The sequence below is a fragment of the Melozone crissalis genome, unplaced genomic scaffold (assembly GCF_028551555.1).
Source record: "Melozone crissalis strain CALT ecotype California unplaced genomic scaffold, PUWL_Pcris_2 ptg000027l_1, whole genome shotgun sequence".
In the NCBI taxonomy this organism is placed as follows: domain Eukaryota; kingdom Metazoa; phylum Chordata; class Aves; order Passeriformes; family Passerellidae; genus Melozone; species Melozone crissalis.
Genome location: NW_026535805.1, coordinates 48870779 through 49140510, shown reverse-complemented (window position 1 = coordinate 49140510; position 269732 = coordinate 48870779). Strand labels below are relative to the sequence as shown.

At 38.3% G+C, this 269732-nt stretch overlaps 1 protein-coding gene across 2 annotated transcripts; it reads right to left on the bottom strand.

Moving 5' to 3' along the window:
• Positions 1-40630: 40630 nt before the first annotated feature.
• On the bottom strand, positions 40631-233669 carry HS3ST5 (heparan sulfate-glucosamine 3-sulfotransferase 5). 2 transcript variants are annotated; one of them, XM_054280254.1, is made up of 4 exons: positions 233639-233669; positions 134882-135089; positions 47528-47666; positions 40631-42934 (listed from the first exon to the last, which is right to left on the bottom strand). In XM_054280254.1, exons 3-4 carry the CDS (start codon positions 47632-47634, stop codon positions 42004-42006), a joined length of 1038 nt encoding a protein of 345 aa, XP_054136229.1. In that variant the 5' UTR covers positions 47635-47666; positions 134882-135089; positions 233639-233669; the 3' UTR covers positions 40631-42003. The 2 variants fall into 2 exon arrangements, with proteins under 2 accessions (XP_054136229.1, XP_054136230.1); XM_054280255.1 differs by lacking the exon at positions 233639-233669 and adding an exon at positions 233344-233457.
• Between the last annotated feature and the right edge of the window lie 36063 nt (positions 233670-269732).

Here is a 269732-nt window from a genome sequence, read left to right as displayed (position 1 = left end):
TTTGACAGTGGTGAGTTATCTTCAGTATAAACTGACTCTAATCTTTGGAGACTAATTGATATAAAATAGTATCCACACAGTTATTTGTATTAATTAGAAAACAATTAAAAGTAAACAGGGGAAAATTTCTCTTAGAATTGTTACCTATCAATTTGAATTTCCTATTTGACTGAGTCTTGGCAATAAAAAAAATTGCCAATGCATAAAATCTGAAAAAATTAATGGAGATATGGAATCTACAGATAGTTCATTGCTCAGAGGACAAGACCACTCACCACTACTTTAGCCATAACAATAAAAGTTTTGATAACAGAAAGAGTGATCTGAAGATGGATGCATCTGAGATGTGCAGTTATCAGCATGGAGATGAGGTCCTTGGCAATTCTATTTGACTTTATTTCCTCTATTCAGAAGTTGCCAGCAGGTTGTGGATCAGCAATCTCATTATTGCAAAGTCATGAATGTTCCTTCTCTCCTCATCTGTTGTTAGGGTGGATATATCACAGGTGCAATGTACCACAACATTTCTTTGCAGCACAACAAAACTGCGTGTCAAAAAACAGAAACAAAGATGAGTAAAGGTTTCTTGTTAGTTGTCTTAAATCTAGTAAAAAAAGGTCATAATTTAGAACATTTTATGCATAGATGATTTTTTTTCCAGAAATGCCACTCAAAAAAAAAATTAGACATTATCTCTCCCAAATACCAAAATATCCATTCTACAGCACTAACTCAATATTGCATTCTAGAAACCACATCAATTTACCATTTTAGGGCCTGTGCTTTATTAGTAGTTTGTAAGAATTTGTCATATTTTATCCAGGTGGAAACACTGCATTATATATACTGTGCATATTTTGTTCTTTTACATGCAACACTGCCTTCGGTAAAGGAAGCAAGTCCTTCTCTACACCTTTCTGCCATCATTTTTCCTGGAGCCATCAACGTTGATGTGCTGACTGAACACTCACATCTCTGTTAATATTCCTGTTTCCTTGCCTCACCCCAGTAAGTAAGTAGATTTCTTCAGGAATATAGTATTCATGCAGATGGTGTCTGGTAGAGCAAAGCATTTGAAGGGCAAGATGAAACATGTTTCTTGTCACTGCAGTGATTAAGGAGCATGTCGCCTTCTGATGCAAGGCGAGGCGACCTGGTTCTGAGGAAACGGCACGGCAACCCAAACTCTCCAGGGTCACTCGGGCCAAGAACACACGCAGGCACCAGTATGGTGGACGGTTCAAGACCTTTATTGTCCCGTCTCGTCGGGTTTTATACTGGGGGAGTTTTCTCTCTACGTCAGGGGGTCTTACTTTACTGTAATTGGTTAGTAAGGAGTCGAAAGTTACTAATGTTAGGGGGGACTACATTCTTGGGTGATCCCTTATCACTAGAAGTTAGGGGGAGAGGGATCCTGCTGCTTTCCGTGACATCGCGAGATTTTCCGAGCGCCTGACCCTATCTACTACATCTCCCCCCCCTTTTTCTACAAATGAGCAAAGTAGTCATATACATAGGTACTGAGATGAGGCATGGGGTTGTTGACAAAGAAAGGGGTTTGGTAAACTTTAGTGGGAAATCTTGTGACTGGCAGTGTTCCCTGGTCGAATTCACAGCAGTGAATTGCTGACCTGTGAACAGGATGTTGGCCCGTTCTAGGCGCGTCTGAATGAATGAGACCAGCTTGTTCAGCAGGCATGGTCCGAAGGTGACAGCTAAAAGTAGCATTGCCAAAGGACCGGTTAGGGTAGAAATCAGAGTGGTTAGCCATGGTGATCGATTGAACCAGGACTCGAACCAGCCCTGTTGGGCCTCCCTGTCTTTCTGTCTCTGAGCCAGTCTGTTTCGGAGTTCTGCCATGGAGTCTCTCACGACTCCCATGTGGTCTGCATAGAAGCAGCACTCCTCTTTCAAGGCGGCACACAGACCCCCTTGCTGCATGAATAGGAGGTCTAGACCTCGCCTGTTCTGCAAGACCACTTCTGAGAGTGAGGAGACTGACTTCTCTAGAAAGGAGATGGATTTCTCGATCCTCTGCAGGTCCTCGTCGATTGTTGCCTGCAGCTGTGACAGTCCTTGGCGCTGGGTCGCTAGGGCTGAGACTCCTGTGGCCGTTCCGGCTGCTCCTTGGCCCAGCAGCATTGCGATAGTTATACCTGTTACTATTTCTTTTTTGTGGAGCCGGCTGGGTTCCTTGAAAAGGTGATATACTTCTTTGTCTGCGTGGTACAGGACCCTAGGAACAATCAGAACTTGGACACAAAAGTCGTTAGAGTCATCGAATTTGGCAAGGAACACACAAGGACTCACTCCTGATCGCTGGCAAACCCGCATCCCATATGCGGATGGCACTGCCCATTTATTGTTTTTCCCATTGGGTCTGACTACTTTGGTGCAGACGTTGCCTTTCTGCCTAGCTAGGGTTGCATTGCCAAAGCATCTGCCCTGGCCTGTGACTTGACTCAGGGTGATTCCTTTGTGGGGGGTGTCCCATCTACATTGGTTGGGTGCATCTGCTGTGGAGTAACTGAAGGGAGTGTTTAGAGCAACTCTTTCGTAAAAGGGAGGTTCGACATTGTAACAAAGCCAGCAGGATTCAGTTAGGTTAGGGTTAGATTCGTTCAGGGATAGGAAGGTAGCTTCTAACATACGAAGGATTGGGTCTGAGTCTGACTCGGCTGAACGGCCTATCTGAAAGGCTTCTACATGGCCGGTCGGGATATCAGCGACCCTTGTGGGCAAGGCTTTGGGGCGGGTCGCGTTTCTCCCTTTCGGCACGCTTTTAATCACTTTGTTGGGTCCGACCGCTCGGGATGCCGACGGTTGGAGCCTAATAATTCGCACGTTCACTCTCTCTTTTGACCCTTGAAGGACTACTGTCCACGTTCTGCCTGTTGCCCAGCTAGGGTGATGTGGCACGAAGGATGGGGTGTTTGGTGCGGTGATTTCCTTGAGCCCTTTGTCACTACTAAGGTATTGCATGACCCACCTGAATGGCCGATGGGGGTAGTGGTCTGGGCTGACTTGCCCTCTGGCAACAAGCCCCAACAGCAAAATCACACAGAGACACCATTGATGCTTGGGTCTCACCCGCGCGGGTCCTTCGGGCGCTGCCCGGCGGCCTGGTAGTCTGCCGCCTTCCTCTGGAATGGGGATGTACGCGTCATGAGGACGTCCCACGAGCAGGTCCTGCAAACAGAAACTCGCAACTCTCATCAGTCTCATTCTGCTCGTTATGGAGGTCCGGTTTAATTGACCCAAGTGGACACCACTTAGTTTGCCGTCCTCTTTGACAGCTGCGTACCCTCTCCCCGTGAGCATCAACCTCCAGCCCCGTTCCCATTCGCCTAGCTCGTTTCTAATTACCACCTGTGGGCCCCCTGCTCCTGTTTCTGCTCCCAGGCCTTCTGATCCCCCCTTTTTCATTTGCTCCAGTCGCTCCAGCTGCCTCTGGCCCTGCTGGTACAGCTCCTCAGCCCTCAATGCCCGCTCCTCTACATTCTGCTCCATCTGTTTCGCAATGCCCTGCTGGGCTCTCATCAGCCCCTGTTTCCTCTGGCGCTCCAGCTCCTCCTGGGCCTCCATGCCCTTTTCCCGCTCCATTTCCATCATCTCGTTCAGGCGCTTCTCTTCCTCTGCCAGTTCCTCGAGGATCATCTGCTTCTCCAGGACTTGCTTGTCCCAGATCATGTTGCACTTGGCACTGAGGAACAGCGCGTTCAGTTCCCGCACATCTTCCTCTTCCTCCAGCTTCATCCTTGTTGCTCGCTGTGGCAGCTTCTGCTTCCCCTGCTGCAGCTCTTCATCCACGTCTCTCCCACGGTCCCTCTCGTCCTCCAGCTCTGCCTTTCTCTGCTCCTCGATCTGGGCCTTTTTCAGGGCTTCCTGCAACGTCCAGACGCCTTTCGCTGCGGCGTCCGCTTTGTCGTTGCCGATCTGGAGGTGGCTGTTGATGTGAATGACTGACACGGTGCCCTGTTGCGAGGAGGGTGCTTCTTCCAGCATCAGGGCTGCTGCTGATGTTGGCACTCCTGGTCCCTTTTTTGTGTGAGGTGTTAAAGCCACCAGCTGGGTGCTTTTCCACGCCCGGGACTGCCCTCCCACCCCGTTCACTGGAGGGACTTCTTTGAATTGCCAACGTCCGGGCCAATGTGCTTGGGGAATGATCGTGCAGTCTGATCCCGTGTCTGCCCAGAACTGAAACCCTATGACGTGGGGATCTTGACTGCCATAAAGGCGGCATGTCCCCCACACCATCAGGGGTTCCTTCCCTATTTTCATGGCCAGGGCCACCCAGGGACCCCCCTCTGGGGGCAATGAAGAGGAATCTAACGCTGCCTGAAGTCTGTCCACAAACTGAGTGAAGCTCTCACTTTCACTCTGTCTTATGGTAGACCACGGGGCAGGTTTAGCCACTACTTTGGAAGCAGAACGAATGGCCTCTCGGGCAGCCCGGGTGGTTGTCATAACTTCATGGGCCCTTAATCCCTCAGCCTGGGCCTGGGGGGTGATCATCGTGGGGTCTCTACCCACCAATCTCTGTATACTGGAGCCGTGCAGTGGATGGTCAGGCCCCGTTATCTGGGCTAGCTCCTTTGTGCATTGGTCCTCCCACTCTTGTTTAAAAACAATCATCCCCGCGCCATTGAAAATCATCCTACACGTCTGTTTGATGTCAAAGGGAAGCATGTCATCCCCTCCAAAAACCCCATCTATGAGCGTGTTAACCATGGCAGAATTAATTCCCTTGTCTGCAATCGCTTTAATAATTGCCTGTACCTCTTTTGGATTCACTGGAGAATAGGTCCTTCTTTGGTTTTCGCCTGCCCCCCCCACACGGACAGGAAACACTAGCTTGGCTGAAGGGGTGTACTCGGCGCAGGCTATCTTTATTTTTCGCCAATCTGTAAGAGGGGTCCGGTCTTTCTCTGATAATCCCTTCACCCATGCGGGAGCACTGTGACTAGAGATCTTGTATGCTGCTGCTCTCCCTCTGTTAAGGCTAGTATCCGAACTGGAGCTCCCCGACTCCCTCTCGGACTCGTCCCGGCTCGAGTCTGAGTCGGAGTCGGAAGTGGAATGGCCGAGCACTTCCGGGCTGCTCTGCCTTTTTCTCGGGCTCCGACCCCGCCCCCTCCTGCGGGGGGCGGACCGTTCCCTCCCCCTGGGGTCTCCCCGCCTCCTGCTGGGGGAGGTCCTTGCCTTATACGGGCTTAATTTGAATAGAGCGCTCTGATTGGTCTCACCCCTCACCGCGGGGACCGCCCCCCCACCCCGCTCTCCCGCGCATGCGATGTTAAGCGGGCTGATCCCACTTCCGCCCTTTGTCCCCTCTTCTCTTCCGCCCTGACCACGCGGCCGGCCGCCATCTTCGAGCCCATACGGCGGCGGAGAGATGTTATCGATCCGGGCGGTTTCTGACCGTCCCGCCGCTTCCCGCGCCTCCTCCGTCAGCCCCCCCCAAAAACACTGCGCCCGTTGCTCTGCCTCCTGTGCTGGGTCGACGATCGGCGGGGGGGGAATGGGTAGAGGAGCCGCGGTTTTGTCGGGAGGCTCCGGCGGGGGGCTGGGATCTGGCGGGCTTCGCGGGGGGGTTGGGGGGTCTCCCGGGGGTTTTGGGCTCGGGCTCGAGGGGAGGTGGGACGCGCCTAGCCCCCACACATCCCCATCTGCAATCTGATCACTTTCCGGGGTGGTCTGTGTCGGTGCCCCCACCCCTAGCTGCGGAGTGGCTATTAAGTAGCTTCTGGCAGCTTTCCAGGTTTCTTTCTCTTGTCGAGCTTTTTGCAGAGCCCGGATGACTCTGCCCCACGATTTTAGAGCTTTCCCCGAGCCTGAACACATGGTATCCTCGGCCAGGGTTTTCGTACAATTATCCCACACCTCTGGGTGTAAAATACCCACGGGGCTCTCTATAGCCCCCAGCTTAATCAATCTCGACAATGCGAGAGTCACATCTTTAAGCTTACAATCTATTCCCCATTGTGTGCACACTTCACTTACGACCTTTGAGACTGCTTCCATGATTCGAGGGCGTCCCCTCCGCTGCACAAGGCCAGCTGTGCAGCCGCCGTCCTCTGTCCAGGCGATCCCCGTTCCCCGGGCACTGGTTCGATCCCGGGTTTCCGGCACCACTTGTCGCCTTCTGATGCAAGGCGAGGCGACCTGGTTCTGAGGAAACGGCACGGCAACCCAAACTCTCCAGGGTCACTCGGGCCAAGAACACACGCAGGCACCAGTATGGTGGATGGTTCAAGACCTTTATTGTCCCGTCTCGTCGGGTTTTATACTGGGGGAGTTTTCTCTCTACGTCAGGGGGTCTTACTTTACTGTAATTGGTTAGTAAGGAGTCGAAAGTTACTAATGTTAGGGGGGACTACATTCTTGGGTGATCCCTTATCACTAGAAGTTAGGGGGAGAGGGATCCTGCTGCTTTCCGTGACATCGCGAGATTTTCCGAGCGCCTGACCCTATCTACTACAGGAGCAAGCTACAAAAAATAAAGGAGAAAGTCGCTGTTGCATATTTATTCCCCATGAAATTGCCCATGGCATTTTATATGCTTTTTAATCGGGTTTAGCCCATGATATATTCAATATCAGGGTTAAATAACAGACATCTTGGAAGACTGTCTGACAGCTGGCATGGCCACAATCAATCTTACTTGACCTTACAACCCTTTTCTATTTTCAGGGTTGACTATTCGCCCTAAAAGCAGACCACCTGTATCAAGAAAAGGGTCTACTTAATGCACCACTCTCACCTCTTCAGTCCCTTCCTGGGTTTCTGTGCAGGTCCATGTGTCCCTGGACACATCCATCAGAAGGCCACTGTGGGCAAAGATCAAAAGGCAGGTGTGTGGGAAGTGCCTCAGTGCTTCACCAGCGAGAAGACTCTTGGGACCCGTGTTCTCTCCAAAGAGAAGAGCCATGCAGTGAGTCAGATCTGCTGAGTACTCTTAGGCTATTACAGTAATGTCCATTAGCCTACAGCTAAGAAAAAGAGAAAGAGTAAATGTAATGGCATAAGACTAATAGAAGTGTTGCCCTCTAAAATGATCAGGAGCGACAAGGAATCAGTGTGCTTTAGTGGGATCATAGCTGAGTAGTTGTGACTTGCTGTGCTTTACATGTAGCCAGACTCTAAATCTCACCTGATTCTTTCACATCTCCAACCCCAAGAGTGGTCTCCCACTCTTTCCAGTATCACAAATTCCAAAGTCTTCTGGTTGGCAGCCATGTCTGTGTTTTAGGTTTTCCATTATTCTTCCTGCCTGAGGAGAGAAGGCAAGTCAAAAAAATGCATTGAGCTGATGAGAGAGGCAGAGGGAGAAAGCTGGTTCAGGGCCTAAGTATGACTGCTTTAATTCTAAGGTTTAGGAGGCTTCTATCAAGTATCTTTTTTCTTCTTTTCTTCAAATGGTGATTAACTTAAGCCTAACTGTCTACACAAACAACTGGTTTAGCACCTCAGTTAATTATACAAGCTACATTCCAAATGATTTCTAAACAACTTAGTTTCACTGCAGTTTACTTAAATAGTCAAACCTATTTTGAGAGCATTGAGTAGTTATTTCTGCTACTGAATTTATGTCAAAAGTTTTAACAGTTCCAAATATATATTGAGTTTCCCAAGAGACCTAGACTTCAATAGCAAAATATAGTAGAAACCAAAGACTTTAGTTCCAACATGAAGAGCAAATAACAGGACTAAATCTCATATCTTTTTTCTACTCAAGCATTTAATGCTCTGTCACAGAGAAAATGAAAACTTGATGTTACTCTGTCATACATTACCTGATAGCCTAGCTCTCCACTACTTTGTTCTTCATAGAGTCCTGAAGTAAAACAGAATTTAAGATTGTTAATGAAGTGTTTCTTTATTGAGATTTTTAGGTGGCAATGATTAAACATACTAAGATGTTTATGCAGCATTCACAATGTTGTGAACTGCATTTTTGAACTGTAAGATGGACATATGAAGCTGCATCTGCCTACCTTCTGTTCCAGATGTGGGAAAGAAGTAGCTACAGATTCCTTTAACAAAAAGCTAAGAAGAAAAATAATTTCTAGATTTGGTGGTTGAAAAGAAGGGACAATAAATTTGCCAGTTAGGAGAATCCACCCAATGAAGTTGCTGCATTTTGGACAACTGACAGATTTTCTGCACTGAGGTTCTCAGTAAGTAGAAAATACCCCAAAATGAAAAAAAACAAAAACAAAACCAAAAACAAAACCACAAAACAAAAAACCCTTAAAAACCAACAACAAACCAAACCAACCAACCAACCAACCAACCAACCTCCAGCTTTGGTATTTTTTCTTCCAGCCATAACAATAGTTGCAAAATATTTGCTTCCACAAATCTGCTTGAAGGAATTTGTCCTTATGTGAGAATCACAGAATCACAGAATCACAGAAATTCTAGGCTGGAAGAGACCTGTAAGATCATTGAGTCCAACCCATGTTCTAACACCTCAACTAGATCATGGCACCAAGTGCCACATCCAGTCATTTTTTAAACTCTTCGAGGGATGGTGACTCCACCACCTCCCTGGGTAGATGATTCCAGTATTTGACCACTCTTTCTGTAAAATACTTCCTCCTTATTTCTAGCCTGTATCTCCCTTGGCGCAGCTTGAGACTGCGTCCTCTTGTTCTGTCTGTTGTTGTCCGGAGTTAGAGACCGACCCCCAGCTCACCACAGCCACCCTTCAGGAAGTTGAGGGGAGTGACAAGGTCACCCCTGAGTCTCCTTTTCTCCAGGCTGAACAACCCCAGCTCCCTCAATCGTTCTTCATATGGCTTGTGCTCCAAGACCCTCACCAGCCTCGTTGCTCTCCTTTGGACACGCTCAAGCATCTCAACGTCCCTCCTAAAGTGAGGGGCCCAGAACTGGACGCAATACTCCAGGTGAGGCCTCACCAGTGCTGAGTACAGGGGAAGAATGACCTCCCTGCTCCTGCTGGCCATACCGTTCCTGATACTGGCCAGGATGCCATTGGCCTTCTTGGCCACCTGGGCACACTGCTGGCTCATGTTCAGCCGACTGTCAACCAGCACCCCCGGGTCCCTTTCCACCTGAGCACTGTCCAGCCACACTGTTCCTAGCTTATATCATTGCAGGGGGTTATTATGGCCAAAGTGCAGGACTCGGCACTTGGATTTATTGAAATCCATCCCATTAGATTCTGCCCATCCATCCAACCATTCCAAGTCCCTTTGCAAAGCCCTACGTCCCTTCAACAGATCAACACACGTTCCCAGCTTAGTGTCGAGAAGTAACTATGTTAGTAATTAAGAGCATTTGCTATTTATAAAATAAAAAACTCATTTCATAAAAAAGAAATATTTATCCAGACCCAGGGCTGTCACGTGATCACATGAATGATAACATATGCATGATCTCATGAATATGTGCCCCATCCAAATAAATATTGAGGTTCCTGAACCCAGTCCTCCTTCTGACCTTCATGTGTCCTTGGCTCAGCCTCAGCTTGCAAAGGCAGAATATCATTGCTAAGTATTTTAAAGCTTTTTCCAGCCTGGGGCTGGGAGAAATTTGATGGTATATTGTAGTCATTCCTCTTCTGTCTCTGATAAGCAGTGATAGAAGGATGTTGACATTTAAAACATTATCAATGGGTAGCTAAGTTGGTGCTCACTGAGAAGGATAAGGAAAATTGTTCCTCAGAACATTTTTAGTTAAGGTTCCAAAAGTGCAAGCAGATGCCACTACATCTGTTACATCCTGTTCCCATGTTTGAGAGCATGTCTCCCACCACGTTAGCTGGAAATTTCATTCTGAGGCAAATAGAAACAAACATCAATATTTCCCCTCACCTCCCAAGTCTTTATGATCTGGAGAACAAAGAAATGACATTTAAAAGATACCAATATATTTTACAGCTTACTTACCAAATCTAAACTTTGCATGTGCTTACTATTAATATTCATGCATATGATGCAGAAGAAACTTATTTTTATAAATTTTGGGTGAATAGCTAAAAATGTGTGTGCTAAAAACAATGTGAGACTAGAATCTAATGAAATATGTCCCTGCAATGTGAGAAACATACCCAATGTTAGAAACATATAGGACAAAATGGATTACGTGGTCTATATGGCCATTTTCACAAAGAGAATTGCAAAGGAAACAAGCTGTAAGTGACTAAGTAGGGACCAGCATATTTTCATGATCCTGCTTACAATTATAGAGTACTTATAGGTCATTCATAACAAAAAAATGTAATGTGTTTTTTGTTAGACCTTTTGTAAAAGTAATTCAATCATTTGCATATATGTATTTTTTAGCTAGTTGACTTAGTTTTGCTGGCTTTGAAATATTTCTGTATGTCTATAAATAGCATTGTTCTCAACATCACATGCTAAGAACATCTAGAATTAGGGTCTAAGGGCTGTGAATCAAAATTTAATCATGATTTAAAATAATATTCAAGTCCTGTTGCTGATTTTGGTTTGCCAAGGCTATAATTTTCAATGGCTGCACAAGTTACCTTTCTTTTTTACTTTTGTAGCATTTATACTGCAGCAAATCCCAATGGTATTAACTGTTGAAGACAATGGAATAAAATAAGCACAGTGTTTACAGAGAGTTATTTAAGGGTTAAATATCAGGGAATCTGTTATAAAAGTCCCCAAGAAGCTCTGTTAGAAGTCAGCCAAATGTTAAAGGAGAACTGGAGGAATGGTACACTCAGTTCATAGTTACCCACTGAAAAATTTACCTGTTAAACTACCATACAGATGGAGAAAGACAACTCCAGACATGCCTTAAAGGAAAGGTTCAGGAGAAATTACAGTCAGCACCAGCTTTCAGAATCAGGCTGTGGGTTCCAACCAGACAGAGCACCCATCTTGGAGATCCTCCTGAGCTTTTAAATTAGCTGGCTGTAGGTGGCTTTCCATCAAACTGGGTTCCTGCAGACAGCCCCCATTTATCCTGCAACCTGATACATACCAAAAAGTCACTGAAGAGGGTAGTTGTCTCAAATCCTGATACATAAAAGTTTTCCTTAGCAGGACGGTTATAGAAGTTCCAAAAATGCAAACAGATCCATGACTCAGAACTGAGTATGATTATGGATTTTTTCCAACAGTCAAATTGGATGTGGCCATCCGGTTTGGAAGGCTAAGGTAATTTTATGTTATGAACATGTGCTGTACTCTTCCAGTTGACTTCAATGCCACAGAGCTGTCCTGAGCTTGATTAAATTACTAATTTAAGACATAGAAAAAGAATATATTGTATTTAGGGCTTACTGTGTTAATACACAATGTTTAGTTTTAGTTTTTATTTTTGACAGAATCAAGCCTTAATAAAGATCTCTAGTGCATAAAGTCTCTCTTTGCAGGTTTCGCTTCAGAAAAGTCATACTAAGAGTTTATTATGTTGCTTTCCCCATCCATTATAAGGGACATTTTTAATTGACTTGGCGACACAATTAAGAAAAAGAATTCCTGCCAGTGGGGCACACAGCAATGTATTTTGTTTGGCTGGGGTATTTTTTAAAGCAATTCAAAGCAGAAAGTACTAAAGTTCTCCTTTCTTTTTCATTAGGAGGAAGGAACAATTTTTTAAAAAATTGTCCTAATTGTCATTAGTGACAATTCTGACCTTGAAGTCAACGTCTTCCATAAGATTCTTTTGTGATTTCTTTTCCCTAGACCATGTGACCACTTCTTTAGACTGTTCTTCTTTTTAATTGACTTGCTAAGCTTTTCTCCAAAAGATTTTTTTCCATTCTCCATTTCTTTTGAAATTTAGAGAAGGCAATTTCAACTTACTTCAATCTGTTATAGATTTTGGAAATATTCCAGAGGCAAATATAGGACTAAAGCAAACTGGCAAAATCAGTTATTTTAAAGTTTTAGCTTTTAGTTTAGACAATTTTGACAATAATGCTGAAAGGATGCTGCAAAATGTCACAGTCTGGTCAGGAAACTGCAGTATAATGTGTGGTGAATAAATAACAAACCAAGTTAGACACTGATAAAAGAGTTCTGGGCAAATTAACACCCTCAAAATGTTTTCAAATTGTTATACCCCAATTTCTGGTCCCACTTACATCAAAGTAAGTCTGCAGCAATTTCACTGACAACATCAAGACTGGATTCTTTATTCCCATAAACAATTTTTTTATGGAAGGTGAGCCTCATTGGAGTTATTTCAGCAAGAAATAGAGATAGCTCAAGCTTTAAGTGAAGGAAAGAAGCACAGGGATCATTATGTCTGCATTTCACCTGAACAGTGGGTGCATGGCACAGTCTGTTGGCCCATTTTCCTTTGCAGCAACCAGCAGCATTCCCTGGTCTGGATGTCTGGGTTTCTTCCCTCTGGGAATCATATGAAAAGGAATGTGGCTGAGGAAGTGGGCTGAGACATTTTGACATCCTCTGATACTGATATATGTACTAGTACATACATTTACTGGTGCTTTAGAATATGTAATTCATCAGCTGAGACTAAACACTTTTCATACATCATGCATGAAAATAAAAGGACTGGTGGATGAGAAGCTCAACACAACCCTGCAATGTGCCCTTGCAGCCCAGAAAGTCATCTGTGTCTTGGGCTTCATCAAAAGAAATGGTTCCAGCAGGGCAAGGGAAGTGATTCTCCCCTTTTACTCTGCTGTCCTGGAGTGATGCATCCAGCCCTGGAGTCTCCAGCATAAGGATATGGAACTGTTGGAGCAGGTCCAAAAGGCCACAAAGATGATCAGAGGGCCGGAGCGCCCCTTCTATGAAGGCAGGCTGAGAGAGCTGGGGTTGTTCAGCCTGGACAAAACTCCATGGAGACCTTATAACATCATTCCAGTACCTAAAGGAAGCCTACAAGAGAGCTGGAGAGGGACTTTTTACCAGGGCATGTAGTGATAAGAGAAGAGTGAAAGACTTCAAGCTGAAAGGCATTATGTTTAGTTAGACATTGCAAAGAAATTCTTTACTATGAAGGTGGTGAGGCACTGTGACAGGTTGTCCAGAGAAGTGGTGGATGCCCTATCCCTGGAAGTGCTTAGAACCAGGTTGGATGATGGCACTTTGAGCAGCCTGATATAGTGGAAGATGTTACTGCCCATGCAGGGAGCTTGAAAGTAGATGATCTTTAATATCCCTTTCAACCTAAAATTTTCTGTGATTCTATGACTGTGATTCATGTACAGTCCTTAATTCTGAGGATGTAGCATTGATCACTACATTTTCTGCAACTTGCATCATTGCAGTTCTCTGACAGTGCAATACTTTCCAGCTTCATGAGCTGATGTTTTGCAGCTATAAAGCAGGTGCAATATTCTCCATCACCCAGCTGTTGACTGACACAACAAGTGTGTACAGACAGTCCCATGTCTGTCTTTCCAGAAGGGAGACCAGCTACCCTTCAAAGATAATATTCAAAGAGTGTCCTATGGAGTAGTATTCGAGATAATTACATAAAATTATATTTTAACAGACTTTCTGTGAAGGAAGTTAGGGTAGCATTCCAGTTTACCTGCATGTTTCCCAAAAGATGTTTTACTCCTTACCTGTGACCTTTCTTTGAATTTCTTCAAGCACCACCTTCCCATGAAACAAAACCCTAGGCCTCTTAAGAATTCTCTGTTCCTTAAGGCATGAATGTGCTCAAATATGTACCTGGACATTTGTAAAGCCATGAAAATAGAAATAAACTGGTTTGCATTAATCCCAGATGGAATGTTACTTGTCATGAGAACAGAGATTTGTCAAATGTAAACCTTGAACCCACAAGATAAATTACTGAATATCCTTAACCAGTCAATTCTGTACCAGAACTATGTCATTACTTTGTAATAAACCTAATGTGATCGTTCTTTAATCCCTTTCTTAAGGTGCACATAAAATACTTAGTCTGAGCTGGTGGGTTGCTTACTTATGTTTTGCAATAATAATAATAAATGCAGCTTCTTTTTTTTTTGTGTTTGTCTCCTAAAAAGTTCCCTATCACTACACACTTTATTTTTGGAAGATGAAGAATTTGATTTACACTAGCTGAGGAAGCCACCCTAAGCCTAACACTTTTCAACATATAGGATAAACCTGCATTTAAATTACTAAGAAACAAAAAACTCCAATAGCATAAAGTGCAGATGGTATAAAGTGGTAGAGGAGAAAATTTCTATCTTTGAGGAAGGCAGTAAATGTTGTTTTCTTGCCTTGTCTCCTCATTGTTCACAATCTCCGAGTTTGTTGTTTGTTGTCTTTCACAGGGCATGAGCTTGGCCGAGCCCAAATGCCACACATCACTATTTTTTTGCCAGCAGGAGAACTCTTGCATCTCTGGGTGGATCTCTAGAAAAATTGCCTTTTATTATATTTTGATTCAGCTGGCTCTGTGATGGAGTTCTGCTGCAATTGTTTGAGCAGTTTTCAATGAAGATGGCATAAGGAATAAATGTTCACTGATTCTCTTGGGAACGAAAAGAATGCAACTGCCTGTTAAATGTCTCAGAGTTTAATTCAAAAGAGTCAAATGATCTACCCAAGAGTATTCATTTTATTCTCAGAATTTAAAATAAGTTGTCTATTAGGTTGCTCAGGTTATGTATTTACTTTTGCTTATTGTTGACTATTGACTCTCCACCATCCTAAATGAACTCCTGAAGTTGGTGCAATATAATAGCTCATTTTCTATTCCTGGTGTGTGGTTTGAACAGCCTATGCATAGATTAGCCTTCTAACATCATTGGGATTCAGCTTGAAATGACTGAACTCAGCTACATAGGGCTAAGATATCCTGTTGGATTATTTTGGGTGACTTCAGCTTTCACATGGCCACTTGATTAGCTCAAGCAGCACCAATACTTTCCTATTTGATTTGTGCCTTGGCATTTTAATAGAACAATGAGGCAAATCCTTGACTCATCCTTAACTGGCACAGCCCCTTTGATTTTAGTAAAACAATTATACAGTGAAAAGTTTTCCAGCACTTGAAACTTTCCCTACCATGAAACTGCCTGTGTAGCTCCAAATTGCATTTTCTCAGTGTAATAGTGTTCCAGTCTAGTGGATTTGAAAAAAGTAAGGAGTATTCTAGTGCTAAGCATGGAACTAATTTTTCAAGATGTTGTTTTTGTTTTGTTTTGTTTTGTTTTGTTTTGTTTTGTTTTTTTTAATGAATGTCTATTTGGTTGTTAAGTGTTGCAACTACCTCTTCAACTTCTTGCTGGAATGGGCACAATTAATAGGCTTGCCAGACATTTAGACCTAGAAAAAATACCATTCTGTACTCAAAGTAAAACACTGTTACCAGTGGCAACCTCATTGCTTGTTTTAGCAGACAGAACAAGTGCTGAAGGAGCACTGGGACAAATCCACTTTCCTCAACATGGGAGAGGACTCTTCTTTGTCAGGACAATGTAGGAAGGATGCTTAAGCTATACTTGCTTTGTGTAAAATTTCAGAGCCACAGTTTCTAACATGGGTTATTCTATAGTAAATTTCTTTTAGAGCAAGCCAGAAATAACCAGAACAAAGCAGAATAATAGCTGCTGTCATCTGCTTTCATGTCTCCAATGGGAACTAAATTCACTAAAATGAACTGTAAGAAATAGCGGGGGTGGCTCTGTTCCTTTTCACCTGAGCCTGAATATCTGGCTTCATGCTTCAGCTGGGTTCAGGCAAATTAGCTCATTGAGGGCAACATCCATCTTGTCTTCTGACTACTGAGGAAAAAAATTAAATCTTTTTGTTTAGTGAAAACTGCAGAGGCCGTTCCCTGCTAAAACAATTCTGTGGGGACTAAAGGACTGAGAAATAGCTAAGAATTAATAAGAGGTAGGCATTGTCCAGTAGAGATCTTTTTGTCCCCAAGATGACTCTGACATCAACTCAGAAGAAGGAAATGCAGGATATCGTGAGTACAGCCCTTTGGGTTCACCCAGAAGTTAGCACAGGGGACAAACCACACTGGATGGAGATGCCTGTGTTCATCCCAAGCACATTAGTGCAAGCAATGCAAACGTGGAAAACAGCCAGACTGTGAGCTGAGAGCCAGACTGAGACATCCGAAGGGATGGGACAGCAACATTAGGCTGGGGGTCCACAGCACCAGCAGCACCCTCTGAACTGGCCAGTAGCCAAACACTTGAGCAGGAGGCTTTAGGTGTCAGGTACTGAGCATCGCCTGAAGCCAAGGAGAAGCCAGGCACTGCAGCTACAGCAGGGATCATAGGGACAGGAGCTGGAACAGAGAGCACTGAGCCCTGGGAAGTCAGAGAGTCACCACAGACATCACGCATCTGCCCAGCCTGTCATGGACTGGGACTTTGCTGCCAGCACAGACTGCCACGGGAAATTGTGCTTGTGCTCAAGAGACCAATGGCTCCTGGAGACCTGAAACTGCTGGAGCTGCTTCTCCCTCAACACTCACTGCAGGCACAGCAATCCTGAGTAACCTCTGGTGTCCACAGGACTTCAGCACCTGCTTGTGCTGCATGCATCCAGGCAGAATTGCTTGATGATTACTGCCATTATGCTCCTTCCATCTTGGTTTGACATGTGAGCCAAAATCTAGGCACACTTCCTGCAGCACATCATTCCATATATATATATTTTCCTTTGTTCTTTGCCACTGGAAAGAATGGCAAGTTTCTCTTCAACAGAATTTTGTATTATTGTTGCACTCTCCTTACAATTGTCTGTATTTATTGTTTGTGTTTAATCTTTCCTCTGCTGTGTCTTAGAAACACATGCTTGAGAGGTCATCATTTACTCAAGACAATGACAAAATATTTTATTATGTTTTATTTTAGAATTATAGTGAGGAAATGATGCCTCAGTCCACAGGGTTTAGAAGCTCATAAACCATGGATTATTTAGAGCGGTAGTTGACATGGCAAATTATTTACCTCTGGAGGCTCCAGAATGGATAAGAGATTGTTTTTATCAGTTTAGAGTAGGATGGTATCAATCAATGGGAAAAACTCACTTCATTGATGAGCAATTACTTAGCAGGTCTTTTACTAAAACACAAAATGTTACAGGGTGAGTGAGAAAAAAAAATAGCAAATTTCTTTTCAGTGAGAAGCTTATTTGTATTGTAAACATTTCAAGCAAAATAAAGCATAGATAGGATGCTGATGTAGACTCACCTGTCATGGGAATAGCTACCCTTGTCAGAGACAGCTGACCATCAAATACTGAACCACAAAATAACCAGATTCAAAGTCTTTTTTAATGTTCTGTACTTTCTCCAACCACAGGCTGTTCAGGATTTGTACAAAAGCAGGACATTCACACAAAGAGTTTGCTAGTATTGTATATTCCTCTGCTTGCAGACATTGCTCAATCTGCAAACTTGATTTTGAATAAATTATTCTGAAGTAATCAGTTGCATGCAATCAAGAATAAAGCACTGGTTGAATATTTAATTTTCCTGTCATAGTTTGTCTTGGATTATAGATAATCCAAAGATTGAGATACAGTCACATTTCCACCTCAACAGAAGTAAAGAGCACTTCACTGCATAACACAAGGGAGAAAAATCCTCTTGCTTTTGTGGAAATTTCACTCATAGTGTGAAAAAAGACTCACGACACTTCTCACTCTATGCCTCTACTACAGGGGAGAATTTTTAAATCCAGGAGGAGATTATTTTAAAACAAATAAAAGAAGGAGTTTTTATGCAGTGGTTAGAAAAAATAAAAAAAGAGAAAGATTGATAAAATGAAATGAGGAAACTGAAACAAGAGAAATTCAAATTTGGAAATTTTTTTCACAAAGAGAATGGTTAAATACAGGAGCATATTGCCCAGAGATGTTATAGAATCTCCATTTTTGGAGGTTTCCAAAGGTGAGGTGGACAGTGGTCTGAGAAACCTGCTCTAACATTAAAGTTAACCATAAAATGCCTTGGAAGTTGGACTAGGTGACCTCTAGAAATCCAACCAGCCTGCAATAATTGATGACACTACTGGATGTTGTTGCTCAAAGGGGTCGAGGAATAGAGCATATCAGGAAATTCAAACAGGAATTAGACAAATCCATTGACAATATGCCCATAAACAAATAACAAAGAAAGAGGATATGCCCTCCAACATCCCCAATGATTATGGATGATAGGGATGAGCAAAAAATGAAGTGAATAACAATATCCTCATGATGTCTCTCTAAGCATCGTCTCCTGTTGACATAGCCAAGAGGAAAATACTTGGCAAATGAACAGTTGGTCTGATCCACAGGACATATCACTTTATGATTAATTCTTCTTACTTATTGGTCAGATACAGCACTACTGCTTCTATGTCTCTGTTACATTTCCTGAATCCAGGATTTGAATTACAAATTGTGTTCAGTGCAGAAGATGTGAGCACGGAGACACAGACGTTGGCATTCTGGAATTTATTGGGGGACAACTGAGCTCTGTATTTTGGGATTAAGCTAGTTTCTAATTTGCTAAGAGAGTAGTTTTTGGTCACACTTCAGAAAACATCTGGGCTATACCTCAGAAATCAAGGTCAAACCCAGTGTAGGCTTTAAACTTTAAAAAAGTTTTTTGTTCTTTGATAGGTTGAAAAAAAATCAAATTAACATCTTAGGTAGCAGACAAATACCTAAAAGCGTATCTCAGCATATATCTACTAAGAGAAGCTTGTAGTCAAATGCTTGTATTTAAACTGGTAGAGGTAGCAATAGTCAAGCTGGCTGAATTATTCAGCAGACCTGAAATGCTCTCCTTGAGAAGCATTCTTATTTGAGCTGAGATCTAAAGCCTTCATTCTGTAAAGGAGTTTGGTCATACCCAGGTTCCTCCCACCCTGCTGGAGACGTTGTGGTTATCCAAGCTATGAATGCCTCTGGAACTTCTGCTAGGCTAGCATGCAATCTCAGTCTCTCTGGAGCAGTCCCATCTGTCTACAGCATAATGACTCACACATTGCTCCTTAGTAAAGGGGAGAGAAAGTCAACACTCTAGGAATCTGCAATCCCCTTCGGTCATCCACTATGCCAGAGCCTTGACAACAGCTTTCATTATTGTGCTCTAGTTTTAATGGATTATCCTTTTTATTGCTGGCTGCAGTAGCAGTTCACAGAAATAAACCCAAATTATTCATTATATTAAAAATTTCCCTAATCTTCATTAATATTGATCTCTTTAGTGTTATTTATTGAATGATAAAATTACCATTAGCAGATGGCAACTGAAGTATATAAAATGCAAATGCTTACAATATCAAGGAAGCATATCTTACCGACAAAATGTAATTTAAGTGCACACCATGATTGATTTTTTTTTGTGCAGAGAATGGAAAATAATGGGGATGCCACTCTTAGAATAATTAATCTATTTATTCAACAAAATTAGCTGATGTCACTAGTTAGGTTAATAATATGGAAAGATTGTGGGCATATAGGCTGCTGTTAAAATGAATTTTATTGCTCTATTAATAGAACTTTTTCCTTGTGATTCTAAATTTTAATGGTACAACACCCAAAGCACAAGGTATATTAGAGAATAAGGTTGTAATTGCTTCCCAGTCTTACTCAGAAGCCTCAATACTGTTTTACAGATGAGACTCAGAGACTCAGATGAGACACAGATGAGACTGAGATACAGATTCTAAATACCTGAATAATATAGAAAATGTTTTTCTCTGGTCCCAGGGTCCTCCACATTCCCCATGCAGTTTGTTTGAACTTGTACACCCAATTCCCATTGATTTCAGTGGACTTAGACAAGTATCAAATATTCAGAGCTGTAGCCTTTGCAGACTATAATATAAAGTTATTGGGAATCATACAGAGTATCCCCATTGTCTCATTTCCTGATTCAGCAGGATCAGTTCTTCCTTTATGCATCTAATTCAGCAGAAGCCATCTGAAAAGTCCTGAAAACATCAGGGTAACTGCACAGTGGGGATCCCCCCAAGCACACATTCTTTCTTAATGTACCTGTGAGTGGAAAGGCTCCCTCATTACAGAGACAAATGAAAAGTGCCTTCTTTGGTGGCAGTAGCAGTAGCAAAACCAATTGCATTTGTTGCATTCTTCATTTCCTTTCTAATCAGCTCATGGATACTACAGCCTTTGCAAACCACAAAGCCAGCTGACATAGGGCACAGAATTATTCCTACTTGCATGAATAGAAATTTCTGATGCAGCCTGGATGTTCCAAGCTTGAATTTGCTTAGTTGCACATTGTTTGTGACAAATGAGAGAGCAACAATAGTGAGGAGATGGAGAGTATAAATGTTATGATAGATTTACTGGACTCTTTGCTCCATCTGCATATTGGGTGTCCATTGAAATGAAGGTGTAGGTGAGGAAGGAAAGGGTTTAGTCACATAACGGGAGAGTAAGAAGAATCAAAACAAATGTTTTCTAGAAAAAAAATATAGTTTTGTTGTGTATGGGGAATTTGTACAGTTTTAATGTCAGAGAGTTTTAAGATCAGACATGGATCCCTCTACTTGGTGGATTTAATTTACATTTAAAAATTAAAAATCCTACTGTGATTGAACTGCTTTCAAAGTATAAACTATGGCTTCATGTGGCTGTGAGTAGACATGCCTGGCTGCTGACCATTTCCTTCCAGCTCTCCAGCTCTCAGCCAGTGTGGATTGAAACATTTGAGTTCCAGGTCATAGCCCAGAGGCCACAGAATATAGAAAAGACAGGCAACATTGATTTTTTTCTCAGTAAATGTATATGAGCAGAAAAGGACTATCAACTGTGGAGCAGTATAATTTCTGCTTTCCCCTCAAAGTCATAAATTTGTGACTTGAGCTGCTGGAGAACCAGGGAAGGGTTTTTTGTGCTAGATTATTATAGAAAAGACAGTTGAAAACTAGACTGAGGTTTGGTTCTTATGGAGAGTCATATTAACACTAAGCTAATTCTTGAGTAAGGAATTATAAGTATTTACTTACAGTTCTACAAATTTTGTTTTATAGCATAGAACAGTAGCTTTGTTTGCACTAGTTAAACAATAATTAACTAAATTTGACATAAGTAAGTCAATTAAATCCCTTCTGTCCATTTAGCTGCAACTTCTTTCACTTTAAACCAGTTGCTATTCATGCTATTTTTTTTAATTGAGCAAAAACCACTCTTCTCTCTCAGCAGATTTCACAGCTGTTCCATACCTACGGGTAGGTAGGAACAGTAGGTTGCAGGAAACTCTCTGGTTTCACTGGTTTCACTGGCTGTGTCTGCCCTCCAGTTTCTGTTGAATAAATATGCATACTTTACAAAGATTTGCTATTAGATCCCTGGCAACCAGGCTCCTGAATGACTGAGCATTCCATCCAGCTGCTTAAGAGGAATAAAGGGTGGTACCCAACTCCAAAGTTTAAGGATTGAGCAACCACAGAGGAGCAAGGCACAGTCTACTGCAAAAGTGTGAGGGCCTACAAAATGCAAAATCTAAGTACTGTGCCAAGAAAAATAGCATGAAACTGTAGCTTTTAAGGGCTTCGGTGGCATGACATTACTGGGCCCAATAGTGTAATTTTGCTCTCTACCTACTGCACAACCTTAAACAGAAAACCAAGTGGTAGACACTGTGTCAGGTAAAGCTTTGTGAGATCATTCACTTCCTGAAAGAAGTGAAGTTAAAACCAGATTCTAACAGCTAATCATCATTCTGAACTGTACCATGGAGTCCTCAGAGTGGGACCAGGCCCCCAAAGAACATCAAAAATGGTATTTCTGAAGTTGCTGTCAAAGATCTAGGGTATTATAACAATGCCCAGGTCAAACATTATCTTTATTAATTATGATTATAGTGAGCAAACATTCATCCAGTATCTCCCTCCCTGTTTGCCTCTTCTCTGCAAAGTGATTGCAGAGACCCAGCCTATGTACTGTTCAAGGAAAAATTAAAAACCTATAAATTAAAAAAAAGAAAAATGAAAGGAAATACAATACTTTCAATATATAAAAAAAACAAGTACCCATCGTGGGGAAGGTTGGACTCATTTAATATCTTACTAACAAATAGAAGAAGAAATCAAAGAGTAAATACTGTGAAAATATGGAGAGTGGAGCCTGTAGGAGTGGCACAGCCACTATTGTCTTTACTCAATATGAGGAAAATTGTCACAAAGTGTTAGTATTTAGTCATCAGGAATGTTCTTTTATTTAGGACAAACTTCTTAGCCAGATCAGAAAATTTAATAATAATAATAATAATAATAATAATAGTATAATACCACCATCTCAGTGTGATTGAATGTAGACAGGTAGAAAAAGTTATAATGCCACCAAAAGTATTGCAGAGGGCATCTTGGTCAAATCCTAAGTCATAGACATCTTTTCCTGTTTAGGATAATTTTATAGCTGTGTGACTTGTCCTATGACAAGTCAAGTTGAAGGAACACTGGGGATACTAGAGGCTCAGAGAAGGGAACAAAGTCAAGCTCCATTCCTGATGATGATGTTCTCACTCATGCTTACCTACTCAGTGACAACTCTTTGGTACTAGGTATTCACTTCTTTCCCTCACCCCTCATTGTCTGGGTATTTTCACACTATTAATGATGCTCCAAAATTAATTCAGGCAGCTGACTGACATTTGTCATATACTATTCATTTTTCTCCACCCCAAAACAGTCATGTGCTGTGTTTTGTGTGGTATATACTGCTATGTTGATTGGATTCGGGTTTCTTTATTTATACTGAAAAATGTCTATATCAGAGAAGTAAGGCTGAAGAAATGCAAAATTTAAGGCTAAGGGTCGTCATGTCTTGGAAGTTTTGGAACTGTTCCTTCCACAGTTTTTGGACATCATGGCCTACACCTGCATGACAGAGTATGGGAGATTTGTCCTCCAGTGTCCCCTTGTTTAGACACTGGGGGTTATTTTCTAGCCCCTCACCTCTTCTGAACAGGGTGCTTGGCTGACAGTGGGCAGTGGGGCTGCTGCAGAGGTGCTCTCTAAGAGCTCCCTGAAATGACACATCTGGCAGATCTCATTTAAGCCGTGATGAAGGATGAGGGACAGGGCTGAGCCAAAACACAGGCTTTTTGTACTATTGCAGAGTGTGGGAATCAGATATTTTATGGTACAAGAATTGGAGATTGAATGAAATCATACTTAAACCCCCAAAGTCACTCAAATCAATTTTCTAGTCCTCTCTGGCCTATGTTTCTTTATTTAAGGACAGTCTCACTTCTACATGAAATTGGTTTGCAAGCTATATATCAGCAGTAAGCGAGGGAATATTCTGAATAAAATCTCTTAAGATTTTGAAGGCTAGGATATAATGATTCTTCTAGTCAAAATGAGAAATCTGTATCTTGTATTGCAAAACTGACTTTCCATTGTATTCCTTGAGGGGGAGCTCCAGTTAATGAAAACGATGCAAGGTGAAATACACTGAAAAGAAAACCCCAACTCTACAAAGTAAAATAATATTTTCTAAAGATGCTAATAGGCCAATGGAAGGAATGAATCTCTCACTCATTTTTAACAGGTTTAATTTTCTAGCTGATACACTGCTTTTCCAGCTGTTCCCCTTCAATGAGTACACAGTAAAGATTTGTAACCAAGATTTCTGTGCCATCTTCAGGGGAACACAATATTCTCCTGTATCTGCAGCTCATGCTCCTTGTGTGCACAGAATTTCTCAGCCTCTCCCAGCCCAGAGTGCATGTACTACTTTTCAGTGGGTTCTCAGCCACTATCTGAGGAATAATAGTTTTCACTAAGTTAAATGTTAAAAAAATAATTATTGCACATAAAGAGAAATGAATAAATTTTTTTATATTTTAGGATGAGTTCTTCATCCCAGCCTTTGAGAAAAAGGTAAAAAAGTGCTACAAATTCTGTATGGAGTACTAACCCCAGTCATTTTGAATGTAGAATGAACTGCATTTTAAACTATAGGTTCAGAGGTTCTCATAGTAAGGTAGAATCTTCAAGCTGTAATTTTTTCTACCTGGAACATGTTTCTCTTTAATTGAAACAGATTGTCTCCTTCTCCCTCTGTGCCACTTCCCCCCTCTTAGGTTTGTTTTGTTTTTCTACTTAGAGATTCGTTTTAACATGGAATTATAATTGCACTCTATGAGTGAACAGCTACATGATTAAAACCTTACTGCCTTTGAAATGCAAATAGATTGCCCTTGCAAGTGTGCCTGGGCATCAATTTTGCCTATTATGCTTAGGAACAGGCTAAGTTGTTAAACACTGAGACATCAAGGATCCCTGTTCTTGTTATCCTGTATTTCAAAACACCAAAAAATCCTAGTATTTGGATAAGAAAGCCATGAACGAACATGTCATTGATTTGCCTCTATTTCCTCTGCAATACAAAAAACCAAGCAAATACTTAAATAATTTTATGGCCTTTGTTAGTCGTGTAGTTTCTGTAATGCTGTTTTAGTCAGGCCTTAGACATCAATGACCTTCAGTACAGCTGGAAAGAAAGGGATCTTTACTTCTGTAAGATGTAACTACTTCTACATGAATAAAAGCAAGAAGATTGACTTTATTATAATCTCAATATGCTGTATTTTATCTGTTTTCATTTACTTTCCATGTACAATCATAAGGGAGTTGTGCAGTGATAAGGCAGCCATAAGTCTAAAGAAGAACTTTACACCCCTCTTCCATAGTGCAGCATGTAGCAATCACAGTTCCCTGTGATTGAGGGAAGCTTTCTCTCAAAGGGCAAAGAGAGGTTGTAGGGCTGGAATGGGCCAGGCTTTCAGGATGACTTGGCATTGTAAACCTTGCCTCTTAGGCAAGCGTGCACAAAATGAGGAGCAAAAGAAAAGGAAGATGCACATTGGCCCGTTCACTGATCAAAAGTTACTCACCACAGGTAGCTGGGCTGGTAGTTTCTAGCTCCCACTGGATTAATGGAGCTCATGGCTGACCAAGCTACTCCCTACTACAACAGGAATTTCATCTCTGGGCACTGCTGCAGTTGAGTCCAAGGCACCACTTCCTGCCAACCACTGCCGGCTGGAACAGAAGCTACTGCCTGAGGAAAACCTTATCATCTGCTGCTGCAGAGGTGGCAATGGTCAATGTTGGGCTCCTGAAGTGCTTTGAAGACAGACATTTCCTTTCAGAAAGTGACTCCTGGTGACAGTCAATGCTCTCAGCTGTACCTCTGCAGCTAAGGCATATACTCTGAGTATGGGGGATATTGGCAGGGTTAACAAGAAGAGAGGAAGCATGACATTAATTGAAATTAAGACCTTGGAGACAGATTTCCATAGATTTTATAGGTCCATCCTGTTCTGTAACTGTCTCAGCTTGATGTTTTGTGTTGAGTATAAACAGAAGAATGTTTCTACGCCTTCTTTGTGACTCAGTAAAGCATTGATGTTCATGATCTGGTACAAATCTGGTACATATTCTGGTATGTACCAGAATATGCCTTGTGCTGAATGGAGGTAGCCTTATTGCTGCTTATCCCAGTTTTTCAGCACAGGATGGCTCTCCCAAGGGATTCTTGGGTTTTCATCTCCAAAGCATCTCCTCTCATTAGCTCTGCCATCTGTTTTATATTAAGCTAGTCTTAATTATGATGGTGCCTCTGGTGCTACCTGTGATCATGGCCAAAAGACACTCTCATTCTTGGAATGTGGGAGAAGACTGAGACCTCCCTGCTTCATCTCTTAGTGAACATAAAGTGGCAAAGTTACAGCTAGCAATAGTGAAGGAGGAATATGTTTGGCTTAGACCTGAAAAAAAAAAAGACTGAGTGTTTTTATTTGTTTATGTGACATACATTTTATCTTAAGCATATTGTAGCTTTTCTATATTATCTATACCCTGGTATTATACATATTATACACATTATACATATACCAATATATACTAATAAAGAAGGTATATGAAGACTGTTGCCACAAGTCACTTCCTTGCCATGAGGAGTTCTAGCAGCATGGTGAGGCAGTGCTTTAGACTAAGACCTACCCCTGATTAGATTATTGATAGACTAATATAGTTACATAGATAGAGTAGCCATGGCACTAAACACATTTCTTTCCTTGTAACAAATTCTTGGTACACTTATTATTATACCAATACCCTTATTTAAATAAAGTATTATAGAATCCCAGCCTTGCTCTTTAGACTTCTAGAATTGAAATAAAATTCAGTATAAATATATAATAATTTATTATTTCCTTGATCTGCATTTAAAAGGTACTTAGTCTGTATTGTCTGCTTTTCACCTTTTTCTGATATGACTTTTTTCTGCCCTCTATGTCCCACAAGGGTGGGGTATTGTTTGTTGTTTGCCACTGTGTTGTCTGCTAAAGCTGCTGCTCTTCTACATTCATCAGTACTTCCTGGCATCAGTTGTTTCCCTGACAAACAACTCAGAAATGATGAATTATGCCGCCAGCTTCCTCTCTAACTAATGTCTTAAGTAGATGAGTGATGCATCTCTTCATTATCAGTAACCTAAATTTTTTGTGTTCCTCATCCATGAACCAATGAGACTGTTCATTTGGCTACTGGGCTGTAAAAAACACAAAGTTAGTCTCCTCCAGCCTCAAAATTCTGCATGTATTTTGTGCAGATTATTGGAAAGTTAACATGAGTTTCCTTGGAAGTATTCATCTTTGATGAAAGATCTTGACAACCATGCCCTTGGGAGCAGTTATACTGGGCCTGCTTAGGACATTTCTTTCTACAACTTTTTCAGAAAGAAAAAGTCTCCTGACAGTGTTCCCTAAGTAAAAACATGAAATTATTCTGTAGTGACAGCTTCACATACATTTCTTGCAACATAAAGCTGGATCTAGATGGTCCTGGTGGTCTGCAGTGAAGGGTGGAGGATAGAATAGCATGTTAATGCTAAGTGCTCACAATGGTAAGGCTGGCTGCAGCATTCAGAAGTCTGTGAGCTTCTGTCCTACAGTACGTATGTAGCATGGACAAGATTTTGACTTCATTTCCTTGGTTCTGTATAATTACACCCTTATAACACCACCAGTGAGACCTTTGAGCACCTTCAGTCCCAAAGTGCTAAATGTACCTAGAATCTGGCCCTGCTTCCTTGTATTTCACTGACTTTGATGTAAAACATCCCTGCAAAAAATACCCACTCTGCAGTTAGTAAAAATAATGAATTCCCTTATTTATGTATAATGCAGTAATAGTAAAAATTGATAAACAATAAACCTAGAAACTGGGAATCTAGAATAATTTGCAAACAAACATAAACTAAACAGGAACAAAAGGAAGCAAACACAGCTGAATTTTTCCTTATCTCTGTAGATGTATGGTTCATTAGGCATACTGTCCAAATAAATTTTAAATGTGTAAATATGACAAATGTAAATATATATTTTTATTTTAAATATAAATCTATATTGTTCCTGTGAATTAGTAGCTTCTTCATGAAAGTATGCACTGTTCACATTGCAAAAGACTTCTAAAAAATATTTGGCTGTTTTTCTTTGTCTTATGAGTACTGCCAATCTTCAGATTTAGCTATTAGCATGATGCTCAAAGATAAGAGAATCACATAATCACTTAGGTTGCAAAATACCTCAGTGATAATGGAGTCAAATTTATGACTGAACACCACCATGTCAACTAGACCATGGCACCAAGTGCCATATCCAGTCTTTCCTTAAACACCTCCAGTGACTCCACCACCTCCCTGCAGCCCATTCCAATGTCTAGTCACCTTTTCTATGAAGAAAATCTTCCTAATGTTCAGCCTAAACCTTCCCTGCTGCAGCTTGAGGCAATGTCCTCCTGTCCTGTCCCTTTCTACCTGGAAGAAGACACCTACCTCCATCTGGCTACAACGTCCTTTCAGTTTTAGGAAGTAATAAGGTCACCCCTGAGGCTCCTTTTCTCCACGCTAAACACCCCCAGCTCCCTCAGCTGCTCCTCGCAGCACTTGTGCTCCAGACCCTTCACCAGCTTCATTGCCCTTCTCTGGATGACTCCAACCCCTCAATGTCCTTTGTGTAGTGAGGGGCCCAGAACTGAACACAAGATTCAAGGTGTGGCCTCACCAGTGCTGAGTAGTGGGGGAAAAGCTCTTCCCTAGTCCTGCTGATGACGTTATTCTTGACACAGGTCTGGATGCTATTGGCTTTCTTGGCCATCTGGGCACACTGCTGGCTCACGTCCAGCCAGCTGTTGACCAACATTCTCAGGTCCTTTTCCACAGGGCAGCTTTCCAGCCACTCTTGCCTCAGCCTGTAGAACTGCCTGGGGTTGAGTAGGAACCAGAACTTTGTCTTGTTGTACCTCCTGCTGTTGGTCTCGTCCCATCAATCCAGCCTGTCCATTCCTCTCTGCCAGCCTTCCTACCATCCAGCATCCCAACCCAAGTTGGTGTCCCCTGTCAATTTGCTAGTGGTAGACTCAACCCCCTCATGCAGATCATCAATAAAGATATTGAAGAGTACTGGGCTGATCTCTGGGAGACACCATTGGGATGGATGTGACTGGATTCCAGGTGGATGCAGCACCATTCATCATCCATATCAGAGAAGGATCATTATCTCTCCTAGCCCCTTTTTAAAGTATAAATTCTCCTGTGTATTTCTTTTGTGGTGACATTTTCTGACCTAATGTGACACGTTGGCATTCCAGCCATATGTCTGTTTGACCTTATGAACTGTTCAGTTTATATTTCACCAGCTGGCTCCAATTAATTTGCACAAACAAGCTTTCTGTTACTGCTTTATCAACCACTTTCTTGAAGAAAAAGAAAGTTATCTACAGATTCACACAGGAATGAATGCACGCACTCTTGTGGACACATACACACCCATACACACACACACACCACACACACACACACACACACCACACACACACACCCACACACATACACACACACACAATTTAATTGAGAAGGCAAGGCATACTTCACTTTGAATTAATTCAACACACTCTCACTGCTTCTATGAGTAGCTCAAGATTTGGGTAGAGTCAATGGTTTGAATTTCAGGGCCTGCACATCTAAATTGTTTTGCAGGTAATTTCCTAATACAGTAAGGGTGCAGAACAGGTGCCTTCTCTCATTTGGCATCTGCTCCCTTATCAGACTGAAGTTCAGCTGCTGAAGCTGGAAGACATTTTGGATTTTGGTAAAAGTCCAGCAACTCTAAATGTCAAGGGAAAAAAATATAAAACGTATTTAGGAAATTGTTTTTCTGTAACACTAACACAGATTTTTGTAGCCACCAACTTCTCTGATTACGTGTCTAATTTCTTACCTTCTTACTGCTGTACATTGTCGGGCTCAGATGTTAATGAATTTACCTGGTATAACCTCTACACAGCATAGAAACTTGATTACCACTTTGTTGAGAAGAAACTGAGACATAAGTGACCTGCCAAAGGTCATACAGGGAGAGTGAGGCAGAGCCAGAAATTCAACCCATAGTGCCTGACTTTTCAGAGAGGGCTTTAATAGAAAGATGAGTTTTTCCTTTTATCAGATCATGTATCTCTTTTAAAAGTCAGTAATTTCTAGCTGGAATATCTAAGGTTTGAAACATAAATCTGTACTTGTGAGTTCTTTCATAAATATTTGCTTTTCAGCTACTTCTTCATCTGCTGACTTGATACTTCTTTTGAGACTTTTGTTGATGTTTTCTCTGCATTGTAAAATACATTCCTGAAAGTGGCAATACCACTTGTAAAAATAATCTTCCTATGTTTTACTTTGCAATTTATAAACTGGCATGAATATCAGTTTCTTGAAACAGTTAGTTTTTAACCTTAAATAGGCAAACACATATGGATAGTCATAGTATTATTGTTGTAAAAATCTTATAGTATATAAATACCAGAAAAATTTCTTCCACTTTTCTTCCAACTCATTACTCTTTACAACCACTGTGAAACTCTGTAATTCAGTCACTGAAATTTTATTATGCTATCTATATCCTTTTGATCTACTGAAGATTAATGGAAGTCAACTGTCTTATCACCTTTCTAAGTGAGACATGATTATGCTTCATTCAGGAAGGGTGACTACTTTTAAATCAAGACATTTGCCTTTTTTTAAAGCATTCCCATCTGATCTCTAAAAAATGATATCTAATGCTTTACTTAAAAATAAGTTAGGCTAATTGTTCTAGAATCTCTGTAATACTCATAGGATTTTACCTTAATTAAGACATTAAACTAGTCCATTCTCAGTCATCAGAAGTCTCTGTTGAATGTTGATTCAGTGGTCTCTTTTAAAAAAACTTCCACTGAAATTTTCATTGGACAGTTACTACAGCTGCCTTTAGAAACCTTTTCTGTGACAGAAAATGCCCTTATTCCTGGCTCATTTTACTGTAATAGAATGTTTGAGGTTTTAAAGAGCTATTGTCTATGAACAGAGACACAGATATGGAGATCCTGTCACATGAAGCAGCTGAAAAGCAAAGGATTTGAAAGGGATATGAAGACTAGATCAGCCCCTCTCCTCTTGTCCTGCTTTGTCCTGCAGTTATTGTAACTTATTGTAGAGAAATTCACTCTACTCTTGGCCATTTGGTGCTATTCACAGCAGCAGACAGAGCTGTCAAGCAAACCACTTTGTTGTGCTCTGTGTGATATTTTCTGAGGCTTCTTCATGAAATAGATGATCTTGCTCTTCTGGAGCATGTGCACTTTTATTTTTTTCCCCTAGAAATTTCAATCCAGTACAAACAATTTTTGACTCATCCATGATACAAGAATCTTGGCGGTTGGGATGGGGGTTCCTGATATTCAGCATCTCAAGTGAAGCTGTTGAGCCTAAGCCAGCTGAGCTGCCAGAAGTTTGGAAATCCTAGCCTTGCCAGCCTAACTGCTGTGCATAATGGAATAGCTCATATGCTGAAGACATTTGCAAAAGAACAGAAATATAGTAACCCCCAGACAGCTATGAAAACTGCCCTGCATCCTTATAACTCATCCTGCAGATGATACAGAAGGGACTTGCTCAGTGTCAAATAACAAAGTTGGAAGGAGGGATGGTGAAACTGAAGGAGACATAATCTAAATGGTCTTGACACTGATGGAGAAATTCTGCATAGAAGCTGATACTGATCTTTTTTTTTGTGTCAAGTTCAATAAACCAGTGATGTATTTTTGGCCAAAATGACAATAAAATACAATCATTGGGTAGCAGCAGCTGACTTTCTGATTATGCATTCTGTCACCAATTTTTCTGCTATCTGGAAATAGCTGGGGAAAGACCTTTATGATCATCAGTGTTGATAAAATATTAAATATCTTTGAGCCATTGAATTTTCTGTGTTTAAAAATGAAATGAATTATTAAATAATTATGTATTTAAGATATCATATTAAAAAGATGCACCACAGGAGTTATGTTCAATTTGATGAGCTTTACAGCAGAAATGCCCTTGGACAAAATGATGAGCTGCAGTGCTACTCATAATATATACATATAGATTGTCATTTTAGTTATGACTCTGGTCTTTGAGTAGAAAACTGACACCTCTGCTTCTGAGTGGTGAGCAGAGATGTCTCCCACCAGCTTTGTTGGATAATCCAGCACTTACATTCTCATTTTTGTCACTATTATTGTTTTTGTTGCTTTTATTATTAGAATTATAGTTGTATTAGTTCTTCAGAATGAGGACTACATGCCTTTGTAAGAACTTAAAGTGACCCAGCTATGAACCCACCTTAGAAGCACTTTCAAAGTAGAGAAGCATGAGCCAAAGGCCATTCCAGAGAGACCCGTGTTCAGCTTGGCCACAATTACCTTTTCTGTGAAACCCTGATCATGAAGTCTGCAGGTGGAGACCAAGAGTCCAGATCCCAAAAGCTGAGGAAATTCAAACCTAAGTATCCAGCTGCTGTGGAAGGTGCTTTTTGGTCTCTCTGTAAGAGGTAAGCTGAGGGCAGGATTGCTTGGAAATTGCTGGGAACAGGGCAGAAAGCCCAGCTCTCACATGTTGAGCAGATTTTTTGAAATTATCCTCTATGACTTATAGAGGGAAAATTGAAAAAGAAATCTCCAATATTAAACTGAAGAAGTCCACTTCAGGTATGTAATTCTTATTTACTTATCATATTATTTTCTCTGTCATTTCATTTCTCTCATATACCGGTAAAGTCTTTTTGATTCCTCCTAAATACTTTGTCTGTCATTTATTAGTTTTGCTTATTTCCAGTTCATACATTATACTCTCAAATATGGAAATTTATTTATTTTCCCTTCCTATAGTAAATATATATTTTTCATATTTGCAGCCATAGACTTTTATTCTCATTTCTTGCCAAGTTGCATCTGTGCTTGCTTCTATGTATTCTTTCTTCTCAAAAATCTAGTGCCTTTTTTCTATTACTTTTATTTTTCTCCAAGTTTCCTCTTTTTTTTTTATTTTAAAGTGGCCTTTATTTTAAGAGACAGAACCTGTTTTTCCTTCAAGATGCAATCTACAGGATTGTAGCAAAGATTCATTTGGACAATTCAAGTTGGTTAGCTCCACACATAAAATTTCTCACCCACAGCTTTTGCAGCCTCCCTTGCCTCCTGCCGTCTGACAAGTTTCCTGTGTTGGAGAAATAATATAATCCTTGCCTGAAAGGCATGCATTAACTGTACCTGAGTAAAATTCATGTAGGTCAGGAATCACAGCTTGACCATTCCTGCTTTGTAATAGCTCAAAATGTGTGGGGACATCTTCCTTCACTGGAAACCTTTAGCTGACAATTGAAACAAGTTTCTTGTTACATGGTTTATTTTTCCTGTGCTTTGATAAGGAGGATAATAAACTGTCAGTCATGCTCATAGTACCTTTGGCTTGACATACAGAGCTGCCTTTTCTGCCCCCCTGGAAATTTGGTAACTCATCCAGTGAGAAACCGAGAAAAAGGGCAAGATTTCTCTAATGTGGGAGGTCTTAGCAAGTCCATAACTACTTCTTTACCCAGCACACAAAAGTCACAGAGTCCCTTCTGTACTGCAAAGTGACAACAAAATATGTGAACAAACTCTTATCAAAGCAAGAGATTTTTAAAACAGCCTTAAGGTGAGACAGCAAAAGACCCACGCCAGTATCTGTCTCCCAGGTGTACATGAAAGACAGAATAAGGCTTGCTCTGCATGTACATATACAGAAAAGTTATGTAGCAAGGGAGAGACTTGCCTTATATCCCTAAAAAGAAGACAAGAGCAGTTCCCCCAGGAATCACAGCTCTTTACTGAACAATGGGACAAAGTGCATCAGCAAACAAGCCTGCTTTGCCCTTGCTTGCCCACCATTGCAGATTTTGGTTCCTGCAGGAAGATCAAGCCCCTCTGCTAGCTGGGGAGTGCAGCCACACTGCACCCACAGAGCTGCCCTGAGGCTGCTTGGAGGCTTAGCTCAGGAGCTTCCCGGCTTTCTTCTGCTTGGTACAAGTCAGCACCCTCTACAATCACCCACACAGAGACACTGGATTTGTCATTATTCTGGATTTCTGCTTCCTTTCTGTGAGATTATGGGGAGCCTAGTGGTGTGGGACCTAGAGTGGAAAAGTGATGGGATAGATTGGGCAGAGGAGGAGGAGAATGGCTGCACATGTGTTCCCACAGGCACTATGTAAGTCCCCCAGGAAAGGTTTCTGTCAATACTCAGGCCATGGCAGTTCAACACCAAAGGACTTTTCCCAATCTGGGTGCAAGCAGAAAATTTGCTGGGATAGACTGGATATGCTAGGACCCAAATCAGTACAGAAAAAGTATATTTACTACACAGCCCTGGCCTGCCTTTCAGGATATGTTATTTTGAATAATGGCTCCAGCCACTGTCATGGTCTCCTCTTTCTCACACCTGAAACTTTCCTCAGAAGACGATCACAAAATTTGCTTTAACAGAGCTATTTCACAATGACTTGGCTATACAAGTGGCAGATGTGGTCTCTTATATTAGAGGCAGCGGAGTTTTATCTTTGTGAGGTCTGATTCCGTCCTGAGTTTGACTTTCATTTATGTGGGAGAAAATTAGCTCCTTTTAGGTTCTCAGAATGCACTTACAAAAAGCTGCAGCAGAAAAACTGGAATTAATTGAATACCAAGTGCTACTAAACCTTCAGCTTGATTACACACAGAGCTGTACAAGTTAAAAGCACATCAGAGCTGTTGGATTGTAACTATTAACGTGACATAAAGGAAATGAAATGAGATCACCAGTGTTACTCAAATGAAATCTAAAGCTGTTCTCATGATGCATTATCAGGTTGGACGATTGCTTGGTGGCTAATAGAGCAATTTCAGCACCCAAGCTCTTGGACCAAACCAGTTATAATGCTCAGGTTTCCCTATGCCATGTGAACACCTACAAAATGATTGCACCCTGTAATTCTCTATTCAGAGATGAAATGTTGCAGAGGACCTGGTGTCATCTCTGGGCAGGAAACAGTGGCCGTGTTGGTTTGTTTCCCTGTGCAGGCTTAGAGGGTTTCAAGTTGGCTGCTAACTTGCAGACCTAGAGCATGGTTTCACATGAGAGATTTGCAAGTTCAAGGGTGTCACTCCAAGACATTTGGGGTAAGTGGGGATCATTTGGGCAATGCCTAAACTTTTAACCACCTCAAAGATTTTGTAACACAGGAGTAGCTGCTAGGTTACTTCCACATGAGTAAGTGTAGTGCCTTCTAAGGACTCAGCAACCAATCAATCATGCCAGATATATGAGTATAGCCTCTTACCTCTCCAAGAGTTCATGGCATCCATCCATTAGATTTCTGGAGGAGGCTGTACAAGATCAGCTGGTGCTAAGCAAGCCTAGCAAAGGGTCATAGCACTCAGCCTTGATTTGCCACTGTTTTGTCTGTGTTTAAGTGCCTACCTTACATTTGAGTTTCCTCAACTTAAGGAAATTTGAATACTTGTCTCCTGTGCTCAAAGAATATCCTAATTATGGTGCAAGCAGCAACAGCCTCTGGGTGTAACTCAGTGCACTTTTGGGGTTGAAGAAGAAAGCTGTTAAGAAGAGTTTTGTAGACTTACACTTAGGAACATCCAGGAAAAGAAGGTACCTACCATTTTAATCTACTCCTGTAATTATTTTTACTATTTTATGCAAAATAAAAATGCATTGCAACTACTTTTATTTATCAAGTTACTTAATATTTTGTGCAATTGTTATTCAGATCCACTAAAATGGATTAAAAATAGAATTCTGAATTGGTTAGGTAGCTTCAAGTCTTGAGAAGATGTCTGCATCTGTATTCTGTATTTCTTTTAATATCTAGGTGTCAAAAGTCAAAATGAACATGGCAGCTGTGAAATACTCAACATCAATTGACAGCATTTTAAAATAAAGCCTGTATGGCTTCACAAAGGAAATTGTGCTGAATCTTGAATATAAATGAACCTGTACAACTATCTCTGCTTGTTCCTCTTTTGTTATCAGTGGACAGAATGGCAGCCCTCTGTGACAGGGAAGACCACTTGCATAAAGGTGGAAACTTTAGAGTCCAGGAAAGAAATATAGTCAGACTTTTTATCTCATCAACACTAAGTGGAAGTTTCTTCTCCAGTTAATTCTCGGGGCACTTCAGAGCAAATTGATTAAAATGAGCCCGAAGGTGTAATAGTAGCTACCCATTGTATGGGATATGCATTGCTAATTACTCCTGATGGAAATGATAATTACTTGTGGCTACCTCTTGGTAGAGTAGACTTACCATTCACTTTAAAAAAAAAAAAAAGAAAAAAGACATTGTTATTTCCTTCATCTCCTTGGAGCAGGCTGGCTGTTTCAATGCATACCAAATGTGGAATTTTAAAGACAAATGATGATTTCACTTCACTAACCTTATAGGTTTGGGCTGCATGTTTGCAAGACACTCTGCTGCTACACAGCCATCCAGAATAAAAAGGCTTTTTCTCTGTTCCTATAAAGCTGCCTTACTAGTGGAGCTTTACTGAGGAGCTTACAGCAACTGGAACAATTTCTGAAGATGAAGTTAGTAACAGTGCTGCTTTTAGTTCCACCTCTTATGAAATGCCTATAACTTCGTTTCCATATAGTAGGGAATTGTAAATGAATTCTTATGTCTCCATGGGTTTGAAATGAAAACGAAGCCTTCACAGTTCAGTGAAGTGGAAAGTCTTTCATCAGAAGAAAATCAGCCAAGGAATTGGATGGCAAAGACTTCATACATTACAAAACAGTTGTTTGCAATTAAGGCTAGGGGTAAGATGTGCATGATTCTGTCATGTTTCCTTTTGTCTATTTAATCAGCCTGAGGCATAACATCAGATGGCTTGAAGTAGCATTGTTTCCTTGTCATATGCTATGTTTTTCTGTATGTTATGTGTACTGTATATATACTGTATCAAAGGACTACAATCTGTTCAAAATATAGATGTTTCATATCCTGATCAATAATCAGGACACTTTCACAATAGCATTAACATTCTAAAGTAGTGAGCACTGCTGCTGAGGGGAAATTATTTTGGAGGTTGTTAAGGACTCGTGTAGGAATCACAAGGAAGTCAGCAGAGCTAATTTCCTTGTACCACAGCCCTTTTCTGTGGTCACAGTGGCAAAGACAATGGCAGCCTGTGCTGATATTTCTCTTTCTGTCTCACAAGCCATATATTTCAGGGAGAGCTGCGGGTCACTGTGCACCATGAGAAAAAACTTTGAAACGAATAAGAAGTTAATGGAGTCAAAGTTGGAATGAAAGTAAGCTCGACATAAACTAAAAAGAGTCCAGTAATTTGGTCACCATCAGCTCCTTAAGTCAGGCCACGCTGCTGCCAGTTTTACGAAAAATCTCAGAACAGCAGGTAATCTTATTTACCATATGCTAAGCACGGTGCAGCAGATGGACCATGGCATTCTAGTCTTTTCTGTGCTTTCCTTGCACTTGTCAATTCAAGCCCTGGGAAAAAGGGCTGGTATCCAGATTGATAACACATGGATGTTCTCTAAGGGCTTGACTCTTTCATCAGTGCATTATTGCAGAAAGGACTGAAAATCCTTTCTCTGTAAATATAAATGAAGTTAGGGAGAGTTGGTGGCTCTGAAGATGGTTTATTATGTCTGTCTCAAAGTTGTCAGAAGGTAAGTCAGTCTTTAAAGAACAGATTAGCCAGAGCTGATCAGCTGGTAGGAGACTGCTATGGAATATCATATGTAAAGTATCTCCTCAAAGAAACTAATAAACAAAGGAAATATCAACTTATAGGCACTGATGATGGTTAGTCTGGGCACATGCCTGTTTCACTAGCACGCATGAGCCTTCAGTAACAAAATTAAGGCTTTATAATGCAATCTGAGACTCACTGGATCTATATTATTGAGTTTTAAATTGTTTTTTTTTCTTTGTGAAGTAAATTTTATGTGGCAGACTCTAAATTAAATAGAAAACTAATAACAATGTAGCTAAGTAGACAGTTGGTGTCCTCAGAATTGAGGAGTACAATAACAAAAAATGTCTGAGATTACTATTAAAATCACTTGTAAGAATTTACCTGAAGTCCTTTTCTCTGTAATTAAGCTCTTTCAAAAGTGAAATTTATCATAATTTATTCTGTTCTACAGTCTTTTACAAATCTGAGGACCTGCTCAGGGGCCTTCAATAAGTATAAAGTCTTGTGGCAAGTATTTTTTCAAGAAACTAATTAGATTGTCCATAACATTTTTGAGGTGATTTACGAAGGAAGATAAAACTTCTGTTCCATATCTTTATGCTTACTATCAGACTTTACAGGTACTATCGAAATTTCTCTGATTCACTTTGCAATCTATTCTAGCAAAATGACAACATAAGAGAGCTTAGAGGACGGCTTGGGAACACCTCTTCAGTGGGTTCAAGGTATTTTTAGCTAAGCACAAAGAAGAGGAAGGCACTCAGTGCTGTTTCCTCTGAAGCCTATCGTCTCCCACTGGAGACATCCAATGACTGCCAACCATTCAAGCATGGAAATGTCTTTGTGTTTTCTTTGTTTCAATGTCCTGCACAAAGCATTTATTACTGGCCACTACCCTGATTTGAAAAGATGTTTGGTCTAATCCAGAAGAGATTTAGCGACACTACTCTTCTTTTTAAACAGGTTAATCTTCTGCCTGCCTAGTGAACTGAAGCAGCTCCACATGGAAGGGGCAGGAAATCATGAGAGTCAGTGCAAAGGAGTGGGAAGGAGCACATTGTATGAGGACAGGACTGGGACCTTGGCAGGTATGAGCTGGGTTGACTGAAACTGCCATGGGATTGTAGACTCCTTCTACACACCTGGTTTCTAAATTTAGGAAAGAAAAATAGGAAAGAAACAGCATTTTATCCCATTTTAAATGAAAGTAAAGACACCACTCCCTGTAATATTCAACTTCTGTCCTCCCCTTCATGAAGAACTGTCCTTTGTGAACCCCCTGGTCTCTGTGGTCATCTCAGTTTGTACTGAAATTAGCAGCAGTGATCTGTAGCACTGCCATTAATGAAAGATCTCTCCTATTTCAGTAAGTTGAACAGGCTTCCAGCATGAGTTAGATCAGCTATCCAGGGAGTAAATATGTGCCCTGTAGTGCTTCCATACCCTGGATTTGAGCAGTTTGTGACACTGGGGTTCACTTTCTTTGTGGTCTGTACAACACTGAACCAATGGGCAGTACTTAATAAGAACTAAATGGTATAGAGAGATTTTACACAGGATCACAGCATAGTTGAGGTTGGAAGGGAAATGGAACCCCCACTGCTCAAGCACAAACACCCAAAACCAGTTGCCCAGGACAGTGTGCAAATGGCTTTTGAATATCTCCAGTGGTGGAAAAGCTGCAACTTCTCTGAGCAACCCATGCCAGTGCTTTACCTGCACAGTATAAAAGTGTTTCCTGATGTTCAGATGACGGCTCTGTGATTTTAGCTTATGGCCATTGCCTTTTAAAAATCTTGGACTATTATAATGAAACACGTTGCTAAAAAATTATGTGTCTTTTTGATTCTTAGAGATTGTGGCAAAAAAAGGGAAAAAAAATCCATTTACATAGGGTATATGCATTTCCCTCATATCTATTCCACTTTCCTAAAGAAAATGCTGTTTAGTTGGCTAATGGTAAATTAATCTCTTATCTCCAATTATCAGTCCTTTATTTATCTATGTACTAATTTCCAAAAATACAATTTCAAATTCATCTCTGATAATCTGTTATACTGCAAATTATTGTTCTATGTATTTTAAATAGCAGCTGGGACAATCTGATAAAAATATACAGAAATATTAGCTGTTTTAATCCTAACATTTACCGGAGCTGCAAGCCTGTAATTCTAGAGTACAGAAAATAGGAAAGATGCAATGTCTTTAGAGAACGTAAATGCCACAAGTTAACAGCTGCAACTTCATGTAGCTGTGCATCACTCTGAAATCATAATCTCAAGCTAAGAATGCACTTCCCAGACTGAACACTCATGATCAATTTGAATAGAAATGATTCACTCAGAATTTGGGAAGCAAAGCAAAAAGGTTGAAGTGAACTATTCAGAAATTGCTCCTGAAGAGAAAAGTACAATAAGGTCAGGACTTCACAAACTGGTTATGAACACTGAGGCAAAATCCCCATTAACCCAGGAGAATGCTTTGGGTAATGTGTTGTATCTATATATTATGAATCAATTTTGAAATTTTGTCTTCACTGGGTTGTGTCAAATAGACTTGACAACATTGCATTGAAGGCTTAGTGAAAGTGAATCAGACTCTTTCTCTTCTAGTCTTCTTAATATACAATATAATGCCTTTGAACCCTCTTTCCTCCCCCGCTGTTCCTGACTATTCTTCTGTGCATTTTTGAACAGGATTTGTCAACCAGATTTGTCTAAGATATAGCCTAAATTTATCCACGTCTCTCCAAAATTGCAAATGGTAAGCTGGAGTTAAGCCAGTTGACTTTAACAGGAAAGTGCGTAGTCGTGCCTGGTAGATCACAGTCTCTGTGACTCTTCTGATCAATGCAGAGAGATATTAATTTCAAATGCATATTTTGCGCTTGGAGGGAACTTTGACCTAACTAATTTGTCCCTTTCATTGAAAATACATCGCAGCCTTCAGTCAGTTTGTAGCCAGGACCATATGAAGTATCACCCAAGGTATCACCCAAAGCCGCCTGGAATCTGTCTGCCCACCTGAAGACCAAGAAAATGTTAAATTGGATAAAAAATCCCTGTTCAACACTATTAGATAAGTTAAATATCTGTCTTTTTTGTCTGGAAGTAGGCAAGATAAATGGCCCTTATACAGGGAAACAGTGAGTTGTATTGTAGCTACTGCAGAGAATTTCACATATGCTCTGCCGTGTTGTGCTGGCACGGCTGCAATGCAGCATGAAGAAAGGGCACATTGCTCACAGTGTTAGCACATATGATTAAAGATACAGCAAGACAAGAAGCAGCCTCTCAGAAGAGTTTTAAAAACCACTTCTTTAGAAAAACCAACGCTTCCAAATCGCTGTACAAAATAAACAGCCCATAGGGAACACTTGATCTTATAATCTGAACTACCAGCCACTTTGTTGCCATAGCCCAGAACATTCAGATGTTCTGGACACCTTCCAAAATTTTTGTCTCCATCAATCTCTAGATGGTGGTTTTAAAGTGGATGATTTTTTTTTTCTTCACTTCTTTTTGTTTTCCTTCTTGTTTTAAAATACTTTTAAATTTGCTTTAATATTTTTTTTCTTATGAATCTCTAAGAGCCATAAAACATATAATGCATGAAAATATTAATTTCCTGAACTAATTTCTTGTCAGTTATTGAATGGCAACATGAGCTATATGTTTATCCCATTAATAACAATACTCTGATTGTTTTCTTCAGAGCAGACGCATGCATTACCAGATGAAAGCGAAGGTGTCACAACTGTTTTCTGTGACTCCTGAAGCATCACCACCTTTTGGTAATGAAATCACCAAAACCTTTCTTCTGATTTTGTTCATCTGTCTGTTTTTTTGATTTTAATGGGGACTCTGCTTTTTTGATATACCTGGTTACAGTAGGCTTTTGCAGTCATGCTTTAACCTCATGAGCCACTGCATTAATTTTTGCAAAGTACCACAACAAAGAGCAACAATGTTCTTTGAGGTGAGCATTACACCAGATTCCTAGAAGGGTGAGCTTTTTAATAAACTCTGCCTCGCCACATGTATCACTTTTCTCAACAGGCTATAAACCAAGCTTACCTGAGCAAATCTCTCTCACACATACTTATGACCTGTCTAAGCTAAGGGACCACACTGACATATATCAAGCAAAGGTGAAAAGCCATTGCACATATAGGTAATTTTAATCCATTCCATTTTTAAATACCACAATAAATTTAATTTTCACAATAAATTAAATAGCCATATTCAGTTTACAAAATAGAATTACTTAGTGTGAAACCAGTATTTACAAACATTGTACACTATGTACACCATGTTTAGCTTTGCTGACACACAAGTATAGAAGAAAAAATTATTTGACCTTTTCTTGACACATGATTGACATGCTACAAGTGACACTATGGTCCATACAATAAAACAATAGTGCAAACTCACCACAGGAACTCTAAAACAATGTAGTTTGTATGAGATAAGATATTCATTTAAAATAATAAGAAAATAGTACTATTCACTCTCATTGTAAAAATTCAGCACTCTGTTAAAGTGTCAGTATTCCTTTAGCAATACACATACCAAATATAGCCTCAAGATTATGCTTTCTCACAGCTTTAGAGACTTTTAACAAGAATTTTTATGGCATAAAATAATGTTCTGCTTAGATCAATAAGTATGTCACATAAACACTTCACTAAGCGAGAGGAACACTGACCCTTTTAACAGTGTCTGACTTTGTTTCCCTAAATACTTCCTTTCCCTTTATTATTATATCTTAAAAGATGCAACTATATTGACAGTAAATTTATGTTAGTTACTACTCTGTAGAAAAAATCGATCCCACCGTATATTTGGTCACACACTGCATTATGTACACGTATGCATGAAAAAAGTTACTTTTCTAGTCGTATCTATGAAAAGTGCATATTTCAGCGGAGGCATCCTATTGCATGCCTCAGGTGCAACAGAAAATGTTGTATGAAGTTTAGTTTAGGGCCAGTTAAATGTCCTGCCCGTGATCTGGTAAAATTTTTGATTAAAAGGATGGAAGAACTTGCGCAATTTGGTAATGACAGAGGCGTCCACCTCTGGATGGATGCGTCCCTTGCTACCCGCCAGGCACTTGTTAAAGACAATGTTAAATCGCAAGCAGTAAAATCCTCTGGTGGCATTGAAGTACAAATTGTACTGACTTATCCTCGGAGGAAGATTTAGGAACTTCTCAACCAACTGGAGTTCTGGCAGTGGTTCTGTGATGAGCCGGTCTCCGTCCACAATATGAAACTGCTCGATTGGGAAGTATTTTAACCACCTCTCCAGATGTTTTGTGTAGATGCTGGTTCTCACTGCCTTGTACTTAGTGTTCACTTCGCAGGTATTAGGATCAATCGCCAGCTTCTCAAATTTGTAGTAAGTTTTGTTCTTTCTTTCCTTGCCTTCCAGCACCTGAGTGTAATCAGAAATAGCTCTTGTGGTAGGTTCCCTGACAATGATCAATAATTTGATAGATGAGTTCATTTTGTAAATCCTTTCAGGTACTTCCTCGGTGATAAAATATGCGGGGCTTTTCTCAATTGTTATTTGATGAGGGTAAGAAAAAGGCATTTTTTTCCGGTACCACTCAATTCCCTTGGCATAGTTTTCATCATTGTCAAAGAAGTGAATCTCTTGAGAAGCTTTGACCACTGCGGGGTGAAGGTTCAGCATCTCCAGTAGTGCTCGGGTGCCTCCTTTCCGCACCCCAATGATAATGGCCTTGGGAAGCTGCTGAACCAGATTGTGCAGTCGGATTTGTTCCTTGGTGGCATTGCCCTTCCGAAATTCATGGAGCAGACCTCGCTTGAACTGCAGGGCTCGCAAGGGGATTTCGTCCTGGCCACGGGGTCCAAAACGACCATCAATGGGGCAGAGGGGCTGCAGTCTGCAAGCAAAATAAGAGGTACTTGTAAAAAGATGATATCTCTCAAGACAAGTTTTATGTACAAAGGAATCATGCTCTTGGGATCATATTCAAATGTAATGTGATGTGCCCGTCTTTCAACTCTTGTTTTATTCTGCCAACGGTTAAATAATTTGCAAATTTTTTTTACTATTCAATCTGGGGTTTTTTTGCTCTGATTTAGCTGGGAAATTCCTAACTTGACCCATCTGCCCTTTGCCAGCATAGGAACTATGATTACTGTTCTTGGGTCTTCTTGGACCTTGCCTAAACTTCACATTCTTCATTATTTTGTGATGGGTTGGGCGGTTTTTAAGGCACTCTAAGATGAATTATATTTGGACATTTTGATCTGAAAATCCAGTTGATTTAAGTAATGTCTTTCCCACACTTTTCTCATTCTAGCCTGAAGTCTTTCCATTGTGTTGATCCAGCAATGGCTTTTTTAATGGAGAGGAGGAAAAGGGATGAAAACCAGATTTCTAAGCATCACCTTTCAGTATTTTTCTTCCTCTTTAAAATATGCCCAGTGTTTGTCTGCCAGTCAGAACCAGAAAGTTCAAGGTTCTGATCCAGACAAGATTAGCAAGGTACAAAAAGAATGGCAAGAAGAGTTTTTAAAAATGCATTTATTACATTGTTACATCAATGATTTTCTTATAATCACTCTTGTATTCTTCTACTGAAGGGACTCCTCCCACTTATTTTGTGTTTTATTATTTCTTCTTTTGCAAGTGCATTTTTGTGTTATTCTTTTATATTCAGCTGCAATTATTTCCCCTCTTTTCCACTTTCTAATTCTTTGTTCCTGTATCTGATAACACTGGATCCCACAAGTGTTTCAGTAAGAAAAATGTTAAAACTTCATGCAACCTTGAAAACACTCTCATGCCCACTCTCTAATCAGCACTTTGGACATTATACAGGCCAATGTTTCACTGAAGATTAGTTTGGTGTGTACAGAGAGCTTCCAAAGCACTACAAAAAATATTTTTACTAATTTTTTTGGAGCCATGCTCTCCAAATTTAAGGATATGTAAGAACAAAGGTTGCCTAGGCAATTTTAGTGTGAGCTTGCTGTGCACATATATTATGATACAGTTCTTAAATTACACAGCCACATGCTATTATTTTTCACAGGACCCCTGCCTTAGCCAGTATACCAGATGGGCAATGCTCATTAATAGCTGTTTAGGTATTCAGTATTTATTCTAGTTTCTCAGCATGTGGTCCCTCACTCATTTACTATATATTATTCAAACCCTGCTTTCAGGACATAATTATTTATTTCTTTGCGGGTTTTCCATCCATCACTGCTTGTTGGGGTCTCTAATTTGACACTGATTCTAGGACAATGGATGGTTGGGACAAAGTAAGTCTGATCTCCCTGGCTGACCTGTTAGCTGCTTCCTTGATTATCCAGATGCTGAGAGATATAGCCTGTCCAGACAGAGCCAGGGAAACAATCCATATGACATTGCTGGGTTCACATGAGCTCTAGCTAAGTCCTGCAGACTAACTAGAAAGTGTGATGAAAAGTGAGTTTCTGTTATTTCTTTTCTCAAGTGTCTAGCTTCTTCTATCCCTTTGCTCTCTGCCATCTACTGAAAAAGCCAGACTTGGTGGCAAAGACCAAGTTTTTTGTTGAATTGTTGAAATGCTGATGCAAACCAGCCCATATTGAGAAAAAAAAAAAAAGGAAGAAATATCTTAGCAATGCTACAGTTTGGTCAGACTGTGGTGTGGCTGGTGAGAGCCTTAATGCATCAGCAAAGTGGCAGTTAAAAACATAAGAAACAGAAGCTGCAATTGTTGTCTCTGTTCTCTTCCCTCTCCTTCTGCGTATTTGTTATTTGTTTTCAAGCAAAGAGGATTCCACAACAGCAGTTCCAGACCCATCTCAACTAATTTTATCTCTTGCTCAAAAAGACAGCTAGCACTGCCTTCAGTGTAACACAACAGCTTGTCAAACAGGGTGGTTTCCTTTGAAAATAAATAAATACTCAAGATATCCTCTAGCCTAAGGGAAAAGATTCAATGTTGTTAGAAGTCCTTCCTCAGCCTTTGTATTTCAGGCTCTTTCACTCTTTCCCCGATTCTAGTCTCTCTAAACAATAAAAAAGTAACACTTAAAAGTTCTTGGTGGTGGAAAGTAAAGGGCAGATCCTCATAGTTTAATCCAAGACGTAACTACTAACTCTTATATTGCAACATGCTGATATTCTTAATTGTCTGAGTAACTTTCCCATTAAATAACAGTTCTCTGCTAAGAAAGAGTATATGGCACTTATTATATCACTGAGTTGCTCTCCCAAAACAGGTAATTTCTCAAGCTGTTACAGTAAAACTCCACAATTATTCTTCTTGAGAGAACCCACCATAAACCAATTCATCTTCAGGAACTGTATTTCTGAAAAGTTTTCAAACAACTGAAGTAGGTCTGGGCAATCTTAATGAGCTGTCTCACCTGATTCAGAATACTCGCTAATTTTCTTCCAATGGAGGTGTCACAGCACCAAAAGATTATAAACCTGGTTCCAGCAGGAGTATTTTGTAGCATGGAAATCAGATGTGGAGGCCCCTGGTACTGCCAGTCAGGGAGTCAGGTAACTCAAAGACTAATCCAGACATGCTCAAAATTGCCACACAATCTATTTGAGCTTCTACATGTGAAGCAGATCTGTGCTCTCAGAAGCTGAAGGAAGGTGGCCTCCCCTGGAGGGAAGTGCTCATCTTATCAGATTTTATGACTCAATGAATCATATAAACAAGTGGTAATTTCCCTTTGGGCCTGAGGAAACTCAAGACACTGCCATTGGAGAGCCTAATCTGAGGCTATTAAACATGAGCCACCCCCAGCTCACTTGTTCAAATTAGATCAGCATAAATTAAGCATAAATGAATCTGGATTTCTTCCTGAACAATTAGTTATTCCAAAGTCTGTTGAAGCCACTTAGTATCTTTTTACTGAAAGATTCAACAACAATCAGGCAGAAGAATATTTCCTGTTAATTCATCTGTGCCTTGTCCTTTCTAGTGCTTCTTTCTCTCTCTATTTCATAACAAGCCCATACACAGGACTGCTTTTTAGCAGTGTGGTATGCTTCACACTGGGTAAAGCAAGAGAACAAAACTGAATTTTACTGCCATTGGCAACACTATGTATGAAACCAGCGGAATTCATTGCCGCAGGAGGTCAGTGAGTCAAATACTGTGGTGAGATAATTTTATAGCCATCAGTAAATTCTGTAGATGTGCAAGCACAGATAATAGGAGAAGGTTAATTAGACTTCATGCCTCTGAGCATAAAATATACTTTTGCAGGGACCAGTAAGGATTTCTGCCTTCATTTACAGAACCACATTAGTCTCAGTGAAATTTCTACTTCTGAACTATCAGAGATGGTTTGACCATCAGGGGAAAGAAGTTCCAGGGCTTAATTTGCAATGCACTTGATCCTAGCTGAGTACATGGTCTCCTTCTTCTGGCGTGGATTCAGGAGTGGAAGAAGGCACCCAGTGACTGCCAATGGAGCCCACTGTTACCTAGCCGTGGACCATAGGTAGCAGTTTTCACTTTCCAAGCACCACATATTCACACAGCATTGTGTGACTGTTTTGAAACCACCTAATATGTTGTATCATTTAAAAGAAGGACAAGAATACAGCATTAACACTTGCAAACTGTCTACCTGATTCTGGAAATCGTGTAGGTTTTTTACATTCATGTTTCTAAATCAGCTTTTTTTCTTTTCTTTGTTGTTTTTGTTGTTGTTGTTGTTGTTTTTAATATGTTGTGACTTAGTGTTGCACCTACCACAGCAATCCCAGGCCATTTCAAAGCTGACAGGAACAGCAGTGTCAGTGCAGGTAGCACTACTGTTGCACTGTCAAAAACCAGTCAAAAGTCAGCCTGGTCAGAAGTGCCAAACACTCTTTGATTTTCTCTGCTGTGCTTTCTACTACTCTCCAGGAAATCATTTGCAGAGAAAACCCACTTATTTAGCACATTCAGCTACAGAAAATACCAGCTAATTAACATAGTTAAAATTCTCAAACCCTGAAGCAATCTTTCAAATGAAATAGTATTCAAAATTTGACGAGCTGCTCTGTAGGCTCATACTTAATTTTAACTACCACTGCAGCACATTAATTGCTTGCTCACAAATTTAGAAAAGGAGATGTATAAATACATCATAACTGTTTTGCTGAAACTAGAGGTCAACACACAGATGTACACAGGCAAAATGAGCTACTGTAATGACATTTTTACTGGATGCTAGTTTATTTCTTCTCTGAAAACAAGTGTCAGTGTGTTCAGAATACAAATGGACAAACAGAAAAACTTTGACAGGGATGACTGTGGCTATTTTCCTACTCTCTTCTCCAAAGGGTAGGAATAAATAGTGAAAACCACATTAAAATAGCCAGTCTTTCTGTCTTCCTGTACAAGTAGACTCTAAAAAAAAAAAAAGCAAACCAAAAAACAGAGCATGAAAGCAATCAAACCCTTGAAGCAGAAACTCAGACAATCCTAGCCCATTCTACACAAGAGAGCAGCTACTTAATGACTTACCTATCCAAACTCCCAACTCTGGCAACTAGATATAGGAGACTTCCAATAGCAAGGCTGCCTAGCACAAAGAGCTTCTGTCTCAGCAACGCCTGCTGTTTGAATAGCATGGCCCTCCATCAATCTTCAGGACTTCTTCAGTCTGCAGAGACAAGAACACATAAAATACTCATCAGAAAGCATAGTATGTGCAGGGTAGTGTTTAATCAGGTGTTGCAGCTGATTTGGCCACACTTGAAAATCTTTGCAAAACTGCAAAATAAGTAGTTAAACAACTTATTTTTAGTTTTGTTTTTTTTTAGTTTTGTTTTTTGTTTTTTGGGGTTTTTTTTTGCTACTGTTTTTCAGTCCCACATGGTGATCTGGAGTATCTGGAGTAGGATGGTAATTCTGGAAGTGATAGTTCAGCTGCATACACCACTACTAGGGCTGTTGGACAGCCACAATGAAGGTCTTTACTGTAGAAGCTCATACTATAATAAGACATCTTGTTAGGTAAATATGTTTAGATTTTAAACCTTTTGGAATCAGACAGAATTAGATTTCAACAGATATTTAAATGCTTTGATGTGAAGTAAAGTTGCAGCAACCAGGAGTTAGGCTTGCAGGTCCTGCGTACAGTTTATGGAGTTTTCATTGTCTCTATGATATTAGAGTGTATGCTGGAGAGAAATCCAAAAAAGATGTCCTGATTCATGCCAGCAAGTCAACTGTGACAGAACTGGGAAGCAGGTAGCGGGAGTGGGCACAATAATGTTTTTTCAGCATTAGTGTATTCTATCAGCTGTGTCTGTGCTGGGCATCAGTTCGGTCTGTTCTGTGGAGAGCCATTTAAGCTCCTCACCTGCATGACACCAGCCCTGACTGTCACCTCAAGACCTGCTGGGACACAAATTGTCACCATGGAATCATGCATGCCTACATCTCCAGTTTTTAGCAATAGCAAAGCATATATTTTAATTTCTTCTTCTGATGTACTCAAATACTATAGTTATTGAGGCAGTCAGGAGTAAAAATACATGACCTTATGCCAAGAGGATTTAACTAGGAAGTTCCCAGCCAAGGTAGAAAGAAGTGCTGAGTAAAACTGTCTTTAGTTTGACTCTTCCTCAAACATTACATTTATTTTCTGGGCTGGATTACATGTGTGATCTGTGAAGATCTCTTTAGGAGACTCAGACCTGGATTCCTAATACATTCTTACATGAACTGAGGAGAAAGATCAGCTCCTCCTTTCAGAGAACAGTCAAAGATGACATGGTTCTTCATTCTGTAACAGTTCTGAGCTTTCTTGTAGGTATGCAGGAGAATTAAGTTTCAATCCTCTCACTGATTCAGGAGGGGTAAAGCCATACCATCTACCTATCTACCTAAAAGAATGCTCTCATCACCAAATGGTAAAAAAAAAAAAAAAAAAAAAAAAAAAAAAAAAAAAAAAAAAAAATTTAAAAAAATATAAGTTGTTATCACCTGAAATAGTGATCCAAAGTCTCATTCCCTTTACCAGGGGATATTTACTGTATTATGTAGTAGTTTGAACAAAAACTTTTTTTTCCCAAATTTTGTCTGGACCTATTATGAACAATTTTTGATGTCAAGTTTCTTAGGTTTTACTACAGCAAAGTTTCTTTTGCAGCACATTTTCTTCTTTTCCAGCCTTGAGATTTACATAAAGCAAGACTGGGATACATTATTATAGGCATGAAACTATATATAGAGGCAGAATTTTCAGTGAGAATGCAAGGTTTGACTGGCCATTGCTAAACACAGCCTGAAAACATTTCTTTCCGTTTCTGCTCATTATGTTAAATTTTTGGCCCAGAAATCTCTCTTTAGAATCCAGGATACAGTCAGGGAGATAATACAAGCTGGAAACCCTTCCCAGCAGGCAGCATTCAATAGCCTGCCTGCCCCAGGGCTGGCTGTGTTTAAAGGTGCAGATGCAGGTCATTCCAAACTGGTTTTCTTCAAGTGTGGTTGAAGAGACATCCTGAAGCACATTTATTTTACTGTTATAGAGAAAGCTTTCTAATTACAACCCACCATCTCTTGGTGAAAGAGCCATGCAATGCTGAAATTCTGAGTCTGATTGGTCTCCAAAGCACTTCTGGTGCAATAATTACAACTCCTTTTACAGCCAGGTCACAGATCAGAATAGCCTGTCATGCAGGATAACTAATAATACAGAATATATTGGAATATATTGTTTTTTATGTAGATAAAAGCAACTCTATAATAAGAATTCTTAGATAAGATCTTTATTGCAAAAAGAATAATACAAAACACAGAGTAAAAGGAGTTTGCAATGTAAATAGAGAGACAGAAGAAGTATTACCATCCTTTAAGAAATAAATGAGGAGTAGAGGTACAGAGAGATTAAGTGATTTGCTCAAGGTCACAGAGAAAACCTGTAACACCAGTGAGATTCAGTCTGAAATAATTCTTTTCTAGTGCTTTAACTATATAGTAAACTTTTACCTTTTTGTAATATACTTTTTTTTTCATAAAAATTATGCATAAATGAGGAATCCTATACATTGAGCAAGGTAGAAAATATGTAGCCAAAGTTGAACTATTAAGAAAAATGCACAAATGCTGCACCTCTGTGTTGATATGTTACTGCTAATTATTCTTTTAACTATCTAACTTGAAAAGATGAAAGAGAAGGACATGAAGAAGGGGATGAATTTTCATAGGTACCAAGTTTTAGGTATTTCAATGCTGCTCCCTCCAAATGAAGGTTTCACTTCAGTGCTACAGCAATGAACTTTGTCTCTCAGAAAACATATACTTATTCAGCCCTCTACACATTAAACTAAAGTGGTTTCCATGTGTTCTCCTTTGTACAGGCTCTTGGACCCCACCTCAGTCCTGCCTGCAAACCTTAGTGGGGCTGTGGAGGTCATCAGGCCACAACAAAATCAAATTAATGGCAAGCTGTTTCCTGAAATATGTTCTACAAGGCCTCATGACTTCAATATTCATGTTTGAAATTAGAGTCAATACAAAAAAAGAACCAACCAACCAAACCACAAAACAAGCACAAACAAAGCAAATCAAGCAAAACCACCAACCAAAAAAGCCCAAACCAGTTCCAGTTTTATATTTGCACGTGCCTAAGTACAGAAAACTTTTTCCCAGAATGGCAAGTATTGAGCACACACTAGAAACGTAAAGATGGCATTATTTATTTGTTTGTTTCATTTTTGTTTTCATTTTTAGCATGTAATCTAAAGGCCATGGAAGGAGTTTTATTCCAGAGAGATTATTTCAATAAAACTTTCCCTAGATGTTAAATTTTTCTTGAAAAAACATAGAGAAATTATATCTTGACTCCAGAAAAGGCTACGCCTTGCAATGGATGTACTGAGACAGCTCTGTGTGCCAGAGGAGAGGATTGAAAAAACATTTCTATTTAAGACCCAGAGTTAATACAACCAGAATGTGATTAAGGTGAAGCTCCCTAATGCAAAAATGTTGCTGGAGACTAACACAGCAACACTTAAATGAAATGGAAAGAAGAAATGAAAAGAAAGAAATTAAAATTCTGGGAAGTATTATCAGGTGTACAAAGTTTTCTGTTAGGAATGCATACTTTTAAACTTTACAAGAAGCTGGAAGGCAAGATAAAATATAATCCAAAGTGACAAGACTTTTAGCAGTTATTTGAGGCAAATAAGGGTGTTTTTAAAAAAATTTTGCTCTCTTTTAGGGACAAGAGCTGAACTGTCACAAAAGCTGCTGACCAGTGGGAGGAGGGTTGGGAGAAAGCTGCAGGCAGAACTTTCCCAGTAGCTGGATGCTGAATGTGGAGCCTCCCACCCAAAGAGATGACAAGACCCTGTTGCACAGCTCCAGTGGGCTTACATTAGAAATATCTGTCTTGGACAATTTAGTTAAATATGCATACAAGAGAGTTCATCCCTGGCTATCTGAGAGAGTCACAATGCACAAAGAGCAACACAAATTACTGAATATATGATTTATTAAAATGTGTGGAACATCATGTAAATTTAAAAATGTAGTTTGGAAATCCTGTGTAAATTAAAAGTAAAATGTGGTTTGTGATTTCAGATGTACATCTGATCTGAATTGTTAGACTGTCATGATACAGTTCAATAAAGAAACATTAGAAAGTAGCCTTACCAGTGTGTTGATATGAATGTCTCATTTAACCCTGTTCCCTACATTCCCATTTTGCTTGGGAGAGGACCAAGGTTATTGAGTGAATTGCCAAGAGAAGACAGTACAGCTATGTAGAACTCTGATGATAATAGTAACTGAACAATAGATGGACTGTTCATGACAAGATTAAGGGATCATGTACAAAGGTAGATAGTGGGTATGCAGGACAAATAGTGTAAATTTTTTGTGAGCTGTTGTAAAAGTTAATTTTTGGCTCAAGTTAGGGGAAAGTCAAATGAGTAGGAGAAAACTGAAGAAGAAGCATACTGATGGCATTACTGATAAAAATCTGAATTGTGCAGAAGCACAGAAAAGATAATATGCTGCCATCACCACTTCCAAATAAACAGACAATGAAACAAGAAATTGCCAGGAACTTGTTTGCAAATGATCAAAGGGAAATTTTTGGACACATGGAGCAGACATGAGAAGATGTTATAGATAAATGAATAGCATGTGGTTGATTATGGATGGAAGTATAAGAAACAACAACAACAACATCCTTTCTTTTTGCAAACAGGCTGTAGAGATGCAGTCCTGATAGAGTTAAGTGATTAATCAAAATGAAGTACAAGCCAAAGGCAAATATGCACAAAGGAGGCTGGAAAAATAATAAATAAGGTGTAGTTTTTATTAGTATTTATTGTTTGGTGTAGGTTTTTTTTATTAGTATTTATTGTTTGGTGTGGTTTTTTTATTATTATTATTTTTCACACCAGCAGGGGTCAGCTGTTGACCAACAAATATTTGTTGTCGTACACTGCAAAAAGATCTTTTGAATTTATAGGAGATTTAAATACAGCGACAGGAAACAAGTCAGGGAACTTATCACTGGGAACATTTGCATTATGTCTCTTGAATGTTAACTACAGTTTCTTCCATTTCTCACTGTCACTGAAATTCATACAAATCAAGCACCTGGAGTTTTTCTGGGGTGTGAAATCATACGGTGATTGGGAAAGGAGGGAATTTGTGCCTCAAACTGTGTGTACTGTCACCAGCTCATGATCTTAGTCATGGTCTGCCTGGAGGAGCCAGTCATGTTACTGCTCCTGCTTCTCCTCCAGGTCCTCCCCACTCCCTGTTCTCTGTCTCACTGCTGAGCAAGGACTGGGCAAGCAGCAAGGAAAAGACACAGTGCTGCTGTGCTTTTTCCGCATAGCCTATGCTTTGGCGGCTTCCTTAATTGCAACAGAACTATTGCACCACATGGACAGTATTAAAGAACTAGAATGATCATGATAAAACAGAACATGATTTTTCATTAGAGAGAGGATTTTTCATTCCTAATAGCATGGAATAGTCTAGGAAGAGACAAAATGCTTCAATTTTTTGACACAGTAAAATGAAACGGATAATGGGAACTGAAAGAATTGAAAATACCATATATTTTAGGGAATGATAAAGTGCTGACCCTGCAGAAAAGGAACTTGGATTTTTTTTAAAATATTTTCCTTAATGGTTCATATTTTAATATAAAAAAGAAATTTAATTCTCATGAGTAATTAAAGTTTTCAATTTTTTCTCTATAGCATAAGACTGAAATGGGATGAAGTAAGATTAATGCACACTTGCTTGACTCAAGTTTCAAATAAAGAAAAGAAGGAAGTATAACATGGAAGAAATTCACAGATTCATATAAGTGTCCCTGTGTACTAGACCTGTCCTTTTCTTCTCATGACTCATATTGACTGAAAGAGTGGAGAAGAAAATGTCAGCAAAGCTGACAGAAAACAATAAATAATGCAGATAAACTCCAACATAAAGATTTCCTATCCTGTTATGCCACAGCTGTGACAATAACCCAATTTTTTGGTCAGCTATTGTAGATTTTGAGATTTAGGACTGCCTTTAAGCTCCCTTTGAAGCCAGTTCTTTGTGTAAAGAAGTGGTGAAAGCCTTTCTCCAGAAAAGCTCCTAGACTCTGAGACCACCCAAAAAATCAGCATCTGTATATGGATACAGATGCTGATTTTTTGGGTGGTCTCAGAGTCTAGGAGCTTTTCTGGAGAAAGAAAACATATGTTCATTTATGTTCATTTCTCAGAAGTCAGCACACTATCAGTGCTGAAAGAGTATTTGTAACTCATAATCCCCCATCGGGGCTGGCTTGGATAGCCAGATTTTTGTGTTCTCTCGAGTCTATGGAGTGGTAATGACTATTTATTTAGTCCACTGCCCACAGGACATTTCACTTCAGACACATTGGAGACTCATCTACCCATAACTGTGCTATCTCTAGGAAGCTGCTGTGTCAAGTGACAACAGTACAGAAGGCCATAACCGGCTCTTTATCACATTCCTTTCTCAGCCTGACCCTTCCCTTTTTTTTTTTCCTTTTGCATCTCACTGAAAGACATTGAGCAATATGGTGTTGGGAAGAGAGAAAAGACTCCAAAAGCTTGCTATTGACTTTGTGGTGCCCTGTGCCAAACAGATCTGCTGCCAGATTGTCATAGCGGCTAGGAATCTCAGGCGCTTCGATGCCCTTGAGGTCTCAGGCACATCTGCTCAGGAAAGCTGCCTTATTGCATCCGAGCCGCCGAGGCGGGCGGCCGCGTTCTGCTCAACGATGGCTGGCTTGCCATGATCCACACTTAGTTACAGTGCTCCAGGAACATTTCCAAGCACATAGATCTTAATAGGACTTCATTGGTCCAAAATACAGATGCCTGTCTCCTTGCCAGCATCCTGAGCATATTACCTAATACTGCTCTTCATAGAGTGTGAGATTAATCTGATAGGGTTGGCCCTTTTCTTCGGATTAATGGTACTTCCCCATCTATTTCCCTCCTCTTCTTCTGAAATGATCACCTTCCTGAAATGATCACCTTCCTTGTCTGCTCCGTTTCTCAGGAATGGTGGAGCTGATGATACTAAGGTAGAAAACCTGTGGAAATGCAGTTATGGTTATATAGAGATTACAATAGATAATAATTTCGCAGTCTTTAAAAGACAATACCAGCCTTGTTTCTTCAAGATGGCACTAAAACAACTGCAACCAAAAGGAACAATAATACAGGAAAAAAGAAGTTGAGGAAAAAATTCAGTGACATGGAAGAGGGAAGCAATGACTGCAAAAGTTGTAAGAGAAATCATAAAGAGAGGCCAGTACTAGTGTAATGCTAGGAATAAGCAGTTTGCTTTTCAGCTCTGGGAAAATCTTAAAGAAGAAGATTATGAGTCCTCTGAGAAAAAGGTAAGCACGTAGATATCCAGAGCTTTCTTATTTTGTCCCTCCTTTAGGGTCCAGTCCTCATCATGAACAGTTTCACTGCATTGAACAGGATAAGGCAGAGAGTTATTGCTTAATATGATTTAGTGTGAAATAAAATTACCTTTTGTCACATACCAGTAATTTTGACATGTTCTTTTTCACTAAGAATCATGTCCACAGATTCGCTCCTTTTTTTTCCTTGGAAAAATTACCCTTTCCTAAATAATATCACATCTGAAATAAGACATATGAAAGGTTGTTTGAATGTTTCCTAATTAACTGAAACTGACAGATAATTTAAATTCAATTTCTCTTAGATATAGGGCAAAATATATGTGGCCTTCTGCAGCTTTTTGCAGCTCTGTTTTCTGGTGACTTGCTTTCAGAAAAGCAGCAAAACTGAATTAAATTCAGAACATTAATAGGAGTCAAAAGCATTGATGGGAAACTAACAGAAAAACTTAACTGAGCTGCAAATATATTTTGACAGTACACCGCATTTACAGTAAATCCATCTCAGTAGATTTTTGCTCCTGGCTTTTACTCCCAGTGAGAAAAAATATCATTGCATAAGAGTACCCCCTAAGCCTCTGTGCAGCTCATATCTTTATACTGTACACTTACTCATCTCTTTTCTCCTCTCCAAACTCATATTCTGAACTATCCCATTGCTGATGAATAGACATCACACTGTCTAATATGGAGCACCTACGCTTGTTCTGATCAGTAGCATCTCTGTCATTTGCTCAGGCTCTTAATTGAAACATGACCAGCTCAGACTGCTCTCTGTAATCTCGTATGCAGGCTAAATTTCATAACTTCTTTGTCATAATTGTCCCAAAGATTCAGTCCATTACCCACCTATATAAGTCTAAGTTTTTCCTGTGTGCTCCCTTCACCATTTTATCCCAACTACTGCAGTGGTCTTTTCTCTGCCCTTGAGGAATGTAACTGTGCTTCATTCATATCCATTCTGGACAGACCTGCTAAAGGCATTCTTCCATTCCAGCTCTCTCAATACACCACTTCTGTTCAGGCACACTTTTACCACCTTCCCATTTTATCTGTCCTACCTTTCTGTCTATTTCTGTGTATGGGTATCCCATGGGGCTTCTGCTGGAAGAACAGGGACAAACAGAATTTAAAAACTTGACCCCAGAGATCATTATTTTTCAGAATGCAAAGTCTCAGTGCTTCCCCGGTAAGCCCTGACCACAACACTTCCCTCTGAAGTGCTGACAATTTTAATGTGGAAATCCAAGTGAAAACATTAATGACAGTTTAGACAAGAACTTGTTAGTGTGCCTCAGTGAGAGAGGCAGACCTATTAACAGCTTTCTCTGAAAATGAAAGAGCTGGGATTTTCTGCTGTGCACGTGTTCTAAGGGACAACCTGTGACAGATCACAGATCATTTGGGTGGAAAAGAAAGGGGAAACAAGAAGAAACAGCTTTTACAGTGCTATGGTGTTACAGAGCTGCCCAGTGCTGGAGAGTTCCCCATAAATGAGCTCTCTAGTCACTAGGCAGTCCTCTTGTTCTGGTATGGCCTGTTTATTCATTTTCCTCCCCTTGGGCAGCCTGAGCTGTAGTTTTGGTCTCCATTCACTCTCTTACATGTACTCAGACTGGCAAATATGCCAGCCTGCTTCATGGTTTTAAATTCTAAAAAAAGAACATAAAAAGTCAACCAAAACGTCTTTGCACATACTTTACTGACAGGTTTCGGGCTCAAGCAAATGCCAGCAGAAAGGTGTGTGTTTCTGATCTTTGCTGGCCCTCACACCAGGAAAATTATTGAAGGGCTGCTCCTCTGCTGGCATGAGATGCCTCCTCTCTCTGTCTCTTTCCGAGCAATTTCTTAGAGATTACTTTTCAGCATACTATTCATGATCCTCATATTGATTTCATGTTAATGCAGCTTGATTGTCTTGATGAACTTAATTCAACTTGGGCTTCACGGAACAGAGAGGATGCAGTCCTTTCTTTGTGGGTGCTTGTGGCTTAACATCACTTTCCTAGAAATGCATTTTTTAAAATTGATTTTGATTTTTTCCCTAAGCCATCATAACCACATGGACTGTTCATATTTTTGGATATAGACATATTTTGTCTGCATGGTAAAATATGCTAGAAATGCTGCCACTAGAAGAGGCTGTCACTTGATTGCCAAATAGTTACTGGTGAATCAGTGAAAGAGACAGAAGGCATGGATCTATCTCGATGGAAAACTCATGTAGTTTATCCAGGAACTTGAAATAACTGGCCTATGCAGTTCACATTTGTAATGGTAATTTGTCAAGGTATCTCTGGTTTGGCTTTGCTCCTGATGCTCCTTTACAGAACCTACAACCTGATACCTTTTGGGATCAAGGGAAGGCTAGAGCCTCAACCCTGAATATTAAGTCCAAATATGGAAAACTGTAAAATTACAGTACAAATTGTAACAACTGTAAAATTACAGTACAGTATTTCACAATTACAAAATGTCTTGGTTGGGTGAGAATTAACTCAAAATATCTCAGCACATTGTCTACTTGGCTGTGAAACATACAAAACACTACCTCATGCTCTAAAGGACCTTATATTTAAAGAAACTGGATCTTATATGTAAAGAAAGGACCTTATATATAAAGGAACTGCCATATAAGTATACAATAAAGTTAAACTAGTTCTGTTTGTCCATGAAAGCATAGTTCCTAAAGGGTCCTGCTTACAAATTTTACAGCTATCAGGGTGAGTGATATCTTATGAATGTCTCAACAGATGGAAGAGTTGATCTAATAATGAAGAAAACAATACTCACAAATAATTTATTTGTCATTTGGTGGAGAAAAAGAAGAGTGAATAATTTATATGGTCAATATTATTCAATCATCAATAGAACTAGTAGAATAATTTATAAATTTACTTATGAATAATTAATTCATCAATTGATGGCAGGAGGAAATTAATGAAGTAAACAACATTCACATAACAACAGGCTCTCAGAGGCAGACAGGACAGGCAGGGAGGTGTCACTGTCATATCTTCTGAAGAATCTCTTTGCCCAGGATTTCTCTCCTGGGAAGCTCAGAAGCCTCAGAGAAAAAGGAAAGCAATATTATCTCATTTGCTTCTCCTGTGTTTTGCTGCTTTGGAATGTGGTTGGAGATTGTTTATCCAACATGTGAATTGTTTTTACTCACTGACCAATCACAGTCAGGCTGTGTCTGAACAGGGACTCTGGAAGGAGTCACGAGTTTTCATTAGTATCTTGCTAAGCCTGCTGTAGGTATCCTTTCTCTATTCTTTAGTATAGTTTTAGGGTAGCATTATTTTATATAATATAATATCATAGAAGAATAAATTAGCCTTCTAAGAACATGGAGTCAGATTCATCTTTCCTGCCACAGGGTACCCCAGAAAATACCACAGGGAGGAACTGGGAGAACCCTTTTGTTGGGCTCAGAGCACAGTGGATAATCAGAGGGCAGCTTCCCCTCAGTCACTTCTGCAGCTTGCTGTTAGCAGTGACCTTCTTTCTCATTTACCCACCCGCAGAACAACAGATCTGCAGAGGTGCCCTGAGAGCGCCGCGTGGTTTCTTTGCCTGTTTGGTGATGGTGGGAAGCCGTGTGGAAATTCCTGCTCTGGTGTTCCACCGCGTCTGCTGTGACGGCTCAGGGCAGACACTGCTTGCTCTGACATATGGCAGCAGAGGCTGGGGGCCTCTCAGCCTCCCAGCAGCTTGAAACTTGTCATGCAGCTGAGAAATGTGCTGGGCTCTGCTTGTTTACTCGGAGTAGGAGGCAGAGGGTTTCCCTCAGGAAGCCACAGGACACTATCTTCTGTTTTTGGTTAAAAAATTAAAACTCCAAGGGATCTTATAGAAAGAAATATTGGTTGTGCAACTGAATTGTGCTGTTCATAAAATCTGTTACAAATTGCTGACATGCAGAGTTGAAAACAACCCTTTTGCCTGCCATATCTCTTCAGAATGTGACTTCACATTGCTGCGACCATCAAAATCTTTTCAAGGCAAATCTTATCTGAATGTAACTTTTCGATTTCTTTAACTTAGAAACATCTTTCCAATGTGGTTGTGGGTGGGGGAGGTTTCATTCTATGTAATTCATCCAGAAATATCTCACTGCCTTCTGATAGCATTCACTAGTTTGCTCTGAGTTTGCTCTGCTGCCATTGAATGAATCCCTAAGAAATCCGGTCTGAACATTAACCAACAGCCACAACAGAATAATTTTAAAACAAATCACCTGGAAATGGATTTTTGTGTTCTAATTTCACATTGCAATAGCTGTCATAAAAATATAAATATAAAGTAGACATAAGGATGTGAGTAGAAGGCTTTTTTTCTGTTCTCAATGTACTAAGTTTAATGGCAAATATATGTGCAGTTTGGGATGAGAACAGATGCCCTTTATGAATAGACTAAGTGGAGGAATCAGCTGGTTTATGTTCTCCTCTCAACTCTCACCAGGATTTTTCCACTCTGTTCCTTTGTTAGCTATAAACTGTAACTACTGAAAATCAAAAAATGAGGGAAAGTTTATGAATTATACACAGTCACAGTGTATTAGTCCTCCATGCTCATCCTCCTGGGAGACACTGGAGGAAAAGCTTTGAGCAATTTCCAAATTTTCAAATGTGCTCTCTATGTCTTTATCTCATTCAGTTTTTGATATGGTGCATAAATTATTTATTTGGACTACCATTATTTTGTTAGCTTGTGTTGTCCTCTGGCACCATATCTGTAGAATGATATTCATTTTGCATTTGCAATGACTAAACTTAAAAGAAATCAGTTCATTCTTCCTCTATTCAGCTCTGATTCTTCAAAATGATGTGAGAAGGACTGAGATGTGGACAGAATTCTTTTTGACCTTGAATCCTCATTACTGTTTTCATCCTGCCATTTCAAAAAAGGATGTAAAAAAAGCTAATTTAAGAAATATTTCTATTTTCTTCTCTATCTCTGTCTCTCTTTCTCTCTGTCATGGAAGAAGGAATAGGAAAAAAATTCTTTAACATCATTAGAGGTCAGTGAATTATGTACTTTGCTAGCTAAATTCAGAGAAGGGTCTCTTTTTAAATATCATAAGTCTGTTACCTTTGAGTTAATTTTTGAGACTGTTTCATAACTTCCCAGTTGCAATAACGTCTGAATGGAACACCTTCTCAATTATTTCCCCTACCATGTGTAAAACAGAGACTAGTCCTTCTTCACACCCAAATGTACAATATGTTCTTAAACAAATGTTTGTTATTATTGAATTCCTCCTTTGTTATTCCCATAACACACTTACATTCTTTCCTGCCATCTCTCACCCTGCTCTGCTGATATAATTACCAGGTAGCAGGCTACCAGGAAGATTCCCATTTAACAATTTATATTGGTAGCTTTACAGGTAAAAGAATATGATAATACACAGGAGCCAGATCATAGCTTAGCCTGGTGGAAACCTTTGTCCTCGCTCTTCGATATAAGAGCAGACTCAATTACATCAGTCCAAAATAATTTTACTTTACACTGGAGTTCATCCCTTTCCTGCTCCTTCTCAGGGCTCCTTGACTGAAGCCCTCTTGCAAAAAAGGGGGATGTTCTAGTGGGAGTGGGCTGGTGGTCATTTCTGTCTAGCTGTGCAAAGAGGACCTGGTGATATCTGGTCAATAGTTCCAGTCTGTGAGGAGGTAACCACACTGAACAGCTGGCTGGGAGACACTTGATGGAGCTGCCTGTGCTGCAGGGCAGTGGCACAGCCCCACCTGGGCTCCTGTCAGGATGGAGGATGGATGGCAGTGCCACAACTTCCCCTGTGCTGACAGCCACTCAGGCAAACAATCTGCCTCCTGGCATCTCTGCAACAGGCCCCATTTTCTGCAAACACAAGATCACAGCCTAGAAAAAGGAAACGATGTTACAGCATTACCTAACTCTGTTTTGCTAATGTCAGCTGCGGATTAATTCACTGATGTCTTTCAAATTTCTGTCCTCTCTGCAGGTTCACTTTAATCCTTAAGTCTTTGAAGATGCTTCTCTCATGACTCTATGAACATTCCTGCTTCTAACTAACCACTTTACTTGTTTCTAACTATATTTGTGGGGGTTGTGTGCATTAATATACTAATGCCCTGTATTACTTTCTTGGGTTAATCCTCATTCTTGAGAATGGCAGGCACTTTTCTGTGTTTGGTTAAATTTAATGTATTTAATGGTTCTGCAGTACAGATCACAGCTAAGAATCCAAGCAGGTGTGATGATGTCAGTGTCCATGTTGTTATTATCAACAGAACCAGACTTTTGGAGAGTGTGCAATGAGAAAAAGCACCTCTTACCTCCAAGTTAATGGTCCTAATGCTGTCTATTTAATAGTTGCCTGACAGACTGTATTTGCCGATGTCTTTGAGTTGTATTAGGTGAAGGAAGGAAGTCACTAAATTCTACTTTATAAAGCACATGTATGTAGTAAGTAAATAAAAGTACTGTGGAGTTGAAGTTTAATATATGCACTTTTGTCCTTCCTCTTTGTGTTTGTAGAAGTTTTTTTTTTCCCTAGAAGATAGTTTTTTTGTCTCTAACAGTTGCTGTTTCAGTACCCTCACCAGCTAAACTTGCAGAAAACAAGCCAAAATAGTAGCAGCAGCAGATTTATCAAACTATCCCATATCAGAGGAACCATTCCCATGGTGCTGCTGTGACTTCTGGAGCAAGGCATTCAGGCAAGTACAAGTGTCCTGCTGATTCCCAGCTATGGGGTGACTGCTCCCTGCTGCTCTCTGCTTCTCCCCAGTTTCCTGCTGATAGAAAGCCTGTCCTATGGAGAAGATGGGAGACTCCTGCCCAATCCACCCATGCTCCTGGGCCACCAGGGATGAGCCATACAACTGGTAAGACACAGGGAGAGGGCATTTCCCTGCACCTGCCCACCTTGAGATCCCTAGGGGTTCCCTGTGCTATTTATATCCACAGTTCATGGATTTCTACATGGACTCTTAGGCTAGTATTACATAAAACTGGCACTAAGTCTCATTCTGCCTGACTTATCCCAAAAGGTGCCATCTCACATCAGTTTACACAGTGCCCAACTTCAGGCTTTATTCACACTGCTGTGTGAAGCGCAGAGCTGACTAAAAAGATACCAGCACTCCATGTACATTCACACTCCTTATCCTAAACATTCACAGTTCTAGCAAGGTCTATTAGAGAAACCAGATGTATGAATGTTTTTGCACCCTTTGATGTGCCAGGCAAAAAAAAAAAGGAAAAAAAAAAGGAAAAAAAAAGGAAAAAACAATCTCTCTTATCTCTAGGAATGTTAACAGTTTTTGTCCATCTATGAAAATATCAAAACTTGCTTTGAAATTAAGTCTGTAAGCTGAATATTATTGAAATACTAAAAAGTGACTAGCATTTAGTCTGCAGTGTAAATGTAAAAGAAAGAAAAATTGAGCCATTGCTCCATTGTCTCCAGCCAGTGAGAGATGGCTCTGCATCCTGCTGAGCATCCTGCTCCTTCCAAGGTCACTGAAGGGGCCAGCCCTGGCACACAGAGCCTCTGCAAATGTTTTATCTGTTATTGCAGCCTCTGTAAAGATATAAATGTTACACAACAAGAACAGCTGCTGGGCTTATCCCTTGAACAAACAGAAGATAATGCAATTGAGTTTGCTTTTGGCCAAGAAAGGTCTGGCTTAATGCTTTAGACAGAAATGTGGATCAGATATTTCACACCAGTTTAACACCTGGAATTCTACAGTGGGCTCTAGTCACTATGCTGCTGCATTCCTACACATTTACCCTGCAGTGCCCCAGTGTCCAAGCCTTGAGAGCTGCAATGCTGTGAGAATGCTGCAACCTCTCCTGCTTGTAAATGTCTCTCAGGTTGCAGCTTTGAAAAGACAAACTCATTCCACTGGCAATTTCTTCCTTTGTTCAGGATAACCATTTTCTTCTATCAAAGCCTTCCCTTGCCAGCTAACAGGAGTAATGGAGCTGAGACCTCTGCTGTGACTCAGAGTGCTTTGAGCTGAACCAACCATCTGCCTTATAGGAAGGCAGATCTGTTTCAAATTCCCATAGAAGAACAATACTATTATTACTGCTAATTAATAGTAGGCAAGGACACAAACCCATTCCAGATCAAATTAAGTTCCAATCAAAAAAGTCAGCTGTGATTTCTAATTGATTGCATTTTAAAATCAATCAGTTGGGTTCTGTGTGTTTTCTTCACAAGATTCAACAGCTTACTGAGGCTTGTCTTTTTAGGGGGGCTGAGATTCAAGTGGAACTGAGAAGGTTTCTTTTTCTTAAAGTGGAATTGACTTTTTAAATGGAAGATCTATTTTAATTAAAATTTTGCAGTGAGATTTGTCAAGCTCAAGTTTCTCTGGAAGTTTATTATGAAGCTATGTGGAAAGAAAGATGCTCTATGTATTTATTCTCTCCCAAAAGGCCAGCTGAAGTTAAAATGAACCTCTGTGCCTGCTAGCACATACAGACCCCATGGGCCTCCTAAATTCCTGCTCAGCCAAGGCTGCTTCACATCGAGAAAAGAAAATTTCATCACCTCTCTTCATGATGGCAGATTAAGTTTTCCCTGGTTCCCTCTCTTTGAGAATCAGGCTCCAACATAACATTTATGGGTGCTAAAGAGCTGAGAGAGTTGGTCAAATTTTAAACCAATAACATCAGCACTCCAGCCAAATGAGGCATGATACAGTTGAGTTGGCTCACCCCCATCCCTGTGTGTTATATTAATAGTTTAATTTAGTGCTTCTGGCTTTCCTCTCACCCAGCTTTCAGGGAATAGTTGTTGAATAGCAGTTACCTGCAATTGTCCATGAACATTCAGAATTAGGAGGAGGGGCATTCTATGGAGCGCCTTGATCCAGACTGTGACATTGACAGTCTTGGCAATAACTAATATTACTGGAGTTAAATCTTTGATGCTACAGGGGAAAGCTATTAGAAAAATCTAAGTCCCCAAATTCCTGGACTCTGGGTAGATTATGACTGCATTTCAGAAAGGTTAGTAAAGAAAGAATATAATGTGGAATAAGCACTTTGTATTATGAAGGATGAAGGAACAAATCCCAAATGATAATGACTATGGATCACAGGAAGTCTGATGACATATAACATACGTATGACATACAACAGCAATGCAGGTAAACATGTCACTGAGTGAGCCTTTGGAAAAACAGGTCAATATTGAGCCAATCATTCATCAATATGGAATAACCATAAAAGTGATGGGGTTCAGTATCAGAACACAAAGATTTTGGTTAAAGACACATTATATTAGTAAAGAAGCCCCAAACAAACAAGTCTACATTTCACTGAGACTGAAAAATCAAATTTATGTCTTGGGCAGAACCAATATCAAACCCTTTGGGACTTAGCTAATGTAAAGAGTATCTTACACTGGTATGTACAATAATGGAGAGGTCACATTACCTGGGACCCTGGAGAGATGTCTCTGTCCACAATGTACATTTTATTTTCTTATCATTATTCTTCATGTTGTCAAAACACAGTTGGAGTTGCTGGAGAATCAATGTATATCTCCTTTTTGCTATTTCCATCTAAATAGGAGGAAGGACAGAAACTGGCTTTGGTGTGTTATGTTTCAGTGTTACTAACCAGGTGAACACTGTGAGTTGAAGGCCATGCTCCTGAGGGACACTACAGTGCAGACAATCTCTAACTTCAGTGCAGCTCCAAGACTCACCCTCCAGAATGTGATTTTCCTCTCTGAGGAGCATACTTGTCAGTCAATAAGTGCTCTTCTCAACCCTTGCTTTTAGGAGAAGTGGAAAACTCATTATATTCTTCTTGCACTCTCTCTGTTTTCTTTAACTAAATAATATTTGCCACTGTAAAAGACCTATTGATTAATTTAATAGATCTTTTGCTCTTTCTACAGATTAACATCTTTTTATCTTACTTTTTTCGTGCAGTCTTCACTTCAGTCTATTTAAGCATTCAGAAAGCTTTATAGCATTTTTAAACTCTTCATTCTTTTGTCCCTTAGGTATCACCCTGGACAGGGGTGAAATCACACAAGCACTCAGCAACCACCAGCCACAAACAGGGCCCTTCCCCCCTAGGGTGGTGTCTGGTGCAAAGATGACAAGTGCCAAAAGCACTTGTCACTCAGAAAGCTGACATCAGGACTGCTGGGCTAAAAGTTGAGTCCAAACCCCAACGGGGATGAATAAGAATACATAAATTTTTCTTCTTTTTATAGCAGAAAAAATTCTGACTCCTCTTCTCAGCTCTCATCTCTTCTTTGTCTAGAGCTTTTGGAAGTCAGTCTGGGTATGAAGCTGCAATAAAACCTGAGGACTTCAGCAGAGGCAAGGGGGAGACAACTAATATACCAGTGTGATAATGTGGTGACTACAGAGTCAGGGTAGGAAAAGCAGGGTAGGAAATGCCATACTTAATGATGCAAGTGTCTCCTCAGTCAGTGCCCTAAATGTGAAAAGCCTCACCAAATAATTTCATAGAGACAGAAATCTTACTTCAGAGCTACATTGTAGAAAGTTATTTTCTTCCAGATATTAGTCTTAAACCATGACCTCGCAGTGTGCACTGTTCCCATTGAACTGAATATTTAAGCTTTCTCACAAATTTCCCATCTGCATAGAGCAATTTGTTTGTTGATGTTTAGACATGATTGACATAATTCGACAATCTGGCTTATTAGCCTGCTTTGTAACTATGTAAAATGCTGACAATGATTATCCCAGTTGACTGAGGACATGCTTCCTGTGACAGAGTAAACAAATGCAGCAAAGGAGGTTTTATTCCAAATGATTGCTCCAACCCCCTAATGAGACTGCTAACTTATTTCATCAGGGTTGCACTACGCCAAGTGTCTTAATGAATCCTCAAGTCACAAAGCTCCGTTTCCTGAGCCCGAGGTACAGCAGCTAGAATTGTATGCCTTGTGGACTTTTCTCCTGTCTTTAGCTGCTTGCTGCATTGTAATGAACCTATTTATTATACAGACTGCAAAAAAAGACACTTCTTTTATAAAAAAAAAGTATTTCGAAGACTTAGTTTCAAAACCTACCAAACTCCTTAGAGGAGTGCTTCCTCCCATAAATCAGTGCCTCTTAATGGAAAGAACATGATGAAAGAATGAGTAATGGTTGGTAAAAAAATGAGGATAAATCAACCTGATCATTAACCTGCTTGCACAGTAAATTCTCTGTGCTCTGAAGGCCAGGATTTAAGACAGTTCCTCTAAATCAAAGGATTCTTATGAATCCTGTTCTGTAGCTCCCTTCTATAAGTTATGTTTGAGTAGTCAATGACCATGTGTAGGGGATGTTTCTCAGGTGTTCATAAATATCAGCACTGATTTATTTGAATAAAATAACACATGGGGTTCCCAGGGGAAAAAATCATTACTTTAGTTTTGGTGCATCTAATTACAGTAAGTCTATCATCCTCACCATCTCTTCTGACTATCCAGGGAATTGGCAGTTTAACAATGAAGAAGAGAGTGCTCCAGTGTCCAATTAAGGTTTTCTTTGAGGATTAATAAATCATGTCTCATCAGCCCCACTGACCCAGAGGTGTTAATCTTCACCTTATCACTCTAATCTTAAAGCAAAATTCTGCAGATCAAGAGCGGCAGAATGGTTGAGTTAATTGTTCCATTAGGCTGATGAAGTCTTTATATCAGTATCCAATAATACACTATTCCCTAAGCATGTTTTGGTGCTCTGTTAGAGAGCAGAAAACAAACAGCAAAAACAACTGCCACAGCTCTTTGGCATGGGTCACCAGTAGCCTGAGCTGAACTCAGCTCTTCTGCTATAACTGAGCTGCAATCACATATTAGAGCAAGGCACTGAGAAGATGAGAAACAGCCAAGAGAGGTTTTAGCACATCTAAATGCAGTTGCAAAAAGGAAACAAATCATGTAGTCAATAATGGAAAGAAGACTTAACAGTTATCTGCCCTGTAAACAATATCCTTGATTAGAAGACATAAAAAACCTGTTTTATTTAGGGGCAAGGATCCAAGTAGTTCACTGCAAAGAGTTTTTCTCACTGACAAGTCTACAGTAATCATGGAGAGTGTGGCAAATTGAGTTAAAATATGCTCCTAAGCACTACAATAAATTAGAAATCACATTTTAACTTGTTTCCAACCACATTTATTTGTTGTGTTTTTTTCCTAAGTAATCAGGCAGGTTAAATTCTTTTGTCACGAACACTCACAAAAAATACTGAGCATGCATTAAAAATCCATTTAATAATCATTACTTTTCAAACAGTTTCTTCTCCTGATCTGAGTTGGGCAGGAAAGGAAATGTCAATTGATACCTTTCAGGGTCACATAATTCTGTGCCACCGAACATAAAAGGGAGAGGGACGGGATTAAAGCCAGAATAATTTCATGGGGAGGTTAGAGGGAAAAGGAAGAAGGGCTGGATTTCTAAAGGCTTTTGAATGTGTGATCCATATTCCTATTCACACAATATATGCTTGCATATGTCTGTCTCCTTTTCTTCTAAACAAGACACAAGACTTTCCCTTCTGCCTCTTCCCTCTGTCACACTCCTGAAGCAATGGGACTCAGACTCTTCCATTTTACAGATACATGACTAAGGAGTTTGTGTTGAATTCAAGAGGTCAGAAGCATCTCCTTGAAAGTGCTAAAGAAGGTTAAAGTGTTGGGTTAGAGAGAGGAAAATGAGTAATTTTTTTCCCCTTTCTTTTTATGTGAGTCACATACTATGCTATTTTCTCAAACGCATGCAAAACCTCTTCTTTTACACTCCAAATTTACCCCTGAATGTATCACCTGAAGAAATAAAGAGAACATTAAAAAATAGGTTTATTTATATTGTTTGTCAGAGAGATTTCTCAGAGAAAATGAACAGCTACTATTTCAACCATACTATTATTTCATCATTTTTTGCATATTGGAGACATTTCAAAAAGATTAATCCAAAAATAAAAGCAGATAAGCTATTATCATGTCTATCCTCTGTGTCTTATGCTGAGAAATGGAACATATCATTATACTGACTTCAAAGCATTTAATCTGTAAAAAAGACAAGTGGCTTACACATAAAAGTGTGCATCTTATAAAGCCCCTAGATGGGATAATTTAAATGATTAGTTTAACCAATACAGATTTGAGATAAATTGATTTGCCTCTTTTCCCGTACTTATCATCCTCTATCCTGTTAAACAATTTAGCATTTAACAAAATACTACCAGACATAGAGCATTCCCAAGGTCACTCTACTAACCCTCCTTCAAGATCCACATTGAAATCCTCCTCTAGTATAAGACTATGAACAAAACAAAATTAATCCTCCCTTGCCCTCCAGCCTAAGAGGATTCAAACTCACATATCTCACCTCCCAAGAGAATTGCAACCTCTTCATCTGTGTGCTGGTGTCTTTATGTATGCACATGCATATGCCAGTACCCAGAGACAGAGAGATGGACAGAGCACTTTGTGCAGCTCCTGAGAAAGCTCTTTTGTTTTACGTTAAATAATTAAGGATTCCTTGGACCAGAGAGCAGGACACAGCACAACCATAGGGCAGCAATTAGGGCACTCAGCTGGGAAAGAGGACTGTTTTCTGCTCTCTGTTTCAAAAACTACTTGCCATTTAAACCAGTGCCTGCTCTGAGTTCTTCCCTCTGCCCTGCCTGGTGAGGCGTGCGAGCCCTCACCTTCCAGGTGAGGTGAACCAGCAGGACTCCCAGGAAAAGAGATCTTCCTTTGTTTGCTGAGGCTTGTGTCTGCATTGGGGAAGCTTCTGATATTGGCTGTATGTTAGGTCATCATGTGGTCAGGTCACTGTCTTGACAAATAACCCAAAAAGCCAAACAGCATCTCAGAAAGCTCAGACAGAACTCAGCTACAACTGTTGCTTTTATGCTGTTCTGGTGTTAGACTGACTTCTCCTTCCATGGGTTGGAGGAGATGCCAGAAGTGTGACAGTGAAAAGACAAATCTTTGGGTAGGCTTAAAGAAAAGTGATGGCGCCTCAGGTGAGTCCTAGCACAAACCAAATATCCCCAGTTCCTAAAGCTTAATTCTCAAACAAGACAAGTCTCTACCCATTTTTCTAGTCATCTGGTTCAGAGTAAGTGCCTTCAGAACATGTCTAAGGCTGTGGTTAATTACTGCCAACAAACAGGTCACTCAGCTAGGCTATCAAGATTCAAGTCCTTCTCCAGAACAAATAATTAATCACAAGCCTCTATTCACACCAGGTGAATAAATGAATGGATGAATGAAAGAAATATCAAGGAAAAATCTGAAATAATGTTGTGTCTGATAAATAAAATAGAGAAAGAAGTCTTGGCACCAATTTGTAAAGCAGGGTTTACAGTCAAGGATGTCAAGAGAAAGAAGATGTTTGTCTGGCCAGAAGCAGATGCTTCTTTCCCATTCGTTTCATTCCTTTTTAGTTCTGGTGGTTCCTGCACAAGGTGGAGCACCACACCAGGGAGTTGGGAGTCCAGGAGATGATAGCTAAATCCTCTGCATGTCAGTACCTATCTTTCAAATGCCAGAGCACCTAAGAGGGTCTAACTTACAGGCCCTCTCCTGTTTAATTCTTAAAATGTACAGAAGAAGTAGGTGTTTCCAAAGCTGGCTGAAGACACTCGTATTCAGTTGTTGTTCCCAGAATAGAAAAGTGTGAGACAGCACTGGAAATTGTGGTGCCAACAAAATAAAATCATTTTCACAGAGAACATTATTGTGAGACAAGTAAAATGTTTGGAAAGTAGTTAATGCCAGATCGCTCCCATTCATACATTTTTAAAACAGATTGATAAAATACATCCATTTTGTGAGTCTTTTGCCTTTCATATTTCTTGTTAGTTTCTTCTGTTATGAAATTCCACTGAGTGACTATCTCTGAACATTATGTACAGAACAGAGCCGAGCAGTGGAATAGTTTTATATCTTCTTCTGTCTCCCTCTGCCTGAATTTTAATAACAATAAATCTGAATGGTTATAACACAAAATTGAAATCAAGCTGCCTGACAAAGCAGGCAGAATGGATGAACAACATCAGTATTGCCTTACTTTCCAGATTTGTGACAAATTACATTTACAAATTACAAAGTCTATACAGAGGATGTTGTTACCCTTGTGCTTCTTCAAAACACACAAAAAAATTCTTACATTATAGTTATCATTCTGCTTGGCAACAAAATGTAAAAAAAAAAGAAAAAGAAAAAAGCAAATAAAAGGATCAAAAACCTATCTGAGTAGATGAAAAATAAAGTGTGAGCCATGTGTACGTCTCTCACTGAACAACTTTCAGTTCATCAGCCCAGGGATCCATTTATAACATTTATAAAGTTGCAGTCTTTAATAGAAGCCCAAATTCAATTTGCTGGAGCTTAAAAATGAACTTCTATTTTAATCAGCTGAACCTTAGCAACATGAAATTGATAGGAGCATTTCCACACACTTAATATGTTTGGAGTTGCACTTCTGATTTGCCTCCAGTTAGTTTGGGCACCTTTTTCTGCCAGTAGCTGGAAGACTGCCATTTTGCCTGTGTGATACTTAGGTTTCTTCTCCAAGTTAGAATTTAATTTCTCTGTTTATTTATTTTAAGTTTGAAATAGCTCTTTTGTCACCTCAGAAAGACTATAGTTGAGGTGATGATTTCTCGTGGGTAGATAAAGAGACAGGAGAAATGTTTCTCTTTTAGGGAAAGAGGCAAGCAGAGATGGGTGAATGAAGAGAAGAGAGCCACCACCATAAATGAAGCACGTTTTTTCTGCCCAGGAAGAAAAGCTAGAAGCTGTGGAAGTATCCAAAACCCTAAAAGGTGCCAATAAATTAAAAAAAACATCTCACAAGCCTTACTCCATACTAAATATGACTCTCCCTTGTGGATAGCTGCTCATTCTTAGAAGATCAGAGCTGCAATGGGCTGTCTGCCACATCCTCTTGTCACCTCTAATTGAGGTGTAAGAAATTAGTTGCCAGATTCTGTGGCACAGATTGAAAAAAGATTATCTTGGCTACAGAGAAGGAGCTTTTGTCAAAGACCTGGAAGAATATTACTGGCTAAGAGTTAACAAGGTAGAATTTTTACATAAAAGAGCCTGGTTGCAGTTTATAATCTAATAGAAAAAGCTATAGCATTGATTTTGAGTGCAGCAGTTATTACAGTTTGCATCTGATTCTTCAGGGAAGAAAACATAGGCAACAGCTGGCTGTATTTCCTTAAATTGCTTTGTATATCCCTCACTAAGCATGGTGTGAAGTCAACAAATAATGTATTTGGATTACCCTTCAGGGATCACCCATTTCTCTTCTGCTAGTCTTCATGTGAAAGAGAGACTCTTGAAAGTCTTCCACCTGCAGACACCCTCTTTCTGAAGGAAACTCTTGCCAGGTTTCCTCCAGCTGAGTGCACACCCCTCTAGGGACAGCAGGATTCCCTTTCTACCCTTTCCTTGTCCTTGGTGCTTGCTGAACATAATTTATATTGCTACACAAATCTATTGCAAGGAAAGATTTAAAAATGAAAAAATTGGTCTACTTAGACTGCAAGCTCAGCCCAGGAAATTTATCTTCTCTAAGATTTGATTTCTTCTCTGTCATTTCTTTTTCTTCACCTAACAATTTTCTCAAAAAAATGAGTTTTGTGAACATAGCTGCTCCCAGCATGCTGTCCATATTACCTCAGTAAAAGAAGTAAATTTGATTTCTGGACATATGTAGTCTTGTGGAAAAGAATCTTACTTCACTTACTGACAAACCTAGTGGTATAGCTAACAGCATTTCCCAAGTGAGGTGGCCTTGCTTTAAAAAAAGAGAAGAAGAAAAAGAAAAAGAATCAATATTGACTCTTGACACATTTTCATTTACATCACTGCATGGCTTTCAGACTGGGCACAAATCAATAAGCAGCTTTTAACACTGCTCAACCAGTTTGTTCTATGTAAAAGAAGAGAGATTTGCCTCAAGTGGCTTGTTTTTCCCCTTTGGGCTCCAGACAGACTCTCCACCATTAACAGTGTGTGATTCTCTGAAATGAAGTTGAGTTTATTTGACTGCTCTTTCTGTGACTGATCAGAGGAGCTTGAACTGTAATATTAATCACACAACATTTTCTTCATCACTACTTACAGTCAATTGACTTCGTACTTAGTGAAAGCGTCTCAGGCAGCCAACTCAATGTACCAGAGGGCAAGAAGTCAATAGGAGGAAGAAAGATTTAGTTTCAAAACACACAGAACACAGCCTGTGGAGCCACTGACACACACATATTGGGCACTTCATCACAGCACAGGTGTGATGCTGTGGCATGGTTTTATTTGTGTGATGAAGGCACTCTCATCACCTTTTGTTCAGTAGGCCCCCTCAGCAAACTGCAGCTTTTCCTTCAGTCTCAGGGTTACATGGAAGGTCTAAGGACCAAATAGTTTCTCCAAATTGCACGGGGTTCAGCAATTATTTATTTTCAATTTACCTCTCTATATATTTCACCAGAGAACTGACCCATGAAGTGGGCACCTTCTGCCTGTGATATACTGGTGACTCTTACTCGGATGCCAGGCATATGTCATGCTAATGGTACTATCCATATGCTTAACAAATACCAATTTGCCTAAGGCACTATTAATGCCATTTTAATAGCCACTTGCTTACAGTGGGCCTTCTAAAACCACATCATCACATATTGATTTTTGAATATAGACAAGAGGGAGTGCAGATGCCAGGAGGTACAACATTATCGGTTTTGTTTCCTGGACTCTCAGCACACCACCTCAGAGAATTTTTAGCTCATGGAGCCTCCACAGAAGTTTTCACACCAAAGAAGTGCACACAACATTGAGAACAAGAGCCTGGAGGATTCATTTATTGGATGTGATTCCTTAGAAATGTTCTTTGCTAGAAGCAGACTCTGTGTGAAGTCCAACATGCCATAAAACGGGCAATTATGTCTTTTCTATGGCACATTTTAGACACGCATGATCAGAGTCCTCCCACTTGTGTAAAGCATCTCGTTGACTGCCTTCATTGCTTTCATGGGCATTCTCTCTAAATAAAATGGATTCCTCAGTGGTGTGGAACTGATGTAACACCAAGCAAAATGTAGTCTCATCTTCTCTGGGCTTTTCTGGATTAGATTTCTAATTTTCTACACAAATAGATGCAAGTAATATTAAAATAATGAATAGTAAATGAGTACATGTTCATATTAAACAAGTTTGCTATCACTTTATTCAGCAAAAACATTGGCTTCTTTTCTATGACTGAAATAAAGTTTATTCAAGACTGTTTTAAGTGGATAAAATTAATATCATTTTGATGAAACACACTGAGAATATTTTAGACAGATTTTTCTGGTTATTAGTTTTTCAAAAATTCCATAGTTTGGCCCACACATGAAATAGCTGTTGTCTTAGACGGGCAAATCAATTTTGATTTAAACATTCAAGTTTTCTTGACACTTGTTTCCTACTAGTTTAGAGTTACAGGAAAATATGTGTTTCCCAGAGGAAAAGAGTACAGTCATAGTCAGAATAAAGAAGGACTTTCAAGGACACTCACAGAGATCAGTCAAAGAAGACAAGACTTTAAATCTGTATTCTTATTCTGTTGGGAGGGCATTCAAATCAGATCAGTAAGTGAAAAAATAAAATTAACTCTCTATTCAAATCCATCCAAACATTAATATATATTGGTAGTACACAATTCTGTATGCTACCAATTTTGCACAACTCTTTAGCCCTCAGTTCCTGATGCAAATACAGCAACCACTTGTTCTCAAGTTTATCCCCTGACATTTGTGAAATAGTAGGCAAAACTAAATTAATTGCTCAATTAGGAAGCATAAAATTGTATTTCTTGTGGAACGGATCCATTTCATTACGGTTCGTACTCCATGTACTGTACCAGATACATAAGGCTTGTATCACTACTCACCAAAAAGCCCATTAAATGCCAAGTCCCCAGGCATGCTCCAGCAGATCTCTACTGCTCCACCAGTGGGAACTGAGGGAAATTACCCTGTATGGTGTCATGGGCTGTCACCCAGAAGCTGCGAATGTAGGCGGCGCACAGGCACAGCAGCCAGCTCCATGGAGCAGCAGGAGGGTGAAGGATGAGGGCAGGGCTGCTGGGAAGTCAGCTCTGTCCCTATCAGATGACAAACAGTGGGCACACCAGAAAAGCTGCAGTCAGGCTGACCAGCTGCCCCTACATCCCATCTAAAATTCACCAGCTACTTAGGTGCAAAATGTGAGCAGTATCTTCATCCCCAAACTTCTAGCAGATATAAAATTTCACACCCACCGTAAGAATACTTGCAGCTCCTGGTTTCTTTTGTAGATCTCTGATACTATGTACTTTCAAACTATTCTGAATACCTACTACACCAAGTAAAAACAGGCACTATATAGCAGTTGATATAATTACAAGAAAATCTGAGGTCTAAGAGGAAAAGTCACTTGAATAACCTTAAATCTGATTTTCCTGTCAATAAATAGGCTCATCCTAATTACTGAGATTACTACTGAAGATCTTTCACCAAGATAGTGGACCTCACCTTTATCATTTCCCAATTGTATAGGGGGCACAGGCAGAAGGGAAATGGAGTTGAAGCATCTTGTCTGAGTTCATCCATCAGTCCAAGGACCAAGAGATCACAGAGCCAACCATGCCTCATTTTCCACTAGGTCTGTGAGAAAATCTGTAATTCTGGAGCTGAGAAGTCACTGCGGAGAGCTGAGGGAAGTGATGGATACATGGAGCTGGGTGTAGAGGGCAGGGAGAAACCAGACTTGCCTTTGTGAACCTTGCATCTCTGTTGGATTAAGAATAGCATGACAGACTGTGTTTCAGCTCTGACTGTTCCAGTTTAGCAGCACAGTCTCTCAGAGATAATTCTAGGCAGGGTTTCAGTGGCCTTGGGGTGAAAATAAATTGTCCTAAACCTCCTGTAACAGAGCCTAGCACTCCCTCCCAGAGACCACACCACTGAAGTGCAGCATACGTTTAAGTGGACAGTCAGAGTTCAAACATATGCAATCATGCTGCTATTTCACAAAGGACTCCATTTGGAATGAAAAGGAACATGAGTATAAGGCCATGGGAATTTTTCACCATCTGTGATAATAACTCAGAAAAAGCTTGGCATGCAATCTGCAAAAGATAATTCTCTTTTGGGGATGCAGTTCTAGGATTTACTTCCAGGATTCCAGTATTAATTTTTTTTTAACACCTTATGATCATTCATGGAGGCAAATGATTTCTGTGCATGGCACAACTCTGAATGAGTTGCTAATTGGTGTACAACATTTGGCACAATGTATTCGGTCCAATATTTGAAAAAGACCAGACTCAATACAATGCTTAGGCTGGTTTCCAATATGATACTCCACTATAAATTGTCCTGTTTTTTCATATAATGTTTTCTGAAATCAGAGAGTAAAGGCTGATGTGACACCAAATAAAAATCAAGTGGTTTTCTGAGTATTTTTTTACACCTGTTTACAGGCATAAAAGTTTTGTAACTGTTAAGCAACAAATCTCTGCATGTGTTCATGAATTAGGATTCTCAAAATTACATTGTTAAAAATCCCAGAAACTTCCATTAGGAACAGGGATATTACCAGTCTAAGCCAAATTGACAGCTCACCTAGGGAGGGGTTGTCTATCTATGATCAGGGAAGAGCTGTCCTCTGGGCAGGTTGGAAAGTTCAGCCCAAGTTTGGACCAAAGTGCCCAATAAATACTATGTCCCTTCACAGGGTGTGCCTGACCTGGTGCTAACTCTGCTGCCTCTGGGCACACAGTGTCAGACCCCTTTTCTCAGGACTGCTCTTTCCCCCTGTACTGAGAGAATCTGAGCAAGTTATACCTGGCAGTTTCCATGGGAGACCAAAGTCTGCTGGCCCTTTCCTTCTCCCTACTTCTCCCTCTCCCTGAACTGAATAGCACAAAATGATTAAGAAAGAACGTGGTAAAATGTGATCAAAATGTTCATTTGTTGATGAACTTGCTTAATGGGAAATTAGTTCCTGACCCTCTCAGTCAGTGATTGGGTTGTGCTCAGGATATGGTTCTTTTCTGCTTTGATTATTTAAAAGTCTGGTGTCAAATTTAATCCTATTCAGTTTGTGTCCTCAATCATTTCTTTTGACAGCAAGATCCATTGCTAATCATTTATTCCTGAGTCGGCTGGGGCTTGCAACACACTGGTTATTAATCAGATCGGCTTTTGTATTCATTAATGGTGAAATGCAACTGAAAAAGCATTCCCCTGCCTCAACCAGACTAATTCCAGCAAAAATGTGGATGTGGATTGAAATGAAACCCCCACAGAGCTGAGAAATTCTGGCCTCAGCAGGAACATCGGAGAACCCAGGACAAAATCCTGCTCATGACTCATTCTCTACTTTGGCTTTTTGAGAAGTTCAGAATTGCAGCAATTCTGATCCTGACCACAGAATGCAAGGACAATCAAGATACAGCCAGAAGAAAAGTGTTTGGGGAGGATCTCCTTTTCCATTCTTTATCATCATTAAACAAATTTCATCTTTCAAATTTTTATGTTGTATTGGTGTTAGAAACTAGAATGTTTTGTGTGAAGACATTGGACATTCAACAGTTTTGTTGGCCTGGGTGTCCAGTTCTCATCACTGGTGTCTGCCACTTGTTCCTCCCCAGCCAGGCTGGCACAGCACCAGTGTGCAAGTGCCTGCCTATTTATATTTATAATCCTGGCCCAGGCACACAATGGCAAGCAGGGCTACGTGCGTGTCACAGACAGGGGCATAAATAGGTAAGGACATGGAAAGGTATCAATGAATGTTGCACATCCTGTGTCTGCTGATATCTAAACCCTTTGATTTAAGTAAAACTTACAAAGCAAAATAAGGATAGCAAACATCCCAGCATACATACCCAGCAATGTAAACATCTAAAAGGGAAAGATATTGGGGCAATATTTAAGCCTATTTTTATGCAGAAAGAGAGTTTTTAAAAGACATAATTAACTGAATTCTGTATTGGTTTGCAGCAATTAAAAGTCTAATGCTGATGAACAAGTCTCTGTAGTATAGTGACAAAATTGCAATGGCATCTCTTCAGAGTCCAGGAACTAATATCAATAGCTTTATTTCCTTTATGCTTCTCAGGAGTACGAGATTAGGAGAACAATTTTCCTGCCACAAAGAGTACTAAGAATTACTGAGCACAATATTGCATCTTTACGCTGCTAAAAACCATTTAAAATAGCTCTCTGGAGATACAATTTAAGGCAGATGGATTTTCCACTAAAAGGTGCACATGCTTGCTTGTTTTACATGAGCATTTCTCCCAGTATATGCCCATAGCAGTCACACGCACAATCACGTGGAATCACTGGAAACACAATTTCTTCATGTTAAAGGCTGATATTCCACCATGTGGTAACACTACAAGGCAGAATGCACATGGTGCCAGGAGGTGTTAAAGCCATGAAGTGTCATTGCTATCACAGTATCCAACATTACATTGGGACTGGTAAATTAAGAAGTCCTTAGCCTGCTCTATAGCCTGTTCTCTTATCTTAAAAGAAGTTTGCAACCTGAAGGCCAAATACCTTTTAAAACAGGGTGACACAGCTATTTCACTTACAACCTCCTGAAGAGTGCTGGAACACTGGCTTAGGGAATTCTAGGTGACATGAACCCAAGTGCATGTCAGGGAGAATGCTCTGTTACTGAACTACCATAGGACAGTGTTGTAGCATCTGTCCTGGCACTGTCTTACCAGAGTGGGTGCAGCCCTTGGTTCTTGTGATCCTGAGAGATGATATAAAATCAGAAGATGTAGTAACCTTGGATCTGTATTGAGATCAAATTATCTAGGGTATAGGACAGGTGGAAGTAAGAAAAAGAAATCAATTCTTCATCAAAATCTCCACTCATTTCTTGCCTGGAGAAGTTACATAATGACTACCAGGTACTACAACACTTTTATCACTTTTTGAAATTGATTTAGTGAAAGACTCATATTGTGTTGCCTGACAGTAACTTATGCAGATGGTTGCTTGGTTTATGAGCATCAGGTATTTATATTCATTATATAAACATATATATACATAAAAAGATCCTTTTGTAAAAAACAAGGTTATGATTTTGCAGTACTACTGCAAAACAAATAAAATTTCTCCTGTGTTTAGCAGGCCTAGAAACAAACTTGTTGAGGACCATCAAATATATTCATATAGGAAATAGATTTGCGAAAAACAAGGATAATTTTAATTCAATGTAGTCACACTCCAGGAGGGAAAGATTAAAGTGGTGTGTTATCTTGTGGTTTTTCCATGCAGGCTTTCTCCTAACAATCACTTTTTGATGAAGCGTCCAATTTAGTTTCAAAAATCTCTAATCAGATTTGCCTAGCTGTTCCAGAGGAAGGTGCATTTGTGTAAGAATTACCTGTTGTTTTTCAGTTCTTGCTGCTGTCTCAATCCAGAGGTGGATAATTTTAAAAAGTAAGATGTGTGTAAAACAATTATTTTACTAGGTATACCCTAGGTCTTGTACAATTTCTGTTGTATCTGACATTGTCACTGTTTGTGCAGATACTGATCATTTCAGGCAAAGATTTTTTTTGTCATCAATATTATGATTAGCTATTTACAGAGTTGTGTGAACATAGCCTTGTTGCAGAAAATATAGAATCAAGGAATCACAGAGTTATTGAACAATTTCTGTTGGAAGAGATTTAAGATCATGGAGTCCAGCTGTCAGTGCAGCACTGCCAAGTCCACCACTAAGCCATGTCCCCAAGTGCCATCTGTACACATCTTTCAGATACTGACTCTGCTAGTTCTCTGTGAAGCCTGTTCTGTGGTTTGACAGCGCTTTCCACTAAGGATTTCCGCAAATATCCAATTTAAACTTCCCCTGGCAGAACTTAAGGTCATTTTTCCTTGTCCTAACAAGAGATGATCTTTGTCTGTAGAATGATATAAGTGAGGGATCATTACCTCCACACTAACAGTAAACCTTGCAAACTGATCTTATCATGCTGAAGTTAACAGACTGCCAGAGATGTGTAGGAGGCATTGAGGGCTGTGGGGCTGTCAGGACAAGCTGCTGCAGAGCTGCTGAGTGAAGGCTGCACATTGATGAGTGCCCAGAAGTGCTCCAGCTGCAGGGCCAGGGCACTGCCAGCACTGAGACAGCAGGAATCTCCCTTTTTCTCAAGCAGAGTGTGGGTACTGGAGGCAGCAAAAGCAGCTCCACCAGCAGCACTCTGTGCTCTCTACTTTCTTTGTTTTTCCCTTGGTACACAAGGATTCTTTTACCTGTCACAACTACAACTCCTCCAAGCAGGCTAGCCATGCTATTTTTCTACAACAGTGTCTGAAACTTCAATTTTTCCACTAAGGTCCTGAAACTAGGGTCAGAACTTGGAAATTTGCTCTGAAGAAATCAAGTGTCCAGTTTCTACTGTCCTGCCTTTAAGGTGCTGTCACTTTCCCTGAGAGCAAATGATCCCCCATCCTGTTGTTGCTAGAACTCAGTGAGTCCCATGCTTCCCTTGCAGCCCACCTTAAAGGAAACTGAAACACACAGGCAGAATGTAGCCCAAAGCTTTGAATTTTTGGAGGACAGCCATTTTCTAGAAAAAATATTTTGATAAATTAGTGTGTAGTGGGAGGGTGATATTAGGATTTTGTAATGCATCAAATTCCCAGGTTTTTCTGTGTGAAAAATAGGGAGGTCACAGAGGACATTATATACATACATATATACACACATATATGAAGAAAGGTCTTAAATATATCTTAAAAATATTTGCCTGAAAAATTATATCTGTTTCTATTAAATTCTGGAGACATCTTATTCCTATTTACTATTAAGATTTGTTTCAAAAGTATCATTCAATGTGGATATATAACATTTAAAGCATGTTGCAGTACTTAGGAACACAAGAAAAATGCCTATATTTGGGTTTATGTGAAAATTTCTCCTGAATTCCAGCTCAAATATTTCAACATGTCCTATTTTCCTCTTACTCTCTCATACCATTTAAAATGGTAAGCCATTTATATATATATATATATATATATATATATATATATATATATTTAGAAAATAAAGTCACAGAGTTAGCTTCTGCCAACACAATTAAAAGGTACTTTTTATTCTTTTATTCTACCCTCTCCCAAGAATTGTTTTGCCCTCTACTTCCTGATACAACATGTGCTTACACTAATTGAATATCAAAATCAGAGTAAAAAATTTACATGCTGTAGGCTCTACCTTCCAAAAATGCCAAATGTCACCATGTGAAATGACAATTAATGTGCAGATGAGAGAGAAAAGAGGTGTTTTAATTACAGGACAAAGAAACCTTGTTGTGATCTGGTAGAACTGTGAATATTTGTGTGGAACAGAGTATTTGGATAAAACATTGATAGGAAATAAGGTCCTTCTCTCAAAAAATTAGCATAAAAAATATTTTTCAAGTTTCAGCTCCATCTGAATTATACCTGCTGGCCATACAAGCATAATATTGCTGTTTGTCTCAGTAAGAGCTGATTTTTCTCTCTCTATCCCACCTTCATCTTTTTACAGTGCATATTCAGTGACTAATTTCTTTTATAAATCCTAATTTTCTAGATCCATGTGATTAAAGAGGAGAAACAATGAAAAAAACCCCCACCCCACTCAATGTATCAGTAGCCAATTGACCAGCTTTGATGGCCATGAATAACAGCTTGCAGACAGTATTGATGTGTTGTCCAAAAGATAAGCTCAAATCTGATAGAAAGCCAATTTTTTTTCCAATATTTTTTTAGCAAATCATGATTTTTGTGACCTGACTAGATATTCTGGCTGATCATGCTGAGTCCAAGCAAATCCAGTGTCAGAAGGCTGCTATTGAGCTCAGGAAGACTGTCAAAGGTTTGTGGTGGTGCTTTAAATCTTCTTCCTAAGTGCTGGTGCCCAAGGTTACCTCTCCAGTGCACATCTGAGAGACTGCAGCATGGGAGACAGAGCAGATCATTGGAAGGCATCCCACAAAATTCAAACCTGCAGAGCACTGGGGTCATTACAGTGCTGAGCAACAGCACTTTGGCCTTCATATAACATCAGCCAGCTTGATGCCCTGGGCTTGTTGTCACAGCTTTTGAGGATGAATCAGGGAAATATAAGTTCCCTCTTAGTTTTCTGCTGCCAGATCTGCAGTCTTGAGTAAATAAATTGGTAACAGCACCTGACATCATCAGCTTGTTAATGGAAGTTCTGTCCTCTGGCACTTCTGGTATATCTTTCACCGTTATATACTCTGGCTGAAAAAATAAGTACAGAGCAGGATAAAATGAGATAAAAAGGGGAATAACAGAATAAGGTGGTCATTAGTAGAGAAAGATGGTCACTGAATTTAGGATACTTCATTAGGACTCAGAATGTCCAAATGAGTTTCCCTTTCATTTAATAACTATTTGCTGACAGTAAAGTGTTTAAGAATATCTGTGCCCCAGCTCCCTGTCTTAAAATATGTTCTTTCTTCATTTTATCTAATTTCATTCAAACTGTTCAAGCTAGGGTCTTTCTCTAGCTATGAACAGTGATTAACATGAAATGATGTGTTGTACTGAGTGCATTGGCTACATATGCACTAGTAAATTAAATAGTGACATCTACATCTTTAATAACACTATCTTCATAGAATCACAGAATCACTAGGTTGGAAGAGACCTTCAAGATCATTGAGTCCAATTCATGCCCCAACACCTCAACTAAATCATGGCACTGAGTGCCAAGTCCAGTCTCTTTTAAAACACATCCAGGGATGGTGACTCCACCACCTCCTGGGCAGACAATTCCAGTACTTTATCACTCTTTCTATAAAAAACTTTTTCCTCATATCCAACCTGTATTTCCATTGATGCAGCTTGAGACTGTGTCCTCTGGTTCTGTCAGTTGCTGCCTGGAGAAAGGGACCAATCCCACCTGACTGCAACCACCTTTCAGGGAGTTGTAGACAATGATAAGGTCACCCCTGAGTCTCCTTTTCTCCAGGCTAAACATCTCCAGCTCCCTCAGTCATTCCTCATAGGGCTTGTGTTCTTCTAGTAGTGGTCACATGTGCAGACTTTATTTAAGACTTTAAAAAATGCTTAACATAAAACTGCATTGTCCCAATCTACAGAAATCATATATAAAATGAAGTATTGTCATAGGACTGTATAGTATACTTATATTTTTGCTCACAATTGCTACACTTTTGTACATTTTTGTTATAATTTTTGGTATATAACTACATATTATATACATATATAAAAATAATTGTATATTAAATTAAGACTGTGAAAAAATACGCCTTATATACAACCTCTTTTTTCCTGTCTCAAGATGCAAAACTAGCTGTTTAGCCCTTATGCCTTTAAGATTTATAAGACAGTGTCAGTTAATCTCACTCCAGACTCTTAACCAGAATAGTTAGCTGCAAGTTATAACTTCTACATATGGTACTTTCATATGTATGGTTTGATAGGAATTGTGTGTTGCTGTTTAATATTTATTAATCTAGTGAAAATTTTTCTATCAATAAGATAGTTCTGGACATAAAAGGAATATGTTTCTTCTTTGTGTTATATAAGTCTTTGACTTACACACAATTACAAGAAGACTCCCTCTGATGTAAATAAACCCAGAGCGGTTTCAAGGAAGATATTGTATGAACTCCACACCAAACTTTGTGCAGTCATTTGGGGAAAGAATTGAAATTATTTCTGCGCCCTAAAAGCAGCTTCTAGTACTTCTATCTACTTCTGGAAAAAAGCGTGTAGTGGTATGGATTTGATTAGCTCATCTCTTTTCTTTTGAATCAGGGACAGGGGAAATAATGAATGACTAATCACTTCAGGTTACTGTTTTTTACACTGAGGCTATTACAAAACCAATTTAAAGAGTCATACAGAAAGCTATAGAGATGTGATTAGGTTATAATGCTAATGCAGGGAATTGTGCATAGATAATTATTCTGCTGTACAGATAATTCCAACAAAGGCTAATCATAAGATGTATCAAACACCTAACAATCACAATTTTGTCTGAATTACTTTTAAATGTTCATTTTAAAAGCTGCAGATATATTGGGACTTTTTAAACAAATGTGCTGGATTCTTTCCCTCCTTGCCTTGCACAACATTGCGATGCAGTTTTCACAGAAACTCAGTTCCCACTACATTTCTACATTCATCACAGCTGGGGTGTAATTCAAAGCAGCTTTGGACTTTAAATTCCACCAGTTGGTAAGAGTTTTCTAGGGGCTAACCCAGAACTGCAGGCAGCAGAGCACAGGACAGAGCTCAGCTGCTGAAGGGGGATCACACCTCTGCATGCAGGGCTGCTCAGTGAGAGGCCAGCAGTAATAACACACTTGCAAGAGCCCAGGAGCAAAAGGGAAAATGACAGACTGTAAATCGAGATAGTGCTGTGCCACCCTTTTTGTCTGATTTCTAGGAATGAAGAAAGGGCTGGAACAAAGTTGTTTATACTGTTATTATCAAATATGGCTACTGTGCTTACGTCATATTTTGAAATGCAGAAGACAAGTGCTTGTCATGTGCGTGTGACTCCTCCTGACCTCCTGTGCTGTATCTCCTTCTCTCCTCCCTTGTCACCTCTCTCTTCTGAGTCCTCTCCTCTGCAGCTGTGCTCAGAATAGGTCCTGCATCTCCCTGCCAGCAACTCATATCTTATCTCAAAACATATGACTCAGTACGATGTCTCCTTCTCTTTTTCATTATTTATACTGTGTGCCCTACACAAAATCGTGCTACTCAGTTCTGAGAACCTCAGTGCGATTCAATTCACATCAAATCAGCCAGTTTGTCAGCTTCTCCATCACCTAAAAGCTCTATATTCACTGACTGACCTCCCTGAGCATATCTGCTACCTTCCTGCCTTCTGTCACATAAAAACCCCCAACACTGCTGTCGTGGTACTTTCAAGGAATTGACTGATTTGATATATAAATTGTTTGCTCCCTTTCTTCAGTGTCTGATGATTATTTAGCTGTTTCTTCTTAACATGATTGTTCCTCAGGGCAGAAACACTGCTCAGAAAGAATTTAGCATGCATGGTAAAGTGTTTAAGTCATGACTACTACATTGTGTGGCTGCACAAAGCCAACATTTATAATTCCGGTTTTATTCCAAAATGTGTTTTTAGATCAGTCCTTGAAAGGTTTCAAATAACAGCCTTTTCCCAACAAACAATGCTCTGTGAAAATCTTTCAAATAAAACCTTTTAAGAACTGCATGTTAGGATCCATTAATCAGCGGACATGTCCTATAGAAAGACAATTTGAAAAGCTCCGCACAGCCAACAAGGCTGTGAGCTCAACAAGGCTGCCACATCCTGCTTCTTGAAGTGTCCAACTGGAAATCCTTTTCTGGCTGAGCACAAGCTGTAGTCTAAGTGGCTTCTGAGGGTGACATGAGTTGTAGCATGAAGTACAGTAAGAACTTAATAAACACATAGAAAATCGCAGTCTTCTATCTTTCTGAGGTCATCTAAAAAGATAAATTCTAAATACAATTAAGCCTTGATTTGACCTGTTTCACGGACTTTATCTTTCAGTAATTTTTCCAATCTTAATTAGTATTTAGCATTTATGCAAGTCTGTGTGATTTAAGAGGCTGTGTGATATATGAGTGCAACAGAGTCCTCAGCTGAAGGACAAGTATTTTAGTGAATGCGAGACCTGACCCAAAGGCTATTTGCAGCAGTTTGTCATTTAGTACAGGGAAGGTTAGGTAGGTTACAGTGATATATGATCTCTCATGCTCTGGACCTAGCAGCACAGTTGAGCTGCTCCTGTGACTTTTATTAACTCTGCGCAGCTCTTTTCATATACAGAGCAAACTGAAGATGTGACAACCCTTCTTCCCATGACTGAAATAAAAGGAAAAACTTCTGATAAGTTTGGTCAGTCCATCAAAACTTCGTGCTCAGTCCACGTAAGCCTGAATGCAAATTTCTGCTGAGTTTATTTTGCACTCATTCATACACCAAGGGGGAGAGAGGGGAAATCTTGGCGAGTGCTCCACATGGAGCACTGCCAACATCCTGCATTAAACACTCACCCTGGTGCAGGAGCAGCCCAGGGAATGCCAGGGAAAAACAGCACCTGCAAGTGCTCTGCAAATGGCATGGGGCTATGGAAGGGGTGGGGAAAGGATGTAAATGGGCAAAATATGATGAAAAACTGCTAGCAGCCACGGGCAGGCAAGACATATGGGCAAGTTTTCTGCTTAAGGGGACAAGTTAGTGAAACAATTCTTCTCTTCCTTTCATGTATACATAAGAAGTAGAGCTGTTAAAATTTCAAGGAGTGAGAAATGGACATTTTTTCTAAACAAACAGTATTTTGAAAAATGCTGCTTTTTTTTCATCGTTGCCATTTTCTCCCTCAATATTTTCCATCAGAAGACTGACCAAAAAAACATAGAAAGAAAAGCTGGAAGACAATTATTGTTCTCTAGCCAGCTGGACAGGTACCAGCAAAACTAAATAAACAATCATATCAAGAGGCAGTTCATAATGTAGTTTGTAATCACATTTTCATCAATAATGCTCCTGGTTTATATTGAAAATCTTTTCAGTTGAAAAATTTCCAGCAAACTCCAAATATAATGTTGAGTGCCTGATTTTCCCTGTATTCTGGTGAAATTGTTCTGTGGAACTCTAGTTGCCTTGGGTAAAACTAAGCTGGATGTCTGTTGTGTGCTACTACATCAGCTTGGGGGTTAATATATGAAATTCCTCATTAGTGGCAGGCCTTTTAAAAATTCTTCTGATGTATGGCAACAAGAGAAACGAATGTTCAGGTATGAATATGAGCAAAAAAGGAAGCAAAGGCATAGTAATCTTTCTTTAATGGCAATTTTATAATTTCTCCTCACTTCCAACCCCCCAGGTAACAGCTGAAGAGGGAGACTAGTTTTCAGGAACAAACAAACTCAGTCCAAAAGACAGAAAAATTCTATGAGTTATTAAATTAAGAAAATCATCAACTGGCTTACAGAAAGTCAAGATTTGTGCAAACAAAATTTGTGTCCTTGCTTTCCATTCAGTCCATAGCGGGAAGAGGCTTCCCCTATCTGACCCGTGCCTAGCTAACATCCCCTTCCACAGCAGGGTAGGGAGGAATTAAGGAGGAAAGCCATAAGCCTTCTCCCACCCACACCATAGCACCCTCACCAAGGCAAAACTGAAAGTAGCATGCTGGCAACAAACAGTGAGAGATCCCTGTCTCTCCTACATTTACACACAAGCAGCTGATAGCATCTGATATTAGCCCCGATCTCCCGGATCTGTCTGCTGAAGCTCTGGGTGGCATCCACAGGACAGCATTGATTGTTTATTTCAAGCAAGTCATGTCAGTGAGAGCATGAGCAGGCACAGTGTGGAGGGGCACATGCCAGCTTTCAGCCTCTTCCAGCTGCATGGCATCAATTTGCTTATGGAGCAGTGTTTAGAATCCCTTTAGTCCTGGGTAACCGTTTTCTATAATGATTTTACTTAAGTGACTGAAATAAGCTGCTTTTGCTTCTTATTCCTGTAAGGCTGATTGTCACAAGTCATGTGTGACCTTGCAGCATGCAATCCCTCCTTTGCTCTAAGATGCTGACTCAGTGCCAAGTAAAGGATGAGTCAAATTCATTATTGCAGTTGCCTAAACTTCTGTAGCTTTGGAAAGCAGCTATTCCACAGTGCCTTCCACCCCCTCACAGCAGACATCTGCATTTCTTCTATATATAGACCAGAAAGAAAGCTTGAGAAGGAAGGAAGAGCAGTGGCATAGTGAGCAACTGGAGGAACTCATGCTGGGAAGCTCCCCTTTACATCATTGGCTACTCTCAGTCTCTGCAGGGAGTCCTTGGCTGCACTTCTCTGATGTCAGAGGGGACTGCAGCAGCACTGGTTGCACCTCTGTTTTTCTAAGACATTGATGTTTGTGGCCAGCAGTGTGGCCTGAGGGGTAGGTGCCTTTTCACTTGCCCTGCATCAAGGTAAAATTTTAATGCATTTTTTATTTTTTTAATAATGAAAGAGAATTAACCCTGAGGTTGAACTGCATTAGGCAGCATGATTTCTAGATTCCTTCCCTGGCTCTGGTAATTCTGTAATTGTTATTTGGGGTACATGATGCCCTGCTTATAAAGGGAGGACATATTCTTTTCGTCCACACAAGGCAAGCCTAGCTCCTATAAAGACTCTAGCATGGGACTTTCCATGAAACAAATTCCCTGTATACTGGACTGGAATCTCAGACAAGAAACAATACTGGGCAGAGCAACCTGTAGCTCCTGTAGCTGTGGTTTCTGCATCATTTCGTGCAATGTGACACTCATCATGGTCAGGGACTGCCTTGGTGCAGCAGTGAAGTGTGAGAATCCTCCCACAGAGTGCTGTGGTGCTGCAACACCAAGGGGAGCCTCCTCCACTGCCACAGCATTCTTCTGAGGAGTCCAATATTCCTCATTAACAGAAAAGCAATTGCAGTCGTGGAAATCTGGACTATAACTGTAGTGCTTCTTATTAGATTCCTTGCAAAAAGAGGTGTAGGGGGATAGAACATAAGTAAATAAAGGTAGTATAGAAAGTAATCTTACCCCCTAAAGAGTTGCAGCTGAGCCAATTACTAAAGATTAGGAGCAGGCCTGACTTTAACAGGCCGCAGCTGTAGCCAATCAGCAGAGTGTTATAAAAGAGTGGATTGGTGGGAACTGGAGTCAGTTGGCTGCTGTGAGGATAAGGAGGAGTCAGTGCCTGGAGGAGCTGCCTACAAGAAACATCAAGGAGGTACAAAACTCTAGCAGCAAGGAACCCTTGCAATGTAATGACAATAGAACTCTTGCACTATTAATGACAACAACAAGGTTGTGTGGAGATATGAAGGATTGTTTTACCAGTCTACCTAATGAAGATTTAAAAAATAGCACTTGATAGACATGGCACTCATTTAAGAATGTTACCAGTAACCCAAACCAGTGAAAACCACTTTTGAAGTCTCTGAAAATTAGTGTCTCTGCTCTGCACCAGTACTTCACGCTGCTTTTTAAAATTCTCTGAATTTCTTTTACCAGTTTGTGACATTTTTACTATCTTCATGATATATTTGTTATTTATAACCTAAGTCTTGAAGACAGTTTTGCTGAGAAAATTCCAGCACACTGAACTGCTTCATGAAATTAGAATGGCCGTCAGGAGCTAACAAATCTACAGAGCTTTAAATTATATATGAACCTCTGTTTCAAACTGCCTTTTACAGTGGAGTGATAAGACAGATAATTTTGGGGATTTAAGCCTCTAAATATTTTTCAAAATTTCAGCTTATGGAAAACAGACAAATCTAAAATACATTATATGAGGGGTTTTTGTTTGCCAAAAGAAAGTGATTTGTTGTTTGTCAGAATAAAAATTACCTTATCTTCAGATAGTTACCAGGAGAAAAAAAAAAAAAGTCTGAATTAATTAGAGAAATTAATCCAGCGAATTTTATTGGCACAAAATGTCACATCTGTGAAACTGCTCTCTCTCATGACACCCAAGAGTGAGGCCTGGTGTCTCTGTCCCATGCCACATCACACAAAGCTGCAGAGCACCACCCCAGAGGTCACCCAGGAGGTGTGCTACAGGTGGCTGTGCTGTGGAAGGGGATGAGGTGATGGTGCTCTAGCACAGACCAGGAATATGTTCTGAGGAAATACACTGCCCAGCTCAGGACAAGGCACCTGGCCTATTCCCCACCTGCCTGCTGATGTTGGTTTTCATAGTAAATGGTCCAAGGTGGGAATAAGAGGCTGGATTGGTTTTGTCCCTTTTGTTTTGGGAACTGGGGTGCTGTGCAGCAGGATGCAAAGGACTGAAGGCAGCCCTCAGCAGCTGGGACAACTGCTGGTGAGCGTAAAGCTACCTCAAGCTGCACAGCCAGCCTGTTGCCAAATGTGCTGACAAGGGAATTTTCAGCTTTCCCAACAGCTGCTTTCCAGGGTGCCAACCCTGAGACAAACCTTTTATCTGCAGGGAGCCAGACCTCTAGGTCCGTAGGGTTTTCTGCCTTTGGTCCTATCTCTGCCTGGCCATCTTGTTTGTTAATGTTCACTTGTAGAAGGGGCTGAGAGTCATCAACTCCCTTTGAACTCAATATGAATGAAAATAATTTAGCATCACAAGCCTGAGATGATTTTGTGTGAAATCCTGGCATATTTCAGGCAATTAAATGAATGGGTTGTTATTGGGTCTTTTGTCCAATTGAGGCATAATTTTACCACCTGAACAGGAACCTTCTCTGTTCTTGCCTCTTTAGGCACATCCCCTGTTCCACTAGAACGGAAGGACTTAGAGGTGGGGTAGAAATTGCTGATCCAACAAAAAATTTCCTGATGTTTCCTAACAGCAGAGGATGCTTTTTGTGTCTTCAAACTCTCCTAGATTTTGAATGAGAAGGCTTGAGATTTCTGTCTGATATCTTAGCCTTATTTTTGGACATGGAAATTTCATAATCAAAATAATTCATCAGTTTCAGAAAATGAGAACCAGCATTGAACTGAGCCTCAAAATAGAATAAAATTGGAAAAAGCATGGGGATGTTATGATACAAAGAAATGGGCAGAAGTATAGGAGCCAGCCAGGAGAGTAAGTAGAAAAGTGAATATAAAAGAAATATGCATGCCCAGATACAGAGCAGAGGATCTGAATTGAGTGCTAGCATGCTCATAAACTGAAAATAAATTGTGTTGCCAGTTTTCTAGTATATGTCTAGGAGTTATTTCATGCAGTCTTTTTTTTTAGACTCTTGCAAGGTGACTTGCAGACACAAAGGGGTAGGCAATAAAGGAGCATTGTGTCATCATCATCTCTTCTTGATTGCATTTGAGGGAATATGAAATAGTTGTTTCTTTTGCTAGTAAAACACATCTCTGCTCTAAATATATTCAATATTTAAGTCTAAGTGGCAATGGCTACCTGCTTTTTGAAAATAAAAATCATTATAGGTGTGCAAACTATTAATTTTGTTTTACATGACTTCAGACATCTTGGGGACAACTCTAATATGCAGACCACCTATAAGATTTGAAAAAGAGGGAACAATCACATGGAAGATCAAAAAAATCTATAGAAAAAGTACTGAAGATTGATTTCTTTTTTCTGACTGAAAAAAATGCTAGTTTTTTAATTGTTTGCCATTTTCTCAAATATTAAGCTCAAAATTTTAATCTGAAGCTTGTACCAGTTTTTACTCTACAATATATTCTTGACAGCTGTCAATAGTGGTTTTTAGATTAGTATTTTCTCTTAAAATGTTTTTCTTCCCATTTACTACTATATTTTATGTGTCCTCTACATATTAATATGTCTTTGTACTTGTATGGGTAGAGAAAGTTGAGTCCCTTCCCTCATTACAGAGGAAATTCCTCTTGTTTATGTTCATCATATTTTACTTACATTGGCGTATTTTCATGGTTTCACCTTAGCAAAAAGTCCTTTCTCTTAGCATGAATCACAGTCTTTTTTTTTAATGCCTCATGGCATTGAACAAAGTCATTTCACTCAATGAAGGATTTTTGAGAAAGAAAATTATCTAAATATTTGCTTTCAAAGAAAAGCTTTTTATAAGAATGAAGGTTATCTGAAAGGATATTTGGAAAGATTGCTGTGAAAGCACCTGTAAAAACACCTGTAAAAGCAGAGTAATTAAGTGATGACTGTTAACTATGCTGTTAATGTGCTCCCTCATTGTGGGCAGCACATCAATAAATCTAAAATAAGAAACTCTTTTCCTTTGCCTTTCATTGTTTCTATGTTAGCTAGACATCCTACAAATATAAATTTGCTTTTCCTGACACCACTCTCAGGATTTCTATTGATGTGAAGGTACATTGAAGAGATTAGAAGAAACACAGGGTCATAGGAATTGCCAAGGCAGATAAAATCAGAGTTCTGTGTAATTCATTGCCAGCAAAAGGTATTAGATAATCCACAATCTTTTGGTAACTTTTCTTCCATGGAAAGTTGATGTCTAAACTGTAAAACAAATTGGATGAGAACTATGACCTCTTTCTTTGAAACGAAAGTCAACACGTGAACAACCAATGTTTTTTGGGAAGATACCTTAATGTACACATTTTTAAATATAAAAGCTTCTTGAAATAAACCGTTACTTTTGAATGCAAACACAAACTCACACATATCATGGTTCATGCTATCAAGAGAATGACAGCTCTTTTCATTGGCATCTAGGGCTAGTTGTGTTTCATATTTTACATGAAAAATTGTATGAAAAAATACAGTTTTCAGTTCTTAGCAATCCAGTATTTCTAACAGGAAAAAGGATGTGGAAGCCTTTAAAAAAGGCTGTTCCTAAATGTAATGTCCATTACAGTTTCAACAGCTTGAAACGTTTTTTACTTTCCTTATTTTTGCAGATGTTGGTTCTTGCACCTACAAGGTGAAGTGTGCAGTACAGTCTTGTGATTTGTTGGAGAGAAAGATAAACTGACTGAGAGGATATGATACAACACACCTGTTCTTTAGATGTAAAAATTTTACAGAAATTTAATCAATGCAGTCTGCATCTTGCTGTCCATGTTCACCTCCAGATACAGACAGATTTGTTTGAAGAAAAATTAAAGATTTTGTTTTCCTCATTCATGGTTTTGTTTTTTTACAATACATCACTCTAAGTATCTTTGTAAAGAAGGTAACAAAATTCAATAAAACTTTGATATTTAACCCTAAACATGACTTCTAATGGTTTCCATTTTGATTCAGGCACACAACCTTTCCACATAGTAGAAGAAAATATTCTAATAACAAAAATAGTCACTTTCTATACCCAAATTATTTTCCCTTTGTATTTATTACAGACTCCTTCTGTCAAGTTATTTGACCTTCTGTTAAGTTTGGTTAATTGTTTCAAAACTATATTGGAAGGCATAGGAGCCTGAGAGACAAATATGGACAGCATATTTAAGTAAATCACCTTGTCTTCAGAAAGAAAGGGATTAAAAAGCAGATTCCATTTATCTTAAGGAGTAACTCACATAGCCTGTTGTGTTTGGTGTCTGTTCTTATTCAGGAGACATATTCACATACAGAACAGCTTTTTACTGAAGAAGTGTACCTCCCAAATTTCACACGTCAAATAAACTGAAAAATGCCTCACAAGTTTCTGACTTTGGTGGACCCCTGAGAAAGAGGTGTTTCTCATCTGCTGGCAAGGCATATTTGTCACATTTCAGGCAAGAGTATCTGACCATGTTTTAGTTATCTATTTGCTTGCCAGAAAGAACAGATGATGTTAATCAAAGCAATGATGGAAGAGAGCATCCAAAAAGTCCACATGGCTTTTGATTAAAGTGTGTTAGAAGATAGTGTTTTAACTTCAAGGGTTTGGTTGTTGTTACAGATCCCCACAGGGATGCCCCTAATGCAGCTGTGCTTTTTCACCAAGTATTGTATATGGTACACTAACTCTCTTTTGCTGTTGTTTTTTTCATATATCTTTTCCTATTTTTGTTCAAATGGTTACTAGAAACAGTTTTGCACAACCCCCAAAATGTGCCACCCAGTCCAGAATGTGTCAAATGCCATGCTCAGATAAGCTTTTCTGGCAGTACTATAGGGTCTCAGAGGCACAAAAATTTTCATGGTGAGTGCAGCAGAGTCCAGCTTCACTGGAGAGTGGGGCTATGGCCACTTGGATTGGCATGAGGCTACTTGGAGTGACTGAAGGGCATCGTCCCTGAATGCCCACAATTGCCATTAAAAGAAATTAACACTGGTTTAATCCCAAATTAATAATGTGAAGAATATCATCTGCCTGGGGTGGGTGAATAGGTGAGGATGTGTCAGCGAAAGGAAATTTGGAAGTCACAGAGAAACCCATCGCAGACAGGTGGGAAGATAGAGCACTGTAAAACTGCAGCTGAATTACTACATCAAAATTCCAGTTCTTTCTGAAGAGGTTTAATAAACAATCCATCTCTCTGAGAGGACTTTATTCTGATTTGTCATTACACACAGACAAAACTGACTTAGAAACTGTTGAATTGTGAATCTGAAGAGTGAAACTGTTGGTTTCAAAAATTTCTGGAACTGTTGGAAACAAAAATTTCACATCAGTCCAAAAAAACCCCTGATTAAGAAGAGTTGCAGAAGGAATTTTTGATCAAGCTAGTCTAGTGGAAGCTGTACGTGCCCATGACAGGGGTATTGGAACCACGTGATCTTTAAAATCCCTTCCAAACCTTTCTGTGATTCTGTGTATTTCATGGTACCAAATGACAGGAAAATGAGATGGCAGACAAAATCCAGTGGTTAAAAAGGCAAACTGCTACATTTGTATTATACTTGTTGTTTACACTAAAGCATTACACAGTCATGAAAATCAGCTCTTGCTCACCAAGACAAATGGACGCAAATAGCTGTATGCCAAATGCTGGCATTATCTTAGTGCTCAGGGCAGTTGAAATAGCAAAGAAATTGTAGGAAAAAAGGGATAATAACAGAGGAAACTGTGTGCCACTGTGTGTACCTACATTTTAATTCTGCAAATAGTTCTTGCTGTGTCACTTCAAATGAGACCAAGAAGAATTACAAGTTTTTCAAAGAAGCTGGGCAATGCCCTTCCTGTGAGAAATAATTACATAAACTGGAGCTCTTCAGGTTGGAAAAGGAATATTGGTAGAAGGAAAATATTATTTAAATCTATAAAATTGTGAATTGCATGTGGATGCTGAACATGACACTGATTATTCATTATTTTTCAGGACGTAAGAACTGAAACCAAATGAGGAAGAACCAAATGAGATTATTATTATTAGGCAGTTTAAAATAAACAAAAGGAAGTACTTTTTCAAATAAGGCATAATTCAGTCGTGGAACCCTTTGCGAATGTCAAAAGTATAAGTGAATTCAAAAGCAGATTGAAGACTTTCAATGAAAAATCCATCAAAAGCTATTAAACACAGTGAAGTGATTATAGCATACAGATCACAAAGTCTCTGAAATGCAAATTGCTGGGAGTAGCAAGAGTACAAGTTAAAGTATCCTTCTGTATTTGCCCTGTTTCCATGACTTCTTCCATAAGCACACTTTATTTATTCTTGTCAGAAATGGGATGCTGGAATGAATGCACTTTTGAGCTGATCCTGCACAGCTGTTCTGTGTGTAGTATATAACTCAGATTTCACTTAAGCCAACAGGGTAATTTCATTGATTTTAATGGGAGCTGAATTAGGCCATCTGAGAGAATAAACCTTCCAGTCCCATGTTTTGCTAAGGATGTGAAAACTAAACTTGTTAGATTGGTAAATGCAAATTCAAAGGAACTGACAGTTGCCCAAACCACGGAGCATGTGGAGTTCAGCTGCAAAGAGAGACCACTGTAGGGATTTATTTCAAAACAGTATGCAAAATCTCTAAGTTTATGATTGATCTATCCTTGAATTTAAGTGACTGGTCAGCTGACTACTTTTGCTCTCTCTTGAGTGGTAGCCGGTCTGTTTGCATGACTGTTCATCTGAGCTTGTAAAATGCACAGTCAATTCAAGGTCACCCTATAGTTTTATGGAATTAAGATGATAATAGATATGGCCAGACTACAAACATGTCACCTCCCAAATTATTTGCTCTCCTGAGACACTCATTAGCAAGTGGACAATTAGATCAATATTATTTGATTTTCTTTACTTTTAGAGAAAGAACTCTTTTAGAACACAAGTCATGTATCTGCAGGCAGAATGTGTCCTTAACAAAGAAAGAAAATAAAACCAGACCAGAATATTTTAAGAGTGCAACCCACAAAATTGTAGCTTCAGTCATACTACCATGAATAAGTTTGTTACTCAAGACAAATTCAATACCAGTGGTGTACTAGCATATATAAATGTATAATTGTCTGATAAAAAATTATTATTTGAAAGAACAATATTTCAAATTTCCAGGAAATGTTGCTTTGCATATGCAAGCACGTTCTCAAGACAACTCTCATTCAAGGGCTGTAACATTGCACTTCTTCCTGAGATCCACTTCATGCTGTGTGGGGAGGAGGAAAAAATTCCTTCCATTGTAGTGCCCTAAAATGTGAAGAGCAATGCAGGTACCTAGCCTAGGCATTTAGCACCAATTGGGATGCTATATGGTAATTCAGGATGCATGCATGGTGCTAGCAGCTTTGACACAGGATTGATGGAGGACTCCCACCTTACAGAGCTGCAATACTCTGGGGCAACACAAAATGCACTAAGGACATAGATTTAGGTATTTGATTACTCCCCGAGGTTTCAAGTAAAAGCTGCAAGGGCTCTTTCAATTGAGAGTAACAGGTATGTTCCAAAGGCAGTTCATTTCAGCCTGTGGCATCATTTTCACACAGATCACACCTGCCACTTGTGGAAGGTTGCTTTTCTCTGTACAAAGAAGATTTTAATGTGTAACTACTAATTCGGGCTTGACTCCCAGTTCTTCTTCAGCCAGTTCCAAGAGAGATCAATCCTGGAGGGGGGGCATTACACTATTACAAAGCAAATACTAATGCTGTAATGAGGTTTTGTTCCCTGACTCACAACGAGGTCTAAGGGCTTATTGTGAAATATTTCTCTTTTTTTGATGTGGGAACGGAGTAAGGGGACTGAAGTGACTTAACCCAGCCCACTTGACAGGTTATCAGCAGAGCTAGCAATGCAGTCTTTGCTTGAGAACAGCTAAATAGGGTGAATAAAAGCTACTTTATCCTAATAGTGACTTGTTAGTAACCTGGCTCAAAACAGAGATGAAGACAATTAGATTTGTTTCATGTTTCATTAGTCAAATATTACCTATAACGGATATAGGTGAATGAAATAAGATTCACAAAGATGTTTCTTATAGACAAATTCAGGAAATTGAATGGGAAATAAGAGCAGTGGGTTTTACCTTTATTGTCTGGACTTACTGGGGAGGTGTCAATACAAGCCACCTCAACCACATATCACAATGAAGAAAGAAAATTCATTATTGTCAGAAGGGATTTTATTAACTTTATTGCAGTCTTTTACCACTCAGTAGAATATCTTTATGAGGAGATATGGAGGATTTCTGCACTCTGGGAATACTTTGATGGCCCAAGTAAAAAGGAAAATGTTTTGGTTTGTTTTTGTTTTTGCTTTTAAATTACATCTACTATAATGAGTGAGATAAGTAGGAGTGAGAAGAGTATTTCTACATTTCTCTGAGTAAAAAAAAAAATATATATTATTCAGTTTTACATTGATTAATGGTGTCTTTGAACTTTTGTATTTTAGGACATAGTAAGAAAGATGTTTTAAAAAAATCTCTATTTTTTAGAAGAAAAAAATAGAAGGATATGCTGGAAAATGTAATTTTTAAACAGTGGGTGCACATACAAACCCATACTGTGTCTGTAATAGAAAAAAATTATTTACTATGCATAGAAGTTTCAATATGAATATGCATGGAGGTGATATGTACATGACAAAAGTGTTAATACTTCCATCTGAAGTTCCAAGAGGTGTCAATATGATATCTAAATGCAGTATGTGCCATATTTTTACCAATTTGGCATTCACTAAATGTATTCTTTGAATAGGTTCATACATTGCTTAAAAAAGGACATTATATACTCATTTCTCATATGTCTATGTATGTTTTTATTTACCTGTACTCAGAAGTGCAAGCTTATATATCATTGAAGAAAATTATGTAGTAAAATTAAAACTCATGGAAAGGAAAACACGTGTCTTTTATTTCCCTATTCCCTTCTCTCTTCAGGAAAAAAAATGCTTTTTATAAACTTAATATTTTTGAATAGTCAGGCAATACAAAATGGTTTATATAAAAAAAATTGGAAAACTTCTGGAGAAGTCAAACCATGTCCTATATTCTATAAACTCATTTAAAACTAAAACCAAATCAATTTCTCCAGTTCTAAAAGCTGACATAGTCCTTTTGAGTTTAAAACCTGAAGGCCAGAATCACCCAGAGTTCCCAACAGGCTGGGAAAATCTGAACAGCAAAAGTGTTGGCTGTCCTTTACTTCTTGAGTTTTCCAGCTGTTGAGCTCTTCTGGATCCATCTGTCCTTCTTGGCAAATGTTTGGCATTTAGATGCCTCCCTGGGTGAGAGATCAGACATGATTTCTTATGCATCTGGAGATGGTGATGCAATATTTCTATATTTTTAAAGTAATTTTATGTTCATACATTCACATTTGTACAAACACACAGTTCTTAAACTCAGTTTTTCTGCAAGCCCAGAAGCCCCTAGGGCTGCACACCAGTAATGGGCTTTGCCAGCTCTGAAGACAGAGTGGAGCTCCTGTGCTGTTCTGATGCATCAATATGTAAGTACTCCATTGGCAGCTGGATTAGTGCACAGCATGCATTTTCTTCTTTCTGAGTATTTTTTTTTTTAATTCAAGGGTAAATGTCAAAACAATGCTGTAAAACCAATTAAGGAGAAAGAAAACAAGATTAGAGGTGCTACTTGAATTATTTATTGTTGTTCACTGTTGCCAAGTCTTTAAATAAGTACTTAATAGACCTTACTGTAACTCTCTGAGCAATACAGTAATTTATTTAATGCACAGTTCAGCAGTTTCTTAACATTCAACTGAAATAGTCCATACAGTATGTTGTGAGTCTATGTGGAGCCTCCTAAACTTGGACTGTTCTCCATTTATGAGAGTTCTTCATGCAGAGCTACATTTATTAATCTCATTCAATAATCTGATATATTAAACAGATATTGATCTCTGTGGAGGGAAATATCAAGATTTATTGACCAGAAAGACTAATTCTGACCAATTTAAAGCCAACTTCAATATTTATTGTGCTGGGAGATAAATCCTGCTATTCAGGAAAACAAGAAGCTGCTATGTATATACTGTTATTTATTGTGTATATACTGTGTTCTAACCAGAAATATGTGGATATCACTCCTCCATGGATTTGAATTTCAAGTATATGACCTTTTCATTGATATTAATATGATAAAGTAGGAAAAAATATTGATAGGACTGGAGAAAAGGAGAAAACACCTTTCCTAACTCTTACCCACTAACAACATTTCTAGGGAATAGAGTCAGAAAGAATTTACTTTTAAGAATGAGCAGGCTAGTCAATATAGCTACAGATTTACTGATTTGTGGTCTGCTAAATCTTGAAGTGCAGGCACAGCTCAGCACTGTTCAGCAGCCTCCTGAGGGTATCCACAAAGGCTGCATGTGAATCTTGTGGGGGTGAAGAGGTCAGCACACCCGTGACTCCCTTTGTCAAAGCTGGGGCACATGGGATCCACAATTTCACACAAACAGTGCCACCAACTTGTGCCAGCTACAACAGGAGCCAAGCCTGTTCTCCTGCACTAAAACTTGTTTCTTATACATGAAATCACTCCATTTGTAAACTATTGCTTATATTGGACCTGTGGCTAAGATGTGATGCAAGGATCCAAATATTACACATTATGGACTTTAATTATTTTTCCACATCACACATTATGAAGATAAATTCATCAGGGCTTTACCCTCCACACTGCCGTGGAAATCAGGCTGTGGAAACAAGAATGCAATATCTGTGAGGTGCTCAGGTTTTATGGTAGGTTTCCTTACTCACAGCCAACAGAAATTTCTGATTGTAAAGGGGAAGAAGTTCTGGGCTTGAGGGAAGATTATTTCTGATGCCATTATCTGACTATTTGAGCTGTAGGTGTCTTACTCTCTAAACATTTGGGCTGAGATCCAAATCTTTATCTTTACATGTGCCTGCTTGAAAAATAGTGTCAGACACTCATTAGCAGTAACCTACTACTTTTGAAATTGACACCATTTACCTACAGGAAATTGTCTTTTTGAAATAGTACTTTGTACTGAACCATTCTGAGATAATTGTTCCAATTAAAAAATACATGGGGCATTGCTGTGCACCTCAGGATGGAAACTTTATTGTGCTGTGAAAGAAGTCAATAGGAGTTCAAAGTATTCAGCCACCTGCAGAACTGATGATAGAGAGCCAAAAAATTTGTAATTCATGCTGGAAAAAGAAACTGTTCTACAAGCAGCTACAGTGCTGAAAAGGATGAGGGTTTTAGCTTTGTTTCTTCTCCTCCCCCACCCCATCTCCTCCTCTCTCAGCTTCCAAAACAAAAAGAAAAAAAAAAGAAAGAAAAAAGAAACTATGAATTTCTTATGTCTCTGAGTATTGCTGAGCTCTACATAAATAGGAATATGCTCGCTGTAGGGAAACAGTGAGATTCAACTATTCCCATTAAAATGCTAATTAGAGTCCTTTTATAGATCCGTTGGAGAGGATTTGGGGAACAAAAATAGCACCCAGAGATTATCACCGAAAGAAAAAAAATCAAAGAAAAAAACATGACATTAAAAAAACTTACTTCTAAATTTAGAAGCCCTCTAAAGTAAGCCTACCCATTTATTCTCCCTGGAGCTGCTCCATATATTAAACTGATACTGAGAAATCATGAATTCTTATACTTAAAAGCACAGCTCACAATTTGGATTATTTTACTTCCATAGATTTTGTGTCCTGTCCAAGCTGTCACTGACAACTGGAGAGAAAGTCCTCCTGTCCTTACTACATAGAAATAAATATTGTGGGGAAACAGCACTAAGCAATACAATCATAAAATTACTTGTTATTAAAAACAGAGCAGAATTTTTTTAGAAGGAATATATTACTCAGTTGTAAAATAATATGTTTGCCATTCACTCTAATGTTTCAACATTATGATTCAATCCTCTAAAAAGCTGACATTCAAAATAACGGTGTAATAAACCAATTTATCATAATGTGCAAAAGAAACTACTGGAATAAATTGGAATAACCTTTCAAAAACTAGCAGCTTTTAAAAGTATTAATTTCTACTCCAGATAATTGGAAAAGACACCTGGGTGGCCAAGCAATATTTTTTATGCGATTGCCCTGTCAGGGACTCAGATTGTCTTCAGAGTCAGGAGCGATAGTTTAGCACTAAGTGACAGTGAATCTTGCAAATGGGTCTTCCTGGATGCTGTTTGCCATAAATTACCAAACTGACCTCCCCTTCAAGGTCAACCATAAAAGAAGGCAGATATCAAATGGCCTTCACAGAAACCCAAAGTATCTTCATGCTTCACATAAGCAGATGTTGGTTGTGTTGGATCCTATAAAAGTGACTTAATAGACACACAACATAAATTATTATCAAACTTTAAGGATATTATTGGGAACCAAATAGCAGAAGAACATAATTGGAAGTTGTAGTTAATAGGAGTACGGGCTAACACAAGTTTCTCCCCATTACAGTGCAGTGTATGCAATGAAACTAAATAAATAACATGAGAATAGAAGATATCAATATGTTTCAAGGCACACATGCAAAACAGCTTCTTAAAGAAAAGTAAGACATCCTAAGTCTGTCAACTTCTTTTACCTTTTGCCTTTCACAAAATCTCTTGTCATTTTTTCTCAAAACCATCTGTGTTTACATAAGCACTGTTAGTTCCAGTGTGCCTTCTTTGAAGTCATAGTTTTTGATTAAGTAAAGTTTAGTCAGTTAGGTTTATAAAAGCAGCCACTAGCAGCATAAAACTGTGCTACGAAAGTGATATTAATGTTTTTTTTTCTCTGAGAGAGAAGGAATAGTTATAAACCATCTGATGTCTTGAAATGACAGGAAGTTCTTTATTGTCTTTATTGTCATCCCTTTGGATGACAATACAAAAACTGTGTTCCAACAGTAACAAACATTAATATACATTTAAAAAAAATGTAGGCAAGGTTTATGACCTGGCTTCTTTTGTGCTATCTATATTTAAGCAGAGCTCCCTATCACTTACCACTGGAAAGTCTGGACTGATGGTGTGTTACAGAGCGCTGTCTTCAATGCTGCTTACTTGAACTTCTATTGCCGTAAAGACAGAGAAGTCATACTCAATACTCTGTGTTTTTAGAATGGCAGGGAAAGCAGGAGGGTTTGAGGAGGCTCATGGAGTGGCACAGTGCAGATAGCACCTGCTGCAGGGACACCAGCTGGCCCATGGATGCCATGGTGCCAGAGGGAGCACCAAGGATTGGAGAATTGTAAAATTGTTTAGGTTGGAAAACACCTCTAGGATTGCTGAGTCCAATCATTAACCCAGGTCTTCCAGATTTACCACTAAGCCATACCTCCAAGTGCCACATCCACACATTTGAACATTTCCAGGGATGGTTATTACATCACTTGCCTAGAAAGCCTGTTCCAATGACTAACCAACTTTTTGGTGAACTAATGGTTCCTAAAATCCAACCTAAATCTTCCCTGGTGCAACTTGAAGGAAAAAAGGGCTCCCCTGAGCCTCCTTTTCTCCAGGCTGGACAATCCTTTTTCCCTCCGCTGCTCCTCACAGGACTTGTGCTCATGACCCTTCACCAGCTTCATTGCTCTTCTCCAAACATGCTCCAGCACATGAAGCTTTAACCCTTGATGTGATTTGCTTCATGTCATGCACAGGGATGTCACAATCTCGTAATACCCTTCCCACTGTCCCCTTTCTACTTCACTGAAATGTATCCTTATACTAATATGCTTTCAAACAAATCTGTATTGGTGTGCCGCAGCCTATCAGAAATTTTTCAGGAGCTGCTGCAGAGCACAAAGCGAAGCTTCAGCTAATGCAAACTGCTGACATGTTTTTCAGAAGCCTCTCAAAATGAGAAATTTCTCTTTGCATAAGTTGTACTCTTTAACCTTAAAGCAGCAACAGACCTTATGTTAAAAATAATTTGAAATAAATGTTTGAGGATTTATGTAGTGAACTCCAGCTTAACTATGCCACCTCAGCCAAATATTCCCAACAGCATTCTTGTCATAACTGTGTCATATTGTGCAGCATGAACACAGCGCTTCTTTAAATTAAACTTTTGATAGTTTTACAATAGTTCTGTAAGAGCCCATGAAAGGATAGAAACTTTACTGGACAAAGCAAAGGCTTTTGAACTCCTGTGGTTACCCATATGAATTAGATGACTTAGAAGGTTTCATACCGTGTGCATACCTTTCTTTGCTCTGCAGTGCTGCTTTCCTCCTTCCCTCCCTGTACAGTGAGCCAGTCCTCCTTGTGCTGTGATAATACTTTTGTGTCTGCTCTGACCTCTGGAACTGAATAGCTGTTTCATATAATTGCAAAGCTACCCCACTCTTTCCCACTAGCTTCACCTCAATCCTGAGAAATGAAACAAAGATTCTCCTCACAGCTGCTCTTCAGTGAGCTCAGATGTCTGAGCCACAGCCAAAACTAGGTCAAACAGCCTGTTTCCACATCACATACTGACCTCTTAACAATTTTGCTCTGTGATATTCCTAGTGGGTCTTAGCACAGACATTTACAAGCAATGAGAGGAATAAAATCCTCTCCAACACTTTCTCTAATTTTAAAATAAATTGGTGACATAGTTTGAAGTTCAGTCTAAAGATGTGCTAATTATACAGGGGAAAATCTAATTAACTGAACCAGGAAACCCATAGCAACTATTGTCACATTCTTGTATGACAGAAGCATCAATCTGGCAGTCACTGGAGCATACGCTCAATAACTGCCTGAACTCAGATCCTTTTTCATCAAGACCTGCAAAGTTAAAATGAGATACCAGCTATAACAACAGTTCAGCTTCACAGGCCATATTGCATGAAGCAGCATTTCCTTCTCTCCTCTTTTTTTTTTAATCTAAAAAATAAATAAATATATAAGAAACCTCCCAAACAAATACACTTAGCATACTTGTAGGTTGAAAGTGTTGAAATGTTATGAAAATTACATTCCCCGAGAGTGAAAGGGGATGAATTTGTAATAGAATGGAATATATATTTTTTCTTTCTACAGCACTTAATATATTACACTGAAAAAGCATGGAATTCTTGGTAGAAGATAATAGGGCATTAAAAGACAGAGTGAGAAAATGCCAGGAAAACAAAATCCAATGTATGTAGGAGAGATGAAATTGCACCACTGATAAAAATGATCATTTCTGCTATAATTTATCTCTCTCAGCACTCATTACTCTGACTACAGGAAGAAGTTAAAATATTATGGACATTTTGAAGGCTCTTCCTTCTCCAAAAGCACCACTAAAAATAGGAGGAAAAATGCTAATCTCAGAGGGAGTGAAAGACACACAACTTGTAAGCTGTAATAATGCAGGACCTGTTTAAATAAGTTTGGTACATATGTCTTCCAAAGCTTTTAGATTTAAAAGGTTCAAACAGTGCCTGGCATAGTTAGCATTGCTGATTAAAGACTAGAGGAGGCTAGTTTTTTTGAGTTTTTTTTAAACCAGCTGATATAGCTAGAAGGAACTTTCAGGCTTAAAAGAAATTCAATACACTTAATGGTGAGAAGAATGATACAGGTCAACACAGTGTTTGGAAGAACCCAAAATTTCCTGCAAGGCTGGTGTATGTGTTTCTGATACCCATGAATTAGTGAGCTAATGTGCAAGATGCATGTAAAGAAGAGACTATCAATGAAGCAGTAAATTCTCATCATTGTTTGGCACAAGAACTAACAAAAATATGAGTCTGGAACACTGTATCATCCCCAGTGAAAAGGCAAGATCTGAAATAAAGGTCAGTCTGTGGCAAGGAGCATACAAGGTGTTAGGTAGGATATGGCATGCAAATGAAGATTGGGCAGAATTTTGAAATAAAATCAATGAAAATGAGACTAGCTGTGATGGTGTTCACAGGGGTTTTCAGGTGAGGGAAGAGATGAGAATGTTGACTCCATGTTCAGAAGGCTTGATTTATTATTTTATTATATATATTACATTAAAATTATAATAAACAGAATAGAAGAAAAAGTTCAGAAGGCTAGCTAAGCTAAGAATAGAAAAAAACAAGAATAATAACAAAGGCAGCTGCCTCAGACTCTCTGTCTGAGTCAGCTCTGCTGTGACTGGCCATTAATTACAAACAAGCACAGGAGACCAATCACAGATGGACCTGTTGCATTCCACAGCAGCCGATAATCATTGTTTACATTTTGTTCCTGAAGCCTCTCAGCTTCTCGGGAAGAAAAAGTCCCAAGAAAAGGATTTTCACAAAAAGATGTCTGCGACAACTAGCTTGACAAGATTTTTCAGGACTGATACAATGGTAAGGGGAAAAACTTGCTGCAAAGGAGGGTGAATTGTGTTAAGCTTTGACTGATCAGCCACATCCTTCCACAGAATATGGCACTCTGGTTGGCGTTACTCTTCGAAAGACTCACCCACACTTTCTATGAAGAAGCTGAAGTGATATACCCAAGTTACTCATCTATGAGGGTTCACTTAAGGAAAATAAGGATTATAAATCCATTTCTGAGCATGTCTAGATCGTAAACTCATTAAACAGGTAATGTCAGAGATGGATTTATGTGTTCTATTTCTACTAAGACATAGTAAGCAAAACAGCATAATAAAAGAACACAAGTATACATTCCATAGATTAGGGCAGTTTTTTGGATAATTTATTACAGAAGATACTATCACAGACTTGGTAGAAGACACTATCACTGTCACAGACTATCATTATAGATTGTGCAGCTCTTGCTGCACTTTAAATACCTTATGTATTACTCACTCAAAAAAATTTTTAAAGGAGGAGATACTAACTTACATGTGGTAGCAGAAAGTAAGGTTGCTGGTGTAGGGGGATAGAACATAAGTAAATGAAGGTAGTATAGAAAGCAATCTTACCCCCTAAAGAGTTGCAGCTGAGCCAATTATTAAGGATTAGGGGCAGGCCTGACTTTAACAGGCCACAGCTGTAGCCAATCAGCAGAGTGTTATAAAAGAGTGGATTGGTAGGTTAAGGAGAACTGGAGTCAGTTGGCTGCTGTGAGGACAAGGAGGAGGCTGTGCCTAGGGGAGCTGCCTACAGGAAACCTCAAGGAGGTATGAAACTCTAGCAATGTGGAACCCTTGAACTATAATGACAATGTGCTGGTATGCCATGAGAAATACTTTGCTTGACACAGCAATGGGGTATGAGTTATTTGTAAGGAACAAATATATATGAATTAATTGTATAGGGAAAAGATATGATAGCATAATTGCTAGAATTATAAATCACTATTTCCATCTTTTCCTTCAATATTTTGGCTTGGTCTGTGTGAAAAAAAAAAATCAAAATGAGTATTTAGGTTTGTCTTTGTTGATCACAGCATCCTCTTCTTTGTCAAGCCTACACTTTTATGTAACAAAAGACAGCATCAGTTTCTTTGAGTTTTATATTATAGATGAACAGCCCCTGTTGGATTGTCAGCTATTCTCTAGAACCTGGGTTCTGAGAAGTATGAAGCCCTCTTACAGTGGTTTTTAAGACAAATGATGATTTTGCTGCTGAATCCCTGGTGCACAGAGTAGCTACCACTCAGTACCCAAGACATTGCATTCAGGAAGCACTTCTCACTATGAACTCCAGGATCCCAGTTTCTCTTATTTACAACCCAATGAGTAGATAAATGGATATGAATGAAATGTTTACTTTAAAACAGTGACTTCTGTAGCAATTTAGAGAGAAAAGAAACCCATTAAATCCTTCCTTAATTAGATTAAAAAATCTGATTTTTGTTGTATGGGCTTGATCTCAACATACCAATGTAGGGTTGAATAAAATAATTTATTAATTATACCGTACTCCATGATTTCAGGGCAGGCTCTTGCCAGTCATCAGCAAACCTACAAGTTATCATTTGAATCATCAGCTAGAGAAAAGTTTATGTCCAAGCAAGTCCATTCCCCCACTTGCAGTGATTACAATATTATTTTCTTCAAGGTAACAAGGACATTATTCAATATAGGGAGGATGAAGACTTAACACTTAATATCTTGTATAACAGCTGTTAGGTTTCTCCAGTAATGCTTAATGTTGTATCACATCTCTCAGGATCGTTTTCTTTCACAGGGGAATCTCCCAGGAGATAATTTTTGTGGTGCTTTATGCAACACATTAAATGCAGCAGGCTTCTTTCAAAAGAATTAGAGTCATTAGAAGACTAGAAGCAAAGACCAGATGCACTAATGCTTTTTTTCTTCTAACCCATACAAGGGAGAGAAGGGAAAGAGACAACTTGTCTGGTTGACTAGCAAGTGGCACTAGAAGGTATTGCTGTGGGTCTTAGAAGCTTGCAGCAATATCTATTATCAGAGATTTTAAGGACTTCAGTATTTAAGTAGCTAAGTTGTCCTTTTAAAGGTGTCCTCACATGTATGCTCTGCTTTACTGTGTTTTGTGAGGCACCTTTTTTTCTTGTTGCCCTGGTATGTTTTGGGAACAAAGTTTAGAATGTGTCCTGTAGAGAAGAGTCTCCAGTTTGTGGCATTTCTCAGTGCCTTGGCATTTTCATATTGGTTAGAACTGTTCTTCCCTGTACTGATGAAATGGAGGGTAATGCATCACAGGGAGACAAGAGCTGTGGGGTTTTGAAAGAAATATGCATGTCTGTGTACAGGAAAATAAGTAATGGCAGAAATACAAAGCCAATTCCATATCTTCCCCATATTGCCACTGAACAGGCAACAAGGACCATCCACCTTCTTTCATCCTCTTGTCAGACAGATCCAGCATGTTCCCACACATGAGGTGGAAGAGACAGGACAGGCCCCTTTCCTCAAGAAGGGCCCACGTTTCCATGCATCTTTAAATACCCATAAGTATGTCAGAGACGGTGATGTATGGTTTCTTTTCAGTCACCATTTTCCAGGATGTGAAGACAGGCTGGGTGCTGTCCTTCAGTGGTTTTCATAAAAAAAGTAACATTTTAAACCTCAAGGAGCTAAATGACAGGTATGAAGGAAGAAGTTTTACCCAAGGTGTGGACAAATCAACTCTGGAGTTACTCCCAGGGCACACTGAAGCTCAACAAAAGTCAGAATTGATATAAAGAGTCACTGGGAGTAATAGTTAGGGTACTCTGTGAACCACTATGAGAAATCCCCACACATCTTCCAAAGCATCAGGGAGTTCTGGAGGTGCAATTCCACGGCACCAACCACTCCCACAATGGAAAAATCTTCAGACCTTCACAGTGAAAAATTTGTCACATCCCAATAAGGCAATATCCCTGTTTCTGTTCTGATTTTTGTGGAGAAAGACTGAGATTCAATTTGGGTTTGTAGAAAAGATTTCTGTTGAGCTGTCCTTCCATTGAGGACTGACATTACTATTACAAGTATTTTACTAAAAGTGTGTGATCAATTTAAAGCAGCTGCAGCCCAGAGGGTTTGTTTTAGACATTACCCTCAGAGTGCTGACAAGAAAATGTTCAGAACTTTCTTGGCCCCAAGGGAGCAGCCTGGGGTCAATCAACATGTTTTTGCTTTGTTGTAATGAACATCTGGAATTTAAACCCTTGTTTTCTGTAGCTGATTTGCTACAGATTTTTCTCTGGTATCCATAATAGGCTGAGCACTCTTAGAGCAACACCTGACTTGCCTTATGGGGCATTCCTGCTGAGAAAGCAGGAGGCAAAAGCCTCCAAGCAGTAGTGTGATGCTTGGGCAGACATTTGGCACGCCTTTAACCTGTGCTTCTTTGGCCCAGGTTTCACTGAGAGTAAACACAGTATAGTGTGTTTTAAATGTAGGTGAGTGTGAGTGTATTGGACCACTGCCTGACTATTCCCTAACACCACTCTGTGATAAACTGGGATGTGATCTACACCCAAAGATAATTTTGTTTGGCAAAGGCCTGGCATAAAATAGCAAGGACATATTTAATGAAGAGGTAAAATTAGACAGTGCAAACAATGAGCAGAACACCAGGTTTCTTTCACTTTTCTGCAAGGACTGAGAGAAGGAATAACAAGCATAAGTGTTTTCATGGAGTGAATTTGAATGGAACAATGCAGATATTGGACAGCTGATGATAGGTAAGTTACAGTATCCTCAAAAAGGAAACAATTGGGTAGGGAACAATAGTTCCAACCATAAAAAAAGAAAGAAAATTGTAGTGGGTTTTTAAATAACACTTAAACCAATTTTCTTACATAGTCTAAAGTTTACACAGGTAAGATGTTCCATAATTTTTTGTAACAAATGCCTGTAAATGTTTTGTATTAAAACCCAATTCAGCTACAAGGAAAAGTGACCGGGAATTTTTTTTTTCAGTTTTGGAAGGAGGACCTATCTGTCTTGTACAGTTTCTAATGCCATCAATACTTCTCATATTAAATATACATATAAAGTAATTGACACTGTCATTGATTTGTAGCCATTAGATCAATATTAGCTTGAAAGGTCCCATAATTCTTGCAGTTTTAACATTTAAATGACGTTGCTGAATATAAAGTGTATCAAAGGTAGATGATTTGAGTATTAATTCCTCATTATTGTGGAAAGGATGATTAACTTCATTGAACCTTCACCTGAATTTCTTTGGCAGGGCATTAAAAATTGATCGCTATTTTTGTATTTTTCTTTAGAAGTCCAGGTACAGATAATGAGTGTTCAAACCTTGATTATTTTTTACTTATTAGTAGAGACAAAGATGCCTATTTTGTGATAATGTGAAATAATAAGGAATTTTATGTGCTCTAATTTGAACTGCTGCTATTATTGCTGCTAATGAAGTCTCTTCAGTTCACAGAAGATGGTATGCTATTTCAACAAGACCAGCAAAATATGTAAATCGGCATGTGTGAAACAAAAAGGGAAAAATAAATCCTGGTGCTGTCATATTTCCTTCTGAAGTTCTGCAACAAATTAGAAATAATTCCAAAGAAAGGGTTATCTTTTACTATATGACACTTTTATGAAATTGTTTTAGCTTTTCTCTTTAGTGCAGGAAAGAAATCATTACAAATAGGATACAAGTGACCTACAGATAATAAATCTCCTCCTAGATATTTCTTTGTGTTTGGCTCATTGGGCATTATATATAATAAATACATTAATTTTAAATATGTTTACTTATATTTAATTTTGAAATAATTACTACAGCAATATGTAAGCCTTGATCTTATTGCCACAACCATTTCACATTCATAATTTATGAAACAGCTTATAAAGCATATTAAAGCTTTGATGATCAAAAGGCCTAGATGTAATCTGGCCTCTTTGTTGTTTTTGGCTGGTGATTGTCCACAGTAATCTGTTTATATCTGATACTATCACGATCCTCTAAGATACTAACGTACAGCAATATTAGACAACTACAATGACTGTGGGATGGAAATTTCCATTTGCTCCAGAAAACATCCATCAAGTCTGCAATGACAAAAACCATAATCACTGTAATTAGGTTGTTCAATATACAACAAATTTTGATTCATCCTACTTAGCTGTATTTTCTCCAGTTCTCCCTACGCTAACTCAAATATACATCTCTTTTTTGTTTCCTCCGGATGTTTTTGTCGTTTCAGTGATTCTGTGAGATGATTTGGAAGTAACTGTGGTCATACTGAACCAGCTAGATATTTTAATATCAAAATCCCTCTAATTCTTAATATCATTACAACTACTTCACTTTTGTGACCTGAATATCCATATAGATGCATGGGTTTGGGCAGTTCAAAAATGGTTATTCTGCTTGCCTCACATGCCATTCAGAGTTTTCTCTATAAGAACCTTCCTTGGTGTTAATTATCTTTAGGTGAGGAATTTTGGACTGTTAATTGGTTGTCTTTATGAACAGCATGAGGATATCTGGACCGATCCGTTGGTAATGTCTACACTTGGGAAATCTATTTATGCGACAATGAAAGATAGAAATGGAGAATTTTTTGCTGAATTTATTTGAAAATTAGTTCTCAAATGCCACAGTCAGAAGGTTGTGGTAATGGCAGTGGCACAAGGAGTCAGAACAGAAATTTTACTCTCAGGGAAGCAAAAAGTGCCCAGAGGAGGGCAGGAGGCATGTCCTGGGCAGCAGGATCGCCTGGCTCTGCCATCATCTCCTGCACTTGGGCTGGCTGGCCTATTTTCAGTTGTGTAGAATTAAAAAAAAACCCCAACAAAATAAACAAAACAATCCACCATAAACCCAGGAGGAAAACATCCTCCCTTGGGTTAAACGACCCAAGAACCTTAGCGTACATTTTAACTCTCTCTTTCTTCTTTAGCACATTGAAATGCAGTTAACAGTAGCAAGTGTTCATATTAGATAAGGGGAATTGTTGCTACTCATATAATTATGCTGTTTCTGTAGCTGAATCTGGCAGTGAGAGAGAGCAAGACATCACATCACATTGTCAGGACAGTTGGTGCCTTTGACTAGAATCCATTTTCTGGTGATCAGAGATGCAGTTTTTATAACTACTTCTGTGCAAACTCAAACATCAATGAAACAAACATCTTTCAGAAGAGAAATTCCTTTTAAACCTTTTTTGCAATGCTGATGTTTTTAATGTGTTTTTTAAAAACTGCAACAAAGACAAGTGTGCAGATCAAAAAGTGCATACAAATAGAATCCTTAATCTGTATCTGTAATAGGAACTGAGCTTTCTGAGAATTGCAGAGATATATATTTTTAATGACTCAGACAAATCCTTTCCTAAGTATATTCATTAGTTTGGGGTCTTTTACTTTTTCCTTACCTAGCATAACCTCTTCAGAAATCTTGATATTTAGAATCATGTTCAAAGGCTGTTCACAGTAAATCATCTGGGGCACTCAAGGAAGTTTTGTTGTTTCAGAACTCTCCTCCCCCCTCCACGCAAACCCCATTGCTGAGGACTCATGCATGCCATCTGCTGGCATTTTGCAAACCTCTTATAAGCACATTTCTGTTTTGTGGCCTCTCCCTTGTTCCTCCAAGTGATACAAAGCACTCCAAGTACTGCTGAGGTCAGGCACAAGTTACTGGAGTCCCTAAAAGGCAGCATCTCCCCAGTGGGATGTCCAGATGCTGTACTAATCACATTTACTGGGCACTTTGTCTCAATTTTTTTTCTCTTTGAAGCATATTTTTCAATAATGTTGGAATAACTACTTCTCATTTAACTAGGAAAAGCATTTTAATACTAGTTAGCATTTATGACAAATTTTATTTCCATGTGATTCAGTGGGGTTTTGATATGAAAATGTTTAGGATTCGTGCCAGTGTCCTACACTCATGGCAGGGCCCCTGGAACTAGTTGGTATTTAAGGGCTCCTCCAATCCAACCAAAACCATTCTATGGTTTTATGATTTATAAAATCTCTTGACAGTAAAGAAACATTGAAAAAGGCATGCCTTTTACAAAATGTAAAACTGCACTTTCAAGACTACATTTTAGGTCTTTTCAATCACTTTATTAATATGGCAGTCATTTGCAATTTTAACCATATGCCCTTGCAGTTACATTTTTTTGTGAATATGTAAAAAATACATGTCTGTGCATGAATATGGAAATGCATGTAATTAAATAAAGATAGATGTGGATGTTTGCATGTCCATGTGTTTCTGTAAAGCAAGCAGACCAGCTATGACTGAAAAAATTTGAGCACCACTGGAATTTCCTTCTCTTTAAAGGGATGAGCATACATGCATGCATGCACATACACTCATATAATATCCCTTCTTGTGTGTCTTTGTAGAAGAGCAGGTAAACTGAACTGCTTTTTTTGTTTCACATTAACAAACCAGTATTCTTCAGGAAAAGATTGCAGCCCACCAGAGTTCTTGTTCTGTAACGACAGTAATCACTGGTAGGGAGATTGTTAAGTGGCTGAAGTGGCAATTTAAAAGAAGCACTGCATAGCAAGCTTTCATTTGGCTGAGGAAAATGTAATGTGATAAGACCTACAAAATAAACAGGGTCTTCCATACTGTTTGCACAAAATGACTGCCAAGTCCCAGGAGTGGAGATGAGGACTTGTGCTCTCAGCTCCCGCACACAAAAGTGCCAATCTTATGTGAACCATTTATCACATATTAACTTCTGGCTCATCAGTAATGCTATCAAAACAGGGATGAAAAAAGGCCATGGCTAACTTGAGGTGAGTTAAAGCAGTAAAACCTCTGAATATTCTTACTAACTTTATTGATCCAGCCCTCCTTTGTGTCTCTTTGAGGGAGAAAATACGCTTATTTGCTTTTGTGCAAGGTGTTGATGAAGTAGCTAGTTCTAAGGAAGGAGAAAATAAAAAGGCCAACAAACATGTAAGACCAATTTTGTGTAAAGAAAACATTTCAACTCTCAGACCAATTCAAGGATGCCTGAATCACATTTCCTGAAATGCAAGACATAGCTTCCCTGAATCAGCCAGTCAATCTACTCTAAGGATGCCAGTCTATGGAAATTCAAAGCTTCAATGACAAGCATTCCAATCTAGAAAATGTAGTAGAGGTTAAAAAGAGTTAAAAAAAAAATCTCTTAAAACACTGGCATATGAGAAATAAATGATAAATCCTATAACACACATATTGAAAAAATACAGGGAAAGCATAAGTCTTCTAATCTCTGCCCCTCACTCTTCCTCCCACACTATTGCAACAATGAAAGCCTTACTTTTGGATTTTTCTGTTTTATTTAGGTAATCTCTGAAATGGAAAAACAACACAACTAGAATTTACACTGGTTTTTGAAAATGAACGTATTACATGTTTTTAGGAATTGGTCGGATAATCTTATGAAACATTAAAGTTAAGCCTCTTATTAAGATCATATTTGGAAAAATGTCACAGTGACATATTTTTGGGAATCTTAATTATGAGAAAAGACACTGATAGAAGACATTATTCTTCACAGAGAAATAGAAGAAGTAAAATAAAATAATTTTTCTGTTACTTATATAAATCATTTGGTGCAATTATAACGCTGTTCAAGGATTAATATTGGAATGTTGGAATAATAACATTTAAAATAATTGCTTTTGTTCCTTTAATCTCCTAGTTTCATTGTTCTTTCATCTTCTGCTTAAATCCAAATGGCTGCATTTGAAAACTTTTAAAAACATTTCACCAGAAAAGCTCATAGAGATATATTATCTCACTTTCATTTCTATCCTGAGGCTATCATGTTTGACAGTGACAGAAAATAGTTTCAAGGACAATATAATGACACAGATGGAATAAATTAAAGGAAACTATAAACTACTTAGTTGCAGAAGTAATTTGCTCTTGTTCTAAAACTGAAATCTGGAATAAATATTTTAGACTGGAAAAAAAAAAGCCTTTAAACAGGAGCAACCTTTAAAAAAGCTGCTACTGTTTAATTTGTGATAGCAGTGTTTTGAAGAATTCCTAACATTTTCCAATTGCCACTTTCTCTGCCAACTATAAAATTTGGGTGAAAAGTTGGTTACATATATATTCTGAAAGCATTTAATCATCAGCAGTCTTGCTAATCAGGCATAAATCTGAGGGATTAGTTAAAATATGGTGGTTGTTTTCTCAGTGCTGAAATGCAGCCGATGATCCTCCAGTCCCTACTTTTGCAGGGGCCAAAGCTACTTTGGAGCTAAGAGCAGCAGACTTTGGCCTTGATACCTGCAGGTCTTTTTCACACCCTTCTCCTCCCCGCTTCATACCACACACTTGGTGCCACTTTTGCTTGAGCAAAACAGAAGGAAATACCAAGCATATGGGGTAGGTGAAGAATCTCAGCCACAGCCTTGGATTAAGGCTCTGGTTTATGGGATGGAGAGGTACCTCCATGACCCAGAGACTGAGAACCCAAAGCTAAGAAGATGATCCAGAGTTAATGAGGCCCATACCAATAACTACTGTGTATCCATTAGGCCTGATCTTACTAATAAGTTTGAAAGATACTGATTTATTTCAGATCTAAAGGTTGACTTTTCTAACTTTAATGTTTATAAGAGTCTGCTGACTGTATTGTGGCTAGAGCAAAGTAATAGTAGTGTTTGGTGGTTCTCTCTGATTAGAGGAAATTTTTAAATTCCCTTAGGCCAAAATCCTTTGGTGCCTCTGCAGAAACATAAAAAATGGATAATGAATTTTAAAAACTGAAATAAACGACAAGTGATTAAAGGCTTTCAGCACCTCAGAAGTGGCAATATGAATGTGGAAATCTGTTTAAAAAAAAAAAATTGATGTGGAAGTCCCCATGACTACTTTCTGAAATCCATTCAAAATCCTTTATTGTTTCTAGCTTTCATAACTACGTTGATTTAATCCAAGGTGTCCATTTTGCTTTAGTTATTTTGAAGGTCTCTACCATAATTAATAGTTTGTAGAGTAACAGCAAATATGGCAGTTTATTACTTTAAAAAGAAACTTAAATGTTTATGACCTAATATACTAAATTTGATTAATGATATCAGGTAGCTAAGTTTACACACTTAAAGAAATGTGATATTAAATGCTGATTTAATACTTTGTGTTTTCTTTCTATGCATATCAAATGGACCACTCAGTGTGAGTTACTGACTGCTTTCTAAAGTGTAAAGCTATATGTCTTTCAATTTTGATTAATACACATAAAGGTAGCAGTATGCAATTCTGTTCATAGTGGCTATGCTTGCAATGCCTAGATTAAATCATTTTGAAGATGTTATGAATTAAAAAAAAAAAGAAATGACAACAAACCCAAGACATAAAAAACCCAGAACAGTGTTACAGCATTTTAGAAATAGTTATTAATTTCTTTATATGTGTAGATTTATTGTGATTTCAATAAAAACACCAAGTAGAAAAGATAAAGACTTGCCTTCATGAAGAGAGGTTTATTTTGGGGAATTGTGGCATAATTTTTAACTACTGTATGACTACAGTGTCTCTGTAATAATTACATAAATGAATCCTGCTTTATATCACACTGTATTCCCACAATGCCTTGCCTTTTCCTCAAGTGCCATACCCTTTCTAGTTTTCTTAATACTTTCCCAGTCGCAGCTTCCTAAAAAGCTTTTAAATAACTTATGAAAACCTTTTTTGCGTTTGTTCTTTTTTTGAATTAATCACCTATAGAACTGCATATTCTCTAGATACTATGAGATGAAGATTGCCCCCATTTTGCATAAATTGCTTTTTTGTTACTATTACAAGACTTATAGGCTCAGCTCCTATGTTAACATGGCTCACAATAAAACTGAGTTTTCTCAGGTCACACTAGAGACTAACACTTGCCCTAGGATATTTCTGTGCTTATTGCCTTTTTTCCCTGAGAAATCATCCTCACTGAGCAATAATAACATTGTTAAATTTGCATCCAGTTCACCTGGGTTTGCAGTCGTGGGTTTTTCTGATGTACTGCCTTCTCTTGGCTTCACACGGGCCATAATTTTCACTTTCTAATTTGTTTTGGCTGATTGACAGCGCAGATGTGGAGGAAAGAGAGGAAGCCTTTCCCCATTCACCCATCCATGAATTCACCATTGCCTTCAAACTTATTTCATTCTGTGTCCTTCTGTAATTTTGGTTGTGATTGTCCTTCCTGAACAGTGACAAAGGTTGAAAACAAGTCACTGGCAGGGGTAAGCCTCTGGTGGGTACCTGCTTCTTTGGCTGCTTGTTGGAAGGTAGCAGCAGGATCTGGGAACCTGATATTTCCTTTCCTAAGCCCAAGTTATCTCTGTGGTTTGCCCACCAACATCAGAAGCAAAGATTCAGAATGTCATCTAAAATAAAGCATAAATACTCATTCCTCCACATACGGCCACATACAAAAACATATTTCCTAATTTGTTCCTGTTTCTATTCCCACAAAAGGGGCTGCAATTCTTATAGAAATCAGGCCTTTTGATTTTACTGGCTTGTTACTGTGTTTTCTAATCAGTATCCTGGTGTTTCTAAGCAGTATCCTTCAATTCTGGAACAATTCCATTACAGTGACAATTAAGTTGTGCTTAACATGGAGTGTGTGCTCTTCTCTAACTTCCCCCTAATTTGCAAAATGGATTATAGATAAAAAATATAAATTCCTAATTTTAATACACATAACACTGAAATTCCCATCTCTCACCCTCCTTGATACATGAGGTAAGCTTTAATCTCTTTCTGAACCAATATGTACCACAAGTAGAAAACACAGTCAAGTGAGAAAAAAAATCTCATTGCTCAAATAAGCAAGATATGTATATTCATATATTCACAAAGAATTTCAGCAATGTTTTCAAAATGAGTGAGTTTTGGACATTTTCCAGCTTTCTTCTGGCACTATCAGTAGGGGATATTTCAAACTGCTGTTTCTTCATCACAAATGCAGTGTCACTATTAAGCAGAACGCAAGAAGATAACTGAGCTGGTGGGTCTTGACTGGTTCATTGTTTGATGATGGCATCATAGGAATGCAAACAATTCTTACATCTAGTGATGATGTAAGGCAAATTTCCAAAAAAACAAATCAACCGTGTATTTTATTACGCTAACAACTTTCTCTTGGTACTTAAATAGTACCAAGAAAACTTTTCTTGTGGACTGAAATCAACACATTAGATACAGCTTGTTAGCAACCATATCAGCTTCCTAATCAACACTACCTTGAGCTGACAGAGTAAAGCTAACCAATGCAGACAACAGAAAGGGCACACACAGAAAGGCTCTGGGTAATATTGGGAAAGGAGGCATTACACGCTGAAATGAAGAAAAAGAAAAGGAAAGAAAAGGCAGATAACTCTTTTCATACATCCTTTTGCTCACACATTGGAAGTGTGAAAAGGATATCCAAGAATCATTTGCCACATGCTCTGAAGAGCAACTTTAAAAAAAAAAATTGTCATATTTTTTGTCACATTCAAGAGTTTTACAAGTATGAGAGAAAAAGCTGAAATCGGACAGCGGTACACAACAGATGGGCTGAATTTCACTTTCTACCTCTAATAGGAATGACAGTTTTCTTAAAGAAGATTTTTCTCTAGTGACATTCTTTTCAAAGCTCAAAAAATGTATCTTAACAATGCTTGTGTGAGATGAGAGTATTGCTAGTGTTCCCCAACAAGACAGGGAACTGACCACAGGTGTTCAAGATTAATTGTAAAATATAACAGTGAACTTGAAAGTCTGAGAAGCCTTTAACCTGACTCCTTTCCAATGTCATGCCTGGGGGAGCCTACCCAGGGCCTTCAACTGCAGCTGAGACTTGTTCACTACTTCTGCCAGTAGACCCCAAAAATTTCCTTTTGCTTAGCCAAATGAAATGAATTGGGAGTAAAAAGGAATCTTAGGGGACAACTGTGAAAAAATTTTAGTCACCTGCCCACCATTACCAGGAAGCCTGTGGCAGAGGCCAACGTAGAGTGTTCTCTCTAGGTATGTCTTTGGGATAGAGTTGATGCAATCTAAGCAGTTGCCCTCCCTTGCCGTTACAACATCCACAGCCACCTGATGCCCTCACCAAGAGATTGAGTCAGCTTCAGCAAAAAGCCAGTGGGCTTGTTTTAAGCTGTTAACCATGAATACAGCTAAGTTGTGAAGGCAGAAACCTTTAGCTAAAGCACAGCAATGAACAGCTGGTGGGCAGTAACCGCTAAAATTACGATATCCACTTTTGAAGTCTCAGGTGTTTTAATTTTTTCTTTCTGCATTTTTCTGCCTTAACTGACATAATTTCCATTTCTACTACACTAGACAGGCATCTTACAGAGATTAGCATATTTCTTCTGTGTATTGCTGGCTGTTCTCAGTGCATAGTCCCTCCTTGTGCAGAGAGCACAGCAGAGGTCTGAAAAAACCTATATGTAATCATTAACTAAAAACTTTGACATAACACATGCAAATAAAAGAAATGAATTCTTAAATAGGCTACACTAGTCCCTGGGTGCTTACCTTGGCTGCATTTCAGGGCAAAAACCTGACACTTCCCTATGCACTCTTGCTTTTCATGGCAGAGAGTTCAGCTTGCACGTAAAAAAGCATGCTGTAGTATTCTCCCCTGTGTGGGAGTGCTGAGAGGTGCATGGGAGCACACAGCAGCATCTCTGGGCCACTGCAAACAAGGACAAGGTTTCCATGTGGCATGTCTTTTCTCCTTGCTCTATGCGTGCAGCTGAAACCAGACTGTGCACCAGACCTTTGTGAAGGTCTCACCAGGGAAGAAGAAGCAAATATTTCAGTAGGTGGAATGAATGATTCAAGTACAGAGAAATACTGAAATAAAAAAATGCCAGTTTTAGTTCTTGCTGATTGCCCTTCTTTTACTGACCCATACACCTGCCTCCAGCAAGCTCTTGCCTCACTCTGACAATTCTTATGGGCTTTACTACTTTTTCAATTTTTAAAATGTACCCCGTTCATTTTCCACAGCCCATCATGCCCCAGATTTTAGTCCTTGTAAAAGCTTGTTTGTGTGCTCTCCAAATATTCATCTTTGTTCAAAATGATTCCTCACCATGTGCAGTAAACAATAGGAAGAATGATCTGCAAGCAGATGCCCACTGTATTTTTTTCATATAATTTAATCACAGTCAATTTCTGCCTTGAAAAATCCACATTAATAACACATCTGTAGAGTCACAGAAGTACATTTGAAAGTGCCATTTCACTTTTATTTGCACACCATAGTAGAAAACCAAAAGGCCAGAGGTAATAGAATGAGAAATACTGAAATGTTGTTTGCAATGAAATGTTGTTGTTGTCTGTCCTTGTCTTTCCAAAAGGCTAAAATTATTATTATTCTCTCAAACAGTAACCCTATGGATTTACTTGTATCTTGAATTGTGTGCTTCCTATTTATGGCTTTTCCCAAGTTCTGTCATTTGCCTCGCTTGCTGTGTTTGACTGTGGAAGCTGGAAAAAGCTTCCTCTGTGGAGCAATTGCAAGAATTGCTAAATATTACAAACACCATCCCACAACACATCTGGCAGTGCATTTATTAGCATAAGCCTGTTACCCTTTTGTATGAGGTAAGGTCCTGAGGAGATCATCTTAAAAATGCTGAAAAAATATCTACTGATGATGTCTGGAAACAAAATATTCTCTCATGAAACTGGGAGAACTGGGAAAGGCTGAGTGGAAGAATAGTACTTCATGCACTGAGTGATTCCAGCAGCTGAGGTGTTGAGAAACCCACCGAGTATCATGGGACTGTAGATACGGTTGTAAGGAAGGCAGAAGTGAGCAATGCGTGAGTGGGAATGACTTGTGTTTGCAAGCCTTGCTGCCTGTTAGTGGTGTACTTACTCATACAGAGCTGGTCTAAGGTATTTGCTACCTTCATTCATTTCACCCTGCAGGCTGTAAACACATTTGTTATGAAAGGCATAAACAAAACGAAAAAAGAATTCACACAAACCCTGTGTGAAGCCTCTGAAATCTAACTACTGGACTATTCATCACCTTCCTATTCTCATCACAAAGACACTGCACAATTTGTTATTAGTAGAGAACATGAGGATGAGAGGAAACAAACAAAAACAAAAAAAGGAGAAAAGGCAACACAGAAAGGAGTTGGGAAAATGAACAAAGGCAGAAGAGAGATGCTGATGGTGTTGGAGGGAAAAAAGAGGAGACATGGTTGTGATAGAGAAATGAGATTCAATTCAATAATAGACTCCTTTATGATGGAATGCATTTATGTTTTCTCTTGCCTCAGTACTTTTCCTGTTGTGATAAGGTGAGGCTTTTGAGTAAGTTTGAATGTAGAAGTGTCATAGCAGCGATTATCAGAACAGTCTCATGTGTACTTTTAGCCAAATAGTCTTCAGAAGTTCTTAAGTCCATTTTGTCAATTCAATGGGAATTTTAATTGACTATTAAAATACAACATTACACAATAAAGACATTACTGAACTGCTGCAGAAATACCAGAAAATGTGCTGTCAACAGAAAAGTGATTCTCTTCTGTAGGCTTATCAGAACTGCTGCAAAAGCAGAAATGGCCTGGAGCAGCAGTAATTGAGGATATAGAAGAGCTTTCCAAACATGCTTTACCCCCAAACATAAGCAAAGCAAAGCAAAAGTCCAATTATTAAAACATAAATTTTGCATGATTCTGCCTTCTCATTACTTCATATGCAGTAGGTTATATTCCACTGTGTGATAGGGAATGATGGGAGGTGCGTGTGTACAACAAAGGATAAAAATCACATGACTAAGTGAAATAGCCTTGAAGACAATGCACAGAACCCAGCTCTTTGGGCACATTTGTTCTCTTTTTGTTTTCCAGAGCAAACCTGCCAGTAACTGCATCGATTTAAGACACAAGTATCTTTGTGTCCTTGGCTTCATGAGTTCATAGGGGAGGGCGGAACCCAAATTTCACCAGAGTCCTGTCCCAGCTGATGGTTCCATCCATAGCAAGTTCCTCTGAGCAACACTACAGGTGGAAACATGCCTCACCACTGCCCATGAGCTCTCCCACATGCAGGGCTCAGGTGATGTGACAGTGCACCAGGCATCAATGCCAGTGACAGTGTGCACCAAAGTCAGCTCATGGGCGAGGCCAGTGAAGCTTGTCACAGCTCTGCTGTCCTCACAGAGGGGTGAATGCCACAGTGTGAACCAGTGTAAGTTATAAACTGACAGCTTGTGCTCTGAAGAAATTATGTGTTCACAGGAATGGTAATATCACCACATCACAGCAATCATCTGAAATTGCATTTCTGGAAATCAAATAAATGAAACTGAGCTTGGACTGAATCTGTGTAAAGAAGTGGGTGACCTTCCATCTAATCCTGAGTTTCTCATTAAACAGTAACCAGTTGAGAAGAAAGTGTGGTGGATTGACAACGAGCAGCATGAAGACCCTACACAGACCAAAAGCAGTATGAATATTACACCACTGCTGGTCTCAAAGGGCTTTATTAAAAACAAAAGCATATAAAGTAGTTCCTGAACAGGATGATTTTTAATTGTGTCCTCCTGGGAAATCTGTACAGTACAGACTTGCTTGCTTCCCGTGTAATCTAGAGGGACCTGACAAGCTCTCAACAGCTTCCCTTTGGTCTCAAATGAGTTACTGCTGGGTTTCTGGACTCTAGTTAATCTTAGTGGTGAATAATGTTTACCTGGTTCCAAAAAAGATGAAATTTTATTGACATCTTTTTTGTACTAAAAGTAACCAAATACATAAATGTCCAGTGTGACATCTTCCAGTTCCACTTTCTTATTAGCACAAATCTCAGAGCATACACAAACAGCAGTGTAAAGCAGCAAATAGCAGCCATTAAGATGATACCTGCAACATGCCCAAGTGCCATGGTATCAGTGACCAGCCTGCATTGCCTTACACTCCTTAGAAAGGCAGATTACCTGTTTTCTTTGGCCTTTAGGCAGTGCAAGGCTTCTTGAGCTGGATCTAGAGCAGACAGCTGCTGGACATAGCACTACAGTGCCACACTTAACACCCCTCCATCATCTACACACTGTGTTCTGTATGTAGCATAGGCAATGCATTAGGAAGGCTGGGAGGAGGAAAATCTGTAATAACTATGGTGGCTGGATAATGTGGGGGAAAAAAGCCACACCCTGAAAGAGAAGCCTTCTGCACTTAACCATGCTAAATATTAGGGACCACCAATGGAAAGGATGTGACTTTAATTTTGATCCTGCCTCTGTGTCATTTTAGAACTTTTTCCTGGGCTAGCAGTGGTGCTTCCTTCCCATTGGGATTTACAGGCTAACATCTCTAGCAGGATCAATTATTTATCACAAAAGATAACCAGAGGAGAAAGAGCAGAGCCCTATTCTACTACCCCTGGCTTATTTCACAGCTTTATAGCTAGTGCCAGACAAAAACCATGCACCAGACAGGCAGGACTCTTTCTCTGATGATGAGGCACCCACTTGGAAAAAGACAAACCAGGTTCCAGTGTCTACTTGGCAGAAAAGGGAACAAAGCACTCCAGCAGGGATGCCTGGCACTCTTCAGTTTGTGATACTGAAACCTCCATGCCAAGAGGTCTCTGAATGACAGCCTGTAACTGGACAGCTTCTACCAAAACTGGGTCAGCTCTGTTCACAGGCACCAGCTGAGGATCTGCCCTCCCAATTATTTATGTTTGCTGTGATATGGTAACGATATGGAACATTCCCCAACCATCCCATTGCCTTACATTGATCTCTCAGATGTTGTGAAAGATGATGAAAGTAGCAAGATGAAAGAAAAAGGAAAAGCACAAAACAAGCTTACATTAAATATTCATAACTGGTAGTAATTACAAACAGAAAATAGGAAATAAAGCAGTAGTGATTATGCAGTGTCCAAATCATCTATCTACAACTCCCTCCAGGAATTTTTCTCCTTAGATTTCTGCTGCTGGATTTGGAAATTGACCCCATATTTTTGGCCTGTGTCTTTGGTCAAACTTTACTACCTTGTTTATCTGATGCATAAACATAGGCCAGGGTTAGTTGAGAGTAAAATTAAGGCTCTACACCTTATTTCTGCTCTCCAATAAAACCTGTTAAGAACTTCTGTCTTCAGTAAAAACAAAACAGCATTTCTACTGTGCAAAACTTTGGATTTCAACAACTAAACTGTTGTGTTACCACTTCAGATGTAAAATATTGTGGTTTTGTAAAAGGAACTAACCTCTAATTAATAAAATTTCTTACTTTTTAAATTTTTCTAATATGGCTTCTGCTTATTTTTAAAACTTAGGCAATTCTGATTGGTCATTATTAAGTCTGTTAAGCAAAATCGTTTTTAAAAACTACAGGTACAAAAGGTTCCTTTACAAATGTAAGATGAGAGAAAACTTGGAGTTTTATCTGAAGGCTTCTCTGTCATGTAAAAATTGATGAACATGCTGACTTTATTGGAATGACCATTTCTTCCAACTACATAAAATCCTAAGTTTATTCCATTCTGTTTATATTTCTATAGTCTAAAAGCTGGTGTTGCTTAATCAATGTTAAATACTAACACATATAGAAGAACCATGAAATATGTCTTAGGATGTTGCTGTTGGTTAAGATGTGTTGGATTTGAATCTCACGTGTTAAACAACAAGGTGTTCTGTCAGATGAAGGTGGAAAAGTTTGTTGAACTGCAGATTAGTTTCCTGAGCCACACCAACCATCTCAAACCACAGAAGTCACAGGTAATTCAACCTGTTCCTACTTTGCTCAATTTCAATGTTCTCATGAAGTAGCCTTTCCCTGTGATATGGAACATCAGTTTATCGAAATAAGAAAGAATTCTACTTCTGTGGTGAAATTGTCAGTTTTTGCCATCTGAGCACTCTGCAGCTTTGGAGACCACAGTAGCCTTGTTAGGTTTCTAAGGCACCCTAATTACACACATCTGAGATTGCAGAATGCTTCAATTTAAGCCAGCATACAATCAAGTGCTGTGCTTTCACAAATATTCAGAAACATCATCTGCCAGGATCAAGAGAAATTGAAAGGATATCTACTGGGTTTTATCTGCAGCTTTGATGCATAATTTTTCATTTTCTTTAGATGGGTTAATACAAAGAGAGAACATGCCTAGAGTCCCACAGAGGTGTTTTGACATTAGGCTTAATAAAGCATGAAGAAGTCATTAATAAATAATGTTCTGCTGGTTAACAAGTAAAACTGAATGCATTCACAAGACCCAGAAGTAGATCACATCATGCATGCAGCCAAACAACTTGCTAAAATGACTGCAATGGTTCCTTTTTATCCATTGTGTTTGGCATAGCCCAGCACAACACTGCACAAATAAACAAGCACTGCACCATATACACATGCACCTTCAATTACAGTGTTACCTGTCAATTTTTATTTGCACTCAGTGGGATTGAGGGGTTTGTAAACAAGCATTCATGAAAGTGACAAAGAGCTATTTATATATTGTTAAGCTTTGCAGAGATCGAGCATTGCTGTCTGGAGTTTCAAAGGAAAAGATCTCTTGTATTCATTGAGTTATGCATCATCCCATTCCTGTGTCAAAGCTACAAGCTTAATACATTTTACTGCAGACACGTTTGAGCTACAGCTTTCAAGGCTGTGTCAATATTTCCATATGTCCTTATTTTCCAAGGTTAAACATTCTGGCAAGTTTTGACAAAGGGTCTGAGGAGAGTATCTATGTGCTTGGGGTCAAATACACAGCTCCTGTCTCCTTTGGCTACAACCAGGTTTCATGTGGAATCTGGATTGGGAATGTGGCAGCATTAGGGTGTGGATTCACTCTCCATCATGATGACTTTCTCAGCAAAATGCCTAAGTTGGGAGCTGAAGTCACCTTAAACTCTCCTTGGATAAGTGCCAAGAGACAAATGTTTCCAGAATGTGATTCAGATCTGGGCTTCTGATTACAAAATCAGCTTAAAATGAGCAAGTTCTCAATTTAGAGACTTCTGCTACATGCTTATGCTTGTAGGCAGGAAAACTCCTCGGTCCCTCCAATGAGGCCAAGGAACAGATTGTACAATTCAAGTTTGAGCCTGTGAGATCTATGCAGTTTGTGAGGGGGAAAAAAAAAAAAAGATGGGAAAATGTTTCCTTATTTTATTTTTAGTTTGAGATACAGTCATATTCTAAATATAGAGTCATGATATTCAGAAACAGGGACAAAGATTCCAAATGCATGTCTTCAAGTCTCCAGCACAGTTTCTATAAGCACAAAAACGCTCCAGTCCTCTATGTTAGTTCACTGTCATTTGCAGGTAGTGCAACTATCTTGGAAAGACCGTTGATTAAAAAAAAAAAAAAAAGAATATTTGATGTCATCTATTTACTGAAAACCCAACTTCCAACATATTTAGTGTGCTTATGAAAATTAGATTATTTTTCACACCTGATTGAGCTGCCAGGTTCCAAGAGTTACTGAGAATAAGAGGATTGGAGGAAGCTATAATAACTTCTGAAAATGACTTAAAATCTCTGATATATGTGAGGAAAGCAATAGCTATTTAGGTTGGGCAATTTTTCCAGTTGTTTGGAGGGTTTTTTCAAGAGAAGATGTGAAGAAAATAAACTTCAGATGCATGCCATTTTTAGAACATGAAATTGAAAAGTACCAAATCTTTTAATCTGAATCACAAATGGGGTGATTTTCCTGTGACATTTTGAATTTTGCCAAAGTAGAAAAGCCTTTTTTCTAAACATACACAGATTTAAGATGTTCAGGGAGCTGAAATATTAAATAAGCATTTTTGATATGGAACAGTAAGTAGGAGTGGATAAATTGCACGGCCCATTTATTTTCCATGTTTTTCTTCCATTTACTACTGAACATCATTTCTATCCATGATAACATAAGAATGCAAATGCATGAGCATAGGTCAGTGAAAACTGAAGTATTTTGATGAATACACTTTCTATTTATTATCCTATGGTGTCACAGACATCTTTTATGAAAAATCCTTTCCTTAGGATTTTTTTCTCCTGAGAAGCTGAGAGGCCTCAGGAACAAAATGTAAACATTGATTATCTGCTGTGGATTGCAACAGGTGGGTCTGTGCTTGGTCTCATGCAGTTGTTTTTAATTAATGGCCAATCACAGTGAGCTGGCTCTGACTCTCTGTACGAGCCACAAGCCTTTGTTATCATTCTGTCTTTTTCTATTCTTAGCTTGCCTCCTGATTAAATCCTTTCTTCTATTCTTTTAGTATAGTTTTAATATAATATATATCAAAAAATAATAAATCAAGCCTTCTTAAACATGGAGTCCGATCCTCATCTCTTCCCTCATCCTCAGACCCCTGTGAACATGGTCACACTATGGCTTCACAATCCCTGCTGACTTGGTGTTGGGAAGCAGACTTGGGTGTGGATTGTCTCTAGAAATGAGACATAAATTTTACAATTCAGTCTCCATTCAACTTTTTTCCTAATTAAAGCCTAAATACTCAAACCAAGAAAAACTTGCCCACTCTCTCAAGTGAGAATCACAAGATTACTAGGAAACTGTCACTATCCAAACAATGCAGAACACGTGTTTGGAGATACTTGTCTTGTGAAATCTGAACTGCCTGTGGAAGGCAAGAATTAGCTGGATATACAACACAGCCCGTACAGCAATGCTTCTGGGTTGGGTGATGACAGAATTTGAAGTGACAGGCTTTCTTGCAAGCTAAGATGCTTGTGAATCTTCAACTGGTGGGTTTTTCGCTATTCAGATTCTGCTTGTATTATACCTCAGGTATTTGCATCCTTCTAGGACCATGACAATAATCCTGAAGCATATATGAGAGCACTGACTTTTATTCTTAAGGAGATAATTTAGGAATAACTCAGTGTTACAAAACATTGGACAAAAAAATTATATCAGAAAGTTCTATCCATTGTATGAATTTGCATAGTTTTAGAATGCCACATCCACAAGATGTTAAAATAGCAAACATCCAAACTTTGTTTATGGTAAGCCTTTTGATTTAATGAAGGTGTGGCTGACAGTCTCAAAGTTCCAACAGATATATACATAGAAATATGTATATATTATCATGTGATGGAATCACACAATTTAAACAGCTGTAAAAGCAAGTGCTTTATGGAAAGAAAATGCCATTACTACTTCATTTCAATGCACATTAACCTTCAAGGGGGAAAAATCAGAGACTAGTATTTGTGCTACAAAACATAAAAGTTTTGTAGCGCAGTACTACAGTACTGTGCTACAGTAAAAAGAACAGTAAATCAAAAACAATAAGGAAAGGGAAGCTATTTAGGTTTTTTTTTCCCTTTTGCATTAGTAAGTTAAAAGAAACTTCTGATAAAATTTTCATAAATTGTCGTACATCTGAAATATTAAGAGGTATTTGAAACAAAAGCTGTTAAAGTAGGAATCACTTTGTTGAGCCCATTAAAACAGTAGTTTTCTTGATCTTCATCAAGATACCAGCAAACTAATAAAGGAGAGAAAATGCCACTCTCTACCAGAACAATGAGAAAGGACACAGAAGGCATTTGGCAAGCTTTAGTATACACATCTTGTTATTGGGCTGGTAACTCTCTTTTATGGAAGGAAGAATGATTTAAGCTTTCAAGTAACAGTTCAAAATATAGAAAAAAGCACCAACCAAATCAACAAGCATAAAGTCCCCGGGGAACCCAGTATTTTTATGGCAGTATTTCCTGCGAGTCTCCTAGCAGATCAAAGCATGTCAGCTTTCATTAGATCCCCTCGAGAGCAAAATGTTCACACTGCAGCTCGTGATTTGCAAAGGCTCCAGGAGGCAGAGGCTGATCAGGAAAGTGTTTTGGAGTGTTCACTGCCCTGTCTCTGCTGGGACTTCTTGCAGTGACAGGGCATTTGAAGAGGGACAACACCACTAGAGCGTGACATGGATTGGCTGGTTGTTCATTCCTTAAGGAGCTGGGTTATACAAGTGGTCATGGAAAAGAAATTCCCAGATTTCTAGTGGAGTCCCGGGTGCCCTTTTAGCTGACTGCTGTCAGGATTTATGGTTATACCTTATGATTTGAACACTGAAACAGGAGAAATTCTGCATTTACATGACTTCTCTAACAAGCTCTGTCTTTTAAGTACCCCTCTAGGAATACACGTACAATTTAGCAAAACAAATGCTTTATTCATGATGGCAATAAGTACAGCATGGCTGTGCACATACCAATTGAAGAGTAGCTTTGCATTTTTTATTTTATTCCTCCCAATAACTACATGTTCCTACAAGTGTTTCACAGGCATGCACTGAGTTTTCTACACAGCTTTTAATGGAGAACATTTTAAAGAGTTTTCAAAAAGTGAATGAAGCTGTGATAAGCAGCACAGCTGGCAAGCCAACAAGAGACTACAAGGAAGGCATTACCAGGAGGAAAATGTTCTAGGAATGTATTTTCCTTGTGAGGCCCAAAGATTAACCAATCAAGATCAATGCTCCAGTTCATATACGCAAAACATACATGGAAAATTAACAGGATGACTTGAACACTCTCTGAATACATCTTTGCTTTTGAGACAGAAATTTCTGAGAAGTATCCCACAAAAACCAAAACTATGCAGTCATCAGTAAGAAAGGTAAAAAGCTGAAGATCTGTATTATTATTTTATTCTTTCTTACTCCTGAATGTGAACTGAAAGAAATACAAGGGAAGTATTTAGAGGAACACATCTTACTTGGTCACATTGTGACCTCAGAAAATCTAGGGGACTAAACTGTAGGTGACTGCTTACACCAACAAACTCCTCAAGAAAGACACCAGGATGCCTTTTTCTGCTCCCTGTTGTGGAAACTGAGTAAAAAAAAAGATAATGCTTTCAGGTAGAAGGTTCAAGGTTTTTACAGTGACTACCAAGAGTTTTACAGTTACTTCTGCTTCATAAAGACATTCTTAATTTTTCATCAAGGCTTGAGACCTGGTTCAATGACCTGGGCCGTCCTGAAATTGGATTCCATCTTCCCCAGAAGTATTGTGTGTGGCTTCTCCGGTTGTGTGTTTTCATGGAATGTTACTTGTTTATAGTTTTCATGTATGCTTTCATCTCTACTTGCCAGTTATTTGTTACTGTAAGAGCTGTTGTATCCTGAAATATCCCTGATGAAGGATGTTTGTATGACCTCCCAGAGTTTAAATCATCTGTCTTTAACCTTTTTGCCACCAACAGTAGAAGTCTTTATTTAAGCAGACATACAGGACCTCTGGAAGTAAATTCTTTGCTGAAAGGCTTCTGTAGTATGTACAGATCCTAAAAGTTCACTGCATAACCAGAAGAGAGTCATTAAACCTCCCTCAGGAACCCTCTTTGCTCAGAAGGTTTCAGATTGTTTCTTGTAGAAGCTGTCCATTTGCAGAAAATGAAAAAGCAATTGTGGATATCAAGAGAACTAAAATGCCTGTACCTTTGAGAACAAGATTAGTGCTTACTATCCTGATGTAAATAGGAGCCTTGGAGACACTGCACTGCAGGAGCAACGTTCTCTTACTGTGAAGAGCCAAACAGCCCTGGATACAGTGAGTCATAGAAATGAAGCAGAGAGATCTTTGTGGCTAGGCCTTCTTCTTGGGGGTGTGTGAGGATTCTCTAGATTTTGTTGGTTTTGCTGCCTCATATTGTAAACCAAAGTGAAAACTTACACAGACTGAAAAAAACCAAAATGTTTTGCAGATGCTTTTAACTGGACTGTGAAGAGTTCTTGGTTCATTCTCTGGGGCCACAGCTGAGCAATGAGCTTATCCTGCCTTTTTCCAAGGATGTGAGCAGCCTCATTGCAAACTAATGCTTAAGGCATGAACATAGGAATCTTGCTCAACTGGCTGTCTGGATCATTTCTGTCTTTCAACCAGTATTGTCTGGATCTCACCCAAATTTATTCTCAGCCAGATGCTCTTCTCCAGGAGCCATTTTCCTCCAGGCAGTGCAACATCTTTATGATGGCTCTGGTTACATCTGCAGAAAGTGAGATATACACTTGGGTGTCATCTGCAAAGCCTGCAGCAGCTTAGCACCTCTCTGGAGTTTTCTGGAAGTATTGGAAAGGGATGTAGGAGAAGGATTTATAGTCTTATGGTCAGACTGCAGGTGCAGGATATTGGGAAAAAAAGGAAATTATGTTACCAGTTTTTCTGGGGTCCTATTGAAACCAGACATTTTGTCTGCAAAGTATACAAGATTGGTGTATATTCACTCAGCATTTAAAGGAGGAGGAGAGATAAGTAATTCTTTGCCTGAAATTAAAAAGTCCTTGCAAATTAATACAGCCACACCAAGCTGGGTATTGCTGTAAGGCTAGCAAATGGAAACATGGTGCACAATATAAAACTCCCTGCATAAAATAGATAGAATGAAGAATATTGTTTCTTATTGCAATACATTTTGGACACTGTGTATTTTACATTTAATTTTACAGTGCAAAGGATATTACTGAAAGAACAGCTTTAGTTGATAATTTTCTTGTTTGGTAGAGCTGATATATTAAAAGGTTAACGTGCTAAATTTGCATTTTTCTAGATTGATTATTTTTTACTCCAATCTGTCTTTCCTCATTCTTACCCTCTTTAAAAAGAAATGATATAAAATAGGACTTCTTTTTGCCAATTTTAGCCAGAAAACCTTACTTTCCCTGCTGATTGTCATGCTCTACAAGCTTTGCCATCATAAACCACTTTGCATGTATTAAGGAGTATTACATTAGATGAGGCAATTTAAGTGTATCCCATTTCACTTGGTGAAACTAAGCAGCTTTGCATTATAACTAAGTTGAGCTAATGAGAATATGTTTAAAGCGTGTGTTACCTGAAACTGAAGTTAGCTAGTCTTTCAATACTGCAACCTGTGGGTTTGCAAAGTGATGGCAGGAATCCTGCTGTGAGGGAGATAGGAAAATTATTATAATCTGCATTCCTAAATTGAATGAGTATTTTGCTCAGCAGAGGCCTCTTGACTGCAAATAGTCTGAAATTACATCCTGCTGTTTAAAATGCCTTTTTTCCAAGTAAGTAAAAATGCCCACATTTTCTTAAGTCAAATATTTTTTAAATCTTACATGAATTAAATTATTGAGAGAGGGAAAGCCATAGATCCTTTGCTGCCTCTTGTAAAAACTGTTTGATATTCACATTTTTAATAGAAGAGACAAAGTGTCTAGAATTCATGGGTTTATGCTTTAATTATTTAGTTATTATATTGTTAAAGCTTATCATCATATCTCTCATATTTTTTTACTGAAAAAAATCTATGTTTACAAGTTTTTTAATTTGCATGGGAGGAAATTGTATGACAGATATCAGAATCAGCTATGTGATCAGATATCAGTAGGTGTGATTTCTAACATGCTACTAAGGTAAAATCATATTGAAAGTTTCCAGAAAAGATTATATACAAAAAAAGAGCAAAAGACCATGAGTTTACAAGAAGACACAGGGGATAAGCTTCTGCCACAGGAGTAGCATGGTAAACATAACTTCATTTATGTGCGTTCTTTATCTCATTAAAGCCAGAAATGACATGAAAGAAAAAAAAAAAAGAAAAAGAAAAAGGCCCTGGGGATAAGGATTAGAGGCCACTGTAGTTGTTTGAGCAATTGTTTTCTACTGTGTGAAAGCAATACATACTGCAAATACTTTTCATTACATCCTCTTTAAGAGTTCAAAATGGAAGAGGAGGTGTCTCAGCTCATTCTCCTCAAATTCTCTGTGCTTTAGGTGGTGACCAGTGAAAACATTCACAATAAAAGATGTCTGTGCTCCCACTGGAGGCAGTGGGGGCCTGGGCTTTGCAACACTTGGCAGGGTGTGTGTTTCTAAGTTGAACAAACCAGGACAAATTCTCTTGCCCAGAGTTTGGGTGACCCTGTCTCTCTACTCCAAAAAAAAGGTGTCTGTATTCTCAGCTGCTTCTTGGAAACTGTCCCTTCTCTGCCTGCTCCCTGAAATCTACCGTGCATTTCGTGGGACTGTGGGGCAAAACCAAGGAAACAAGTGAATGGATTGGATGGATGAGCAGGAGCCAGGGATCAAACTCATGCCCAAGCCTTGTTTTGCTGTTACATTGTTTGTATGTAGCTTTCTGATAAGAACTGTCTGAGAGGAAGATGAGGTCACTCTCGTGTGAAAGGTGGTTCTCAGGAGGACCAAGGAGAAAGGCAAAGGTGATGACAAGGGTACAGACATATCTTAAACACAACCTGTTTTTCTGGATCTTAAGGGACCTTATGCTGAGTTTCAGTCTTGTTGCTTTAGATTAGGATTCACAGCTCTGACCTACTTCTGAAATGGTGGGTAGATCACTTCTGGGGGTTTTTGTCACAAAATATATTCGACAGAAGACATTTTTGTTTCCACACATTAATTCAACCTCCTAGGACATGGAAGGGCAGAATTCAGTTTCCTGTGTCAGGGGACTCTCCTCCCAACCTCTGGGAGGAAGTTGCAGCCTCCAGGATATAGTCTGTATGCTGTAGGCTTAGCACAGAATCTCCAGGATCAGTTTTAAATCTCAGGTTATGCCAAATGTTCCCAGTTCACAAGCCTTTCCTACCCCCCCCCCCCCAAATGCACATGATAGGTACTCAATTCAGTATAACCATCATTTATTCACTTACATCAGGGTAATTTTTACTTTTGCTACCTAAGCTTTTGCAGGCCTTGTGTATAAATCTAGTTGCACATCTTTGATAAAATTCAGCCAGTAACAAAAATTAACCATGGAAAATTTGGACAAGGGGAACTCCACCAGTTTTACAGTCAGTCAGATAATTTAGCTTATTCATTTTGATTTGCACTGTTTAAACAAACATGTCTATTACCTGTCAAAGACAATTTGTTCTCCAATCTATCAAATAAAGTTTGCAACATTTTTTGTGGCATTAGCCATGAAATCCACAAAAATGAAAAATAAAGCAAAATTTTTTACACCATTTTATAACCACATTTATATCCAAAATACCAAATATTGGTATTAGTGAATGTATGCTTTAGTAGCAATCCTGTAAGCAAAGTGAAAGATAGGGAGGATACTTAAGCTCACGAAGTACAAGTCCAAGTGCAAGTTCTGGGTATGAGTACTGGGAGACAAACTGGGAGACAAACTCACTGAGAGCTGCCCTGTGGACAAGGGCTTGGGGGTTCTCATGGAGGAAAAACTGTACATGAGCCAGCAGTGTGCTCTGACTGCCCAGAGGGCCAAACACATCCTGTGACTGCCCCAAAAGAGGAAGGTCAGCAGCAGGTTGAGGGGGGTGGTTTTCTTCTTCAGCTCTGCCCTTGTGGGGCCCCACCTGAGTGCTGCATCCAGGTCCAGAGTCCTCAGCATAAGAAACATATGGACCTCTTGGAGCAGGTCCAGATGAGAGCCACAAAGATAATTACAGGGATGGAGCACCTCCCCTTGAAGACTGGCTAAGAGAACTTGTGTTGTTCAGCCTGGAGAAGAGAAGGCTTCTGGGAGACCGTACGGCAGCTTTCCTGTACCTTAAGATGGTTTATAAAAAGGAGGATGAGGGACTTTTTATATTGGCAGATAGTGACAGGACAAGGGGAAATGGTTTAACCTGAAAGAGGGTAGGTTTAGATGAGATGTTGGGAAGAAATTCTTTATTCACAGTGGTGAAGTAGTGGCACAGGTTGCCCAGAGAAGTTGTGGATGCCCTGGATATATTCAAGGCCAAGCTGAATGAGGCTTTGGCAGTCTGGTCTAGTGGAAGGTGTCCTGGCCCATGGCAGGGGAGTTGTAATTTAGGATCTATAAGATCCCTTCCATCCTAAACCAGTCTATGATCCTATCTTCCAGCATTATCTGTCCTAAAACAGCAAGGTTCCATCAACAACTATGCTGAGCTAGCCAAACCCATAATCCTATCCTTTATGTTTATTTATCAGTCACACACAGAGCTATTACACAAACCTCCCACGCACAAACATACAGTGAAGGAAGATGAAGTTTACAATGCATTTGGCATTTTAACTCTGAAACTGAGGTATTCATTCACCTCATAGTATACACATGGATATAAAAGATGTAATATTATTTTAAAAGTCCACATATTAAAGTTACAACATATGCTCTTATATAAATTTTACTTTTTTGGAAAATATTAAGGTATCACATTGAGGGCACCTCATAGAACTAACACTGCTCTCCTCCATACAACAAACTTTGTACAATCTAACATGCTTTTAAATAGAGTTTGTATTTTTATATTCATCTTCTTGTTTCTGCTGCAGTCTGTTGTTACAAAGATTCTCTGTAACTTCAATAGAACTTAGATAAAATAAAACTGTATTCATTTTTGTTTGTTTTTTTTTTCTCCTCCTATCTGGAGTAGATATTTGGTGCCAATGGGCAAAATTCTTTTTGATGAGGGATGATATTTTTATCTTTTGTTTATTTTATACAGGGAGTTGGTGTTTAGAATACAAACTCAAATGCTAGCCAGAGTAGCAGACATAAGAAGGTTGATTAGAAAGCTATTATTCAGATGATAGCACTAGAATCCCTCCACAAAAAAAGAAAAAGCAGAACTCAATTTATATAGTTGAATTACATCAAGTTTGAGTTCTGTCTGATTTAGCCAATAAGTTTCTTGAAATTATTTTAATAGATTTAAATAGATTTAATTGGAGATGCTTAATAAGAAAAAGTAGTATCTGTAAGACTAAGGGTTTTTTTTTCAATGTCCATATGAAATAAGATGTTGACAGAATGAAACTGAAAAGAACTTTTCCCCCAAACCGAGATAGAGCATTAATCCTGAAGAATATTCTGCAAAAAATGAAAAACAGATGGCAATCATAGAATAAAATCAAGGTTAGGATTGTTCACTTTTCTTCTCTACTGCTCATAGCATGATCCACATCATTATAAACATAGTGGTTTTTATAGTGTTATGATTAGTGCTGAAAATCCTGATGTATCTTTATGATCCTGCTACTTTCCTTGTCAGTTATGTGTCTGAGACATGACTTGATGAGCACATATGCCCACACACATTCTACCACCTTTCTGAGCATGTATCTGTTTACAAAATTATTTCTTCTATGTTTTCAATCATATCACAGAAGAATTATGTCAGTGAATCGTTCTGGTCAAGGTTGATTTCCTGAGGTGGCAAAGTATTGTCAGAATAATATCAGCAGATGATATAATATTTTAGGAGAAACCAAAGGGTCGATGAAGCATATTATCAAAATCTCAGTTTCTGGAATACGAATAGCTGCCATTAAGAAGAAATTATTTTTTTCAACATGCTGTGAATGTCTTTGGCATTCCCTTGTAGCCTACATGCCATCTAGAGCAATCAAGCACACAGTTTAACAAATACTCTGACCCCCATTGACTGTAAAGAAGAACCATCTCATGAACAAAATAGAACATGGTCCCCTTTTTACAGGTTGTAAATCAAGTAAGAGTGGTTGAAATGCACTAAACACAAGTCTAGAAAAAATGCCACAAAAATGGTTAATGGCAGTCAAGCTCAGAGCATAGGCACAGCTTTGTCTTTGTGGCCAGCTAGTCATTTAGAAGCCTTTAGGTTGCCTGAGCTCACTAAGCACATTTATTATGAGGCAGTTAAAAGCATGATCACATCTATATAAATATTGTGTTAATCACCATTTTACTCATCTCTGTCCCTGTTCAAGCAACAAATTGAAACATAGTCCCTGGTGCTAAAGATGAAATTAAACAGTCCTGAAACCTGAGGCTTTTAAGGAAGACACTGACCTTTGTGTCCTTAGGCGCATCCAGAAAGTCCAATACGTCTGTGTCTGATGAAGAACATTCCAGAAGGACTTAACTCATCTGTTCCAGTGTTCAGTCCCAAGAAGTCTTTAGTGGTTACTGAAAAGACCATTCAGGGAATAAAGCACCTCCAGGTAAGCAGATGGAAAGATCAGACATCTCTGCTGAAATGGTGTACAACTCGCTGAGCCTGTACAAAAAGAGAAGACACTTGCTGCATGTTAGAAAATAAAAAAAAATAAAAAAACCCACCCAATAAACCAAAGAAATGAAAACACCCAAACCCTCAGTTTCCCTTTTTAAGAATGAAAAGAAATTTTTGCAGTAGGGCCCCAGAGGTAGTGCATGTCAGGTCATGTTTCTGGAAGTACTGTGTCAGTGTCTTGTAAACATTGGCAGCCTGGAATCTGGAGCACAGGTTAGAAAGGAAGGGGAAGGGGGAAGGAAAATTACAACAAATGCATTTCATAATACTAAGTCCCAAACAAAAGTCATACCTAATGACTGAAAATGGCTAATTACCCTTACTTTAAATGAGTTACAAGAAAAGGAATGTTAGATATTTACTGGAGAGAGGTAATATATTGCTCATGCTACTGCTACTCTGCTACATTTCACCCTTGACATTGACCAGAGATGTATTTTGCAGCCATTTTTTAAATCACTGGAAAAAACTGCTTTTACACTGGGAACAATGCAAAACACATCTGGACAAAATGGTAACAGCATTTAGTGAGAATTGTTTAGATGATCCTGTCTTTTTTTTCGATTTTCTGTGGTTTTTTAAGGTTTTTTTAATAATCTGACTATGCCTCCATATTGAAGACGTGGGTCACAGAGACAAATGTAAATATGGTATTTAATTGCAAACCCCGTACTACAATTTCTAGCTTCGGGCATGAACATATCTACTTTCATTCAAAGTAAATCAAGTCCCAAGGAATTTGGAATACAGTTAAGCCCTCAAAATCATCAATGTCAATGTGACCTGCCAAAAGACATTAACTCTGCAATTATTCTGTTAGCTGGAAAAAAAACTTGTGAGTAGAAGATCAACATTAAATCAAAAGGCTTCTACAAAAATATTGCAAAGAACAACCAGTCTGAACACCTTTGCAGTATGGTTGGAGTCTAAAAATTGCAGATGCCTTTGCACACTTGAAACTAAATTTTGTACCTATGAAACAACGTATAAATGCTCAAGAGTCTTGTAAAAGACTAGGAGAATAGCAGCCATCCTTTCTTTGCAATGAAGTGTTTATTTCAACATATAGTTTCCATCCACATTACATAAACCACTTACTTGGCTCAAGAGCAGTTTACTTCTGACTGTTGTTGCCTGTAGGACTACATTGTACATGATTTGCAATGCTGAGTATTTTGTTTTTCCATCACAAACATTTATTCATTAATAATTTATCAGATAAATGGCTTCTGATTGAGCAATTTAAAAAATGTAGGCAAATCAATGGCAAAAGACACCAAGCAGCATATTATAATGATACAATAATTCGAGCTCATACATTAGACCGAATTGATAGTGTCCCAAAAGCCCTCTTTGGATAGCTCAGTTTCAGAGAGTAAATGTTCAGCTGAAATACCTAATAAAACATCTCAACTACTGCTCTGAGAAATCGTGCCAGTATCATATACAGTATCTTTGAGAGCTAATAAGTTGGCTTTGGAAAGCACACAAACAAACAAACCCTAGAAAACGCCTCTGTGAACCTATAAGCTCTCCCTGGGGGGATATTAATAGTCGCATCAAGAAGACAATGAACTTGTCTCAGTTGTGTGAATGAGGATTTGAAAATCATAATGGTCTGGTTCTTTGATGTCAGTGATATTTAGAGATATAGATTGTAGCATTAGATCCAAACAGTGTTTGTTATCACTCCTATGTGCAGCAGAGACAGTGAGGGAAACAAATGTGATAAATCCCTTAAGAGGGAGCTCTCAAGGGCTCCTAATGTATCATGAATAAGACCTGCTTTGAGTTACAGGATTTTCAGCTGAGTTGTTCAAAAGGAAAATAAAATGCATTCTAAAGGCTGTGCCATGGCAATCATCACCACCTTTGAGGTTTCAGAGAAAAGAAGAGAGATTTGAAAACACTTTTGGAGAAAAGCTGCATATAAATATTTTCCCTCTTTTCAAGGTGTATTTCATGAATTAAATAACTTAAATTTTTCCAGGGCAGTAGTCAAGCTCCCTGAGAATAATGTTGTTAAAAGTCCTGTCATTTTACAGGCATTCTGTGTCTGCAGAAAGGAATGGTTTCCCATCAGGCTTGTGGAGATTAGTCAATAATGTGTTGACAGTATGTAGATTTATTTATAAAATAGATACTGTTTATATTCTACAAGGAATAGATTGTTTTCAAACTTAGATGGAATTTATCTTCCATTATTTGATGAAGACTCATTAATTATATTCAATAAATTTCAGGAATGACAGATCTACCAATAAAAGTCACAATTCAATGTGGAATATGCGTGAACATCAATATAAATAATTTTATATAAATGATGACAAACATAATCAGTTTATTTATTGTAAACAGTGTAAATGAATACATATGAAGTGAAAAATCAAATTAAATGGGATAATATTTTTTTTCTGATTTGATTTCTAATTTAACTGTTTCTGTTTGTGCTAATGTGAACATCAGAGCATCTTGTTTAATGACTATCCATTTTCAAAGTGTGTTTATCCACTCTATCTAAGACTAGAGTCTTTGTCCACGCCAAAATAAAACTTGCTGAAGATTATGTTTGTTTATTTTAAATAATGGACTTGAGTTGATTTGCAGGTTTCCTTTTCTGAATCTGTTAGCTGCAGGGGAGTTTTGAAAAAGGAAGCACCATGCAGGAAATGTTATAAAAACAGATGACAAGACAAGAATCTCCTGATCCTGTAAAGGAAGAATTTAAAAATAAATTTTCAAAATTTTTTTTTTTTGTTTGAGTTTTTAATTTTTTTTTTCTAGTCTAGAAAATAGCAAACAGCTAAACACTTGGACATTGTAAGTGACCTTCTCTCTATATGCATGAAAATTACTCTTCAAATCATACACAAAATCTGGTCACCTGCCTACACCATATCCATTTCAATGAAAAATTAAAAAAGTTAGATTTAACCATGAGAGCTGAATCACACTTACGACTTCTACAAAATTAGACAGAAGGCATTAACTCTCAAAGTGTCAAGGCTACTCTGGAAGGTTCAAATCACCATCAGATTCCCTACAAAAAATGAATTTACCATAATGTCATGAAAATAGATACAGAGAGCCATAATTGTGTGACTGGGGACAAAGAAAAAGAAAATAAAATCAATGATCAGTCACTTATACATATTATCATTTTCAGGCTTCCCCTGACTTCCCTCTGCTCCATAAAAATAACTTTCAGAAAACCCCCAAATTTCTGAGCCTATGGCATCTGTTCAACCTTGATAATCAGACTGCCCCAACTTCTAAGAAGCCAGAACTTCTAGTGTTTGTGTCTCTGGGATAAATCTTTCTGACAGACAGCCTTGGGGCAGTAGTGTTGGGAAGCCCTCCAGCACAGTCCTTCAGAGATGGCCGCATACAGTCCAGGAGCTCCTGATGGAATATGGGAGGAATTTTTACAGATTGCTTTTTCCACCTGCTCCATAAATATGAAGCATACTTACCCTCAGGGAAACAACCCTCCATGCTTGCAAGTTTTGACATGCCACGTATTACCTTTTCAGCTGTTATTCAAAATGTTTTAAACGTGTGTGAAGCCATGGCAAGCCACAATGGCCACCCCACCACTGTGGTAAACAATGGCCACCCCAAAGTTGGTAAACACTGTGCTAGTGTGTCCACATTTCAAAATAAGCACAAATTTCCTCTTTTTCCTCTATTTAACTGTCAGGCAAAAGGTGAGATCAGCATTCCACACTGAGTAATGTGTTACTATGGTGTAAACCTAGTGCAGTGAGTCTACACTGAGAAATTTATAACAAGTCAAAAAATTATCAGACTAAAATTGCATTAAAAAAAGGTGTGAAATGTGCAGTAAATCTCTGGAGGTAGTAGTCTTAAATAAGAAGGCTGTGTTGCAGTTAATATTTAATAAGAAAAACAAGAATAAAATAATAATGAACAAATATTCTCAAAGTAACCTAGAACAGGGGTATGTACAGCACATAAAATCTCATTTATGCCTGAGTACTGTCCAAAGTACCACAAAAGTGCATGCATTTTCCTATAACCCACTATATTTTATATGTACAATAAATATGTACAATATACACTTTACATGGGTTCTTGTGCACGAGCTCTGCTACAATTATTCAGTACAAATTGCCACCTGTGACAGGAGTGGCTGCTTTACTGATGTAAATCCAGCACATTAGCACAACTGTACAGACAGCTACAGCAGCGGAAACTGGAGCATGATCTACAGAAATAGGTCAGCTTTATGAGGAAATCACTTGTTCTTGGAGGAAATAAATAATGAATTTCCACTTGGGGAGAGACCCCCTTGCAGAGGCGAAGCCAATGTGAATTTTCTTGGCAGGAAACCTGTTTTATCTGAGAGTCAGAAAAAGGAACAGCCAATGGGCCAGCATCCCTGCCGGGGTGCAGAGATGCCTTTCATCACACTTACAGGAGGCACAGTGCAAAAGGGTACAAGGAGAGGATGGGGCTGTGGCAGCACTCATATCACAGCCCTGGCAGCAGGGATACACTCTGCTCACTGGGAAGGGAAGGCTACAACACATAGTGACCCTCAACAGCTTTGTGTGACAGTGAGAAAATGACAAGGGCCAGTGGGACTCACACATGCTCATCAGCACGTTACAGACTGACAACCCTGTCCAAAGATTTCATGAATGCAGTTAAGGTACCCATATCTAAAAAGAAGACATTTGTTATGAATTTATTTATCATAATATATGTATTTTTATGTTCCAATATATTTAAATACACGTATTCATAACAAAAATATTTTTGAACAAAAGAAAGTGGGTAAAATCAGCATATATTATGATAACTGCTATGTATTTTTTACCTTCCATATCTGTGTATATATTAATATCAGCTGCTTCATCTCTTCAGAGCTGCTTACTACATTTTACCATGACATGCCTGATACAATCTGTAAATGAAAAGCTGAAAAACCATAATAAAGAATTCTTCTCTTCTATGTAATGGAAGATGGAATGTAATGTCTTTCCTATTCCAGTTCAAAGGCAAGCTTTTCTTTATTTTGGTGTTAGGCAGTGGGAGGACAGCTATATTTTTGGTCTTGTTTCCTGCCCTCTCAAATGCAGCTTCCAAATATTCCAGTTATCCATATTTTTAAACAAAGGCAAGAAAATCCACAGGAATACCCATTACTGCAGCCTATGAGATGCAAGGGAGGGAGATGAGGGAACTGGGTTTGTTCAGCCTAAGAAAGGAAGAGAGCTGGTGTGCAGCCACCTGAGAGGAGGCTGTGGAGTAGATGGAAACACTTCCAAAAGGACTCTCCTCAGGGGTCCACAGTGGGAGGATGAGAAGCACTGGGATGACATTGAGGTGCATGCTGTGTGACTGGCCTCTTTGCAGTGAGAGGTTGGACCTGAGGCAGCCTGAGGCCTCTTGCCCCCAGGTGACTCTGCGGAGCAGGAATCCTGGCTCCCCTGACAGATCAAACACTGCTTCCCACAAAAATGCTAGCCATTGCTCAGAGGAAAGAGCTTATCTTTCTGAGTGAAATCTACACAGCAGTATTCTGGATCCCAAATCAGATTTTATACACGAGACCCAGAAGCCTCATCAGCTTTCCAGGGGAAGTGCAGTCCCATGCAAACGTAACTTCACAGACCTGAGCTGATTTACAGAGTTGCACAGATTGTAGAGAGCAGTAAATATAATCTGAATGCAAATATCACTATGACTTATCTTTTCAGTGTGTTTGCCCATTAAAGTAAATTCTTCTTGGGAATGAAGTACAGGCCAATTGTAAAATCAGTTAAATGTCTCCCCTTGATCACTTTCACTCCTGAAACTGATAAGCATATAAATGAGATGAATTAATACTTTTCAGTTCTAATTTCTTTGACTGGACAGCTTATTTATTTAATCTATGTTTATAGGAGCTTCATATCTTCTCAATGTGAAGGGGTTTAGCATGTTTCCAGGCAGGCAATGTATCAATGTAATGCTGCACTGAACGTCCTGGTATCTGATTAAATGCCCTCCTCAAAGGCAGCATCCTTTGATCTCAGTACCTTAAATCTGGACCCCTTCTCTCTCCTGGCTGCAGCAGCAGCAGCCTCATGTGACACCTGCAGCTGGTGTGGGAATGGGAGTTTTCCACAGGCATGCAGAGGGACAGCTGCCAGGTGCAGGAGGCAGCACTCTGGGTCTGGATTCATTGTGTATCAGTCTGTACAAACTAAAAAAGCAGCCTATCGCTACCCAGTCAGTTGTTTAAGCAGAGTAAAGGCTGGTTTTTTTCAGAAACTGGTTCTGTACTTTGAGTGAAGACACTGTCAGCCATGAAGAATCCAAAAACTTGCCTGTGCTAACAAAATTATCTTGCTGGTTTCCTGGTTTCCACCATAAACACACACAAAGCAAGAGTTGGTCTGCACCATGTAACAGCCACATTTGAGATAGAGCAGAAGTCTTTATTTCCAATTTGCTTTTATGTCAGTCCCCATCCTGCCCAAATCCTGTCAACCATTATCATATTAACAGTAGATTTGAAATACGTTTTTCCTTTACAGAGCAGAGATATTCAGTCTAGTCTCAGATGACATGGTTAAAGTTTCACAGTGTTCTCCTGTCACGTCAGATTAATTAACTCAGCCCCGATTAATTTAAACTCAAAGTTTCTTTTATTCTACCTTCTAAAATACCAAATTCCACAGACTTCTTGCAGAGATACACAGGCACAACAATTCCCATTGCAATCTTTCATTATTCTTTACAGAGATACTGTGCCATATTCCATATTCCCACTAGAATTGCACTGATGTGGCTGTACTGACATTGGTAAAATTATTCTTGATTTACTTTGGCACAAAAGAGATCAGCATCATGTCTACTGGGATAAGATAGTTCCTCCCCATGGTCATATTTACTTTACTTAAGACTACCAAAAAAAAAGTATTTCTCAGACAGTTTCAATATACCATCTTTTCTCATAGGGGAAAAAAAAGGAAAAATATAATTACAGGCTCCTCTAAGGTGAACTGCTGCTTTTTGTGGTTACCTGGAAGAATGAGCATGGTATCAATCCAGCAAAATATCTCTGATGTTTTGCATGTAGTCACAATATTCTTTATCTAATACTGCTTAAGAAACAATCAGGCCTGAAAAAATCTTTCCTCACAAAAATGGAGGCAACTTTCATTACAAATTGAGAAAGCAACTGAAATGAAAATAGTGTAAGCTCATGTTGTTTATTTCTACACTCAAACAACAACTCATGTTGTTTATTTCTACACTCAAGTGTTGTCCAGCTTTAGCAAAACACCAGCAGATCCTCTAGAACAGATCACCAAGAATTGCTGTCTTTGGCTTGTGGAGTTTCATCAGCTAAGCAAATAGGATGGCTGGGGAAAACAACTAAAAAAAGAGGGATTTGATAAATGAAGATTGTCAAGGATAGGCAAGCAAGTGACAGAAGATGCTTCATTGAGAAAGGAAGATGAATGCTTCAAAACCTTTCTTTTCACATTGGTGAATATCTTCCACTATTTCTATTTAACATATCAAGATTAGAGCTATCTGAAAAATGAATTGGCTTTTTAGAAGCCAATTAGCATTAGTGAATAACCACTTTACTTCTCATGCATATCAGTTTTGGAAATTAAGTGTACATCCTTAGGGTGCTCAGACACCAGAGTCGTAATAAGAGCTTGAAATGAGTAGAAACTGCTCAATATATAGACATTGAAATAATGCTACTTGTGATAATGTTTCAAAAGGCTGTGGAGAAGAGTGATAGAGCTTCTGTGGATGCACAGAAAGTGTTTTTAGCCACAAACCTTGGCCAATACATCTTCTCTTGCAGCACTAGTTTGCAGCCCTAGCATGTCCTAATTAATCTATGAACCTATGAGTTACATGATGCAGCCAAGAAGACTTAAAGGCAACCTCCTACGCCTTTCTCAGTTGGGACTTCCACTAACATTAATGTGTATAATTTGCATGGAGAGCTTGAAAATAGCATTCAAAAAGTTAAGCAGAGGCTCTGTTAGCTCTTCATCCTGACATAACAAGCTGGACATGAAGAATATTGATTTAGCTACACACGTGTACTACTCAATCCATGAGTTTCAAAGACATGCAGATTAAAAATTTTCCTAGGAGTTCCCGCAGTGCTGTAGCACAAAAATCTTTTGCAGCTGAAAAACCTCTTTTGAATTAAAATATAAACAGAGTGTTTCCCCCTCCTCTGATAACAGAGCCATTATTTTCTATTTTTTTATGGTGATCTTCCCTGTGCAATTAGGGCATGCATTCTAGGTTTTACTTTTCCTACAACTTGAGGCTTATTTTAATTCATTTCACAATGAAAATTGAGGTTCTTATGGGCTCCCTTGACTCCGGACCTTACAAAACTGCAACAAAATATCACTGTACCTGAAGAACTCTGAAATCCTAAAAAGTGCTGAAAAATACTGAAAGACTGAAAAAACCCCACAAAACAAAATACTCACCAGCAAAACATCATCTTTTCAAATCAGGTGTTTATGGAAAAGGAGCTCTCTTGCTTTCTTACAATCCCTCCTTAATTTTGCATAACAGCTATGGTTAAGTGGCAGATAGGGTGGATCTGACACAGTGTGACCCAAAAAGATCATCACTGGCCATTCTCTGAAACCTAAGGTGCACTCTGCATACAGCAGCAGAGACTGAAATGGATATCAGAGGCAGCTGGATGCCAGAAAATGGAAATGTTGTGTGGGTCTACCAAAATGCTGATGTCGGCTCAGCCCCTTACATCTCCTTGCACTCAGGCTGAAGTGACTTCTGATGTTCATAAATCCTCATAAATTCTACCTCTGGTTTTCTTAAGGGAACGACAGCAAGGCATTGAAAAAGGCACCAGGCAGAGTTGAATTAAACATACAGACATATTTTCAGCCATGCTCTCTACCCCCTGCCCTAAACAGGTACAATTTCAGTACAGATAGGGACTGATGCATGGCTGAGGAAGGGTTTAATCTACCAGATTTCTTCCATTTAGGACTACTTTCAGAACTACAAAGAAAGAATCATTCTTAAATCAATATCTGAGAAGATCTATGTCAAGTAAGTGCTTACTCCTTTCTTCATAATCTTCTCTGGAGACCTGTGAGACAGATGGTTCAAAGGACCTAACCCTCATTTCTCCAGAACAGAAGGCTTTGCCCTTGGGCTTATTGCTGTCACAGCATGCATATAACCTCCACTTCTCTTTTTCTGAAGCTGAGCTTGCCCACCAGTTGTAGGCCCTGTGGTGACTCATATGGACAATGATTATTTGTCATCAAATAAGATTAAAATTATACATAGCAAAAAACCCATAAGAAATAAAATAAAATAAAATAAAATAAAATAAAATAGAAAAATTATGCAAAATTTTATCTTATTATTTTGGGGAACAAATTTTAAACTTTTCCAACTAGCTTTGCTGAAAGTCTCAAGAGTAATCTTATTTGCAAATATGTGTATGCAAATGAATTGTAGATCTCAAATGTGAACTTGTATAGACAAACTTTCAGGTTCAAGAACTCAGGTGTAGCAGCTGTGGTCATTTAATTTCTACAGACACATTTCTGATGAAACCGATTAATTTTAAAATGTGCAATATGGACAGAGATGCAGCAATTTACACTGCATTTCAAACAATTCCTTCTCAGCATTTCTAATTAGGAAATCCCAGGAAAACAAGAAATATGATACCTCATAGAACTGTCAAAAGGCTGAAAACCAGCAAATTTCAAACACTCCAAAGAGAAATTCTTAAGAACTCCCAGTGCAACAAATCTGTTCCATATGAAAGCTTTATAGATCTTGTTCAAAGCTTCAACAAATGCAAATATCATCACTGCATATAGGCTCTGAGCTGATGTCATTTGCCATACCTCCATGGAAGTCAATGATGATACATTGATTTCCACTAATGAGGGTCTGACCAAAAAAATTGCTGCATTCATTCAGCAGCATTCCCCCCCCCCCTAAAAAAAGCATTCCTCCCCCCCCCCCGCCATGTTCAAACTTTATTTAGCTTTTCTCCAGGGGTGCAGAAATGCTGAATTAGCATTAAATACATTCAGCATCCTCACCCAGAGCTAACTACACCATAAGTTCAAGGAGGGAACAAGAAATTCACCACTGTGTCTCAGTCTTAGAATAGATTGAGATAATCACTGTCATAGAGATGATGAAAGGGCAACACAGAAGGTGTTCTGGAAAAGTTTTCAGTTGTCTAGGAAACCCATGGCAGTAATTGGGAAACAAGTTAGGTAGTTTTAGGACTCCAGATATAATTACAGTTTTAGCATTTAAGAAGAAGGAATAGTAGAAAAAAGTTTAATTGGGCAATCCCTCAAAAAATTTAAAGAAAACTTCAGTGAAACAAAATAGGTTGGAATAATAAAAATAATTTAAAATATGTGCTGCTGTTTTAGCAGTATTTTTTAGTCCTATCATAGTACTATGTTTTTTCTGATAAAGTGAAGAACGGAAGTATAACTTTTCTTAAGAAGAGTGATGAGTGACCCAGTTTTAGAGGTAGCATTCATACTGTTATCCTCTGGGTTTTATGTTTAAAAGATTATCTTGACATTAGTAAAGAAGCTTTACTGTATTTTTCCCAGTTAAGTTTTGGACTCTAAATTTACAGGGAAAGCTAAGCTGATAAGAGAGAAGAAAAACAGGTTTCCAAACAAGAGTTCCATTAAAAAACCCTAAACTCTTTTAAAGATACACATTTCTGCAATTTCCTTTTGGATTCTATTTCTTACCTCCTCCTCCCTCCAAAAGCACTTGTGGGATGACTTATTTGATACTATACTCCATCTAGAACTCACAAGTTATGCACAGTGAGGCTCCTTAGGTTGCAGCAATTTTAAGTAGGACACTTGTTCTCCCCACAGAAGAGAGCAAAGCCCCAGGCACCCAGTGTACTTTCCTGCCACTTGTCAGAAGTACTCACTTTGTTTGGTTTAGAAGCTGGGAATATACCAAAGATGAGAGTCAGGGCTGTGACTATTTAAAGAAACCATTTTATTCTTGCACCTTGATAGAACTGGAACTCACATCATGGTCAGGTCATCGAGTTCTTTCATTAAAAAATATTCTTTCACCAGTGTCACAGATACAAAATTCTTGTTATCCAAGAAAGTGATGTATAAAAGTAATTTATGCAAGAAAAAATAATTTACCTATCCAGGCATCAGTTAAAAACATACCCATTTTGCTCACATGCCTTTCTTTCTTGATCAATATTACAAAGAGGGTCCTTGTTTGAATTTTTCAGTAATCTAAGTCTAGCTGGGAATGAGACTTGAATGAGATGTTGGTTGCCAGGCCAGATAAACAGATTCGCTCTCATTTCAGTGTTTCAAAGGTTGTTTGCAAATTGAATAATTGAATACCTTTTGTTCAGGGACGACTTGTTCTGTAGGGCTTACTGCAGTAGCTACAGCCTGCACATGTTGACCTGAAATATACCACAAACAGCTTGATTTAAGGCCAGAAGGAAACTTGTACCCTTTACTTTCCTATGAGAGGAACTTAGACATGTAATGTTATTATAATATCTTTATAGTTTTGAAATGCAAAAAGCCAACCATATAATCATCACATTCTATTCTACATAATTACAGTAATTTTGTAACATATCCAGAATGTAAACACAAAGGAAATGTAATTGCAGTTTTCCCCAACAGCTGGTAAAATCACTGTTTTAAACTTAAACTTACAAAACCACTGTCATTCCTTATCCTACTGATGCCTGGAACAGCACAAAACAATCTTTAAACTTTGTTGGCTTATGAAATATGTTGATTAAATAGTTGACTCAAGTTAGAAATTTCAAATACTGAAACATCCCAAGTGATATAAGTAGGGTATTGCATATTGTCAGTGGAACAAAAGAGCAGAGAGCAATTGCACAAAGTGGTTTTGATATCAATAGGCTGAATTGTCACAGCTATGAATCATCATAAAAAACTGCTGTAACAAGAAATACAAAACTTTGTAAGACATTCTTTAGTGAATCATATATTTAAAAAATCCCAAAACTAAACCCCAAACCATTTAACTTCTTTTATCATTTTCCCCCCTATCAGAATAATATTACAAAACACAGAAAACTAATTTTCACATTCTAGTGCCCTATTGTACATTCCCTCAAAAGAAATATAATTGTTCTCTTTTTCTTTAAGGTAGCTATGAATATTTGAGAAAATATCAAGACTTAAAACACCCCAGTATTTTGATTGATTGGAAGGTTAGTATCCATTGAATAGGATTTTTTTTTTTGGTGGTTTCATATTATCACTTGCATTTTATCTACCTTTTTTTTTATTTCCTCAGAACATGCTTTCATATCTCCAGAAGTGGGATATTTAGTAGGGAAGCAGTATTGTAGTTATCTCAGCTTTTGCCCTCAGGAAGAAGACAGACACTTTTGTGTGGGATAGGTGGGCTGCAGGGACACAGCACATCGGGCTCCCCATGGTGAAGGGAAATGCGACTGGTGCAGGTAAATCAGACAAATGGTATGCTCTGCTCCCATACACAACCTTCTGCTTTGCCCAGCACTCAGGCTGCACCACACACAAAACTGATGTATACAAATTTTAAAGAGGAGGTGAGGCTCCAAAGAGGCTGGGTGGCACGGAACAGAGCTGCGTGGTGGCGCAGACGCGCAATTGTTGGAGCAGAGGAGCGCAGCTGATTTAGCAGGTGCATCTGTAGCTGCGTGCAGGACACCAAGGATTTCTTCCCCACTGTCCCAAGGGAAACCTCAGCTCCAATACCAGCTGCTAGAAACATTCAGCTTTGCAAGTTTGGTTTTTCTAATATGAAAATCGCATTAGGGACAGAACTGAATGATGAAACTAAGCAGTGAAATTTCTTTCCATTATTGAATTTTTTTTCTTTGAATAAACTGGGATCTATTGTCTTATAAAATTGTAGAAGTCTTGCAGCAGTAAATACATACGACAAAACTATTTCTTATTCATGGATCTGCTGGCAGTTTTTGCATGATCTTGGTTAGCTCTTCAAAACAAGCATTTAAACAGCCAATACAAATTTCATGAGATTATTTGACAAACAACTACTTCTTTTTCTTGTTCTGGACCACTTTATCAAAAATTCATAGAAAAGAATCCATAACCCAATGGCTTTTAAAGACAGAAGACAACATTATAGGTTTTCAATGCAATCTGAAGACATATTAAGATTAATTCTTTGAAGAATTTCTATGGAGCTTGGAATATGGTAAGTGTAAAACCTCAAAATCTATGATGACAGTTAATAATCTAACACAAGGAAGTCCATTTCCTAAAAAAGACACCTTCTTGAACTGAGCTGCCTTACCAAGCTTTAAGCTTAGAGCTTAAATATTAATTTTAAAAATACCTTAGTGAAAGATGGTTTTGACAGATCTTTAGCATCCCTCACATCTTCTTATGCAATATTTGGCAAGCCTTACTGCATATTTAGAAAACAATGAATACATTATAGAAAACCTGCTCTGAAGGGATACAAGTATACTTCTTGGGTGTTTTGCATCTCTGACCTATTCTTAGAAAAGAATACCACTTACTAAGAATTTATACTGTTTCTGTACATGTGTGTAATTGAGTTTCAGTACAAAAAACACTCTAACTGTTGACTAGTAGCTGTGAGTTCTCCCAATAACACTGAACCTGTAACACCCATTTTAAGAATATGTGAAATAATTCTTATACAAAGCTCCAAGGATTAAACAGGGAAGAAGATAGTTTAGAGCTTTAGCATTCCCCACTGATGAAAAACTGTTTAGAGCCAAAGATTTACCTGTCTTTACAGTCTTTGGCCAACAACCATACCAAGGAGCTCCTGCACTGGGCACAGATGCATGCAAAGCTCAGTCATATGAAAAATAAATTGTAATGAACCCACAAGGGAGTGAGCACTGAGGAAGAAGGGGAAAAACATTCAACAGGTGTAAGATTGATTGGGGATGTGATCAAACAAAAAATAGTCTAGGAAAATTCATTGAGATCAGAAAACCAAATAGAAAATGGAACTGATATAACTAATATCTGCATAGGCTGGAGTGTTAAAATTGATTTTACAGTAATTTCTGCCACAAATTTTATGTCACTATAGTATAATTTTGAACTAAACTCTCTATTGTATCAGCTCTTACAAGCAGTTTTCTTGGTTCTCCTATCTAAAGAATGAGTCTCCTATATCTGTGAGATGCATTTTCCCACCATGTCCAATTAGACCCTTCTGATTTCTCAGCAATGTGACTTCTTTGCTTGATGAGGGAAGGCTGAACCTCAACTGAGTTTTCACATCACATTCAGGGAATGCATACAGAAATGAATGCTGATGGTGAACATGTGCTCTGGGAGGTGGGTGAGGGACATTCTGTGAAATCTGACAGATTTTGCTGCCTTGCAGAAGAGTTGGGTCAGCAGAAAGCACTCTCAACTCTCCTGGCTTACGTGGGCTGTGCTGATAATGGTAGGACTTTATTAGTCCTCCATCATTACTCTGTGACATTCTAAGGATTTTTAACTGATTCTCTTGTCATATCCCCTCAAGACCAACTAGCAAGACCCAACTAGCAAGACCCAACTAGCAAGAACCTTCCTGCAGGTTTTCTTTCCTGGACTTCCAGGAAAGAAAACCTGCAGGAAGTCTGCAGAAAGGGACTTGTCTAAGCAGATGGTACAGACAGAAATCTTCTTTGCTTTATTTTCTGGCTGAAAAGGATTTTGGAACTGTGTGTGTTGGGCAACACAATATAGAGACATTTGAGCTGAAGGAGCATCATAACCTTGGCCATGCTCTCAGGTTTTCTCAGCAGAATCTTATTTTAGGCAAAAAGGTGCTGTTCCATCTCATGTCCTCCAAGTTGTTGAAGTGAATGAATCATCTCAAGTCAAGGGGATCACCATGGCGTACAAATTCTACAGCTTTTTTATCCTTCACTGTCTTAAGCACCTGGAATCAGAATTCATCCAAACAGAAGGGTAGACTCCTATTTTTCACTCATCTTTCCTATTGTGGCTCTCCTATCCTTCCTCCACCTCCCTCCAGGAATATACACACTGGGCACACATTTTCCCCAGAACTCTTATTACCCGTCCTGGATGAAATGACTTCTAACTTCTTTGAAGGTGATGTGTTGAAGATTTGCAGGTCAGAGAACACTGAAACCTCACAAAATGTGACAAAACCTTATGAGGAGCTAGGCAATTTTTAATACGGAAAAAACTTCCCTTGTTTTTGTTTTGGTTCAATACAAGCTTATTTAGAATAAAACACTATTTTTCTTGAGCCCTTACGTTGGTGTTCTTTCCTCCACCAGTGTACCTCAGGAACATAGCACTTCTCAGAAATTGACACATAATAACTTCTGTTTAAGAAGGAGTTTTATTAATAATTTCTTTTGGCTCTGGAAAATAAAAAAAACAACCTATGAGCCCTAAAAGACTATTTCCTTTGGGCTTTGATACAGTGTGAAGTCTTGCAGGAAATCTTTTAAAAACAACATTATAACAACAGAGAGGTTATTTTTTCACCAGTGATGGTGCTTTTGACTCCTGTAAACTCCTATTGGTAGCCTTCTAGTACATCCCAACTTGGGATGTTTACTCCTTATGCCTTCAGCTCTGGGGGCAGGGAGGAGCAAGCAGAATTATGGTTTTACCAGAAGCACTAAATTGGAGACTGCTATTCCTAAACCATGACAGCTATCAATTTCACTCTTTTCCACGATGTGTATTTGTTCAGCAACAATCATTGTTAAAAAATCATAGAATGGTTTAAGTTGGGAGGGAACCTAAAAAATTATCTAGTTCCAAGCCTTCTGCCATTGACAGGGACATATCCTACTTGACCAGGTTGCTAAATTCCCCATCCAACCTGGCCTTGAACAATGCCAGAGATAGGGCATTCACAACTTCTCTGGACAGTCTGTTCCAGTGACTCACCAACCTCACAATTCTGCATACCTACCTAAACTTTCCCTCTTTCTGTGTGAACTCTTTATTCCTTGTCCTATTGCTATAGTTTCTGATCAAGAATTAAAAAATATTAATGAATCCTATGCTAGCAAGTCCTGTGCTCTTATGCAGTAGGGAATTTGCCAATTTCCTGTATCTATTACTCAAGATATTAAACTCACCAGGAAACTGGAGCTGCTCTTAGAGATACTGCAACAGATATTGCCCTCCAAAGCCTTGACAGGGAAAATGATCCCAGGTAAGGGAGAACATTATTATGGCTGTTCTGCTGACTGCTATCCTTTCAGCTGACTTGCAGGAAAACAGATCAAATCCAGAAAAAAGTGGTTCTCTGAGGTACCAGCCCCACATCTCATGTTGCCCCAGCACAATTTGCTGACACCAATGTTAACACCTTAAACTGGCGCTCCACACAACCCTACTTTCTCTGTGGATCACTGGCTGGTACCTACAGACATGGACAAGACAGATACATTTTTCCTAACACTGCAAAGCTGATTCTATGCGGCTTTATCAGGGATAATGCTGACTCAGCAGTTCCACTTGTAGATCTGCTCAGTCTGCCAGAACTCCAATGAGGGATATATACATTTCAAATGCTCTAACTCACAGTGAAATATCTTTCTTCACAAATAACACTGATTTCTACTCTGCACTTTCCCCTGCTGCTGCTCCCATAGACAGTACAGGACAAGCTCTGTGACAGTGATTGCAAACCCCGACATAAACAGCAGGATTGTTATCTGTCCTTCAACAGATAGGAGCACTGCCAGCAGGAGCCTATTTAAGCTTATTAAACAGGCAAGGTCATTTCACTCCTGTCAAAGTTTTGTTTTCAAACTTCTCTGTGTAAAGAAGTTTTCTTCATTTCCATTATCATTCTCCTGATGTTTTCATTCACTGATGAAACTTCTCCAAAGAAAGGATGAAATGTGGCAATTTTCATTTTAGTTCCTTAGCTACATATGTTACTTCTACCTTATCAACAAATATGTATTACTTTGTACAGTCATGTGTTAATCTCTATAGCAGCCAGCACAGGAGGTTATGTAGTCATCTTTAGCACTCTGCAGATATGTGTTTTCCATTATATTGTACTCAGAAAGCTTTTCTCCCTGGGGGGGCTTCTAATGTGATATTTAGCTTGAATCCTAATGCAGCTAAGCTCCATCAAAACCATGCATATGGACTCAAGGGTAACTGGAAATAATGCAGAAATAGATCAATACTAATCTTGACTTGTTTGTGTGTAATTCTCACAGAGCTCTTATGACTCCAGCCACATCCTGTGCCATGGATGTGACTGGCTGCTCATTCCCAAGCTGTGGCAGGAGTATGCAGCATCAGCACTGCTCTTACAGATCATATGTGAAATGTAAGGAGAATTGCATTCTCATTCTCTAAATATATATAAGGATATATGGGCTATAATCTCTAGAATATATTATTTTCTAGAGAAGAATGAAGTTAAAGATGTAAAATAATTAACTCTAGTGTTGCTCACTACTGTGAGACTTAACTTTCTGATCCTATTGTGTTGGGTGATTGTGTTTTATTTATCCAACTTTTCAAGAATAAACAGACTTAGAAAACAACTATGACTTATACTAAATCTTGAAGGAAGTAAACTGTTTTTCTTTATTGTACCTGTTATGTTAGTAGACTATATTTGTGTGTGTGTATTTCATGTTATAAAAAAGTCAACCATTCACAATCATGTAGTGAAGAACTATGTGAATCCTACTATTTGTTGCACCCTATTAAATAATAATTAACATTTAGTTCTTAGAGTGTGTATTTTTATTTTAAATCTGGAGTCCCATAAACAAGCACCTAATTATCCTCTAAATGTGTTCTATATTGAAATAATTCTGATTTATGCAATTTCCTGGACAAAGAACTGCCTTCCACTCCTCTTCCCTTATTCTGTTTATCTGCTGTGGTTTTTCTTGTTTTATTTTTTTCTATTCACCAGCTCCTTTTAGAAATACCAAGCAAAAAGCCACTTTTTCAAACATCACAAGAGCCTTATATTGAGGAAATCAGCTCCTTGCAGGGTTCTAGAGGTATATTTTGCTCATTAGAAAGTAGCAGACAGCTTGCTGACGAAGATTCTAATAAGCAAATTAAAGCATTAATACCATGAGCTCAGGGTTTTGTACAACACAGCAAACCGTATGCCGCAGAACTTGGGATCTCTTTCCAGCTGTCAACTGCCAGGATCCCTGAGTTCCTGCTAATTGGCGACACACCAAGGCAAACAAGTCAGCTAATTCCAGAGCAGTGAACTGATTAACTTAGGGCGTGTATACATATTTATAAAGAGAGTGTTGCTTTTGTCTCAATAATCAAAACTAGGTTTAGTCTCAATTTTAAAAGTTGTGGACTACAAAAGTAGTAATGGCACAAAAAACCCAACCCAGGACTAATTCTTTCAAGTAAATGTTTGAAAGCTGTATTGATGTTAAAAATAGAGAATGTGTATGTATATAGAAAACTGGGATTGATCAGTCATTGTACCATTCCTGTCTACTCATAAAAGCACCACAATTATCTTTCTACTATAAGATAAAGACATTTTACAATATAACATTTTCTGTACTTTAAGCCTGAACAATTAGATTAAAATAGACTGGTTTTCAATTTTTTATATCTTTAAATTCATACACTTTTATCAGAACACCATAAACTGAAAAAAAAAAAGTCTTTTTAGATCTATAACACCATAAAGTATGTCCTTTGATTCTTTTTAGTGTAAATATGAATGTTTGGGTCGGCAGGTGCCACTCTCTACTGCCATGTACACTGGGCAGTCTCTTGGCTCCACAGGGGAGGAAGAGGGTTTGTTTGCAGGGCACAAGATCCTGTAGAGCAGCCAGGAAAGCAGCTCTACTCTATGACCAGAATTTTGTGATTTGGTAAAGAAAACAAACCTAAAGAAATCATAGAGCTGGGAAAGGAAAGCACATTGATAGGTATGCTGCAGAGTGATGACATTAGATGCTATGGATGGTGAAGCTAATAATAAAGCAACTTCTGATTATATTTGTCTCCCATGCATGCCTGATCTCCTTACAAATCAGAATGTGCATCTAAGGATAGGCCCATGTCAAGGTCACCCTTTTTAAGACCATGCTGAAAGAAACTGTGGTCTCTTTTCAATATAACAGAAGCACAAAGAGTTCCGACAGCAGAAGCTGAAACCCCATGTCTGGTTAATAGTAGCACTGTTTCCATTTTAAACCAGAAATTGATGTCTTGTATATGTACTTCTGGTCCCATCATTTCTGCTTTCCTGGTTTCAGTGTGGCTCAATTGGAAGAGAGAGCTGGAAAATGTTCTAGTAGTCTGCCTTGCTCTCCTGATGAAGGGAGCTATGATTTTAAACTCCCTGAAGATGGGAATGGCCTTGAGATTTGGCTTCCCAATTCCCAGCACAAATCAGTAGAACTCATCCTTGGTTAAAAGTAGAATTTTTGTGCTGATACATGGTCAACTATCACTGATTTTTCTTATTTTTGAGAAAAAAACCCCAAAACGCTATTTTCCTCTCAGAGATGGACAATAGTGTTTTAATCTATAGTTTGTCCTGTGTTTATTGGTCAGGTTCTTATAATTTATGACTTCACAATTTCAAACGAACCACCTTGACCACAACTAAGCGTAAAGAGCCGAAAAGATTGGGGATATTGTTGTGTTATAGAATGGAAGATCTTATTCTAATACTACCTCTCCATGACTTCCTTTATAATTTAGAGCAACTCTACACTAGCAAACAAACCTTCTGTGCCAAATCCTTGTTACTGTGAGTTTCCAAACAACCTCTTTTTAAACACAGTTTCTTACTGGTAAAATGCTACACCTGGCAATTATTTTTAAGTATTTTGTTTTTCTTCTTTTGCCCACCAAACTAGTCTTAATTTTAAATGACATTCTCTTCCTGGAGGTCATTGTGTCCCTTCTGAACACTGTCCACACTCATTAAATTGAACCATTGTATAGGACAGAATGCTGCTATGGCTGCAGGCAAGAGCAGGAATCCTAAAAGATATGTATTCAAATATTAAAAAATTATATGCAATATTTTCTCTTTCCTGAATAAGCAAATCAACAGAGGAAAGGGTTATGCTTATATAAAGTATCTCAGCTTGAGTGTGACAACATTAATTATCCACTGTAACATGCTGATTTATAATTATGAAATCAGTAATTTAATTGGCATCTAATGCAGTAAAAACATTCCTGCCACTGTCATTATCTGAGTGCCAGTGCTTGACGCTTTCAAACTTAGTTTAGCTGTCAGAAATTGTTATCCTGTCAAACACATATACTTGCAAACCTGATAACTATTTAACAAAAATGTTTTAAAAGGTGCTACTACATGACTGATGAAGGTGCCATCTACACATTTCAGAAAAACCAGCCAAACTCACTGCTGGTCCTCAAACAACTCTCAATGTTGGCAGAAATAGCATCTGTACTCCTTGGGAAGAGAAGCTGCCACGGAATCCCACCATTGACATTTGGATCACAGATTATGTCAATCTGAGTGTCAGAGCTTAATTCCTGTGTGTAACTTCATCTGTGTGTTTTTAGATTTGTGATGGGTGATATAAAGTACAGATCAGTGCATCCATCAAAAGCTGAGAGTGGCCACTTTGAATGAAGCACAGGCGAGCAGTACAAGAGCTGGAATTAGGTAAGCCAGCTCACTATACTTGAGGTACTGTATGTTAAAGAGCCTGGGGACTAGTTTTGCTCCTACTAGTCCTTTCACTCCTGAACTAGAGATCACAGCCAGAACAGCAGGCAGTTCTTCAACCTTGTGGACTTGGGTGAAGAGCCTGATCTTCACAGAGGAAGTCACACAAAGGAAATATATCAAAATAACCTTAACAGGACAGTGATCTGCATGAATGATGCTCTGTCAAAAGAAGAATCTAACTTAAAAACTGGGTACAGCAGGTGGTAGAAAGCAGAAAAGAGAATAAAACCCAGTGCTGTAGTCAGTAAATCATTGTACAATGGTTTCTTAGCCTTGCTCTACATGACATATTGTGCCTGTGTAACTATTTCTGTGATGGAAGGGATTCCTTCTACTGAAATTGTTTTACATCTCCAGCTGCTAATGGGTCTGAAGTACTACCACTCTATGCAGTTCATTAAACCCAATGGGAATAGGCCTGGATAAGCTAGATATAACTGATGACATAACAACTTGAGCTGCTGAAATATTTAGGCATAATTTTCAGTTATTGCATACTGGACTTTTTTGGCTTCGTAGCACACTTGAAGTGCTGCAACTGCTGAGTGTGAACAAGACCATTTTCTCAGATCATTTTAGAAGAGTGTCAGTTTCTTAGAGAATATGCCATTTTGATATAAATAACAGTATTCTACTAAAAGCTGCTTAGCTAAATATAGATATAAGTATAACCAAGAAAAATATAGTATTACCAAGAGCATGGCCTATGAGGATTCCTGAAGGCAAATAAAGAACTTCGCATTAAAAGTATCATGCTGTCAGATGTGTGTATATGGAGTAGGATTCAAGTCATATTAACAAAAAGTTAAACAACAAACTTCAGTGGGAATCCCTCTGCAGCAATGGAGACATGCATTTCCCTGCAGTGATCCATCCATTCCCAAGGTAGTGTTGCACAGTCTCCGTGCTTTCTATCACAAAGGGCTTTCTACTTGCAATTCTACACCCTTTCACTTGCAGCTCAATTCTCTCATTGAAGTCACAACATACGTGTTTTTGCATTTTCTTATGACAATATTTTCTCATTCTTCTGTGAATGATCACCACCATTGTGAGAGTCACCCTTCTTCCATCCTTTCCCAACATTTTGCTTACTCAATGGACCAAATGGTATGCATGCACACAGTTTAACTGGTTGCAGCACCTGCTCCCAAAATATGCTGCCATCAGCACTAAACAGCATTGTGCCCATAAAAGTTGACAGCTTGAGCATGTCTTGAAGACATGAAGACAGTACAGGTACTACTGGAACTTGTGTGCATGTGTTCTGGTAAAACCCCTGATGCTGATGGAATCAGGACCTGAGCGTGCTCAGCTGTGGATCTTGTCACTTCTCCCCACTTTTCCCCAGGGAAATTTTTCATTTTCCCTTTTCTTTCTCTCCTGTTTTTATCTTTGCCCAAAAGCTACTCCAACTGCCCATATATGCCACGAGCTATGGAGCCTGCTGATAAATCTCTGTGCATATAAATCTGTCTCCTTTGTGCCAGAATAGGTGACTGATATATTTCAAGCACCTAATTTTCTGGCAGCTGGAGTTAGGTCAAACAAATCCCACCCTCAGGCAGTGCTAAGATGGAGGGAGCTGGCAGAAGCCCTTTCCTAACATCTGACTTTTAAATACTTAACTTATGTGCAGAGTCCTGAAGACTGTGAGCAATTCACAGTAGCAATAGGATTACAGCCTATGCTGGTAGAAGAACTTAGTTGTTCATGCTCAGTCTTTCCAATATTTCCTACGGCTTCTGTTCAAAAGTAAGCCTCAGCCTCACAAGCACTTTTAAGTATGTGGTAACATCAATAATCACAGAAGAATTGGAACTGTGAGAAGTAAACTCTCAAGTTTAGTACTTGTAACTCAAGACTCACAAGATGCTTTGATCAATATAAACGTAATTAACTGGAACATAAAAAAAATTTCAAAAAATATAATGAAAAAACAAATTGTCTATTGTTTAGACAATTGGGAAAAAACCCCACAGGAAATGTAAAAGGATGTGGAATACTTAATTCAATTCCTTTGTGTATTTTTATTATCAATTGTCATCACTAAGAAGATTCACAATGAGAGCATCATCCCAATTTTTAATCACTTTAAATATCGATTTGCGAAGTATTACACAATTACCTTTTATTGTCCCTTTTCTCCCATAAGAATTATATAAAAAGAACTGTTTTTAAAATAGCATGCTGCAATACATAATGACCAAGTATTTATAAAATAGTAACTATTAGTGAGGCTTCTCAGAATAGTGAATTGTTACCTATTGTCTAATGAAAATGAAGCCAATTCAAAGCAGTCACTGCTGCAAAGATACCCACCACAGCAGAGGGTACAGTTTGTAATGAAAAACATTACGTCTTTAAAAGACTAAGAAAGAAATCTCAAATGAAAAAAAGTTCCAGTTTAAGTGTACAAAAGACAAAAGTCTTCTGTTAAGGCATTCTGAGAGATGCCTGACCCACCAGCCTTGCAAAGCAGGCAGACAGTAAGTGAGACACAGCAGAGCAAATTAGGAACGCACAGACATAGTTATGTAGTTTCTGGAGCAGAGCTGATTCATATTCAGCCTGAGAGAAGCCTAGGGAAAAGGCTTGCCTGGCAGAAGTAGTCTGTTAAAACATTTGCTTACTCATTTTGCTATTAGATGTAATCCATAATTGAGCATTAAGTACTTTGCTCAAGACAACTCAGTGTTGAGAGTGCTCATAACTTTTTGTGAGTGTCCTAATGTGCTTTTCCTAAAGAACTAGCTTCTAGGAGTTATTTTTACTTAATTGTTGAGTTATAATTTTTAGGCATATTTCTGGCCTCAATAGCTGTGCTAAATTTTGAAAATATTATCAGACAATATAAAACCAGAAGGCAAATAAAAACAAGTGTTGTTGGCTTGTTTGGACTTATTTTTACATTGTGATTTTTGAGCAGCAAGGATTAAGCACATGCTTGTATGTTTTGCTAAACTTGAGTTGATGTCTGGTGTAAAGTAGAGAAGAGAAGAGGAGTGAATAGGAGACAAGTGGGACTTAAGGCTTGAAAAATAAGGGCTTTCTGGAATTGGGACTTGATCTGCCTTTTGTATGAGCTAATTTAGATTCTACTTTGCTAAAACACAACTCAGCAACATATTAATTTATTCAATGTGTTTGAAAATAATTAGTGAACAAGTCAAGAAATACAGTTAATCAATGTTACAATATAGTATGTGTCTGGAAAAAAAAATCTACAAAGTATATAGGGAAAAAGTAGCCTTCATTTATATTAAAGAAAACTCACTTCACATAAATAGTAAATGTCAGTTAAAGCCAAGGGAAATATGTACCATGTTCAACAGTATTAAAACTGACATAACATGAATGATTGTCAAAAACTGATGGTATCTGGCAATGTTAAGAAATATTAAATAGGCAAGAGATTTTTTTATACTGTTTTACCATTTTTGACAGTTTATATACCTAAAATGAAGGTTCATTTATAGTTGTAAAAATGCAACCTATTCAGTTTTGTTTCATATTCTCTGATTCACTTGAGTAGCTATGAAAAGATAATTTGGGCTCAAATAAAGGCTTTTGTAATTGCTGTCAGCTTGGCCAAGTACTGTTTTGAGCAATCTGGACAAAAAATCTGACACTATACTTGGTTCAACAAAAAATTAATAAAGGCAACTGAAAGCAAAAGCTGCTTCTTACAAGGGGAAGGCAAGTGAAGGAACCTGCTATTTTCATATATTTTTTTCATCTTTCTCTCCTGTTAAGGACTAAAATCCATTAATTTTGATCTACAAGTTTCATCTGCATGTATGGTGCCTCCAGGAATTAGCCTGTATCTTAAATACCAGTTTTTAAAATGAAAAACAGTCTTTGACACTGAGTGTTGGCTCAACCCCCATAGACTTGGGGTTATGTGAACACAGCAAGTTGTTCTCTTCCATGTATATTTAATAAAATATGGTTGATTGTCACTTCCTCTTTTAGCCAAGCGACACAAAGTTTCTGTTTTCCAAAAACAAATCCTGCTTCTTTATTCCACCATCCCCCATCTTCTCCTCACATGCCAGTTTCTATTCTGTGAGATGAATGGCACTCAGGAGGGAAAAAATGGTACCAAAACTCCAATTCTGTGTCTTAAATTAGTTTATATAATTTTATTTGACTGTTAGGACCAACATTGCCTTAGTATTTATGGAAGATAATGATATATCTATCTGAAAAAGAACTTGTACCTACATAAAAGAGGACTGGAACCAAAATTCCAAAATTCCCACACTTTGCTTCCCTTATGGAAGATAGAAATTTTGGCAGACTATAAAAATTAAAGTATTATATTAACCAAAGAAAATTTTAGCAAGAGAGAGATATTTAGAAGATGTTGTATTGTCTGAAGCTGCATGTGAACTTCAAAACAGAAATTCTCAAAAATATGCACTATAAATATGCACACTGGAATGAGAAAAAGAAATTGAAATCCACAAGGCCATTCAGAGCCACTGCTCCTGCTGCCAGAATTAATGTTTTTTTCCTTCCTTCCCTGAGGGTTGATTGCTAACACTGTACAGCACCAGATGCTTCCATCAATGTGATGAAAAAAGAAGCTATTCCAAGACCCAAAACTTACAGTGCCCCACTCAGAGTTGTATCTACAAGATCACATTCTTCAAATTAAATGTTTTCTGGTAACTTTTGCATTACAATATCTTTTTTTTCCCCCAAAACACTACAGTCTGAACACCAACAACCCTTGAAAGGAAAGCAAATATAATCACATCATTTTGAAAACACACACACACACGCACACACACACACATATAAAAAACATTCACAAAAACCACAGACATTGAAAAAGTAAATAAAAAGGTAAAGTCAAAGCTGCAAGAGTTGTAAGAATCTGAACAGAGCACCTCACATCAAAGGAATATTTGTGTAGTGTTCTTCTGCTGCACTCAGATACATGAGGTAAGACCATGGGTCACATCCTCTGGGAGAGGGATGTGGTTGAGTCACTAAGGCAGGATGCAGAGGGCAACTGGCCCCACACCTCCCTGTGCCGTTCCAGAGCAGCTGTACCACTCCTGGTACACAGCCCTGAACAGAGCCATAGAGACATCTCAGCTCACCTGGCATTGATGAATCTCAGCAGTTTTTGCTGAAAGAGCAGCTCAGTCTGCACTTTGCTTTGTGGATTTTTCCATCTATTTTTGTCTGTCTGGAACCTAAAATATTATCCACTGAAACATCCAATTTCACTGATGTGTAAGCCTTTGTTATCTGGGTGACTTAATAGGACTGCCTAAAAACTAGAGATTTTTATTTGGAACAGCACCTCTCCTTTTGCAGCAAGGACACACCACTGAAAACACCTTTTGCAACTCCAATTTTCCCCAAATTCCTTCCAGGAGGCCAGAAATCATCACAGTACCTTGCATTTACAACACAAGAAGACATAAAAATATTCCTTCAGAAAACATACCGGCGCACACAACAGTGTATAAATAAATAAACAAATAAACAAACATAAAACATTAGAAATAAATAAACAGTATAAATAAACATTATAAATAAACAATGTTAACATTGTTTATTTTTTGCTCAGCAAAATGACCTTTCTTACCCTAAAGAAGGTATCCAGAAACTGCAGTAAATTTGGCAGACAGTTCTGAGGAGAGGTTGCATAGTTGGGGTCTCCAAACTAAATGAATTTTGTCCCAAGTTTAATTAATAAATGCAGTTTGTATGGGAAGATAAGAGGCAAAAAAAGTGCTTTCAACATCACCTGTCTTAAAGAGGTAAGATTTTTGAGGCAATGTGCTCTAATGTGGTCTGGTTTATGTGCATCTCTTCAGTTATATAATGACAGCCTTTAGTTATCTGACTCACATCCTACCTCTCAGTGTTAGGTATGAATCAAATCCATCCCTGGTCAGAACGAATTATCCTTTGTCACTGGACACCATCTGATGGAACAAGAATTATATAAACTTTCATTTTAGGCAGTTTCATTTTTTCTCTCAGTGGCAAAAAAAAAAAAATCTTTAAAAGTTGAAAGCAGAATTAATTATGAATTTACTCATTCATGTAGAATAATCTGTCTTTAAAATAGCTCAGCATTGAAATTGCCTCAAAGGCAGAAACATCTGCTGCAGAGCAGAAGCACATACACCCTGGCTAAAAACAGAAACCTGAGATTTTACTGTTTATCAGCTTTGCCATTGCTCCTACTTAATATTGGTGCCCAATTGCATTGCAAGCATGATAGAAGTTTAATGATTACTCTGAGTGGCACCTAAAACACAATATGCAGGTAGGATGAGTATGTGGAAGCAGAAAACCAATGTCAAAATGCATTCACGTAAAATGTTACAGTCCTAAGAAACCTGCCTCTTCAGCACAAAAAGCTCATGCATACATAGATCTCAGAAGGATTGTATTCAAGAAACAGATGGAAGTTTGCATATTTTTCAAAATGAAAAATGAAGAAAAGGAAATAGCCTGCAGAGAGCCAGGCAGTCCAGATCGCTCACCAGTAGCTTACCATTCAGGGACTAGGAGGGCAGGGAAGGAAAAAACACCCAAAAACAACAGCGAGCAAAATTTGCTCACCACAATAGAGTGTAGTATTTGACACTGGGATTATTAATTTCCCTTTACAAGAAGGAAGGAAAGCTCATTGTGCTGGGGTGAGACACTAGCTGTGCAACAGAATAGTGCTTGCAGTAATGACTAATCAGCTAAAAGGAGCCTGCAGCAGGGAGCGAGTGTGTTACGCAGCCTCTCGCCTTGCAACAGCAGCTGGGTTGATTCTGAGAGAGTAGAACTTCAGCAGAACCTTTCATACCAATAGGAAACTGCACAGAAGCAGGTAAACACACAAATACACCACCTCTGACCATTCCTCACTACTTGGAGGTCAGCGGGTGCCTGTGGATCTCTGGGAAGCTTTGAAGCTCTGCCTGTGTACTGCCCTGAGCCAGTAGCTCCCAGTTTTGTTTCCACCATGAATGGAGCATTGGGGACTTGTTCTCCTCACAGAGGCTTCTGTTCCTCATGGTTTCCATGCCTGCTCACAGTAACTCAGGATGAAGGCAGGTTCACCAGGCAACAGCTCTTGTGTTGGACAGACTCGCTGGGAATTCCTTGCTGTTTGCTGTTCTAACCTCCTGCAAAAACACTCCTGGTAGAAGCCCTGTTATTATAGCTTTCAGCACACATGCACAGGCATGTTATAAACAGCCCCTGATCTTCTGGGTTAATTTCTGGAGGGCCCCAGAAAATGGAAAAAATATGAAGAGCACAGAGGATGTGTAAGTATAAATATTCAAAAAGTAGGCGGGGAAAAAACAACATAGTAAACTTAAGGGAAATGAAAAAACACAGCTTTGTGCACCACAGATATCCTAAGTATGTGAAAATGGCTACTTGTGTTAACTGTACCACAGGCGACATGGTGCTCTGTATTGTAGAACAAAGCCTCGTGTCACCTGTGGTACAGTTAATTCCCAAGTCACATAAATTCCCTATTCAAAAGCAAATTCATTGACTTCTTTAAATTATTGGCTTACAATAAGGGCACTATAACATATGTTTTCTGATAGCTGTAAAGTATTGCAACTATCCCTCTCTCTCCCTGTACACAATAAAGGAAAGAAAAGAAGAGAAAATGAAATTTAAAAAAACCCTCTCTTGTATACCTGAATATCAGTCTTATTTTGCCTCTGATAACAAACAGGAAAATCCATATAAAATTAGTCTTTTTGTGATGTGCACCTGAGAAGCAGACAGCAGAATTTTTTTAGCATAATAACTCTCTGTTAGATTTCCACTTTCCATGCACCAGTGTCAGGGAAGAGAAGAAACCACATCTGTGCTTTTTAAATAGCTGCAAACTTAGAAAAACCCTTCTAGAAACAGGGAAATCCAAGGTCCCAGAAGGACAGAGTAGAAAAGAGCTTGTCTGAAGCATTTTAACCACTGATTTAGTTCTGGCTGTGTTAACTGCTGACTCTATTAATTCAGCGAAAATGACCACCAGTATGATCCTAGCCCATCACTGGTTAAGAGATTAAAGAGACTTGGATGTCTCTGGTTCTTCAGCCTGCAGAAGAGTTCCGCTACCTTTATAAAGGAATGAATGCAGTTCATGCAAGTGGAAATGAGTAGAGAATGGTCATATTTAGCAGTGGATTTATACAACCCACTGCCTGATGAGCTGGAAATCAAGTTCAATTCAAGTGCAACCGTTTTAAAATTCAGAAAACCATCCTTGGAAAAATCACTCATAAAGGATTTAAGCAGCAATCAAATAACAGGCTGTGGTACTGAGCCCATAATGGCAAAACAAACAACACAGAAGAGACATACTGAAAAGCTACAATAACTGATAAGATGGAGTCACTGTTTGGTTTTTTTCCCTCTCTTGTTTTTTCATTGCATCTTCTGGACAAAGAAAGCGGAAAGCCCTCGCCAAGGAGTTCCCCTGTGTCACAGTTAGCTCAAGTGCTTTCCCCAAGTCCCACTGGTGTAAAGTAACATATTGGCAGGGAAGGGACATGGTTATACTGTTCTGGCAAACTCCATCTGGCATATGTGTCCCAGGGGTGCTGCAGACAGCTGGCATTAGTTTTAGTAGTCGGATTCAAATCTTTCTCTGGATCAATGTGTACAAATCAGACCTGTAACTCTGTTTGTTGCTGTGTTCCTGCATGTGGCAGGCTTTGCCACAACTGGAAAAAACAGAGTTTTCTTATTTGTTCATTTTTAAACCCAGAATATTATCCACTTAAACACCAGTCATTCAGCATCATCTTCCCATTTTTGTTGTTCTTCTAGCAGAGAAATCAGAGTTTAAAGCCCTTTAAAGGGAATCTATCTCAGTCTGTCCTAATCTGCTGAAAAAGAAACCATTATAACCATAGCTCAATCCCTACAAACTCAGGATATTGAACTCTCCTAACAAAAAGATCAAGTCAGTTAAAATGAATCACTTCTTCTGCTAACAGCACTGAACACTGACAACAGACTGGATCAAATGTCCCTACAAGGTTCCCCATAAACAAAATCTGCCTGAAACTATTCCTGAAGAATCTGTATGTTATCTGAAAAATTTAAATGAAGAAAAGTTTTTTAAAAAGCTAAAGCTGTTACTTCCTTCTTTGTCACAATTATCCTGAATGGGTACTTTAAAAAATAATTTAATTAATTGTTTTAATTAATTTGATAATCTAAATACTTATCAGTACTAGAGCAAGGAGTTTAATATGTATGAAAATAGGTGTTCATTGCAGACTGTATCATAATTCAAGACTGTAGTGCAATACCACAGAAACACGGGCAACATAAATGGCTAAAAATGTTTATAATGATTTAAAAAGATGCCTATTATCTGTTGTTGGGGAATTTTACTAGCAGGAAGAAGTATAGCAGCCAAAAGACTTCTTTCACATCCCTACATAGGGACTAATAAACTGTCACCCCAATACTGCAGACATTAGCCCTTGGAGATGGTCCCATTGAAATTCAAAACCTCAAATGTTCTTTTTGAATTATGCTTAAAAAGGTTTGATTTTTTTTTTTTTTTTTTTTTTTTAGAAAAAGCAACTTTGAAATCATTCCAATATCTAAAATAATTGTAGGACAAAATTGCTGCTTCCATATAAAATTCATTCATTCTATCAGAAGAGTATTCAAAATTGTCTTTTGAATTTTAAAAATGCCTTCATTTATGTAAAATTTGCTGATAGTATGAATAATGATACTGAACTTGGTTGCAAAAATATTTTTTTAAAACAAGTGTTGGGTTTTCCTTCATGCTGTTTTAAGTGACTATTATTCTCTTAAGAGTTACATATCAGAGCAGCACCAATTGAGCGTTAATTCGAATTCTTTCATGACTCAGCCACTTAATCTGAAATTAGTGTCAAATATTTTTCTAGCAACAAATATGGGGTTTTTTGAGCAGCTTCTATGTGACATCATAACCAAATGAGGCAATTCTATTACTTAACACTTTAAAATATGATCAAAAGGGTAATTGGTCTTGAAAAAAAACCCCAAACCCCAAAATACTCCCTCTTCTCCAATCCAATTCTTTCTTCTCTCATGGTTATGTGGGAAACTATTCAAGTTTGACTCTCTAAGGAAACAAAAGAATGAGATAGCTTTTTAGATCTGTCTGCTGTAGTAAGACAAAGGAGATAAAGATTTTTGATGGTATGTTTCTTCCATTATCCATATACAAAATATTCTGGTTTATATAATAGGACTTTTTATCCCTCTCTGAGACACTGCTTTGAGTGAGACACTTGAACTGCCTCTCAGCCACCAATGTCGTGCTTTTCTGCTATATCCATCAGAACTTCATTGAACAAACTGAGATTGAAGGAGCTGAGTGTGTGTGTGTAAACCTTAAAAATGGAGTGAGGGGAAAGAATGAGAGATTGGCATAATGTAGTCAAGAGTGGAAAAAGAGGTATCTTTCATAAAAGTGGTGTCCAGAAGGTATCAAACTTGACTAATGGCACTTCCTTCTTTCAATTGCAAAGGCATTTGAAGCAACCTTAACCCTAGTTTGTTTCATTAATATGTATTCAAATAATCTCTCTGCATATCCCAGAGTTTGTCAGTTTTTTCCCCCAGATAAATAAAGTCATTTTGACAGGACCAAGGTAGACATTGCAATGCAAACTACTTAAATTGTAATAGTTGTGATCAAAATTCCCTTGCCTTTGCTGGGAACATTTTCATTGACCTTGGTGAGCTTTGACTGAGATCTAAAGGAGATTATTAAAGTATTTTTATTCAAAATCTAACTAGAATGTGGAAGATTAAGGGACAGGTTTGTAGCTGTTATAAAGTTTCATAGCTCTATTGACTTTGACAATGTTTAAATGATTTATACTAGCAGAAGATTTGCCTTCAAAATTCACAAACAACTTTCATTTCCCTTCTATTAGTCTTCCACACTGTACATATCACATTTTGGAGAGTAAATATGAATGTATGGTCAGTACTTTGACTTTTATTTTTTTATTATCAGCTCTTGGAAAATGAATAAGTTGTGTCCCCATTGATTTCCTGCTGTTCTGTATGTGGAGCGGGTAATAAATCCATATCACATCAAGTGTGCTTTAGAAAAAAATGCACTCTGGATTTTAGAGCGCATAATTAGGTCAAAAAGGCAGCCTGGGTAGCTGGTTTGTCTGGAATCAAAGAGAGTATCTGGAAACAAATTGAGTATAGCTTGTAGACATTTTCACTGACACGATGACTGAGAATTTAAAATTTGTATATATTTTAGTAAATCCATAAGTAATAAAGAAAGTAATTTGGGGATTTTTTTTGAGAGAAAAAATCCAAAACTTTGGATTGCTATGAGTTACTGGTGTAGGAAACAAAGAGCTCTTTTTTAACTCAACAGAGAATAAAGATTTGAGTGTGCTGTTAGGGAAAGATTATGAAGTTGGGAAGCATGCAGGTTTTTACCGGAATCATAAAATAGCTTAGATTTCAAAAGACCTATGGAGGTCACCTGGTTTGACTCCCTGCTCAAAGCAGGGCCACTGTTAGATTTAGATCTTACTTTGAATTTAGATCATGTTACTGAGGGTAATATGGTGTCAAGTTTTAAATATCATCAGAGAAGAATCCTCTCCCAGCTTCCCTGGGCAGTCTCTCAATGGGCTTGACCCTTGTTACTGTAAAAGGATCAAAAAATGATTTTCACAGTATTTGCCTGAAATATCAATTATTATAACTTATGCCCTTTTGTTTTCCATCTTTCAGAGGAGCCTGGCTCCACCTTTCCTTCTATCTGCCTTTCCATACACCTCATCTGCTTCATCCCCTTTATCATTTTGGTGGTCATCCTCTGGACTTGTTCTACCATGTCACCATCTTTCATGTGTTGGGAGCCCAAAACTGGACACCTTTCTCCAGATGAAGCCTCACAAGCCTCACCAACATGAGGGACACGGTCACTTCACTTGAATGACTGCAAATAACTCGGTGGTAGAGGTTAGCCTTCATTGCCTCATTAGCACAGAGCTGACTCAAGCAGCACATTGCTGACCATCCTCAAAAATAACCCAGGGCCAATCTTTTAAGTGTCAGGGACTGATTTTTAGCATGTCCCTTCCAAGTTCTTTAGCTATGGCTGAGTAAATATCTTCCCAGGTTCCAGCTTGCCCTCTAGTCAGACTTTTTGCTTGTGGAGGGGATGTTGCTTAAAAAGAATGGTGAAAAAAAAGATTGTCTATTGAAAAGTTGTCTATTCATGAGCTTGCTTAGCTGCTGTTCTAGCTTTTGTTGTGAAAGTTTAAAAAAAGATAGGTGTTGAAATGCCTTTGAGATATACCTACCTACATTTTAAAGACTGTGGAATGTTAGATATTAAAACAACCATGGATTATTAATTGTGCAATAAATGGCTTTATTATCCATCATATGGGTCATGAGGTTTCTCAAAGGGACAGGCAAAAGGAAATGTATGGTCAGTAACATGTTCAGGATACTCATGCAGGCACTGGAACTTGGATGAGCACTGGTATTAATAAAGAAAAACATTGGAAATTACAGATTGCACCACACCTGCACATGCTACAAAAGGCTAACTAGATAAATAGATTTTTTTTTTCATTTCTATTATGTGTTCACATAGCATCTAAATAAAATTGAGTTCTTCCACCTCTGTATGGTGAGATTAAAACATTTCTTTCAGATAGGAGTGTTACTTCTGTTATCTGTGCCTTTGTCACCTTGAGACAAGGCTGCCAAAACAGACACTGTGTAAAGTCACATATTTGTGAGATAATTTTGAAGCTAAAACAAGTTTTGAATGCCATTTCATGAATATTATGAGAAAAATCCTAATGTGAACACACAATTATAATAGTTCAAAAAATACACTGGCTGTTAATTTAAGAGATGCACTTGAACTTTTAATGTCTTTATTATTTAGATCTAGGTAAACTGACTCTCTATAAATTGTGAGTAGATCTAGGACAGTGTGAGTCCGTTAAAGCTGAGCTATATATCAGCAACAATAGTATTTAGAACTGCTCAGTCTTGGACTCATTATTGAGTTTTGGTTTTTTACCCCACAAAATTATGCAGTTTTTTAAACTGTGGAAATATTATCAAGGACATAAATTATGTCATATATAAAAAAAAAAATTTACCAAGCCAATGTCTTCAATGTGGAGATGACCTATGTAATTGCCTTCTAAATTTTTTAAAATATATAATTACTTTAGAAAAGATCTTTATTTATAAATATTTAAACTTTGTTAGATTCTAAATGACAATAAGAGTGATCTAGTCAAGTCAGAAATGCCTCTGGTTTACACACAAATGTTTGCAAACCTTTGGCTTGTAGACCTGCAGCTTTCCACCACAGTGGAAATCGGGGTGAAATTCATAACCTGATCTGAAGCTCATTGAATTTCTCATTTCAAGTCTTTGAAGCTGTCTAGTTCAAGAGGCTTTAGGCTGGCTTTATAGAGGAGGTTGTTTCTAAAAACCAAATCTTTGCCCTAAGATACTTGTAACCGGAAACGGCACATTTAAGAAATCATAATCTTTTTAATGTGTCCCAGCCATCAGAGCTATGACAAATATCAGCAGAAGACTATTTATATTTTTTTTCCTTTTTTTGAGTGTTTTAGTATTACTAGAATCACTTTGGGCTCTCCACGCATAAAGGTCACTGATACAGAAGAGTCTCAGAGAACAAGCACCCCCTCTGACAGCTCCCAGCAGGCAGCTGCTCAAAGGACAGGGAAAAGACTGGAAAGTACTTTGACTCCAACAGGCTACTCTTTACATTAATATAAATTATTAAAGCTGGAGGTGGCCCTTGAGAATTGGAAGACTAAACTGGGTTTTTGTAAGCTCCACTGTTTCACTTCCCAGGGAAGAAAGAGGAGATATCAATGAATCGCATTACCATCACCAGTGAAAATTTTTACTGCATTAGTCTTTACCTTTTAAAAATACAACCACATTGCAGAAAATGGTATAAAAATTAGTTGCTGCAGTAACTAAAAGAAAGTTTTCATAAGAAAGCACAAATCTAGCCTATTTTACAAACTTTCTAATCTCAAGACAATGTTGCTATACTATACACCAATTTTAAACAGAATTACTTACCTTGTAAGTCTTTTGTTCCTCGTTTTACTGTGTGATCCCTCTCAATGCAAGTACACAGCAATTAAGCATCAGCATTTTCCATTCTGCTTATCTGACAACAACACACCTGGTCTGAAATCTGTAAACCCAGTCACCCACCAGCCCACTGTCTCGCCTGAGCTGAGTCACAAGAATTCAAACTTGTCTTTTTTTTGCATCAGCAGCAGACGGACTATATCAATGGAAACAAACAGCTGCTGATTTGTCACTGACCCCAGGGAGAATACAGAGAAATTTGATTCAGTCTCTATAGTCTCCTGACTCTGAAACCTTGTTAAAGGTTTGCACAGATGCATATTACATAATCTCTTGGGTAGGGCATGGGTTTGCAAGATCATTTTTGAGATGTTTCAAACTTTGGCTAAAGATAAAATATATTGAGGAGATCTGTTCTTTAACTTCAAATTGGTAATTAGTGTTGTTGTTTACAAACACTCCGTGCGTGGTCTTCTTTAAAGCAGCAGAAGGGAAAGCTGTGAAAACAGAAACTGACTAGACTGAACACACTATCTACAGCACTCTAGGCTCAGTAATACTGAGGATCTTTGAGCCCTCAGTAAAACATGTGGATATTGAGATTCTCTAGTGCAATGTCCAGGACTTTGGTGTTTTGTTGCTTATTTCTGCCCCCCCCCCCCCCCCCCCCCCCGCCCCACCTCTTTCCCCTGCTTTGTTTGGCTTTTGTTTGTTAGTTTGTGGTTTTGGTGGGTTGGGTTGTTTTGGTAATTCTCTATTACAGTTTGGGATGTTTTAGTAGTAAGCACATGTTCTTTTATTGTTGTACTAATTCCAAACACATTTTAAAATATGAAACCTCTCTTTTTAATCTTTTCCAAGCTGCTTTAAGCATAATTTCAAATGAAATAAGGAACTGCTTTCTCTTGCTAGAGACTGTTACATAGACCAGCACCAGTAATATCTGACCCCTTAATTTATGCCTTACTTGGTACTCTCTGGTTTGATGCCTTTCTCAGTTGTGAGGTTTTCACTTATCCAATAGATCGCATAATACCTGACATTCAATGTACCCAGGAAACAAACATACTGGAAAATGCAGCTCTTGGAATGTAGAATCCAACAAAAATTATTTCAAGTGGCACACTCAGATTTAGTTGAAAACTGCTAATTTTCTAATGTGTAAAACTGTGAACACCATTTTCCTGCCAAATGTAACTGGATAATCTAACTGTTTTCAAAGACCAATAGGGTAAAAACTCTTCCTTTGGGGAGGACAGGTGGCCAGAGGTAATTACAATTACAAAACTTTACAAACCCCAGAATGTTTAAAAGTTTTGGATTTCCATTCTCTCAATGATTAGGGGAAAAAGATTGATCAGAGTAATAGAGATTACTATTCATAGACAGCACCAACTGTTGTTCATGGTCTTACCATGAAATCAAGGACGTAGAACAATCTCTGCAATGCACAGTTTGCTCAACTCTCTTTCACAGGAAGAAAAGTGCAATTTGCTTCAGAATTAGTGACTCTTTATCAAAACGATTTTATTACTTTGCATTCCTATAGAAGTAAAACCTGCCCAAGTAATTTCTATGAGTATGTTATGAATCCAACCGATAGTTGCAGAAAAGACTTTGTCTGTGTAACTGTAGTTATCTTTTGGAAATTAATTGCCAAACAAATCAATGGGTGATTTTCCAGATACAGCTAGAAAACTGAAATGTATGCTCTGCCCCACAGACTGCATTTTGACCATGCAGTGGATTTTATATAAAAGACTAAAAGTTTAATATTCTTTTATCTCTGTTTCTGTCAGAGGTGAAGAATGTTGTAGAAGAATGGAAGAAGGCAGAATTCTTCCTTTAGTCAATACTTGCCAAAAAATTAAATAATACAGTCGTACTCAGACAGCAAAATATGGTTTACCCCTTTACAAACTAAAACAAATGCTTATTGCTTTAGGCCATAGGTAATATAATTTAAATTTCATTTGTATATAGCAAATTAAATAAGTTCTAACAAGTAAACAGGATGAATAGGAAAGTCAGATACTTCCTCATGGGATTTGCCTTACTTTTCTGCTCCATTTTCCCCTGTTAGTGCTTGTGATATAACCACAACACAGAACAATCTGTCTTTCACATGCCACTGTGAATTTTTACATTTTCATTTAATTTCATGATTCATTTGAATGTTTGTTATGAGTTTGATTAGCAGGTAGTGGTAGAGTAAATACAGATTGCTAATGAATATACAACTGACAAGTACATGAAAATAAACCCTTCCAGTTCCATTTCCTTGCATGCTTTTCCTAAGAACAATGTTTGTAAAGTTAAAGGAAAATTAAAAAAAAAATTGCCTCCAATGAATCATCCCAAACAGACGATTCGTCTTTCAGGTGATGAAAGAAATTTTCCGCTGCCACCAATACATTGGCTCAACTCATTATTCTGACTTGTACTTTATGTCATCAGAGATATCAAGATATTATAGAAAAGACTTTGGAGATCAGGCTGAAAAAAAAGTGGAGAAACTTGGTCAGATTTTGATGTAGCTGGACTTTGCATCTGCAACAAATCAATTACATCGTCCAATATAGATCTAAAATCTGCAAAGCCTTGATTTAAATTACTTGCATCTCATCTCTGGAGACTGACCTCATATCAGTCAATGTATTCATCACAATATTACACTCTTTGACCTTCCAAGAGCTATCCACTAGTAAGTTTTCTCTCTTTTTGAAGTTCAGCTTATAGTTGTCAACTTTATTGCAAATAATTGGGTTTTTTTCTGTGAGCGAGAGGCTTTTATGTTCTTCCTAGCTCCATGTACAGTGTCTCTGTGGTCTTTGCTTTGCTTCCATTTTGTTTTCATGGCAATCCAATGTATTTTTCCCTTCCCTTTTTTTACCTGCTTATCTGACAGTCATTAAACCGCACTGGATTTAGCCATACTTGTCCCTTGTTCTATTTCCATAAGAGTGGAACAATTTGAACCTATACTTTTAAAACTACTTGTTGAAAGCTCCCTGTTCCTCCTCCCTCCTTTCCCATTAGGCTTACTTCTCAAATCTCAGTGTTTGCTCACTGCCTGCTCATTTGTTGCTTATTATTCTGCTCTCTGGTCTCTTTTCTGAAAAGCTGTGAACTCTGTCAATTCACTGTCATTCTCATTCCTGTTGTCTTCAGCCCTCATAGTACCAGAGAATATCTTTCTGTTGGCTGGAATCTGTCCAGAAAAATGTCTCCCTCAAATATTTTCTTGAAGTTTTGTACTGTAGTCTTCTCACAGACACGTGAAACCGCTGGACATCATATCCCTGCAGCACTCTCTACCCACAGTCAAAACCCTCAATTGCCAGTGGGTAATTCTGCTACATACTTATAAAAAATACTCTCAAACTGTTTTATCTATCTGGTCGGTATTCAGTCTACAGTCTTCTAGGGATCTAAATCTGAAGTCAAAATGTGAGGTACTAGGCAAAGAATATATCCCTTTTTCTAGTGTCTGTACTTGGACAAACAAATCTTTTATTGTAATATTTATGCAATTTGAATTAAAGCAGTAATTGGTATGTCTCTCTTGTACAAATTAAATCATATTTTGTTCTTTTAATGGGGCTCCCAGCTGTTTTCCTTTATTCCTGTATTATCTGCCCCACTATATTTTTATGTATCTTTGAATTTCAGTAAACTGAACTATTATCATCCCTCATCCTCCTCTTATGAATGAATTCTCATTAATTTTTTCTTTCCTGCATTTTGATTTTATCTTTAGGCTTCCATTTGTCATGCTCTCTGTCCTTTAACCATTAAACCTCTTTTCAAAAGCTTTGTACAAATGTTCTTTTTTTCTTTTTCTTCTCTGACCCACTGCTCTTGGGACTTCATCTCAGATAAGGCAAACTGAAGTCCCCTGAGTAGCATCCACTGTGCAGCCACACACCAGTCTGTAGTTTCCAGGACACATCCAGTCTGCAGGTGTCTGCATAGCATTAGATTATATGTTGGCTTTCATATATTTTTAACAGATCTAGGTTTTTATGCTCCTTAATGTGGAAACTTGTCACTTTCCCTTTCAGATTATTTCCATTAGTTAATTTCTCTCAGAAAACATTTTAGTTTTCTGCCGTGATGAAATATTTGATTTCTGAGACAGGATAAAATGTAATCCCTTGTAGATTGATTTTAATACACTCTGTAGTTCGAATGGTCTCATATTTTTGCACACTAGACAACCATTTCAACCACTTTTTACATCCTTTTATGACCTTTAAATTTGATTATATTTGTGGTTTTTTGGCATTCTCACAGTCTTCTGAACTCTGAGGTAATCCAAACAATACATTTTACTGGAAGTTCCAAAGTCAACTGAGTAGTCATTGAATCATCAATAAAAAAATGATTAGCGTTACTAGGCTTAGTATTGATTGTTTGAAATGCCAAAGTATAAGCACATTCTAAAACTAACACATTCAATATGGTCATCATAAATTATGATGAGAACTCCCAGAAAAAGTTGCAAAGTTTTGGTGTTTTTAATGTGATTTATCCATCCCCTAACAACATGTCAGCAATAACTACCACTTTAGAAGTGAGGTGTTTTAAAGCATAGACCAAATTCTGAAGTCTTGTACAGGTCTGAAGAAGAAATACTGAGTTCAGAAGCTGGTCCATCAGTACATTTGTGATGATACTGTATCTAACTGTACTGTGAGATTTGTTGTATCACCTAAAATTTTAAAACTATTAAATATTGAGTTATGGAGTGGGTATTACTAATGATCAGAACCAGAAAAGACACTAAGATTTCTTAATTCTGTAAATATTCTTACTTGTACTCCAAATTTTCATACTGCTCTCAGTTTTTTGTTTGTTTGTTTAATTTCATCTATTGTAAACTTTTTGTAAAGACCAGAGACATCATTGAGTAAATTCAAACATGCATTTTCTTCAAATTAAATTGTTTGCCTTTAAAAAATTGTACCTTTCCCTACATAGGTCTTTATCTTGAGACAACTTTGAAAATTCAGATATCAGAGCGAGTATCTGACAAATTACAGGGATTCTGATTACTTTTCCTCAGAATCTTATCCCAGCCCCCCTGCTGGTAAAGTGAGCAGTAGACTCTGCTGTGCCTTCCTTTCTCAACAACTGTGTGCAGTGCAGTGATTGCCAGCAGGAAAAGGCACCTCCCTGAGTTAAATACACAAGAAACAGACTGAGAACTTCTTGAAGATGGAATGGATCTTAATCACAGGAAGGCCCTCTTCTCTCATTTAGCATAGCAGAGTCTTGTTGCAGATCTTGTAATGGGTAATGTAAAATGGACTCCTTGTAAGTAGCAATTTTCCTCTGTACTGCTACAAGGAGTACTAAACTAAAATGGAATAAATAATATTAAATTTACTGTTATTGTCCCCAGTTTTCAATCCTGTTTTAGTGTCTTCTGTTTTCATTATTTTTTCTGTTCAGAACACTTTTTGGCTTTCAGTAGAAAATAGCAGGGATCAACTTGTGTTAAAATTATAAAAAGTAAACTTTTTGTCAGTCTTCATGACTACATAAATTATTGAATCCAATCTCTGTGGTGGTGCAGCTTTCTAGTTTACTCTTATTTCTTACTAAATCTCAGTTGGCAATTGCAAATAATTCTTCTCTTTAACCTTCATTCTCTTCTCTCTGTCATACATGTGCAATGACATGTTGACTTTATATATATATATATTACACATAAATCCTTTCTTGTACTTAGCTATTGCTGTTAAATTTTCTGGTTCAATCTAATTGACATTCAAAAGAGCAGTCTAAAAAGATATGCTAAACACTACATGAATCAGCTTTTAAAAGTGTTCACTGTACCCAAAACAATAACTGCTGTACATCATGCTGTGGGCTGAAAATGACAAATACTTTGTTATTGTTCTTTTTGTAGGCTCAGAATAATTAGTAGTTGGTTAGACTTAAAAAGGAAGGTTCAAAGATTTCTTCCAGATACAGACAACAAAAAAATATTGAAGAAATAGAGTATAATGCTAATGACCCTCTACAAACTATAACTGTTACCCTGAATTTTGGATAAAGCTGGTCCTGCATTAAGAAAAACCCAATCAGATTTGATAAATAAAGAAAAATATATTTTAGCCAGCCTTTTATATACTGATACACACTCAGACTTCAGAAAATCAACTTAACTAAGAAAATGCATGTGTTGTATATTGTTCAATATCCAAGGAAATTTATACTGTCACATGATTGGTATTTTACAGTATAAAATGTAAATTAGAGACAGTATATCAGTACTCTTTGGTGGTGCAGATTAACTAGGAATCCACTTTTATTACCATGCAATCACAATGGTTAGAGCTGACTTCTGTACTTGTTTCAAAACCCTATTGCAGCAATTAAGAAGGGATCTTACTGATCAGCATCACTGAAAGTAACATTTCTCTTCAAATAGACCATGAAGGGTAGTTTGAAAAAGTGACAGTGACATACATTCGCATTGAGGGGTAAACCTTCAAAATTTATAAATAGCCATTAAAAACAAGAACATTTCTTAGAAGGAATGTTCTTGTATTGATTAATATTTTAGGACATATAATAATAATAATAGAGTCATTGGAGCAATTTGTTGCTTTAAGGGTAAAATTCAAACTTTGAATTTAGTCAGAATAATATGACAATCCTAAGTAGAAGTGGACTTTTTTTCTGAAAGTTAAAAGCTGACTGAGGGATTTTAAATGAGCAATTCTTCACTACAGAAAAATTGTGTTTGTTTCAGTATAAATCTTTCTGGAAATAATTCTATAGAATATACAACTGGATTTGAAACTGATTTTTTTTTTTTTACTACACAATGTGACATTACCATAGAAAAGTACAATGTAAGTACAGATTCTTTTTTGTAAATTAAGAAAAAATGTCTATATTATCAATATTTCAACAAGCTAAAAATTTTTTTTAATCTTTTTGTATGTATGATTAGTCTTATAGAAGGCAATAACTCTGTAGTTATTGATAAGCAAACCGTAATACCAATCTAATTTTAACAAAAACTTCAAAGGGGAGAAAGAATAAATCAGTGACTACAGCCAGCTATTTTTTTTCAAATGTACAATCCACTTTTCCCAAGCTTGAAAACAAATGTGAAGTATCAGCCACATAAATAATGACCATAACCTTTTGCTGTTGAGGCTGCCAACTTGGAGCTAAATAGTAGGAAGAAAAGAGCACTTCATTAATCATTCATGCAAGATTATAGCCAACATAAAATTATATGTATCCTCTGGTATATGCATTTGTCTTGTTTTGGTTAAAATTAAGTAGTCTAAACACCTGGACAGAGGTTATGGTTCCAGATGTTTAGGAATATATGAAAAAAACTTTAGAGCACTAGTGAAGTAAAGAACACTTAAAAATGGAATTAAGGGGAATGAGGATTTCCAGTGTTGGCCTCAAACAACATTGTGTGCAAATTACTTCCCTTTTTAGCACAACAAACTGTTTAAAAGCTCCAGCATCAAAGTCCAGATCTAGCCTGCTAAGGCGTTCTTACAGTAAGATGCTTTAATTATACTCTGATTGAGGTTTTCTTCTTGGCACTTGTCCTTTCCTGATGGCTTGGGTTGGTCGTGACTTGGTCTCCTGTCTCTAAATAGGTTAACAGGATGAGGCAGGCCACCCAACTACCTCGACCCCAGGTGGAGAGCAAGGCTATGCTGACCTTACCTCAGGGAGAGACTTGGGCTCAAACCCAAATCTGTCACTGCCTTCAGGGAAAAAAATAAGGCAAGATTTGCCCCATTTTTTTTTTTTTTTTCAAACACTCCTGTATATTTCTTATGTTCTCTTGTTTTCTTGAACTGTACTTTGGTTTTGCCTGTTTTGCAGTCATTTTGTTTCTGTGAGACTTTAGGAAAATGAAGATCATTCTATTGATTAAAATAATGATCCTTTATAGAGTCCTTTTTTCCAGCGTGAATACTTATTAACAGTGCTGAGTTTGCTTGAATTCAATGGGTCTAGTCAAACAAATGAGAACAGAGCACAACTGAGCTACACTGCAACCCCAGCAGCCACAGCTTTACAAGTCCTGAGGTTCTGCTTGTGAAAAGTCATGCAGATAAGACACCATCCTTGGCACATGCTTTACTTAGCACAAGGAATGAATAACATTTAGATATTTCCTATGGTGTAAGGAACATTAAACCCCTCTGATGGGACAGCTACACACAGTGACAGTGCAGTTTCCTTCTCCTACTCCCACCTGTGGCACAGATTCAGCTGCTGCTGCTCATCTGGCATTTTGCTGAACCAGGGCAGCCCATCTTCCCAGCAAAAAGGGCAAGTACATTTTTGACAGGGTACTGAGCATAGTAAAAACACTGGAAGGCTGGAGACTTGTCCAAGGGAGGGGGGCAAGACAAGTGGAAAAGGGGGCAAGGAGTGACTGAGGCTGGGCAAAAGAGTGGGAAAACAGAGCAAGCAGATAGTCTGGGAGCCACACCTTTCATGATGTCTATCTGGTTCCACTGCTTCAGCCCCATCATCTTTCTGCCATCTTTCATCCATCATAATATGATATCCTGACTACTTTCTTCCTTAAATTCAATTTCTGATCAGGAACCCACTTGGGACAGGAGAGCAAGCAAGGAGTTGATCCTGTGATGATGACCTGCAGACTGTGGTTTAACATTAACTGTGCCATTTTTAACAGCCCAAACACGATTCATCTTTTCTACATTTAGCCATTCATTCTAGTTCCCCCTGGGAGATTTGTCTCTTCTCAGTTATGCTGATTTAGCTCTTCACATGGCTGACCTCTCCAAACTGGACTTGCAAAATGAAGCACTCAAAAAAAAAAAAAAAAGTCTAGTCTTTAAATAAAAACATGCTATTTCATCAGTCTGATTTATAGTAGAGCAAAAAAGTGCAGAATTGGCATGAATAAATGTCAGGGCTCAAAGGGAGGCAGGAAAGTATGGGTCACTCGTGGGGAGGGAGGGAAACATCTTGCACATGATATGCTCCTGACAGAATAGGAGCAGGAAGAAACTGCAGGCTTAATTCAGGCATTAGTTTAGACTTGCGAATGGTGTAGACAGGCAGCAGATTAGACCACTTAGGGAGGTTGTGTAGGTTTCTTTGCTGAAGGTTTCTAAGAACAGATTAGACATGAGCTGTCAGGATGTGCCCAGCTTATCTGAGCTTGGGAGCTTGGGTACTATAGCTTTGTTTTGTACTAGCTGGTGGAATGTTCTGAAATATTGTCAATGTCTAGTTGAATCCATTTCCCAGAACATCTTCAAAATAAAAAAAAAAAATTAAAAAAGGTTTTTGATGCAGCTTTGTTGGAAGTTACAAAAATGTGTTAGAGTGTTGCATTTTTTATGGATTCTGTATCTTCATGAAGACTCCTTTTGGCAAAGGGATAAGAAAGCCATTAAGCAAGAGCTACTTAATCTTAAAGCAAGAGAATCTGAAATGTGTTGAACTTGAATATCCACATCTGCGTATACTTGGCTTATGTCAATGTCAGTAGTATTGAATTGTAGAACCTTGTTGTAATTAAGCAGGCAATCTGCTATAGGGTGTCAAACAGCAGCATTACAGAGCTGAGTGCGCTGCAAATGTTAGGTGTTACACTGGGTGCTCACTCCAGATGGCTTGGAGCTGAATTACAGGCTCAAAGTAGAGACAGGCAGCTCCTGAAAAATCAAGGTAATTTTGAGACTCAAAGATATCAGTACTTGAAATATTCAAAATGAACACCAGACATTTTAATGTTTCATCTAGAGAGGTTTGAGCTAATTTGGATGCATACTCCACCTTGCACAGCTGTCATATAGGAGATTATGAAGCAGATGAGAATGCCTTGTTTGAAAAGTTAAACCTTTTCCAGTTAGATTTTTTTCCCTAGAGACCAAATTTTAGGCATTCAAATATATATATATATTTTTTTTTTTTTTTTTTTTTTTAACAGAAGCTATTTAGGCATGTGGAAATAGAATGATGGTGCACCAAGGGATGTCCAGATTGGACATGAGAAAAAGGTTTTTCACTGGGAGGCTGGTCAGTCACTGGAACAGGTTCCCAGGGAAGGCACAGCACAAGCCTGTCAGAGTTCAAGGAGAATCTTCAGGATGCTGTAGTCATATGGTTTAGCTTTAGGAAGTTCTTTGAGGAACAGTTGGGCTCCATGATCCTAGCTGGATCCCTTCCAGCTTCAGATACTCTATGATTCTATGATTATTATACAGGTAAAGCCAATCTGGTCACTTCAGGCTGCTTTGAATTGCTAAAGCACTGTTTCAGGAATGCTAGGTGTTTAGGAGTCATATATGAATGTCAAATCAGCCAACTTTTTAAGTTTGGAATTTTTCCATATAAATAATGGATATGATTTCATGTCCTTTTAGATATTAGAAACACAAACAGAAAAATAAATTGGATGTTAGTGATAAATTAGGTGATGAAAAAAACTACTCTCCAGATTTTTGAACTGTGCAAGCTTCCTCTACTTTTCATATTGCTTATATCTAACCTAAAATTCGGACTTTCACTTGCAGTATCGTGTTTTGTTTACTGAAACAGTTTGTACAAAGTCAGAGACTTTGGGAGCTAAAGGGATGAAAGGGATGAAGGGATGAAAGCCAAAAGGAAAAAGATTCATAAAGGAAAAAAGCCTGAATACTACTCCTCAGGTATTGGATGCCAAGGGGAGGAAAATAAAAGACAGGAAGGAAGGGAAGGAAGGGAAGGAAGGGAAGGGAAGGAAGGGAAGAGAAGGAAGGGAGGGAGGAAGGGAGGGAGGGAGGGAGGGAGGAAGGAAGGAAGGAAGGAAAAAATATCATAAGTGAAACAGGATTATTTCTCCAGTCTTCTCTTGTGTGTACAGCATTTTAAAAAGCAACAGCATTTTTTAGCATTTTATAAATTTGTGCCAAAGCTACTGAGCTGTTCAAAAGATTCCATAGAGAGCTGATCGATTCTTTTTATGTCTCCTGCATACTTATTAACTCTACAGCTATTAATCAGGTCATAGTCTGAAATTTGCTTCAATATCACAAAATGTAAAGTTGCCTAATGCTTTCCATCAAAAAATCTTAACTTCTGTTGTTTGTAACCTCCCCAGATTTGAATAATAGGGGCTTAGAGCATTCATCCTAAGTATCTGTCTCAGCATGAAACATTTCAATAAGTTCCAGTACTTTTAAAGAAAGGGACTTTGGAAATACCAGTTCTAAAATAAACACTAAACAAACAAATTTAAAAAAAAAAAAACAAACAATGAATGCCTGTGGGGACAAATAAGTTTTTGGATTTTAGAGTCCCCAGTGGTTTGGGAGCAAGGTCCCCAGATATTGTACAGATATGAACTTAGTGCAAAAGATGTGTCTTTTATTTTTTCTCACATGAAAACAAACATTTTCATGGGAAAAACCAAAATCAATACTCATATTTAGCAGGTTAGATTTTTAGCTGGTGGGGTTTTTTTTCTTTATCTTGTTCTCATTTGGCATGAACCAGCTTTACACTGTGGTGTGGCTCATCACAAGCACAGATCTGAGCCTGTGACATGAGCAGTCAGCTTGGTAGAAGACAGTCACCTAGCTCAGGTGACAAGCAGGAAAAAGGTGAGTGCACCCTGTGCTTGGGCATGTGGTGATGGAGGAGCAGCTGTGTAGCAGGAGGAATTTTTGGATGTCTGGGGGTGAGAAGGGAATCTGAACAAATGATGAGCCAATGGAACAGCAGGATGTCAACAGGACAGCTCAGCCAGAGGGGTAGGAGACAGGATGAGGAGAGGGTTCCAGATTTGGATCCATTAAGTGGCCAGGATTTACTGGGTATCAATGGGCCTCAGGGGTATATTCAACAAGAACAGATGGAAAACCAAGCCTGAAGCAGATATGGGGCCAGGAATCTAAGTTAAGAGGGTAACAAGATAAAAAAATTTGGAATGGGGTGTCCATGACAACCTTCAAGTTGAAGATGCTGAGGAAGAAGAAAGAAAGGGCAAAATGAAGTAAGAAAAAGAAAAACTAGATGGGTGAAGAGGTAGATGTGCATGTGATCAGGGAAACTGCTATGGAAGAGAGTCTGAGAAAGACATACCACAATATGGTAAGACATGGGAGCATATCAGGACAAGAAAGACTAACAAGTTGCCTTAAAAGAAAGAGAATGAGATGACCTAGGCAATAGCATTCAGAAGTCTGGGAGGATAGCCTGAAATGGCTGTCAAGGTGATTTGTGAAATCACCCTGCAATCTGACGTGCTTCTTTCTCCTGTAATGCTGATCTATAATGATCATAGCTGTATGTTCTAGAGTGCCGTAGAACTCTAAGTGGTCACACTATACTTATATAAATTAATGTATCCACAAGCAATAAGGGAATAGGAAGTGTCTCAGGTCTGTTGAGGAATGCATAAATGTATTTATGATGCCGTAGGATCAATTTTTGAGGGATGAAACATACTATCTTCAAATTTTATTTCTATGTATTAACAAGAGTCTGGTCTGGTTTGTGACAGCCATGCTGTACAAATGACTCTGGAATACGCAGAGGAGAAGACTGAGAGCTGCTTTTGTTTCACTTCCTACGGAAGATGGCAGGTTCTATGCTATAGAACATACTTTAATGGCAAAGCCAAGATGGAGATATGATTAAGTCACAGAATTTGTATGTAAATATCTGAGAATTGTTTAAATCAGATTATTCTTTGCTCTTTTTTCCCTTATTCACGTTATTTTGGTGTCAGATTTGCAGAAATTCTGGCAGTAGCAGGTGCAAAAAAATGTTGAGTTTGATTAATAAAACCACTATATAATGCTGCAAAAGATCCATGTTTTCAACATCTCAAACAGGACTTCCTAAATAAGTGGACAATTTTAATTTCAATCTCCATATGTATAAATTTTTGACCTGTAAATTGGAACTAATACTTCACATTTTAGAAGTCTTTGTGAAGAAGGGCTATTATTATTTGCAAATCACTCGGGCAAAATGGTAATGAATATCTGAGTAGGGAAAAGCACAAGAAAAAACACACTATTAAATTCAAAATGAAAATAACTTGTACACAGTTCTGGGTAAAGACATGCTGGACCATGAGGACAGCTGCACATGGTGGTCTTCTGTGCCCTGGAAAAGTGCACAGAAACCAGGCTGTGACTGTGTGATCCTGTATCCTGATACACACCCTGAGGGACTGAATGCAGATGTCATAAACACCTTGATTCTGGCATTTCCTGGGATGGCACTCCCACAGTAGGGGTGTTTTGAGTGCTTATATTGGTACGTCTATGTTTCTTTGCATTGTGACTTTTGGTGTAAATGCCAGAGTGTGTAGTTTTGTAATAGTGCAATAACTGACATAAATATGCTTCTACTGTCTCCTTCAGACTGTAATGACAGGACAATTTGCATGTCAGAACTGTATCTCAAAAGAAACTGCTTTTATATTTTGATTAAATCCCTCTCCTGCTTTCAAAAAACCACATTTCCAGTGTTCGGTGTTATCCATAGACTCCATAAATAATCATCTTAATTTTAAAATTGAGTATTTTTAAGAAGGGAGAAAAGACAGTGAACAGATCAGACCTTAAATATTGAAGTTATTTTAGGATATGATAATAGAAATGGGGGGTCGTTGTGTGCAGTGGCCATTGTGCAAAGTGTTACCATCAAAATCTTAACTAGAAATCAAGAGATTGACTCTTACTGTAGAAGAATGACAGAGATCTTTGACTGGCATACATGAGAACCAAGTAGCCACCAAATCAAACGAATTTATTGATGGGACACTATCCTGTGGCTTTTGAGAAGTTCAGGTGAGGCTGCCCTGCCAAGTGCATTCTGTGACAGCAGCAGCAGCACCACCAGTGTAGTGGCAGGTCCTCGTTATAGGAAGAAATAAGCGAGGCTTGCTCAGGCTCAGAGCATGAGGATGTACTTGAACTCATCTACAAGTTAATTTCTGTGCTTCATACAGCAGAGTGGTTGTACCCATGAGGAAGCTCTGTCTTCTTTAGCCTATGAACTATTTGGTTTGCCCCCCAGTGACTTCCTTGAACTCACTGAACAAGGTGAATTTTACAGTAGAGTAGGGAGGTAGATGAAAAACTGCCTGCAGTTAAAACAGTTTGCATTGGTTAGTTTATTCAAACAATTTGCAGCTCACAATAACTAGAACTCTCTATAAAGAGATTCCTTTAAATTAAGCATACTTTAATAATGACTGTAATATGTATACAGCTTTTACTACAAATCTACTGTAATATGTATACAGCTTTCACTACAAATATGTATACAGCTTTTACTACAAATCTGATCTCCATGCAATATCTTGAGTTTTGCAATTCACAAAATCTGTCCTTCTCTTGAACAAGTTATACTGTCACTACATTGTCAGACTTGCCTTCAGTCTCAACTGGGAGATGTTGGCCTAAGAGGACTCGAAAGGCTGATCTTATAGACAGTATCTTCAAATAAAATTAGGTTTTTACTTAGCTAATGTAGTCTGCCAAAATTCTTTCTATTAGTGGCATCTTGGCTTTTTACAATACTGATGTCATAGAACCCTATAATTATAGGGCATTTGTGTCTCTACATTGCCATTGGCATAAAATTTACTTGTATGGCCAAAAACAAGTTAATGATTTGGTTGAACCAAAATAGCTGAGGGAAACTGATACCATTAATCTCTCTGGACTGTTAAAACACTTCTAAGAGATAAGGGATTATGCTTTAAGTGTGCTCATATAAAGTATGCTGCTACTAATTCTATGGAACTTGAATTAAAAATGAAACCATTAAATTCTCATATAAGTTTTAAGCATGTTATATTTTCTCTCCTTGAACTAGAGATTCTGGACAGCTGTCTGTGAACTATTTTTTCCATATTTTCCATACTTCCCTTCAGGAGAAAAAGTTGCCTACTCAGCAGAAAACTCACATGAAGACTAGCTGTTTAAAAAATGCTTACTGTCTATGAAGAGTTCTTAAGAATATCAAAGTTCAAATAGTTCCTGCATCTATAAAAATATTAAATTTACTTTTCTTCTGATGATCTTATCATCATGTGAATGCTGTCTATCTGTACTACCAACTACTGAAGCTAAGGTGGCTACCAAGGTCACAGCACCTTCATACATCTGAAGTTATAGTAGGAAAAGATGACTACTACTGACTTTTCCCTCTTTCTGAAAAGTACCCCAGCTGCACTTCTAATTTTGTACAGGTCATGCAAAGATAAGCATCAAATTGTTGATGCTTTTGTTGGTATGCAGGTTTTCTGAGATATGGGAAGTGAGAATACAGTAACTCTTCCCTGTTACATAGTTGATTATAAATACATTTCAGGTGTGTATTAGCAATGTCAAGATCAGGGAATCTCTGTATTGGATGTTAATTTTCAACATGATACAATAACTATAGAGTCCTGTCTCTTTGTTGCATCGTGAAGACAGAGGATGTATCTCTTTTGAATTTGATAAACATGAGATAAAGTAGCTTATCTTTCAGAAAAATGAAATAAAACTATGTGGAATAATAACACTGTTAGCAGAGTCTGACACACCCCAGCTAAGGTAAAAACATTGGACAAGAGTCCTGAGAATCCTGAAAGCAATAGCTGATAAATTCTGGATAGAAACATGGAAGAAATACACAGTGTAGCAGCTAAAATCCCAAAATAAACTTGTCTGAAGAGACAAGTTTGCTTTGAGCATTTTCATCAACTGTTGCAATTATTTTAAGCCTGTAGATTATGCTATTAAAAAAAAACCATTCACAAACCAAAACAAACCAAAGTTAAAAACCCAACTAATTTTTGAGTTTTATCTGTACTATACCTCTATCTGTCAATATAGCTATGTGAAACTCGCTTTGTAGAGAATTTGAGTATAAATTTGGAGTTTTCAGGATGCAGCACATGGATATGACCTCAGGCAAAGGAGGATATAGCAGAGGGGATCAGAACCTTGGGTGCAGTCAAAATAAAATCTTTATTTATTCCAGTTAAAAACCAAAACAAAACTGCAAAGCAAACCTATATGGCATCACAAGTTAACCAGATCAGAAAGGTAAGTACTTATGTAAAAAAAAAAAAAAAAAAAAAAAAAAAAAAAAAAATGCAACCAGCTACAACTTCCAAAGAAAAAAATTTGGAACCTAAATATTGGCTTAGACAGAATTCTTTTAATGGATTTTTTTTTTTTAGAACTTTTTTTTTAATAGAACTTTACATAGACACTGCAGTTATTTAACTTTTTTAGAGTAAGTGATATATTGGTATAAGACCTGATAAGACCACTTACACAGTAAAAACTTTTTTCAGGTCAGGGGCAGTGTAAGAGTTGTTTGTGATAGAATATGACAAGCAAAACACTTCTCTTGACAAGGCAATTTAAATCAGTAAAACTGTATTGCAGCGAGTATACTTTACTCCAGAACACGTCTCCTCTTCCTAGGATAAATAAGTTACCTTGAGAGCCTGGCTGCACTTAGCAGGTTTGGTGATAAGAGCTGCACTCATAGAATTACACCAGCCACTCATTTGTAGTACAGAAATAGATCACTGATAAAATAGCTTTCTATGCCAGTACAACTTAAGCCAGCTCCTTGAACAGAATAACATATACTGTCAAAATTGTTTTTGTTGATTTTATAACTAAAACTTCTGCCTTCTTTACTGTTTTGATCAAGGGTGTTATATCTAAAATGACCAGACGAGTAACAACTTTGAATGTAGATTGCTGCTGACAAAATCTCAAGACTCTTAATGCCTTTTTTACATATTTTCAGGTACCTTCACTTCTACAGTTGTGTCTACCAGATTGTGCACTGTCAGGCTTTTGGCCAATATAGATATGCCAGTAAAACCTGTAATACAAATTTGGCCTTAGACTGGTGTGACTTATTTCCTTTCCATGAAGGATAGAACTAATACATGCCCACTTACATTTACCACTGGGTGACTGTTTAAATCATAGATTGTACCAATACAGATTTTAGTGTGCACTAATGCAGTAATCTTAACATTCCACCTGCAGCGAAGAATTGCACTGATTTAACTTAAATTGGATTTAAATCTCACATAAATCTTTAACACAAAAATGAAGTCCTGGGAATCGGCTGCTCCGGCGTTCCTACGCATTATCTTACTCTGCAGCAGCAGCATCCTCTGAACATGTCAAGAAGCTTACTCTCCTTAAGGAGGGTAACCCACATCAAATACCTCACATTTATCATGAGGAAATGGAGCATGCACAATGCACTGTTATCATGGAGCCACTGATGCCTGGTAACATATTGTCACCCGGCCACTCGCTAATATGTCAAAGCTGATAGTTATATTGAGATAGGCACCTGCGTGGACATTAAAACAGAGTATGCCTAAATGCTTCACACAAGTAGGGTAAATTACCTTGTCCCAAGGTTTATGTTGCCATTACCAATGCAATTTAGTAGTAGTCTATAAAGTTTAATCCTAGATCTGTGCCTACATGGTACACTGGAATTGTCTCTGTAGCTGCGCTATGGTCATATCCTTTATGCTTCAAGCATAAGAATATATTAATTTCTGACAAGGGATGACATCCTTTCCCTGAAGAGCTTCAAATTCTTTAGAGTTATAAAGCAGCTTCATGAAGAGATGGGCCCCAACACTGCCCTAAATGATGGTTAATATAAGAATTTTTTTTCATGAGGTCAAAGTGATTTAGTATATGCCTTGACCTCTGTGTCTGTGTTCATATGTCCATCATTTTATATCAGTGAAAGGGTGATTTCATTCATAAATCTGGCCCCTGCTGGATCATAAAATACACAGCTAAGATGAAAACAATATCCACAGATAGATTTTCACCTATTTACCAAGGTCATTTTAATTAATGCTTTTGGTTTGTACCTAGGTAGCTGTTCTGTGTGGCCAAGGCTACAGAAGGAAATGCATGTGGTAGAAAGAATTTTTTTCTTTTTTTTTGCTATGTTCTCTTTTTGAAGAGATAAGTGGGAAGAAGGAATTTGCATTTTTATTTAAAGCAACAAAAGTGAATTTGCATTTTTCCAAGAACTGCAGTTTCTTTTCTCAATGCCTAATAAAATATTGATATTAAAATAAACAATGAAGGCACTTGAACAAATAAAAAATTTTAATTAGTGCAGCTAAATGATGAATTCAATTTTCTTTTCATATTTAGAACCCTTTTGGATGCTTCCCACTGCTCATTTTGGATTCAAGGAAATGTAGATTTTTAACTACAGCATCTAAAACAGAGGCAGAGCTTAAAGAACTGGAAATTAAAAATAAATAAATTAGCTCTCTGCTGTCATGAGCTGGAGCTTCAAAGGTCACATTTGAGCTTCAAAGAGTGACAAGAAGGACTATCTGCATGGGAAAGAAGGGTCACTGAGGAGGGCAGTAGGTAAAAGTGACTCCAGGAAGGACTTGTGAAGTTTTCAGGAAGGGTTCTGGCTGACAGGAGAGAAAAAGACAGCATCTTGTTCTCTTTTTCTTCTGAAATGAAAGATTGGTTTTGGCTGAAGGTGGCTGCTTTTTTCTTGGAATCCCACTATTTTTTTTATAGTGACAAAAGGACTAAATTAAACCTTTCTGTTCCTCCAGTTTTTGTAGATTGACTTCTGCCAACTGCTTTACCACAATTCCTTGGCTTGTATTAAAACTGGAATCTCCTGTTTCCCTTCTCAGCGCTAAATGAATCCAGCCATGCTTTACATTGAAGAGCAAATAGCAGTGTGCAGTCAACACAGTGAAACAAAATGCCTTGATTTTAATTGAGCTTTTTGAATTTGCATTACTGATTCCTTATTTCCAGATCAGTAAGAGCAAATGGATAAGTCTCCTTCAGAAAAGAAAGTGAATACAACAAATGATAGATGGGGAAAGAATTCATGGAAGACAACGAAGAGCCCAAAGCAAAAGTAGAGCAGGTTTAAATAATGGAGTGTGCAGCAGCCTCTGCTGTGATTTCAAAAGGACACTTGCAATGCATACATGGAAGGACTTTTATTTAAATTAATAAACACTGTTATAAAAATAATGCATTTTCATCAATAAATAAAGCAAGTATTTTAAAGGCATACTGGATGCATTTGATGTCCCCTTGGAGCATGGACTACACCCTTCATGTGACTCACTTACTGTATGTGGGCAAGAACAAAGACAGCATCAGCATTTGTGTTAGTGGTGTTCCTCTTTATGAAATTATTCAAGATTGCATTAGTAGTGTTCTTTATAAGGTTGTTTCATAGTTTATATAGCAGAAACATCTTCATGAATATTTTCAACCCATCAAAATTTATATACCTAAATTTTTCTTTATCCAAACTGGCACATATTGAGATATCAATTTGAAAAGGCCTGTGTTCAGGACTGCACAAAATTTGGACTTTTAGGGTTATGTCAAGCTGGGTGTACAGAAAAAAATCAGTCATTATTCAAGTTGTGCTCTTCCAGCTGCTGTGCATAGTTTTTTCTGACATTTTCAATGTCAGAAAAAAAATTATACATTCTTGATACAATTTTTTAGGAAAAAAATGGTTTTGAATCTTTAGTGGACTTTCAGTTTGTATTGACCTGTATCACAGTTTATGGTCTTCTTCTATTGGCTGTATCCTGTGTTTTCAAACAGAATGCTTGCAAAATTGCTTAAGAGAAACTAAATAACACAGAGAGTGATGTGTCTCTTTTCTATTGCAAACCTTGTATGCTTAGTAGTGATTTTTTATCCAATAAATATATACTGACTACCAAGTCTTCTGTTTATGATGACTTTCTAAATGTCATATAAATGTAAACATTTTCCCCAGGAAGACTAGTACATGATCCCTTGGCAGGGAATAACTTCTTTGTCTCTCATGCATTGCTAGATAAGGATACATATATTTCTGAAAAATTGCAGATAAACCAGTTGCTTTCCTGTAATATTATACTCACCTAGAATCAATACCTGGTAATCTCAAACCTTGATAAAGTTTTGATAGTTGTGCAGCTTACCAAGTTGGACAGCCACATATGAAAGGATGATGTTACACATAGTTTAAAAAATATCCCCAAAAGATGAGGAGTAAGAGGATTAATAATAAAGAAGCAAAATATAAGATGAGAAGAGTACTGGAAACAAACAAAAAAAATCAGTAACAAGGGAGGTAAGATGAAAAAACCTCTTCTTTATCCTTGAAAAAATATGCATGAAATAAAAGATATATGCATATTTGGTGATTGCTGTCAATGAGAATGATCTTCAACTTTTGGGTTTTCAGTGCCTCTTTCTGTTTTTAGCTTTCCCTCTCCTCCTTTGTGTTACTATTTCTATGTACTTTACAATTCTTGCAATTTGTTTATTGCCTTGATTGCTGCATGCAAGGTCAACTATTATAATGGCATGCTCCTGATCCTCCCACTCTGTACTTCACCAAGCTCTGAGAACACCGCACAAATAGGATATGCTATCTGGATATCTTTGCCAAACAAGGCAATATGCAGAGAGCCAAATAAGCTGTACAGAGCTCAGCAATATGCTGAGAGGGCAGAAGCATTAGGGTTTTAGATTCCAAACTCCTGTGGACATAGTGTAAGTCAAACACTGAAGAAAGGCCCAATATATGAGCTTCATGAGCAGATTTTGAAAATTTGAGAGGTAAAAAAAACCTAGAAGTCAACTAAAAAATAAGAGACATAAAGGTGTTGGTTTTTTTTCTTTTCTTTCTTTTTTTCTGAATTGACATTGTGGAATAAAGAACCCTTCATTGCATGTCATCTTAGTGTAAAATTAAAGAGGTCTGGATGACAATAGGCAGAGTAGAAGATGGCATCTCAACTGCAAGCAAGATTATGAAGAATCAAGGGCAGGTCATAGGGCACATGTGACTATTCATATTATCCTTACTGTTGTTAATCTGAGTAGCTTTATGTATATATTTATGTATGCATGTATGTATGCATGCATTTTTAAGGAGCAGCCAGCCTATGACGCCCGACCTCTCTTGTCTCTTTAGATGCTAGTCAGAATTAAAGGAAATGTCAGAATTGAAGGAAACCTTTCATGTCTCTGGTTTTGCTAAGAAATTTGTGCAGGAAATAACTTGCTCCATGTTATTCCCTGAAAGTCTCACAAGAGAGTTGTCTGGGAAGCTCTATTCCCCTGAACAGTATAAAAGTTAATGCTTTGAAGAGTCATTTCAGGGAAGGGGAAATGCCATAAGTATGCAATACTGCAAAGCAGGCATAACTGGCTAAATCCCTTGGATTTTAAAGAGAAAAAAAACCCCAACCTATAAAAATGATCTGATAATTACCTAATTGCAGTTATTTGTTGAAATCTTTAACATACAGGACCCTTCCCTGAATAACACTCCATAAATCAATTTGTTTTACTAAAAGCTCATCCTCACTCTCCTAAAATCTTTGTCAGTTGGAAAAGAGGAACTATTCACTACCCCAGCCAAGGTAGGAGCCACAGAACTACTGCTGACCGGGTGAAGTAAATGAGCTTTGAGTTTCAGCAGACAAACAAAAATTTTTCTCCTTTCATACAATTTTCCAGTTCCCCTCACAAAGAGGGTAATGAGGCCTAGCAAAATAAAACCAATATTATGTCATGCTGCAGAGATACAGCACTTGTCTTTATCTTTTCCAAAATCCTATACTGAAAAGTGCTGAACCCAAATAACTCCTCTGAGTTTTCAAGGGAACAATGGTTTCTAAGGTCCTCAGAAAAAGCCCATGCTTCCCCAGTCAATGCTCTACCCAACTCAATTATCAGGGGAAAGAATGAAGCTTTGACACCCTGAGGAATTCACTTTGACATTTACAGATAGATGTGTGCTATGTGGATTATATTATTATTTCTTCTGCAAAGAGAAACATGTGTAAGTGACATTAGAGTCAGGAAAATGCAGAAGAACAGAAGAAGATGTAACTTTTTCCTCCAAACATAAGTCATCAAGTCTCTCTTTTTCTTTAAAACTGTTTAAGTGAAGGCTCTGGAATGGACAGAAAGAAGGTGACAATGTTGTCTGCAGTTCAGGAGACTTACAATGGTGTTGCTAGAACACATGAAAAGAGAACTTCTCTGTCAGCAGGGCACAATAAGTACGACTACACCAACTGCTCCTGAAACACTGTTATGTGTGTTTGAAGCATGGACTGGAACTTCCAGCTGTAGCTGGTTAGTTCTCACACTATGGGCTCACTTCCTCAGGGTACCCACCTGTAAAGCAGCACACATCCAGTAAAGAAAGGGTCCAATGAAGTGAATTTTGATACTGAATATATTTATGAGCAGTGCAGCTGAAATCTGTAGAAATTTATTAGAGATTAAGCTGAAATTTTTATCAGTATGAAAATAATCATTAATTTATGAGGGCAGTGCTGACTGATTTAAAGCCTGACTTTCTCATTCCCTGAAATACCCATTGATATTAACAAAAATTTGGGGTATACAACAAGGCAAGATTGGGTCAGGAATACTCAGGCATAATTGAAATATTAAAAGTTATTCCTGATATGTAGTGCCCTCAACTGCAGAATCCTACAGCTAGAAGTACTTGGAAAGCATTTAGATGGTAGCAAATTTACTACTTGCAGCCAGTGATTTATTTCATGCCCTAATGCACTAAAAGGTCAGTGCCTAAATTTATCTCTATGATTTCCAACAGATTATGGCTTCTACAGTGTGTTCATATATCAGCTACCTTTGGATGTTAATGTTCATTCTAATCTCCAAATTCTTCAAGTTAATGGGAATTCCTTTAGATCTGATCTTAGCTTTTTTTTCCTTCCCCTTTATTCTGAGCAAAAAATCACCTTGCAGCAAGATGTTATATTCTGACTTTTTGTCTTGTTTTGAGCTGCTAGTAACAGCTTTTAATTTGGAAAGACTATCTCAGAGTTTACTGCGCCTGACTGGTTTCAGCTCAATTGTTTCCTCAGCCAACAGAGCATTTCATTTCTCCTGAAGGTCACTGCAAGCTGCCAAGGCATAGAAACACATCAGCATTTCATTCATGCTGCAATCTAATGTCACAGTACCATTAAGATAAATAGTAGTAGGCATGTATGCATTACTTTTTTCTATCAAAATTTACCAAATTTATTATAATATAAAGCAAATTAGTCCATCAGTGAATGAACAACTGGTAATAACCTCCCTTCTTTAACTCCAACGCTTTCTTCAAATCACTAGAAATTAATCCTTTTGTTACAGTGGTTTGACTTCATGCTGATAATTATTTGTATAAATTACACCATCATATCTGCTTGTGGAAGTGGCTCCTCCAATTGCAGCACAACTAGTTGCAATAAGATGGTGATGCAGAAAGCTGCATGGATCCAAACCATCCCATAAAACAAACACAGTGTCCATCTGTTGGAGAAGGGCAGCCATTAACTGTTTTAAGGGCCTGGATGTGGTCCAGTATTGTTCATTCTACCACCAAAATGAAATGACTATTCTAATCAACAATATACGTTTTAAAACTGGGTCATCATACTTCTGCAATGCCTGTGTTGTTGGAATCAATACATATAGTGCTGACTCACACTATCAAAAGGCAAACTAGTCTGTTGTCAAGCTGGATGATTTTCATGCATCTCAAGTTTGTGGAATTCCTTTAAGATGAGATACTGTTAAAAAATTTATTATGACTCAAATTTAAATTGGAAACTGGGACTAGAGAGTCTGCCAAAAGAAGCTTAGTTTCTTAACAGCTCCACTGGACATTTCACTGTAGTAGCAAAATGAAGTTGTCAATAATAACAATAAGAATAAAGAATATATAAGAGACCACAATAATATTGAGAGTAAAAAAAAAGAAATACAAACTTGGAAAAAAGAAAGGTACTGGAGTCTCTACATAAGTTCTTTTAGTTTATTAAAAATTGTTACACTATAGTTCATTTAATAGAAAAAACTAGTTTATTTACTTGGCCTTCCAAATTTCCAGTTGAATATTCTGTTTAAATTTGGACTTCTGAGTGATTTTGGAGATTTTCAAGGAGTCCTTAGGTCTCCTGTTGCAGTGGTAAGAAACCCATTAACTGGATGTGAGAACAACATAATGCAGACACAACATGGCAAGTTTCCTCACAAAAGCCTGCCAAAAGGCATAAAATGGGTCTATCAACACCTTTGTTGTTTTACAAGTGCTATCTTGGGAAATGTTGTAAATTATGCCTAGGTCTTTGATAGTCTTGTCATACAGATAAATACTTACTACAATCAAAATAAATTAAGCTACTTTTATTCATGGTTTCAGTCAGAACTAAGCTCAAACCTCAAGCAGTGAATAACTAGCACACTGCATGCCATCCAGCCTGAAAAGATTCTCAGCTGATAATTACAGACACAAGGAAAAGAAGGCTGGCCTGTTTCAGACAAATACTTTTCTTGCATTTATTCCTTATGTAAAAATCTAATTAATGAAATGTTAGACAAATACTAGAATAACTAAATATTGTTTGCACTTGAAATTCAGGCACAGAATGCTAGATCAAGCTTCCATGTCTGAACACTGGTACTAATGTATTTATAATGTAAATAAGAAAAAAATTAGCCTTTTATGGGATTTTTATCTAACAATCCAACCATATTACAGATATATTACTTGCTGTAAAGATCTAATTAAGTGATTCATCAGTGTAATGGATCTAGTCCTTGTCTAACAGTAAGGTTTCTTTTCTCATCTGACTAAAGTTCTGAAATGGAAAAGTAAGCCAAACTGTATCTAATCACTTGGGGTTGAATCATTCTCAAGGCATAAGGAAAACTTGCTCAGACCCATCAAGCCCAGAAGCACAACTCCAGATCATTCTTGTAGCTTTTTTCACAGAAAATGTATTTCTTAGCTAAGCATGTTGAGGGAATGATAATATTTTTTTTTTGTCTCCAAAGTAGTGAGCTAAGTCTGAAGTTCTTGAACTTGTAAAGGAGCTGAATGATTTCTGATGCTTCAAGAGGGAACCTTCTTGGCCATGGGCACTGAAATCCTATTTGAAATTTGGAAGTTATACAAAGAAAGATTTTGAAATTATGCTGGCTCAGGCACAGAGACCTTCTGTAAAGCTGAGTTGCAAGTATGTATTGGAGAAGAAATTATCCAAAATGAACTTTTTTACCTCACTGATATGTCCAGGATGTACACAGTGGATGTGCAGCTAGAGTACCTGTAGGTTTTTCTACTCACTGTTGGGCTCATTCTATGTGATTACTCTGTATTTCATAGGATTCTTTATACTGGGACAGTGGCTGCAAAATGTATTGTTATTACATCAGTATTTTGAAAGCTATATTGTTCTTATTTTTTGCAATTTGAACTGCTGTCTGAATAAGAAGTGAATTCAGAAAGGGGAACAAATGTGCATTTTTTCCCAAATGCTTTAGTGTTTTATGAACTAAATGTTCTATAAAGTTCTATGAAATTTATGTTCTATAAAGGAATAGAGAAACAGCAGTCTCGCCAACTATTTCATTTCTATGTGTACAGCAGCTATAAAGAGCAATCATTCAGTGATACATTTGGATCTTTTCAGAAAAGAAGTGTGCCAATTTTAAGTAAAGTAAGAGTGGACACCTTAATGTCAGCATGAACACTTGATTGCCATCAAACAGAAGAGCATTTACAGCAACCAGAACAAGCTCAGAACCAACATAGTTTTAAATCCAGCTTAACCAGAGTCTGATCTGTGCTGCTAAGACATTTCAGCCCCACTCCTTCCATAATCTTCTCCCACAAAAAAGACCAGTGTGAATGAGTGTCTGATTCATTGGGATTCCTAGGTAAGTGACTGCCTATGTTGGTGGCTCAGATTAGAAATCTAACTCAGAGGAGCTGTGGGAGGACTGCTCTCCCTCTTCCTCTGACTCTGGATCAGTTTGCTCATGCCTTAAATTAGCTCTTGTTTAATGCTTCCCAAAACAACTGGCTGCCCCTCCTACTGACTCTCCTGCTAACAGATATTTTGGATCTGTCATGTTTACTAAGCTCTAGCCAAAGGATACAGAACTAGTCCATAACTCAGTCTTGAAGCATACTTGGGAAAAAATTACCTAATGGACGCTGTAGGGCCACCCAAACATCCTGTTCCTTTTTGCTGATTTTTCAACTTTGGCAAAAAGCTGAAAAGTCTGATCCTCCTGCAGAGCCAACAGCACGATTCATACAATTGCTTCCTAATCCAATGGCAATAAAATCAGCTTAGTCCAGACTAGCAGTTTAAACCGTTTAAATAGCCTCTTTCACTCTGCTGGAAGCTGGTGAGGGACTTCTCATACCCATGCCACTCAGCAGGGCAGTGACAAGTGCGGAGCAGTGAGTGCTGCAAAGTGTTCACCCTGCATGAGGAAGAACCCAGCTGTCATCTCATTTCTTTCTGGTCCAAAGGTTTCAGCACCACAGAGACAGCAGGAAAAGAAAGAAAGCAAAAAAATTGTTCCAATTCTTATGGAAAAATCATAAGCTCTTATCTGAACTTTTACCTCATTTACCTTTTCGCTTTATCCTTGCTCAGAAAGAAACAACAAAAAAGAGAAAACTCTCTCCTCTAGTGATTTGTTCTCATTGGAGTTCAGTCTCTGGCTAATTAAATAGCCCCAGGTGCCAGACAGAACCTTGTTTGCAATAACTTATCATGTTTTGGTCAGTTCCTCAGCTCTGCTAGCCAACAGCAAAGCAACAGATACTTCTTTCCATTGCTGTACTATGGTATAACAAAATTAGAGGTAATTAAACCTTCCATTTGAATCAGCATAAGTGGCATGGAATATCTCTAGGTCCTGCCATTTTCATTGCATAAAGAAACCTTCTATACAGGCAGGAACTTCTCTCTTCAGACCATGGTTTGTAACAGTTAATAGTGTGGATTACACTGTGTGACTTAAATGACACAGAACTTGACAGCCATCAATAACCTAACATGATAAGAGTGTAATAAATTTGTTTCTCCTCATACCCTCCTGTCTATGGAAAGAGTTAACTCTGAGATAACACATAGTGGAAGAAAGGTGGCAAGTTATGAGGAATCTCCAAGATAATGTATGTGATATTATGTTAGTTATGTATTAACCTCCCAAAGAAATTTTGCAATATTTAGTTGTTAGAGCAAACAGCATTAAGGGCTTGGAAAAATATGAGATTTTCTCACACCTTTCATAAAAATATGTATTAGACACAATTGAATGAGATGTTGTTTTTTACTAGGAGACACTCTCATCACACTGAGTTTGTTGTGCTGAATCCTAGGAAAATATCAGTTCAGATGGAATAGTATCGTGTTTCTGTCACACAAAACTATGTCCCTTGCTCTGAATTTAGCCTGGATCATTTTTATAGATGTAAAGAATAATAAAATGATCATACTGGAGTAGCTGGGGAGACAATGTAATCTGGTGGAAGAGAGTGTCCAAGCAGTTGGAAGCAGGCTTTTTCTTTTTCACAGGCCACCCATAAATGAATTGGAAGCAGAGAAATTGTTTTACTGGCAGAGATATTTGTTGGTTTGATAGAGTAAAGGTAGTCATTGGGACAATTTCATGCACAGGAAACTCTGGTGTAACCACATCTCCAGTGGGCATTGTGTTAACACTAAGTATAAATCAGGATCCCCCCAAGTACAGCAGGGCAGCTTTAATACACTCAGAAGATGAGGGATGGCTTGGTAGGCTATAAAATATTCCTTGTCTGAAGAGGCTTGTCTGGACACAGATGTTTTTATTTATAAGTCATATAGGTATACTGTCACATATGAATGTTCGCATTAAAAATGGTTCTGTTTTTTTTTTCACATTGTTTCATACTGTCTGTTTAAATTGAACAACAATAGAAAAGACTCAACCCAATTAAAGTTATTGAAAAACCCAATTTAAAGTCATTAAAATGAGATAATTTACAAATTGAACTTAGATCTGTATACTTAGACCATTGAAAACCCCATCTTTGCTGATACTAGTTTGCTTTCCCAAAGCTGACAAGATCATATTGTTCAACAACCCAGCTGTGCTCTGACTCCAGCAAAAGCTGATGTACTCAAAATTATGTGGGAAAGGTGCTGCACTCTTTTCCAGTGCACAAAGCAGCATGCACCTTCCTCTCAATGCTAGGAATAATTTCTGTGAACTTTTCAGAAGATTACGGAACCAGGTATTGCCTGGATTGCACTAAAAGAATGTCTTGAATATGCAAATTCTTCTATCTTCTTGAACTAAATACCCTCAAGAATTAAACATAGCAGTTTCTTGATAAGTAATTGACTTTCTCCCACCCACTGAAAAGGAAGAGATAAAGGCTCTGTATAACATATGTCTGGATACATTCAGGTCGTGCATAGTGACAAAACACAATATGCCAAAGATTACTAAGTAATCTTCTTACTGTTTGGCAGAAATGAAGAGAGGGAGTCATAACATTTTGGCACACATTCAGCTAGACAGCATATCTTTATTGAATGAATATACATATCTGATAAGTGACCACTCCAGAGACCAGTATAAATTTGCTGTATAGCAGAAAAGGTCCTCAACAAAAGGTCAAGTGGACTTGTTCCAAATATGACTTGGAGATATTTTTATGTGGTCAATTAAGAAAAAGGTTTTTCATTGGAACTGATTCATAAGGTTATCAAAAGCAAGAATTCAAGGATTGATGGTTCTGAAAGGCAGAAGGCATTCACTCGATTTACAAGGGTTCTCTGGAAAAGCATTATACTGTGTTGTGGGGACCTAAAGAGCAAAGTTACATGTCTCAAAACACTCTTCCCACAAGATAAGCCACCACAACAGAATTTTAGATGAGTGCAGACAGCACAGCAGGAAGGAGCTAATTCCAGGCCTAATTGAGGTAAAGTTTTGGTTAGCATCTGGACAAATTTCCTGCTGTGGGAAGCTGTGAGAAAGGAAATAACGGCTTAAACCCATGCCAGCCCAAATTGTGGGAACTTCTGTGACCACCCCTTGGATACCTGGGGCTTGAACTGTGTAGAGCTGAACCTCCAGAAGAACAACTTAGGACCCCCATTTCCAAGAAGACCAGAAGAAGAGGACCAATAGGCCACTATTGGAATCCATGTGGTGGTGACATCTTTGCTTAATCTAGCTCTCCCTCTCTCTTTCTCTTTCTCTCCCCCTCTCCTCTCTCCACATCCCCTTCCTATTTTGATCTCTCTCTCTACCTCACATTTACTGTCAAATAAAATCTGTAGTGTTGATTTTGGCATATGTTCTCCCTTGCACCTTAATTCAGGCAGAGGCATCTCACAATGATCAGATCCCAACATTTGTTTATATTGGTAAATCCTGACCATGGAGATAGAGCAACAGCAAAAGGAGTTTAATTCCAGGAATAGAATAAGCTGTACTTGCAAATTGGCTTTTTTTGCTCTTTAAGAAACATTTCTACAGCCAGGAAGTTGCTATCATACTTATGTCATTCTACATGGTGAAAACATCTCACTTCTTCTTAGCCCAGCTATGTCAGCAAATTGTTTTAAGGGCAAATGTGGTCTAAGTAAAGAAACTGTCATAGGCCATTTTTTGAAAAGTTCTACTTGTTTTAGTAAGACATGTTGGAAATTATTTTGGATTTATTGTATTAGGTATCTTTATAAATAATATTTTGGATTTTAGAAGATTCCTACTAGTCTCTTTCTGCTTCATCCTTCATTCTTTTTCTAACATTTTCCCCCTAGACAATAACATGCTGTCACTGGAAGTAGCATTCATTTGTGGGAAAAGACACAAAGAATAATGTTCAACATTGTACAAGAAATCTATCTGCTTCCTGGGCTGCATACAAAGCATGACCAGCAGGCTGAGAGAGGGGATTCTCCTCCTCTAATTTGCTCTTGTGAAACCCCATCTGGAGTGCTATGTCCAGCACTGGAGTCCCCAGCATAGCAAGGATATGGACCTGCTGGAGTGAGTCCAGAGGAGAGCCCTAAGATGATCGGAGGGCTGGAGAACCTCTCCTAGGAATACAAAAAAGAGAGAGCTAGAGTTCAGCCTGGAGAAGAGAAAGCTCCAGGGAGACCTTATTATGGCCTTTCAATATTTAAAGATGACTTATAAGAAAGAAAGATAAAAACTTTTAACTAAGGCCTCTCATGACAGCACACAATAATTTTAAATTGCAGGACCGTAGATTTAGATTGGCTGCAAGGAAACCAATCTTTACAATGAATGTGATGAGACACTGAAAGAAGTTGTTCAGAGAAACTGTGGATGATCCCTGAAAGTGTTCAAGTCAGATTGGATGAGGATTTGAGCAATCTAATCTAGTGAAAGACGTCCAGGCCCTTGGCAGGGGTGTTGGACTAGATATGTTTAAAGGCTTAGATGATAGAGATTACTTGTATATTATCTCTATAAAGAAGTGGATTTCATTATTCAATTCTAATCACAAAGTTGACATTCCTAATTTAAGTTAGTGCAAAGACAACAATGTGAGTTTCACATCTGATCTAGTCCCTCAAGGTTTTCTTTGTGGTGGAAGAACTTCTTTGGTATGCTTCATCCATTCCTGAAGTAGACATCTGAAAAGGGTCAAATGAATCATACCCTAAAAATGCCTCTTTCCTTTCTTCAACTCTAAAAACCATCTAAAATATTTTAGTTGTTGAGAGTTACATTAAATCAATTTCAATCTTATTGTCTATAACCATGACAAGATAAAAGACAACAAAAAATGAAAGAGACACCTGGTCATAGAAAGTAAAATAATCTGAGTAAGCTTCATAAATCCATCGGAGAGAGCTAAGCCTCAGTAGATAACCATAACTACCTATAAAAATGAAATTAAATTACATCCTATTTCTTTACTCATGAATGGAGGAAGGTAGGCAGGAATATTTACTTTTGCTTACTGAACAACTATGTTTATAAGAAATCTGGTTGAACCTAATGCATTTCTTTGTCCATGCACTTTTCCATATCCCACGTGATCCCTGTTTCAAATTCTAGAATCAGTGGGCAAAAATTTATTGATTTCTCAGAAGAAATAAATAAAAATAATAAAAAAATTGAGTCTTTGCCATCTATTTACCTAAGCAGCTAGAAGCATCTTCCCAATTATTTTCAGCTCAAAGAATAGAACTAAAAACAAATTAATACTTTGCAGCAAAACTACTCCCACCTTGGCTCTAACCATCTTCCCTGCAGAATTTGTTGGCTAATGTTCTAAATGATACATCTCTCAGAGGCAAAAATAAGTTTTAAAAGAAAAGGAAAGAGGGACTAGAAGGTGAAAGAGCCACAGAGGAGAGGGTAACTTTCAGGCACTATTAAAAATTGAAGCTTCCATGGAAATAAGGAAAACGGTCCCCTGGCTGTCCATGGGAACGCAAAGCTGCAGGTACATGAGAACAGGTATGGCAAATCCTGGCATGAGGATAGCAGAAACACTGGGAATATTAGTAAAGGTAAAGAAAACTTGGGGAAGAAAAAGGGGAATGGAATGTACAGGGAATTACATCAAGTGTTGAAAAGTGGAAACCTAGGATGGGAAGCAATGAACAGCAAAGTGCGATCAACGTCTATAGGGACAAGCAAGCAAAAAGTGATGAGTGGACTACAGAGCCTCTGAAACAAAAGGAGATGTTGACCAGTTCACAGAGCTCACATCTATTAGGGACAAAACACGAAGAAGTCACAAGCGTAAATGCTTTACAAACAGAGTTTGAAGAGGACAAGTTTTTCTACCATGGCTTAGGGTTTTCATAGGACATGTCTACTGTTAAATCTTTAGCTCAATATCAAGCAGATAATTTCGCTTTAGCATATTTATCTTAAAAAATGTTAGCGACACTGTGCAGTTAATATATTTCTTCAAAGACAGGTGGCAATCCAAACTGTTTGGCTTTTCATTTTCAGGACAGTACACCAACTTTTTTGGTACTTTTTAAGAGGATTTATGAGGGTATAATTATATCACATCTATCATAACTGCCACCTGCAGTGTCCTCTCAGTAATTAAGGAGTTTATTTAAGTGCACATAAAATACACCGGTCCAATCTCAGTAGAGTAAATCTTCAGCTTTATTTTAAGTACTTCTAATTTTCTTAGGAAAATTAATTAATCTTTTGTTAGAAAATATCCTGTCACCAATTATTCATTGTGGATCCAGTTCTTGGTAAAGTTCTTACTGCTGAGTTCAGTGAGGAACAATGGAATAATAGGAACATGCTGCTTTGTTTAATATGATCTTGTTCTTTGTAGCCATACATTTTTTAGCTTAAGGCGTGTAAATCAATATTTTAGAATCACTTCACAACACAAACTCTGCAGTACCTACATGTTAAACTGGGTTTTGACTCTAAAATGTAATAAATATATTTTATTGTTTTCTAGGGATTTGCACATCGTCTGTGATCAGTTTACAAAGGCTTTGCATGTTATTGCTCCTAAGCATCAGCCAAAAACTTACCCCAGCTTCCAAAAGCCAAGCTGTGTTCTTTCCTTTTCACATATCATCACTGGTAGTAAAGATTCCAAAGGCAAAATTAAACCCCAAGACAACTCTGAGCCACCCCACTGCCTTTTAAAGCCTGCAATGACATTATATAGATATAATTGACTGGAACTTAAGTATATAATTCTGGTAGGGAAGAAAATGGAGACCAACTCACTCCATATTCCCTAAATTGGTCTACAGTAGTACCAGGAAAAAGATAATTCTTGATTTTAACTCTTCACATTTTCTTTAATTATTAAAGCTTCTTTATTGGACTACCACTGTTGAATTTCGTTTTATACAACTACATTGAAATAATTTTCTATAAGAATTTCATTTTCCAGAAGTAACAAATGCATCTATTCATCTGTATGTCCTTGATCTGTAATAAACTTGAAGATTCATTGTGAAATTTTCATTCATTTGAGCAATTATTGCGATAAAGAGAAACTAACAATCGGTTTTAAGCACCAAGTTAAAATTAGTCTAAATTATTAATTATTGCAGAAATGCTTTCAACTAAACCAATAAATAAAAAGGAAAAATGCCTTTCCCAACAATTCTATGTTAGAAATAATGTAATTTGACACTTTTTTTCCTTACATAGGAAAATAAGGAAAAACTGCAGCTTTCTGGGATTCTATAAAATATTGCTACATTGGATAACATTATAGACAACCTCAGGGCTGAGCAGAACAAGCTATAGTTCACACTTCTGTCACTCTTCTCCCCCAAAAGATGTACTTGTTTCTGCCTAAAAGTAACTGTATAATCAACATGGTGCCTGAAGAATCCAGGCAATGGGTGAACTCCAGATTTCAAGACAAGAAAGGGTGTAAGACACACAGCATTAGAATGAAAGCATAATCTCTTTGACACATGTGGCTTCTGCTTGGCACTGGGGATGAGAGCACGAACAAAAGCAAGGACCCCTGCAGAGATTATATAACATCATTGTCAAAGTCACTGAACCTATACGTCTCCCACTCATCTTCGTGGTGCAACTGCAAGCAAACCCATCGGTCCAGGATGCCTCCTAAACATTTACATTCAAAAAACTGTCTATGATCCAGTCCCCCTGCCCCTATCTCTATGGATATCTAGGCCATTTCCACCTAAATTAGCAGATGTCTGTGCTCTAGAAAATCCAAAGGAACAATGATGAAGAAGTGTAATTTAAAAAAAAAGATATTAATTAAAGCCTATTGCTAAGACAGTTGTGCAATTCTCTGTACTACTATTTTTTTTGAAGGTTTCAGTAGGTAAACAGAGGTAATAGTTAAAGATGAGAGAGTGAAAGAAGGAGGTTACACAGAGATGGTAAATTCCAAAGGGCCATGCAAGGCAGAAGAGATTGAGAGACAATTTTGATTCTCCCAACAAGACTGTTCAGTTTTGTATTTCACACCTTCTTGCAGCTCTGTCATGGTTTAACCCCAACCATCAGCTACGTGCCACAGTCACTCAAGCCCTGCCATAAGGTGGGATGTGGAGGGCAGTCAGAAAAAAAAGTAAAATTTGTGGGTTGAGGTAAGAACAGTTCAATAACTGAAATAAAGTAAAATATATTAATAATATTAATACAGATAATTTCTCACCACCCACTGGCTAAGGCTTAAACCATCCCAGGACAGTGATCAGCAGCTTCTGGCCAACTCTCTCCAGTTTATACACTGATCAGGGTGTTCTATGGTGTGAAATATCCCCTTGGCCTTTTCAGTTCAGCTCCTCAGCTGTCCCATCCATGCTCCCTTCTGGCTTCTTGTGTACCTGGTCACTGAAAGAGCACAGGAAAAGTCCTGGACTTGGGGTAAGCACTACTGAACAACAACCAAAGCAGCAATGTTTTGTCAACATTATTCTCATACTGAATCCAAAACTCAGCACTCTACCATCTGAGTAAGAAGAAAAATTAGCTCTACCCCAGACAAAACCAGGACATCCTCCTAATAAAGCATTATGTTTGTGGGCTCTTCAAAGTCATTAGAAAAAAATCAATGACTGTATTACAATGTCCACTTTACAGGATGAACCACTGAGCCACATACAAATTATTCCATAATGTCAGAGGAAAATATTTATCTCTTAATAATCTTGTAATAACTAGGACTGATAGAACAGTGAAATCATAGTCCAAATTTTTTTTAATAATAGCCACTAAAAATTAAGCTCCAAGGGTTAAAAATCAGAGAAATGAAGTGAAATTGTAGATGTGAAGACATGTGTTTGGCCATAACACTTCAAGTAATATTTGTGTCAGCATCAAGAAGCTGTCACATACATGTGATCACTGCCTCCAGGTACACAAGGCAGACCTTGAAGAGACATGTCAAAAGATATTTAAAGCTTTGTATTTATTAATTCTTTTGCTTGTTTTATTTTGCGGACACAATTCAGACTTCTTTAGTTCAATAATGAACATAATCCCTTTTGACTTTTGTACTGTCACCTTGCGATGAACCAGCCTTCTGGGCCTCTACACACCTTGGTCAACAAAAATGTCCTCTTCCTTAGTATTTTAGTTACCTGTTGACAGATTTATATTGAAGTGTCAAAAATCTACTTAATGCATTCATAAAAGCCAGAAGACACTCTCTTCACTCATAAAGTCCATATTTAACTGGAAATATCCATGTATAGAAGTTTTCTTTGTATTTTTTTTTGCGCTGTTTCGAGATGCTACCTGGTATTGAAATTAAAAACAAACAACCAAGCAACACAACAGGAAGTGAGGGGTGATATTCCTTTCGGGAGGGGGTTGGATGTTTGTGAGTTTCCATAGGCATGCAAGCTGCTGCCTCACAGTGGAGTGACCTGAGAGACGCAGCAGCTCCCAGCCCCTGCTGAGTTTCCCTGGAGCAGGCAGCCCCACACTGAGAAAAATTATCACTCTATGAATAACATCATTAAGCAAACTCAGAGGGAAAAAATAAATTGCCATTCAGAAAATAGCTATTTGCTAAAAGAAGCTGTAGCTTAATGTACCACCTCATGACAGTCCCTGCATTCGCTGGCAAAAGTTTTCTTATTAAAAAAATCCAGTAATTTTTTACAAAAAGCCCCTTTGATGCTATTTCTTAAAAAAAAACCCACTGGTACTTAAAATTAGGATGAACTGAGGCAATATATTCAATTTTGTCTAATATCTTTAAATGCTTGGGAAGATATTCTGTTATACCTGAATTTAAAAGAGTACATAATAAAGCATATGCAATTGTGTTTGCCTCAGATTAAGTACTTTCATAATGCATTTGTGGACTGCATAAATGTCTCTACAAGCTTTCAGTTATTCTGACTAATACACAAAATTCTACTACTGTTTCTGAATACAAAATGGAATACAATGATCACAGCTATCATTAAAGTAACTTGCAAAATTCTTGGAGTTAACATCATATAAAAAAGAATGTGAACTACTTTATGAAACTTTCAAAACTGTAGACATATTTTATTGATTTTTTAACTACATTTTCATTAGACATTAGCCCATAATACTTTCACTATGATAAAAGCATACTTTTATGTAAGGACTTATGGTTTGAAAATCTGTTTTTTCTTTACAGTAAGATCATTTGCCTCATTGACAATGAATGCATCTTTCTTTTTTCTTAATGAGCATACCTAAATATCATGTATTTTAGAAACTGGGGCAATGGAAGGGGATGTCAAAGGAGTGAAGTTAACCCATAAAAGTTCTAGAGAGAGATACCCTTTGTGTTTATTTGCAAATATATCTGTTATTGTAAACTTTAAAAAGGCTAATTGAAATGAATTGGTTTTACAGTTAAAAACTAATAGTTATGGCACTTAAAAAATGTTGACTGTCTCTCCTTTTCTGTTCTGGCCTGGAAAAGACAGCCTGACCCATAACACTACCGTTCACCTACCATAACCTCTAGATCGAGAGAAAATAATTAAAAATGAAAGGAAAAATGGTCACAACTCTAAATACAGTCAGGTACTGGCATACAACAGGAAAAATCTGATCACCACAGCAAATCTCCTCTACATGATGGTAGCATATGACCCAGATAATTATACTCTCCCAAACAGAAAGGAGTGAGTTGCGTTGGAGAACTGGAGCCAGTCCTTTTCAACCTTATACCTTGTGACAGGCATCCTTAAATTGTGCATCTGTCTCCAGACCCACCAGAGACTCTGGCACAGTCTGATTCCAGTGGCAGAGCCCTGCTCTGATAGATCATTCCTGCTATCAGTTACACAGGCTCTGTGACCCAAAAGACAGGATCCCAGGCAGCCACCACAGGCTGGCTCTATCCCAGCTTCCCTGCGCACCATGTTCTGCAGCAGGGCTCCAGCAGCCATCCACACCAGACTCTTCCCTGTGACCTGCTTATTATTTTTTAAACTCCAAGAGGCTGGAGTTTTCAAGAGACTCAGTAACAATATGAGGACTTGATGACACAAGGTACTTATGTATACACTGGAAGAATATATTGTTCTCTCTCTTGCTATCCTGACAGAGTCTAGAGTTCTGTGACACTTGCACTGAATAAATGACCCTTCCTAAGGACAACATGCTGTAGTAAATACTTTTTTTTTTTGGCTTTTCCAAGCATGAACATTGCTTTGATGAATTCCAGACAGCAGCTCTGACCAATGGGTAATAACTACAAGGTAATGCACCTGGGTGTCTCAAAACCCTGATATTTAAAAGGCACAGTATCATCAGGAATCCTGAAGCTACTGAAACTTTCTGACAAGAGTCATTGGGATTTGGGGAGACAATGTGTAGGAGCAGTGGTCTATCCTTGCCTCACTGGTCCTGCTGATAATCCTGCCTTGCTGCAGGCTAGGACAGGAGCCAGTTGCAGTATAATGTGGCAACAGTACCTGTGCTTTTCCTCCACCATCAGGTTTTTAGCCCTGCTCAAAAGACCACTACAAGCCCAGAACAGTGCTATTTTACCCAAGTTTTGTTATTTTCTACTTTATTTCATTCTCCAAATAGAGAAGCAATTAGCTCATTGCAGGCTGTGTTGCACAGACAAAAAATGGCCTCCTGCCTTTCTTATGTTATCCCTTTTTCTTACAAGGCTGTTTTCAAACTCTTTCTCCCAGTGATATTCACTCTTTAAATCAATGTCTTCTCAGTGTTTTTTAAAGGGGTGGTGACAGACAAGGACCAAGCCATCTAGTTGTGCTAAAGCAGGTGACAGCAGGAGACACTCAGTTTCCCCAGGATTATGTGATTTTGATTTAAGACTAGACCTTGCCATTTGGAGACTGGCTCAGATAAAATGAGTGTATCAAAAGCTCTGAAAATTAAGGTGCCAATGGGTTGGCAGCCCAAGCTGCCAGGAATATTTTTTACATATATCCAGGATGATTGATTGTTCTGGCTCAAGTATGACAAGGAAAGATACAGTAACCTCTTGGAAGCACAGAAAACAATAAGAGAGAGGAAGTAGATGTCCTAAAGAGATCATCTGAAATCTCCCAGTCAAATCCCATCCCAAATTCAGAAGCCAGTACTCAGTATCTGACTTCAATTTCATCCTAGTTATCTTGATGTGTGTTGCTATGTAATTCTAAAATGAGACACATGGTATGTCCACAGCTTGGCTTGGTTAGCGTTTTATGATCCTGAGACATATCAGAAACACCTTCTCTCAAAATCACATCACAAGGCTTCTTTCAATAAAGATCCTTGAGCCACTATTTTCTTCATCCTATTCATACCAGTGGAAAAGACTCAATAACATTGAATATAATCAAATATAACATTGATTTTCAACACCTTCACAGTGAGATTACTGAGTATTTATAGTTGAGAGATAAAAGAGAGTGGGAAAAGAGAGAGCTGGTTCATTAAGGGCATACTCATCCTTTGTTGTCTCCTAAAACACAAGATGAAACACAGCTGCAGTACTGTATTTTTAGTTCCATCTCTATATATGCAATTATATGGTTGGATTTTTAAACTGTAAATTTGCTGCTACGGATTGCATAATTTAGTTTCTGTATTGCACTGGGGTCATTCTCAGTTCTATTATGCAAGTGACAGGTGTGGGAATCAAGCAGAACACAGAGCTTGTGGTAAGGGGACTGCAGAGCAGCGTGGCAGGGGGAGCACCAGATGCTCTCATCTGCCCAGGCCAGCTGTGACATTCAATAGAAAGGCAAGTGTGTGCATCATCCCATCTCCCCCCAAGTCAAGAGCACCACTTAACAACCCTGAGCACATCTGTTCCCAAGGACTCTGATTACTTCTGTCCTCCTAGGGGTCAGTAAGGTCACAGGAATCTTCAAATCCATTTTGGTTCATCTTTATGCAATAATATTGTCATGTTACTTTACCATATGTACCACACGTGATTCATTTACAACTTGTTTTTTACATGAATTAGAATTTACAATCAAAGATCTGATATCCTGCAACAGGTAAGCACTGCTCTGAATAGACAAACTTATCTTCTTGGAGCACACTAATACTTCCACAATTATTTTTCTTCAGAGTTGATGATGCTTTGTGATACTAAGTTGCAGTAAGAAATGCAAGGTTTTCTGCAGGGCAATGTATGATACTCTGCTTGCTACTAGTCTAAATTAAAAACCAATCTTTTAATTTGAAATTTTAGAGAAACTATGCAGAATATTAATTAGTCAATCTGGAACATAGCCAAGACACCAGAGTTTAACATCCTTGCTCTTGTATAAAGTAGCAAAACATATTTTTCCTGTGACACTGGAAGCTAAGGATCTTGTAAAAGAATGTCCATATGAATACCAAACACAGTGCCATACTGGGGCTTAGTTTCACTAGTTCCTTTTGGGGATGGTGGTAGGAAACCAAAGCAAAGCAAAGCAAAGCAAAGCAAACCAAACCACAAATATGAACTACTAGAAACAATAGTACTCAAAGATACTGTATTTGAAAAAAGTTCTTTAATTGCATCCAATTGAGTAATAAATGGGTTTTGATATTGTAAATAATAATTAAAAAAAAAAAGCTATTTTCAAACTAAGAACTTCTGGTAGGAGAAAACCCCTATACAGTAGCCATTTCTAATATGTGATATGTGGAAACAAGGGAACCACAAACAATTTTTGCAAACATGTATTGCATATATCCAGCTTATTGATGAAATACACCATTCAAATGTAGAGAAAAAAGGCCTGTCATTTTAATTCCAAAAAGTTTGAACTGATAACAGATCTTCAATATAGATCTTATATAAACCTCTATATTTGTTATTTGTTAGTATTTTTATGGACATATAGAAAAGCATTAAAAAATGAAAACAAACCAAAAAACCCCAAATAAATGAGCCAATCTGTATTTAAAATTTGGACCACCACTCCAGTAGTGTTAGCATATCACCCAGCCATGGTTCCATCTGCTGTCACGTATTTTCTGGGTTTGTTGCTTCCTCAAGGACTGGAGAAGTACCATTGCACTCTCCTAACATACACACATACACAAACTTCCCCCATCCCAGAATCCCACTTTTCATAAACTAGAGATCTCAATATATTTTTCATTTGGGGTATTTTTTAAAAAGAAAATCAGTTTTTTGGTTCTGGTTTTAAAAGTAAGAAATTTGTTTAAATGAGTTATATTCTGGAAATAAACTTTTGAACAGCTGGAATGTTTCTTCAGGAGAATTTTTTTTATATATTTGAAAGAAACCAGGCATCTTCTCCACCTTGTTCTTTCATTTTCCCTATGAGGTCTTCATATCTGTATGAATAGTAGAATTTCAAGCTGAACAGCAGAAGTGAGTTCATGTCCTAACATTTAGATGAACTTCAGTTCTGAACTGCAAAAATGCATTAATGATAACCTGCTTACTCTTCAGGATATATGAAAATTAATAATTAAATTAGTGACTTTTGCAAATCTCAGCAATGAACACTGAAAAAAAACCAATGAGAAACTCAGGACTTCTATCTTCAAAATAAGACCATAACAGCATGAAGTGAACAAGGCATGGGCTCACTAGGTAAACAATAAAAAGAAAAAAAAATAGAATTGAAGCACTGCTCACTGGAGAGCCCATTCTAATCACCATGCCAGATGAGTCAAGATTCCTTCAGAAAAACTACTGCACACTCATGTTATTGAAGTCTGAATCATAATGCACCCTTGTGAGAGGGCTGAAAACAAAGTGCTGTGGTTGTGACATTTCCTAACATTTGAGCTCTTGGTTTCAAAGCCTTCCTAGTAATTTTAAGAGTTTGCCATTTGTTATATGGATGCTTACTTTCTTTACAGCTTGGTAAAAAGGTAGGTTACTGGTTTGACATCATGATCCTTGATTTTAATTTCTTCTTGTTTTGGATGACTAAATAAGGTTTCTTAAACTGCACATCTGAAAGCAGTGGTTATTTTTAAAATTGTTCTCCTTTTATACAGACAAGCTGTTAGTGCACCCAACAATTATATACATTCCCCATCATTGTAAGATTGTGTAAGAATATACAATACAAAAAGGATTATTAAGAGAGCCAAAAATAGTATACTAATGATTCAATTTGACAGTTTCATTATGTATAATGTGGATAAAACTGAGAACTCTTTTAAATTACTCCTGCCATATTCTGAACAAGACCACTAAACCAACTTAGAATAAACTAGCTTTTGTTTTTTCTGCAATAAATTTATCATAATGGTGCATATGTACACAGCCATATATTTTTCTTTTTATACCAAATGTTCAGGACATTATTTTGATCTAATTATATTTCATCTAATTATAGTTCATCATGGTTAAAATATCAAATTTAATGGTATGTCATGGATTAACAGAATAATTTGATTTCTACACTGTTAATTAGAACTTACATTTACATGATTATGGAAAGTTATATATGAATTAAAAAATTAAAACTTAATGTCTAAAAAAAACCTTTCTGCTTGTTTCTAAGAGGATCTATAGAACAAATGAAATTATTAAAATACATATTTAGGCATTTAAGGTCAACTAATGGGTTTATTGGGGAACTATTGCCTACCATAGAAATCATAGAATTAGAAAACTAGTTACTAAGAAATTAGCCACTCCTGGCTTACGAATTCAATCATAAACTTTGAACATCTTAGGGATTCTTTGGCTAATTGGCTCTCTTGCCTTTGTTGTCTGATGCACATGCAGTCACTGAGACAGGAACGTCCCCCCTCCCCCCGGTGCACCCACTCTGCACTTCCACACAAGAGGAAGCAGGAGTCCCTGGATGTGAGCAGGAGTCCCTGGATGTGAGCAGCAGTCCCTGCTTCTAGGCTCTGTAGTGCAAACCCACACATTTCTCATCACACCATCATCATACTGGTGGGAAGGACTTGACAGCTTAAAGAGAAAAGAAGTGTTTGGGATTTCCTAGGGCAGACAAGCAAACACAGCCTTTTCCACCCAGAAGATGCTACCAACTGCATGGAAATGGGCCGTTCTGATCTGCTACAGACCCACAACAGGTGAGTTTCTGCTGCCACCATCTGAAGATGCGCTGCTGGTAGCTGGGAAGATAAGTTACTCTGTGCTGCAGGGCTGGGTGACCTGTGCTGCCCTGCAGTTATGTCTGCCCTCAATAGTTAGATAGGAGGAGATCCTCCACCACTAGCTTCTGAGCTGAAAAAATGATCAGCTTCCCCACCTTAAATGCAGCTAGTGCACACTTCCCGTGACAGAGAGGGTGAGCGTGTCAATAGCATAATGGTGACAGTCACTGTGCAGGCTGCAGTCAGTCACAGGGGCATATGACATTATGAACTGTGCAGACACGTGCAAAACACTGAAGAGATCCAGCATTCATCTGGAGGGACAAGCACAGATTTAGTTCCTTCCCAGTGACATAACCATCAGCCCTGTATGAAGATTCAGTACACAAAACAATGGAGCCCAGCATTATTATAGAGGGTGAAGAAAATCAGAAAAGAAAGTATATTTTATGCATTTTTATTTATTAATGCATGATGGGTTTCATTTCTGTGGTAAATTACAGTCCACTGACATGTCAAGTGACACAGTGTGTAGCTGACTATAAGAAAACTCCACATTGTGGGGATGATTTGGTTTTGGGTCATTTTAGAGTACTTTAACACATCACAAAAACAATTTCCTGTCCTTTCCTGCCTCTTATTTTTTCCTTCACAAATTCAAGTACCAACTCACTATGCAAATTTATCTGCTGCCAAGATTTAGCAGGGATATCACTTACTTGTGTACAAGTGCAGAAGGGTTATAAATATGCAAAATAAATCTAAGTACAAAAGTTTGTAAAGAAAAGAAGGACGCAACTGGGTTCTTGGCTGTCATGATCTTTTTCTGAGGTTAAAATCAGATTAACAGTCTAGTACAAATGACACCAAAAGAATAAGAAACATATTAAGTTTCCTAGTCCTATTTTTTTTTAAACAAAGGCAGGATATCTCATTCAATATCAGTTGAAAGAAAAGATCACTTCCATTAGGACGATGGGCTTTTATTTCTTCTGCTATTGCACTAGACTTCTCTGAATTCCTCCCAGGAAAGAAAACTCATGAAAAAGTAAGATGAACATATAATACAGTTAAAAAAATTAAAAATTAAGAGTCATCTAGTTTGGGTGATAATAGTATAAAATTGGAGCCCTTTAAATACTACTGGTTCAAACACTCCATTACTCCAGGAAAGCTTGGCATTATATTACACTTTCAGAAACCCTAGGATAACAGAAAAACAGGCGACAGGTGGAAAATATGTAAATAAGTCTTTTCATCATGTACTGACTGATCCAAATATCAAAGCCTGGATAGGGCTAATTAGCTACCAAGGCAGCTGTTGAAAATTTGTCCTACCTGAGCATCTCAAAGGGATTCCTACAGTTCAGCCATGCTGGGAGCCCAGCTCATGCCACACACAGGATCACACACAGAAGAGTCGTCACCCAGGAGAGCCTGATGCCTTCCTGTGTCCTCACCCCAGGTGGGACCTACCTCAGATCACAGACACCAGGGGCAGTGCTCAGAGAGAGGCCCAGCAGCAGAGTTGGCTTCCTTACCGGTACAGGGGATATTACAGTCTTGAACTGGGTCCACTTGTTGGTTACACGTTGAAACTCCCCCCTGTTATGCCACAGGCTCTCTTGGGCAGCAAAAATGATGCAGCTATCACTAGCAGATTGCAGATCTGGTTTCTTTTCCTCTGCCTCTCTTTCAATCCAGACCCAAACTCTACTTGGTAAGTTATGCTTAGTCAGTTGGCACCTACAGGTCCAGCCAGCCGTACAGGATATTTTGAATTAAAAGAATCGCTACTTTTTCTTTGAGTTGACACTCTGCCCTTTTTCTGGCATCCTCAGAGCCCTTCCACACTTTTCCTTGATTATACATGTTTACATTAATGCTGCAGAGAAAGGTGTCCACTGCAGGTCCTCCCACCTGACCACAAATGTTCAGATTGTGCCCAAAACTTATAAAGGAGCTTATACACCTTGCTCTAGACTTCACCTTTGCTTCTATATGAAATTGCTGTCATGGATGCTGCAGAAGCTGCAATTAACTGTTTGCATGATAAATCAAATCTTTAGATCTCAAGATTTTCCAAAAGCATGGCAGAAGTTCTGTGTTAAGTGAGAACAATAGTCTGATGATGGGACCATGCTCCTCTTACCACACTGGGAATGGGATCTGTAGCACTATCTTTTTTACCTGTTCTGTAACAAGAAAATACTGTGGAATACCCACTATAATAGAAAAAGTATACAGTTTGTTCTCTTATTTTAATTGCAGGAAATACCTGAAGAATCCTTAGGGTGGATATAGTAAAACTTGGGGTGGGGAGGAGGCCCTCTTGTTTTCTTTTAAAATATTTTTTAAAGCTCATGTTGTGAAAGAATATCCTGAAAAGCAAGTTCCTTGCTTTGGAAATCATTGTCATTTCATTTAATTATTAATAATTTCCAATAAAATTAATTTGTTTCATGAGAAAGTTTTATAAAATAGAGTCTATCTTATCAGAGAGAAGCCTGTGGTTTCAATCATATTAAAAATTACAGGTGTTGGCCATTTCTAGTACAGATATCTCTATCTTACTAGTAGAATGGTGTCCTTTTTTACTGGATATTTGAACATTTTCAGTCCCATTATCTTTTTTCTCCTTATAAATAGTTGTAAACACCTTATTTTGGAAAATGAAAATGACCAAATATATAAAAGGAAGCTAAATTCAATAACTCAGCTAGATGAAAGCCTGATTTGCTCAACTGCACAATCTACAGGAATGTAAGCAATAATGAGTTTTATTGATAGATAAGTGTAAAAAAATTTATTCAAATTTATACACTGGAAATGTCTAAAGTGAAATAAATAAATAAATAAATAAATATGTAGACTAATATTCAATATTAGAGCAGCAATAGTTCAGCATATTTTTAAAATTCTGCACCTTTGAAATACAATATATGCCTGTATGATATGGTTTATATATGTAAAGAAAGGAAAAGACTCAAATATGAGACCAAGCATTTAATCTCATGTAAGAATGTTCACACTGACATAGCCAAGTGTGAAATCCTATGAAATCCACAGATGTGATAATTTTCTGAATACATGACAAATTAAAAAAAAAAAAAAAAAAAGAGGAAGTATTTTTCCAAGTTCACAGTGAAAAGCACCTTGCGCACACACAGTCTGCAGAGCTTCACCCTTTACCCTCTTCATATCCAACATTGAACACTGTGATAAGATCTGGTAATCTGTAGAATAATTAAATTAAAATATAAAATTTATAAAAAACCCAGGAGGTTCTGGAATATGGCAGATAAATCAACTGTAATGGTTTCTGCAATAACTTTTTGATATATTTTACTAATTAATAACACATTTCTCTGAAATGAATGTGGCAAATATTATTTTTCTTGTATTAGTTTCTTTTCTAATATACTATGGAGTCATAGATATAGTTTTGGGAAATTACATTATTATTCTAGGGAAGCATCCTGCATGTGAAAGAAATTCAGAGATGATACTGAAAGTCATGCCACGAGTTCATGAATGTCTATCACTAGGAAAAGTATATGAATGATGGGATACTGATTATTTTTGGAATCTCTCCTTATTTAAATTCTCTTGAAGTCATATTTCTTCAGAAAGTCTCCTACAGCATAGAATTTTTTTCTTAATTAACTGGAAAAAAAAATGGGGTGGCTTAGTTATGTGGTGGGCTTCAGGCAGTAAGAAATGGTCTGAGAATCCTTGCACAGCACAAAGGCAATCTCAGGCCCAGTGTAGATACAAAGAGCTTTGCAATGGGACTATTCACACCTTAAATTAGACTATATCAAATAGTAAAATTCAATGCCAGTCACTTTCATTAAAAATAAAAACGAAAAAAAAAGGCAAAAAAAAGGCAAAATCCTAACTTTTTGAGGGTTTTATTAAGTTTTCTTTGTCATGGTCACAGCTAGAGATTTATGCTTCTCCTCTCCACCTTGCCCTCACCCCCACCTTGATTTTTTGCTTTAATTCAAAAATAAAAGATATAACTTTGAGAAAATCACCAGAGAAATGCTGTGCCAGGTTCCAATAAAAAATAAAACGTGCTGACATAGATTTTAAGGTCAGGAGGAAAAATATGATAATTCAGTCTGACCTTTTTCAAAACACAGAACACAGAAAATTGGGAGGCAATACCTGCAATAAGTTATTTTTATTAAGTTTACAGTTTTGCACAATGACAGTTTAAGTTTTCTCTCAGTAGTTGTTCTTTTAGTATGATTTTTCCACAATTATCTGGAAATATTTTCAAGCAAAAACTTGAAGGTAACAAGAGAAAAAAGGATTTCTTAGTTTGAAATGTGCTGACTGTGTACTACACAATGTAATTTGACTGCTTGTATCAGATACAGCGTCTCCCATTTTCTGTAAGCAAGCCACAGGATAGCCTTCTTCTAAAATGAAAAGCTTAAATGTGCATTAGGACACCCTTCATGCCAAACACAGAGGATAAGTGATCTCTTTCATTCCTTTGAATGCTCAGAACATTCCAAACAATTACCAAAAAAATATACAGAGAGAGCTACATTTATAAATAAATTTAGGAAAAAAACCCCTTTTCACTATATACTTTTTGAAAACCTGGAGCTCAGTCAAATATCACTGAAATGAACAAATGCATTTTAAGAAATATTTATTTGTATGACAAATTTGGATTTGCCCTTTTCAGTTTTTCAGATCTGGAATTTCAGTTTTCACAAGCATTAAAAATATTCAAGTATTATGCTTTTTCATGATCTGCATGATTGTGGAGTTTTCCTCAGAGTTAAAAAGAGAAACTGTTTTCCTTGACCTTTTGAGGTAGGCTGATCCTGGAAACTTCTGTTCAGGGACATTTTCAGAGATTCTAACCCCTTGAAACCCATCTTTTGACTCCTCAGGGTTATTAAACATAGCTCAGGTAGTTAGAACTTGCCCAGTGCTGACATTTGTATGGCAGGTGACCCAAATGGTGCCGTCACAGTGTTCCTGCTCTCTGTGTATGTACACACCTTCAGCTTTGGCTGAGTCTGGCCCTGTGCAAAAGGATTCAGCCTCTTCCAGCAGCTTTTCCCTGCAAGTATCCAAGGAGTTGGTTAACTACAGGGTCACTTTTCATCACAAAGCTGCCACCTAAGGACGAGGTAGGAGCTTAGAGCCGTGCCTCCCAGAGACAGTGCTGGATGTTTTTTGGCCAGGAGAGATATATGTTCATTCAGAAACAAGATACACCTGGGACAGATCTAGATTGTCAGTCACTTGGTTACTTTCAGGTAGAGATGCCACTGCACCTCTCCAAATAGTTGTAACTCTTCATAAGCAGCAGTCACAGCAGTGTGCATTCCTCCTGCCTGCTTACCTGTGCAAAAGCTGTATACTTTATGCCCCCTGACATGTTATATAAAGCTTGAGAGGGCTTGAGTTAATTAAAAAAGGTAGTCATGATCTGCTAGGTTTAATATGAAACCTTTAGAGTGACAATGCAAAATCATGCTACAGAAATCCCAAGACCTCCACCCAAATGAAATCGGCTGATAACATTTATTGACAGAACACTGGTATAATCTCATTAATATTTGCAAATTTCAATTACAGGGAGGGCATGAGCCTGTTTAAGTAGTCACAGTTTTCCATTATGATTGAAACAAACACCAATTTATTAATTCATCTTCCAATTTTGAAAAAGGTGAAAGTGTGATGCTGCTAAGAATGATATATGGTGGAGTAAATTATTTTTGCATAGATCTAATGTTATTTGTTTCCTGTGACATTGAAATTCTGTGTCAAATTCTGGGAGAGAGGAAAGGATAAGAAAGCATAGGTCATTCCTCTTTTAATGAAAAATTGACATGGTTCACTAGCGTTATGAAAGCCAGTAACGCAGTATTGTGTTGTTGAAGACCTGAATCTTTTGGATAAAAATTGCAATTGCAGTTCATAAAAAGGGAGGTAATTGTACTTCCCAAGTGGAAGCAAAGGGCGATGAAGTTACATTTTTAAAATTTTTTTTCCAGCAAGGATTTTCCCAAAATGAGAAAATGAGCTATTAATCAAGCAGAATATTTGACAGCAGAACTCTGTCTTCCTAAGGACCCCAACCAAAACTTTTGAAAGAGGAGTCTTGCAAAGCATCAAAAGACAGGGATTTTGTGATATATCTTTAAATCTTCTATAAACCATGTGCTTATATACATTAACAGAACAATTTGTTTACTAAAGTAACACTTTATTTCCTCCTGATTTTTAAATATTATGAAGCATTATCATTACTTTCTTATTTGTATTATTTGGGATGTATTTGTACCAAAAGTCTTCAGTGTATAATCAGAACCATTGTCTACCTCAAGTAACAATCAGAGTCACCCAGTTCATATGGAGGCAATGATGTTAGACTAGGACAAGGAAAAAATAAATCCTCTGAAGCAAACTGTGCCCTCCTTCTACTCAAAGAGCAGAACTGGTGTGTTTATGCATCACACATCTAACACAAAAGCCACCATTCAGCCTCAGAAAGAATAGCTTGCAGATGTCACTGCCAGGCACAGTTTGCTGTCAATCTAAAAATAAGATACATGATCTTAAAAGGAGCTGAAGAAGCATTCTAGAAACTCTTTGCTAACTAGCAAAAGGCTGGACACATGGCAAAAAAGCCTTTTCCAACACAGTGTAGATGAGAAGTCATTAAACCTTCTTCCTACAGCTTGCTGGATCATTCAGAAAAGATTGTGACTTATCTGAGCAGCCAAAGAATTACTTTTCCTCACAATCCAGGTATTCAGCATGCTGCAAAAGTTCACTGTAGCTGCCATCCTAGGCTTTTTATTTCATTCTGCTCCTGAAAGTACAACACTGAAACACATCTGCTTTGGCATTCTTCATTAGATGTGACAAAAAAACCCAACCAACCTAAAAAACCCCCTGAGGTTGGAACCACAGCCTCATCACCTATCATGGAAGATGTCACTCTGTCTCATCAGGGTGCACAGTGTGAATGGATCTGGACTCACAGCTCCTTGGAGGGAAGATGAATATGTTTGGTGGCAGCTGGTAGGACAAGGAAAATATTGAGCTCATCCTTCCTTTCCCTCTGGCTCAGCAAGACCTCCTCCCAAAGGAGAACAGCTCCAGTCAAGCTGAGTAAGAAGAAGTGCTGTGAAATGGGAACAGTTTACAGCTTCTCAAAATCCGATTTCAATACTGAGAATGTAGAATACTTAGCATGTCTTTAAGGCTGCAAGCGAGAGAGGGTTCAGATAAATCAGAAAGGTACACTTGCCCAGGGCCTTGCTAAAATCTACCTCTGGACAGCCCTTATTCCTGACGATCAGGCAGAACAGATGGCTAACGGGTTTCAGTCCCTGCCTGGAAGCAGTGGGGTTTATTTTGTGCCCAAAATCTGGTCCCATTCCATGGCTGGGTGCCCACTGCAATCTGCACTTTGGAAAGAGTCTGAGGGCAGGGTCAGATCAGAGGAGATGGGTGGTAGAGGACCAGCAGAGGAGCCCAATTTGTTGAGCTGGACAAGCTCATTTTTGCAGCAGAAGAGGCCACAGCATAAGAAGCTGTACAACACAGGCTGGGGGAAATGATGAGAGTCAGCAACAATCCAGGCAGATCACTGGGAGAAGCAACAAATGCTAAATAAGCAAAATATGAAATACTTGCATAAATATTTCCAAAGGCAATTTTTTCCCCTACATACATAAAAGAAATGGATGAAGAAGAGTCATTGGTTGAAAAATGGACCAGTATCTTTCGCCTTGCCTATTTCCAGACTATAAAAGGATCAGTTCCTATGTAGGTTTCAAAATAATCCCACGTATTTGAATAGGCAGTCAGCGACAAAAAACAGCAATGCAGAACAGTTAATTCAGATGCAAATATTAACAATTACTGTAAAACAGAAGTCATGTAGTTAGCACTGTAGGAACAGATACTCTGATAATGAAAACTAAAATAACTGCTGGTATCCATAAATTCAGAGATTTTTACCCTACATTTTTATAAAATTCAGTCTGCATATCAGTGTGCTTACTGAACAGAGTTAAAATTCTGTGTGCAGTCTTTAAGATAATTTTTGAAAAGGGTAGCCTTCTGAGGATAGTTATTTAAAATTCAGAAGGCTGCCCAGAATATCAGAGTAAGTTCAGCATTAGTGTAATTTTTCAACCTGACCCCAGAGGCCTACGAACTAAAATGCCAGCAGATTAAAATGCCTTTTAAGAGCCATTCTGCACTAAGTGTATGTATGACAGAGTTATACTTTGAGTTATAAGCAGACAGTACCACTTCGGAGATGGCAGCTGCCACAGGCAGGCAAGGACAATTTTGCTGTAGCATGTGTCAAACAGTCGCAGGATCAGGCTAATTGAGAGGTCTCCATCACTGCAACAGCAGCTTCAAGGTTAGTTCAGGGAGTGGGGGTCAGAGTCAGACCTGCACCCTGCTGAAAGCAGTCAAGAGGAAGGCACAATTTTGGCCAGAGCAACATCTGGCTTTTTCACAGCTTATAGGAAGCTATTGGCATTGGTACCACATTGTCACCAAATGTGTCATGATCCTTCCCCCTGAATGTTTCAGTCTCACATCTGTTCAAAGGACCTTTGTCAAATGGACTGAAATATTTAATAGACAATTTATTGCTGAAAAATACAAATTTTTGATATTGAAGCAATCTGCAAAATGATTTGCAAAGCTGGATTTTAATGTGGAGCTTTTACTAAGAAACAGGCTGGAGAAAGAAGCTTCATCTTTGAAAGAAAGACACCTCAAGAAATCTCAAACTTGTGGCAAATTCTTTGTCTGACCCCGATTTGAGGCTGGCTACTACTTCACTCCCCATTAGCAACTGCTTGGTATGAATCCCTCCTTTTCTGGGCTGCATGAGTTGCATTCATCCACTGAGAGCTATCATCCCTGCAGACCATACTGAAGGGAAGGAAGAGATAAAGGCAGAGGCACCAGAGGCATTACAGCAGGATGCAAGGAGCAGGATGCTCTTTAGATCATGAATTACAGTTGTAGTTAGTAGACGTGCTTCAGACACACACCAAAGAAGCTCCAGGCCGGCTTTAGTTCTCCTTACTTAACTATTCCTTTTTAAGTATCAGTGATAAATAACTTAAACTTTTTAGAACACTCTCAGATCTCCTTAATCATTATATGCCATACCAAGAAAAAAAAAATTAATTTATATTTAGGTGAGAGTATGCACCATGTATATTAAATTAAAAATCAGAAATCAATATGCAGATGTATATCATGAATAATCGTACAGTACCTCTCTCAAATTTTAACAAGGGATCTTCCAATATCTGCTCCCACCCTACTGTTTCTAAATATATTCATGGAGTTACAAGCTACACATAATTTTCCAAGCATGAAGAATTTTAGGGAACTCAGTGATTTCACTAAACAAAGTAAGTGACTTATATATCATCTCAACTTCCAAACTAAGCTAAGCTAAAAATCCTGATATGCTTAATTAAGTTTCAATTTTCTAAATAATCTTCACTTCTTTGTTGGTCAAGCCTAAAAGCTTCTACTGAATAATGAAACTGATATTTGGCTACTGCCTATTTATCAGATTCAGATACAGGGGGTTTTCTTAAGTTAGATACTTCAAGTTTATATATATGTGCTTGTGCAATAATTAAATCAGACTCCTTGAAATTCCACTAAAAGCATCACTTAGAGAAAGAAATTGCTAAAATATTTAGATTTGTTCTTTCTCCTAATTTGAATCCTCCAGAGGTATTAAATGCAGCTTGCTGAAACCCTGACTGGAAGTAATGTCCAGAGAAGGCACTGGGACCTCATGACCTTCCCCCTGGGATTCAGTCTTACCACACACCTGGGGTCACAGCATTTGAAGGCAATTATTTTACCATTGATGGGAAATTATTAGCTCTCTGATAGGTACCTTTCCCCCAAGAGCACTGTAATTTACATATGCAACTCATGAACCACAGAACTGATATTGTAGGACTATGCTGAGAAGTAGAGTCTCTTCTAGGCAGCATTTCAATGTATCCATACACAGACTAATATTCACTGTTTTGAAGTTTTGCTATCTTGCATCAGAGAAAGAAAAATAAAACATTGCAAAAGCTCACCAATAAAAGATGAAAAAAGATTAGAAAAGATGACTTGTAGAAGTTGCAAAAGATGCAGTGACATTAAATATCAAATAAATGTGTTTTCCCCCACAACTAAATTAAATATTATTTTTGTTATGAAATTAGCTCACTGTCATTCAACTACATATTAAAACTGTCTAAAGTATCCTGTCTAAGCAAAATTTCCAGCTAGCTAAAAAGTGTATATTTTAAAGCTTAAAGGAGTTTGATTTCTGAGACTCTGCCCTAAATCTGTCATTATTTTTGTTTTCTTGACACAAAGAATACTGATAATCACCAAATGAAGATTTTTGTGTCTGTTTGCCTTCTTGACAAAAATTAGTAATGCATCCTTTGAAAGAAGTCCTGGTGCCCTCAATTTTTTGTACCTCTGAAAAAGCAGATTTTTTCAGCACTATATAAATTTCTGAAAACAATCTCACTGTTAATAGATAATAGCTTTACTATAACAACAATTTCTGGATAAAATGACCCCAGCATTTCATAAGAAATTTAGCTATAAGTAATGCAGAAAAGTATGTAGAAGAGCAGCAACCATTATCTAAAATATTTTACCACATTCAAATCTTCCCCTACTTCCAGAATATTATTATATATTCCACAGTTAATGGCTGGTTACAAATAAATATTAAACCCCTGTTACACTATTTGTATAAATATTATGCTATGCTGTAGTAGCACCATTTAAATCAACCTAGTTCATTCATTCCTAGCAAGCAAAGTGAATAAACAGCATCTATGTGTTTGGAGTCACACTGACCTAAATAATACTAAGATTACATCTATGGAAATGAGTTAAATTATAGTAGGGCATGAATTCATGCCCTGAAACTACTTTTTTTTCCTAGAACATAAAATGTCGGGGCAGGCCCTGACACTTTTGATCTTGGCTACTTGACCAGCTGTCTCCCCAGGGCTCCTGGGCACAGCTAGGGCACTAGCCCAGCTCTGGGGCTGTTCCCAAGAGGCAGGCTGGATGCAGCCTGTGCTTGGGAGGCTAAGGGAGCTTAACCATATGGAATTGGCCGTGCCTAGCTGGCCTCCAGGCTAGAGGGAGGCCTTGCATCATTCAATTTATTCATAAAAATTACAGGCAAGGAGCAGAAATGCAGCTGTAATAGGAAAAAGCCCCAACCAAACAAACATGTAAACAACAAACATTCCCAATTAGTCTCCCAACAGTAAACATTCCCAATTAATCTCTCATAATTACTGGAATAAAGGAGACAAACCCTGACAAATCTGTTCTCTCGTGTCCCTGGGGGATAAACAGACGTGAGTGGCCAGCTCCTGCCCGCCAGCGCGCTGGGGATTTGCGCTGCCTCTCCGCGCTGTGCGAACCTCACTGACCCAGTGCGCTGGTGCTGCTGCACAGCCGGCTCTGCACGTAGCTGTCTGGCCCGTAAGCACCCCTTACTGACACGTGTCAGCTCACATCAACAACACCCATGCAGCTTTAGGTGCCCAAACACCACGCCAAGGAAAGCAGATTTCTTTCTCCCAGCTGCACACTAAGCTTTCAGCCACATTTTGAACGTACATCCTGAGCCTATATATTGTTCAGCTGTAGGGCATTTTCCTCTTCAAAGTTTTTGAAAAGACACACTTAATTTCCCACTCACTGCTGTCTTTAGTTATGGCAAGGAGACACTTGCTTTCTTCTTTCTTTCTTTCTTTCTTTCTTTCTTTCTTTCTTTCTTTCTTTCTTTCTTTCTTTCTTTCTTTCTTTCTTTCTTTCTTTTTCTTTCTTTCTTTCTTTCTTTTTCTTTCTTTCTTTCTTTCTTTCTTTCTTTCTTTCTTTCTTTCTTTCTTTCTCTCTCTCTCTCTTTCTTTCTTTCTTTCTTTCTTTCTTTCTTTCTCTTTCTTTCTTTCTTTCTTTCTTTCTTTCTTTCTCATCTCACCTGAAGTCTTCCTTAATGTATGAGCTGTATTACCAGGAATAAAATAATCAACCTCCACTAAGCAAGTACCTTTCACAGAAATCCCCGTTACCTTCCTAATTCTTCTCCTTTGTCCATTGGCCTAAAACCATGATCTACACAACATTGTGTCTGCTCAGAAACGGGACAGGGATTATTCTCCCCATCCAGAAAAATATTTGGAGCTTTTAAAATGCTTTTTTCTGAAGTTGAAAAAGTAAGTTTAAAGTCTTCAAAATCTCAGAAGAAAAGAATTTTTATTAGGGACAGATCAAGAACTTTGTGTCAATATTTTGGGGACTTTTGCAGATTTTTATTTTTTCCTATTTTCGCAAGAAAATCACCTTATAGATTAAGAATAATGAAAAATATACCTTTTAATTAATATATTATCACAATGCACAGAAAATGTAGGAAAATACATCATTTTCACAGACAGCTTAATTTTAAATAACTTATATGTCAGAAAAACCTAAATTTCAGAGAAATTTGAGCCAGCTTCAAGTTTTACTTGAGATCTGGCTGAAATATCTTCAAAGACAAGATTTTTGTGATAAGAAGTTTTGATCCATTCTGAATTGACATTTAAAAATTGATTTTTAAAATTGGACACAGATTCTTTCAAAGTGGTGAATGACAAAGAGGCATTTTTCAGATATATCTGTTTTGTGTAAAAGAGAAATAGTTTGAAAGTTTAGAAAATATTTTTATCCCTTTCTCATCTTTCTCTTCTTTTCTAGCTGAAATACTTTCTGCTTCCACAAAAAAAGACTAGTGGAAAATAAAAGAAAATAACACACTATCATTAAAATTACTTATATACTCTGTTTCTGGAACAAACAAAGCAAAAGTTTCTAGTTTGTTTTGTTATAAAAGAAGAAATGACAAATGTTAATGACAGATAAATCTTTTCAATCCATTCTTGTTAAAGAAAATAATTTCTGTTCAAGTATAATGCTCACAAGTAAAGCTTCTGTCATGAAAATCATCCTTTGTTGTACCCTGCTATTAAGTTGTGGAAGGTGGAGGTTTACAAAAACCTCTCTGAGGCATCTGCACCATAAATTGTCCCTTTGTTTGCCACCAGGAGGGAAGGAGGGCAGTTACAGCACTGTACGTCCAATATATAAGGGAGGAAGAGCTGTTGCTTCGTGCTCACCTAAAGCTACTTCCCTAGCAGCCAGGGAGCAGTCCTGAATGAGCTGCTGGGAAAGCAACCAGAGAAATGAAATATGTTTTCAGGCACATCAGAAGGAAGGCCTGAGTTCCATTTCCTGCAGTTGCAGTTTGACTTTTGGAAGCCCGTGTTTTTTGCCATACCTGAAGGAAGGGAATTTCATTCTCAGTTCAGAAAGCGCCAAAAGAATAGCTAACAATGTCATTGGTAACCAGAATATTTTCATATGTGAACTGAGAATTTCTGATATCAGGACAAATTTTTCACTAGTTCTCCTCAAAAGTTTTCTACTTCTGAGTGAAACTCTGTGGCTGGTAAAAAGCTTATCAGTCATATTTTCTTTTTCAGAATTATTTGCCAAAAAGATCATAATAGATTATTCTATGCAGATTCTGCATCATCACTCAGGAATGTAATTTTCCACCAGAAGACAAATAAAGACATGTTGTTTGACTATACTGATAGATTCTACATTGGCAGATTTTTTTTCCTGCTGCAAATCTGGTTTACCTTAGAACTGAGATTAATCCTTTTACAACAGGCAGGAATGTGAAATTATAAACAGGAAGGATTTGCTGCCATTTCTGACATTATTTATACTTACATGGCACTTACAAAGGTGAGGACATGCAGCAGCAAATTATCTAAAATATTTTTCCTCAGATCTTCCTTTGACATCATGACAAAGTTAGCTCCACTCAATCCATTCAACAGTCTTTTCAGCATACAATTTTTATATGAAGAAATGGTATATCTATTTACTGTATAAATAAAATGCTGTATGAAATACTCCTCTGCTCCACTGTCATCTTCAGTTTACCTAAAAGCTCCACATTATTTTCAGAGAAAATATTTTTCCAATTCTCCAGTATAAGACTGTAGTTGATTTTTCAAGTTTAAACAAGAAAACCTTGAATGTGATTGTAGGTGACACTAGCCTGTAGTTAGCAAAATATCTTTCAGATTCATGTTTTACAGGACAAAATGTAACACTAGCTTCAGACATTGAAGTAAAGATTCATTTTGTTTTCTCTTTTTTCAGGATTTGAATACCTTTTGGGTTTTTTTTCTTTTCTTTGGTTGGTTGCTTGGTTGGTTGGGGGGGGGGGGGTTTCCTGAGGTTTTTTTTTTGGTTGTTGTTTTTTGTTTGCTTGGTTTTTCTGTTTTGCTTTGACAGCACTGCCTCTTATTTATAGCCTTGGGTTTAAAACATTCTGCAGGAGAACCATTGGACCCTACTGTTCTACCTTCAGGAAACAATTTAACCACTCTCAGCTATTTACTGTGTTGTCAAATCTTCCTCTGTAACTTCATGGTCAGACAGAAGAACCAGCAAATCCCTGCTGGGATGAGGAAGTCAGTCAGTAACAAAGATTATACAGACTTGGATATTAAAAAAGTATATACGTATGCACATGTATACACACAGATAAATGTGTATACAAATGCACACAAAATCTGTTAGGGCCATCTGGATTTCCAGCATGGGAAGTGGTTATTTTCTGGCTTTAGTCTTCTTTTGAGGCTCCCATCCTGTCGTTATGTCAGCTTTAGTTACTTCTCCCGTGGCCAGAACATGTTAGGTAACTCAACTTTCATAATTTTATTTTTAACCTCAGTTGCACTTCTTTTATGCCTTACTTATGTCTTAGGGATCTTTTCACAAAATAGTGCACTTTTCCCTCTCTTGAAAAAAAAAACCAAACCAACAACATAACACATCCTTATATATATATTTTTACTTCATTTTGCTAGGTCTTCACCATTTCCAAATTTGTTTCTAAGTTCATTCAGGGTTTTGCCAAACTCATTTTTGTCTTCATACCTGGCAAATGTCATGCCTTCTATAAAAGTAAGAGGAAAAATAAAAACAAACCTGTCTGCAAAGAATGCAGGATGCAGTGTAAATCCATTTCCCTTGATGAAAAGTGACTTATCTCTCAAGAGATGCCAGTTTTCTAAGGCTGTCATCACAGCAGCAATGTCAGGTTGGAAAGGGAGGTTTTGATGTAAGTTGAATGTCCATCAGTTAGTGCAGAAAGTTTGCACGCTGCTGAGCAAGCTTAAACTCTTGTTGTAGAGGACAAATGCCTTATTTGCCATCTCATTTTTCACTTAATTCTACATAGAATTAATTCATTAATATTAATGTTGCATTTTCACACTCTAAGAGAAAACTAGTACATATATATATGTGTTAAAAATCAGTTTATTAAGTCCTTCTACCAATAATTTTTGGTAATTTGCAGACACTTTTTACCATTTTCTGCTGTAATGTAAAATCCTGTCATCCCTTGGTAAACTCTGAATATGTGTCTGCTATAATAGAGTCTAATAGCTTTATTTATGACAGTCCTTTGGAGACTCCGGGAACTGTGTGCAGTCAAGATTGTTCAAGCCATTATAATACAAGATTGTATTACAGTGATTTGAATGGATAAAAGTTCTTTCATTTCCAAAAGGGAAATAAATTGTTAGACACTGCTCTGTAATGTATGAGGACAAATGTGTTCCTTTAGTCCCCCAGACACAGATCTGTCTTTTCTCAAGCAACACTGTTGCAAAAAATAAAATGCCTAAGGACTAAGAGGATTAGTGAACAAAAAGTAGAGGAATTATCTATTTATTTACTTATTTTGTAGCGTGAAATGTTGTATATCAACTCAGATACCTTAAAAATTCTTTGTTTGGGGATATTCAACAGTTTACCCATGGAGACATTCCTTCAATTTGTCTCCTTGAAAAATGTCTGTATCTAACAGAATTGGCTATTAAAGTCTACCTTGTGCAGTTAGTTCATTTTTATGTGTAAAGTTCACTTTGCAGTAGTCCTTCATTATAAACGTCATCCTTCACATCTTATCTACAAAAGTTCATTTTGGCTAGAAATATGAAAGAGTACAGCTGTGCAACCCATTTTAAAGCAGTTAATTGCTTCCAGTACTTCTTAAGTATATAAAACATTAACAGAAAAAGTAGCAATATTTGAAGATTTTCCCCTGAAAGTTACAGTTGTCTGGTGCTGACAAAATTTTATACCACAGATTTACATATTTGAATAAACTTGGGAAAACTATTACCTTTCATGGTCATTGATCACAAAAGCATCTCTGTTCAACAAAATGTGATTAGGTCCCCTTGAGGTCAGCACATGCTTAAAGACTAATATTTATTTAATGGTTTTGCTGATGTGGATCTTTCTGCAATTACCATTTTCATCTGATTGTGTTAACAATGCACAGTAATGCTTGTTTGTTTAGGAAAAAAAATTTGTGCATACAGACTTGTAATACTTGAGAGAGAGAGAGAGAGAGAGGGATGAATCTAACACAGTATTTATGCAACAGAAGTACATTTAAGTGCTATTGCTGTGCTGGGCAAACCAAGAGCATAAATAACAGAGAAAAACACAGTCCTGGTAGTAAGTGATGTCTGGCCATTTGCATTAAAAGATTGAAATTTCTGTTCTTGATTTAATTTTTTTTATTTTCGATACATTTGTGCTCTGCACCCAAATGGAACTAAGCTAGTTTTTCTGGTATATCCATCTTTTTATTTAGTTTAGCCAGCAGCATATCATTTCAGTCTGCATGCTTTTCTAAGGAAGATCATTTTATCAAGGAAATATCCTGGTTGCCATAAGAGAAAATCGAACACACACACAAATACACACACACATGTGAAAGCAAAGCACAGCTGAGACTAGACATAGTCCAGTGATTGATATTTTAAGTTGCACATGATACTCTTTCCTTGTTCTGTTGCACTGCATTTAGATATTGTATGGCTCTCCAGACATGCTATGCATAATTTTACATACCATCTGCTTTACATGCCAGGTTCCATATGTACAATGTATAACCTAAAACCAATATTTTGAATGATTTGAGCTACAGTGGAGGCTTTTGTTCTTAAATTGTTGAATAGAAGAATATAGTCCTAAATAAATTATCGAATGAATGTGTTCTGAATCTAACAAACAATAAAATTTATTTTGAATGTGTTCTTAAAGATGGAGTAATGACAAAATTTAGGTGACTTTCAAGAATCCCAGTAATGTTGTTTCTTAGATTCAAATACCAAGAGACCTGTAAATGCTTGCTACCATTCACTTAACAACCATAGCAATACGAGGGCATAAACATGTTTCAGAGTCAGGCAAGGGACAGCAAAAATAATCTTGATATATTCATCTGAGTAAAGATGAACAGCATTTACTCCTCAAAACAGGGTTAGGTTTATATTGCTGCTAAAAGTGAGTAATGGTTATTCAGAATCATGTTCTGGAGTTTCCTGGTACTTCATTATCTGGCTTCATTCAACTCTGCCTTAAATACTCAGATCTTATAAAGTCTTTAGTTACAGGTAAGCCTAAAAAAACTAAACTTCTGTTTTGGAGATGCTGTCCACAAGATCTGTCTGATTGTCCATACACATCTTTGAAGAATAAGTACTACAACATCAAAATGAAAAAAACACAAATAATTACAAATAATGGCTCTCAGATAAACCCAAATATTTATTCAAATAATATCTTCATTTTTAAAACTGCTGACAGAAAGAAGAGGAGCATTGCTTTGAATCTTATAAAAAGCACCATCATCACACCCCACCATACCCCTCAGTAAAAAAAAAATCCAAACCTCTTAATATTGAAGTAATTACCATATTTTTCACATTTGACTTGAAATAGAAGTTTTGTCAACAAAAATATGTTGTGGCATTACAACATGTTCGCAAACAGCAGATAGATTGGAGAATAGAGGAAGCAATTAAGTAGCTCAAATAAAATTTTACTCTGTGTAGAGTCCAATAAATATGTACCCTCCACTTCCATATATGGCACATGATAAAAGAAACATTAGAATTCACAGGAAAATTAGAAAGAAACCTGCAATATGACATTCTAAGAACGAGATGTCTGTCTTGCCTATGGATTTGCAAGGAGAGAAGAGATAATCAGTGAAGCATTTGTCCATTTTGCAGGTTTTTTCCCGCTGTAGCATGAACATCTTAATCTTTTCACAGTTAAGTATTAGTGACACATTTAGTTCACTTCAATGACAATTCTACCAAATGCCTGCAAAAAAAGCTGCACAAGAGATGCAGCACTTCAAACTTTGCTTTTATATTTGCCTCTTACCACAAAGTTGTACTTAAAAGGGAAACATCATTATTGGACCATAAATGAGAAAGGTTTTTTCTTCTTGGATTGTGTAAGTGGGGGAGGCTACAAGGGTGCTTCTGTGAGAAGCTGCCAGAAGCTTCCCTGTGTCCTACAGAGCTGATGTCAGCCAGCTCCAAGATGGACCTGCCGCTGACCAAGGCTGGGCACCATCAGCAATGGTGGCAGCACCTCTGGGATAACAGGTTTAAGAAGGGAGAAAAAAGACCCTGAGCAACAGAAATTGCAGTCAGAGAGAGGAGTGAGCAATAGAAACTGCATTCACAGAGAGGACTGAGAACATGTGAAAGCAACAGTTCTGCAGACTCTAAGGTCAGTGAATAGGGAGTGGGAGGAGTGTAAGATTGACCCCAGCGCAAAACAACGAAATAAACTGTTTAGTGCAATACAACAGAGGAGCTGCTCCAGGTGCCAGAGCAGAGATTCCCCTTCAGTCCCTGGTGCAGACCATGGGGAGGCAGCTGTGCCCCTGCAGCCCACGGAGCTCCATGGTGGAGCAGAGATCCACCTGCAGCCCCTGGAGGAACCTGTGCCAGAGCAGGTGGATGCTCAGAGGAGGCTGTGACCCCTTGGGAAGCTCATGCTGGAGCAGGCTTGTGGCCCTGTGGAGGGAGGACTCCACACTGGAGCAGTGTCCCTCTTTGGGAGACCCACATGGGAACAGCCTGCACCTGAAGGAGGGCACCTTGTGGAAGGGCCCCTGCCTGGAGCAGCTCATGAAGAACTGCAGCCCATGGAAGGACTTGTTGGCAAAGTTCATGGCAGACCATCTCCCACGCCATGAACACCACACCAAAGCAGGGGAAGAGTGTGAGGAGTCCTCCTACTGAGAAGGAAGGAGTGGCAGAGACAACCTGTGATGAACTGACCCTAACTCTCGTTCCTTATCCCTAGAACCATTGGCAGGGAGGAGGTAGATGGTTAGGGTGCCAAGTCAAGCCTGAGACGAATGGAGGGGTGAGAGAGGGGGCTAAGAGGGGAAGGGGAAGTGTGGATGTTTAAGATTTAGCTTTTATTTCTTGTTTTTCTACTCTGGTAATAAATTAAACAAATTTCCCCAATACGTACTTGTTTTGCATGTGACAGTAGCTGCTGAGTGATTCCCCTGTCCTTATCTCAACCCGTGAGCTTTTTGTTACATTTTCTCTTCCCTGTTTGGCTGAGGAGGACAGTGATAACAGTTTTGGTGAATTCCTGGCATCCAGCCAGGGCATCCCAGCACAGTTATCACTGTAATAGTTACATTGTTCATGAGCATGAACATATTTCTGATACTTGATAAGATTTTTGACCAAATTCAGCATGTAGGGATGCTTGGGGGTTCTTTCAACACTCAGATTTGGAAAAAAAATTAAAAATCACATTTTCATCTTTAAGACATTCCAAGGAGTTGAGAGTGGTTAGTCAGGTTACAGAAAAAAGTCTATTTTTTGCCATTTGAATATCAATATTTGTATTTGGGGCTTCATTATATATATGACTGCTCCCAATCTAAATACTGCACTGAACAGAGGACGTTCTGTGAACTAGAACTTCCATTTGCTAATGGATTTTTTTTGCATAAAATCTTCTTTGTAATCCATATGAATATGGGCATTTTAATTATTAATCAGAAGCATTCTTTCTTATTTGTATCTGTGCTGTGAAAGAGTTGGATAAAATGGGATAAAAAATTAATGTACATTTAGATTTTTCTCCTCTCTAGAGGGAGGGAGTTCATGAGTTAAATGCTTATGCAACACCTTTCCTTACAAACTGTACTACAGTTCTCTTGTTACTTCTCTATTGAGCCTTTCTGGGCCCGATCCACAGGCCACTGAAGTCAATGAGAGCCCATCTAATTGTCTACAACTGCTTTCAACTTTTTAGTGAGAAAAAAGATATACTGGAAAAAGTATCAGTTACTAAGTAATATGTTATTATGTCTATGGGTAAAAAAATGGGATTCAGCCCACTTGATTTCCAACATATCAAGAAATCATTCCAGTATTCTCCAGTGCAAAAAATGGCAATGAAATTCTAGAAGACAATCCTGACACTGCTAAAATTCTTTGGTTAGAGAGCTAGCTTCTAAGAGGAAGTTTCTTTGATACATCTCTTCTGCTTTGCCATCTCTCCATCTTCTGCCCAGTCCCTTTCATTCCATATTGACCATAATTGCCTTCCTCTGAAGTCAATTGAGAGTTTTGCCATTGACTTCAATGGCGGAGTTATCATACCCAGGATGAAAAACACAGTGAGATCATTGCCAAAGTACACACAGTAGAAGTAAGTAAAAAGATTTCGATGATTTACCAAAGTCCACTTAAAAATCGCCAGCCACTGTGAGCTTTCATATGTGTTTCCCACAGATCGCACCAGGCAGTGTAGGAGAACAAAAAGCCCCTTGCAAGGTGTTCCGAGAATTTGGTAGCCGGAGCTGAGCCCCGGCCTGAGCGGAGTTAGCCGTGCGCAAACCCGAGCAGAGCGGAGCCCCCCGCTAATTGATAGCAAACATTTTACAAACATTACGCTTCCCTGAGGGACAAGTGTTTTCGCACCTGAGCCCTCTGCAGCGCAGGAGGACGGAGCGCGCAGGACGGGGAGTGGGCAGGAGCCGCGGCCACGCTCCCGCTGCGCTGCCGGGGCACCGGCCGGGGCTGCGCTGCGCTCCCCCGGTGCGCGGCACCTGGCTGCTCCTCTCCGCAGGTGAGCGCCCGGCGGAGCTCCGTCCCCGCGTCCGATCGGTGCCGCCGCGGCGCCCCAAACACCGGACGGCGCTGGCAGCCCCTACAGACGCGGCCAAACCCGAGGAGTAGCAGCGGGCAGTGCCCGGGGCGTACGGGGACACCGCGCCCTCCGTGCCCCGGTCCCAGCTCGGAGCCGCCAAGGAGGGAGCCCCAAGCGCGCAGGGCACCCTCCACACCTTCCCCGCCCCCGGGGGACCCCGGCGAGGCGCGGAGCCCCGTACTCACCGCGGTGCTGCAGGCAGCAACCCGCAGCGCAGGCGAAGCGCCCCCGCCCCGGCCGGTGCCCGCTGCGGTGCACAGACCCCGTCCCTCGGCGCCCACATCCAAGCCCCGGTCGAGCAGCTAAAAGTCCTTCTGAGGAGCACACAGAGAGCCCCGCCGCCTCCTGCCTCGGATCGCTGTCACCTCCCCGCCCCTCGCCCCCCGCCCTGCGCCCCCCCGGGGGGCGGCAGCAGTGTAAGCAGTCCCTCACCCCTCACATCACGCACCGGCAGAGGTGCCGGTCCTCGTCGCTACTTACCGGGCATCCTTCAGAGCGGCGGGCGGGCGGGCGGGAGCGAGAGAGGAGGAGGAGAGAGGGAGGGAGGGATTGAAGGAGGGAGGGAGGAAGGAGGGAGGGAGGGGGCTCCGGGCGGGCTGCGCGGCGCTGCGCTGTGCTGTTCGGCAGCCTGGGCAGCTCGGCAGAGTCAGTGAGTGAGTGACTCCGTGCGTGACGGCGTGTGCGTGTGTGCGCGATGCTGGACACAAGCGAAGGGACACTCAGGCACGGAAGGGCGGCGGGGAGCGGCGGGGGCGATCGCGGGGCGCAGCCCGGGCATGGCGGTGCCGCCAGGTGCGGCCCAGCGCGCCCCCGGCCCCGCGGCCCCCAGCGCCCCGCAGCCGCGGCGGGAGCTGCCGGGGAACGGCTCGGGGGAGGCGCGCATCCTCCCCGCCGCCACACGCACCGCCGGGTGAATGGGGGGAGCGGGGGGAGGGATTAAAAAAAGGGTAATAAAAAAAGCCCAATCACTAGGGAGGAAAAAAAGAGAAAAAACCGCAAAACTCTGTCTCTACTTCCCGGGCGAGGTTTGAGCCCCCCGCCCTGGAGCTGCGGTCCCGCGGCAGCGGAGCGCTCCCGCCGCGCCGGAGCCGTCACCGCCCGCGGCGCAGCACGGCAGAGGCTGCCGCTGCCGGGAGCGCCCAGCTGAGAGCCAGAGCCGCTCCCCGCGCGCGCAGGAGCCTCCCTCTTTCCCTCCCTCCCTCCTTCCCTCCCTTTTTTCCATCCTTCCCTCCCTCTCCCTCTCCCAGTCCGCTACGGCGGGCAACGCAGCCAGGTGCTGCCGGCTCGCCCTGCGGCCGAGGAAGAGCCGGGCAGGGCCCTCCGCCGGCGCTGGCTCCTCCGCGGGAAGCGGCCGCGCTCCCGCAGGCACCGGGCTGGCGCTGGGAGGCTGCCGCCGCCGGGACGCGGCTGGAGGGGCAGAACGAGGGGCGCGGAGGGGAAGGCGGCTGCCCCCAGGAGCTGCCGGCGGGGCCCAGAAGCGGAGGAATGAAGCAGCAGCGGCGAGGGCCCGCCTCTGCCGGGCAGCGGTGCGGGGCCCAGAGCATCCCTGCAAACGCCACTGCCTCGCTCGGCTGCTCACCTCCCGCCCGAGCGGAGTGACCCGCTGGAGAGGACCGAGGACGGTGCATCATAGCTGCTGGATGTTTTGGGGCAGGAGGGGGGAGCTAGCGGAGAAAGGAGGGAGGGCATGATTATAGGAATCGAATGGAAAGGGGGGAAAAAAAGCAACACGCACACTAAAAAAAGACCGTTCTCAGGAGAGAAATCAAAAATAGCCACAACAGCATTGAAAGTTGCTCGCTTAGTGATTTGCATTATATCGCTACCGCTGCTGCTTGGCTCCTCCACCAGTGTGCCCAAAGAACATGCAATATGGGAGAGGGGGAGCTATGTACTTTTTCTGTGATCTCTTTCTTTAAAAAAAAACCAAACCAAACCAAAACCCAATCAATCACACCCCGCACACCCCACTCCTTTGATGGAGAGGTGGCTGCAGGTGGTGGTTTCGGAGTTCCAAAGGAGTTTCCTGGGGAAAGGGCAGTGTGTAGAGGACCCGTGAAAGTGCTGCTCTGGGATTTTGGGCCCTGGAGTTTGGCAGCCCGGGGAGAGGGGGGAGCAGGCGCTGATGCCCGGCCGGAGGGATGCAGGGAGTGCCCGGCGGCTGCCAACGGGGGCAGCGCCCCATCCCGGGGCACAGGGCGGCAGGGAGGCCCCGCCTGCTTCCCCTCGCTCCTCCTGCCGTGCCATTCGAGATCAGTGATAAGTGGCTCTGTTTTCGGGGGCAAAATAAATTAAAAAAAAAAAAATAAAAGACTGGATAAAACCTAATTTTTATTTATCAACGGTTCATGCTCTGATTAAAAAAAAAAAAATAGCACCAAATCTTAACCCAGATTATGCAGTTAAATGTATGGAGCTTGAGGCAGCGTGGCTGTTTGCCAGACCTATGATCCATTAACCTCTTTAGCTCATTGTTGGCAGGCAACAATAGCACAAGAGTAAATTCTTACATTTTAAAGACGAGCCATTTTCTTTTCACAGTAAACTCCCCTCCTCTATGCTGCAATTAAAAATAGAGTATCAACAATAAAAATTATGAGAAAGAAATAATACTGTGAGTTTTTAGATGCTTTGTGTTCATTTTATGGGCAAAAACATGCTTAAGGCAATATGCATAAAGGTGGACAGAGGCATATTAAAAATTCTTATTTTATAAGAAGGATTTTGGATAATTTTTACTTTCATCACTGGACTTAGACTGTCTAGAATTCAAAGTTTTAGTTCCAGTTCTCTTTATGGAGAGAAACCAAGCAAAACCCTATGTAATCAAAATAAAAGTATGAAAAGAGGATATATAGGGTCTTTTTCTCCCTTTCATGTGTGGTAAATATATATACACATATATGCCCTTTAATCAAAAACATTCTGTGTGAAGCTATATATTCATACATAAAAGTTTGTGTATGTATACATGCTCTATATATAACAATTATATAAATAACATATTTCAAAATCACTGAAAAATTAGAATAAAAAGAGGTAAAGCTAAAAACACAGCTCTCAACATCCTGCTGAGTGCTATAAAAAAGTGCTACCACTTGGAGGAGAAGTCATAGAATCACTGATACAGAAAGAGTATGAAAGTTATACTTTGCCTCTTATTTTTCACACAAACAACTTAAGTAGTAGAAATACATCTGTGGAAAAGAAATAAAAAGGAAGTATACACTGTTTTCTGTGTTTCTCTTTTTTTTTTTTTTTTTGTGTAGGACTTTAGGCTGTGGTCCTAATAGCCAGAATATTTGTTTTGGAAAGTCTACATTCAGAGAGGTTGAATCTGTCGCTGCTAAATCAAGGAGGAGGATAGATAGTATGTGCAAAAGGGATGACTGATCACACGAGGACCTGGGGAAAAATAATGGGATATGTGGTGGGAATGGGGAGAAGGGCTAGCTGGGTGACAAGAGTGAATTCAAGAATGTTACAGAGGTACCTCTGTATGTTACAGACATGGCTAGACCTGCAAACAAATGCAATCTCATGTGGAGGAGGCAGCAGGAAAGAAGACCTTTATTCCTTTTGTCATGGTCAGGCTGTGCTGTAAAACACATCCTACTGCTCATTAGAAATGCAGAGTGTAAGATAACACCTACACCTTCTCAAGACCTCCACACGCTGTTTCTAAATCCTCTGTGGTTTAGGAAAAGTCCTCTCAAATACACCAAATGTGATATTCTGGGAAATTATAAAGGATCTAAGTTAATAGGACTCACCCACTTGAGGGAAGTTTTAGTGGTGTATTTTCTGTCACCTTAACAAGCTCCTCAGACATAGGCACTAGGCACCATTCTATCCTAGCCAAGGAGAGAAAGGCCCAAGGCTCTTTATTTAATTCACAAAGATGTAGTCTTGATCCCATTTTCATTATGATCAGTAATAAAATGAAGAAGTGACTGGTACATTAGCATAAAGTTTTGGGTGTATGAGACTTCCTGGCTTCAAGAGCAGATGTTAGGGATGGGAAAGAAAGGGAAATCTACACTGTAGTGTCAAATTTAGGCTATATTTTCACCTGTTGCAGCAAGAGTAGTCATAAATAGCCCTAAAATTAATGAATTATTACTTCTACTGTAGATAATATGTCAAATGATGAAAGCAGATATATTCTAACTGTTTGCTTTTTTTCTCTGTTCTCTTCACTAAATCCAGTAGTTTCTCCTTACTTAAGAGCCATCTACTGTGGCAGGAAAGAGTTATAAGGTATCACACACACTGCTCCATCTTTTCATATGTTGTGTAGGATAATCATATTGACATTAGCTCATGTAAAACTGTGAAGTTTCTGTCTATCCAAGATTCCCAACTTTCATGTGGTATAGAAGTAACAGGTATTCGGCAGCCAGACTTTTAAGGAAATAGAAAATTGAGACCTCTATTCTTTAATAAAGCTCTGTTCGTTTCTTTTGTATATTTTTCTACTACAAAGCCTATTATCCAACAGCTTTACTGTATTCATTTTCAGTACTCTAACTTGAAGAAGTATGTACCATTTATTACAAACAGGCATTGATAATAAATAACAGGCAAAATTTGTTCTCTGCAAAATTAGATAAAAATGGCAAGACAAAAATGCCCTTTATTACACTTTCTGTATGGCTGCATTGGCTTGAAATCTCATTAACAACTTGAAACCAAGTAAGGTTTTGACACTCAAGAGGATTTTCTAAGAAAGCCAAAATGTCAGAGAAAGTGCACAGATTGGTACAGGATGTCTACTCCTCTAAATATAGCACCAGGGCACCAAGACTATTAGTCTAAAATTCAAGTTTCACTAATAGTTCTGGGAACTGGACTAGAGTGTTTCTTTACTTTTTAAACATCTGGTCTGTCATAAATGTATGTTTTATGTAATTGTCTCCCAAATTTTAAAACTTGCATTCTGTTCCATGTGAAATGTCTCCCATGCCAACTTTTTTTTTAACTTATGGCAGGCTGACTTACTTTTTGCAAAAAAAAGTTATTTTCAAGAACTTTTAAAAATTTAAGGTTTTTAAGAATCTCATAGGATTATGTAACTTGTGCATTAAAATAATAGATTTCTTAGAATTTATAACCAATGTACATCTATTAGGTTGGAATTTGCCTTCATAACCCATTAAAAACATGCTTCACTGAATCAGTAAATACTATATGTTGAGCTGTCTGCATATTATTGACTTTTCTGGTTTCTGCAAAGCATTACTGCAGAAGTCCCTTCCCCCCTTTGTTTTCATACCAGAAAAATCAATTCAAATCTTAGATATACAAAGCAACAAAGGTAATCTAACCTTGATATATTTCAGAATTTATACAATCTCCTTCTTTATTTTGTTGAAGCTCTGCTTTGCAGGCTTATTTTCAGCACCTGAGAGTTTTGACTACTCTTTCTGAATATATAGGAAAACATACTAAACAATAATAGGCTGAGAGGCAGCTTATTTAAAATCGTAGGGGAATGTGACTAGCATGTTAAGGAGAGACTTTCATTTTGGGGGAAATAAATTCAAAAATACTAGGCTTAGAATCAAATTCTGCCTTCAAATGTCCATGCATGATTCCCTTTAGGAGGAAAAAAAGATTATATGCAAAGACATAGCATTAATTTTAGTGGGAGATCTATGGGTATGTGCAGAGCTATTTGGTCATTGGGCACCCACACTAGGCATCATTTTCACAGAGGTTTATGATGTTATTTCTACTTTGTTCAGATAAAAACTAACATACAAGGCCTATTGACTCTTGTTTTCCATTTTGATATGTATTGACAGAACAGCTGAGGTTTGCACATAAGAGGAATAATTCTCAACTATTTTTCTGTCCACTCCATGTTTCTTTCTGACACTTACACTTCTTCCAGCTTAGTTTGCAAGTTTGCTAAACTTCAGTGATTCAACCTGAAATTCTGTGTGCTGAAGTTCTTGTCTCAGGCTGCATGTTTTTAGCCTATCCAACCAAAACGGCTCAGCTATACCTGAGAATGAGATTGAGGAAGAATATTTTGTTATATTTCTTGATAATATATTCATTTTAAGGCCTATTTTTTTTAAGAACTTTAGCCCCCTCAGGTAACTGAGAAGACACAGTTGGCAGGATTTAGCTGAGGATGACTTGGTATCTCCATGAAAATTCATTTTACATTTCTCCAGTTCATGAACATTTGGAAGCTTAGTTGACACAGGTGAAATAGTGGTTTTTTAGGGATATGCAATTTAATGCATATGTTTAGCTCTTCTCCACCGAGGTACATTCAGAAATGGTCTAGAATTGTGTCCCCCAATGCTGTTGCTCTTAAGCAAGAGGGTCTGTTTTTCCTCCGCTCTTAATTTTGTGTAGAGCCCAAGATGCACTGAGAAGTAGGCTGTTTCAGTGTTTCTGGAATGAAAGAAATCTTCCCTGGATTTCTTGGGACTGGGAAGCTGGCAAGGATGAAGTGACGGGGACTTCAATGGTAAAAAGTATGGGAGACAGTTCTGAGACCTTTGAGGAAGTGGTAAGGAAGAGACTGAATTCAGATGACTGACTGCTAGGTGCAGAGAAGGAGCATGGGAAGAGACAAGGGATCTGCCTATGTGGCACTCAGATGGGAAAACTAAGTGAGAAGCTTAAAATTTTGGATATGCTGACAAGGAAAAAGAAGAAATCAAAATACTGAAGACCGTAGCTGGCTAAGTGAAAAGTCAGGTGGAAAAAAGCCAGTGAAGATGTGAAGATGTGAATGAAGTCACAGAAGTGGGGGAGAGAGAGAGAGAGAACTAGAATAAGACATAAAAGCAGAAAAAGAGACAGAAAAGTCTGTGGTACTGGAGCATACTGCCATGCAGCTCTTGGAAATGAACCAGCCATCCCAAACCTCAGCATTTTACTGTTATCAAGAATTATCTGTGAGAGCTGTTGGCAAAGTGTGCCCCTCAGTCTCCTCTGGTGCAGCTCCACACAAGAGGTGACCATCTGTTGCCATTGTCAGGCCTGACAGCAGCTCGACATGCAGAAACATACCCTGCAGGTCTAAACTTCCCAACCTCAATGATGAATCTGCTTGGTGTCAGATCACTTTTTGAGATACTTGTGTTCATCCTTCTTTGAAAAGTAGAAAAGAAAGTGGAAAAGAAGTGAAAGAGGAGGAAAATTAAAGGGAAGAATGGAACCTCTTAATTCTTATTGCAGTAAAATGATGCTGTCATGTACTAGGCAACGTTAGAACTAAGATTGCCTTTACTAACTCTACTCAACTTCTTCCCTATTTGTGGATATACATTATAACACAGTTTAAAATTGCAAAACCATACTTTTTCATCTTTCATCAACACTGGATATCACTGCAAAAGATAAGTCCTGCTTAATGGCTAACCACCTTTATTTTATTTTCATTGGCTTTTGGACAAATCAGACACATTTTACCAATTTATTTAAACTCTATTGAGAAAATGTATTAATTGCCTTTTCAGAAGATTTTGTGTGAAAGCAGTCAATATGACATCTGCATATTTCACAAATTATTAATTTACTTTACAGTGCTTCCACCATTCCCATTGCAGAGATGAAACTGAGACATAACCAATTAAAGAATGAGTATCCGCCACTTTTGAGTGTAAATGTAAATTATCTAGAAATTTTCATTTTACTCTTTGAAAGGTTACTGTGTGCTCGCTTCAGCTAAGAGGGGACCACTTCTACAAATGAGACACAGGCTTTGAAGTAGGGCATTCAAAATCAAAATAGCTTTTGAGAAGTGACCAGCTAATTTTTGGTGAATTTTCAAGCTTATCACTAGAATTTTCTAGCACTGCAAGGGGATAATATCCTGCATTTCATATAAAAATTCAAATGCTTTACGAATGAAACATTAATTGAAATGCATACTGAAACTTCTTTCACTGTATATGGGCCAAAAATAGCAATAGTAATAAAAGGCAGCCAGAACAAAGATGACAGCATTGTTACAAAACTCATCCCACTTTGTTCACAGAGGTGAGGATGAGAAGTCTGGCAGAAAAAAATAAGATATTTTCACAATCTGTGTGCAAGCTACCCTGGAACCCACTTATGCTTAAGACTGAGGTCATAACTGAGTGTAGGTTCTTCAAGCATAGTGAAACTCTAAATCCCAGAATAATGTGTTACTGAAAAGTTTGCTGAACATTTATTTTTGAGCCAAACTGGAAAAGTTTGTCTACTGTCTAGAAGTGCCTGTAAATTTTCCAGCTTTGAAATTGACAGCTTACTTCCCTTTTGGTTCTGTGATCTCATTTTTTTTTGAACACTTAAGATATTGCACTTATAGGAGGAGAAAGGATCCAAGCAGAGCTAGAGGAGAGGGAAATTGCTCAGAATTAGTGGGGGCTGGAAGCATTTCCTTCTCTTTTGACATTTTCTAACAGCAATGCCAGGATAACCTTTCCAGTTTTCTGGTTTGGAACAAGCATTGAAGAAAAAGTAAAATTGTCAATTTCTTTCTTTATTGTCCACAATAAAAAAATTCTCTTGCTAAATTATGTCTTATGGGGATTTTAATGGGACATAAAATGTTACAGTTATTTTCATACCCATTTTTGAAGGAACCTGGAAACCAAATCCCTTTACCTTAACAAAGATTGATATACAATAGGAAGGGGGGAGGGGTGTCAATTTCTTTGCTAACAACCTCATGTGGGAACTTTTGTTTGTAAAAAATCACCCAGTGACTATTTCCTCTGAATTGATATCTTTTTGGTTAATTTTTTTTTTTTGGCAAGGAATTGCTTTGCTAGATAAAAAAATCATCTGATTAATCTGTACTCCAAAACCAGGTTAGTTAAGGTCAGGCTTGTGAAGAATAAAGTTGAAAGCCCTGTTTTTTTCACCATGTCTGTAATCATCGTCGGTTTTCTGAGTTACCAGTTCTTTTGAAGCCCTACTACAGACTGCTACTCTGAACTTTGACTGATCCAGGTGCCTGCTTGAATCCACACGTCTCCTTCACTGTGGAGAGGTGCTGCAGAGATGAGGCCTCTGCTCTTCTCCACAGAATTCAGAAAATGCATCGTGCACATCTTGGCACTCTCTCCTTGCTTCTGTGTTTTCCTCCTTGAACTGTTGATCCACAATAAGCTTTGGACAATGGAAAGAGCTGAATTTCTTTAACTCAGACCCTAATTTCCAGAAGAAAAAACAGTAAATGTATACAAGTATGTGTTGAATAACATATTTCGAGTACTGCCTGTGAGTGTGACTGTTTACTGACATATTTAACAGTTTTTTTAGGGAACAAATATAAACACTTGTAACCACATGCTTAGTAAATTTACATTGTAGCTGGCAAAACTAGAGAAAGATAAGTGGCAACTGTATTGCAGGTTACATTATATAAATTGGGCAAAGTCCTTCTAGATTCCATATTTAGAAGCTGATGTACAAATTAATTTTAATCTTTCAGGTCCAGCTTTGGTAATCTGATTTTTTCTTTTATTCAATTTTTTTTTATGAGACACACATCAATAAATGGGTTCAGTCTCAATATATTTAGGTACTATGGGACCGTTTATTACACTTTGAGAGTCACTTAGAAGCACTGATGCACCTGAAGTCTTGCTGGTGAGAGTGGAAGGGACATGTGCCATGTATCTCACTTCCCCCATGCTCAAGCATATGCCAAATAATCCCATTCATAAGAGGCTACAAATGACTCTTTCAAAAACTTTCTTTGTATGTAATATAACTGAAAAAACCACTGTAAAATTTGCTTGGTGTAATGGCTAGAAGCTTTTTCAATTTCTACTTCAGCACATTTATGTCCACGTGAATGTCCATAGAATGTTCTCTGTTTCAGTATTATGATTTAATGAGCTCTTTCTTCTTTATTCACTGACATATTTCTAGAGCTCAATCACCTCCTTATCTGCTTCATTTTTCTATATATTTTCATACCAGAAAACCATTTTCAGGGTCACCATTAAAACTGTTCCTTTTCTCCTACTTTCTCTCCACCTTCTCTCTACATTTTCTCTCTCAAGGTTACCTGCCTGACTAGAAATCTCAATGCTGGATTGCTGTGAGGTTTAACCAGGGCCTAGTACAATGATACCAGTGCTTGCCTGTCTCTGACAGATTCACCTTTTACAACAAGTTTTCAGTTTCTGTTTGAGATTTTTATGCTCCATCACACTATCAGTTCATTCATTAAGAACCTGACTGTCACGTCCCATTTCTACAAAAAATTTCCATCCGATAAGCCTCCAGCATATCAGAGAACTTTTTATTATTATCTCCATGTGCATGACCTTGCATTTCAATCTACTCCTATTTCTGTTCATCTACATCTTTTGGTATTCATTTCTGATCTCCTCTGTCCTACCTTCCATGTGCATGGCTGTCATTATGGATCTAAACCTGTGCCTGATTCAAAGCAATAAACCAGATGAGTTCATGGAATGCATTCTGCAGAACTCAACTAGGAACCACCTTGATAATATTCTCTGAAACCTTTGTATGCTGCTCTCCCTTAAAAATATGTCTTTGACAATTTTACAATGTCTATCTTAATTGTAATCCTTTTTTCCAGATACATTAATAATATGTCGTGTGGTCCAATACCAAATATATCTAGCTAATGACTTAATAGAAAAATCCACTGCAACATCGGGGGGAAAAAATGCTACCTTATCAAATAAATACACAGATAAGGAAAGAATCTTATAATAATTCTTTAGGAGAAAAGGAATGGTTGTCATATTTTTTTATTGCCAAGAGAATGCTTTTTAAACTGCTTGAAAAAAATCCCCAACAAATAAATCACCAGACCTATTTGTGGCTGCTTAAATTTTCATACAAAACTCTACTATCTGGATGCTAGAATAGGTAAATACTTAATGATATGTGGTATTTTATGAAATCAAGGTGATTGTTTCTAGTTTTCTCTCTGCGAATGACTGTAGCTTTCTCAAAAACTTACCTTTTGAGCTGAACTTTTCAATGAGTTAGGTGACCCCAAGTTTTTCACTGAAATCCCAGGGTGATTTTCTCTTTGGTTGAATTAGAATCAAAATCAATTAGCAGTGATAGGTAAGGCACCTTCTGAAAAGTGACCAAATCAAAATATGTCTCATCATAAGACAGAGGTGGTCTTATGATGAGACAGGAAAAGAATAATTTCCACAGACATTTAATAAAAAACCAGTAAGAGCTCTAAAGGAGTGGTGACACAAAGAATAAAATAATAAATTAAAAAAAAGTAATAGAATTAGGTCCAAGAATTGGTCTACAATATACAGTAACATCATAAATGTTCTCTGAAGTCATGTAAGCACCATCACTATGGCAGACAGTCATTATACAATGTTCCCATAAGATCTTTTTCCCAGTTAATTTTGCATCCCAGAACATACTTTCCATATAATAAAGGGTATATGTTGTTTCCTACCTGTTTCCATTATGTTTTCTGTCAACATAATTCATATGACTGTATTTCATTTGTGAGTGTTCATATATATTGCATAGAGTTTGAGATGGACAAATCTTCAAGTGCTGTCTTTTTTCCACAGCCCAAGCTCTCTTTTTTAGCTTTGTATATATATATATTTCCCACAGAGAAACAAATTTTCTCATATGCAGCCTAAATAAGCCTTTTAGCAGGCATAAGTTTTGCTTATTCGTGTCAGAGCAAAATTAGATATTAATCCAGTGCCAAACAGAGTTTATAAGAAAGAAATTCAGACACCAGATTGCAAAGTGCTTTTAAGTACTTCTGCACTATTTCCATACAAAGATTGGTCTCTTAACACTCTGAAGGGGAAGAGTTATAGAATGTGCTGTGGAAATATGGAGAATATTTCTTCCCTGTTAATTTATTATGGTGAATTGACATAATGAAGGATGACAAATAGGTCTTTTCTTTTTCACCTGCACAGCGCTTCCCATTAAAATGTGAATATTTTTTGTGTGAGCATCCAGACTAACACATTTAATTACACAAAAGCCATGCGTCATATGTTGAGAATATAATATGAAGAGCAAGAGAAAAGTACTGTGGAATAAAGTGTTAAAGGAGCCTACAATTCAAAAGAAGCTTCTCTGGTGTTTGAAAACATTGAGAATTTTTTTTTTTTATTCTAAAAGGTAAGAAAATTATATAAAGACTGTCTTGAGCTTTTCTTCTATCCCATAGGATTTAACTTTTTGCTGCCATTACAAATTAGAGATTGGTGTGCTGAAATACCCATACCTACTATTTTTCAACAATAATATATTCTGTGTAATATAATAGTATATAATGATACTTTGTTGATAATACATCTAGACTGTTCATAGTTCTCAATTTGGATATAAAATATTCACACTGTTTTTAAGCACGTAGTAAAATACATCAATTCTTCACTGAATTTGAAGAAAATAAAATGGACATGAATTTATCCTTGCTTATTTTAATTCTTGTCTAGAAGCTCACTGTGGAACTTCATAATTTTCCATGTTACTTGTTCTAAAGAAAAGTGACAGCCATTAGCATTGCTCATTCAGGAAAAGAACAGGCTTGTATGAATAAATATAGAAAAGGAAAGCACAGTTTTTCTATGCTACATGCAGTTACAGATATATGATATCTATCTTTTATCAGCAAGCTAAGTTGAAATAAAGTCAAAATATAGGCAAGATTTCAATAGTTAAAGCACAGTTAGGAGTGTTACATATAACATTTTCTTATTTGATTTCATTGAACATGGCACAATTTTTATTGTGGTTATGTCCAACTGGGAGTGAAAATTGCCATACATAATGCAACAAAGCTCAGTTTCTATGAACTTTGAAATAAATACAGCATTAAAAAAAAGCAACAAATAAATTAAATGTCTTCCTCATCTGCAGTTTATACACCTCTGTATGACAGCATTTCAATATGCTTCAATTTTTTTCCTTGCTTTTCTTTATATGTCAAGGAATAAGAAAACAAAATTGTTTCTTGCATGGTTGGTTAGTTTTCTTATTTACCTAAGCTAAGGTTTTTGTAAAGGGCACTGACACTTCAGGACACACACCTACCTGTGGCTTAGTGAGATCACTGGGGAGCCACTGAGTCTGCAATCCTCTTAGGCCATTTTGTTGCAGAGTGAAATTTTGGTAGGATGCATAGAGCACTATTAATCTACTGTTTTTATGGAGAATTTTTGCCACAGATTCAGGAGATTTTTGTTCTTTTTTCAGGAGTTTATTTCTAGCTATTATGTTTTGCCTCACTGACAAGGGAGGAGTAGCTGTATTGCAGCGACAACATTACCGACATAAAAGCCCAACTTTCATTGCTGCCTTAATCTAAACAGATGTGTTCACAGGTCTTGCTAACAGCCTTGTTTGTATCTGAGAGCATTTTCTTTTCCATCATGTTTCTTCCCTCTGCTTTCTCTTGTTTAAAGACTCTCATAATTGTAAGGTTTATAGGGCACTGCTACTTCACAGACTAGTTAGCTTAAATGAAACTGAAGCTAACATGACAACATTTGCAAACCAAGTGTCATTTAAATACTTTTTTCACTCCCTGCATGCACAAGCTTGCACAGGATTTAAAGTACTACCTGGATGCCTGTCTTGCACGTACACACATCTGAAATGCTTTATTTTGGAGAATAAAATTGCCCCTTCTCAAAGAATCAAGCTGTTAGAAAGCTTTACTATCCATCAAGATCCACTGGCATAGAACTTAATCAGAGTGTGGAAGGTTTGGCTTAGGAAAAATAAAACAATTTAATAGGTCTAGAGCCCTTGCTTTCTTCTGGCAGTTACTTCACTTTCTTTGCAGAAAGCAACCTTTTTCTATTTTATTGTTCAGAGTTCTATACTTAAAGTGCTTTGTCATCCATATCTTCTATATGAACTGTGTTCTGAGTGCTGACCCTCTGTAGTTCGTAAATCTTTTGGATTTATGTTATAACTTTATTTGAAGTCATCACACAAATTGGTATATTTTGGCTTAATGCAATTTAATAACAAAAATCGTTTTGATCACTTGTTCTTATTCCCTTCTTTTGTGTGTCCATATCATCTTTTAGTGCCTATGTTTAATGATTTTAACTGGATCTGAGTATATTAAAGTGAACGTACTATTGCATAACAGCAGGAATGTGTCTGAATGGCCTTAGCAATCTCTAAAATGCAGGGATCAGATTCATGCCATGAAAACCACAGACAGCATTTGAAGTCAAGCCAGTGTTTGAAGGTCAGAAAATGGAAGTTATGAACCCAAGGAGATTGGGATAACCCAGCCCACCTACCTGTGTGGAGCCACACAGTCAGGGAGATGTGAGTGCTGAGGGAAAGAGTTGGTTATGGGTGGCTGTGAATGAAGACAGCTCATTTGAAGGGGTTCCGGATGACACCTCACCCTACCCTGAAGAGTAGGGTGCTCTTCACTGAATGGAAAAACCCTGTTGTTATGAGAGGGTTGTGTATGTTGTCTCCTGCTTGTGAGGCTGAGAGGAAACCCTGCCAGCAGGGTGAGGGCTGAGGAGATGAGCTGAGGCACTTGAGCAGCCAGATGTGAGGATGGTTTTACAGCCTGACAAGGCACTGCTCAGCTGAGAGAGGCTGCCAGAGAGCACCAGAAAGCAAAATTCTGCATTTGCGATCCATATAACAGAAGGGTAGTTTTATCCCCACCGTTTCTTGACAATTTAACAATTAATACTGAATAGGTTTATTCTGTGTAATTAGCACAAGGAATGAAGGGTATAACTTCAGCAGCCTGTACTGGTACTGAGATGCATATGAAGCTCAGGCAGAAATGGTGGCTTGGAAAGTCGCTGATACCCTTGAGCACATGGCAGATACCTAACCCCACCTATCGATGAGGCCAGGTAGCTGCTGCTGCTAGATCAAACAAATCAGAGGGCTTTCTCTTGCAGCCTGAATTCAGTAAAATTTCAAGGGTGTTCACTTTCATTCTAAATAATAGTATTTCTTCATGACTGTTAGAAACTGTCAACCTATTATGTTTATTTTGTGTCATATAGTGTCCTTTTATGTATCTCTCAGTATGTATCTGTTCATTCCTTTAATATTTAGTACCATCATATGAAAGTATTTTAGTAAGACAAAAATCAAGGCAGAAAGCGAGCTTTTGAAATGCAGTGACAGGCACAATAAATTCTTATTTTTCATATTATGGCATGTATGTTTTCTTGAAATAATTATATACAGTTTTCATCAGCAAAGTGATATGCTGCTTAAATAAGTCCACTCAAGCTTATTGTAAATGGTATTTTTGTGGCTTACTTCCTTATGCTTTTGTCATTCTACATTTGATTTATAAAGAGATTCATGGAAAGTCATAATTATTTTAGGAAGGCAGCAGGAAAAGTGTTCTTTCAGCATGTCTATAAATCTTTACTTATGCTGTACAGAGAACTCTGCTCTCTGCGTCTGCTTTAACAGTGTACGAAGAGTATATCATAACGCCTTGAGTTGTCAGAGATTTAGGAATCTTTATAATATGAGATCAAAAGTGGAGACAATTTCATTGTAATAGTCCTGGCAACAAAGTAAAAAAGATACCAATCCAGCTGGCACACTGACATGAGAGCAAGAGTATATTCTTTCACAGAGTTAAAATACATGTGGGATTAGAATGTGTGTGTGTGTGTGTGTGTGTGTGTGTGTGTGTGCATGCAGATACATATGTGCACATATGTACATATAGCTAGGAAGCTAGTAAATTTGAGGTGTAGAAGAGGAGATGACTATCAAAAACATGGTCTATTTTAAGAATAATATTTCTGGGAGAATGCAGAATATAAATTTATCCCCTCACTGAGTGACAAATCTCTGTCGTTCAGAAGAAGAGAACACTTTTCTTCCTGATGAAATCCACAGAAGATAACACTTGCACTATTGCTTTTCATTCTCCTAAACACACATTTCAAAAGACAATTTTCCTTTTCTTTTTCTCTTCTGCAAGGAACTATCACTTTGTAAGGCTTACAGCCCAGAAGAGAAAAGGTGTAGTTATGGTGGTTACATATGGACACAGAATTCTTGTGAAGAATAGGCAAATACTTTCACTGAAATTTGGAGAGGTGTGTGGAGAAATATTTGTCAGGAATTTTTTAGGTGCAGCTAATTCTGCTTTGGGAAGTAGTTAAGCTAAATGGTTTGTTATAGTCTTTCCCCCTTTTTAAAAAAGTTTCCTATGAGATCATGCTGCTAAGCAAAAACACCTGAAAACTGTTCATCAAAACCACTTTGTTTTAAGAACAATACAATATTTATGTCTCTGTTTATCTAAAGTCACCTTATAGCCATTTGTAAAGGCTATAGGTTTTTGAGTATGGATGTCTCAAGGACCTGTCCATAGTTTCAGTGTCTGCTCAATGCAAGAGAGGTACATTACACAGTAAATACTGTATTCTGAGTGCATATTATAGAATCACAGAATAGGGATAGGGTTGGAAGGGACCTTAAAGATTATCCACTTCTAAGTCCCTCACTAGATGGGATTGCTCAGGGCCTCCTCCAACCTGGCCTTGAACTCTACCAGGGGTGGGGCATCCCCACCTTCTCTAAATGGGGCATCCCCAACCTGTTCCAGTATTCACCATGCTCACACTAAAGAATTTCCTCCTAACACCTGATCTAAACCTGCTCTCCTTCATTTTAAAATCATTCTCCCTTGTCCTCTCACTACCTAGCTGTATAAAAAGTCCCTCTCCCTCCTTTTTACAAGCCCCCTTAAGGTACTGGAGGTCTCCCCAAAGCCTTCTCTTCTCCAGAGATGAACAACCAGCTCTCTCAGCCTGTCTTCATAGGATAGGTGCCCCAGCACTCTGATCATCCTTTTGGCTTCCTCTGGACTCTGACTGGTCAATTTTCTTGTGCTAGGGCTTCCAGAGCTGGATGTAGCTTTCCAGGTGGGATTTCACAAGGGCAGAGTAGGTGAGGAGAACCATGTCCCTCCACCTGCTGGCCACTCCTCTTTTGATGCAATCCAGCATGTACTTCTGAGCTGTGAGCCCACACTGTTGGCCCATGTACAGCTTTTTATCCACAAAAACCCATGTCATATTAGTGATATGCGTTGAGAATGAAATAGAAAGGACTTGAAATATATTATTTGTTATTATTATGACGTATAGATATTTCATTATCGTACCTTATTAAAAAAAAACAAAACAAAACAGGAGATTTAAATTATTTTAAAAAAAGTCTAGAGAAAGCTGGGAAGCTAAAAATTAAAATGGTCAGAAAAAAACAGGTGGAATGCCAATGCACTTTTGATGAGCTCAAATCTACAGTTTTCAGAAATGCAAAAAAATCTTAGTGCTTAGTAAAGAAAGCTTAATCCATTGTTATTGCATGTATTTAATGTAGCTCTCTTTCTTTTCCTCTATTTGTTTCTATTTGCAGTATGACTAAGAAAAACAAAGTTCTGTCACACTCCTGCATCATCTTTTTTTACTGTCTAAGTATGAAAAATGTATGTAGTTTAAGGATGTATTCTGCCTGAGAAAGAAGTTTGCCATAAAATCTATTTTATTTACACTGGGGTAAAATTTAAGAGTATTCTTTAATGTCAGTCTTTCCAAATGGTGCTGCAACTGAAAAAAACCCATCTAATTACATGTAGAAGATTTAATAATAAATCACTGTTTTTTGGGGGATTTTTTACCTGAATAAAATATAGCAAGTAATAATTTTGGTGAATATTTAACTTGACACTTTATTCAAATTCCTAACATTTTGGTTATTGCAATACAATACATCCATTTTTATTTTATTAACATTATGTTATTGTTATTAATTACATAATATTTAGTACTACACTATGAAATGTTCCTTTTTATAAAGTAACATTTATAAGCTGAATAAACTGTCTTTCTTTATACAAGGTCCATAGACCAAAATTAAATTTAATAGCATATTTTTAATAAAAAAATACCATTAATGATTTCCTGGTGCCAAGTATATATGCTGCATATAGTTTATGTACACTTAAATTAAGAAAATATTATGGCTATCAAAAATACTAAATATATATCTAAAGCCATTGAATAAAAAGAATTTCTTTGCTATGTTTCCTCTTCTAATTTTCAGAAGCTTTTCAAAATCTCTGTAGAGAAAGACACAGCTGTTACAGTCCTCCTTCGTGACTGTGCAGCTTTGAAGCAGCACGGATGAGTTCTATCATGTAAAATACCTTTGCCCAATTCATACCTAACCCAACTACTGCCAAGACAGGAAATTTGTCTCTAAAGACACTGTTTGACTCATAGAACAAGTAGAGAAAAAAAGAAACACTTGACATCAAAGCACAGCAGAAACTTGTTTAGTTAAGGCCTTTTTTTTCTGTAATAGGGCTTTGTTAAACAATATTATTAATAGCTTTTGTTTCCAATAATGTGCAAGTAGAGGTGTTGGTGCCACTGATTAGAGAGACTAGAATTCCTGAGATCTAGCCAACCCGATTGCCATAATCTTGGGACAACTTGGTTTTGTAAGACTGTTGCTACTTCTTCCTAGTCTAATTTGCATTTCTGATTCTGTAATCCCTCTCCTATTATTGTCAATGACTTAGTTAGGCCTGCTCTAATGAAATAATGAAAATGTCCTGAGGTGTTAACTAATGATTGTTATGACTAGCAATATTCTACAGGAATCTGGTTATTTTCCATGTTCCTTACAGTAAGATCATGATGTGTTTCACTGCCTCAAAACGTTTCTGATAACCAAATTAATTAGGTTCAGACATAAAGTTTGGGGGTTTTCTTCCTAAATGTTCTCCTCATATAGAGCACAGGAAACATGGACATCCCATAGACCTAAGTCTGTGTATTGGTCCCAAACCTGAAAACTACTATAACTTCTTGTGTCCATATTGGCTCTGCTGAAGACCACAGGTAGAATCAATCTGTCCACTTTAGGATTATGGCGTAGCTGCCATTCAGGTTGGGACACAGCCCTTCTCATGCTCCAGGTAGATGTGCCAAAGAAGTATTTGTTACTTTCGATACAAAATCATTACTGAAACAGATCACTCACCAAAGTTAATGGAATTGCATTTTTTTCTGAGGACTGTATACATAAAACATATACAGGACTAAGATGTTTCCATCTCCTCTCAATCCTAAGTACTCAGCTTTCAAAAAATTACCAAGCTTTGCAATATATCTTCCTTAATATCTATCTAAGTGATGTTTTTCTTAATTAAAAATACAACCTGATTATATTTTGTGTGTGTGGGTAGATGAAAACATAAACAGAAGAGAAAAACCTTGTATTCAATCATAACAGGCTTTCAAAGCAAATTCAAAGAAACAAACATCATATGTCATGATTTTTTTTTTTTTAATGACATGCCAAGCTGTTCAAGTTTGGCTTTCCATTCCTCTGGTAATAAGATAGCTGCTAAGATCTACAGCTCTCCCATATTAGTGGTTACGCAAGATTAAAGTGTGATGCACTCCAAATGGAATCGACAACCAGTTCGGAGAGAGGAAGAGGGGATTTCTAATATGAAAAATTGTCTGCTTCCACAAATTTTAAAAGTCATGCCATGTTACATTAGACAGAGTAATAGAACATTAGCTGTGTAATGAGACATGACTGCTAAAATGTAAAGGAGAATGCACTTTCAGATTGGCTAGTCCTGTTGAAAGTGATAGCTCACATCTAATCTGCAACGCTTGTAGATATTATGCAAACCAGCTGTTTGTGAATTCCAGATCATTGGGAAATTGGAAGAAGTGTCAGATACATTATCAGCTTCTCAAAATATTTCTCTATCTTACTTTTTGTTTCTAGATAACAAAAGGGTTTTGAGAACTACAATTATAAGTTATCTTCATTTAACGCTTGACAGTTTTCTTACATCCTTTAGGTCAGAACTTCAATTGAATCAATCATAAGGGGGTTTAATTTACTGATGTCAGCAGAGCTTCAGACATTTGTACAACTTTAAATCCACTCTGCTTTAAAGGTGCAGTGGCATAAAGTTTCACAATACTTAGAAATGTAGCAGTCAGCAATCTTTCTCCAAAAGTATTTTTACCGTGTTATGAGATGATGCTTAATTGAAACTTAAATATTTCATAAAAAGACTTCAGAGAAATTTTATCAGGAAAAAGGAAAGTGAAAATTTTAATTTCCAAATATTTTCAGTAATGAGCTGAATAAAAATCTGACTCTTGAACTTCAATGTGTGAGGCATGCTAGCTATTGAGTTGCCAGATATTCTGAGGCACGTTAGATGTTCTCTGTTCCATGACAAATAACAAAAGGTTTTCTTTCTTTTCCCCAATCAACCACTAGAAAACAAGAACTCATTTCAGACCACTGATGAGTTTGTGTGCTATAATTCTGGGTTTCAGCCATATCACACAGCAAGTCAAACCAGCTGTTTCAAAGTCTGAACATTTTTAATATTTTACCTTTGCAGTAATACTACTTATCACATAAATACACTGCCTCATGCAGGAAACCCCTAATCTTGATCACATCCATACTTTTTTTGTCTGCTAAGGGGGAAAAAAATGGTTGGCAATGAACCCTTAAGAACTAGGCACTGGATTTAGGTTTTTGGCTGATACTAACAAGATAAATGATGAAAATAACCCCAGCAAGGGGAATGAGAGATTCATTTGGTCAGAAGAAAGAACACTTGAAAATTGAAAGGTTACATATATGGAAACGTACGCCTAGAAAAAACCTTCTAATGCTACCAAATCAATCTGCTCATTATGTCCCTTACATTTAATATTTAGAAAAGTAACTCTAATTTTAAATACTTCAGTTTATTCAGACTGCTGCCATTTTATTTAGATATGTGTGTTAGGCAAACCTAGCTTCCTCTGAAATCACTTGGAATAGTAAATCTCATAAACAGCAATTCAGAACAGGAAAAATAAAAACATGAAAGAAAAAAAGATTGATTTTTGCAATGCTTATTGAAGATAAACATTTAGATGGAAAATGGAGCTGGCTGAGTCTATGAACTGCTATGTATGTAGTTTTTGTGAAAGTTTTTCATTTATTATTACTGTGCAATTACAGTCTTATATATCTATACCAACCATAATTTAGCATCAGTGTAGATGAATTGCCAATACTTGGCTTCCTCCGAGTAAAAAATACACAACTCCTGAGCTGAATTATACTGTCAAGCAATGTACAATTTTTCAGTTTTTCTGCCTTTATTTGCATCTCAAGAATCACATTGCTAAATCTTCACAGAGTATCTTGAAAGAGAACCCCTTTATGACTATATTTTTCCTACATATACTTTTTATTTAAATTGAAGTTTTCTCAACTTACATTTTTAATAGCAATGAAATCCTTTGGGTTCTTATTAGATGGAATCTAAGCAAAAAATTCTCTCATCTGCTGTGCTGTACAGATCTTTGAAGGGTAAAGAAATCTCTTTTATATTTGCAGTTGTGGTTACAGATAGATATGCTTATGTCTTTGCCAAAATGACAGAGTTTTGTATATGCAGTTGCAGTCACTCTCAAACCAGCAAGGAAATGAGAGGAGAAACTAATGCATGCATTTTCCAGATCCTAGTTTACATTTCAGCAGATACAGACCTCTTAGAATTTGCATTTACAGAAAGAATCTTGGTTCAAGTTCTGATCTGATACCATTTTTGTTTGATTGTTTGGTTTGTTTTGTGGGGTTTGCCTTGATCTTAGTAGAGGCCTTGCACTGCAAACAGATGTAGAAGTAGGACTAACAACTGGGTTGTGCTTAGGATCCAAGTAATGTACTTGTAAAGAGAATTTTAGCTCCAAAAGACTGCATGCTTGGCCTTAGCTTATCAAAGACAAGAAGAAAACTCATTATAGAACCTGTATGACTTGATGATGACCAGAAATTGGCTAACTATACTGTCCTGAGTAAGTGAGACTGAAACAGTTTTCATTTATAAGACAAAAAGAAGAAAAATTAAGCAATTTGGGATAAAAGGAGTAAGAATCTTGAAGTTATTAAGCTATGCAATTTCAGTATCTCATTTCCATCTAAAATCTCATTATATCGACGATGATGACTATTATTATTATTATTTACACAGGTAGTTGCACATACATTTTAGATGCAGGAGATTCCATTGTAGGATTACTATTGAAATATGCAGTGATTTTTGTGGGAGTGTAACATCTTACAAATAACCATGCAATACAGAGATACAGACTCTCACTGAAGGCAATAAAATAAAACAAAAACAAAAAAAAAATCTGGTCTACATAATTGAAGTTCCTCTTCATTATTCTGACATTAGCTAGCCTCAGGCTCTAGAATCTGCTCAATTGTAATGAATCGTTAAGATTTCAGTTGGACCAAGGAGAAGATAGCACCTCATTGTACTTTGTTGTTAGCAAGATTTTAACAAAATAACATCTGCTCTCTTATATTGTGGATGATTTAATTTTTAAACACTTGTTCCCAACCTTTAATTTTCTGCAAAACAACCACATAAATTATTAATTCATCTATATTTCCTCAAGGCGAGTTAGACTTAAGGTCCTTCATAAATATTTAAGAATTCTATTGCAAAATAAACAAAAACTTCCACTTAACTTTTAATTGCAAGTCCCCAAAACCATCAGCAGCATTAACAACAGTAAAGAGAAAGATTTCAGATAAAACCACTTTTTTGTGAAAGGATTCAGCCTTATAAGTTTGTGGAAATTCAAGGTGATTTTGCACCAAGTTTGCAAAACGTATTTTATTAGCAACAAAACTCAGGGAAAAAAAGTAGACCAAAAGATCAGTGTTTAAATATGATCCAGTCTTGAACTTAAGATCTCCCTAGTGGTCCCCAGGAACACAAAGTGCAACAACCAAGTGTATATGCATTTTCCAAGAATACATCTACCTATATTTATATCAAGTGTTATCCAGGCCCAAATCTGAGCTGCTGTTTAATTCCGGCCCTGGATCTGAGAAGTGGAGGCAGACTCAAGCTTCAGGGCTGGCCTAACGTGATTTCAGCTACCAACTCCTCCCTTTCACCCAAAGGAATTGTGCTAATAACTATGGATTACTGCATTTGCTATTTCTCACCCTCTCCCCAGAACAGTTCTCACCTCTTGGAAAAACAGAGCTCTGAACCCTTTGGAGTGGTGCAGAGATCACAGCAAAATTAAGATTCAAATTCTGTGAATGTAATAAATTTGTTTATATATACAAGCAAACACACACACACATATATATAACTATATACTAGTTTCTTTTTGCAGAAATTGTGCTGTTTCATAACATTTGTTAGAATTTTGACCCATCTCATTCATGAGAAAAATACAATAAAACTATATTTCAATGTTTTCATGTTTCAGCATTGCTTTGAGATAAATGTAATATTTTGAAAACATTTATTAGTTGAATTCATGTTTATAGACATAGAAATTATCTTAAGAAATTTTTTTTTACCAGTTAAGATAAAACCAGTGAATTATTTATTATCTCATTTCATGTAAGAAATAACTTTACAGAAATGTAGATATGGAAAAGCTTCAGTCATTATTCCAAAAGAAGGAGAAGAAAAAGATTCTGCCATAAAATGCAAAACTAAAACGTCAGCATTTTCAGATTTCCTCTAGAACTATACCCTAAAAGATAAAACTTGATTAAAAATCCAAGTGTGTGTGTATAAGTGGAGAAGTCTAAATATTTTGCATAATACAGAAGAGCTCAGCTCTGACCACCTTTACTGTTTCCCTTCTCTTCCAATCTCTCATTTTGGCTGTGGTTCCCCACAGATATGGACTCATGGATTCCAACTGTGCTCTCTCCTTTTCCAATGCTGTCCAGAACTAATTCCAAGGAAGTAAACAAAATACAGGCATGTGAGAGTGGGGTAAAGGAGACTTAAAAGAGGCCCATGAAAGTATTCCTCCTGCCTTGCCATATGGATATTGATTTCTCCCCCTCGGGCTGAATATAATTGCCTGCTCTAATTTAGCATTGATCTACCCACCCAAGTTTCTTAAAGCACTGCACAGGCATCAATTAAATTGTTCCTAATACCACCTTTGTGAAGTAGGATAGCTATAATTATTCACACTTAGATGATGGTGAGGGGTAAAAAGTGATTCGTCCTGAGCTATTCAGTGAAGCAAGCCAGGAATAAAGCACGAGACAATTATACCCTGCCATGTGCCCATTATCAGATCATTCAGAGTTTTTCAAAAGGCAAAATATTTGCACATGTAATGACTTGGGATTCCAGTGAAAGATACCTGGTTAGATAATGAGTGTACTATGACTGCTACTGATCATATTGGATGTGCCTCTTCCCTTGAATTCTCTCTTTTGTGGGATTTTTCCACTGCCTTATTTTTTGTCTTTTTTGATTCCATCCAGGCAGCTTAAAATGTAAGAGGCTTTTATTTCCTATGGTACAGCTCTTGGCACTTGATTTGTTCTCTGATAAGAACTTTTATGTTTTATTACCTGCAAGAGATAAAACCTCTTGCTGCTGAGGATGACAAACATGGTTTTGCTGCTCTACTTTTGAGTGTCATTTTATTTAGTAGTTCAAGAGAAATCAGCTAGAGTGCTGATGAGCAGAATCAAGTACAAAGTATTTCATACACACATCCAAGAGTTCAGAAAAATTAAAAGTTCTACCATAGTTACTACGAAAACCCAATGATAAAGCAACACATGGGTTAGAAAATTCTTTCAATCACATAGCAAACTAAAGTCATACTGGATATCAGATTTAGTTTAGACAGCTTCCCTATAAAATATGTGACTTATAGTCAATGAAGAGAAAAATATAAACAACCCCCCCACACACACCTGGCACACTGTTACAAGGCTTTTAATCTGCACATGGGCAAACATTGACAGATTTGTTCAAATGTACATTGGACACAACCTCTAACCTTCTCATTCAAGTTTTATCTGAAAGAAAATCATATTGATATTGGAAAGCTCTACAAAATGTACAGACTTTAATTATTAGCCAGGCTATGCTACCCAGTGCTTTCAGAGAAACCACAGGAATGTCAATAACTCAGTACATATTATTTGACCTCATTTTGCTACACTGCTTGGCTTGAACAAGGTAAGTCTGCATTTTTGGCTAAGAATTTCTGGCTTCAAAGAATCCCCTCTGGGTGGCACTTAAGGCCCTGGGTTAACTTTAAACATGTTCATAATATGAGCCAAGTTGCTTTAGGCTTCACTGTTAATATTCTAGAAAATTAGAGACTCAGAATACAAATTCCTTAGGCTATTTCTTCTGAAGCATACATTTTTCAGAATAGGAGATGCGAGAGATAGCAATGAACTCACTCTTGACTCCTGATGAAATTATGGAAATTAGGCAGAATCTCTTGCTCTGACCCTTACAAATATTCAATGTATGCTAAAAAAAAGTGTGATGGTTGTGGATTTTAATTTTGTTCCATTTTTGTTTGTTGGTTTGATTTGGTTTAAATTGACCCATAATCTTCTTCCAACAGACTTTAGTTTGAGGACATGTTTTTCTTCTTTGTGAGGCCTTTCCATGAAGGTAAGGATTTACAAAGGATCAAAGAGTTGCAGGCCCAGATTTTACTTTCTCCACTATATTCACAACTATTTAGCCTCTGTGTGTCTCTTACATATATGATGATATATCCCACTGTAAGAAGTTTGGACTCTCTGATCCTTCTTAGTGGTGGCCTTAGGGCAAACTGTCCCACTTGCCCACCGTTAGTCTGCATGTAGAGCCTAACGAAAGTGTGCTGTGGAGGAAATACCATTATTTTTATAAGCTTACTCATCTTACAACACAGTGAATCATGTCTGACACTAGACAGAGAAAATATGAGATGATCACAGCCTGTCAGTATTTGCTGCATTTTGGGATCTCCTTGAAACACGTCTGAGTCCCAGACTGCACAATTACCATGAAGCTCCAGCATGAAACACTTGGTGAAGCAGCTTCCCATGGCCTTAGCATTACCAAAAAAAGGGGAAGGGAAGGGAAGGGAAGGGAAGGGAAGGGAAGGGAAGGGAAGGGAAGGGAAGGGAAGGGAAGGGAAGGGAAGGGAAGGGAAGGGAAGGGAAGGGCTTTTCCATCATATGTTGACTTTCTTACCTTGGCTGACATTGCCTTTTCCTCTCTCAAGACATGTAAGGGTTAGTACTGACCTTACACAGAAGTTGCTGTCTCACCTACCATGAAAGTCTAGGAAACAGGTTGTCTCCAAACTAACTGGACTAGGAAAGTGAATATTGCATGTGAATTTGTTGTTTGGAAATAGTATTTCTGCTATAATGTTTCCCCTCAAGTGAGGTTTGGGGATATATAATATCAGTATTCAAATAGCACATTTTGTTTAAATGCTATTTAAAAAGGGATTTGTGCCTATAAGGGCAATTAAGTAAGAAATGGAGATAATTGTTATTATTAAACTTTCACTTGCAGAATGAATGGGGGAACTTAATGTATATCTATGTCTATCCATAAGCACAAAAGGAGGAGCAAGTAACTAAAATGTAGAAAGTCCTTTGTAAAAATAGCAGCAAAGAATCTTGTGCTTCGGGAGGTGGCGTTCAGGAGGTAAGGTAGATAATAGCTTTCCCTGATAAAAGTTTTCCCGTCAAAGAAAAAATTTAACACAGCAATAACTGAAGCCCATACTGTGCAACTTTAAGCATCACCTCAGCTGTGGAACAGCTGGACATATTCTCAGGGGTTTTTTGATAACCCCAGGACATAATGTGTGCTCTGATCACCTACAAGAAATAGAAATGCTTTTCATATGCATGACCCACCATGCATTTTAACTGGGAGAGGAAAGGTACTTATCAAGAAAACACTGACAGGTGGCAGAGCAACTTGAACAGTACAAGATAGAAATTCTCAGCCAGAGGGTAGCAAGAGAAAATGAAGTAATGCTGACTGGTATCTGATATCTCAGAGCTGATATCTCTCCAGTTACAGCATCCTGACTGTGTGAAATAGGACATTGGGAGAGACTTGGATTGCTAATGTTGATAATTCTTATTGTCTCCCTATTGGAGTTCCTTTATTTTCCTTGCATTATTCTTTCCCGCTGAATACAATCACACTTTGCTCAGGAACATTTGGGATAACTTTAAGCAACTGAGAACAGCAAGTTTTTCCTTATCTGCTCACAAAAGAACAATCATTAGATTCTGAACATGTGGCTCCAACTAATCTGCTTAAAGGAAGAAGGTATTTTTCAGGCATCCTGAGTCATGGTTCCCTTTTATATAATTTTCTCTTTGTCACAATTTCTTTTACCTTCTCCATGACCTGAATAAGTTAAAAATAACTTATGGTTGGTGCATTATCCTTAGTTTCTTAGCTGTTAAGCTTAAAATAAGTCCTCTATCTCATACTTTTTCACCACTAAACAAAATCAGAACCACAGTTAGACTTAGATCTGAGCTTATATTACAATGCCATGGTGGGGGTTGATTTGGTTTGGGGTTTTTTGGGGGGGTTTTTGTTTTTTTTTTTTTTTCTTTCTTTGTTTTTTTGGGGGTTTTTTTGTTTTGTTTTTTTGGAGAAGTCGAGTATTTTGTAGTTGTAAAGAGATGGCTTTTCCTAAAGTTATTCTTCTTCAATGTTACTGCTGTGTAATGAAAGTGTTTCACTAAAGTTATTTTCAAATATCATCAGCACTTTTTAAATGCTTTAGATTATTTCTATAAATCCAAATAGTCAGAAACTCAACACCACCACTAACCCCAATCCCTTGTTAGCTATTTCAGATTTACAATTTTTTGTTTTGGCTTGAGCTATAGAACCCCATAGACATGTGAGAAAACAGATGAATTTGACCCAGTGTATTTTTACCTAAAATAACCAACTTTAGTACTATTTCAGTATTAGTAGCAAAAAAAAAAAAAAAAAAAAAAAAAGTAGGGGTGAGATGTCAAGTTGCTTTTAACTTCCTTTAAGCTTCATACTCACACATACATGCACATGTGAACTATTAATGCACAGAGATCTCTTTACAGGTAAATATGATTGCTAGTTTTAATTGCCTCTCAACAAACTAAAATTGTTTAAAAAGGCCTCTGTATTATCTTATAATGTATGGTGTTTGTTCCATCATGTATTAAGTGTGAGTTAAACCCTCACACAACAATGCTTTACCAAGTCTCAAGGTTGGTAGGACACACCGTTTTAGCTAATATCACTCAGGAGATCAGTTATTTCCCATTGTGATTCCCAATTGGCATCTTGCAGTGAGCTTGTTTACTGCTCCACAGCAGAATGGATTGTCTGTCATTAAGTACAAAAAAGCTGCATGAAAATAGTATTAAGTCTCTGGTTTAAGCTGACAAATTCTAGGGAAGTCTAAATTAAAGATGAAGTACCAGAACAGCACTGTTTTTTTGAAGCAATATTACCTTGGAATGGGAAAGGAAAGCAGCATAGGCAGTAGCTTTTGTCTGGCCATTACCATGTCAGTCTTTCACTTTAATTCAGAAAAGTAAGAGCTTTCACATGGTCCTTGTTTATCCTTTTCAGACATGAACAAAGCAGTGTAGGTGGGCCAGTACTTATAGGCCAGCTTTTGGCGCAATTTTAATTTGAAATGATTGGGATATAAGAATAGTATTTCCAATTGAGATGTTGACTGAGCAACCAGGCAGTACATTTATTATACTGACAACATGATAAAATCAGTCAGGAGAAGAGTAAACCTACTTGACTTGAGGGGTATTGGATTAACTGATTTAAAAGGTCTGACATAAGTAATACAAAAGAAGCATTAGAAATCTGGTATAATGAAACTTGTGCTTTCTCTGTGTCACCTGAATCCTTAAAGACAGAAAGTGAGAAAAATGGTATTTAGATATAAAACTAAAAAGCAAGTATGCCAAAACAAACACAAAGAAAAATACATATTCTGGTTGGTGAGATAAGAATAAATGGGTGGCAGGGGAAAAAGTGCTCTTCAAGAAGGGTGACCATGGAGCAGAAAACATCAAAGGAAGGTGGCCATGCCTGTGAAACAAAATAGGAGATAAGACTCCAAGAGGGCTAATTAAGAGGAAGAACAAAGAAAATCAGTGTTTGTTAGATAAATTACTTGTCGAGGAGAAGAAGGAAAAAATAAAATTTTCTTTCAAGGCAATATTATGCATTTTGTTACTACTATGCAAAGGAAATGTAAAATGAAGAATAAATACATGACAATGCAGATCCCTCCAAGCTCTTGGGTTCACAACAGGGCAAGACTAACCAAATGATCCCTATCTCACCAGCTGTATCTCTTCCCAGTACTGTTCCCAGTCATAGAGAAACCTATGTTAGTCAGATGAAAAACTCCTGAGCAGCCTTAATATGGGAAAGAATAATCATTGATCCAAGTGAAATATAGGTAAAAAAGGAGAACCTTATTCTAAACTCAGCGCACATGGGTGGAAAAAAAGGAAACATTTGCAGAAATGATATTTCTACCAGTTGCTATTCTAGGCTCTGGTTAAATCACCTAGCATAGACCTCGAAGTGGCTTAGATTTTTATATGGGCAACAAACACAGCACCTCAAGGCCACTAGTGTTCTAATTTAACTGTGGAAATGTCTTTCTCTGTTGGCAACTATGGTCCTAAAATAGACATAATCAGCAATGTAAGGTGAAGGGATTTGAATCTGTGCTCTAAATTTAGCTAATTGTCCTTGCTCTTTGTCACCCTGTTTATTCAGTAATAATAAGATTTTTTTTCTGTGTAGTGACTTTTCTCAATCAAATCTATCTTTGTGAAGATGCACAACTTCTGCACAGGTTCTGCATGCAGTAGTTGCTATTTTTCAGCCAGGAAGTGGGTTGAAGCTATAGAGAAAAAGTTTGGCTTCTATTTTCGAAGCCCGAGGCTCTGGTCGGCAGTTGAAGCCAAACTCTCACTGCTTGAGTTGTGCAGTGTTTAAATAAAAGTAATCTCAGTGTTAAATTCAAGCTCTCCATGCCACAGCAATGAAAATAACATACTGTGCCTGGGAAGTGCCTGTAGGGATGGAGCCATGCTGTTGGAAGCAGGTGTGTGTATACAAATGGCAAGCAGGGAGAGAGGAACCCTCAGAAAGCACTGGACTTTTTTGTAGTTCCTGGAGACTTTGTGGGTCAGTAATTTGGTCTTTGTTGTGGGTGGCTAAGAAACCCTCCACCTTCTGTACGTAGATCCTAGGAAGCCACTTAGAGAATTTTCCTTCTTATTTTCCAGCTAATTTTGTGTAGGAAGGTTTGAAGCACAATTAAACTGCTGTCACTGAACTAATATGACCCAATTTCATATTTATTTATGAATAGGTATTGCATATTGCTCTTTTTGAAATGAAAAAACCCGTGTTAATAAGAATTTTAAGTACTTGAAGAGCACAGCTGTACATGTCTGTCAAAATATAAGAAAAGCAATTATAAGCACATGCCAGAAGCAGCTTACTTAGCATTAAAAAAAAAAAAGAAAAAAGAAAAGAGGATCTCTGTGTCAGTGCCCCAAGGGCATCAGTGGTGCATGGTGTTTCTGACTAGCCTCACCTGGGACCCTCTGGCACCCTCTCCCACACTGTACACATGGGCCTTGGCACCTCTTTTCTGCTCAGCCTGCAGTTGTTGCTGAGCTAAGATTTAGATGTGTCTGAGCCTTGTCCCCAGGTGATGTTGGCTGTACTGACTTGACCTTGGACCTACCCGACTCGTCACGTCATGTTTGTCTCATTGCCACTGGACTGTTGGTAGGATGCACTGCAGAGACAGCCCTGCCCTGCTGGCCTGCTCAGCTCGTTCCAGGGTGATGCCTGTCGATGAGCTCAGCCTGTCCTGGAGCCCCCCTCACATCCTGCTCACCCTCCTCCTTCACAGAGCAGCTCCTGCTGCTCCCTGACACCAACACTCCTTAAAACTCCTTATCGACATGAACGGTACTCAAGGCAGTGCATTCATAAGGATGAATATATGGGTGTTATCTCACTAGAAGAGGAATGTGGAAGCAAAAGTCTGTTCTGAAGCACTGTAATTGCTGAAGAAAGCAGCAGTTGTTGATAGCGCTCATGATTTATCTGCTCTTCTTTTATTTTGGACATGTTTCTATAGAGCACCATGGGTTTTGCCACAAAATTTTGCTAAGTAGTTACATAAAGAATATTCTAAAAGCTTTATTTACCATTTTAAATTTTTTTAGATTCATGATTCCCTTTATTGTTAGCAACAAAAAAACTTATTAAGCAAGATGCTATTTTCTGCTCATTGATAACTGCTCCGTGAGGAATGAATAGGAATATCAAACAAACATGGTTTCAGATCACTTTTTAACTCCTTTTCATCAAACAGAAGAAAGGGATTTATTTTGGCTTTCTAGTCCTTGCATTTCATTTGTCTTCTAGAACCATCTCATTTGAAAATCCAAACAATGTTTTTGTAAGCAGTTGACACTGTCAGTAGTCTTGCACTAGACCTTTTCTTGTCATAAGGGGAAGAGTTTATCAGTGTCTGATTGCAGCTCCTGGTTCTGAAGGCCACACTTAGTGCCAGGCAGCCCCAAGTCTCAGATGTCCTTTCCAGGCTGGTGCTGTGTAGCAGTGTGTCCTCTATAAGAGGAAGAATTGATACCTGGGGATCAAAGGAAGCTCAGATGTGTTGACTCTAATGATCTTCTGGTGTAAGGGTCCCTCAGGTTTGCCATCTATTTGAAGAAGAAGCCTGGCCTAGGTATCTAGTCTTCTGCCTCTAAATAATTCCCTAGTCACCATTTATTGTAATTCTGCTTAGATTTCCCCATACCTGAAAAGTCCTGTGTTTTGATGTAAGTTTTCAAGCACCAGAGGGGAGAACAAGTGCATCAATATACCTAGTTTCATGGTACAGATGATGCAGAGGTAATCTATCTAGAACCTATTTCTGACTAAGCCTTTAAAGGGGTTTTCAGTGGGTCCTTTTTTGTTTAATAATCTTCCTGATAAAGTAAGAAATATATACTTTTTTCTGAAGCCAGAAGCAGTGATGAAGACATAGTAACAGGAATAAAAAACAAAATGGAGATGTGGTTGAAATTAACTCTTGGCCTTTAATATGTGCACTTTGAAGTCATATTTATATAATATTGTGTGATTAATGTCCCAAAACTACAATTGCATTGTTAGTAACAGTCCCAGTTGAACAGACTAGTACAGTGCCATCTTAATTTGGAATCTTTGGGGATTAATGTTGTGATGGGAGAAAAACTATAATATGTTTGCTACTCTGTATTGTCTGGTAATCTTTGACTTTTAGCATTGTAAAGCCACCATTTCTGCTCATATTTAAATATTTATTGTCACCTTCTCTCAATATTTCTTTTAAGAAGTTTTTAGCTGGTTTATAATCTTACTTAACATGCACAGAGAACACCTTCCAATCACTGATTCTGCATCCCAAAATAAATGCAGGCATCCTTACACATAGAGTTGGGTTTATAAAGACTTAATTTTAGAAGTTTGAAGTTTTGATGCACTGAAATATACATCATTAAAGCTTTTGCATGCAACATCTGCTTACATCCTATAATGTCATCCTATTGTAAGTGAACATTTAATCCTAACTCATTATGCCTCTCCAAGCAAGCTGCAACCCTGAAACTTAGGAAGGAGATTTGCTTCTGTTCACAGAGATTGATGCAATCTGTAATTAGAACCCCATACTCTTCCCAGCTGCTGTTGCTGGCACAGTTGCATTTGAGAATGATGTAATATGTCTTCTATTGCAGCACTTCCTACTCTTTTCAGTCAAATGTACAGGCTTACTAGCTTGGAGCTCACCCGTGCCGGTCACTAGCCCTTATCTTCTGTTTAACTCTGTGCAGAGTGAAAAGGAACTTGTGTTAGGTACTAGTGCCTTGCTAGCACCCTGTGCAGCAGTTCATTATTAAATGAAGGAGAGAGACAGCTGAAGATCAGTAGAAAAAGCTTGAAATGCACAGCAGTACCATAAGTTAGAATCATATTTGCATAGGTCTAAATCACTGACTCCAAAACTGAAGTATGTCCCTATTAGTACAGGAGGGGCTGCTGCTCTGGAATGTAACAGTTCCATTAGGTGGTTATGGCAGACAAGAAACTGTCCTGTGTGGTGGTATATTAAAAGGGCAAAATTAATTTTAGATGTATAGATTTGGAAAGAATGACTCATATTCAGGATACATTTAGGTAAATCTACATCTGAATGTGACTGTCAGCTGCAATCTGCTCTTTTGCCATGGTTTCTAAATCCATGTTAAAAACTGTGGAGGAAAAAGAATTAGATATTTTTTTGTCTTCTATGCTATGTGATTCTAAACTAGAGAAAGTAGTTTAGAATCAGCTATGTGATTCTAAACTAGAGAAAGTAGTTTAAGGTCGCTTCTAATTAACTAGAATTAGCTGGGGATTAATGAAGACAGAGAAAGATGTTTTGTTTGTTAAAAGGAGAACTGAAAAATTAGGTGTTTTCATGAATAAGTTTCCGAGGGAGATAATGGATTGTAAAAGCCTAAAACTTATCAATGATAAGAAAACAACCAGCCAGTTTCTAGAAACATAAATCAAGGGAATTGCTTCTTGAAAAGCGTAAATTTGCAAATGTCATTTTCTCACAGATTTTATTCTCTGAAACAACACACGTATTGATGTGACTAGTCCTTCAACTTCTAAGGTTATAAAATCAAGGTTGGATGCCTTTTTGAAAGATAAGCTTTAGCCAAAACAGGTTAGTGAACACACTGGAAAGCTAATTGGATGAAATGTAATATGAAGGCATTCAGAGTAGAAGCTATAATGATTCATTTTGGCCATAAAAGTCTGTGAAGCCAACTAAAATACTCTAGTTGACCTAAGTAGATTTTTTTTCTGTAAGAATAATGAAGAGCATTAACCTTCTTAGGCCACACACCAATTATTTAATTACTTTCTATTCTCAGTAAACTTTCCAGAAGAAACGCATTCTACCAGGATTAAACACATTTATTTTTAGGTGAAGAGATAAGAGACTTCACACAGAGGAATACAAGAGATATTGAACTGTATATATACACAAGTGAATTGCAGCATCTGTATCCAATCAATGGACAATCTCTAGCATACATAGGAGGAAATTACTTGATGGCCTTCAAGTTAGTTGTACAGGAAGTCAGAAACAAGTCTGAATTCTGCTGGAAAAATACATTGTGGTTCACTACCTGTTAGCTAAACAGAGTAATTTATTTTAATTGCCAGTCCAAGATATCTTCTTTAAACTTGTTTGGAAAGTAGCTCTGCATGATGGCACAACAGTGAGGGAGGTATAATATTTTGCCCATCAAAAGAGCTGAGAAAGCAAAACCTTGAATATTTTCCTTGTCAGCTGATATGAGGAGCATGAGTTAATGAAATAAGTCTTGGGATTGTTTCAGCAAATGGCTTGCTAAAATAGGTTTCCTCCCATATACAATATGAAAAATTGGAACAGAAGTAAGGTTCTGTAAAGCTTCTGTGAGATTTGAGTTGTTTGGTTTTGGGGTTTTCTTGGTGGTGTTGTTTTTTGGGGTTTTTTTAACTAGATACCATATCTGCATATAAAAGTCTCCATTTTTCTTATTGTTACTGCAAAATGTAGACCTGGAAATTATCCATAGACCATTAGTCATAATGACATTTAAAAGATACAAGGGGACAAAATGAGTTTCCAATTCCTCTTCCTCTTCTTTTTTCTCTCTCCAAAACCACTCCTATATGGTATTGCATTAAGTAGAATAAATTGGATAGACTCTGTTCCCTGTTACATCCATATAGGGCCCTTTCCATCTGTGAGACGGGTATCACAGAATTTATTTCCACATATCTTGCAATTAATACCAAGTGCTCCTTTAAACATGTGGTTTAAACTCTGTAGGGAATTCTATAACAAGATTTTAGTTTCCTGACAGCACTTCAAACTAAAATAGTTTCAAATATACAGTAAAAGGGAAAATAGTTGCTGTGGGATAAACTTAAGGGTCATTTTTTAAAAGGACACATTCAGATACAAGAATAATGCTCTCTTCTAAGCTAAGGGACCTATTCTCCAGTCTGTGAGCCTGTATTTCCTGATAACGTTAATCAGAGTAATGTATGCATGCTGAGTGAAGGCTAAAACCTTAATTGTCCTAATGATACTGTTTGTAGTGAGGTGTTTCAGTGCTTTCTGTTTTTTTAATTTTTATTTTTATTTTTATTTTTATTTTTGTGGGGTTTTTTCTTTTAAAAGCCTAAGTGTTTCTTCCATTCTTACTGGATTTAGACAAATGTATAAAAAGGAAGGGCAATGGTGCCCTATGGGACTTTCATTTACTGAAAAGGATGTTGACAGCAAGAATTGAAAGAACAAGAATACAACCCTGATTCTAACTGTGAATCAACAAAATTTAATGCAAATACAAAAGCAGTTGTGCTTCCCTTATGTGGTTAATTCAGAGGAAATTTGAAGCAAGTGAATACAAATGTTTTATTATATGAATAATGCTGTCATTTAATTACTTAAATAAATGTTTAACACAACAGCATTCCAAAATCCTTCTGACAATCTGCAGAAAAGGATCTAAATAAAAATAAAGCTATAATGTAGCTAAAACCACATTCTTTTTATTGACCTGTGAGCAACCTGAATAAGAACTTACCAGTCTTTTTTCTTGTCACTAGTCCTACATGCATGGAAGGTATTTTCCCTGATGAAAAAGCCTATAAGCCTCTGTTATACTGTTGCCCTACTCATTCTATCTGCAGTACGAATGGCAAGAAAGAGTGAAGTCAGAGCAGGTGTGTGTATATGGATCAGTCACACCCTGTGACCCTGTCTAGATCTACATCCAAGCAGGGACCAAAAGCATTGTGGAGCTGGAATTGGTTTCTCACCAAGAGACATTTCCAGCAGCTGCTTCCTACCAAATAAATGGAACTTGGAGCACAGAATATCTACTTTGATTTGCATAGATAGCAGGACTGATTTACTAGGATGCTATTTCAGTTTCATGGTGATACAAGCAAGTGAATCACTGCATCTATCTTGGCAGTTTATTTTCTTTTGGTCGACAGAGGACAGATTGTGTGATTCTATCTATATCTGCATAGGATACAGATTATCTTCTTCCTCCTTTTTAGATTATTTAAAAGCAATTAAAAATTTATTTAAAAGCTGGTTGACCCAGGTGCTCAAGACATCCAGGTTTGTGACAGGTCAGTACAATACAGAAACTGTTTTGTTTGACCAAAATCTCAGTCACTCTTTTTTATTTTCTGACTTAGATTGTAGATTTCTTCAAGAATATGCAATTACAGTATATATGTTACTCAAAACAACCACCAGGCAGGATGCAGTGCATGTATGCAGAGAGGTTAGGCTGTTATTGTCACCTCCTTTTTCCCCAACTAGTTCTTGAGACAGAGGGGCAGATCATAACCAAGAGTTATCAGAACAGCCTTTTTATATTAAGATTTTGTTATTAAAATAATCTTGCTGTTGGTATTGATATCAGATAGCTGTTTGCACGGTACATTTACTTGTTTCATCACAGTTCACAGTCACTCACAGTTACCCAGTGGAAGCCACAAGGAGGAGGCCAATGAAAAGTGAGGCCAACAGAAGCA

Coding starts and splice junctions, on each gene's coding strand:
- HS3ST5 (XM_054280254.1), bottom strand. CDS start 47,634: ATGCTATTCAAACAGCAGGCGTTGCTGAGACAGAAGCTCTTTGTGCTA. Junction 42,935..47,527: donor AGAGTTGGGAGTTTGGATAG/GTAAGTCATTAA, acceptor TTTTGCTTGCAG/ACTGCAGCCCCTCTGCCCCA.